The 219,665-nt window shown below is 43.4% G+C and overlaps 4 protein-coding genes and 1 long non-coding RNA gene across 10 annotated transcripts; 2 read left to right on the top strand and 3 right to left on the bottom strand.

Moving 5' to 3' along the window:
- Positions 1-3,840: 3,840 nt before the first annotated feature.
- Positions 3,841-6,069, bottom strand: LOC115606734 (inositol 1,4,5-trisphosphate receptor-interacting protein-like 1). Its single transcript, XM_030483157.1, is given in 2 exon segments — positions 3,841-5,569; positions 5,571-6,069. Coding segments are annotated over 2 exon segments (1,500 nt in total). The 5' UTR covers positions 6,007-6,069; the 3' UTR covers positions 3,841-4,505.
- A 1,284-nt stretch (positions 6,070-7,353) lies between these two features.
- NAA30 (N-alpha-acetyltransferase 30, NatC catalytic subunit) lies at positions 7,354-28,697 on the top strand. 3 transcript variants are annotated; one of them, XM_030483151.2, is made up of 5 exons: positions 7,355-7,447; positions 7,743-8,648; positions 16,295-16,418; positions 18,465-18,520; positions 25,394-28,097. In XM_030483151.2, the coding sequence occupies exons 2-5, from the start codon at positions 7,746-7,748 to the stop codon at positions 25,529-25,531; spliced, it is 1,221 nt and encodes a 406-aa protein (XP_030339011.1). In that variant the 5' UTR covers positions 7,355-7,447; positions 7,743-7,745; the 3' UTR covers positions 25,532-28,097. The 3 variants fall into 3 exon arrangements, with proteins under 3 accessions (XP_030339012.1, XP_030339011.1, XP_030339010.1); XM_030483150.1 differs by having other exon boundaries at positions 7,370-7,467; positions 25,394-28,697; XM_030483152.1 differs by lacking the exons at positions 16,295-16,418; positions 18,465-18,520 and having other exon boundaries at positions 7,354-7,447; positions 25,394-28,697.
- An 18,635-nt stretch (positions 28,698-47,332) lies between these two features.
- CCDC198 (coiled-coil domain containing 198) lies at positions 47,333-58,644 on the bottom strand. Of its 2 annotated transcripts, XM_030483153.1 has the most exons (7): positions 58,329-58,644; positions 55,041-55,117; positions 51,367-51,453; positions 50,577-50,675; positions 49,957-50,122; positions 49,043-49,269; positions 47,858-48,064 (listed from the first exon to the last, which is right to left on the bottom strand). In XM_030483153.1, exons 1-7 carry the CDS (start codon positions 58,543-58,545, stop codon positions 47,960-47,962), a joined length of 978 nt encoding a protein of 325 aa, XP_030339013.1. In that variant the 5' UTR covers positions 58,546-58,644; the 3' UTR covers positions 47,858-47,959. The 2 variants fall into 2 exon arrangements, with proteins under 2 accessions (XP_030339014.1, XP_030339013.1); XM_030483154.1 differs by lacking the exon at positions 49,043-49,269 and having other exon boundaries at positions 47,333-48,064.
- A 2,424-nt stretch (positions 58,645-61,068) lies between these two features.
- On the top strand, positions 61,069-64,994 carry LOC115606735. The gene is made up of 3 exons (XR_003990988.1): positions 61,069-62,008; positions 63,842-63,962; positions 64,795-64,994. It is a non-coding gene; the product is annotated as an uncharacterized LOC115606735 (long non-coding RNA).
- A 1,706-nt stretch (positions 64,995-66,700) lies between these two features.
- Positions 66,701-192,559, bottom strand: SLC35F4 (solute carrier family 35 member F4). Of its 3 annotated transcripts, XM_030483148.1 has the most exons (8): positions 192,327-192,444; positions 91,115-91,303; positions 86,710-87,007; positions 78,934-79,153; positions 72,009-72,134; positions 69,962-70,154; positions 68,146-68,235; positions 66,701-67,150 (listed from the first exon to the last, which is right to left on the bottom strand). In XM_030483148.1, exons 1-8 carry the CDS (start codon positions 192,427-192,429, stop codon positions 66,909-66,911), a joined length of 1,461 nt encoding a protein of 486 aa, XP_030339008.1. In that variant the 5' UTR covers positions 192,430-192,444; the 3' UTR covers positions 66,701-66,908. The 3 variants fall into 3 exon arrangements, with proteins under 3 accessions (XP_030339008.1, XP_030339007.1, XP_030339009.1); XM_030483147.1 differs by lacking the exon at positions 91,115-91,303 and having other exon boundaries at positions 192,327-192,559; XM_030483149.1 differs by lacking the exons at positions 78,934-79,153; positions 91,115-91,303; positions 192,327-192,444 and having other exon boundaries at positions 86,710-86,784.
- Between the last annotated feature and the right edge of the window lie 27,106 nt (positions 192,560-219,665).

The following is a 219,665-nucleotide window of genomic DNA, read 5'->3' as shown; positions in this document are numbered from 1 at the left end:
GGAAGGGAAGGGAAGGGAAGGGAAGGGAAGGGAAGGGAGGAAGGGAAAGGGAAAGGAAAGGAAAGGAAAGGAAAGGAAAGGAAAGGAAAGGAAAGGAAAGGAAAGGAAAGGAAAGGAAAGGAAAGGAAAGGAAAGGAAAGGAAGGAAAGGAAAGGAAAGGAAAGGAAAGGAAAGGAAAGAAAAAAGAAAGAAAAAAGAAAAGAAAAGAAAAGAAAAGAAAAGAAAAGAAAAGAAAAGAAAAGAAAAGAAAAGAAAAGAAAAGAAAAGAAAAGAAAAGAAAAGAAAGAAAAGAAAAGAAAAGAAAAGAAAAGGAATAAATATTGTCATTATTGACTGATCCTTTACAGATATCTGGGTTTTGTTTTGGTTTCTTTTTTTTAACCTGTCAAACCTCTGTCATCGTCATTTCATACTTGGTTTCAATGTAGCTACGAAGGTGGAGATGGCAATTCTGCTGCCGTATTGATCTTGACATTACAAGGCCTTGTTTCACACAGAGAAAAGTGTTATCCTCCCAGGGACTGCTGTCAGAAGAGATGCAGTGACTTCTGTATTTTCCTCTGGTAAAATAAACTTGGTTTATGACACAGGGTCACTGCTGAGGGAATTGCAAAGACGCTGGAGTGCTGTACAACACTACCCCCTTGTGATTTCTCTTGTTACGACACTTTCTTAACCGCATTTTTTCCAGACTGACCATTTCACATGGAAGGTTCCCTCTGAGCACGAATCCCACCATTAAACAGCCAGTTTCCACAGTGAGGACTGAACAACACGTTTTGATACATACACATACATTTTGGTTTTACTGAATCCCTCTTTTCCTGTGCCTATAACCTTGTATAATTCTTTATGATTCTATATTTGCTGCTTCACGAACTTGAACAGATCTGGTATTTCCACCTCTGCCAGCACAATTTCAGACTTGCATGTACACCTTTTCTATCATCTTGCATTTATTTGAGCTGCAGAAGACCAAAGCCAAGCTGCTTTAGTTGATGATAGCATCTTTGCCCACACAGTTCATGGGTGGGCTCTGAAGAGATCACAGCTCAGCTAGAACAGCTGATGCAGCCCTGGGGAGATGCCAGTTCAGCTCCTGACCCAGTACAGGTGCACAAGTACAGCACCCAAAGGACATTCAGCAGTAGCCCTGCTTGAGCCAGGTTCACAAATCTCACATCCCAGGCACTTGTTCATACCCTCCCTCCACCCTTCAAGCATCACTAAGACACAGAAATCAGCACAGAGATCCCTGATCTCCATCGTGAGGTGCAGGGATTCTCTTACACCCAGCTGTCAAGAAACAGCAAAGTTGGATGCTGGTCCAGAAGGTAAGGGGAGCCAGGGGCTAAGGTAACAGCTACAGCAAGGTGTGCTAGGTGGAAAAAGTGAGGACAGCAGGGTGGCCTCACTGTCAAAGGCACAGCCATCAGTACCTGATAGAGATGCTTTTGTGACAGTGACCAGGTTCAGCTGAGAGTCCAGATCACTAGGCAAGTCCATGGCAATGTTGCAAGGAGAAGCAGGCATGGTCGTGCTGGTCAGCCATCCACTGCACTATCTCAGACCTGTCCCTGAGCCCAAATGGGCAAACCCCTAGGAAGGGGGATGTCCTCATGACTGTAACACTGACAAGGCCTATGAAAATCTTTATTTGTCTACCTGAAAAATCAGATTCAAAAAAACCTAAATTACTTTTTACTTGGACAAGTAGAAATGAAAAAGAGTTATTGTTGCTTTGCTGCTGAACTCAGAGTTTAAGAAACATGGTCACTGTTACATGCTGGGTAACTTAACAAGAATCATTGTTGATTAGTGGAGAACAATGGAGAACGTTTTAGTTGAAGGATCTCTACTTCTATGTCAAACACTAATGTCGAAATACTTCCCCTTCTTTGAAAAGAAAAAAAAAAAAAAATGCTTCTTTGTTAAGCATTGACCTGCTGCTACAGTTTATTGCCCAGATTAAATACAACTGTAAGGAATCTAAGGAATAAAATTACCTAAAGCTATTTTTTTTTTTTTTTTTAAAGGTGCCAGTTCTGGTTCAGAACATCTGTTTAAAAAGCAGCTGTTGTTATAATAAAGACAAGAAATAAGGCAACTAAGAGGCACAGTGGCCATAGGACACCTTCCACCTAACTTCAGAGTGACGGTGGGGGTATCCATCAGAGATGAAACAAATTATGCTGAACTCCCTTTGTTTAATGGGATGATGACACCTCCAAAGCACAATTCACCTGACCTGCTTTAGAAATCTACTTTAGGATGGGCTGAATCCCAATACAGAAGTGCCTTTTCCTCCTCCTTAACATTAAGGGGGACTAAAGGCACCAGCTTAGAGGTGTCTGTCCTACCCACATCTACCTTTGGTCAGACAGATTCTAGCTATGGACAGTGAACTGTTAAAATCAACATCAGAACTAGGACCTTCTGAGTTTGGAAGTGGTTCAACAGGTATTGGAAGTGGTACACAAAATGTTACTAGTGTGTTAGAGAGCACACAAGAGAGGCTTTTTTCCATGGTACCTGTCACCTTATTGTAGGTAACACAGCATTTTCGTGATAAGTTAGATCATCTTCACCCTCTCTAACGTTTGCTGGCACTGGATCATCTTAACACAGATATCACCCTAACATGTGGCTCAGACACTCTCAATCACACTGCTGCAACATGGCAAATGAGAGCAGAATTTGGGCCATTCCTACACGGATGAGACATTTGTTTGATCTTTCTGTTTAAAGTGCCCAAGGGCAGTGAACTTAACAGCACTGCCGGTGTGCCGGAACAGTCCCGATCAGGCCCACAAGTGTCCTTTGGTGCCTGAAAAAAATAAAACCCCATTAAAGCCTTGAACAAAATTATGCATGTGAACAACTTCGTAGAGCAGATAGAAGCATCTAAAAACAGATCTGCAGAGCAACGGCAGGACACTTAAAGCCAACATGAATAGAGGTAATATGCATTAATCTTGCTGAATGGAGCTTTGGAAGAGAATACATAAATTTAAAAGGATAGAGACCCATTTAATTCTCAAAATTTAAGTAATTCCATCATTAATTACTTTGACTAAAAGCCTTATAATTCACTCACTTTCAAACTGGTATTTTACTCTTTTCCTATTTTACTTCAGAAGTCAGCAATTCATAAGTGGAAGACTAACCCCACAGTCTATTTTCTTCTTTATTAAAGAGTCCTGTTAGGACATGTAGAGTAGTTGCTGGATTTTCCTTTTAAGTCCAGACCTGTCACTTACTTGAAAAATAACTGTAGCAAATAAAAATTACCAAGTCTTACAACAGCCCTGCAAAGCTTTCATGTGAGAAAAGGAAAAACTCACTATGCTGCATTTTGAGGGGCCATGCATGTGTGTTAATAGTTGCAGCTGTTCAGCCTAGAGAAGAGAAGGCTATGTGGAGACCTCATAGCAGTCTTCCAATATCTGAAAGGAGCCTGCAAGGATGCAATAGAGGGACTCTTCGTCAGGGACTGTAGCAATAGGAAAAGGGGTAATGGGTTCAAAGTGAAACAAGTTCAGGTTAGATATAAGGAAGAAGTTCTTTACTGTGAGGGTGGTGAGGCACTGGTACAGGTTGCCCAAAGAAGTGGTAAATACTCCATCCCTGGCAGTGTTCAAGGCCAGGTTGGACAGAGCTTTGGGCAACATGGTCTAGGGTGAAGCATTCCTGCCCATGGCAGAGGGGTTGGAACTAGATTATCTTAAGTTCCTTTCCAACCCTAACTATTCTATGAATCTTTGATTCTGTGGAGCTGACCATCAAGCACAGCCCCCAGAGCCCTTTCCATAACCCACACCCTCACAGATGCAGTGTTTGTCTGGATGTTACACAAGAGATTTATTGGCATCTTTGCACAGGGGAAAGCTCCCAGAGGGAATGGACTCTCTCAAAGAGGAAGGGAGCTCACTGTCCACGTAGAAACAGGAGTCTCTGTTGCCAGGCTCCTTTTCAATGGCCTCTTCAGCTGCATCGGGTCCCACTCCCCAGAGCATACTTTTGCTGTGGAGGAAAGGCGCAGCAGCAGTTCCCACTGCCGATAGAGCAGCGTGTTCTCCGTGCCCAGCGTGCTCAGTTCGGGGGCACCAGCTCCCTGGGGAGGATCCAGCATGTGTAGGTTCTCCATCCAGACCCCAGTGAACACACGGGGGCACATCAGTGGTGCCTCTCGCTTGGTCCCTGCACAGCCAGAGCTGCCAGCAAGAGTACCTGGGCCCATGTGAAACGCCCTTCTGGCTGCAGCCAGTGAGAGGAGAAAGCAGGGAAAAAGTCATCTTTGTTGCCACTGCAGTCATCACTGGCTGCTATCTGAAAACCTCTGAGAGGAGAATGCTGCCGCTCTTGGCAGAGGTCCACTGCAAGGGGTTCTTCCTTTCCCTGCAGCGTCCTACACTCTGTCCTTTACTTCCCTCCTGCATGAGGAGGTCCTCATCTGTCCTCGGCTGTGAACTCTGCAAACATGGCTCTGTGCATGACGACCACTTTCACTGCCCCGAGAAGAAGAGCTGTGTTGTAAGCTGATGTTGCAGCTCCTCGAACTCCTGCATTGCCTGCTCATGGGCAGCTGGATCCTGAGCCAGATGCTGGAAGAGGTTGAGTGGCTTGGCTCTTTGCAAGGCTGGGGGCAAGATGATCTCCTCAAGAATCTTCTCATTACCACAGAAGAAGTGGTCGAGGCGTTTCTCTTCCACGCAGCAGCGCAGGTACCGCATGATGTCATCCAGCCGCAGTAGGAAATGCCTCCTGCGCCAGCCTGACAGGGGTGTGGTGGTCAGGAGGTGCATCACCACTGTCTTCAAGGTATAGCTGGAAAAGCCTGTGCCCGCCACCATGCAGGTGCAGAGTTGCAGGCAGCTGAGCAAGCTGTTGTCTCGGGTCTGATCAAACATCAGCCACAAGAACTTCTCCTCTGCCCAGGTGCAGCTCAATGTCCACGTTGTGCTTGGAGTGAAGATGTCCTCTGTAGCCTGGCTGCTCATGAAGATGTCTGAGTCACCTAGCTGCACGCCAAACATCATCTCAACGAGCTTGGTTCTCCCAGAGACGTCTTTAATTGCCACTTTGCAGGAGCGGCTGGAGGACAGCACAGTCAGAATGTAGTAACGTAAACGTAACAGACGCACACTTGCCTTGTTTTCCCTAACCAAATCCTGCAACCAGCGAGCAGTTTTCTGCACATCTAGATAGGAGCCGGTGCAGAGGGTGTGTAGGAGGCTGGGCTTCTGCTTCTTCCTCAGCTCTTCCTCGGGGTCGTGGAGGAAGCACAGCATGGGCCCCACCGTCTCCTGAGTAGTGCATGTGCTCCGCAGCTCGACACGGATGCGGGACTCCTTTGCCACGGTGTGCGGCTCCAGGCAGAAGGCATGCCCACGGGGGGGGGGCTTCAGGCACACGAGCTGGCGGTAGGCAGGCTCATCTTCCCGGGAACTCCAGTAATCAAAGGCGCTGCCCACCCTGATGGCTGGTCCCAGCTCCAGGAAGAAACCATTTGACAAGGAATTGGACCATTGGCAAGCAACGAGGTTTTCCACCAGTGCGTGCACCAACTCACTCCGGTTCCACAGTTCGTCCACTGACCACTTGTTGCGCATTGCACATACATGTGCAAATCTGTCGCCTCAGCAGCAGCTTCTCCTTCCTGTCTTCCTCCTCTTTGCTGCTGCTGCCCACCTTATGGCTTCTTTTCCTGAAGCACCAGCAGAGCCCGACAATCAGGAGGATCAGGATGCCAGCAATCGCCCAGAATTGCCAGTGCCGCAAGCCAGCAAAGACCAAGGCTCTCCAGGCCGCATGACTCTGCTCCTTGCTCTTCTGCGCCTGGATCTTCTGCTCCAGCTCCTGCAGCAGCCAAGTCATCTCCTCGATAAGCATCTCCACACACTGCTGCATGCGGTCACGTGTGGGTTCATCCAACTCATCACTGACCATGCGCACGTTCACGATGAGCCCTTGCAGAACCCAGACAAGGAGGTTTGTGACAGCCATGGCCTGCAGGAGACAGAAGGAATTCAGTGGGACTGGGAGGGAGGGAGAGAGGAACGGAGGGAGTTGATGGCAGGGGGAGCAGGAACAGGAGCCACAGGGAGCTGGGGACAGGCAGGAGAGGGGACGACGCAGCTGGGAGGCAGCAAGGCCTGCGCCCAGGCCTGGTGGCAGCAGCAGCATGCCCTGCCCAAGGCACTCACAGCCAGGGCCTCGACGCAGGGTGAGCACCCACGCCCAGGGGCCCGTGTTTCTGCCCTGGCCCTTGTCCAGCCCAGCCTCCCCCCAGCACTCACCACTGGCCAAGGCATACAGGGATGCTGGAGAGGGCCTCCTCATCAAGGGCTGCAGCGATAGGACAAGGGAGTAATGTGTTCAAACTTAAACAGTGGAAGTTCATGTTAGATATAAGAAAGAAGTTCTTTGCTTTGGGGGTGGTGAGGCACTGGAACAGGTTGCCCAAAGAAGAAGTAAATGCTCCATCCCTGGCAGAGTTCAAGGTCAGGGTGAACAGACCCTTGGGCAACATGGTTTAGTGTGAGGCGTCCCTGCCCACAGCAGGTGGGCTGGAACTAGATGATCTTAATGTCCTTTCCAACCCAAACCATTCTGTGATTCGATGATTATTGCTGAGGTATCTACTCCTGTGTTCTTAAAACAGAGATTATTTAATGCATAACAGCAGTGGAGATTGCTTTAGACTTACTTCTTTCAGCCTTGCCAAGTTTCTGCTGTTATCAGTTGCACAACACAGTCTAAGGCCTGTGTTTGCCTATTCAGATGAGGAACCACGCCTCACACTGCTTTGAAAGCAAGAGCAACAATTCCTGCGCTCTTCTCTGATCTGCAACAGTGTCACCAAAACACTGCTGGCACTGTCCTTGTGGGCAGCATGTCTGTCCAGTCGAGTATGGGCTGATTAAAGCCCATACCGAAGGGAGCGTCTGCTGGGGTGTGAATGAGGGCAGGGGAGGCAGCAAAAGGAGGCGTTCGAGGGCAATGGTGCCGCTGCCGTAGCATTCATAGGTTCAACTGGTGAAACCTGCGTCCACCAGCTCCGGCGCGCACACGCTATGGGAGCACCGCGGCTCTGGCCTAGGCCGCCGGGAACCCAAGGCCCGAGCCTAACCCCAGTGCCGGCCTCCCCCGGGCAGGCTGCGAGCCCGCAGCACCCGCAGGAGCGGACGCCGCGGAGCCGCCCAGGCCGGGCAGCGGGAGCGGCGTGCGCAGGACGGGCCGCACGCTGCGGCGGAACGCTGCCGGCCGCGCGTCCTCCCCGCGCACACCGCGCGGTCGCCCCGCCGTCGCCAGGCCCCGCCGCCAAGGGAGGAAGTGTCGTAACAGCTGACAGGAAACTTGGCCGCGGGTTACGGCAGCGGCGGCCGCGCTTGGCGGCCGCTGGATGAGCGGAGAGTAGGAGCCGCGGCGCTGAGGAGACGCGGGGGTGAGTGGCCGCGGCGGCGGGCGGGGAGGCCGCGGGGCGGCGGGTGGTCGCCCGGGGCTCACGAGGGGCTGGGGAAGGGCCTTGGCAACGGTGGCGGGGGGAGCGGGACAGCAGGAAGAGGAGGCGGCGGGGCGGCGAGGCGGGGCCCGGGCACCGTCTCTGCCTTTGTTCGCGCCCCCCGCCCCCCCCCAACCCCCGTCTCGACCGTGGCCCGTGAGGCCGCCGCTTTCCCTTCTCGCCCCCGTCTCGTCTGACGCCCTCCTCCTCGGTGAGTTTGTGTCGGTCTCTCCCGTAGGATATGGCCGAGGTACCGCCGGGGCCTAGCAGCGTCCTCTCCCCGCAGGGGGACACGCTCTCCCCCTTCCCCGGAGGAGGAGGAGGAGGGGGGACTGCTTCCTCCTCCTCTTACACCTTCTCTGCTGCCGCCTCCGCCTGTACCGGGGCCCAGGACGAGGAGGCCGAAGAAGAGGAGGAAGAGGAGGGACCCGCGGGCGGACTGGAGCAGCAGCAGCGAGGAGGAGGCAGCGACGGAGGCAAGGGGGGGCCGCAGCACCGCCACCACCATCACCATTCCCCGCACCACAACCACCAGCTCAACGGCCTCATAAGCCCCGAGCTGCGGCATCTGCGGGCCTCCCTCAAGAGCAAGATCCTCAGCTCGGAGGCAGGGGTAGCCCCCGAGGGGCTGGAGAACAAGCGAGCCAGCAAAACAATGGGCTCCGGACAGCAGCAGCAGTCATCGCCCCCGACCACAGCACCGTGCTCATCCTCCCTTACCAACCACCTCCCTCCCCAGGGAAGGACTGCACCCTCTCCTCCTCCTTCTCCCCCAGCAGCAGCAGCAAGAGAGGACAGTAGCCAGCCTGCTGCCACAACTATGACTGCTGCTAATACTGCAGCTGGCAGTGGACTGGCAGGAGGGACTGGCTTGGAGGAGGAAGAGCAGGAGGAGGGCGATAAAGGAGGTGAGCAGGAGGAGTCCCTGCTGCTACTCTCCGGGTCCTTAGCAGCAGCTTGTAGTTTGAAAGGCTCGGCAACGGACTCTCAGCCCGAGGAGGACATAACGATACGATACGTCCAGTATGAGTCAGAGCTGCAGATGCCCGATATCATGAGACTGATCACCAAAGATCTGTCTGAACCCTACTCCATTTACACATATAGGTATTTTATCCACAACTGGCCACAACTTTGCTTTTTGGTAAGTGCCAGAGGGGGGAGGGAGGGAAGGAATTGGGAGTGGTTCGGGGCTGGGTGGGAGAGGATTGAAAGGTTGACATTTGTGGAAATGCTTCTAATAATCTTTTTGTGGATAAGGCCAAGCTTTTTTTGACCTACCGAAGTTCCCTTGTGACTTGTGCATGTATAAGTAAAGCATGCACCTGAAGTTCCTAAGTTGTTAATACATGTTTTAAGTGGTGGGGAAAGGGTTTGAGCACAGGGCTAGGATCCAGGAATTCAAGGCTTCTAATCTTGGTTTTGACATTGACTTTCGTGACCTTCGGTAGCTCATTTTATCATTCTGTCTCAGTTCCGAGGTGTGTATTTAAAAAAGAAAGTACTTAGTCTACTAGTGTCTTACGAGTGCCTAGTAATTCTTGCACAGTGGTTTTAAAACAGACTTCAGTATGACTAACATATAAATGCTCAGTGACACATGGAGAGACATTGGGAAAGGTTTTGTAGACCTTTTGATCTGTGAACTTACTTTGAAAAGAGACAAGTACAACTGTATTGCTTCTTACAGGTGTGATAGTGTATGCAGCATGCAGAAATTCTTGTGCTGCTTAGATTGTCTTGCTGTACTAACAATGTATTTAGTTTTATATTCTTCCTGCTGCACTGTTGTAAAGACTGATCTGGCTGTCACTCTGTCTTCCTAAGTATTTAACAAATCTTATGAAAGAACTTGTGTCTCAGTTCAAAAGCATGCTTTCAGGATGATAATCCATCCAGAGGTATATAAAACTGACTATGAGTTGACCTGAGGAGTACACATGCATAGCAGGAGCTTAGCTGTGTTTGACTTAGTCATAGAAAAATGCAGGTCTGCAAAACAGAACATTTATGGGAGTGTGTGACACTTCCTTGCTATGGTAAATGATGAATTCTTCTCTCTTGATGTTTTAATGAAGGCTGGACACCTTGCTGAAAGGTATGATTTAGCCAGAACCAAGACACCCTTCAATTCAGGAGTATCTCTGTGAAATTTTGATAGGATATGAGTACAGGAGGTGAGGCTAGTGAAATCCATCTGGCCTTAAACTTCCTGAATGTTCTTGGTTTAGGGTCTGGTATAATTTATAGCAGGATTTCTATGATTAATGGGAGGATTTTAAGAACTGTGCCTCTTAAAACCGCAAAGAGAGAATACAGTAGGATTATAGGAAGTTGAGCAAAGCATTACCTTCTGGAACAAAATAGGAGTACAAAAATATTTGCAAACATTGTTTGATGCAAAGTCATGTTTGCCATTATAAGGATGCTGATCAGAGCAGAATGGTATTTTTTAAGCACTGAGCTATGTGTGACTGATTTACCTCATATTGGAAATAAATGCTTTTGAGCTACAAATGTCCATACTTTCCGCATCAGGTGCGTGCTGCTAATGGCAAGGTAATGTTGGATACAGTTAGATCACAATGCATTTGTTTAGACATTAAATCTTTAGGGGGTTTTTGGTCAGGGAGTAACTTGAGAATTTTGTAAGGAAACCGCAATGTCAAATTGTTTGACAGAGCAATATACCAGAAGTGCATTCAAAGAATAAGACATCACTCAAGGAAAAGAAGGTATCTTTAAGCTTATTTTGTAGTGACAGCTTCTTTTAGTTTTGTCTTGGGTTTTTTTTGGGGGGAGGGGGCTGGGGGGGATGTTTTTTTTAATAGTCTTGATGAATCAACAAAGCTTTACATGAAATCTGTGTATTTGCCTTTTTTTTTTTTTTTTTTCCCAAGGGTGGAACAATGTACAGTACATAAAACTGTAGAGAAGAATATGTGGCTATGAATGACTAAAGCTAGCCAATTGTTATTACTTAATAATTTGAAGGTCTTGCTGTACGTTGAGTCAAATTCGATGGACTTTTTTTGTGACTGGTTTTGGTATTTTTAAGGTTTGTTTTTTAGAGGTTGTCTTGAAGACTTTCTGTTCTATAAAATTTAATTGTTCCTGCTGCTAATGGATTCCTGAACTACTACTGTCTAATAAGTCTCTTTAAAATATTTATCTTCAGTCAGGGACTGCATATTCCAATTAGCAAGAACAGTGTCAGGATGCTGGGCAGAAGCATAGTGCCTGGTCTCAAAGAATCATTTTTCTTTAATGCCTTGTGTCCTCAAACCCTTGTGGTTCCAGGTTTTGTTTTGGTTTTGATTGCTTTTTGGGAGAGGGGTAAAGATTGCAATTCATTCGCTTTTGAAAAATGTATCTGTAGGGATTCAACCAATTCCTTTACTGACTTTCACCATCCCCATTTTTAAAATCTTCCAATGTATGCTCACATCTCTTCACTGCACTGTCGTGAGCTCCTTTCCCTTTCCCAGCATGTGAGGGGAAAGTACTAACACCATTTAAATTGAAGATGGGATGTGTAATTTCTGTAAATGATCACCAGTTGCTCCTTGCTGACATTTATTCAGTAAGCCTCTTAAACACCGTAATTTTGCTATCTAGCATTTTGGCTATCTGACAACGCAGAGCTGTTTTCTGGGGGCATTATGAACATTATTCCTGGCAATGATATCTCCTAGGTCTGAAACTTGCAGAGTTTTGGCTTGCCTTCCCAAGGTGCACCATTGCTAATGCAACGGAAAGGGCTGCTTGCTTTTTCTTTTTGTTCAACTACCTCTTCTTGGGTTGTGCCAACCCTTGTGTTTCTCCGATTTGGGAAGCTAACATAGCCCTCCCACAACTGACACATACTTATAAGTGTGTGTGTGTATGTATATCTTTTAGGGTCAGGTTTCTGTTGATTTAGGGCTCTAAATAAATTCCTAGCAGGATGTCACAGTTGTTGGTGCAAGATATGAGAACACACAACTGGTGGGAAAGCATAGGACTAACCTTTACTTGTTAGTTACTACCTACCCTACTATAGTGTTCTGCTGTATCAAACCACTTCCTAACTGTACACTCAAAAAAGTTCGTATTCACTTTAAAAGTGCCTGCAGATACTAGGAATCTTCAAATCCTGGTCATTTTAACATCAAATTCATCCATGTAACACTCTTCCTGAGTTTAGAGTAACAAGTTGGGAATACTTGATGATCAGTTCTGATGTGTTACACTGCAGCATTACTGACTGACCTGTTGCAAGGTAATAACCTTATCCGTAAACTGCAACTGTCTGCTTAAACTCCGGTTTCACCTGTCTTTGGAAAAGCAGGTTTGTGCTGTGTGCTAGGTGTGGGCGCTCTGTAAGTGCCTGGTTTTGCCTTATTCCCAGGAGCTCTGTCAGCCCAGTTTCTCTTCTATGCTAACCACTCTTCTGTCAAAAAATGGTCCAGGAAAGGGGGATCTTTTGTTTTACATGAAGCATTTTTAAGCATCACTACAACTTTGTCCCCATATGGATTGTAAACACTTTTTAAAAATGGTAGCTTCCTTTTGAAGTGTTTTTGTGGCTTCTAGTCCTATCAGCGTTGAAGTTCTGAAACTTCAATTTAGAAGTGATACCATATATATTTCAGAAAATTGTTTTCAAAAGACTTTAGCGTGGGAGAGGTGAGCTTAGGAAACCTTGCTCAGTGCCAAAGTTTGGGTAAGACAGGCCATAGTAGAAGCAGAGTTCTGGCTGAATGTTGTAACCTTTACTGTCATTCACAGTACTGCACCACTTGACTACCTTCTAAGAAAAAGATCTGGAAAATCTGTGTTTCTGGGTTCTTAACTTTGCCACTAGCCATAGCAGCATTTATAATTTAAACTTTCACAAGTTTTAAAATAACCTATTAATACTGTGTAAGTGGTTTTAGATGTGTTATAATCCTAAATGACTGCAGTTAAGATCTTGTTTTATACTAATGCTTTTTTTTTTTTTTTTTTTAATTGGATTTTATGCAAGGGTAATTGTACTTCGTGTTGAAATTAAGACTTGTAAGACATTTTCCCTGGTTTTCAGTTGAGGAAAACTTGGGACATAGAAGAACCAGAAAAGTTAGGAAACTGTCTTGAGAGGTCTTCCTAGCCTCATGGCAGACACAGGAAGAAATTCTATAACATCCGTTCTCAATTTGTAAACTCTCGCTATATTCCAGTTTCCTCTCAAGAGTGATTGTGGTTTCAGACACAGGCTTACTGTGCTGCTTCTCACTGTCAGCAGCTTTGTGAAAACTTAAGCCATTGCGATATGAGTATTGAGTACGTATGAGTATTGAGTACATAACAACAGCTACTGTAGTTGTTCTGGTAATGCCCTTGCATGGAAAGGAATTACTCCTGTCCAGTTTCATAGAGTGAAAACAGAGCAACTTAGTGATTTGCCCAGTATTCTAAAGAGCTCTGGCTGAACTCTTTGCCAGAGTTTAGGTTTGCCAGACTTTAGGTTAAAACCATTAGCCTAAATGTATCCTCTAGTGGCATTCAGTAATATGATCGCTAAATGTAAGCCAAAGGATTCATACAGAGCTGTTTCTGTGATACTTTGGGATGGATTTTGGTGCATCTGTGAAAGGAAAGCTGTATTGCAGTAGTGCAGGTTCTACTGCATTTGAATTGCAGAATATTTCCCTTTCAGGGACTAGTTGATTGTTTCAATATTCCTCAAATGGAAACAAATGTCACAGGGTCTGGGTATTCAATGCATACTCAGACTGTGGCTGACAGACTTAATGCCATCTTTGCTAATTAAATTAATACCAGTTGTTTAATTTTGTGAAAAGTGCTGTTCTTGCTGATTTGCAGACATTTCTGTGCTGTTTTCTAGTAATGATTGCCATAGGAAGATATTAAAATCTAGCTTGTGTTAAGCATTTAAATTTACTCATAAGAACAAAGTTGATGCAAATACTGGATTTGAATTTGTATATTTTAATCCTGCTAATGACCTACGATTGAAGTAAATCTTACAGTACTCCATCGGGTTTATAATAAATAGTAACTTGGGCTGGATTCTGTTTGTAGAAACTTGTATGTTTGGAAGTACTCTCATATACCTGAAACGAAAATTTGGCCTACGATTGTCTTTTCACAAATGGTGTTGTGTGGGAATGATGTTTTTCTTTCTTCTTCCAACTAGCACTATTTCAGTCTGTGTTTTGTTTTTGTTCTTATTTACACAGTTTAACCTTCTCTAGGGAATTAAATTACAAACTTTTATCACAGATAAGTTTTGGGCCCAGAGAAGCTGTGGCTGCCTCATCCCTGGCAGTGTTCAAGGCCAGGCTGGATGGGGCTTTGAGCAACCTGGTCTAGTGGAAGGTGTACCTGCCTGTGTCAAGGAGTTGGAACTAGATAAGCTTTAATGTCCCTTCCAACCCAAACCATTTGATGATTTTAGATTAATTTCCAGCATTGGATGAGGTTGGAGAGGTGGAGAAAGAAGAGGAAAGGCAATAAAACGCCTCAAATTGAGGTGGAAATTCAGCACTCCCTCTGCAGGTGGAACAACTTAGATTAACTGGCAGACTTACCTGCCTGAAGACAGAGAAACAGATTTAAGTATTTGGAGAACTGGTAACAAAGTCATGCTTCACTTCTCTGGCAACAGTGGTAAAACCAGTGGGTATCTGCTTCTTTGATCACTAAACAAAATTCTTTGCTGTCTAGCTTTCTAATTACATGATTCATGAACATAGCTTTTCAGAAAAGTGCCCTAAAGAAGAAAGAACAGAGATACACAATGTCTTGAATGTCACTACTCTTAAAGTGGGTAAAAAATATATCTTAAAAATTTTCCGTGTGACTGTTACGATCAACAACTTGCATGTGTTCAGGGCAAAGCATAACTATAACGTGCTAGTTTGTGGTGTGCCTTTTTTCTTTTTTTTTGTGAGGTCTAAGATTACATCTAGGTACTCTGCATAATTATAGCAATGTTATGAAGAGCCTTTCTGATGACACTCTTTATTTAACTCCCTGGTTTTCTCAGGTCTGAGCTGAGATACAAAACTTGCCTTGAGCTGACACTTTGCCTACACAGTTTTAGTATAAGTACAGCTTTTCTTTTCTATGGAATAAACTGTGTTGTAGAATAAATGAAAGACTGCTCAGAGGCTGTATTTAGAGCACACTACAAGTTTTGTTCATTGTTTTAAAAAATACTTGTTTAGACTGTTTAGGATTGTTCTTGGGTACCACTAAAAATGTGGTTTCCTGCCAAATAAAAACTTAGCAATAATTATATTTGACTGATGAGCTTAAACTATATTAGAAATGGTGTTAGGATCATGCTGTATCATAGCTTCGGAACTGCAGCTCAGATGTTTGGGGCTGCTTCATTTCAGCTTTCATACAGCTTCTGGCTGACAGCTAAACTGGTTAATAACCCACCATCCACGCAGAGATGCCAGAAGACATTATTCTTCTTGGAATGAAAAAACTGTGTATCCACAATATAATCTGCATGAACTAATCATCTGTCTGTAGGGCCTTAGCCTACAAGCTGCATACAAAAAGGTTCAGGTGGTTGGAGGCTTATAGAGTATATACTATAGACTTTGGAGAAGCAAGTGCCGGGTTCACAGGTGGACTGTGCTGAGGTCTAGCAGTGCTGGCTCTGGCAGGTCCTTTGCATTTGATGTGTCTTACTGTTGTAAATTTGGATTATTCAGAAGCGCCTGTGCTAGCACATGCTTGTGCCAATCATATGCTGTAGTCCTGGTTTAGTTGCTACACTTCAGCCCAAGGCTAGTTCCCCCTTGCAGATAGAGGTCTATCAAATTATGTGGATCCATTTATACATCTATACTTACAATTATGAGTTTCCTTTTTATCTCTGTCAATCTTTCCTGAACGAACAGTAATTCATTCTCCCCTTGGATACTGTCCTACTCTGCAACATTATTCACTTTTAGTGCTGCAGGTTATAATGTCATTAATCTCGTTCTGCCTAATCCTTCAGTTAACATATGACTTAGTTTTTCTTACACTTTTTCTCTAATATATTTCATGGTAAAAGTTTGGTGAACACAGTGGTTGTGCAAGTGGTTTGATAAGTAGTTTTTTTTTCTCAGCGTTTCAGAATGACTACATCTCCTTGACCATGCTTTTTGTAACAATACTATTGGGATTAACTGTCAGTACATAGCTCTTAACAAAGGAAATCTCTGAGCAGTTAAAACGTGTGACATTAACTCTGTGCTTTTTTGTTTGTTCTTTGGGTGTCATATGACTGAAAATGACAGTTTCTAAAGATTAAATGCAGCAACATTTTTCTCTGATCCTTTGTGGCCTTGACATTAAAACCAGACAAAAATTAAGCATTTTATCTACCGCAGCCCTTTTAGATGAAAATTCAGGAATGGACTTATCTTCCTCTGCAGCAGCCCATGTGAAAGGATGATTTATGCCTTAACTTGATATTTTTATTTCCTCCCCCTTCTTTCCTATCACACATGTTTTTGCCTGTAGACTTTATGGATTAATAATGTGGTTTTCTCCAGGACAATTCATTGGTTGTTAATTGACTTGTAACTTTATTTAAATATAATAAAGAAATAAGAGTCCCTTAATCTTATTTATAATTTTGGAGCTGTTTTTAAAATTTATTTAGTAATTTATTTTTTTTTTTAATCGCTTTATGCAAGCATTTTGTGTGGCTGTTTCACTTAAATGAACTGGTTTACTACTTTTGGTAGCACTGTAGATCACAAACTGAGAATGCATACGTGTATGTTTGTCTTTAAGGCCATGGTAGGTGAGGAGTGTGTAGGTGCCATCGTCTGCAAGCTGGATATGCACAAAAAGATGTTCCGCAGAGGTTATATAGCCATGTTAGCAGTGGATTCCAAATACAGAAGAAAAGGAATTGGTAAGAATAGCCTTTTTTGTTATTTCTTACTTAAATCCTGTAGTTGGGATAAATGCAGCTGTCATAAAGATTTAAGCAGAACTGAACTTCTAGATGTGGTGGTTTTTGTTATCCCTGCCTTACTCGACCACAGTGGCTCCCCAGTGGCTTTTTTTATTTTATTAAAATAACCTAAAATGCCCTATGAGATTTACATGTGGAATACAATAAAGCTAAAAAGAAAGGCAGTTAGCAGCCCCTTACCTCTGTCTGTTACCACTGTCAAATAACAACAGTGGGAATTGCTTTGTATTTTGATGTGTGCCTTCATCACTGTATTTTTATGTTGTGTTCAGTCTATCTTTTTTCAGTGAACTTATCCCCTGGCTTTCCCCATCAATTATGCGTATATTGCCCATTGGCGAGAATGTATGTAGCTCATCGTTGTATTAAGAAGTGAAGAAAAATAGTTGTGTATTGCTACTTGAATGACTGAAACGGAGATCTGTTTTGTTGGGAAATTCCATGATAAAAGAAATCACTCTTGGCAGGGAGTTTGCCTTCCCTCGTTAATCAGTTTTGTCCTGGTGAAGGGATTTTCATTCTAACACCGGTTATCCTAGTTGGCTTAATTAAAGATCTGTTCTTATGGAACTTAATTTTTTGTGTGTGTTGGTTATTGAGAAACTACATTTTGTAACATTTTAATTTAAAATGTAGATGTTTGCTTCAAAGCCTAGAAATGTGCTTCACCACTCATTCACTCAGAACAGCTCATACTTTTGTGATTAAAGACAGAAAATTACTTGCAATGGAAAAATATGGTGATGCATTGCAGAATAGTACTGTTGTGTTTGTTCTCCTCTTCAAAAAACCCCCAAAAAAACCTCCAAGAGACATGAAGCACTGCATGTTACCATGACTATTCAAGCATGTGTGGATTGTTTTGTTGCAATTCAAAAGCCATTGTTAGTTTCTGTAGTGGAGCAGTGGGAAGAGGATACCAAGAAATTACTGTCTGTCCTTTCCTTTTAGCTGAATCGTGAAGGAGCCTGCCATAATTTAATTGCAGGTGCTTGGATTCATAAGTAAATAAGAACTAATACTGTTATTATGAAATTCTCTGAAAGATTTTTCCCTAGTTTTAGTTAGTTCATTATTTTAGAATTACATAAATAGAATTTATAGTTAAAGCCTTGCTTACTTTAGCGTTATGTATGTTGACTTTTTCCTACATTTGCTACCTTGCTGTTTCTCCAAGTATGCTATTAATCTGAAGATTTGTTATAAACGTAGTACAGTGTTGTCATACATTCAATGAAAATCTTAATTGATTAAGGTTCTGAGAAGATTTTAAAACATTCTCTAGATTCTTTGGGGTTTTTTTTTTCCTTAGCCTTCTTATGGAAGTGAGATTTATGCAATTTTATGCAATTTCATTGAACACCATTTTTTTCCTCTTAATAACTTTGAAATCAACTTTCAATTTCACCCCAATTCTACAGACAGGTAGGGATATTACATTTGTAGAACTGTTGTGAAATAGATGAAAAATAATGATAAAGAATTAAATTAATGCTCGACTGGGGGTAAGGGATGGGCTTCAACCATACTATTAGTTACTAGCAAATCCAAATGGGAGTGAGCCACAAGAAAAGTGGTTTCAAAAGCTCTGTTACTAATAGAAGTATTTGGTTTAGTAAGAGGAAATTCTCTTGGAAGATGAATGTCCTTCAAGTACGTGCCAGCAGATTTTGAGTTTAAATGCAACGAAAAGGAATGAATCACATCTTGGAAGGCTATATATAACACCATGTTAAACATAGAAGCCTGTTTCTAATATTCTTGTGTTAGAAAAATCTTGCACTTAAGCTGAGTCTCTGGGTAACTTTATGGATTATTTTAATGTTCAAACTCGAGACTTCAACTTGACTGCAACTTCTGTCTTTCTTTCTTTCCTCCCTGCTTTCCCCAGGTATCATGTCATGTAGGTAGCACACGTTAGTCATATATAAACTAGCATCTTTTGCACTGCAACTCTTGCACTTACTGAAATCTATATTTCAGGTACAAACTTGGTTAAGAAAGCTATTTATGCTATGGTTGAAGGAGATTGTGATGAGGTAAGATTTTATAATCAAGAACTTTCATAATGTAAATGGTTTGCATTCTCCTTTATGTGGATTAAATTTTAAGGTTTTTCTTCTACAGGACTTTTTAGGTGGGAAATGGGTTGTTAAGAAGCTCTTTTTTTTATAATAAAAGGAAAAATAATCCCCAAAAGGCATATGGCACAAATGGGAGAAGGATTTTCTAAATTTATCATAAGTGCTTAAATTCAGTGTTTCAGGTTTTGTTTTACTTTGTGATGCTGCCTCAGTCTTTGGTCGCAGGCACATTTCCCTCCAAAGACTCTAGTCTAACGTGCTAATGACCAGTGTAACTTACCTATTGTTGTGTATTATTTCCATACTTTCAGAATACACAAAGATACTGGAATGGTACATGCTGTAGTATTGCAGAATGTGCTTTTATCACAGCAACTCATCAGGCTGTTCTGACAGTGCATAGCTATATTACATAGCACTAACAGAACTGTATAATGATTCAGTACGTCAGTGAAAACTTGGAAGGAAAGTGACTGAATCGCTGTCAGAATTTTTTTGTACTACGTTATTACTCTTTCCTTGTAGCAGATTACAGTCTCTGCTGTTTAGGGCTTGCTTTGTTTGGGTTTGATTTTTTTTTTTTTTTTTTTTTTTTTTTAGCTTGTCTGTTTGAGGGGTTTTGTTTGGTTTTTTTGATTGGGTTTTTTTTTGTTTGGTGGGGTGGTTATTTGGTTGGGTTTTTCTGTTACTTATATATATATAAAAATATAAAAAGCAGCTAGCTGTCTTTATATGCCATGTTTAACCTGTGAGGAATGCTCCTTACATCCATCCTCCTTAAGCTGTCTGTCCTTCTTAGCCAGTTATCTGCCCCTTTAACTTTCATCTCCTTGGTACAATGCATTTGTTACTTGTTCCTGATATATGGGCGCTGCGTCATTTCAGTGTGTCATGATTAATCATTCTTTGATCTGTTACTTTGTTTCAGCTGCCCCCTCAATTGTCCTACTGTGGTGTGGCAAAGTTTCTTTTGTAAAACTACAGTTTTTGTCACAGGATTTCTGGCACATTCTCTTTATTTTTCTACTTTGTTGTGTTACACCTCTTGCAGCACCCCTGCATGTGCTCTCACTTCATTGTTTGAGACACATATTCTTCCCTTCAAATTCCTTCATGCCTGTGCTTACTAGTGTCTTTTTTTAATTTTCTCTCTCCTCCCTCTCCCCCCGCAATTTATGTCGTACTCTGGCAGTATAGTGAATCTGATAGTTCTGCAATTTTTTGAGTTCTTTGCTTTGGCTTGTTGCTTCTATAATCATATGTAATATGCTTTGCTCTAATCTGTTTTACTACTTGCTACACTGAATTAATATAAAAAATTTTGGGGTATTTTTTTTGTAGGGTTCTTTTTCCCCCCTCTCCCCCTACTTTTCACTATGGTCTTGGATTAATTTGTTGTTGCTAGAGTATTCATGACTTAAAATATTAAAGAAATAATTGAGGAATAGTATCACACTGTTCACCTTGCAGTTGGAGAATTGAAATGTAATTGTCTACTGTTGTTAGAGAGTCAGTGGCAGAACTGGCTATCTCTATTCAAGCTACCAAAGTTGCAATAATTACCATATGACTTATGAATGTATGTGTACTACTTCTCACATAACTTGATTTCTGAATTGGACTAAAAGGTATGCACATAGTGATCTCTCCTGCATCTTTTTCTACAACTGTAATATTAGTCCAAGAGCCCTTCTTACTATTTTTTATCTTTGGAAAAATTAAATATATGTCGTAAGGATTGCAGGCTAGTCTGCAGTAAGACCTAATTAAGTCTTAGTCACAGATTTTCATCTATGGTGCTGTATAAATGCTTTGTACTAAGTGCAGAGGGCATTTTTCAGAGACTCTTGCTGTCCCTCTTTAATCAAAGGTGCTACAATTCAAGCTCCTGAAAGTGTGTGCTGGACAGGTACAGGCATGTTTCAAAGACTGTGTAACTGTGTTTGTGGGATGATGATTCCAAACTAATTATGCCTTGCTTCTTGGAGGCTTTTGCATCAGCTGTCTTGTGCTGGCACAGCATTTTGAAATGGGAGCCCGTTACACCCAGGCAACATGGAACACAAGCAGAGTATTTTTCCGACTTTCTACAACAGTTAGCAGAGGTGTACTCTCATTGATTTTATATATTTATGTTGTTGTTTTCACATACAGGTTATCTGCAGCCAAACAGCCAATGTTTTCATGCTTTCTTTTTATTGCCACCAAATGTAGGCTTCTTCCAGATATACATGGTACATAATAATGATGTTGGTTACTTGGTACCACGTGGTGGATTGCCGAGTTTTCAGTCATGACCAGAATCTGAAAAATCGAACTAGCCAACTGTAAAAAGTCTGGCTCTGTCCGTTTGGCTCTGTCCAACAGAGCCGAAACATTCGCCTTCACCAGATTTTACAAGTTGTTGGGAGAATGGTTTCTGGCTGTCTAATTAATGCCTAGAGCTGATCGAACATGAAGTAGTGCATCACAGCAATATGTCTTTGTGAGGTGTGTAAATAGTTTAATCATCTATTTTTCTACATCACTTAATTTACTTAGAAGCATGATGAAAATAAAAAGATGCTGCTACTTGATATAAGATGACCTGGAATTAAAAAAAAAAAAAAAAGTGCTGCTGCTTTCTGAGACTTTCATGGAATTGGACTAAAAACACAAATACGCAACTGTGGGTATCATCAAAATTTCCAAAGGCTGCTTGGAAACTATTTTCTTCAATATGATTATGGAATAGGTGCAGTAAATGTACTTAATTTTAATAATTTGTGGTATATAATAAATGCTTTGTTTGGTGTGTTACTTTTCAAAGTACCCTAAATTGGACTTTTTGAGGTATCACCATGAAGTCCTGAAAAATAAAGGATTTATACAACACCATAGATGAAAATCTACAAAAAATCACTACCAGTATGCTGGCATTTCAATGTATGCTGCAATATTTTAGTGATTTAGGTTATATTTTTTCCTGTAAACTATTTTTGTGGGAATAAACTAAGCCAAGCTGTGGAACAAGTGATTTGCAGTGCAAGCTTCTGTGGTTAGCCAGCTGCCAAAGAGATAGTTTATGCTATATGCCATCCTTCAAAGACAAGAGTCAGTATCCTTCCAGCCAGAGGTTGTTTCCCAGCTTGAGGAAGCTGGGGTGAGTAAGTGAAGAAGTGAATTGGCTGGAATGGAATTTGCATGGAGGGGAGGAGCTGGCCATGGCTTACATTAGAATAGAAACAAGGGAAGTGATCTGATGTTGGGGGGGTGGGGTGTGTTTGAACTAGAAATAACCATCAAGCCTGAAGAAAGTACTCAACAGCATGCTTTGAGCTGGAGTGTCTGGATATAGCATTACAAAACGTGAGATGTCTTTGCCTTTTTTTTTTTTTTTTTTTTTAAATTTAACTTTGGCTTTCTTAGGTATTTGTTGTTAATGAATTCTGATATTTGGGGTACTGAACTGGAGGTTTTCAAGATTATAATGACCTGAGTTTCCAATAAGTCACAATGATTTAGAATAACTTTATGGGCTGGTTGCATGGAAAATATGAACTACAGAAATAGGTCAGGTGAAGGTGAATAGTTTTGCTCCCATATAGTTTTCCTATAGTTTTGCAAGTTGGATTCAGGCTGTATTTTGTACATTTGCTTAGTTTTTCTGACAAGCAGTTTTTAAAAATTGTAGTGACCTTCACATGGAACTGTTCCATCCCTTAATCACAGTTAGAAAGGAGGAGTTATTCATTCAGATGTAGGTTTTCTATCTGTAGCAAATGACTGCTTACAATTCATTCAATTTGTATTACTGAAATAATGTACCATGTAACTGGTAACTAAAATAAGACTCTATAAAGTGGAACTTTGAAGAGCTGTTTTAAGCAAAATGTAGAATGTGAAAAGGAATTGCAACTTCTCATGAGAATTTCCACTGAAACTTCAGGGTGATTTAAAGTGGGGTTTTTTTGACCACACCAGTAGGTGTGTCATTTTAATTCAGTACCACACTAGTAAAAATTACATGTATATTTCAATATAATCCTATTTAAGTTGAGATAAAATGTTAAAGTTTATGAATTTTAAGACTTAAGAGAAAGTAACAGCCTTCAGAAAGTTGCGACTTGTGCAGAAAATGTGGTTAAACCCAATCAGACTTTTGCTGTTCTCAAGGGGAGGATGTGATTGTGTTATCAGAGGATTTAGCAGGCATATATGTACAACAAAATAGACCCTATGAGACCAGAAATAAATACAATGATTGAAGGTTTGGAGCTTGATTGAAAATCTCATGCAGGAAGAGATGCATCCTTCACAAAATGAAGCTAATGAAATTTGGATAAAATATGGCTGTTTCCTGTTTAGATAGTAGAAACATGTCTTTAGACCTTTCAGATAAAAGCAGTATGTTGAGATCAGGGAATTAGTTTTCATTCTGCTGAGTCTTAGAAATACCAGAGCAAATATCTTGCATTTGCTTTTAAAATGAGCATTGGCTAAGGTAGTAGGATTCCAACAAACCTGAATTTCAACATTTAACCACTCCCTTAAATTCAATGATCTGCAGTTTTGGAAGTCTTTTAGCATTGCAAGGTATTCGAGCTTGCAGTTGGATATAGACTTGTTATATCACTCTGACAGGTTGCTAAACTTTTATGAGAGTGAATGCCATTTGTAGCTAAGAGTTCAAATAATAGTGTCCTGCAGTGTGGATTTACATGGGTCAGATTTTCTCTTTGGCGTAATGCTTTGTTTTAATTTGAATTAAGAAGTTGTACAATGTGCATAATTGTGTAGAAAATAGCACTTTTCAGGAAAACTACTGCACTTCCATAGTTTGTTATAAATTGTTATCCATTTTAATGGATTAAGGATGTTAAGAGCACTCGATCAAGTCACAAGACTTGATAGTAGTATTCTATGGAGGGCCAGATAGAGAAATTCAATCCCTAATTCTTGACATAAGACTAAGAATTGAATTAGGTTGTCTCAAGTGTGCAGGTACAACAGAGTGTCCTGCTGTAACTTGAGAACTCTGACTATTAATATTTTAATGTGTGACCCTTAGTTCCTTTTTAGAAAATGAACTACTTCTAAGTCTGTTGTTCATTGAGTTGTTAGCTCCAGGTTTACTATTCTTTCAACATTCTTACACTGAGAAGTGTAGGGAGAGTTATCCATTGGAATGTGGTTAGAGTGGCTTGAAACTTGAGTAATGCTCAAATATATACATAAAATGGATTTTTAAGTCTTATTGAAGGTGACCAGTCTAACTGCTGACTGCCTTCCTTTTTTACATTGGCTTAATGACTCCTCAGACTGCAGAAAACAAACCTGATGAGGAGAAAAAGGAAAGGTTTTCTACCAGGTAGCTTGAAGTAGCTCAGCAGTAAGCCTAGTGAGATGGCTGAGTAGGTGAGGGGGAATGGAAATGCGTGCCTGAAGGCAGCAGGGCCACAGAGTCCATGCAGTAGATTGACTTAAACTGCTTTACAAATACACACTAATATTTTGTTCCTGGTTTTAGGGGTGTGTGTGGAGGGATGTTAACCAGTTTTCCTTCTTCTAATTGAAAGAGAAGGTTGTCCTGGGTTGTGAGATGGGGTAGGTGACTTTTTTTGGACTCAGGGAGTCTTACATATATAGTTCTAACTACACAGAGCGGATATCTCTGCGTAAAAATAGTTGTTAGTGGACTTAACACCAGCAGTAATCACTGGTTTGTTGCAGAAGTTGCTTAGGCTGTATTTTCATTATATGTTCTTTCTGCAGTGTCCATCAGCTCTTGTTTAATACCTGAATGTACATTGTCATGGGACTGTAGATAGTCTAGTCAGCTTATTAGTTCAGCCTGGGTTCTTGCACAACCATGATTTGTCCTTGATAGCAGAATCATTAAATAATTGCATTGGACAACAGCAAAGAGGTAAAGCAAGGTTTTGTCATTTGGAGTGGGTACACAGCTTACCAGTTAACAGCAGAGCTCTGTTCAGTGCATGTGGAGAAAAGAGGGGAAAACAATTCAGAGGGACATACTTCCGCAATTTTGTAATTAACTTCTTGTTAACGCCAGTGTAGGGGTTTTGCCTGTACTTGAGACTTCTGGGACAATTTTGAGTCTTTACTTAACTTGGGCTACTCTTATGCTTGAGTTTTGTCTGAGCTATTTATGACAGGTCTTCCTGCAGCTGGGATCTTACCAACACAGGGTGGGGAAAGATGGAAAAAGCTGCTCTTTCTTCCTGGTGTGCGCTCTGATTTGAGTTTGGATGCTTGTGTTGAGCACAAATGTTGATTGCAAGTGTTGGGTCTGACAGCTAGTCCTAGAATGCTGAAGCTTATATCTAGGTCTGTATCTATTGAATTAGAGGTCAGAGATGCTAAATGACTAAACAAGATCTCATGTGCCAAGTTCTTGTGACATATAAAGGTTCAGTTGCTCACTCAAAATTCAAAGTATGTTTTGAACCCCAGCATGTTTGGTAGGTTGGTTTTGGTTTGGGATTTTTTGAGGGGGAGGTGTTGGGAGGTGGGGCTTATTGGTTGGTTGGGGTTTTTTCCCTTGCTATTAGTTAATGAGTTGAAATACTATTTACAGCAAAGAACTAAAATCTTGATATGAATGAGTAGTTGTTTACAGCTACAATTGTTGATGAACTACTATTTATTTTTTTTAAATGTGGGAATGGAGAGGGGTTGCTTGAATAAGTTGATCCCACTCATAGCTAATAAGTGTACCCTTAAATAAAAACCTTGAAATTAGTTCAGTAATTATGTAATTGCAACTACTTTCTAATATGATAACATATTTTTCTTCTTTCTTTCTTTTTTTTTTCCCCCTCAAAGGTTGTATTGGAAACAGAAATCACAAATAAGTCTGCTTTGAAACTTTATGAAAACCTTGGTTTTGTGCGAGACAAGAGGCTGTTCAGATACTATTTAAATGGAGTTGATGCACTGCGTCTTAAACTATGGCTGCGTTAAAAGAAACCATCACATCAAGAAACTGACGTCCCAACAGCGCAGGGTTGTCCTTTGCATGCAATGCAATTTGTGCAAAATTGCTTTGCAGGTGGACTTAGTAATTTTCATACAGCTCTTAATCTGTCAGTGTCTCATTGAGTGTCGCACATATTTGTTGCACTTTGGCATGGCGCATTTGTTCAGAATTAAAACCGATTGTTTCAAACTTCGAGTTCTTTTGGTACCAGCAAGATGTGCCACTTGATAGCCAAGATATTTTCATTCATTTGCAAGTCTACTGACTGTATTACGTACACAGTGAACGTTTTATCAAAGAACCTGTATGTGGATCATGACTTCTGGTTCCAGAAAAAAGCCAATGTAGATTGTAAAATTCTATAAGTATACTAACATTTCATACAAAAATTGCCATAGTTTTCTGGAAAAAGGCTTCAATTTTAGGTTTTATTTTTCAATATTGAATTTTTCATTCTTAAATATTGGTACCTCAGTGATTAGTGAATGAAAAAATGTATTGTAGGGTGGGGTGTGTGTTACAATGAGTAACAGTAACAATTAAATTGCGTCTGCCAGTGCCTGTATAGATAAGTATATTTGTCTTCACCTCTTAAGTTTGGAGTGCATGCTTTTATTCTTTTACTTTCTTCAATTGTCTTTGCAGGAAAATTTCTGCTTTTATTTAAATTCTGGATTTGATAATAAATTATTTCAGATTTTTATAATTTGGATACTTCTCCCAAGTGAGGGTTTGGAAGGCCCTTCTTTTCTTATAGCAAGAAGTGTAAGCTATTTTGAAAACCTTGAGTAGCTGCTAAAAGAGAACCTGATGTCACCAGTAAATCTCTGCTGGTCTTGGATGCACTTTTTTCATTAAAAAGAGTGAGGGACTTTTGAAAGAATATATAGAAAATTAATGTAAATTGGTATGATTTTATTTAATCAAAATTATTGCTAGAAGCTCAGAAAAACAGCTGTTTTTAAGATAGAACAATTTTTTTTCAGATTCAGATTGCTTTGCTTCACTGTTCTAAAATGCTTTACTTTTGGTCTTGGAAATAAATTTCAAGGTGTATTGTATGCATTTTTAGCTGCTCTAATTTTCTCTAAACTTTCATGAGCTAAGTTATTGGGGGATTTCCCTCCTCTAAAATCAAAGCAGAGGGGAAGGGCTTCTCTCTTTCTCTCTCTTTCTTGCATTCGCTCTTGCTCTGTTTTTCTCTTTATTTTTCTTTTTTCCTTTCTTTAATTGGGCTTACATAGATTTTACCAACACCCGTCATTTTTTTCAGTAATTACAGTGTCTAGGCTTTCTTGTTCAGTGTAATTATACAGCCCAATTCTATGAATCAGTTGGATTTTTTCACTTAAGAAGGAAAAAAGGTATTAATTGACTTGTGGAAGCACCTATGTAACCTGTGAAAAGGATGAGCTCTCAGTGAATCTGCTCTTCTGTAGCTGAGTGTACTCTTCAGATTTGCCTTACTACACTTTTTTTTATTATTATTATTTTTGAGGTTTGGTTTGAGTCATGGGGTTTTTTTGCTAATTGCTGTACACTTAAAAACAAAACCAACAGAACCCCTATCTCCGGTAACATTTGGAAAAGAGCCCTGTGCAGGAAAACTGGCTTTAGAGGAAAGCCTTATTTTGCACAGACCAATTGCACATGGTGATGGACATTTCTTACCACATACAAATCATGAGTTGTATTTGAAAATAAAAGATTTTTAATGGAAATTGGCCCTTCTGAGTTTCTGCTTGCAGACACCATTTTTGCTTTTGAGGGGGCTTGTACTCCTCAGTAAAGAAAACATATTTAAAATGGTGCCTAAGAGAAAATACTATAAACTGGAGACTACTATTCACAGAACGTGTTGGAGTTCAGCATAAAACCTGTATGCTGCCACTGCCGACTTGTGATGTGCTAAAACCTTTGGTTCATGTCATCCCGATCTCCAGGCTTGCCAGTTTTTCTGGGTGGCTTTTCAGGAGGTTTCGTTCATTGTTCAGACTTAATCGTCGGTAATGTTAAATCAGTCGAAACAGACCTCGTCGACCATGTTCCAGGTGGAACCGTGACTGCTCTGGCTTGCTAGATCTAAGGGGGCAGATCAGGGAGGTTTCATACCTTGTTAACAGCTGTTGGACTTGTATCACAGATTGCAAAGGAGGCAGTCTTGTGTGTCTGCTGATGTTTAAGAACTGAAAAGCCAGACAGGCAAGTTTTCTATGGGTTAATATTTAAGCCGTAGGTGTCTTCAGATTCAAAAGCTAACTTAAAAGTTAGCCGAAATCACTTTTCACAAAGGCACTGCCAAAGTCATTACTTCTAAGCAAACTTCAAATACAATTCTGTTTGTTTGTTGTAAGAAGTAATTGTCGCTGTGTACGTTTTGAAAATACTGCGCAAAATAGGTGCATGTTTCTTTTAAAAGAGCACGTTGCCTGAAAGGTTCTGATATTGCTGCTGTATAACACACAGTTCACAATGGGAGATTCTGAAGCTGTATGTGATGGTTCATATTAAAAGAAGCAGATTTGTTCTCTGTGCTGCTTGGGATTTGGATATCAAGTGGGAAGTTTTGAATTGCAAAGAGATGAAAATAGGTTTTCAAAAGAAATCTAACAGTGAAAAGTGATTTTTTTTTTTTTTCCTCATGTCTGTTGCTAAAACACAGTCCTCTCCCCCTCACCTTTTGCATTGACAAATCTAACTAAGGAGTTGATCACTTTTATATTTAAATTTGCCCAAATGTTGCTGTTGGCTGACATGTCAGTATGGATGTTTTATTGTATTGTTTTTTAAGAAATGATCAGGTTCATCACCTTCAAGAAAAGTAGGCATAACCTAATTGGCGTTGCATAGTACATCACAAACTATTTTTCAGGGCACTGCAAGACATCGCTAAAACTGAGTGCTATGTTACAAAAATTTCAGGTCTTGTATAAACATTACAACCTATATTGGAGTTCAGGTATCAGGTGGGCATCAATGAAAATATCAAGTGTATCTCAAAATACTGGACTGCTGTTTTGAGTGGCTTATACTCTTCTATCCCTTTATCCTTTTTGATGAGAACAAAAACAGTGGGGTTATGAAATGTACAAGCTGTCTAAATACAATGCAGTCAAATAAATGGTTGTTTATCTATTTCCTTTTTAATGGAAATTTCGAATGATTGTTTTACTTTGTCTACAAAATATGAATTCATGCTTATTCTTGAGAGAAAAATGGGGGGAAAAAATTTGCAAGAGTTGTTTACTGCTACTTGATTTTCATTTCCAGGCCTGTGCTGGAAGCATCTTGAATAGCTTGTACGTGAACGTCAGTGTCATAGCTTAGGTTTTTTTCATGTCTATTAAATTGTGACTAGTGCAGTCATTCTGGGCTTCCCTGGGAGATAAGGAGTGGGGGTTTTTTTTAATACTTAAGTTGTAATAAGCAGGAGTTGAGAATTGCTTTGCCTTCCTTGCAAATCTGACAAGTATATCTCTTAAAAGTCTATGGGGGAGTCTATGGATTTTTTTAAAATCCTATGTGTTCTGTTCCTTCTACAGTTACATTTAGGCTCCTAACATTTCCTGAGTCTTTGCCAGCAAGCATCATGCCTCTTTGGCTGTGGGTTTGTAAGAGGTGTGCAGATGACTGAGAGTTGTAACCAACTTCTGCTAGAAATTGCTGGTTGCCTGCCAGCAGCTCCAAGTCTTTTGTGCTTCCAGCTTTTTTTCTGATTCCTTACAGCTAGGGTACCTAAATACTAAAGTTTGTTACAAATTAAGGCTTCACAGATGTTTTACCACTTCTTGTATTTCTTTCTATTTATCCCAGTGGTAGGAAGTGTTGAACATAAATGGAAATTTCTTTCCAGCTTCAGGAACTGAATGCTAAGTGTTGCATGTAACTTTTTACACAGTCATAAATAACCCTGCTGCTTTTTTTCACTCCTGCGATTCCTCCAAGTAGTGAATTCTATGCAAGATAAGGGTTAAATTATTTTTCTTGTCTTGCACTGCAGTGTATTTGTAGCCCTAGTGTGTCTAATTAGTATGCATGGGCCGAAATAGATTTGAAGGAGCCTAACATTTCTTTAAATGTGAAGTTATAAGAAGTATTTTTCTCACAGTGAGTCCAGACTGTACAAGACTGGTTAGGTAATATTTTTAGAAATGAGTGGTTTATGTGTTGCCCACCAATGCACACTTTAAAGGTGTAATTTCTTTAAATAATCAGTGCAGAGGGGTCCCGAGCTATGACTTGTACAGGGGAAGAGGAATGTCCCTTAAGTTTGCAAAAAGGTTTTCGGTAAAGAACTGTTTTTTTTTCTCCTCCTCTTGCTGTCCAACTCCCTATGGGGCCACAGGACTGCAACTACATTTTACTCTTGACTATCGCCCTTCATTGTAAGGCTCAAGGGTAAGGTGAAGAGTGACATTCAAAAGAGTTTAGAACAGGTGAAGTATTGATCTTCTTAACTTGATGTCCTCCACAGGAGGACAGTCCCCCTTCAGGGAAGTCTGTGTGAGCCCTCTGCAAAGGAAGTTGTGGATGCTTGCAGTTCCTATGAATTTGAGGAGTGAGGATCTGTTGAGAGGGGCTAAGTATACAAACCATGGGAGGCTCAGGAAGCTTCAGGAGCTGAAAAGCCTCAACAGCTGGGAGACCACTGGGTGAAATGTCGCCTGATACGCATACTTACCCCATCTTTCCTTTTCCTAAGGCATCTCCTTGTGGCAACTCTTCCTGTATTCCCATTATATGGCCAATACTTGAGATTAGAGACTGGACTGGATGGACTCTTGGTCTAAGCCAAGGTACCAGTGTAGGACAGAGCAGTACTACCGCAGGCAGAGAGCTGGCCAGCTTGCAGGGACTGCTTTCACTCCACGGGCATTAGAGGCTGAAAAGGCTCTTGATTTGTAGACTTTGGATCTGGGGCTCTGTAGTACAAGTGGTGCTTTTGTGCAGTATTCCTTTGCTCTAATACCGTGCCAGGAAATCTGCCCTGGATATAAATAGAATTTTCTATGTGTTTTCCTACCGGGCCAGGGTTCTTTCCTCCTGCACAGCCAGAGATGAGTGCAACACCCTGTTACAGCTAAGAAGTGCTTTTTCACCTTGAATTTTTATAAAGTGTGCCTTGCTAAAAGATGATCTTGCACCTTGCTAGGATCGCATTTGGTGCAATCCACTGCTGAAATACAATTGTCTTCTAACTTCCTTCACTGAACATCTGTTCTCATTTAGAAAACACTGCTAAATAAAAGAAACATCCCCTCTGACTCACTGCCAGCAATCCCTATTGATCTTTCTTAGCTACCTAAGATAGGAGAAAGGTCAAATCCAATGTGTAATTTATGGTCTGCACAGTCCTCTGCCAAAGCTTGAGGGCAGGTCACTGCATACTTTTGTCATATATGTATTACCCATAGGCTTTAGGTTGACAATTTCTGGCTTTTAGGTGATTGAGTAGGAAATTAGAGATTTTCTTGGTTTTAAATACCTGAGTAGAAACAATGTACTAAAAAGTTTGAATAAGACTATTTTCAGAAATTTTAGGGTCCCTGTGGGGACACATTTGACCCCTCTGATTCAGATTTCGTTAAATTTCAGTATTTTATTTTAATTTTATTTTAAACAAAGATGGAGAAATTTTAAACAAGGATGGAGAATGAATGATTCCCTGAATTTTTAGCCCTTCCTTGCAGGTGGCTGAACTTGTAGTCTCCAGATGGGAGATACAGATCTAAATTCCACCTCTGCACTGACCAGAAGTTCCACCCTGGACCTAAGCAATTCTGCAACAATCAAAACCGAACCCAATGAGCAACAAAAAAAATTGCCCAAAATGTTTTTTTAACTTTTCTGATAAGATGTTTTTCCTGGTTTTAGGACCAGCTCATACATTGAGTTTTTGGGTTTTCCTTAAATAAAGGATGCAGAAAATCATTTCTGCTGAAGGGAATGGTTCTCTCCAGGTGCCGCCAGGGGTGGGAGAAGCTGACAAAGAGAAAGTAGTGGCTAAAGATATAAAATGGCAGCTTAATAGGAACTGATTCCTGCTTTCTGTCTATAATAAGATACCACCTGCTGCTTCCTTTTTTTGTTTGTAAAATACCAATAAAGGTGAAGATTGAAAACGTAGCTGACAGAGCAGCTTTGCAAAAGTAGGAAAGCTTTATGCAAAGCTAAAGTTATTACTGATACTTTAAAGGAGTCCAGAACTGTTGTCCATGCAACACCCTTCCACATAGAACTTTGAAAATACATGTTCTGTCCACGTGAACGCGCTGGTTTCCATGAGTAATGTAGAGCAGACAACTAATTGAATACTCTTGTGTTGCCACGGCTCCCTCCCGAGGGGTAGCTGCACTGGAAAAGGCTCTTAGTCTAAAGCAAAATTAGTCTTTAATATTGGAAAGAACAAACAAATGAGCCCTCTGATGCAGGTGATGTGGTTGATGTGTCACTTCTGAATTGCACGAAGTGTGCTTCAACCTCATTGACTCAAAGCATAAGGGCTTGATAGAGGAGCTAATTATATTAAGAAGAAAACCAGCTGCTCTTCAGCCAAATTAAGGATGTCCTTTCCATCTCCCTTCTCCACGCAGCAAATGCTGATCTGAGCATCCTGCAGCTTTCCAGGGAATGAGTGGCAGTTTCAGGTGTGCAAAGCTGCCTTTGCCCAATTGAGGGCTTGCGCCATGTGTGGCTAATGCTGCTGTTCAGTGATACGATTTGCCAGCAAATGTGATTGCTTCCCCTCCATTTTTTACACACACGATTTGATCCAGAAGCCCTTCAGTTGCCTTAGGTCCAAAGTCTTGTGGCTGGCACAGAGTATGTTTTTGCAGTTCTAACTCAGTTTGTTGGGGATGAGTGAGCTGGGCCTTCTAAAAATGTAAACAGCATCAAAAAAGTAAAATTGGGAAGTGGTTCAAGCTGTAAAAGGTGGTCAGAATCCTTTTCTGCAAATAGCAGAGATTTTTATCTTGCTGTCTCAAAGTGACATTCAAAAAAATTGCTCTCTTGGGGCTGGAAAAGAAGTTCTTCATTACAGAAAACAGGGCTGGATATGATTAAAAAGAGAAAGTGTTCTCCTTGGGGTTTTTGGTTTTATTGAAGTGAAAATTGAAAAGATGGCAATCCCTGAGCAGTCAATGAACCAACGATCACTCCTGACAGTTTCATATGTAAGCTGGCAAATGGAATATGCAGAAGGCATCTGCATAGGTGCTGCCTTGCACTGAGCAAAGCCAAAGAGACCGCTGTATAACCTCAGTATACTCAATCCTTTGTACCTTGTCGAAATATGCCAAAAATACATTTACTGAAATGTAAAACTTCAACGTTTTGGCTCTGGCCACGTAGAAATAGCTTTTCTATCTTTTAACAGGAATTCTGTAGTTCTCTGTGAGAGTGTTTTGCAGTAAACTATGCATTCTTGGAAAGTCCTTTGGAAGAAGTACACTCTCAGAACTTTTCCAACGTCAAAATCCCAGGAATACTTTGAAACCTACAGAAAGAACCCTTTTTTCTTTCACAGTTCCTGGAAGTGACTTCTGTTTATTGGTCACCAGCTAAAGAGCTTAGTAAATACTTCCAAGCATGGAAATAAAAATCAAAGATTTGGAAAAACATCTTAAAAGTATCTTTGTAAAGATCTTTTGCCAGCTTCAGCCCTCTTCCACCCCTGTTTGAGCTTGGCAAACTTTTAGTTTTCAACCTATTCTAACACTGAAAGAACGTATTACTATGAGTAAGCTTTTTCTGGTAAATAATTTTCAGGGATCTCTAAATTTCTTTAAGCAGCAAATTCCTGATCCTTGAAATTTAAAGATAATTTTGTGAGGTTTCTTTCAGTTGCATCCAGCCCCAAAACTGTCTTCTGTTAATGTGCATCAGAAATCTAGCAGAATTGCTGGGGCTGTTTTACACTGAGTTGCTTCTAAAGCATTCCCTGTTGTCTTACGGTTCTTTTGGAAGCTAGACCTGATGCTATGCAGGGACAGCATTCCTGCAGACAAGGCAGTGAGCATCCACCCTGCCTCATCTGCAAGCAAAGAGCAGGTAATGGTTGTGCATCCACCTGGATGCAACAGTTTGAGGACACCTTAGGAAAGAGCTGCAGTCCCCAGACAGGGAGAAAAAGAGGAAAATGAGGCAGCAGAGTCTGAGTGTGCTGGCATCTTTTGGATATACACATTCTGGAAATCAGAACTGCTGCTTCTTCGGTGGCAAGTGCTGTCATCATACCTTGGAGTATGTGGATTGTCTGAGTCTTGTACAGATGGGAGGCTTGGGATACACCATGAGTGTGTTTCCTGAGAAAACCTGGAATTTTCATCCTCCATGGTTTTTTTCTCTTTGTACAAGAAAGAATGACTTCAACTAGCATTAACCTGCTTAAAACAAGGGATCATATGTTGGTGGGGAAATGCATGAAAAAACAGAAAACAAGGATTTGTTAGTTAGGAGTTTGTTAAGGAGTTACCCTTTATCAGTGTTTAGTTGTTAATAGAAACCTGATGCCAGGGGCTTGCGCCAAAGCAGTTTTTGTGGGGGACTTCATGCAGCCACAGGATTCATAAAGCTGGTCCTGACACAGTATGGGGCCCCTGAATCTTGTGTCTTAGGTAAGGCTCGAGGGTTAGAGCACCTTACTTCACCAAACAGAAACCAATTTTCTCTTTACAATTAGGACTTCAGAGAAAAATAGTGAACCATAGCTAATGAAACAGTAATAAAGCAAACCATTCTTTAGTGATGAACTGAAATAGAAGCTGCATCAGAAACTGTCTCATCCTGGGCAGCTCTCTGAAACCTTTCTGGAGCAGACAGTAGCTTTAGTTAGCAATGTTAAAGCCCTGCTGCTTATCACAGCCGTCCTGGCTGTACCTCTGCCTTGTGATGCTGCTCCCCCTTACCCAGCACAGATAGCAGAAGGACCCCCTGGCCATGAAACTACAGCCACACTATACCACAAAATAGCCACAAAGTACCTCTGGGTATTTTGGCTATTTTCCCCATTTCTTGCTGTTGTCCAGCAAGAGGTTTCACCAAGGTGCCTGCAGACCTGGGCAGTAAAAGCGTTGAAGCAGATAGGAGGAATAGGGTTGGTTTCAAAGGCTGCACGTATGAAGGTAATAAATAGGAGAATAAAAAGGAGAGTTTGGTGGGTTATTTTCACCATACATGTATCAGGTGTAGATCCTCTTCATGTAAGTCAAATCTCCTTTAGAATTCTACTAGTTTCCTGAATTTCATCCCCAAAATTTGCATACCATGATGCCAGCTTACACCTCACACACATGGATTTAAGCAGTGAACAAAAGCTAAAACTACACCTCAGGCTATGCATGATTTAAATGATGCTTACAGCCCACAGACTGGCCCAACTTGCTTAGAAATGAATAGAAAATGACTATGTTTTAAATTTAGAGGCCAAAGAAAAGTTGCAGTTCTCAGATACGATGCAGTGTGTTTGCCAGTGTCTGACTACTTGGTTTATTGCAGACGTATGGGTGAATTTTCAAACTGTTCTTTATCATGGGCATACATGTTTACTTTGAATGAGTTAGGCTTGTCTGACTCCCCTGACCACAAGCATGCCAGTATCAGTTTGGCCATAAACATCTGGATACAGAGCTGGGGGGGCTTCAGACTTCTCCACATCCTTGCTCTGAATTCATGGTGGTCACTCAAAAATCTCAGGACCCCGTAAAAAGGATTTGTCTTTTTAAGAGAAACTTTTCATTCAGAGTAGCCAAATTTTGTGCCATGTTAACACCTGGACACCTTTGCAAGACCACCACAGTTCAAGATTTTTCCCCTTCTGAAAGTCTCTGTAAAGTTTCTAACTGCTTTACAGTCTGCGGGCTTCTACAGCTGTGCCCCACAACACTCTATGTAGTTCGACAAGTATTACCAGGCTGCTTTCCGAAGATCTGGAGTTTCTACGGTGTGTCTGGATTCTGCTGAGAGTCCGCTTTGCTGCAGACAAAGCACATATGATCTAGCTCATATGTGTTAGGTGAATAATCTGCAGTAGCAATGGTTTGGGCTTGCTGGTGTGACTCATAAGAGCTTTACATAGAAATGAGGCAAGAAAAGGTTGGGATACACAAGTCTAATTTCTCTGCTTGTTTTTTAATAGGAAATAAGAGGAAAAGCAGGTAGGTGAGGCTGTACCGATGAATAAAGCAGTACCACAGGGCAGAGGATGGAGAGCAAGGACACAAGTCCTGTATTTTCATGTGTTTTACACACTAGGTATAAACCAAACCTGGTTAAATGGATTCTTCCTTGACAGTAAGTGCTTGGTTACCCATCCCTCAAATGACCCCGCAGGGGTGGGGAAGGGGATAGGGGGTGGGGAATGATTAGGTAAAGGAGAAGGCAACAATGGAAGATCAGAGGTGTGGAGCTGATGAATGTGTCTCTTGCATGCAGAGAGACCACGGAGACAGGCACTCTAGCTGGCTTGCTGGGGTTTTGCAGATAATCTGTGAGCGAAAAGCAGAAAAATGAAGACATGATGTCTGTTGTAGAGAGTTCGAGGAGGGTCTGCACTGAAAGGGCGACGCTATGATTCACCTGCAGGGCTGTGTGTGGCCAGAAGGGGATACCTGAACAGGTGGAGAGGTGATGTCAGAAAGAGTAACCAAACATGAAAAATTGAACTCTTGGTGCAGAACAGGCCACCAGACCCTATGGAAAAAACAGAAACAGGGTGAGAAAGTAGCCCTCGCTGCAGATCAGGTGTGTGCCCTCCTCCAAGAAAATTGTATCCCTTGGCAAGGATTAACAGTTTGTGATGTATTTCTGCTGGGTTAGTGAACTGAACCAGCTCTCAGAAAGGTTCACCTAGTGGAGGGAAGGCTGGGAGCAAAGGAAAGGAGAGGTGGACCTCCGTATATCAGCTGTGATGAACTGAGAGTGCAGCTTATGAGTAATTTCCCCCCGAGACAGTTCAGCTCTGAGCTGAATGCTGGCAGCACTAACTGCCCTCTCTGGGTATATTCCCATTGAGTAGCTTCCAACTTGGTTACAAAATAACCCAGATTAAACCCTGCTCTTGTGTACATCTCCCCTAGAAACAAAACCTGCCCTTCAGCCTCTGGATTTCCAGCCCCCTCTGATTAACCTTTCTTCCCCACAGTGTGATGCACCAGCGAGGACTCTCCACAAGGAGCTGGAAGTCAGAGGCAACACAGAAGTTGCCCCCAGGTTGTCCACCACATCCACCGTCCTGACATGCATATGGCCAAAGAAGAATCATGATCACATCCTTGTATAGGCATGCTCTGGGTGCTCTGCCTGTCACAGAGAGCCGAGCCTCCTCTGGAATGGTTTAAGCAGCCAGATAAAAGTTTTCTTGTTTAAGAGCAGGGAATTAATCACACTTAGAATCACAGAATCATAGAATCATAGAATAGTTAGGGTTGGAAGGGACCTTAAGATCATGTAGTTCCAATCTCCCTGCCTTGGGCAGGGACACCTCGCACTAAACCATGTCGCCCAAGGCTCTGTCCTGCCTGGCGTTGAACACCGCCGGGGATGGAGCATTCACAACTTCCTTGGGCAACCCATTCCAGGGCTTCACCACCCTCACTGTAAAGAACTTCTTCCTTATATCTAATCTAAATTTCCCCTGTTTAAGTTTGAACCCATTACCCCTTGTCCTACCACTACAGTCCCTAAGGAAGAGTTCCTCCTCAGCATCCTTATAGACCCCCTTCAGATACTGGAAGGCTGCTATGAGATCTCCATGCAGCCTTCTCTTCTCCAGGCTGAACAGCCCCAACTTCCTCAGCCTGTCTTCATATGGGAAGTGCTCCAGCCCCCTTATCATCCTCGTGGCCCTCCTCTGGACTCGCTCCAACAGCTCCATGTCCTTTTTATGTTGAGGACACCAGAACTGTGTTGAGGACACCAGAACTGTACGCAGTACTCCAAGTGAGGTCTCATGAGAGCAGAGTAGAGGGGCAGGATCACCTCCTTTGATCTGCTGGTCACGCTTCTTTTGATGCAGCCCAGGGTACGGTTGGCTTTCTGGGCTGCGAGCACACACTGCCGGCTCATGTTCAGTTTCCCATCAACCAACACCCCAAGTCCTTCTCTGCAGGGCTGCTCTGAATCTCTTCTCTGCCCAACCTGTAGCTGTGCCTGGGATTGCCCCAACCCAGGTGTAGGACCTTGCACTTGGCCTGGTTAAACTTCATAAGGTTGGCATCGGCCCACCTCACAAGCGTGTCAAGGTCCCTCTGGATGGCATCCCTTCCCTCCAGCGTATCAACCGAACCACACAGCTTGGTGTCGTCAGCAAACTTGCTGAGGGCGCACTCAATCCCACTGTCCATGTCACCGACAAAGATGTTGAACAGGACAGGTCTCAACACCGATCCCTGAGGGATGCCACTCGTTACTGTTTTCCAACTGGACATTGAGCCATTGACCACAACTCTTTGTGTGCAGCCATCCAGCCAGTTCTTTATCCACTGAGTGGTCCATCTATAAAATTGATGTATCTCCAATTTAGTGTCAAGGATGTCGTGCGGGACTTGCCAAATCCTTCTTGGTAAATAAGATTAAGCTTTGCCAAGAAAAGCTGAAATTATAAACCCTACTTTTCCATTTGAAAACTCCTTTGTTTCCTTTGATTAAAGCTTTTTCTTTCTTAAGAACTCTTGGAGTTACTGTCTGGTTCTGGCAAGTCACTGAGATGGGAAAAATTCCTGAAAATTTGTGCAAGAGCGCTTTCTCCCTCAGGAAGAAGGAAGAGCTATCCTCAGAGGTGCGGGCTGCACCTGCTCCAAAGCGTCACAGGGAGACGTATGGTCAGGCCTCCTCAGAGCCTCCGCAAAGGCATCGGCTTTATTTCATCTGCTTCAGTCCTGAAATATGGTGGTGCTCAAGTCCCTCAAGAGGACCCTGAAGGAACTTGAGCCCAAGTCCACATAGTTCACTATGGGGAGAAATGTGTTGGCTATAAATGACCAAAGAGCTATGACTCCTAAACCTTTAGGAAATGTACCACTGCAGCAGAAGGCATTGCAGGTTGGCAACCTGGGCAGAAGCTGAACAGCCTCAGAGAACGTCACCTCAGGGGATGGGGAAAAAGCCCATGTGGTTCTTTCAAACCAGGCTCTGCTCTCCTGGTCTTCCAGCACATTTAACCCAAGATACCTATCTGTGAGAAAAGGCTTGGTTTCATGTTAACAGGCTTTAATTGTATGGGTAATGCACTTGCTTCTCCAGGTATTGGGTTACTGTCTTCTGAAGTTTCTCCTCAAGATTAGGAGCCTCATGGGCATGTATTTTTCTGGTCTCCAAAGTAACACCTTTCTTCTCATGGCAACAGGAAGGTGGTGGTGCTTTCTCTGCGGTGAAAAAAGCATCAGCAGAAAACCTGAGATGATCTTGTTCACATATTTGGGGGTGGATGGTTGTTTTATTTTTCTGTCTAGGATCTTTTTGTTTGTCTTTTTTAAAAAAGTCATCTTTCCCGGGCTTTTTGAAATGCACCAAGGGGGTGATTAAGTGCAGGAAGCATCCAGTCTCTGGGCATGATTTGTATATTAATGAATGAATTCAGCACTGCTGAGTTGTACTACACTTGGACGTCAAAGCAGGCCATTAGGGGATGGCTAGAAGATGATAGCCATGGGCCCAGGAAGCTGGCAGGGGCTGCTGGTGGCATTCCCACAGGAGTGGAAGTCCCAGTGGTGAGCAGGGTAAGACTCAACTTTATTCTTGACTCACCGGTGTTGTCTGATAGGAGAATCTGCATATGGTTGGCAAAATCTGCCATTGAAGGGAAGTAACTTCAGGGAAAACATTGCCTTAAAAGCATTCAGTTATTTTTCTTATGACAGAAGCTGTCTGATTAGAAGCATTGTGGTATGTTGAGCGAAATTTTACAATGTACTCTTCCCTGATTTTGTGAAACCTTTTTTGCAAAAACCACTACAATTTCAAAACCAGCCCATAATAACCACCAGTCTCATGAACCCCAAAGGCAAAGGACTTCATTCTATACAAACAAGCAAAACAAATAGGTAGGGTTGCCATAGGCAGGTGTTATTTTCTTGGTACAGGGCCTGAATCTGAACACATCTGGGTTAAGAGTAATGATTTCCTTTAGAGTTTTTTGTTAAAACTGATTCACTCCCAGCTCCAGATCTCGGCACCCCTTTCCAGTTCCTGGTGTGAGCATAAAGGCAGGTCTTATGTGTACATAAAGGCAGTTACAGAAACCAATCACTTAAAAGGTGGGAAATGACGAGGTAAGACCTCATTCATTTTTACTATTCCACATCATAGCCACTTACATGTCTTTTTTTGATGATAAACAAAAGCCCTTTCCCTCTCTGCCACTACCTAGTTCCAACTCAGACAGACACTTATCATTCTTCTCTGGGTTTGGTTGCTTGGGTTTGTTTTTTTTTTTAATATATATAAAATAGATTTTTTTTTAGTGTTTTTTAGTATTTTCTTACACAGATGAAGACTGGGCTCCTATAATTTTGACATCTCAATCAGAAAACTCATCAATGCATTGCATCAGAAGAGCAAAAATGGTGGGTAACCTTGTATTATGGTTATCCATAACGTCTGAACGTCTGTTTTCCCATGGTAAGTGAAGATATATTGCTCTGGCTGAGACCCAGGCCCTTCGAGTCCCCCATCCAGATGTGACATCTCACATTAGAGGCCACAGTCTCACAGAGAGGAGACCAAACATCTGATCCTACAGCTGCAAAATTGTAGGCTCTTCCATTTTACTTTAAGGGAAGTCCTCTACCACCTTCACAGACCAGCATACCCACCAGGACCACCATCAACCCCTACAAGCCAGGTGCTCCCATGAGGCCATAAAGCTTGTTCCTGCTCTCATGCATCATTAGTTACCTCGCACCACGTTCACTGGAACCTTTGCCATACCAAGCTCTTTAAGATGGATAGAAGTTCATAGAATCATAGAATAACAGGTTGGAAGGGACCTCAAGGATCATCTAGTCCAACTTTTCTTAAGTTGTGAGAAAGGAACTGATGAAACAATATTTCAGTATCACTCTCTTGGAGTAAAACACCAAAGAGATTGAAGCTTTGCAGAGGCACTCTCCTTTGCCTTTAGGCTAATTGTGGATTTGCACTCCTGGCTGTTTTCCTGGACATTAGCTGAGATGGAGTAAAACATTAAGTTTGATGTGCCAAAGGCTGGGGGCTTTTGCCATGGCATGGTAGGAAGGAAGAAAAGAGTCAGAAAGGGAGGAACCCCCCATCCTTAGAAACTGTATAAGGCTGGCTGCCTTCAAAGCAGTTTCCAAACATTAACTGAGCTGCACAAGATCCCTGTAGGTAGTTAATTAAGTATCATCTTTTGAAAGATAGGAACGAGGAGAAAAAAAATAAAAATAAATGAGGGCAGAGTGGTTATCAAAACCCAGAGCAGCAATGGGCTGTTCCCAGCTCCTCATCCTCAGCTTCAAAAGGGGGCCAGGTGATTTTTTCTTAGTAGGTAATCCTTCATCCAAAAGATGTAGGGTCTGCAGAAAGATTTTAATCTTTGTTGCTTTATGGCCACTTTCAGACCCTCTGCTTACAACTGGAAAGTGGACCTGGAGAGCCTTGGGAATGAGAAAATATAAAATAAAGGTTGAAAGCAGGGGTTACTGCAAAAACTGGTTTTAGGAATCAAAGAGACTTCTTGGTTTTTTGCCTTTTTTTCAGCTCTAGCTTTAGCACAATACTTTCTGCCACTTTTTTGTGACTATTTTGAGTAGCGTTTAGCTGGATTGTTGTTACAAATTAGCTTTACAAAGATAGTGACAATAAATTGTTGTGGCTGGAAATTGGGATTTCTATAAATCAAAACCAGAGAAAATCCCCAAACCGAACCCCTACTTTTAAGCTTGTTTAGTTGTCTTGGGTTTTTTTAAGAGTGGCCAATTCTTAGAGAAGATTGCATCTTTTAAAATGTATTTTGCAAAGACCTACGGACACATTTTAAACAAAAATACTTTTGCTCAAAATAATGTCTACTTTAAGTATCAAGTTTGGAAAAACATCCAGAACCATGTCAGCACTGTATGCTAATTCTCCATCTGACCTTAAAAAAACAGCCTTAAGCATGTTATTTTATCAGTCCTCATTACACTGAAGCAGTAATGGGCTCATGGTCCCCGTATAGTGCAACATAGTGAAATGAAGCTTCAGTAGCTTTTTTTCAAGACAGAGAAGTGCTAAAAGAAAAAGCAGCTCCAGCAAGTCTCTGAAGGGAGGCTTTGTGTGGCAAAAAGCTATATTTTTAGGTCAGCTTAGCTGAACTGAAGGAGGTGATTTGTGTGCTAAATAGAAGGGCCACCTGGCTTTTAATCTCAGCCCTTTTTTTGTGGTGCAGACAGTAGTCATGAGCCATGCTTTTGGGTGGTGTTTGCAACTGGGAACAAGTGGCTACCAACAAAAGGCAAGCGCTTGGTCCTTAGTGTTCAATGAAAGGTGTGCTTCTGCAAGGGGTGACTGCAAAACTGGCACTTTCTTGCTCCTCTTTTCTCCCAGAACAGTTGTTATCTAGCATTTTAATTGACTACCAAGTTAATCAAGTAATTTTGGATGTTAAATCATGTGCTGCATAAAACCTGGTTTGATTAAACGCGTGATTTGCAGTCTGCCCGAACCACCAGCTGATGCAGCGTGAGTTTCTGGTATGTCTCAAGGTAACTTAGAAGGAACAGGGAAATTCAAGGCTGGATCAGCAAAACAACAGTGTTTTGCTCTACATCATCATTGAGGGTATGTGTTAGCAAAGCATGCTGCTGATAGGCGTGAAGGAGAAGGAAAGCTGCATGACCGAAATGGGAGAAGCTTGAGCAGATGAAGGATTCTTCAGATATGAAGCTTCCTAGGACCAGCACAGGTATCTCAACACTGAGGACACTTTGTAAAGGCTCGTATTTCTGTAGGAGTTATTGGGAGGCCAAGGGAGAGCATGATTGTAAAGGACAGAGGTGAGCCAGCTCAGCTGAGCTTCACTGCAACTCTCTGTGGGGATGAGAGCACATCAAAACTGCTGCTGCAGAGACGACACCTCATTCGGCATCTCTGGCAGGAGACACAAATACGTGCACTCGGCTCCCTCATGGAGGCTGAAGTCCACTCTGAGGAATGAGTTAGCACTATTAGCTTTGTGCATTGCTTAAGCCATCAAAACAGGATCTAAGTGAAGCTTAAGCAGTGAGCAGGGTCCTGCAGAGACCTTCTGTCCTCTGAGCAGAAGCCCTCAGCAGAGCTAAGGAAGAAGGAAGGTCGCTTGAGAAAGAGTTAAAGCCAGGCAGAGACTTTAGGGGGAGCTGACGGGGGAAAAAATAAATAAACTAGAGAAATATAGAAGGGGAAGAAACCAAGGCTTTGTTTTGCAAGTGAGATGCATAATTTTTCCGATGTTCCTGCTCTCTGGAATGATGAAATGAGGTGCGCAAGGGATGGTGCAAGGAGGGAGTTGCAGCAGGTAACAACTGAGCAAATATGTGTTGCTCTCCTGTCAGTGTGCCAGGTTCTGTATTTACTCTCAAGTTCATTTTTGCGGCCTGCTCAGCCATTGCTGGATGCACTATCAGCCAGAGGCAGCGCGCAATTAAGCTTTTCTGCAGGAATTCATAGGATGAGCCATTCCCACAACATATCGGTAGGTGGCAAGAAGCTACAACCCTTGTACCAAGCAAGAAATAAATATTTTTCTTACTCCTACAAGAGGAGGAGGTATGTGTGGGCTGCTCTGTCCTGTCAGCGGAAATGGATCATGTTCCCCCAGAGAGAGATCCCTGCACCAGCACTGCTGAGAGGGAGGGGGCATCCCAGAAAGGGCAACATCCTATATCGGGAGCAGGTAAAGAGGCTCAGAAGAGATGCAGGAGCTGCCTCCCTCCTTTTAATTCATCAGAGGACCCTTGTACCAACTCTTGACCTTGCTCAGGAATTATTTAAAGAAAGCTGGAAAACATAAAGGGCTTAATCACTGTTTCCAGCATTGGAAAACAACAGGTTTATGGCTGTGCTATCGCGATACAGTCTGAGGATACCTAGTTAAACAAATGAAAATATGCCACGGTTGATATTTTTCAAGCTGATGATAATACTTTAATCTTCATGTACAGCCTGAAACGGAGCTGCTCAATTCGATGTTCTTAGGCACTTTTCTCTCATGGCTTTGTGTAAGCAGATTGAAGCAATCCCAGTTGCCTATCACACACCTTCCAGTGAGGCAGGGCAAATAAAGGATTTAATAAGGTTGCTGGATACATCCAAGTGGCTTTGACGGTGGGGTTTTTTTTCTGCTTTTGAATGGGGCAGGGGGGAAGGGAGGATGTTATATGATGCTGGACACTTGCATTCCTGAGGAGGTCAAATACTCTGAGCACCAGGTGGGACAGAGCCCGGGAAGGTTAGAAAATCACATTAATCCAGACTGCTAAATAAGATCTAGTTACAGCATGGCTTTGTTCAACTTAATTTACCCAACACCTCGCTTTATTAAGTGTAAGTAAATAATTTTTCTGCTTAGGAACAATAACAGAGATATTACAGCAACCCTGGCTACTTTTTTAAGTACAGAGGTGAGGTTCATTGGCATGTTCTCTAATAGGTTTTACATTTAATTGGTGGTGATTTTCTCAGACATAAACCACTGGTGCTGACTTCCTCCAACTTGGTTGTCTCCTTCAGGCTGAGCATTATCACTTTGTTTTAACATTTTAGCAAAACCAGTTCAGCTAATCCTGAGCTGAAGAAACTTGGTTGGCTCTGGCCACGTTCATACTGCCACCAAAAACTTCCTATAACCATTTCACTGGGAAGACCAAAAGTATTTGTGTTCTGCAGCTGGGATCTATCTGACCTAAATCTCTTTCTTCATGGCTATGCCATTGACTGATACCCACAGTCACATGAACTGCATAAATTTCCATTCTTTGTCATTTTGGTGAAAACTGGTAATGTGAATTTTCTGAAGGTGCTGAATCATGGCTGAGCAGCTTCTACCTCAGCACACACCCTGAGTGGAGACACGTTTAACCTGCAGGATGGGTTCAGCATTGCCTCAAAGCTGAGTGGGTGGTGTGAAATGCCTTGTTAGCCAGCAGGTAACTCACCCCATCCAGGATAGATGGGGGAAATGTCACCCCCTGGAGATACCCCTTACTCCTCCTCTCATGTTCTCAGCTATTAACAGAGTAGGTGGCTGTTTTATATCAGCTTCACAGCTCTTACATAGCCTGAATTAGGTCAGACAAATACCACTCTACTTCCCTGCTCTGAATCCTTCCCTCTTGGCTCTTCCTCCTCTGACTACACAGTGCTCCACACCACCAAAATCAAACCCCATGCAGGTTTCCTCATCATTATGCTTTAAAACTGATCTCACACCTGTGCCTCTCAGCTGGGATGCGGCAGTGCTCCAGCCTGTCTTCCTCCCTGTGAAGGCATGCTGGGGTCAAGGTGAGGGGCTCTGCTAAAGCACAGGCACTTGTTTCTGTGGTGGGTGACTTGGGTTGAAGCTGTGTGTGCTCAGTTATGTCGAGGGGCAAGTTTCATCCTCTCCATAGTTGACTGTAATGACTCAGCCTTCAAATATTGAGCTAATATCAAGCATTTGGAATCAGGAGCTATTCAGAGAAAAACAGCTCTGTAAAGTCTTCCTTGCTGAGTTGCAGCACACATGTTGTGGGGTTTGCTTTCCATCTTCTGTAATTTGTAGAAAAGTCTAAGTTTCACCTTTAGTAAGAAAAACCATTTTCCTTTCCAGCCTCTGGAAGGATGTTAGAAAACAAGAGAAGGGAATGAGTTGCCATTTGCATCTCTACAGGTTGTAATGAATTAATACAAGCGAGAGCAGCACAGTCAAACAATTTTGAGCACCAGAAGTAGGAAGCAGGTTTGCTGATTTTATAACCTCCATAAGAGCAAATTTTGCACACTGTAAATTGATAAATCAATGCTCAGAGTCTCTTCTCTGCACAGTTTGTGATATGGATCGACTGGTCCACATACAGTTCTCCATGGGCAGCACTCTTCCCCAGGACTGGCAATGGGATTATTGGAAAACTAATCCGCTCTATCTGAGATAAATTGCATTTCCACCAATTATAGCTTAATTGTTGACAGATGGGTATACAGAAGGGAGATGTGTCACATCATTAAGAGAACAGGTGTATAGACAAGTGCCAGATTAATTGTTCCAGCCCATTAAATCATTGACTTTTTCAGCATACCCTCAACATCGAATTCAAGACTCTCACAGTATTTTCAGCTCACACACAATGATCATATTTATCAGCAAAGTTCTTGGGAGCATTTTTAAAACACAGAGATTCCAGACACAGACTCATTTGCTACGAGCAGTTCTCTTCTTCCTACTTCTCTGTGTTTGTGTTAGTTTTCTTGGCTTTTCAGTGAAATCATACATGGTGATTTCTCCAAAGGGCAGTTTTCTCCATGAAGCACGTAGACATGCTGTAATGGGCTATGCATTTAGGGATGCCAAAAAGAGAGAGAGGTGAAATTGGGACAGAGAAGCTCAGTGCTGGGCAGCTGTGCTGGAGGCTCCAGCTTTGATTTGGGGCTTTGGCTGTTATTTCCAGCTCCTGCTCCACCTAGGATTTTCAATAAAGCTTGAGCTAAATACTGTTCAAACTGAGGCAGCCATGGGCATCCAATTCCCCTAAATATGTGTAAAAATGTGTCTCCTGCTCTTTTGCTGGCTATGTAATCCAGGAAGTTGAGGATGCAACACAGACATCCAAAACAGCTTTGTGGGAGGTAGTGCAGGTTTGAGACAGTGATGCAGGACATGCTTCATCTGTCCAGAGCTACCCAAACCCTGAGCTGTCCTGGGTAATTGAGACCTGACTCCAGATCTAGTTATTTTGGATGTTTTAACTTGTAAAGTAAGAGGATAAGATTTCCAGCTGAAGGAAATGGAAGTCGCTGTGATGATAATCATGTTTGTTATTCCTGGAGTCCCTGCCCTGAGACAAAGAGCTGATCTGAAGTGTTTTAGAAAGACAAAGTGGGAAGCAACCTAGGGAGACAAGCAGGAGGTAGGAGGAAGTGTCAACTCTGCAACTTTGAACAGAAGCAAAATTGATGCTGGGTATCAGGCAGGTGTTTCTCCCAGGGCCAGGGCTGGTGGTGGGCTGTCTCCCAGTAGCACCAGTCCTCTATATATCTAGTTTGCCACGTTAAATTAACTACGTTGTGTATAACTGAAATTGCTTTTTATATATGTGCTTGAATGACTTACTGTGTTCCACAAACCTGATGCATCTGTACTGCAATGGCATTTATGGACCTACAAAGACAACCAGATAGGAGACAGGAGAACTGGGTTTTCTCTCAGATAACAAATGATTTTGTCAGGAAAAGCAGATAATTTTGTGCAAAAATACAGTTTAGAAGAGGTGGAAATTGCAGGAATCTCTTTGATAGATCCGTTGCCCTTCATATAACCATCTTTTTCAATATACTGGGAAATGTCAAATTGTAACAGGGCAGCTTTTCCAAATTCTTGGTGGTGCAGCAGTCTTAACCAGCACCACCGGGGTATGTATCTGCAGGAGATGCCGGAGATCCCTCAGTTTCCACTGTTCACTGCACAGCACTGAACCGCGAACAGAGAAAACAAGTGAATGAAAACCAGCTTTTTCAGAAGATTATCTATAAGACTGGAGGTTAGTACAAAGAAAGTACATGTATTTCTGTGTCTGGGGCAGCAGAGGAAATAATTAAAAAAAAAAGGTAAAAAGGAATTTTAGAGTTGCAGGGTATTTATTTTAGAGACCTCCTAAATCGGTCATTTTACCTTACAATTTGAACTGGGCTTTTGTGGTTTAGAAAAGGATATAAGGTTAAAAAAAGTTAAACAGAAAGGCTGAGTAACCCAAAGACAAGCAAAACATTTCATTTCAGTTGGAACAATATTTGGGGTTAACCCAGAATTTTTTCCAGCATCTGCTTAGTTTTTTTGCCAGCCTCCTCCTCCCTCTACCCCCACTTCATTGTTGCTCAGTCCAAGCCATTTTCCCCCCAGATATTTTGATTCAGACACATAACCCTGACAGTCATTATTTACTCCACATTTGTGGTCTGTTCATTTCCAGCTGCCATTTCCACTGGCCTGTACTCCCAGAAATGCTGCTCACTGGGAACGTTGTGTTTCCACCCTCAGTCCATCCATCCTGGGGGGTTTCAGCACCACCAGAGCTGGGGCTTTTCTTCCGCATGTCCCTCTCACTAGAAATCCCTATCAAAGAAGTCATCAAAGAGAGAAACTCTCTCTGTCTTTGTTCTCACAAGCGTAGGTTTGCGGTAAATCTTCTCTTCCCTTTCCCACTCCTCAGTCCCTGTGCTGGAGGTGTCCCAGAACAGATCCCTCATCCGCGTCTCCCTGCAGAACCACAGGTCAACCTTCCTGCTTCTGCCTGGAGAAAGTTCAGCCCCATCATGCTGCCTGGAGAGTCCTCCACCCCACGTGTTTCCTTGGGGAGAGAAAAAAAAATCAAACTTAAAAGAATCATAATTTTGCAGAGCTGCAAGCCCTGTTGCCTAGAGTTTAGTTGAAATGGCTATGGGCAGCTGGAGGCATGTAAAGAAGATCCTGAGAGATCACTGTAAGACCAGACCCCATGCTCAAGGCTGGGAGGGATAAGGTATAATACACTCATGGTGAAATTATAGAGTCTGGCAAGAGGTAGTATGGTTTTATCCCCAAGCAGAAGAGAGCTGAGGTGAAGAAACACAAGGGAATAGGAACAGCCAAGTCTGTTCCCCTTTCTCCTAGTAAAAGTTCACTGTCAGACAAGATTTTCACTGATTTAAGCATTTCATCCTTGGTGATACATTTCCAGCCTGTGCCAAAGGTTGTCACATGCAAGCAAAGCAGGACGGGGGCCCATGCCCCAGGGATGCCAGTACAAAGTGGCGGCTGAGGTTCACTTCAATTTTCCCTTTGTGAAGGACAGTGAGGTCCTTGTGTGCTGTGGCACCACCAACCCCCCAGCTGCTTCCCCAGCCTGCACCAACCAGTGCAAATATAAAGCACTGCTGGTCAGCCCTCCAGGTTTATTCTACATCCATTCCTGCTGATCTCTTTCCTTGAGGCATACAGGGGAGTGAGAAGTCCCAGCTCAGCATTTGCTGGCATCACTGTCACACAGACCATGCCGTGCTCCCTCCTGTGCCATGGTGTGGGCTGCAGCAGGACAACATGCCCAAGAGAGACTGAGATCTCGTCATTGTTAAATGAATTTCACCTGATGCGTTTTCATATCAGATGTTGAAAGTAACATGGAGCCATGGCTGGAAATCATCTAACCAGGAACATCTCACCTCCATTACACATCATCCAGAGGGACGCAAATCTGCAGTGGAAATTGCCTGGCTCTGGGCAGTGGGAAGCAGTTTCCATATGAAACTAAACCTAAAAAGTGAGTAACCTCAGTGGCTGTAACATTTACCCTATGGTCATTGTATGCATATGGGTGCAACATGTTGGCAGACCATGCAATGATGAAGCCAGGAGCAAATTTCTGGCAGCTGTTCCTCAAACAGTTCATTCTCCATTTCTTTCTCCTGGTGAGCCCACTTCCAGCTTTCCAATGTGTCCAAGGTTGCTCTGCCAGAGAAGACTGATTGCAAGGGTCAACACCCCAAAATGTATGTGGGTATCCTCCTTCAGTCCTTCCTGCATTTCAAGGAGGAGAGACAAGGCTGACTCTTCTCTCAAAAAACAGTCTCACAAGGTCCCTGAAAATAACCAGCTATCCCAAATGATCCAGGTTTCCCTTTTGCTGCAAGGCAGCGTCACACTTGATTTCTCCAGAGCAGAGAAAATTGAGATGCAATCAACCTGGTGCAGTAGAAGAGCTCTTCTGAAGCTCTCCCCAGGACAAACCCCAGGCTTGGGCAGGAGGTTTCTCATGCTGGGGCAGAGGGGCAGGGGACAAAACCTGTTGTAAGCATCGATCTTCAGGAAGTAATTTCCCTTTTTTTTTTTGTCATTTGCACCTTTGGCCATCATGTTGGTGGAGCTTTAGAGGACAAGCTCAGACTCTCCTGCCAGTGGGAACCTGCTCCTGAGGAATTTGGCTTTATGCCCCTATGGCTAGTCCAGAGCTCTTAATTCACATCTACTCAGGTCTGTTTGGATGCTACCAGTGAAGCAGCCCAGAGACCTGTTTCCTGTTCTGAGGCATCCCAATGCTTTGCCTTATAAACACATTACTCAGCATCCTCCTTCCATGTCTTTTAAACCTGCATTGTGTCACTGCAGGAGATGGAGCAGTGAAAGCAGCTTCCGTAGGGAAACTTCTCTGATGACATTTAAAAGGCTGGTGATTTTTAAATCTCCTTGGAAAATTACTCTACTTACCACGGTCATCTCCATGAAAACGCTGATTGTGCTCAGCAGGGACGAGGTCTTGGCTTTCGGTGCTGTTGCCTCTCTGGAGACTGTCAAGGACTTTCTTCGGGCTGAATTCCTTGATTTTTTGTTTGTTGATGTTTGCCTCCCTGTGGAGATTTCGCTTCAGCTCTGCCTGGGTTTGCAAACGAGTCGTGAACACAAGCAGCAGAGGAGTGAACACGTTTTAACAGCTCAACATGGCATATCATTAGGGGGTTGACACTGAAAATAATTACACAGTCAAGTAGTTTAACCCAAGAAAATGGTGTTTGCCAAACTGGGTACATGACAGAACATAAGCCGGACAGAGATTTTGGTCTCTTCATGAGCCACTGCCAAATGAGGGCAGAGCATTGGAAAAATCAGAAGTAACTACTGATCACAGGGGCCCACTGTGATGCTCCCCACCTCTCCTCTGACCAAACCACTGGGAAAGCAGCAGAAGCTCAATATGTCAAGGGTCAAATGAATGACCTTCCCAACATGAAGCTTAAAGCCTCCTGGTCCGTAGGAGAGACACTGGGGGTGGGCAGCCCCAGTCTGAGAGGGGAAGCCCTAGCCTCTCCTCAAATCCATCTCAGCATTACCTCTTGGCGCCTGCGGGTCAAGTCCAGCATTTGCAGCTTGTGCAAGTGCTGCCGCCTGCCAGGGAGGTGTCTCAGGCTTTGCCCCTTCTTCTCCAGAGCCTATGAGGTATTTTAAAATGTAAATAAATACACTTGCATTTTCTGAAAAGGAAAAGAACAGCTAGCAGCTCCCAAACCCACACCCAGCCCCTGAGGCTCTCCCCAGATAAAGGCAGCAAGTGTCTCCCTGCGTAGCCAAGTTGCAGAAATTTATCACAGATTTCCACTGCACTTCACAGTTTATCTCACAGCTCTGGGGCATGATGAAAAAATCTTCATTAAAACAATATATACATGCTTCTGCTCCTGAGGCGTTACCACTTGGAGTCAGCTGCCCAAGATAATCTCATGATCCAAAAGAAGTAAACTCTCTTGCATGTTCAAGGTTGCAGGGGTTGTTTATGGCACACCACCCTTGCAGCCCTCTCCCTGATGACCACAAGTGATGGGTGTTGAAGTTACGCAGCCATTTAACGGACTGGTCCTCAAACCTTTAGCCTCAAAAATATTTAAGGTCCTGGCTCAGCAGGTCAGCCTCATCAGGGAACTCTCATGCTGGAGAAACTTTTCCCTTATTTTGCATCCTTTCACCCACACACAGGTGTTTCAGCTGGTTCCTGGACTCAGACAGGGGCAGGAGTGCAGCTGGTGTGAAACACCAGCTTCTGCTCTTTGGAGTGCCTGAATTCCAAGGGAAAGGAGCCTCCAGTCAGCAGTGGCACCATGCACAGGGCTCAATTCATGTGCTTACCTTTGGTTTTGGGCTTGCAGCCACTTCTTGCTGACTCCAGGGCTTTGCAGGAGCAATTGCTTGCAGAGGGCAGGCGGGTTCAAGCCTCTGCAAGTCCAATATTTATAATACTCAGCACTGCTTGTTCCACACAATCATAAAACCTGATATGAAACTACCTTGACATTTTTCCAGCTCCAATTCTGGCCCAGCTGCTTGGGATACAGGAAGACAGGAAGGAGATTGGCATTTCTAGCGGATGCTCAGTGAGATGAACATCTCCTTTGGTCCTTCAGGAATGGGAAAAACTGAGGGCATCTCCTGCATTACAGTCAAAACAGCAAATACCTAGTTTGACATTAGTTTCATCCTGTAGGTATTTCTATACCTATATCGGGTATAGGAGTCCAAGGCTCCAGCCAAGTGAAGGCACACCCCAGCTCGGACTGCTACATGTCAAAGCTGAAGTATGGAGAGGTATCATAATTTAATATTGTCCTGGGTTCAGCTGTAGCAGTCATTTTTCTCCTTCTTAGTAGCTGGTGCAGTGCTGTATTTTTGACTTTCAGCCTGGGAACAACGCTGATAACACCGATGTTTTTAGTTGTTGCTAAGTAATGTTTACTCCGACCAAGGACTTTCTCAGTCTCATGCTTTGCCAGGGAGGAGGGGAAGCCAGGAGGAAACAGAGACAGGACACCTGACCCAAACTAGCTGAAGGAGTATTCCATACCACAGCATGTCATGCCCAGTATATAAACCGGCAAGTCCTCTAACAGGTCATCCAAGGGCAAATCCCAGTCACCCAAGATGCAGAGCACTGTTCCTTCTGCTGAACCAGTCTCTTTTATGTTGGCCTAAGACATTTCTATGCAGAACTGTGCATCATACAAAGTTCCTGGTGGCTAATGGAAGCAGGCAGAGGATTGCTTTACAGATGCTCTGAGCATGGATTTTTATCTTAAGGACCTAAGTTGCCTCCTTAAAGCATGCCAAACCACTAGATGATACTGGGTCATTTCATGGCTCAATATTGCTAGTGTCCCCTTCTAGGATGGGAGCTCAGTAGAACTTCCATAAAAATTAAGGGGAGCATCATAAAGGACTTCACCAATAAGACCTGTCTTACACTTTATGTGGGACACCATTAACTCAAATATGAATGAGTGTCCAATAAATGGTGACATATCTCTGACTGTCTGCACTGAACTGCTGCTAAAGCCTGAGCTATAATTTAGAAGCTTCCTGTAGATCAGTGCAAAAACGTAGGACAAAAAAAGTAAGCAGCATCATGTAAAGGGAGAATTCCCCGCCACCCTCGAACACCAAGTTCACATGTCTCAGCATCAAAAAATCTCACAAAACTGAATATGAAACTTAAAGAATGGCACTAGATGGCAGCATCTGACACCACAAACTATGGTCCGGGCTGTGCATCACTCCTAGATGTCATCAAGGCCACCAGCACCAAGGGTGGCTGAAGGTAAATAAATTCCTGCATCTATCGGCTCATCTTGCTGTGCCTGGTGGGGACACCAAGTTTCAGGCTTTTGGCTAAAGTTCTGTCCCAGGCAGAAAATCGACTCTTTTCTTTCATCTTTGTGAACCTCAGGGGATTTTTCTCTGGAAATACTCTCTGACTGAAATCCTCTAAAAGTCCTTGAGAAGGACACGTCATCCTGCTCTGCTGTTTTTTAAAATATTCCCACAGGGAAAAAGGCTTTTCCAGCGGTGTTTACACTCCCCAACAGCAATGGCAGAAGCATGGGGTAGGATTAACAGTGTCTGTCCTGCAGTAATCATTATCAGTGTTTTAATAATACATAAATACAGCTGTAATGGAAATAAGATCAATGTCTAAAAATTGCGTGCTAGTAGGAGATTTCTAAAGGAGGCTGTGATTCCACATGGCAGTTCACAGGGTGTAGCTGGGCTCATTCCAGGTCCTGCTGCCTCATCCTCCCACCAAATCTATGGACACATTATTCATTAATTGGTGGCCACCTATGTTCTCTGAAACCACCAGTCTTGGCCAGAGCTGCAGCCCTGAGCGGAGGGAGTTTACCTGATCCCAACTGGTGACTCTTGTGTTCTTTATTATAGTTTAAAAAAATTTAATCACAGCAAGGAAGGCTTGAGCAATGCACCTCTGCCCCATAGGGGTAGCTCGGTGCTCGTGTAACCCAGGGCAGCCCCAGGGCTGCTCTAAGTTGTGATGACCCAGCTCCTAAAGGAGCACTACAGAGAAGCACATGGCCAGCTGGGGCAAAAATATCTCTTTCATGGGTTAAACAGCCAAAAAGTGTGTTTGCCTCTGTTTATCCCCAACCACCCACTGCTGAAGACTCCCTCCAGATGCCTAATTAGGCTGCTGGTGTGCCTGTGCAGCTGAGCTCTCTTAGAGGAGTCTCAGCAGCAGGTACAACATTGGCCCTTGATTGCTAATTGAAAGTCATGCCTAAGTGACAGCATGGGGGGTGGGTTATTTCCAGTAGCTGAGTGCTTCCCCAAATAGAACACCTGCACTTGGAGAGGTCTGTTCAAGTTGTCCCCTCTCTCTACCCGACTTTGTTCTTCTGAGCCCTTGCTCTCAGTTTTGGAGCTCACAGACCTATGCCAAATAGCAGAGAAGAAGCGCAGCCAAAAGCCTCAAGCAGGGGCTCTAAAAGAGAAAGATCTCAGGAGTAAAGTGGAGGAACTGCAGCTCTGGGGCATCTAGAGTGGGGCTTAGCCTGTGTCCCTGATGTCCTCTCCCTAACCCTCTGTGGGCACATAAGGAAGAACTCAATCTCAAGCACCGGCAGCTTTGCGTCCTCAGTGGTGAGCAGGTAAGAAACCAGAAATTGGAAGGTATTACCGTCTGGTTTGGGTGAGTGTGGAGAAGCGATGAAAATTCAGGTGAAGCAGAGAAAGCAGTGTGTTTCTCTAGGTCTGGGTTTTAAATAACCTGATTTATGGCAGGAGTTGTACAGTTCTGATAACGCAGCTCCAGCTTGCCCTTTCCAGATTGTATGTGTAGGTACACAGCATGCATAGCAATTCTCGAAACCTAGAATAATTGCTCTGTACTTTCATGGGCCCCTATTGCAAACCACATCTGTCTGCTTTACCTATCTCTCTGCCTCTAAGCTTATGTCAGACCCTGATGGGATGTTTGACCTGAAGAGCCAAAACTAGCCCCAGTGATGTAAGTTGAATCCCTTCTGGAAAGGGCTCTGTCTTGGCCATGTTAGCCTCATGAGAGCACAAAGATTGGGCTGCAGTACGCAGACACCACAAAGGGAAATGGGTCATTACAGGAGAGGTGACCTCATGGCCAGGGCTGGGGCATGTTGTCCTTGTCGAGTGTCTCCAGAGAGGCAAGACTCATGGAGTCAGGCAGGAGAGTAAAGGCAGGGCCTTGCTGCATTGGTCCTCCTTTGGCTATTCTTAGAAGATGAAGTCTTCACCTCTGTGCTAATGAACCAAAAATAACCCCTCTGCGGTCAGTGTACCTGCTCTGCCCCAGGTATCAAACCTGAACTAGTGATAAAGTTCACCCAGGGATGGTCATCTAACAGCAGGACCTCCTACTTGCATTTCTGTGAGATATTTGTTTCCCTAACCGTGGTGCTGTGACATGTGCCCAAGTCCCCAGGAAAGCCCACATCAGTGGGTCAGAGAAACTCAGAGAGAGCTTTTCAAATTTGCCTTACCTGAGGTCTTCGAGGTGGGTGCTGTTTAATGATGCTGGTTTCTCCCTTTTCTGGCACAGCATTGAAAGAAAGGGGTCCTTAAAGATGAGAGAAGAAACAGATGAAGTTACTTTTGGGGGATCATCAACTGCTAAGCTGTACTCAGCAATAGTTTTCTACACTATTTTTTGGTTGGCATGTCCCAGTAAAGTCTCTCTTGGTGTACTCCGCTAACACATGGTGTAAATTATTCTGTTAGCTGCAGAAATGAAGTGAAGATGTACCTGTGCCTGCTCTAACAGATGCCTACCATGTACCTCTCCTACTTCGTTCTGCAACTTCTCATGTATCCTATATGTGTCAATAACCATCCTCCGTGTCTCCTGTGGCCTCCCTGAGCCCTTCGATCCCCTGTGTGACAAGGGTCCCCCTCTCCTCCTCTGGCCTGTAACCATCAGGTGGCCAAAAAAACCTCCGAGTGTTGCTGTTTCCCTGCTGCCTGCCCTTTTAAAGTGGGGAGCAGGCAGCAGTTTGGATCTTTTCTTGCTGCTCAGTCCCTGAGACTTTATTATTGTTAGTGTTTGGTGGAACTGAGAAATCTCTCTGATGCTTTTACTGACTGTGGCAGAGCTGGGCTACAGCCAGTGGGTTCAGAAGTTAGCAGGTTACGGTCAAACAAGCAGTATGATCACAGGCACTCATCTTTGGAAATCAGTCCAAAATAACATGCTACAAACCACTGATCACCTGTTAGTTATTAAAGCAGTGCTTTGGCTGAGGTCTGAACGTGATCTGGGCTTGGGTCTGTTCTGCGCTGGTGCTCTTGGGTGGACAACACTGCCTGTGCAGTGCATGGTGTATATTTCTTTTACAGAAGACTTTCTCTATCCCACCTATTCTCCAAAAAATTGTCTTGGTGCTTTCAAATGCCATTTTATACGTAGAATTGATTGAGATGTTGCTGAGCAGCTCCTGCTCCTGTGTGGTGGGACCCCCAGGGTGGCTGGAGCGGAGGAGAGTTGGGGATAAAGTGCAGGAATTGCATTGTAGTTGATGCCAAATTTAATAGTTGTATTAAAAAGAAAAATAATAATTTGGAGATCACCTTATGGGGGACTTCAGTGGGTCCTTTAAATGAACCCCACAGTGGATTGCTAAGGCAGGGATCCTGGAGAAGTGAGAGGACGATGGAGGGTGCTGGGGAATGGGAGGAGATGGTGACACCATCGGATAAATGTTTGCTGGGCTCTGCAGAGCACTGGCAATGATTAGCTGCTGAGCGAAGCTGTGGCTGCTCTGTACATGCAAGAATGGATGCCTGAAGTGAAAATTCCCAGTGCAGGAGGCTCCTCCAGAGACAAACTTCAGCTGCTGGGAACATGAGCTGAAATAGCAGCTTGTAATAAAAAAAAAAGGAGGGGTTATTAGGTTATTGCCTCTCAATCTGCAGGACAAATTAATGCATAGGGAATTTCTAATGAAGTAAAATGTAAGGAGGTGCCTCATGGTGCCAGGAACATGGGACACAGCACAGGTAAGAGACTGCGACTTCTTCTGGTGAGAGGTATGGCTTTGGGAAGTTATTTCTCCCGGATGAGGTTTGATGGTTTGTGTTCCGTGTGTCTGAGTTTTTTCTCTAAATTATTCCCCTTTATCTTATCCACATGTGTGTCTTGTAGATTTGCCCTTATCCTCTACAGATACAGAACTGGAAGCCAAGTGCCCTCTGTCCCCAAATCTGCTTTGTCCTGGGGCAGGGATAGTTCCTGGCATACCTGCACGACGCCAGCAAGGAGGGACCATCGTCTCACTGCACTGTACGGGCAGCACCAAGCCCGAGCTAAAGGTGTTCTTGTGACTTTTTTTTTTTTTTTTTTTAACCTTTGCACTTTAGTAGCAGCAGATCCTCCCTGCTGGAGGAAGAGGGATTTAACACAAGCCAAGACGAGCCCTCCTAAACCAAATAAAAACAATTCTCTTGGAGACTTTGCTTATTTAGACAGCAGCTCAAGCTAATATATAACTGGAGTACTATTGAGCATACTCCTTTTATTTCTGAAAATGAAAAGTAATAGAAAATTACATTTATTGAGGAAGTTTTAAAGTTCGAGGGGTTTTGTTTTGTTGTTTGGGGTTTGTTATTTGTTCTGTTTTGGTTTTCAATAAAAGTACACATTTTTTGCAAGCACTTGTTAAATGCCCGGTGATGACAATTTTCCAGAACAGGAAAATTTGGTTGTTCCTCCTGTCATGAAGTACTTGAAATGCCCTGTTGTACAGCCAGACCTGATTTGTATTCTTCCCAAGACCTCCAGCTCCAGGAACATCACTGCTATCATTCTAGAGGTTTGTTTGCTTTTTCACTGTTCCCTGATGCCTCTTACTGAATGATCCTGAAGGAAATATCCAGCCTCTGGTGAAGCAGCGGTGCTTAACGCCGCTTGGCATGTGTCAGAAGTTCATTTTTTGAAATGGAACAGAGGGGAGGAGGGTGCAGATCCTCCTTTTTCTGCGTTGCCCTTTCTCAAACCACATTGGTGTTCATGGGAGTTCTCCCTAAGCTCGCCTAACTTGGCTTTGGGAAGCTGTTTGTCACTATCCAGCTTGTGCAGAGCTCTGCATCCTCTTTCAGATGGGTGCAAACTTCCTTCCTCAGCTCAGGAAGAGTTTAGGTATGGATGGAGTTTAAAACCCGCTGTGAAAGGCTGTGTGAGAGGCTGCATGATGGCGCTTGTAGAAAAACATACATGTTGTAATATATATATATATAAAATAGCTATGCTGTTTGCCTTTCCCTGCCTCTTGGCTTATGAAATTAGCCACGTACAAGACATGGCTATAATTGATTTTAATGCTGAGTTTTACCTGCCGAGCACATTACCCAGCATCTAATTCTAATCATGCTAGCAATATCGACATGCGCAGTTGGTGACAGGTGAGCAGGATGGGTGTATGGCCAGGAGTTATGGGGCTGCGGCACGAGGGTTTGCTCGGATGCAAGCTGTTGTCATTGCATGCCAGGTCCATGCTGAGGAGTGGATGTTGGCTGTTCCCAGGGGCACGACTGGTGGGAGTAAGGAGCCTGGGATCTGAGCTCTGGTGACTGAGATGCTTTCCAAAACAAGTGGGGGATGGGGTGAATTGAGTTTTCCCAAAGCCAAAATGTCCTAGAGATGGCAAAAAGCTACTGATGCAGAAAGGCATGTGCACACACCCACCTGCCCTGCAGTGAGCAAACCCGCAGCCCCAGCTGATGCCCCCTGGTTCTCTGCCCTGCACTTTGCAGTAATATGGTGGTGACCTCCTTACCTGCAGAGGCTTGTCCATACCAGGTCTCCCGGAGAGGTGGAAGTTCCTTGTGAATGGTGGGGTTTCCCCACTTCACCGCAGCCAGTGGGTGAAGGCTGGGCTGTCCCAGCATGCTGGGGTGCCAGTATGGGGTGGTGAGAATGGGCAGGTCCTCCCCAGCATACATTGGTGCCACCTTGGTCACCTTGGGGTGCGCCTTGGAAGAGCTCAGGCCCATTTTGTAGACCGGTGGCTTGAAAGGAGAAGGAAAATCCCCTCACGTACTGTCCTCCCTGAACATGGAAGGATCTGTGTGAGCAGCTGTGGGGCCCACATGTCTTTCCCAGCTCAGTTAAACATTGACCTGTCCCAGGCTATTCCCCTGCAGGGGTGAGAGGTGGCTGTGACTGATGGAGAAGTGGAAAGCAGCTCAGAGAGCCAGTGTCAAGCCCCAGGGAAGCTTTGTTTTCTGCCTACAAGTGATTTTCAACCAGGGGCACCACCTCAGCTGGCTGTTGGCTGACCTGAGGGTATTTCTGTAGGCAGCTCTTTTGCTAAATACTAAGATTTTGTAAGGAAATTTAATCCTTCGAGCACCAGAAGGGTTAAAGCATCTCCCACTGCATGGAAGAAGCAGGCTGGGGATAAGGGCTGGCTGAGGAGCTCCTGATGGCTGACGGCACTGGCAGGAAAAAATGCAGCTTTAGCACAAACCCACCTGAAAATGTGGGTCTAAGTGAGCCATATTATGCACTTGTGGAGCTGCTGCAGGATTTGGGCCAAATGCAGCAGGATCAGTGTGTAAGGGAAAGATCTGCACTTCCTCACTGTCTCCCAAGGTGGGTGAGAGTGTTCAGGTTTTACTTGGAACTGTATGTAGTCATTCATTTCCAAGGTGGGGTGGTTGGAAAATATGTAGGGAGGATTACTTATGCAACAAGATTAATATTGCAGGGTGGGTTTTATGGCAGGAGTAGGGTTGCGGGAGGAGGTCAGGGCTGTGCTACAAAAAAACGTGGAAACCAGCAAACACAAAGAGTGTGAGGGAGACCCCAAAATGGCATCAGATCTGGGGTTCATTTAGTGGAAGCTTACTCCACTGGGATTCCTGGACTGATCCTGTATAGGTCTGGAGCAAGTATGGCCTCTTTTGCTTTTTCTGTTGGGAGAGGAGTGCGGCAGAGTCAAGCATCCAGCACTTACGGCCAGTAGATTCACAGATGAAGCACTCCCCCTTCATGGAAATGGGGAGGTGAGTACAAATAGCCAGTGCGAAATACCACTGGCCAGGGGTGACACTTCCCAGAAGAAATCCTGGGTTCCTGGAGCAACCCAAGAGGTTCGTGTTTTAGCCACAAAGTGCCAATGTCACTTGTGACTTTGCTTTACAGTAAGTCACACAGGGCAGGAGGGAGGCAGAAGAGCTTAGGTTTCGTTTTGGGTTTTGTTTGTTTGTTTTCACCTCTTTTCCTAATGAAAATATAAAATCAGCACCCTGCTTCCCTCCTGAGCTTCTCAATGCTTAATGTCTACTCATTCCTTTTTTTCTTTTTTTTTCCTCCACTTCCCCCTCTCCTGCTGAGAACAGGTCATTCCTGTCAAGCAGCTTGGGAAAACTGTGAATTAAATGCAATGACGAATGTGTCAGAGCAGTGGAAAACCCATGTAGATTTAAAGCTAGCATCCATCCTGCTGTATCTGGGTGTCTCACCTGAATGCAGTGCTATGGCCCTGGCCCTGCTGAAGTACTCTCAGGTCCCCCTGCTCCCCATGCTGGCAAACACCCTCTCTTGGCCAGGTTTCTTTCCAAGCCATATGGGCTTCCTCACCTGCCACAGTCTGTCGTACAGTGATTCAGGGAAGGAGAGTTCAAAGGGACAGGTGTACTCAAGGTTGCTATTGCTCCAAGCACTTCATCTCTGGGTCAAGAGGCAGCACCTTGATGCTGCATCAGTTAATGACCAATATTTCCCAACAATTTTTTAGAAGCAGTCTGCAAAAAGATACCCTTCCTGCAGGTTGCTGGGGCAAACTTGCTCAAGTTTGGGGTTGAACAGGGTTCCATAGGGGCCCAGTGGTACTGGAAGAGGCTCCCAGATATTATTACTTGCAATCGCTGAGCCAGAATTACCCCTTCACACCTTTACCAGAGCTCCCTGGGTGCTGTGTGGATGCTGGGGGTTTGCTGGGTGAGCTTTGCATGTGCAGTGGAGATCATGGCTACTGGAATCTTATCAACCTGCTCAGCTCGAGAGTGAGCAGTGGCAGCCCCAGCTATAGCACGAAGTGATGCTGTGTTAACCCCCTCACTTAAACCTGCCTTTAACACTAGCTGATGAATTTGATGAAGGGAAGGATGTGTTGAGGTAGAACAGAATAGACTATTTCAGTTGGAAGAGACCCACAATGATCATCTAGTCCAACTGCCTGACCAATTCAGGGTTGACCAAGTTAAAGCATGGTACTAAGGGCATTGTCCAAATGCTTCTTAAACACTTACAGGTTTTGGGCATCAACCACTTCTCCAGGAAGCCTGTTCCAGTGTTGACCACCATCTCAGTAAAGAAATGCTTCCTAAAGGTACTCCTGAGCTTCAGACTGGCTTTATCACTGACCTCCTGGTGATGTGAAGCTCATATTTTTTGGTTTTTTGTTTGTTTGTTTTTTTTTTTTTTTTTAACTGGGGTATTACTTAATACAGTCTTTTGTCTGCATTTAAGGTTTGGTTTGATTCCCAAATGCTGTGTTGTAGAAACATGGTGATGCAAGCTTCCCAAATGCTGTGTTGTAGAAACATGGTGATGCAAGCAGCTTTGGTCCTATACATTGCTTTTAGGGACAGCACACGGTCCCTCCCAGGAGGGCTGGAAGCTCTTTATACCTTTCTCCCATTTCATTAATTGCCTGAAACCCTCCCCCAAATTCAGCTGGAACCTACAAGTGAGACTGATCTCGCCAGAATTGGATTTTCCAGCAAATTTTTTTGTAGTCAAAAGGAAAACATTGACCCCTGAGTGCTCTGACACCCTTGTTTTGAGGAAGATACCAGGAAAAGCTCAGGGGTAGGGTAGTGCCATGACTTGAGCAGCGGTTTTCCCACAGAGAGGCAGAGTTTGTTACTCTCTGCACATGGAGCAGTGGTGAATCAAGGGGAGGATTTGGCATGGGGCACTAGTCTAACATTGAACTGTAATAGTGAACTGCCTCTTCCTTAAAACTTCTTTGCCTTAAAGATAATTTCTCTGTCTTAAAACTTAGTTTTAAATTATAAAAAACACAGCACAGGAGGAGGTGGAAAGTAGGCAGCATGGATTTTAGCCAAAATAACACCTGGACTTTCTGCAAATCTCTGTTGAGAGATGACCGTAACGAAGTGAACAGGCTTGCTGTTTATCATGCTTGCAGCGTGTTTAGGGAGCAACAGCATGAACAAATGGAGCAGTGAAGAGAGGAAAATAATCCAGCACCATTTCACTGTCTGGGATACATACTGGTGCAGCTAGTGGATCCCGTTATTTCACATCTGTAAAGTTGAGAAATACGGCTTGTTCCTCCCTCTGCTGCTTGTTGCTTGTATTAACAGGGGATGTTCATCTTAACTAGCCAAGGCTGAGGGTACCAGTGGTGCTGAGATAACATCGTCTGCAGTGCCTGGTTGTCAAGCCCTCCAGAGAGGACACGGGCAGGCAGCAAGGCTCAAGGTGGGTTATTTGCAGCATGTTTTGTTTTCCTTCCAGAGAGCCAGGCCCTGGTGTGAAGGAGAATCTGATAATGCAGCTGCCAGATCAAAACTAGCATTTTCCTTGGGGTGCAAATGAGACAGTGCAACTGAAATGAAACCCTCATGTTGCTGGACATTAAAAACCATCAAATAGAAGAGATTAAAATAAGGAAGTGTTTTTGTTGTTATTTACATTAATTTCTTGGTAGAAGGACTCATCAGAGACACTCATAGCAGCAGAATTAACCATATCTGATGAGTCACTGGATGGGTGTGTGTCCTGGGTTCAGCTACAGCAGTCATTTTTAATCCTTCTTAGTAGCTGGTGCAGTGCTGTGTTTTTTAACTTTCAGCCTGGGAACAACGCTGGTAACACTGATGTTTTCAGTTGTTGCTAAGTAATGTTTACTCTGACCAAGGACTTTCTCAGTCTCATGCTTTGCCAGGGAGGAGGGGAAGCCGGAAGGAAACAGAGACAGGACACCTGACCCAAACTAGCCAAAGGGGTATTCCATACCACAGCACATCATGCCCAGTATATAAACTGGGGGGAGTTACCCAGAAGGCCCAGATCACTGCTCAGGTCGGGCTGGGTATCGGTCGGCGGGTGGTGAGCAATTGTATCCTCTCCCCTTGTTATTTCACTAATCGTTATTATCATTGGTGGTAGCAGTAGTGGTTTTGTATTATACCTTAGTTACGGGACTGCTCTTATCTCAACCCGTGGGAGTTACATTCTTTTGATTCTCCTCCCCATCCCTCCGGGAGCAGGGGGAGGAAGAAGTGGGGGAGTGAGTGAGCGGCTGTGTGGTTCCGAGTTACCGGCTGGGCTCAAACCACGACAGTGTGATTACTGGTTTGCATTCCTCTGATAGATTGTCAGCACCATCATGCAAAATAGCCTCCATTTATTGTCTGATTTCTTGGGTTTTAATGGGTTTTCTCCAGCTGAAAGACTGAGCTGCACTCTAGGGAAAACAATTACCTTCCTCACTGAATAAGGAAGAAAAAACTGCAAGTTGGGCAGCAAGTGAAGGAGGGGGTCCTAAGAAATCACAGAGTGGGACGAACACCCCTGGACAGCATCTGGGCATGATGCAATGGAGGGATTATGTACCTGCTTGCCTCTGGGTACTTGTCCCACAAGCACTTGTGGCTGTGGTGGCAGGCATTGCCTGGAGCTGCTGGTGGGGGAAGGATGCAGAAGCAATTCCCTCTTGCCCACCCTCAGCAGGGGCTGGGGGGGAGCAAAGTAGTGGCAGAGAGGGGAAGGCCTTCTGCAGAACCTTAGCTCTGTTCACTGTGCAGGCAGCAACATGAGGGATGCTCGCTCTGAACAGGAAGCTTGGCTTGGAAGGTGACTGTTTGGCTCAGAGCTGCACGTATTTTCTCCCTGTGGAAATGCAAGGGTGGTCGCTGGTCCCTGGGAAAGCGACAGGCACAGGGTCTGCTTGTAGAGAGTGTCGAGAAATATTAGTTGTTAGGTTAAGTAAGTTTTAAATAGAGTTATATAGAGTGAGTCACTTCCAGAGTTATAATATTGTGTGGTTTAGTATGCTGTTTGCTTAGTTTTACTTGCTTAGCATGAGTAGCTAGATTTGCTGGAGCCTTAGGCTGCAAGCTGTGCGCTTTCATATAGATATGCTTTTGGTTGGAATAGAGTTAATTTTCTTAATTTTTCCTAGTACAGTGCTGTGTTTTGTCTTTAGTATGACGAGAACGTTGATAATAATACACTGATGTTTTAGTTGTTGCTGGGCAATGTTTATCTGACATCTAGAACTTCAGTGTCCCATGCTCTGCTCGCAATCAGGTACACAAGATGCGCAAACCAGAAGATAACGAGGCCACAACCGTCAGCAGAAGCTGCAACTCAACAAGATAAGAACAGTTCATGTCCTGCCCTCATGGAGATGGAGAAAGAATCCAATAAGGTATTAGGCAACCCCAGACCAAAACTCACCATTGGACTAAAGAGGCACATGAAGGGCATGTGAAGGGCATAATTCATAAGATTTATGCATGTGCATAAATCCTAAGGGTAGCAGCTTCTGCTGACTGAGAGTGACAGACTGGCACAGTGACACTCTGTGTCCCTGGCCACAAAACATCTGAAGTAGGGAAAAAGACGGGTTTCACATGATTTTCCCTGCTGAATCCTCAATAACGTTCCTTGAAGGATCCAGTCCTGGGCCTGAAGATGCTGCCGTGAGGCTGCTTGCCAAAATGTACTCAGCAGTGCGTACTAACAGGAAATGTTTGTTATTCCCATGTGTTCAATTTGGCAGAAGCTGAATTTCTGTAAAACACATCTCTCAAACTATCTAGTAACGTAAATGAAGATATCGAGTCCAAAAATTGACTTGGGCTTGTGCCCAAGCTCCCATGTGCTATTTGTTTTCACCCCGTGATATTTCCTGTTCAATATAATTCACTTTTCATAGAATATTTTAAATGTCTAGCTCCTTTCAAAAGCAGCAGACAAAGAGCAGAGCCCGTCTTCTCTAGAGGAGACTTATGAAAGTGTGTATACCCAAAGCTTATACCTTTAGGGTTTAGTGCAAAGGGGATGGTTGGTTGGGTTGGTTTCTACAGACCTAATTCTGTCCAGGAGCTGGGGGAAAAAGCAGGGAGTGAGCAAGCGGCTGCATGGTTCTGAGTTACCAGCTGGGTTTAAACCACAACAACATTAAAAACCATCAAATAGAAGAGAGTAAAATAAAGTAGTGCTTTTGTTATTATTTATATGAATTTCTTTGTTTGCAGCAGTATTCAGCCCTAATGGCCACGGGGACACGTTGGCTGCCCACCACCCTTCAGCCCCATCACTGCCTCCTCTGCTGCTGGGACCAGCTCAGCCACAGGGCACTGCTCCAAAGCGTGGGGCTCACACAGCATCCCCCATGAATCGGATGCATCAGTGCAGTACAAGGGGTTTGTTAGGACTCACCAGAGGCATGCTTGCAGAGAGGTGAGCTCGCCAACAGTCCTGATATAAATCACAGCTCAGTGCTGGAAGTGCTCTTGCTGTTATTTTAGTGACACACACAGTTGTTGTTATCATGTAACTGGTGTTATTAATAACAAACACTTGATTTCTCTGATACTTTATTTCTTCCTGGACAAGGTGTGAAGACAAGACACGGTGTGAAGCTGCCTAAGAGCTGATCATAGCTCTTAGATCATAGCTGATCATCCAGGAAGAAATACCATCAAAAACCCCCTACCAACTGCTAATCAAACTCACAAACAGTGGGCAAGCCAGTAGAGCTCAAATCCACGATACTTTCCAGTTGTTTCTAGTCTTCCTTTAAAAAAAAAAAGGAATAACCCCCTACTTGTCTGCATATCAAATGCTCTCAAATAAAAGTTATTTTGAGTAGTTAATCCCACGAATTCTGTTACAGAAAACAGCCACGCTAAATTACTCAAAGATGGGCTTAGGGAGGGAACTGAGCAGCTTGATTGGTTTGTTTTGACTTTTGAAAGGCTTTTCCACAGTGGAGGATAAGAAAACGTACTTGCTGGTCCCAGGCCTCTATAAAATAGGAACTGACATTTCCTTGGGATGCTAGTGATGCAGGGTGTTCAATCTCTCATGAGAAGCTTGTTCAGCTGAGAGTGCAGCTTTTCTGGGAGAAGAAGAGATAAAATAAGGCTATTTTTGGCTTTACTACTACTTACTAAAGGCACCCAAAATCCACCGTCACTGCTAGAAAGTTGGTGTTGGAATGAGGCACAGCTCAGCGTGGCTCTGGAAGGGATGCGGGGCTAGTGCTGGAGCCTGGTCAGGGGGGAGAAGCTATGAGTGGTTTGGTGGCTCCAGGTTAATAGGATGTTTGCAGCTAATCAGTCACAGGCTAGAGCAGACCATGAGTGTCATGAATGGGGTCAGTTCTTTAGCAAAGGCTGGGACAAGGTGTGAAGCTGCCTAAGAGCAGATCATCCAGGAGTGGAGGGTATGATCAGCAACATCTCAGTTACTCAGTCTGGGTTACTAGGGCTGGTAGAATTCCTACAAATGTACAAACTAGCAAAACTATTTTCAACTCTTTTAACCAGCAACAGCCCACCTAAACATATGGTTCTCCTATGTTCAGCTATAAAATTCTCTCTTCCAACTGGACTGGGAAGCAAGGTGTCTCAGCCGTGCCTGCCCAATCATGTCCTGGGTGTCACGTTTGTTAGGACATCAGTCATCAGTACCAAACCATGGATTTCCACTGCCTGCAGGTACAGTATTCAACAGAGAGGAGACAACTTTGCACCACATCTCTGGGCTAACAGCACTGTAGCATGTCCAGGTTATGTGCGACACAGCTTTCATCACATATTTCACAATAACATAGCTTAATGAAAAATTAATGTTTTGCACATCATAGAATATTTATTCTGATGATAATTCCTAATATCGATGTGAACAGCGGCCTCTTTCAGAAGTGGATTCTCAAAAATGCCAAGAGAGGTTTGAAATGGCTTTCCAAAAGTACTACCTCACTGAAGGTCACATCATTGAAAGTTAAGTCGACGTTGAATTTTGAGATTTAGCTGGAAATATCCAAGATTTGTATCCTTGAGAATGGCTCTACTTTTGCCACCAAAAGGAGATAAACAATGTAGACATGATTCATATTTTAAACGCACCAGTTCAGTAAGACACAAGCTTAAATGGTTTTTTATTACAAAGCATTTTATTGTAGTTATTTACACCCGCTCCTTGATAAGTGTATAAATGTAAACATTTATTATAGATGTATTTCTCTTATCTTACAATCCATCCCCTGTTCAGAGTAAATGTCGTTTTTAAGCATACAAGTAGTGAGGAAATTTAAGCTATATTCACAGAATATACATCTGCGTGCAGTTCAAGTCCACCAGCCCTAAGCTAGTGGTATAGACACTGTACCATTAGCTCTACTTCTGCTTCTTGTGTGTACACTGGAGTCTGTGATGTCGTCGGCATGATCTTCACTTTTCTTCTCTTTCAAGCTGTTGATGAACCTCAGGGTTATTTCATCCCATTCCTCAGGGAGCAGCATGAGCAGAAACCCAATGCAAATTATGATGGTGGCTCCCAATCTCACTACACTGAAGATCATTTTGTGCTTCAACAGATCCACAGCTGTGAAGAAGAAATGACAACGCCGTCAAAACTGCAGCACGATGAACTACAGCATCAGACCAGCCTGGCACATCTCTATACCCTGTGTTTTGCACTCTGGCTGTGATACTGGCCATGTCCCTCTCAATCTCCTAGAGTGACCAGCTCCTCGAGTTGAGAACATTTTTGACCTGGCCAGGTAGTACTGGAAGTGCCACATCTCCTCTGTGCCTCACCACCTTCATGCAGGCTCCAAGGAAGCTTTATAGGGCTCATCTAAACCTCAAGGTTTCAATTTTTGTTCTGAGAGGGAAGCTACTTTATGTTAACTCTCTATCAACAGCAGGTTACCTCAGTGTAACATTTCCTTGGGCTGCACAGACCAGTGATGGGGAGACAGCAGTATGCAGGTCAGGAAGCTGGAGTCGATGCCTCTCGGCCCAGCCTCCCAGCTCCACAACCAGCAACAACAGCGCAGCTGAGCCCTTCAGCAGCCTCTTAGAGGTACTGACTAACAGCTCTGACCTGTATTCCTATAAAAATAGACGTTTCTTTGAAAACATGCTCAAATACCTCGAGTAGCGAGGCTAAGAAGGTGGAGGAGGAGACAGAGGCTATTCAACAAGATAGAGCTCTGAAGTAAACTTCCACATACACACACTGCCCTGCTGCTGCATGGCAAGCCACCTGCACAGTGCTGAGCCACAGCAGCAGCACGCTGACCCCACCATTTCTCAGCAGCAACCAGCAGCTTTGGGCTGCTGGCTGGGGATCAGCCTGCCCTCTCCTCTGCATAGTATGGATGTACCCCGTCACTCCCAGAGAAAGAGGCAAGACAAAACCCAAATGCTTTCACCATCTGAAACACCCACTATCACCAGGAGTATCTGTGGAAGCTGTAGGAGACCAAACTGCTTTTGAAACTTGTGACAACAGATTTTGACTATGTAGATAATAAACGTGTTATCTGCATGCCCGTGTGCTTATTTTTCTACTAACAACCATGATACTTGTACCTGCATTTCCAGGGACACTGAGCACTGTGCCGATTGAGATCAGAATGGGGTATGTAAGCACAACACCAACATTAACCAGAATATTGAAAGCTAGGGAAAAACAGAGAAAATAATACATGATTTATGGGGAAAAACACTAGAGTGAGATTTTTGTCATCCACCTTGACCCTACAAGTATCATACATGCTCAGTATGCACACCACAGTAATGTAGTTGTCACAGTGATTAATTTTTAATTTTTATATATGAATGTGAAATGAAGGACAGCTCTGCATGAGGGAAGAGGGAGGGCTGTACGCCCTTTCACTAACTGTAATACCACCGTTATCACACTGTATTTCACAGCTTTGCCCAAGCTTTACTCAGATACCAACAACCCAGTTTTGCTGCCATAAGCCATCATTTCTCCTACCAGAAGGATGGTGACCCCAGCTTCCCCATCTTGGCTGAGGCTGTGTTGTCCTTGTCTTAGTAGGACATTTCATTGAGGAAAGGCCCCACCCCGCTCTACCTCAACCACACACCAAAGGTGATAGCAGCAGGAATTCATGCTCCAAAGGACACTAAATACAATTACCTGATGAAGTTAACTGTGAACTAAGCAGACCGGACTGAGACCATGGTCCTTCTGCCATGCTGAAGACAAAATGGAAGCTGACAGAAGTACAAATGTACACCACCTTTAATTTATGGGTTGGGGGTTTTTTACATGTCAGCACTCCCAGCCAACTCCAATTTCCTTGAGAGATCAAAAACAAACTGCAAAAACTTGCCTTTCATACCATTCTCTAGGGTGCTCCTCCAGCTCTCGCAGCCAGGGGCTGGCTCTGTGTGCTGTGGCAGGACTGCAGGTCCCCCACCTGACCACCCACCACCAGTCCGGCTCTTGAGTCCCCTATGCAAAAGGAGGAAGTTTGCCCACTCTGCAAGGTTGTTCCCTCGTGCTTGGGATAATATGCTTGGGTAGATGGCTGGGTGATAGATTATCCCTACTTTTGTCGCTTAGGTGCTCACAGAGCAGCTGCAATTCTGATTAGAGCGGTTTCAAGGTGCTGTCAGTTGTCAGCCCAGCCACGTCTCGGAATGGCTGCATAGATGGACTATGTGTTGGCCAATGACATCCTTTTTGTTTCCATTTAATACACTTCAGTGGAGACAAAAACCTCTTCAATTATAAAATAATACAGACTTTATTAAAGGAAAGAATGTTGTTACACCTGGAAATTAAAACATTCCTGGGCTGAATCCAACATATGTTCTGCCTGGTTAGAGGATAGCAATCATGGCTCTGAAAGAGGGAGCGTTGTGGAAGGGCAGAGGGGAGGTGAAGACCACAGGCAATGAAACAGCACTAGCCTTTGCAAGTTAATGCAAAGCTGTGTGAGCTCTGCCCAGAGCTCTGCAGCACCCATAGAAAGGTGCCCCAGCACTGTGGGTCTCTGTGTCAGTGCACGCAGCCCACAGAGCACACCAGGAACTGACAGGGTACATGCAGCCCTTTGAAATTGGATTTATAGCAATCAAACTGTGCAGAGATAGTGAAATACCAATGAAACTATGGTACAAATGTAAAGATGACAACTGGACAATTAATATGACTGCTTCATATTTAGTCTCTGCTGTTAGTATTAAGGCTTCTTACTAAAAACATGAATCATTTCTCGAGGAATACCTGTTTGCACTGGGATCAGATTTAATCTGTGAGAGAGCTCTGCTGCTTAAGGGGGTGGAGAGAATTGTTTGTGCCTAAGCCTAATTTTGTATTAGGGTGGGAGGGAGAAAAGCTAGAAAAATGAGTCCATTTTTTATCACTTACCTAACCAGAGTCCAGCTACTCCACAGAGGTAACCCCATGGCACAGCAGAGAAGGGGGACCAGTACTCCACTTTTGTAAAATACAGTATGATTGGGGTAACAGAGATGAAAATTAAATTGAAGAAGCCCAGGGTAGAAACAAAATGAGCCGCTTCCCCAAAGTTTGCACTTCCAAGAAACATTTTGAACAAAACCTGCAAAGGAGAGAGGAGAGGAGTGTTTTAGACTTTATGCCTTTCAAAGTTCTCCAGCACAGAGTCTCCACTCCCTTGGGGAGACTAGGACACAGTACAGCCCTGACCGGGACAGCATGCCACAACCTGGCTCTTTTCTAGAGGAGTTTTGAAAGGGGATCATTGGTCTGATTTCTGCCCCCTCCTGCATTTTAGCACAGGGGGATACCATCTTATTACATGGGGATAGAACATTCTATGATTCTATGGCAGAAAATAAGCGTAACAAAGTCTAACAAAGCTTAATGCAAAATGCCATAAGGAGCCAGTGTATCTAAGAATGCAAGGACACCACCATTCATGCAACTAAGTTATAGTGTCTGGCACTGTTAGGATTTGTGAGTTCCATTTGTGAGTTCCAGTGAGTTCCATGGCATGACCCTGCTGAGAGAGGAAAGCCTACCCTCAAGGGACTGACTTCATGCTCACAGGTAGCACAAGCCTCCGGGAGGATTTGCCCTACGTGAGCCTATATTTATACACTTTGAATCACAGAATGGTTAGGGTTGGAAAGGACCTTAAAATCATCTAGTTCCAACCCCCCTGCCTTGGGCAGGGACACCTCGCACTAAACCATGTCACCCGAGACTCCATCCAACCTGGCCTTGAGAACACTGCCAGGGATGGAGCATTCATCACTTCTTTGGGCAACCTGTTCCAGTGCCTCACCACCCTCACAGTAAAGAACTTCTGAATTTCCCGTTTAAGTTTGAAGCCATTACCCCTTGTCCTACCACTACAGTCCCTGACAAAGAGCCCCTCTATTGCATCCTTGTAGGCCCTCTTCAGATATTGGAAGGCTGCTGTGAGGTCAACATGCAGCTTCTCTTCTCCAGGCTGAACAGCCCCAACTTCCTCAGCCTGTCTTCATATGGGAGGTGCTCCAGCCCCCTTATCATCCTCGTGGCCTCCTCTGGACTTGCTCCAACAGCTCCATGTCCTTCTTATGTTGAGGACACCAGAACTGCACACAGTACTCCAAGTGGGGTCTCATGGGAGCAGAGTAGAGGGGCACGATCACTTCCTTCAGTCTGCTGGTCACACTTCTTTCGATGCAGCCCCATATACAGTTAAAGTTATGGTTAATGTTACAGGTGAGTGACTTGTGAATGGTCAGAACAAATTTATTAGAAAGGCAAGCAAAGTCTAAAGCTGGGAGGGAACTTCTTATTGCACTTCAACCAAATCCAAATTTCTGCTCCTCTTTATACATGCTTTGCCCTCTCCGAGCTGACAACAAATACAGCCATGTTTAGCCCAGCCTAACTCAGACGCTCCCCTGCCTTCTTCATCACTCACCTTCAAGAGCAGACAGTACTTTCAAGCAGGGGGCAAAGCCCTGCATCATGTACACCAGGGACACACAGCGGCTCCAAGCCCAGCACGAGCACAGAATATGCAAGAGAGCTGCAGTGTAGATCAGGGATGAGCCGTCTGTCCCTGCTCAGGGAAAGCGGCACTGCCTGCATTCAGGCTCTCCTCCATGCTGCAGATGGCAATCCCCTTCAAAATAGTGTTGATAAACTGTGGTGCCAGGAAATGGTTAAAACATTACCCAAACTCCTTGCAGCATAGTGATGGAGATTTCATTAAAGGCTCATAAAGCAAAGTCATTCTGAATATTTGGCAGCTAACAACTGATTACCCTCATCATAGATTTCCTGACATTGTAACATCTCCTGGTCACAGTATCAATGATGCAGGAGGGATGAATAAAATAAAACATCTATTTTAAAGGGATTCCCTTTGTACTCACACATTTTTAACATCCAATGTTAAAGAACAGAATACTACTAATAAACAGTTATGACCTACCTTATACAATGCTGATGTAGAGGCCGATCCAACGGCATATGCTACTCCGATAATTGAATCACCCTGGAAACCATCTGCATATGCCATCATTACAATTCCTGTGATTGCCATTATTGCTGCAACTATCTGCACAGACAAAGCAAAGCAATGTAAAGCTCAGCGCAATTTCATTACACAGAAAGAAATTATCACTGCGTGGGGTTTTAATGAGTGTCACTAGCTACTGTCTCTGACTTGAAGCTTTCTTGTTTTCCCTTACATAGGGAAAATTATGGACATTTAAGAGAGATGTAAACATAATGAAAGTGCATGCACTGACAGCGACATGGATGTATAGTACTGAAAATTCTCCTGGGACCTATTGAAAGAGCATCCATCATTAAGTATTTTATGAGCTAAACATCCACTTTGGAGATATGACTCCAAGATCAAGAAATGTCACGACATTATGTTCTACTATACAACAAGAGAAATATTTAATGGAATTAAAACATTTAGATGGCCAACCTTCCTGGACATAAGTCCAGGAGAATGACCCTGTATTGTGGAATATTAGTGTACCACTGGGAGCTCTTCCAGGTTGTGCACAGTATTTCCTAACAGCCCCATCAGCTTTCTTGGACAGGCATGACCACATTTCTTTATGGAGCCTTTATGTTTGTGCTTAGGTTTTTGGCCTCATTTGAAAAAGCCCACAGTTTCTAAGCAGTTTCAAAGAAAGAGAACAGAAATAATTAATTACACTGCATCTGAAATCCTGGATCTTGACTCCAAGGACCTTGAGAAAGTGGCAGGGATCCCAACATGTTTTGCTCTTTGAAGAACAACCCCTCTCTACCTAATTGCCCTCAGCACGTAAATATGGAGTCTGAATCAAAGACACCAAATAGCTTCCATCGACTGCAGAGGAAAATGTGTTTCCTCAGACCTGCAGAAAATCACAGCCCCATTTCTGAAAGATAGAAGGTTTTACAGAGATTTTTTTTTTTTTAATTAGTATTAAAGATTTTATCATTATAAAAAGGCTGCTCATGCATTAGAGCTTGGTGTAGAGCAGAAGATGCACAAATGCAGATACCGACAGTTGGCTTTTACACAATCAACAGCAACATTTAGGGTTCCAAATCTGTTTTCTATTCCCAGATAACCATTAAATCACACAACTTCCCAGCGGATAGGCAAGGCAGGCTCTCCCCATTCACAGAATCATAGAATAGTTAGGGTTGGAAAGGACCTTAAGATCATCTAGTTCCAACTCCCCTGCCATGGGCAGGGATGCCTACAGAGAAAGAAACTAACGTGATTCACCTAGACAGGGCTCGCCTCTACAAATACTGCCACAACAACCATCTCCCAAACTCAGCTGCTGAGCCAGACGGGGCTTTTCACCTTCTTGCTCCTGCAGCTCTGGTACAACTCTTGAGCTAACACCAATGCGAGATGGACATTTGCTTCCTGGGAAACCTCATTAAACTTCGTTTAAGAAATATTTACTACTAGACAAACATAAGCTTCCTTGCTTCGCACCACACACTTTAAAGGCATCTTAATCAAATCATGTGTATCTCCTTTTGCAGAGAAGCAAAGTATCTCAATAGTTTTACCATGAGGCCCAGAAAACCCACTGATACTCATATCAAGCAGGATGTGAGCCAGACTGAGACAATAAGCACAAAAATCCCACAAAACAATTTCAACAGAGCCAGTCCATAGAACAAAACCATGTTTCAAGGGACACACAGGACAGGGACACATGCTTGACTCAGGTAAATATGTCCACACATGGGGGACAAGGGGGAACCAAGAATCAACTCCCAAGGTAGAACCAATCTCTGAGACTACAGGTAAAGAAGTTAGTGCTCCTAAGTCCCATAGGTATCTAGGCCAACATCTTTACTAGGGAACTTATCTCCTGGGTGCAGTTTTAAGTATTTCCCTTTCACTGTTAGCCCTATTTTACTAATAACTGAGTCACACAGGTACCCCCTCACATTGCAGTTGCAGTGTCGAAGGCAGAGTCACAAACCACAATGCATGTCCATATCCCACCTTACTTCTATTTAAAACATACAAGCTCCAAGATACAATTCAACAAAGCTGCCTAGCTGTCACCAAAACCAAAAGATACCATTAATATCTCCAAATTCACCATGAAATGGCACTTGAAACCCAGGTCCCCCAACTTAATGACACAGGATGGAATCATATGTACTCAACAGTCTCTCAGGTGTAATGCAATGGTTCGATGGGACCTGGAAGTGCTTTAGAGAGAGAGGACCAGATAGCTCCCCTCCCCTCCTTCCCAGAATAACACATCCTAGCAGTTAGGACATCCCAGGAGGAGGGCTTGGGTTTCTTCATTCAGAGGAGGGACATGGATCCAAGACTGCCATCCCTGGACTTAGGGAACTGCTGAGGAGGAAGGGGAGCATGTTGCATTTTTCACTGCCTAAAAGGGAATCTGGCCTCCATTTCTTATATGAGTTGGGGTGCTGGAAAACATCACACTCTGCTGTTCTCCCTGCTGAAAAGTCAGGGCACATCTGGCACAGGACACATGTACCATCACCCAAGATGCAGCAACGCTTATTCTGACCCCTGAGCTTACGTCTTCCTAAGGATCTGTGAGCAAAACAAAGTTAAATTCTTTTAGAAGAATGAGTTTCAGTCCCATTCAGTTGAAAGGATCCCTACAGAAGTTCCTCCTCCTACCTTTGGTTTAGTGAATAATTCACTAGTAACATAATTGTGCAGTACTGCTGTTCTCCTTACAGCTTACCCCAAGATACAAATATCACAAAAGCCCCAGCCTTGAAGCAACACAGAACTACACTCAGGACCTTTCAGCATGTCTCCTCCTATCAGTTTCCTTATACAGCCGTGCTACACTGACTGGCCAGTTTCATCTCAGGCTGCACGATACGTCTTGTCTTGCACATAAATTCAGATGTAGCATTTCAGCTGTCAGCTGTAGTATTTCAGCTGTAATATTTCAAGCAATGTCTCCTATAAGGCAAAACAGAAAAGTCCAATATAGTTATCCCCTCTTTCTGAGGGAAAGGATCGAGATCTAACTCTAAGTGTGCTCATCGCTCAGATCCAGCGGGTCTTTTGTGTTAATGAAAAGTGAGTAGATCCATCATCCCCAATAAGAGATTCTTCCAATTGGGTAAAACATCTCCCAGTCCGACTACACCAAATTTAGAGAGTCAGTTTCCTAATTTAATCAAGTATTTAGAAAGCCAGGCACTTTTTTTTTCGTAAAACAATTAAAATGATGGACAGATATGGAGCGTCATCTCATGAGATGTTAAATAAATAAGACCTGACACTAGAAAACTGAAAGAACAATATTTAAGTTTCATTTAAGTTTCAAAGCTTTGCCTGCAAACTGTACACGACTGCACTAACACATTTGACCTCTGCCTAGCAATTGTCATGTGTTTGAGAAACCTGAGAGCACATCCTGCAGGCTTCTTGTAAGCTGACAAGAAGCAGCAAGGTCACAGTGAATCAAAGCTGGTTGTTGTAGCTGGCAGCTCATTAAACAAGGCTTTTAATTAATGGAAGAGGGTAGTAACTTTCTTTTCAAGCCTCTGAGGTAAGGAATGAGATTAGCCTGCCTCTTCCCCTGGCCGCAGAAGAGAGCAAGGCCAACCAACATTTCACTCAGGAACAATTTTTTCCCATGTGGAGCACAGCAGAAAATGAGGTGTTGTAGTAAAGAAACCTGTCTCCAGAGCAGACTCAAGCTGTTGAGGGGCTAAAAGTCCCCAAACCACTCTGTACCTACACAATAAGCAATAATTCAACTTCACAACTGAAACACAACCAAGGGCTCAAACATGCAAACATTTAAGCATGTGGCTAAACCTAAGCAATGCAAGCAAACAGAAATACTCAAATACATGAAGTCTTGTAAATATTTGTGCTTGCTCTGAGCCAAAGCTGTCTGGACTTCCACATGTCCCAGTGTAACATGGATACATTATTCATTTGTGAGATGTTCAGAAGTGTTCAAGCGAAGAAGACTGCAGTGCAAGCAGGGATTGTGCTACATTTCCTTTTGCAGAGGAGTAGGTACTTCAAGGTACCTAGGGTTTACCTGCGCTACTTTCATAGGTCAACAGCTATATAGTCATTGCTGTGTATGTCCTTCTCATATGAATAGGCTTTCTCCAGCTCATGTTCTTCTCTCTAGGGTTGGGTGCAAGTGTCTTCCCATGCTACAGCATCACCGCTGAGGGCATATGGCTCTTGCTGCAGAACACACACTCCAGGTACCTCAAATGCAGCCAGCACAACCGAACCTTTGCATGCAGCCCCTAGCAGCCCTTCTGCAGCTAGTCAATGCTTCCATAGGCAAGATTATGCCATACCATAAGGTGGCCATCAAGACACATTTGTCTTTAGACAGCCTATCTGAAAAAACAGCCCCCCAGCCTACTTTCTGGGCTGCACAGAAGCGCTCTGCCAGCACACAGCCTGGGGGCCACAGAGCCATCACACAGGGGGATGTGCGGCTACCATGCACTCATGGGTGTCTGTGGGCAGTTCAGAGATCACCGGCAACAGCAGCAGGCAGATAGGGAGCTGGCAATGCTGGGAATCTGCCACAGAGCCACTGAGCCTTGATGGCTGCTGGTTCTCAAGCCCAGGCAGATGAAAGCTACCTGAGATATACAGGCGCCAGCTGCATCCCTACCTCAATGTGCCGCAGATGTGCCCAACGGCTCTGGAGCTCTGAAAGAGCTGCTAGGAGCTGAGCTCCTTTGAAAACTGGCTGTGGTCCTGGGTGCTGAGTGCTTTTGCAAAAACATTGGCTCAGAGTATATGATTAAGCTCTTATTTCTTTTTGTCTCCTCACTGTCCAAATAACCTAATTACACTTGCTCTCTGAGAGGCTGGGGTATAAAAGCAGTAGAGGCACTCAAAGCACAAAAGGCTGGGTCTGCGCTGCTTTGTTGGATTTTAGTTCTCAAACACTTCTGTGTGGTTATCAACATCATTAAGTGTTAGTCTGGGAGGAGGGCTGCTGGAAAATGCTGGTAACTACCTTTCCAGCAATGTGCATCCAGGATCTGCCAGTTAGCAGCAAAACTAGTTTCTTTTATGTGCAGAAATTGCTGCTCACTTTTTCTGCCAGGTTTTTCCAGTGCAAACCTCACAGTGTTTAACAGCATTAATACTAATGAATATTTATAGCAATGGGGTTTTTTTAGTCAGTGAAAAATAACTAGTAACTGAAAATAGTTTTAGTATTTTTCACCTAGGTTTCTTTAAAAGAGTAGGCTAGGAAAATGCAAACGCTATGCTTGTTCTACAAAGAGGTTGCTTTGAGACAAAAATTAGTTAAAAGCTACAATATTTCCTGTATTTTCAGCTGAAACCTGAGATGATCAAGGGGCAGAAGAGGGAAATTACTATTTCTGTTAATTTCTGTAGAGAAGAACGGAGGATTTCAAACCCTGTATTCTTTGTGTTAGTCATCAGCAGGCTGATGTAGGTCACATTCACCTGATGCTCCTGTATTTTAGGTTGTATTTGAAACAGTTACACCGATGTCCGTGTTTAGCACTGCAAGATGAAATGTCTATGTCCTTACCTTCGAGGGCTCTATGTCTGAGGTCTGTGAATCACAGGTTCACCCCTCAACTTCCCCTGGTCTAGCACACCCTTCACCGAGCCAGTCCAACAAAACCCTCCTGGGAGATCCTACCCACGAGTTCAACTGTGTGATAGCACGCATGTCTTGAGGTGCTCGTGTACTGTGCCATTACTAACTGTCTAGCCAGCCCATCTCACCAGGAAATTAGGGGAACTGTTTTATTTTCAACAATTTCCTTTTCCATTCCCAACCCCCAAGCAGAGTGCTCTGTTCAGTGGGCTGATGGCTGCTGCAAGCACTAGATCATATGCCCATGAAACAGGATGCCTTTTCCTTTCATTTCTGAACCCTCCTATCACACTACTAATAGAAAAAAAGCTGCTATGCCCATTTTTAAAAAAACAACATCACTTGAATGAGTGTCCTAATGCATTACACTTTCCATGAAAACATCCATGGAAAATCCAACAGCTGGCTCTTTCTGGTCACAGGCATCAAACCTGGCCCCAACCAATCCCTAATGAAATTCAAGGCTCTTGATAGTTCAATCAGGATTGTACTCAACATGACCATTAGGCCTTCAGCCATTTCAGCGGGGGAATCTATCAGCAGAAGTGGCAGAAATCCTAGCTACTCCTTAGCCAGGGTATAGAGTGAACAGTTTAAATTGATGCCTATTAGGAGATTTGTGTATGTAAAATTACAGGAAACATGCTTGCTTTCCCCCAGATCCAGGCACATATCGTTTTTTTCTAGTTCTTTTCTTTGTTTTTGCAGGGTCCATATTACTGCCAGTGAGTTCTAAAACATTTTGGTTTAATGCAAAACAGTCGCTGCTCCTTTTAAACCAAATTTGGCACATGTATATATGTGTGTAAAAAGCAATAGGTAGCATAAGAAAAATACATTACACATTGAAAATAGCTATCTACACAAACAAGGAATAAAATTGCTTTGGTTAGAACTTAAGCATTCATCACTAAGCTTAAAGTAGAATTAACTGGCTGTACTCCAGCACTGTAACTCAAGACAGAATAGGTTTATATGAAACTGGAAGTCTTCCTATTCCAATTTGTCAAATTACACTTAGCTGTAATAGCTTCTTGAAATTCCCTCATTGAATTACCTCTGGAGCCTGAGATCTCTAAATGATCTTCAGGCTGAGGTTTACATCATAAAATTAAATGAGAAATGGTTTCATGGTGTATATATATATATATACACACCATAACGCGGCAGCACTGTGGCAGCACAATAGCTTATGGATTTAATGAATTACAAAAACAAGAGAGAGTTGAAAAGCAGGCATGTCATTACCCTTGCTCCCATGAACCTGTCTTTCAGCACGATCCAAGAAAGCAAGAAGACAAAAGCTTTGTTACAACAGAATAGGGCAGAGACGTCTGTGGCTGTCAGCTTCTTTAAAGCCAGTAAATACAGGTAGTTAGTCAGAGTCCACAGAATAGAAAAGGGAGCAGTCCTTTTAAGAAAGAGTTTCAGGGTCAGACCATCTTCACCAAAAATCCGACTGCATTCCCTATGAAAAGAAAGGAGTTTAAAACTCAGCTAGGATTTTCCTTAGCATTCACACCAGCACAGCAAAGATTCATTAGACTTTTATCACATTCAGTTCAGTGCTTTTTCTAATTACTCCGCAAACCCGTAAGAATCTATTGTTTAATTCACACAGAGAAAATAACCTACAATCTTCTTAAAACAGCAATTTCACAAATAGAAAAGAAGTAACTTACCTGGAATAATCACACTCTATGCAACAATAATCCCAGGGACTCACACACAGACATGAAGGTTATCTACAATGCACTGGTAGTTCTCAGACTCTGCCTTCGAGGCCATGAACAGAGGGATTATAACCGCAATTTTTTCTCTGTAGCTTGACAATTTTTTCTTGCTTTGCTCCAAAACCTGTTTTTATTCTTATTGAAATATATTCTCATATATGGCCAAGTAAGCTTTAAGAATTGCTTGAAGATACTCAAAAATGCTGCCAGACACATCACCATGGTGGAAAAGTGAGCCACCAGCCAGCAGAACTGAGCCAGTTGAACAAGAGTGTAAGAAAAATAAGGAAAGGGGAGGGAAGGGTACTTAACAGCTTTGTTTTATTACACAGTGAAAAGCTATGTTTGCTTAGAGACATTTCCTTGTGGATTAAATTGCAAACAAAATCTGTAGCTTCCCAAACATTGTCACACACAACTTCAGTGAGCTGTTTGCTTCTCAGGATTTCACAAAAGGGAAGGGTCAGCCCAGAAGACACTGCTTTCCACGACAGCACTCCTGTGCAAAGTGGTACTGTGTGGGCTAAGGGGAGACCAAGTACCCAAGCATGCAGCTTGATTAAAGCCACACCACTGCACCCCTTCTGAAACATCTCTACCTTTCCCAAACTGTGAAGGACTTTTTTAGCAAACTGTCTGCATTCTTGGTTAAAGGTATCCCTCAAAATACTCTTCAAGATGTTCCCAGTACGCTTCATTTCTTGACATGGCAGGTGCTCTGACATGGAGCACCTGTGAGTGAACCAAGTGAAGTGAACCAAGGTACTATTAATCTGCAATGCATCCTTACGAAGTAACATTAAAGCGACTAATCTAAATACCATGAGGTCTTGGAGCCCGAAAGTACTCACAGCCATATATGGCTGCGTTTGGAAGATTGCTAATATGTAATTAGCAATCTACATATTAGTTCTAATATGTAGAACTAATTAGTAACTTCAAAAAAATAATTAGTAACCTCAGAGATTGCACTGCAATGTGAAGTCGAAAACATTTTTTACTTTTGGGGTGTGGGAGGTGGCTGTGTGATAATTATCTTGATTTGGCTTTGCTTTTAAAGACAGAATCATTTTCAGGTCTCCTAAACCATTTTTAGTAACTCTGGGGAATCCTGCTGTTCAAAGTATCGCATTTTTTTACTATTCAGAATGGACACCATCACTTTCATTTTGAGGAAAGTAGAATAATAACAGCTATGTATAACGTGAAATCAGCTATGTCTTAACCTAAATGATTCTATGATTCTACTTAATAGCCATTCCCCGTTGTCACTGAAATACCTGCCACATTCATACCCTGTACCACCTGGGTACAAAGCAGTCATTTCTGGTAATAATAAATTCCTCCCTCAAACTCTGTGCCAGGCTGTCCAACAAGTTAACACTCAGGCAGGTGGATCTGTTTAATTATCTCATTCACTCTACTTGACCTTGACATTCTCAGAAGTCAGCCTTTTCTCCAAAGATCAGAAAAGAAACGTCACACACGGAAAGAGAGTAACTAGTGGTGTGTATCATTTATCTGCGATACAAAGCAAATAGTGAAGCAAAGAAATGAATGTTTAAGCTTGACTGTAGCCTTTTGTGTCACTGCTTGCAACCGGAGTTAAAAGTGATGAGTTTCCTTGTGTGAGAATTGGACTCACTGGTAGCACAGACTTGAATGTTTGTTGACATGCAGATACAGCAGTTCACATTTAAAAGATGATTTTCTCCCCTTGAGACTTAGCTGGATGCAGAGTGTGATTCTGAGCTCAGACTATATCTCACTTCAAGACAGGTGGCCTCTGACCTGGGTGCACCGTGGCTACGTTACCATTACATGACACCAGAGCCAACAGGCCCTGTCTCCTGGCAAGAACGCATCTGTATTGTGAACTACAGACCTGTATGAAGCCTGCTGTCTCCTGCAGTGCGAATTCTGCCAGCAGTTCTGATGCAGAATTTGATCATTACATGGTCGTAAATCCAACCTGTCTCAGAAGTTGTCAGGATCTGTCTTGGAGGAAACAAGCTTGTGTTGTATTAAAACAAGACAGAAAGATGCCTGGGCTGCTTACAGTAATGCAGGGCACAGTAAAATACCCCAGTGCCATGCTGATAGCATACAAAGGCAACAGCAAAAATACCCAAGCACATCACTCTGGTGGAGTCTGGAAGGCCACAGGAAAAGGTCTTCTACAAATGTGCCATGGGAAATTATACCACAGTCATCCATGGTGGCCCCCACTGCCAGAGAGATGATGGGAATAAGCCTGGTTCTTCTGCTCTTCCATCCACGGGGAAGGCAGGTGGCTTCCAAGGCCAAAAAGGGTGAGGGGGATGCCAGAATGGGTTAGGTTTTGTTGTCCTGCAGATCTCTGGGATGTCTGCACACAGACAAACTCAGAGCAGAACCAGGAGGATGGACTCCAAAGTGGCCTGACTGTGAGTCCTCAGAATGAGGAAGACGCTGTGATTATTATATTATTCTAGGTTGGACTCTGTGGGCTGGTCAACTATTTGGGAGAGGCTGTTTTGGCAACACTGCAAATGCCACTTATCTGAGTTCCCAGAAGCAGTGACAGGGATGAGCAGAGATTCACAGCTAGGAAAAGAAATCTCGAAATGCTTCACAGGTCCCAGGCAATAGGCTGTTTAAGCAGATGGAAGAGCCATCATCACACACGGCAGTGTACAACGACCAGACAAAACAGGGGCTAGTGGTTCCTCACCTCTCAATTAAAAAAATACAGCAAAGACTTGTGACAGGGTCGTGGTGAGCAAGACGGAGACTTGATGAATTCACCTCTGTGCCTAGCAGAACCCCATGAATAATGCTCAGTGAATGAAGAGATAGGAAGAATACTTTATTTTCCCAGTCATGGATACAGTAGATTGCCTCGGGCTTTGCAAAGGCTGGTTGCTCAGTGGTTAACTCAGCCTCTTTGGCATGCAACTAAAATTAAACTTGCAGGAGTCATCAGACATGACAGTGATTAAAACTCTGGGGTCAGAAAAGAGGGTTCCATGGATCCCTCCCCTGTAGGCTGTTGACTTAAAGGCAGAGACATGTCTAAGGGCAGCTGACCCTGAAACTATGACACAAACTATTTCTAAATGCACAAGAAGTCTATTTAAAACCTGCCCTCTAACATAAATAGCTCTTTTTATTTGCAAGTAGCCCTCAGCCATCAGCTCTGGGCAGTATGCCATGCTCTCAGAAATTGCAGCACCTCAGGCAGTCATGTAGCTTTGCCTCTGGCACTCATTAAATAGCTTGTGTCGCATCTTAGTTATTCCAATGCCAGCCCATGCAGAAGAATGTGTTTATTCACCCCTGACACACAGACACCTCTGGAGTGTAATGCAAGCACTGGTTTTAAAACAGCTTACAGAAAGCACAGAGCTTAGAGATGCTACCTGGGGTAATGCAAATACAGCGAATGTAATTACATCACCCTGATCAAAACTTGGCAAGGCCACCAGTGACATTATGGTAGCAAGAAGCACCCTGGAATCTTCTGTGAGCACAAGTTGTTAATATGCCGTTTGGTCCTTCTATCTAAACGATGGCATCTGCTGCAATAAAATATCTTCCAGCTTGATTTCAGGAGACAGACAGAGTAATGGCGGTTAAGCAACTGGTGAATTGTTTTCCAGGACTGACTAAGTCTGAACACTAAGAAGGATCCTGGCCAGCTGTATTTGTCTGTTCCAGAGCTGGAGCAAAAGGATAGGGAATTGTACATGAACCTCCCACATAAGCAGTGTCTGGCTCAGGGGGCAGCACCACAGGAATGCTGTCTCCCAAGAGGAATACTCCAAAGGAAGCCCTGTTTTTGTGCTGATGGTCTTCCTCCTTACTGTTGAGCCATTCGGAGCAGCTTCAGGCAACAGAGATCCGCATCTCTCCTCTGAAAAGCCTTTCACAGTGAAGATCTAGATTTGCAGTGCATTCTGTAAGTGGCTAAGGAAGCCGGACTGAGCTACTGCTGCAACATGGAGAGATCTGTAGGTGACAGACTTGCAGATGACAGATGACAGCAAGTATCAGCTACTTAGAGCTCTGTTTTTACTTTAAGTGATGCTCACATTCTTTTTTTCTAGAAAACTGACTCTTCCCAACATGTTCATTTTTATTAAACCTGCCCTTACCAACACTCAGTGCCAGTGCCTCAAGGCTGTATAGCTCCTATAGGACTAACCTCAGCTATTACATTGTGGATATATTCCGGTAGAAAGCTGCTGTATGTCACAGTGTTTGTCCTTGAGAAGCCAAGACAGTGGATGAGGAGGAAAAATTTACTGACGTTGAAAATATCATCCACCTATTCCAAATTATAACTCTGTTAGGATCCTCTGTCAAGTCTGTGGAGTCTTCTGCTGTGGTAAATACTGGCAGGGTTAGCTTTCCTAGTGCTGAGCTTACTGAGCTTCAGATTTTTATCCACCACTAATGCAAGGAATTTCAAGCTCCTTATGTGGGACATGCCTCTTATCTACAATACTGAGGGGATATCAAGAGCTGCATCTTCTGCCTCAAGACAACCAAGATACTTTACTGAAATGCAGCATGGAGGTAATAACCATGAGTTAGTTTCTAAGACCACAAAATTTAATCTCCAAGATAAAGTATAAAAGCTAAGAAATACATAATTTACAATCCCAAAGATTATAAACTTTCAGAAAGCAAATCTAGAGTTGAAGATTGAGACTTCTATCCTTCCAAGTCGAATTTATTAAAGTAACAATGGCTCTATACAGCTTTGCCAGCCTGGGGCAGCACTCTGCAAGTCACTTGCATGATCACTGATCTCTGCCAGGATATCATAGACAGCGTTTGTTCTGATCCACCAGGAACATCTGCTGGACAAAATGTCATATGTCTTTAAAACTCCTACTGAGTAACTACATCCTCCAGAAACACAAAGAGAAATCACCTCTGGACTCTAAGGCAGGCTTGGAATCACTACAGGATGGGCTTTGTTGACCAAGAATTAGCTACTCCACAGAAATAAAACTAGGAAATGAAGCAACAAGAAATCATAAAAAACATAATAAAATGCTTTGTAACGGGAACAATATCAAGAACACAAACCAAGCAATTATACAAACAACTCATCTAGCTTTGAAAATAACTCTGTCCTTGGTAGGAGGCTGGGTCAAATGACCTCCAATACCCTTTTAGAACTAAATCTGTCTACAACTCTCTAAATTTAAAAACTACAAATGATGCTTTTCATTTCTTTAAGTCACCAGAAAATCAAGTGCTCATCCTGAAGATATGTCCTTTCTCATACCTAAACTGAAAGAGTTTGGCTTGCCAAGTCATAACATGGCACAGACCAAGTAGCTGATGCCCATAATAAACTCAGTATTTGCCAGCAGCTACCTCATCCCTGGGATGTGAGTTCCCTACATATCTGGAATAGGAAATAATCTGGGAAGATGCCCATCAGCTCTAACTCTGGTCTCCTGTTTCCACACATTCACAAACCTACTTCAAGTCTCTGTGTGTGCAGAAATTCTTCTGGCCATGTAAGCATGTGTCCTCAACTTTAAAAGCTGAACTCCTAACAGCTTGGGAAATCTATTAATTATTTAAGCATACTTACATTATGCATTGCCACAAATGTTTTGCCCAAAATTTTGCTCTGATGGATATATAATCAACCAACTGCAAAGAATCTATCTGCAAGGATACTTATTCTCACCTTATTCCTTATCTGCTGTGCTTTACCCCCTACCCAGAAGCCAAGCTGACACTGTTAATGTTCTCACAAATAATCCAGCAAGAATCTGAATGAAGGCATCATTAATGTACACTAGGGTTTTCAGAGAAGCAGTTAATCAAGTGCAACTGCTCAATTTCAGTTATGCTGATTTGACAGAAATGAGAATTTAGGACCATATTACACCCCAGATCCTGGCAAAAGCAGCTGAGGGAAGAATTAGTCCCTGCTATACTCCAGCCTGACAGTCACAAATTGAATTCGCTGTGCGCTCAATGACAGCTGTGCTGAACCCTGACAGCAGGAACAAGGTATGTGCCACATGCTGGTTAATACCTTGCAGAACAGACAATTCTGCTGAAGTCAGTAAGATTGTTTTCAAAGCAAGTCTGCACTGGAGTAACAGAATTGGGTCCCAGTTCAAAATCAGCCTGTGAATTTCTTCCCTCCATGGGCAAGGTGTGTTATACCGTGGCAAGCTGAATTTAGTTCCATCTTTTAAAGCACTGTCATATTGGTAGAATAATGGAAGTGGAGGAGGAACTGTGAAATGAATAGTCCCAGACCACAGTGGTACTTCCAAGCCCTGAGGACAGGTTAGCTATCGCTTTCTTAAGAACTGGCTAGGGTGAAGCTAAGTCAGCTTGGTCCTGCTGCAGTGCTGGTGGCTGGACCGGATGATCTATTTGGGTTCCTCTCTAATCTTGAATTTCTGTGATTTCACAGTGCCTATTGAAGAGGGATTTACAAATTTCCAGCCCTGCAGACTAATGTTATAGTTAGTACTATAGGCTCCTTTGCACTTGAGGTTGAAAGTTCAATTACAACATACTGCCACGTGGCGTTAGGGAAGGCTGGAGTCAAAGGGATGTCTTCCCCTGGCTCTTGCTACACAGAGGAAGAGGTATTTCCACATGGAGTCTGATGGAAGAAGGGACAAAGCCTTCGCATCGTTTCCTCAGGATGACAGCCACTAAGCTATGCCAACTTACTCCTCAGAGCTACAGGGGAGGAAACCCAAGAGTCTGCAACCTGCTTTAATTCCTACCACACACAAAAGAGAGCAGAGAAGGCTACTAAGATGCTATTCCTCTGTGCTATGCAGCAGGAGGAGGAAAGGGAAGTTTTCAGCCTGCTATACTGACTGAGCATAGAGAACAAGCCATGGTCTCCTGCATGGAAGCCATCTCTTCAGCTTTGAGCATCTTCTCAGCTATGAGCTGTTTTGGTTCCCCTTTACACTACTGTTCTATCATAAATGGACCAGAAGAGATTAATTAATCACCTGATCCAGACAAGGATACAAAATATAGATATATCAGATAGTATAATAGCAAGATTATAAGCAAATTACTGACCTTTTCAACTCAGTAAAAACCCCATCTAACAATTAATGATCCATTTATTCAAGCATGTATCAGTCATCTGTTAGCTTTCTGTAAGCTATTTATGAATGAGATTTCCTGCGGCATGACCTTTATTCTGCCTTCTGACACCATGGGTCCAACTGAGAAGAGCAGTGATCTCAGTCTGCAGAGATCAGGTTGATCAAAGGGATATTGCCACAATAAAGCCTACCTGAATTTTCTGATTGGAGACTGCTTTTCCTGTGCAGTTGCAAGATGCCCAGAATAATAAATGGGAAAAACCATAATGTTCCAGTTTGTTGAGAACCAAGTCATGAAAAAAGGACAGTCGAAGGTCTCATACGTGATTTTGACAAACTGCGTGGTCCCGACCCAGGAAGAAGAGACGGACAAAATGATCAGAAATCTCCAGATAAGCTTGAGGAATGTGGATGTGCAAGACTGGCATCGTGTCTGTCCTTCGGCTTCTTGGCTGCTGCTCTCCGTGTGTGTTAGTGTTCCTTCTTCTCCTGAAGAAAAAAGAGTAGAAAAAGAAAAGAGTTGTGCACATTATGAATACATTCAAAACAATTCTTGGCAGAATCTCCCCCCTGATCCAGACACAAACCATCCCTTGCCTTCTCTCTGTAAGTCCCTTATGTCCCACAAACACTGGAATCATGCACAGAGAGAGTAATATTGTCTCTGTCACTTCAAGGGAATAGGAACAAAACACAAACACTATACCGAGGCCTGAGGTAACAGTGCTATGGTTAAGCTGTGCCACTGTTTACTTTATCAGCCCTTCATTCCTTCTGCCAGCCAAACCTCTAGAACAGAGCTACAATATTTGGAACCAACATTATAAAGTCAATTACTGTGCATGTGTGCAACACAAAATCTGAGCCTCTGCATCTGAAGTCAGAAGCCAGTTATTATTATTCAAGACTTTAACTCAAGAATCACTTTTTTATTTCCAAGTTGGGATGGGAAAAGAAACAGTTTGGTGGTTTCATATGCCCAAGCGGAGAAAGTTGGTATATTTACATTTTTGAAGTTAAAAAAGGAAACTGGTCAAGACTGAAGCTTGGCATGCCTAGAAATAAACCTCTACACATAAAAAAGGAGGAATTGGAAAGTTGTCATTTCCTATTTTAGTGCAGGACTTTTCAGATCTGGTCTGCAGACCATCTGCAGATTTCCTAACAGAAACGTAGAGAATTTAATTTTACCAACTGGCAACTTGCTCTCCAGCCACATCTTCCAGAAATGCAACCCGTGAACCCTATTTTGATTTCACAGATCCCAGCTGAAAACAATGAGTTGAATTGCATTGGATATTGAGGAGCACTAACACTGTTGCCCCATGAGCTAATGTGGCAGCACTGAGATCCAGCCATGTATTCCATTAGACCATACCATAGAATCCTAGAATGGTTTGGGTTGAAAGGGACCTTAAAGATCATCTAGTTCCATATCACGTAAGTTTGATAGAATAAACAGGAGTTCTTTTTAAAAATCATGACCTGCAGCTATTCTTAACTACTACTATCAATTATTAGTCACGTCAACACGTGACGTGATATATATAAGAAACAATATAATTGTTAAGAGGAGCTATAGATCCACTGCAGCGAGAACATATGCTGTCCTACGTTCAACTTGAATGCGAAAATTGTACCCTTTCAGACTCAGGTTTACTTTTCTTTTGTATTACTGTTTTTGCTACAGCTATAAAAAAATGGCAAACTGAGGTTCAAAGTTATTACATTAGACCGACATTACATCTAATTCATCATAGCAGGGAACATATTTGCAATCAAGAATTTTCCTAACCAAGACATAGATCTTTTTGTAATTGTAATTGTATGGTGGGGTTTTTTTCCTAAAAATAATCAGTATTTAGTGTTGCCATTATTTAGTGGTGAATCAAGAATTTAAATAAAATTACAGGTTTATTAAAAACATGCAGACACTGGTCTGAAAAGCCAAGCATCATTTTAGCATTCTCTTCGGCTGTTGAGAGAAAATAGGTATTTTTATGGTACTAATAATGACTGACATATTCTATTAAAAGGTAAATTACAGTTTATTTGCAAGCTAGAATGGCTTCAAAAAAATATATTATGTAACATCCACTTGCAGGTTTCCCTGCTAAGCAAAACTACCATGCAATTAGAACCTTCTTCAGCCAGCAGTTAAAATAATCATACAAGAATAAAAGACTAAAGCACCTATATCAATGCTTTCATTTTACAATTACCAAATAACTATGTAATTGCTGTTACTATGCATGACACTACCATTAGCATTTCCCTTGGATTTAAGAGTCCCAAGTTTGAATGTTAGGGAAAGGCACAGGAACATACATTTCTTTCAAGTCCTTGGATTTAAAGACCTATGTAAGTTTTCGCCTGATTAAATGTAGTGAGGAGTTTTCTTAAGTGCTTAATGAATGGGTAAGATTCATCCCATGTAATGTAGTTAGGAAATAATTGTGTATTCAGACTAAATATATTGTCTAGGGGCCCTTTATATTTAATGATAATAAAAGTATGGTACAGTGAAAAGGTAGCTGATTTCATCCTCACATATATCTAAGCCCACTGGAGGCAATTATCTCTTCCTATACTAGATATTTAATTTAAGTGAAATTCAGATAGAACCCCAGCCAAAGTGACATAGAGGCTTGACAGCTGCTTTCAAAATCTAAGGGATATGCACACCTAAATCTTGGCCAAACAATCAAAAGGACAATATAAGAAATGTCTTTAAAAATAATTACAGGGCTTGAACTCAAAGACACACAGCAAGCAGGCACATAATTCATACTAAATAGGTTTAAGGATTTCTAAGTCATGAAGCTGGGGCTGGAGTAAGCTAGAATGTAGCACTTGTGTTCAGATACTGACTGATATGCTAATAAGTTAAAAACAAATTGATCAGCCAAAGTGGTGGTAGACAGCTTTTTACATTTAGCAAGGTAGAAGAAATCCCTGGTGTCTGCATTTAGTTTGGTCTGAAACAAACCAACAGACTTACCCTGCCAAGAGCACAGAAACAATCTGAGAACTCAACACAGATGAAATGACAGGGAAAGAATGCAAATGGCACTGCAGGTAACAGATTGAGACGACACTGGTCAATGCCAAACTGTGTTGAAAGGCAGCCAGCAGAAATATCCCTACATGGTCCTTTTATCTATAATATAACTGTTGCTTGTGATGTCTCTGTGACAAGATGGTAAAGAAAAGCTTCTTGCTTTCATTTTGCAGAACCGTGAGATGAGGAAAACCAAAACCTACAGTTTATCTTCTGAACTCTTTTCACTATTTGCCAACTACATCCTAGAAAATAATATTTTTTATATTAGTTTACCTACCTGTCAGGTCAGCCCTATCTAGACCTCCCTGATGAGGAAGGGAAGATCGGGATAAAAAGATAAATGAATAAATGCAAAATAAATGTTTAGAAGAGTATGATGCCAAAGTACTACTCTTTTCTCAAGTAGCCTAAAGTCCTTAGAGAAGACGGATTCTGATTTTGGATGTACCCTAGTGCCAGCATGCAGAGAGTTATTTCAGCCTGGTATCTGCAAAAGTTATAATAGATTAGTTTTCTGGTATCTTAGATATCATCTTTACTGCAAGATGCTGCATCATCCACTCCTTGCAACAATAATCACTTCCAGTATTTTTCTGAGGGTTTCCATCAAAAGAGTATTCCTGAAGCATGAGATCCCTCCATTTTCCAACACAAGAAGAAAATGGCTGGCTCTTGCTGCCATGGGTGATGAAATGACAAGAGGAAGTTTCATCTCCCACAATTCCAGTGTGCAAGGGAGATCCAACCTGTTCTTCCTCCCCTTTTTACTCACAGTATCTACACTGGCAGTCTTCCAAAGAACTTGGATAGTTAAATTATTTCAGTCATTTAATGTCTGTTTCCTTCTCAATAGTACAAATCAGCAGACTCAAAAGCCTGCGGCTGCATATTGTAACTGTTTCCATCCCATCCCTGCTGGTAATGGGTGGATATCATGGAGAAGTCAGTGTACACCGTAGCTATAGGGTCAGTTGAGCTAAACTTCTGCAGTAAAGTGGGTAACATATTCCTGATGGAAGCCCTGATGTGCAGCTGATCGATGATCTGAACTGTGATGGTCTTCCCTAGATATCCTTCCACCTGTTGCTCCTTCTCTTCCTCTTCATCAGACTGTCCATGGTGTGAGCTGAGATTGTCATTATCTTTGAGAAGGAACATGGCTGGCTTTTAAAGGTCCTAGTCTCTGGCCAGGCTGAAGCTGAGGAAACAACCACTTTATAAAAACTAATTTGTGTGTGCGTGTTAATTATCCTTTCAAGATCTTCTGTGCCTGGTGGCCTTATGATTTCTGAGATCTCTAACACACTACATGTACCTACTGAGGCCCAGGCCTTTTCCTCCCATCCTTGCTTCCTTCCCGCCTAACGCCAGTTTGCACATGGATAAACGAAGGCCTTTCATGTCGCTTAGCTGTTCGCAGCACCGTAAATCAACATCAACATGCCCAGACTCCACACCATCTTTCAAAAGACAGACGAAAGAGGCCTTTCGCAGGCATGCTGTGACGCCGGGAATGTGGCTGTTATGCCTACCTGATCTGCTCTGCCTCTCGACTCTGCTGTGCCGACAGATTCCCGAGGGACTTCGATTCTGCAGCTCAAGAATGGGAGCAGCAGAATCTTCAGCAACAGATAGAGGGGAGAGCTGCCTAGTCATGCCTCTGTGTCTGCTGGGGCAGTTGCCTCCTGGCTTGCATTGGATGACAGATGATCGTGAGGCACCTGAGAAGAAAGAGTTTGCATCAGTTTGGCTGTAAACTCCCTGGAGGAAAGCGGGGCTTTCAAACGCTCTGTCAGTGAAATGCATACAAATGATTCAGCGGGAGAAAGGAAGCACACTGCAAAAATCAAGGTTTCAGCTCTGGCCAGAATAAAGTAAATAAGTAAGTAAATAAATACTTAACTCTCTCCCCCCTTATAGAAAAAAAAAAAAAGGTGCTGTATGAAAACCAGTCTTTCCCCTGAAGAAATGAGAGCCCTATGACGCAGCATATCCTTAGCCCCACAGCTCCATCCATAGGGTCTGAACGGTCAAAGGAATTTGTACTCACATGGGCCCCTTCCTGGGCACTGACACTAAATCAGGCAAAACAAGAGGTCACCATTCTCCCTTAGGGTGGACAGGAGGGCTGAGGAACCACTACCGCGCAGAGTCAGTGCTGAGAGCCTCTCCAGAGGAGAGTTTTCTCTGTCTAGAATGATCCTTGAGACTCTTGTATGGAATGTAGCCATGGTCACTGACAGGTCTTTTTGATAAGGACTTCTGCTAAACCACTGAAGACAACATGCACTACATCAAAATCTTCAGAGAAGTTGCTTTTTTCTTCTTCTGCTAGATGCAGATCACACCAAGATGCTTCATTTCACATGGAGGCTGTATAGAGGCACAAGGCAGCAGAGAAGACCCAGGTCCCAGAATTACCAGTGCTATCAGATGAAAAATCTTCCACTGACTAGGACACCACATTTTATGAGTAAGAGCTTGAATGACTGGATTAAGAACCAGCAAACAACAGAACAGAGTGCAGTGCTGGAATACAGCAGAGTGTGCCGGGTGATCTTGCATGTACTCCCGAATTTATTGAAGGTGTCCGTGTAAGAGGTCAGTCAACACATGAGCAGCACAAGAGAGTCCTCAGTCACAAAGTCAAGATGACAGGCCATTTTGGTAAATACAAACATGTGTTCATCGTCAGTTGAGTTCACCCACAGCTTTTTCTGCAGCTGCTACTTCAACTGGTGACCATCTTACCTGAACTTATGGAACACACATATTCACAGAGCAGCCACTAACCTCACCATGACTTGGAAGAATTTAATATGATAATCACACCTATTTCACATTGAAAAGAATATAAAAATAAAGACAAAACCCATGTGTAAGGTGCCAAATGTTGCAACAAATTTGGCAGACATCTCAGAGGGCAACATTCTTCATTGCAACATGATCCATTCCAGAACACTACAAATGCAAATAACACCAAGCCAAACAACGACATAGAAGTACATTCTAAAGCAAGGACTGTATTCAAGATTCAAGAGACTGAATGAATCAAGGCAACACTCTTTTGCCCAAGGAAGCTGGGGGTTCATATAACCTTCAATGAACTTAAAGCTATGCTTGATTCAACATGTCTAACTACAAAGATCGCAAAGGAAGAGATGTACAGAATATGGTATTACACAGAAAAATCCTTTCTCAGCCTATTTATATCCTCCAAGGTTAGTTTTTACCCTTCAAGTAGGTAAGTGACTGAACCAGCAGCTAACCCCCTAGAGATGATTTTTCTCAAACATGCTCTTCCTTACCTCCTGTGTCCAGTATAAGGGAACTGTGACACATGGAGGACACCAAAGTCTAGGTTTCACCTTGCCACATAGTCCTACAAATTCAATCAATGCACTATAGAATCCACAGTCTGTGACAGAAGACTCACAAAAGTCAAATTCGAAAAATTAAGACCTCTACGATGTCTAAGCACTGTATTGTCTCTCCCCCTTTTTTTGGTGAGCAGTACTCTTTACAGAACTTTTTAGAGCCTACGGGACATTTTCAGACCTTTAAAAAGCCATTCACCTCCATATATTTGTTTTATATCAATCTAACAATCACTGTAACAATCTAACTCCCCCCATGACTTTGCTCACTCATTTCATAACTTCAAGCGTTACTTCTCCCATTTATCAAACAAAGATAACATTATCTACTTCATAAGACTTTGTAAACATCTTGCAAGCCACTCTGGAGGTTGAAAAGCACATTAGAAATGGCAGCCCTTGGCCTCACCAGAAGCAGCATAGCACCTCTATTTGACAGCTGAAAGTTAGTTCCAGCCTCCACGAGTACCTCTGAAGCTAAATATTCAAAAAGGCACTTATGATTTTTCTGGTCCCCAACTTAAAGAAGTTTTATTTTCACAAAGCATTTGCTGACTGCCTGTCGTTGGAGAAGCAGCCACCAAGGTGCCTTGACCAAATCACTGCTCACTTTGATATGCATCATTTAAAGAGGTTTCATTAAGTTGAAGCACAGATGCTACAGTTTAATTCAGACACAATTTAGAACAAGACCAAGATTCACATTACACTCAGCAGAAGTCTAGCAGATGATTCGCAAACAAAATTTGAAGGAAACCTGTTTTTCCCCACATGCAAAAAGACCTCCTAGTTATTTATATCTGTTATGACAAAGCAGCATCAATCTTTTCCTGCTTGTACATTGAGAAACTCGGCAGTTGAGACCTAAATTGTGATTTGAGAGATTGCATTTAATCGAAAGTCACTGCTTTATTTACTGAAATCTTCTCCCCTTATACTTGAAAGCAATCATAGCACAGCAATTTGTCAATATTTCATTGTTACAGCTGGAAAGCCTGGGCCACCTAATGCTACTGAATCTGAACATATTTTAAGGATATAGTTTGACAGGGAAGGTGAATAGATACATGCTGAGCTAACTTAACCAAAGCTGGTACCAGCAACAGGGAAAACAAACCACCATTTACACAGTACATCAATGAAACCTTGCATGTGTGCGATGTTACCCCACATGAGAGGAAAGGAAGGCAGAAGCATTTAACTCCAGTTCTTTGTCTCACACAGCAATTATCACACAGCAATTATCACCTACCAAGCAGGGATCCACTAGAGACCCTCCAAATTTAGAGGCATCAAGAGCAGCATTTTCCACTGAATTTCCGTATACCTTCATAAACCTCACACTCTTATGGAGACCTCATGGTCTTAGGCAGTGAGACCATGTCTTCTCCAGAGAGGACAACAGCATGGTGCCATCACAGCTTGCCACATGCAACTATGCACTAAAAGGTACCATAATACACCTCCTCCAGAGCAAAGGAGTGACGCAGCTTGGGTCGGATTCCTTTAGCTTATTTTAGATGTCAACCTTAGGATGAGAAAAACAGTGCCCCGGGACTTATCTGCATCTCCCTATGACTATAAAGGAAATCACAGAATCATAGAACAGTTTGGGTTAGAAGGGATGTTTAAAGGCCATCTAGGCCAACCCTCCTGCAATGACCACAGATATCTTCAACTAGATCAAGCTGCTCAGCGCCTCACCCATCCTGAGCTTGGACAACCATCCTGAGCAGAGAAGTTTAAACTGGGTGGGACTTTTTACCTGTTTTACCTGACCTTCTTTTAACCTGACTACTTGATGTAAGAGGTTACACAGATACCTGTAACTCACTGTGTACAGAAGCCTCATCCGGTTTCTGTAGACTGACGCAACCAATGTTGAGCATGAACATGGTTCGTGGCTTTAGCAGAGATGAATCACATGCTAAGAATGAATCAACATTTTGGGCGTCATTTGATATTTTAAGGGAATGCTACTGGAAGAGATTGGGAAAACACAAACAAATAGGAAAAACCTTGCCAGACTGCCAGATCTTGCTCCTCTATGTGTTCCTTCATCACTTCGAGGCTATAGTCGAATGTCAAAGCAACGAAGGAGGAAACGGAGAACTGGAAAGGACTACATATGATCATATCAAGCACACCTTAATGAGTCAACTCCATCTGGATGACTTTTAGTTAATGGATAAAAACAAACCCCTGCTCTTTCCCATTTCTTAAGATTATTTTTAATTTATTATTGCATTTCAGTAAATCCTTTTCCTTGGCCTGCGAATGTGGACACTTTATAGCATAAGAAGAAAGGCCATTTCTCGGCACATGGAGACCAAAGAGAAACCAGCAAGGGGAACCCATAGCTTTTCACATGCTTCTAACAAAGTCTGTCCTTGTCTTGCACTAATTATTATATACTTATCCCAGTGTGCTTCGATTTAGCAAGTAATTATACTTGTGACTAACATCACTGAAGTCCATGCCTTTCCACATTCTTGAACACCATTCTGAGTCCCAGCTGCGGAAGGACATGACCACCATGTGCTGCTGCTGCTGTGCCCATTCAAACCAGGAAGCAGCAGCAAATGCCTTGTCCTGACAACCATTTTCACCATCTATCTGTAAACTATGCACAGCTCTCTTGCCCCTCTGAAAGACGCTATACATGACTTGTGGCTTTTCATTTGTATGCAGATTTCCATATGCAGCTCATACAGCGAGAAAATACATCCTCACCTTGGGTAGAAAAAAACCATTTTCTTAATTTGCAAGGGCTTGGAGAGATGGGATTATGCTTTGAGGATCAAGAACTAGTCTTTTCAGATTATATTCATGTATATGACATATTTAGCATGTGACAGCAGTGCTTGGAATACAAAAAAACCCAAACATTCCATTTCATTTGTGACAACTTTTCTTGTCTCAAAATTGTTACCAAAAATGGATTGAAAGGACTGCCAGTAAAGTAATCAATGTTAAAAAAAAAACAACCAAACAACAAATAAAAATCAGCCTAGAAGTAAGTTTTATGGCCAGGCCATCACAGAATTGTTTTATTTTTCATTTCTTTTTTAACCAACTACCCTGATGGAAATCTAGAACTTCTCAAACAGGCAACTGAATTTCCTTCTAAAAGCCATCCATGCATTCATGACACTGGATTATGACACAAAGTGTTGGGTTATTTAGAGATACCAACACTTGGCTTGCTGGTACGCACCAAAATACATACTCTATTTTTGATTACACTACTAAATTCAGGTTAAATAGGTGATGTAAATGAGCTGGACGGTTTCTTCGTATTATGTTCCCAAAGCCCTGCAGAGCAGTGGTCACCTGCGGCTACCACAGCAGTCAGGAGAGAGGCCAGCTTTTCCAAAAAATCAGTCAAGGCATCTGCAATCTACCTTTTACTAATTCAGTATTAAAATATGCTTATTTTACTGTGTCCTCAAAATCTCAGCTCCTAATGTGTCATTGTTTTTGCGCTGACAAAATGATGTCTTCATACCACTGCTATGGTAACAATGGCTGGGTTTTGACAGATGGGTGGAGGTAGAAGCCGGTCTGGTGTTATGTGGAAAGTACGTCAACTGAATGTTCCTGCTAAATTGGGCCCCGGTGAAAGAATTTACAACATTTCCTCTACACTGTAACATTACCTGCTAGAGTGAGCATCCACGGTGTTGATGGACTTGCTCACACATCACAGGCCTATTGTTTCCATCAGCCTGTGCACATGCTGATACCAGTTCATGATCGTGAGAGCTGGAGACTTGTGCAATGAAATTCTGGTCAGTAAGGACAAGATAATGTGAATTTTGAGGCCAGGGAAATATTGGAGGTACATGGCCTTACAGGAAAGGGAACTGAGTTGCACTGCTATTGGTAGAAGTGAAGAGAGCTTATTCTGTCTACTTTACAAGGATAAAACCTCATTAGGTTGAATTAGCCATAGCTTTAATTGGATTGTTTGCTACTGGTAGCACACAACTGGGGGCAGGGCTATCCAACAGCATCAATCCAACAGTGAGTTAGGTTCATAAGCTTATTTTATTTCAGCCAAAGGGACTGCCTGTAAAATCAAATCCTGCCCATCATTACACCGGTGTAAACCCACAGCAATCCCGTACAATCAGCCAAGCTGTCTGGGCATACACTGACAAACCTGAAGATAACAGCTGACCTGGGAAGTTAAAACTGAAGGACAAACTCTCCCCAACCTTTAATGAGTTTAGAACCAGCAGCTTGACTCAGGACATGAAGCCACAATTACATTTAATAAAACCAAGCAAACAAGCAATAGAGACAGTGTCTTTTCAGACAGCGTGCTACACAAGTTCAAGGAATAAGCATCTCTTGTTCACTGAAGAAAAATCATTTCACTGTGTCTCAGGTATTTGGAGATGATGTTCTCCATTTAAGCACATCTCTCTGAACCACTGCAATGGTCTCTGTGTATTAAGAGTTATGCACATATGCCTTGCTCATTTACTATTTTCTTGTTCTGGAAGTTTTTATGTCTGAAGGGGATGAGAAGGTTACAACAATTTTTTTTGCCCTGGGGAAAAAAACATGTTCAGATTTTAATGAGAAACAAATGACTCAGTGGATGGTGTACAGCATTTCTCTCGTATTATGATTAACTATTGTCAAGAGCAGAAAGCAAAAGAAGCAGATATTTTTGTTATGGTTTAACAATGACATCCATCAGCAATTTCTGCCAATTATCCCATCAGCATATGTACACAGGCATTCACTTCAAATCAGCAGACAGCAACCTGACTTACAAGCAGAAATCTCAACAACTTCCACGTTCCCTCATATCCTTGCAATAAAGTGAACAGAGAGGCAGCAAAGGGAATAAATAACCTAAATTTTACATCCTATAACTAACTTTGTGCCTGATAAGTGGATGTGTCACCCTACAACCTTGCATCTGATAACTCATTACCAGATGTGTAGTTCCAGCCTAATTTTCAGAGGAGGAAATCCAAGTTAGTAAAAAAAATCTCCCCTGTACATGCTAGTCATGTATTGTGCTTAGGTACTGTCTCTAACCACCACCAACACACTGCGCTCCAGATCAGGACACTGTGACGGCAATGCCACACTCTCTCCCTGTTACACCATCCAACAGGTGGGGAAAGACCACCCTCACATCTCAGTAGTGATATACTGAGATTTAACACACATATATTGAAGAATCAAAGAGCTTCCGTTTATGCTCAATAAAGCCATGTCATATAGGTAAATATATATATATGATCATTTACCTTTTGCATGTAAGGGAAGTGGGAAATAGTTGCTAAATAAGTCGCCCAAAGGCATCTACTCATGCTGTGCTGTGGTTGATTCTCGTCTCCTCAGAACCCCACAGGTAGTTGCTGACCACTGAGACTGGGGTTCCCATATTAATTGCCATATGCTTGATGCTTGGCTTCTGCATTCAAACCTGATGAACACTTGCAAGTCTGTAAATTCATCTTTTTGCACATCAGCTACATGTTCTTCTTATGAAGAACCTGCTCTGAGATGGATGCTTTCCAGGGAAACCAGGGAAGATGATTTGCATGGTCTCCATCCAATGCTGTGTTGTAAAACCTCCAACTGGGGACTGCAGCACTAAACATAATCCAGGATGCAACATCCATTATGTTCAACAGCTGCAACCATTAAAACACAAGCAAACAAAAAACACCTTTTCAGGAAGCATATAAAGGCTTTGGTGGCCGTAAGCAACCTGCAGACTGCGTTCTGGGAAGCCCTGATGCATAAGCATAGTGGCCAGCTGTCTCTGGAGGACTTCTCAATTTGCTTCTTACTGAAGCCAATGGCTCCTCTTTGTACTGCTCTGGATCAAGACCCTTCCCCAAAACACAATTATTAAAAAACCTGAATCTCTCTCCAAATCTTTGCTCCGCTTGTTCATCCACCCACATTTTACTGAAAGCATAGTTAAAAGCATGGAATTTTTCTTTTTCCCTGGCTTTTTTTATTTCTCCTTACTTTAAGCCAAGAAGACTTCCCCATTCTCATTTCAACCTAACTCAAATTCATCGCTGTCTGTGTTTAAGCACTGACAAGGAATTCCATTGATTTGACATCAAAAATAATACACCAGCACCAGCATGGGGGTCTCTGAACAGATCCTGGAAAAAATATTTATTTGACAACATCTGTAGTGGAACTGGAAGCTACAGTATGTATTTTGAAACATAATGGCTACGTATCTTTTAAAGTTACTTGGTCTGACATAACACATTTAGAGCTTGAAGGAATGCAGAAGAAAGTGCTGCAAATGAGTGATTTTTATATGCTGAAATCAAAACTTCTGTTAACTTCTACATAAAACAATCTACACTGATCTACAGAAAAAAAGATTTAAAACATCCATTTGGAGTGGAGTATTTTGGACTGAATTCTGCTGTCAGAAAACACTGCTGGCATCTCCATTTGCCTTGAAAAACAAACATTATGTCAAAATCGCATACTTAGCTGTGACAAATCTGGAGTTAGAAAACACTGATCCACAGTAAGGGTATGAACATCTCCTCCTTCAGCACAGAAATTTTCACATGCAACTAGCCCCTGCTTACTGTTCCTTCCTTACCCATCTGGACTCCACCCAGAATGAAGCCTGGGAAGGGCAGGACCAGGCATACAAATATACAAATAGTCGTGTCAAAGATTATAAGATCCTTCCACACCATGAACATCTCAGAAGGCAACTTTCTGGCTAAGTGCTGCTGGGGAAAGCCAAGCCAAGCCAAGCTGCCCCAGTGCTACAGAGGAAGAAGAGGGCAGCATAGAGGCATTCAGAAGTGTGTCTGCACCCCAGTGTCCAGCCAAGCTAAGCCCATGCCACCAAATGACTCCAGATCACAGGGACTCATCCAGTCCTTGGTGCAGTTCCTGGGAAGACTAACTGATCCCAGTGAGCTTTGGCTCAGCCTTTGAGGAGGACAATGGGGGTACTTCCACGCCAGACTGCTCTGTGAGGAGGAGGGAGCTGGACTGTCAGACCTTTTTCTATCCAAGTGAAGCCAACGCATACCTGTCTGAGAGAACAACCCCCAGGGACTTACAAGCCTTTGTCCCCTTATTGCAGCCCTGAAGCAAAGACTTTATTTTAAGCTTTTGCTTACATAAACAGTCCCTATGAGAGTACCTCAATAACAACTTCTGAATTAGTCCCTTGAACACACATTTAAAGGGATATCCTTTGCTGCAACAGATCTACATGACTTCCTTTTCCCAAAATACACCTGACCAACACCAACTCAAACCAATTGCAGGATTCATTGGCCTGGGATCAGACCAGCTTTTCACCACTTCAGCACTGACTGAGCAACAGATAAACACAAATAATTGGTTTCAAAGCTGCACACCATCCCATTAAAGAAAACCTCTATACAAACTTTGTAATGAATTATACCAGATGCACCTTCTGTGGTTTCACAATTTATACACTTTACTCCAAAATAAAAGGTTATGAGTCTCTATTAAAAAATCCTTTAACAATGAATCCTGTCATTGCTGAAAGTTAGCGACACTTCCAAAAAGAAACAGACATTCTGAACTGAACTCTCATTTTTAGTTTCACTGCAGTAAATCAAGAGCAGCTTCAAAGAAAGCCATGAGGCTGCTTTGACATAAAGTTATTGTGAAAGGAGTTTAGACTCAGGACACTCCAGAAATCTCCTATATGAATCTCATTATTACCTAATTATGATATAGCTTTTACTTTCAAGAAACACTGCAATAAATCCAGGCTAGCTCATGGGTCTCCTAAGATCCAAGTGTAAAATCAGCACACTGACACACAACTCAGTATCAAATTGCTTGTATTTATCTCCCACACACACTATTGCCTCTCCTTTTTGATGAGTGCCTCCAGAGAGTGATTCATTCCAGCTGCCTTAGATATCAATCTTAGGAGATGAATCACCTCTCAGAGGTGTCCAGCTCTCCTGCCGACTCCAGGAAGCTCAGACAACTTTCTTAGTACTTACGGAGGCTGACATTTACATGCACATGGATGAGTCCAAATCTGACTGTCTCAGGCTCAGTCCATGGCAGCACTGTGGTACATGCATTAAGCACATACTTCAGGTTTTCTCCACTGCCCTTGGGGTAATAGCTCCAACAGGTCTCAGCCTTGCCTTTCCATCATGGTACCTTTGAGATAAGTGTCCCTACAACCCACCTGGCTCAGGCACTTGCATACATGCAGCCCTCTTGCTACAGCTGCTGCCACGCTGGGCAGCGTGGGATGGCCAGACTGACATGAAGACATGTTTTCAAAAGTATCTAGTGGCTGTGGTCTCAGCTTGATACAGACCTCATCCTCCAGAACCACTCAGACCATGCACCAATCCTTCTCGCAGTTGACTCTGCTTCATTTCTTTCCACATAAGCAGTGTTTCCTGGCCAGCGATCTGCAAATATCTGGGTGCCTCTTTACTGCTGAAGGAGTAAAGCAGTACTTCTTGCCAGGATTTCACTCCATTACCCAGAAGTCAGCAGTTTCTGTGGTTCTACCAGAAGATATCTAGGAAGCCAAAAACCTCAACTGCTCAAACACTGCCAACATAAAGTGCACTGCTCCCTTGCTCTCCTCCCAGCACACAGGCCCAGAGCTCAAGTTGCTGCAGCATCTATTTCACATGCCTTCCCAATGCCTGGGAGGAAAAGGGGGCACAGGCATAGTTGGGAAGCTGGCTGCCCTACCCCATTAGGATTCTTTGGGAATTCCTGATAAAATCTTTGCTGATCTGTAAAACTGGCTGCACACACTCACATTTAATGTATGGGTCCAGTATTAGTTCAGCTTGGCCAGCTTCATCCTTAGCAAGAATGCTTCCATTTTCAGCCTGTCGGATATGACAAGTGCTGTCATGTAGTCACTTCCAGTCTATTGCCCTTTCTTCCTACAATGACTGTATTTTCCTCCCCTGAACAAACAGGCAGTGCAATATTTGACACTGCTGCTGCAGCCCAACATGGGGAGAAGGTTAAGACTGGACTGAACTGAGACACCTGACAACAGTTGGACCTGTTAAATTGGAGGCAACCACAGCTTGTGAGTTGTCTTAGACCTCACAGGGTAGGGACAATCTTTAATCCACTGCATTCACCGCCTGCCATGACATGAGTCCAGTCTGTGCTGCGAGCTCTCAGGAAATAAAGAGCAGCAGATCACCCATTTAGCCAGCACAGCAAGCCAGCTCACCCAGCTGTAACTCTGCTCCTTTAAAAGCAGGTGAGTGTATGAATTACAATATCACACATCCGAAAATCTGGTGCTGTGCAACAGCAATGGATTGACATAAGCAGCAGGTCTATCGGCTCCTTCAACTTCCTTTAAGGCATTTTTCCCTTAAGAAAGAAACACCAGGTAACTACCAAGCCTGCAGAATACTCAATATCACACATATACTCCCAAGAAAAATGACACAAACTATTGCCTGCTCTATCAAAATCCAGCCCCATCCGAAATTTAAGCCAGTCCGACGCACGGAGAACTGGAAGTCACGCTCTACTGACAAGCACTGGACCGTGTCTCTTGCTTTGTTTTTATCCTGGATGTACCTGAATTTAACTGACCAAAAGGAATCACATTTTCATTGCTGGTCGGCATAACAAAGCTCAAACCAGAGATGGCAGGCACCTTGCAATTTTACAGCACAAGTGTTTGTAACAACGTACCACACCTGGTGGGAAAAGAGTTCATTTCTAACAGAAGCAGCAACTTCCCAAAGTACTGCTCATCTTTTTAAAACATTTGACACTGAATATAATAAACTTAAGACAATGCAGTTAAAGCCTCAGATTTCTACAGATATTTAAAACAAAATCTTGAACTCAAACATTAGGTATATGTTTAGAAAAGCTTTCCTTTCAACCTTTTGATTTATACTGCACATATATCTGCTGCATATTTTCAGCATGACAAGCTTTGGATCTGCATCACACTATGAGAGCAGTTGTATCTCACATTGGACAACATCGCCACATTTCCAGTTGACACAAAAGTGTGATATGAAGTTGGTATGTACTCTTAGAGAAACAAGGCTGTCATGTCCAATCAAGAGTATACAACAAATTTCACAATTTCTATCTTGTGGTTTTTGTATTAAGGAATTGTTTCTAAAACAATCCTTAAGTCTGACATTTTAGAAGCTGACACTTCTGAAAATAAGGGTGGAAAAAAGCAGTTTAAGGGAACAATTGCTACCTGAAGCTGAGGAACAGCAAGCACAAAGAAGTTGGTGTCTCTGTCTTTGAAGCAAAAAAGATAAATCTAGAGCACAATATTAAAATACTATAGTAAATTTGGTAACATTCTATGGACCTAACTTCACATCATTTTAAAAGCCAGAATTGAGGTACACAACTTTATCTGTAGTTCACAGTTCAACATTAGCTTCTTCATCAGAAATTATTCACGCAGCAGCTGAACACAAGCAATAGAAATTTAACTGCACTTACCCCAGATGGTATTAAAGTGCTAAAAATGCTATCCAAGCATGAGTTCTTTTATAAATACACACACACACACACATTCACGTTACTTTGCACGGAACAGAGCATGCAAAGTAAATTCCTGCCTAGGGTTAGATATACAGGAAAAAAAGCATTTACCATCTGGCACAGGCGAATTTAATTCAGAAACATTGTAAGACGTTAATGGTGCCACTCTTGCCGAACGTTTCTTCATCCTTTGAACTTGCTGTCCTACTCACACACTTCGTCTTTAGTCTGCATCGCTTTTGGTCCCAAATACTATAGTAAACACTCGGCTATGGCTGGTGGCTAGATGTTGTTCTGGAGATGCTGCAGTAGGCTGTGAGTACTGATTTGCTGTTTCCCTGGGAAACCATTTGCAACACATTCAAACAATGCTTGACCTCTGCTAAGACTTTTCTTTCATTCAATTGTTAAGCGCAGCAGATAAAATATAAATACATTAGCTATCGCGCTTCATAAACTTGAAAGCGCAGCAGCCCCTTTGCATGAAAGCAAGGATTTCACATCAAATATCTGCACTGTGTTAGCAAAGCAGACAGGAGATTTCTCAGACGACTGCAAGGGAATTACGCAAGGCAATTTTCTGGTTTCTTACGCTGTGACAATATATGGATGATTACAGTAATTATCTTAAATAAACTTTGAATAATATAACTCTTATAGAGATACTAAATCAGGAATGCCTTGGGCAAAAGAACTGGTAGCATCCACCTCTGTATCTGATAACGAAGCAATGGTATTGCCGAAGTCTCTTCTCTTCTAACACCCTACAAAAGCTGTCACAACCAGGAGATATACATAGGCCATGACTGGTCCACATTCTTTCCTCACTTCCCTTGAGACAGCTAAGACATTTTTGTCCCTCCTTCCCTAATAACTTCTCCTTCCTACTCCCTTCTTATTATTATTATTTGTATTATTGGAAGTTGCTCACTTAAAGCAATGAGAAAGTTTCACTGAGCAAACCAATGACAACCCATACAATTTCTGCAACTCTTCGAAAACCCCATCCACTTGTGTAACCCAGCAGTGTGCTGGGAGCTTTCTTGGCCAGGAGGTGATTACCAACACCTCTTAAGAGCCCTGGCTTCAGAGCTCTTCACCAAGAGAACTACTATCAAGTTTTATCCAAGAATTTGTAGGTAGAAAGCTCTACCACTGATATTCAAGGTATTTGCTGTAGGAACTATGGAAAATAAAAAGGAAAAGGACAGAAAGGCAGCTTAGCTCTAGCAGAATCTGCTAGCAAAGCTGTGGAATTTTTAAGGGCCACCTTTCATCTATAGTCTTTGTGCCTTTGTGCAACTGAGAGTGGGTATTCCTGGTCTGGGACTTGATCCTTCATCCCCTACTATATCACCAAACAGGGAGATACACTGGCTGTAAGGAAAGCCATAAAGTTAATTGAAAAGGATCAAGAATCACTGACATAGAATGTCCTGTGCTGGGCTTTCTAAAGCAGCTTTCTGGGATCTCATGTGTTTTACACAGTAACAAGTACTATGCTCAGGGGATGTGTGAAGAACTGTTCCCTTCACTCAGCTGTAAAGAGCCAGGAAATATGGAGGAGAAGAGGGGAGGAAGCAGAGTCCTGGCTGGACCATCCTCCAAATGCAGCCACAGAAAACCTGGCATATGCGGAGAACTGACCTGTAGCATCCTAAGGGATGAGGCAGCTCATGACTCCACTGTACCCAGAGTAGGAAGTGATTCTTGGGTCTTTGCGGCAATCAAGCCAGCAGCATAGGACATTAAACACATGATCTTAGAGAATCATAGAATAGTTAGGGTTGGAAAGGACCTTAAGATCATCTAGTTCCAATCCCTCTGCCATGGGCAGAGACACGCTGCACTAAACCATGTTGCCCAAGGCTCTGTCCTACCTGGCCTTGAACACCGCCAGGGATGGAGCATTCACAACCTCCCTGGGCAACCCATTCCAGGGCCTCACTACCCTCACTGTAAAGAACTTCTTCCTTACATCTAATCTAAACTTCCCCTGTTTAAGTTTGAACCCATTACCCCTTGTCCTACCACTACAGTCCCTAAGGAGGAGTCCCTCCCCAGCATCCTTATAGACCCCCTTCAGATACTGGAAGGCTGCTATGAGGTCTCCAGGCAGCCTTCTCTTTTCCAGGCTGAACAGCCCCAACTTCCTCAGCCTGCCTTCATACGGGAGGTGCTCCAGCACTCTTACCATCCTCGTGGCCCTCCTCAGGAATTGCTCCAACAGCTCCATGTCCTTTTTATGTTGGGGACACCAGAACTGTACACAGTACTCCAAGTGAGGTCTCACGAGAGCAGAGTAGAGGGGCAGGATCACCTCCTTCGACCTGCTGGTCACGCTTCTTTTGATGCAGCCCAGGATACGGCTGGCTTTCTGGGCTGCGAGCACACACTGCCGGCTAATGTTCAGTTTCTCATCAACCAACACCCCCAAGCCCTTCTCCCCAGGACTGCTCTGAATCTCTTCTCCACCGAACCTGTAGCAGTGCCTGGGATTGCCCCGACCCAGGTGTAAGACCTTGCACTTCACTTGGTTAAAATCTTGCCCTGTACATCCCTTAATGCTGCTTTCTTATTCTTCTTTATTATTAGGATATGGTGACACAATAAGGAAGAGACAGTGATTAATCTGATGGAAGGGAATCAGAAAGTTCCTCATCACCCCCTCTCCCAAGGACATTCTGCCCCAGTGTCGAGTACCTGGGACACAATAGGGAAGAAGTATGGGAAAGAGAAATCTTTACAGATGCATGATTTTTCACCCAGCATTTCCTGGAAAGCTTGGAGCTATAGTAAGTCCTGCTGACTATTACCCCCTTCTAGTGGTCCATGTGGGTGCTAGAGATGTAGATAGCAGTAGCCTGGAGAACATTAAGAAGGACTACAGAGCCTTGGGAGAGGTGGTTAGGGGCTCTGGAGCTCAGATAGTTTCTTCATCAATTCTCCAGGACAAAGGGGAGGACCTTGAAAAAGCTAGGCGTGTCTGGCAGGTTAATAAATGGTTAGAATGGTGGTGCCATAGTCAGGGGTTTGGCTATTTAGAACATGGGGCTCCATTTGGGAGGCCAGATCTACTGGAGGCTGGTGGAGCTGGTCTGACAAAGAAGGGCAAGAGCTGTTTTGGTAGGAGGCTTGCCAGGCTGGTCAAGAAAGCTTTAAACTAGATGTGTTGGGGGAGGGGAGCATTGATCCATCCCAACACTCCCAGTCAGTTGCCAGCACCTGTAATAAGTGCTTGGAGCGATGCAGAGATGTTCCAGCTGCCCCAGCCATTGAGTCAGCTTCATTTGGAGCTTGGCTAAGGTGCCCCTATACAAACTCCCATAGTATGGGGAACAAGCAAGAGGAATTAGAGATGTGTGCAAGGCTACAGGAATATGATGTCATTGGTATCACAGAAACATGGTGGGATGGCTCTTATGACTGGAGTGTTGGAATGGAAGGTTATAGGCTCTTTAGAAAAGACAGGCCAGGCAGACGGGGAGGAGGCGTTGCTATCTATGTCAGTGATAGGCTAGAGAGTATGGAACTCTGTCTGGGGACGAGTGATGAGGTAACAGAGTGTTTGTGGGTCAGGATCAAAGGGAAAACAGCAACGGGGGACATTACGGTGGGGATCTGTTACAGGCCGCCTGATCAAGAGGACTCTGTGGATGAAGCGCTCTACAGACAGATAGGAGCAGCCTCACGCTCGCAGGCCCTTGTCCTCATGGGGGACTTCAACCATCCTGACATCTGTTGGAGGGATGGTACGGCCCGGCACAAGCAATCCAGGAGGTTCCTCGATTGTGTGGAAGATAACTTCCTCTTTCAAGCAATAGAGGAGCTGACAAGGAGAGGTGCCATGCTGGACCTCGTGCTCACCAACAGGGAGGGACTGGTTGGAAATGTGACGCTCCAGGGCAGCCTTGGCTCTAGTGATCACGAGATGGTTGAGTTTGAGATCCTCAGGACAGTGAGAAGAGCATGCAGCAAGCTCACTGCCCTGGACTTCAAGAAAGCAGACTTTGGCCTCTTCAGGAACCTCCTTAGTAAGGTTCCATGGGATATAGCCCTAGAGGGCAGGAGAGCCCAAGACTGCTGGTCGATATTCAAGGATCACCTGCTACGTGCTCAGGGGTGTTGCATCCCAACTAGAAGAAAGTGCAGCAGGAGGGCCAGGAGACCTCCATGGATGGACAAGTTGCTGCTGAGGAAACTTAGAGGGGAAAAAGAAGCTTATAGAAGGTGGAAGCAAGGACAGGCGGCCTGGGAAGAATATAGGAGCATTGCCCAGGAAGCTAGGGACCAGGTTAGGAAAGCTAAGGCCCAGCTTGAATTAAGTTTGGCAAGGGATGTAAAAGATAACAGGAAAGGATTCTATAGATACGTAGCAAATAAAAGACAGACTAGGGACAACGTGGGCCCTCTTCGGAAGCTATCAGGAGAACTGGCTGTCATGGATTTGGAGAAGGCTGAGGTTCTTAATGACTTCTTTGCCTCAGTCTTCACTAGCAAATGCTCTAACCACACCACGAAAGTCTTGGAAAGCAAATGCAGGGACTGTGAAAATGAAGACCTTAGGCCCACTGTAGGAGAGGATCAGGTTCGAGACCATCTTAAGAACCTGAACGTGCACAAGTCCATGGGACCTGATGAAATCCATCCACGGGTCCTGAAGGAGCTGGGCAAATGAAGTTGCTAAGCCACTGTCCATCATATTTGAAAAATCCTGGCAGTCAGGTGAAGCTCCTGTTGACTGGGAGAAGGGTAATATAACCCCCATTTTCAAGAACGGGAAGCTGGAAGACCCAGGAAACTACAGGCCAGTCAGCCCCACCTCTGTGCCTGGCAAAATCTTGGAACAGTTTCTCCTGGAAAACATGCTAACGCACATGAAAAACAACGAGGTGGTTGGTGACAGCCAACATGGCTTCACTAAGGGGAAATCCTGCCTGACCAATGTGGCCACAATGTGGCCTTCTATGATGGAGCCACGGAACTGATGGACAGGGGCAGAGCAGTTGACGTCATCCACCTAGACTTGGGCAAAGTGTTCGACACTGTCCTGTACGACATCCTTGTCTCTAAATTGGAGAGACATCAATTTGATAGATGGACCACTCGGTGGATAAAGAACTGCTCGACGGCCGCACGCAAAGAGTTGTGGTAAATGGCTCGATGTCCAGTTGGAAACCTGTAACGAGTGGTGTCTCTCAGGGATCGGTGTTGGGACCGGTCCTGTTCAACATCTTTGTCGGCCACATGGACAGTGGGATTGAGTGCGCCCTCAGCAAGTTTGCCGACGACACCAAGCTGTGTGGTTCGGTTGTTACGCTGGAGGGAAGGGATGCCATCCAGAGGGACCTTGACACGCTTGTGAGGTGGGCCGATGCCAACCTTATGAAGTTTAACCAAGCCAAGTGTAAGGTCCTACACCTGGGTCGGGGCAACCCCAGGCACTGCTACAGATTGGGCGGAGAAGATCAGAGCAGCCCTGGGGAGAAGGGCTTGGGGGTGTTGGTTGACGAGAAGCTTAACATGAGCCAGCAGTGTGCGCTTGCAGCCCAGAAAGCCAACCGTATCCTGGGCTGCATCAAAAGAAGCGTGACCAGCAGGTCAAAGGAGGTGATCCTGCCCCTCTACTCTGCTCTCGTGAGACCTCACTTGGAGTACTGCGTACAGTTCTGGTGTCCTCAACATAAAAAGGACATGGAGCTGTTGGAGCGAGTCCAGAGGAGGGCCACGAGGATGGTAAGAGTGCTGGAGCACCTCCCATATGAAGACAGGCTGAGGAAGTTGGGGCTGTTCAGCCTGGAAAAGAGAAGGCTGTCTGGAGATCTCATAGCAGCCTTCCAGTATCTGAAGGGGGTCTATAAGGATGCTGGGGAGGGACTCCTCCTTAGGGACTGTAGTGGTAGGACAAGGGGTAATGGGTTCAAACTTAAACAGGGGAAGTTTAGATTAGGTATAAGGAAGAAGTTCTTTACAGTGAGGGTGGTGAGGCACTGGAATGGGTTGCCCAGGGAGGTTGTGGATGCTCCATCCCTGGCGGTGTTCAAGGCCAGGTAGGACAGAGCCTTGGACCACATGGTTTAGGGCAAGGTGTCTCTGCCCATGGCAGAGGGGTTGGAACTAGATGATCTTAAGGTCCTTTCCAACCCTTACTATTCCATGATTCTATGATTCTATGATTCTATATCCTTTAGGATCTTCATTATATCCCTTGTGACACATAAGGCTCTCCACCATGACAGTTCTCCCAAAGCATCACACTGCATTACATGAAACTAACCAGCTTTTACTGCTTATCTGCATGCAGAGGATTTCCAGCACTGCATAACAATCACTATTCCAAAGAAAATTATCTTCACGATTTGCAGAAGAAATTTTATTCTCCCCTTCAAAGAGCTGAGAGTCAGCAGACTTTGTGATAGAGCAATCACCAGTCAAGTAATTGCTGTCTCTACAATCAGAAGGCTACCTATTAATACGCATCTAGTCCTTCAGCATTCATATAATATAAACAACATAATAACATAGAGATTGTTTTTAGAAAACTGTTTCTGCAAATAGAAGCTTATAATGGAATCATTAACGGACCTTAGCAATGGTGAGGATGAAACACATGAGACAATGTCAAGCAATTCAAGACATTTCTTTCAGACAATTTCAACGTTAATTGCATAACATGATTGCATCTAAAAGTTGCTGCACTTTTTTTAAAGGAAAATCAGCCGCTGTTTCAACACTTCAACTCAGAAACCATATTCAAATTCATAAAGCATTTTTTCAAATATCTAGCCCAGTCATCTCTGCTTTGAACAACAGGTACAAGAGAAATGAAACAGATCCAAAACTGTTTTAAAAACATGTGTGATTGGTACCTAGAACTCCCATCAAAGGTTGCAGCTTGAAAAGCATCAGCTTCTCTGGCTACACAAGCAAGAGCTTTGGTCATCTGTTTCTGTTCCTACTATAAACAGCCGATTGCATTTCCGTATGAGTTGCTATTCATATAGGTCCTCTAATCATTTCTGTGTACTAAGTGTGTTGAAGAAAATAACAAAATAATACAGAATGGAAGTGAGAGAAGCAAGCTCTGTCCCCTTCTCCTGAGCTACATCAGGCACAAATCTACCCACAAGTGGAATGTAAATTTACCAGAATAGCATGATATTTACTCCACAGACTACAAGTCCACATGGAATCTGTGGCCCTGTGCCATCCTACTCACCTCATGTATAACTAAGGCACCACAGTGGGAAAATATGCTTCCCTCCATGCCACCTACCCCCCACCCCACCCCCTGGATTTAAACAGTAAAATAGTTTCCAGGTACCTTTAAAATGGATCTTCATATGTTGTTGCCTGCTTGCCTCAAGCTCTGTGCTTTCAGTCTGCAACATGTTAAAGTTCTCTTATTTGCAAGGAGTGGAAGCTGTGTGATACCTGGAAATCTGGCTCACGACTTCCCTGACCGTGAGCCTCAGGTCACTATCGGCCACTGCCCAGCATGCTGGCTCAGCAGTCTAGTCCCACGTCAAAAGCCTCTCTCCAGATTTCTTGTTGGCCCCTTTAGGCACTGGAAGCTACTCTAGGTCTCCCTAGATCCTTCTCTTCTCGAGGCTGAACAACCCCTGCTCTCAGCCTGTCTCCATAGCATAGGTGCTCCAGCCCTCTGAGCATCTTCATGGCCTCCTCTGACTCACTTCAACATGTCCATATCCTTTTTATGTTGAGGGCCCCAGACCTGGATGTAGGACAGCAGGAGGGGTCTCATGAGAGCAGAATGGAGGGGGAGAATCACCATCTTTGACTTTCACATTGATAATGAGATTTTCACTTCATTTTCAACACCAAAGTCAGAACCAGCTATACCAAAATCTTTTTAAGGTGAGTGGTGTGAAACTGGTAACTCTAGAAAACAACTTGCCTGGTCTTTCTTAGATGTCTATTGTAAACTGAGATTAGTAACTCTCTGAAAGCACCCACTTCTTCCCACTGACTATGATGGTGGTGAGATGCCTTGCTCACACCTATTCACCTGGCTTTTAGACACCTTAATTAAGGCTGATACTCCCAGTGGGAAACACTGTGTGAACGTCCAATAAAGACATGACAGGACTTTCTTTGACTTGAATTGATTTTGGAACAGTGTTCAGATGCAAAACTGTATGTAGTCTTGGTTTTGAACATCACTAGTTACAAGATTCATATGACACCCACTTTGCATACATCCCTGCAGCTGACAGGTCAGTCCATTCCCAGTCACTAGACTGTAAGACTCTCATAAACATGACTTTTATAGGCTCTTTCAGGCTGAGCACGTGTTTTAAGATGACAAGCTAAAAGGCCATTATCAAGTTCATTTTATCCTGTTGGAATATAAATTAGATGTGAGATGCAGAAGAGACAAACAGTCAAACAGATCAAACCAGACATATCTTACAAAAGGGATCTTTATGTACACCGAAGTCAAGGCTTTAGTTTGAACTTTTACCTTGCTTCTAGCTAAATCAGAAGCATACAGCAAATGTTACTTAATTCAAACAACAAACTCAATCCAAAACAACTTTCAAGGCTCACAGAAAAAAAAAGAACTTGCCCTGGTTTCAGCTGGGATAGAGTTAATTTTCTTTCTAGTAGCTGGTGCAGCACTGTGTTTTGCCTTTAGTCTGAGGATAATGTTGGTAACACACTAATGTTTTAGTTGTTGCTGATCAAGGACTTTTCATGCTCTGACAGTGAGGAGGGGCACAAGAAGCTGGGAGGGAGCAGCGACAGGACACCTGACCCAAACTAGCCGAAGAGGTATTCCATACCACAGCACGTCATGCCCAGTATATAAACTGGGGGGAGTTACCCATAAGGGACTGATCACTGCTTGGGTTGGGCTGGGCATTGGTCAAAGGGTGGTGAGCAACTGTATTGTGCATCACTTGGTTTTGGGGTTTTTTTTTGGTTGGTTGGAGGTTTTTTTGGGGGGAGGGAGTGGTTTTGGTTTTTTGAGAGTGGGGTTTATTCCTCTCTCTATATTTCCTATTATTATTATTATATTATTATAATTTACTTTTACTTCAATTATTAAACTGTTCTTATCTCAACCCACAGCCTTTTACCTCTTTTGCCCCTATTCTCCTCCCCATCCCGAGCGAGTAGCATGATACTTAGCTGACAGCTGGGCTTAAATCATGACAGAACTGTATATCTCACTGCTGTGCCCAGTCGCACCATATAGATTTTAAGGAATCAAATCCTGAATTCCTTACTTTGTGTTAACTCTCACTGGCTTAAATACCTTTGAATACTCCTTTTCAGCAACCCAGAATATTAGCTCTGCTCTGTTATGTGTCCCATTAACACCCACCAGCCAGGTAAGCAATCCTGTGATGGCATTTCAGCCTGGGAGCCACTGCTCCCAGCCATCACTTGGCTTGTGGTAAAAAGACTACCTTAGCCTCGACTTGCCTGATAAACAAGTATGATTTGTTTGAGAACATTCATATTGATGGCACACTAAAGTCTCATACATTTTCTTCACTGAGGCAGAAACTGAACTTCATCCAGATTTTCTGGTATTCTGCAAATTCCAAGAAGCAGAGTAGTCATTGCCTGCTAAAGTCTCACCTAAAAACTGCAAAAAATACCTACTAAATCTGAAAAGATTTTAATTCCCTTGGGGACTGGATCTTTATATACTGATCTCTAGTTCATCTTAACATGGGTTGCTGTTTTCAGTAAATCAGCCCATGAATTGACTCTTTAATGCCCACCCTGTTTTTCTAACAGAAAAAAAATAAATAAATACAATGTTACCTACTTATAGGTAACATTATTTTCCCAAGCAGGCAATTTCCAGAAATAAGATTAATGGCACCAGCTAAATATTCACTCCAAGATGATGATACGAAGATTTGCAGCGGTACTCAGCTGTCATCCGGGACAGGAAAGCTTCTCCTTGCTGCCAAAGGCAAAAACCTTTTCAGTCCTCCATGTCCCACCAGACCTCGGGGAGCTGCTAACCAGCTGACAGCTCAACTGCTGCTGGCTCCCACACCGCTGCAAAACCAGTTCAAAAACACTCAAATCACTGACAGCCAGTTGTGTCTTGGCTACCAGAAACCAGATCCTGCATATACCTGAAAAGCTCCTAATAGTTTTAATGCTACCAAGTAGGCAAGATGTTACACACCATCGCAATGATATGTTGCTTACTAGGAAACCCAAAATATCTGATAATTCCCCCATCCCAATATCAGCACCACCCCCCCACCCTGAGTACTTACTCAAGGTACTTGAAAGTAGTAACACTTTCTACTGCACTGGTTTTGGAAAGGTGTTTATTTGCTATGTGATTTTATAGACCTGACAATTAGTGTTTCCCTGGAAAGCAAAGGGATTAAAATTTCGATTAAAGTAAGCCTCACATTTTCCTCAATCATGAGACTTCTGAAACATAAATTGCACACCCGCAATGATCTGGAGGTACACACTAACGTCTCCATCTCCAGAGCTGGCAATGAAGCTTCTTTGGGTTTTATTCTGTTGTAACATGAAAATATCATATATATGCAATTAAAGATATAAGGAAAAAAATATGAACTGTGGGTATGGAGAGTTGCTGTTTAATTTCAGTAAGTCATTCAGCATTTCATGGAAACAGCAAATAGATCAGCTTAGATGAATCTTCAGTATTTTGACATTCTAAGACACAAGACATGGATTTCAAGTTGACAAAAATACTAAAAGTTATCACCAACATTAGAAACAATCATATTTACAGAGGAATCAGGAGAATAAAACAAACAAAAAAAGCTACTCAATGAAAAAAACAAAAAGGATTCAAGAGGAACTTTATTTCAGCTGCACAGTGCACTCAGCGTTACTGGCCCCACAGCCTCTGCTAGGTTGAATGGATCCTGCTGTCCTAATCCTGAATCAACGAGACAAAATGTGTTTAGTACTCCATCATAAATTTCAGCTTAGGGGCTTTACTGACAGCCAGGCGCAGTGAAGAGCAAAAGCTGCATGAGGAGCACACAGAAATCTCACCTGTAGCATGCACAGACCTCATCTGAGAAACCAGAACTCATCCCACTCCCTACAATACATCCTACCTCCTTCAGGTGGAAGGAGCTGTTCATTTAAGAAGCAGTGCTGGAAAAATGATAAGGGTACAAGATCATGCCATGAGCTTCTGAAGAATTACCTGGGGAGCCTTCAGCTACCCAGAGTTTGGGCATTCCCTATCATGAGTCACCTGAATTTCAAACTCTTTCCAAGTGTAAGAGATAAGGAGATAAGTGCTCATCAGCCTGGACACTCCAAAACTCCCTGACAGTAAAACACAGCACAAGTAGACAACCAACATAGAGTCTGCTCAACAGTAAAGAAAAACTCAGGTATCAGTTTCAAACACCCAATATAGACTTTCCAGACAGAATAATAAAATCAGACACTCCACACCTATATTGTTGGTTGTGGGGTTTTGGCTTATGGGGTTTTTTTTCCTGAGGAAACCAGCTTGGATGTAATTGCATGTCAGATAATTATTTGCCTTACTAATGTTTTATTAACAAAGCTGCCACAAGTGAAATAAGCTGTCTCCATTTTCTGGCTCAGCGACTATGAAGTGCCTCTTCTTTACCACAAGAGACCATTTGAGTTGAGAAAACTTCCATTTTGTGTTTGTCATCGTCACTGTAGAGCGCATCAGTGAGACACTAAATCACTTCTCATATGTGCTACCTTTTGGGTAGCTAGCAATTAATTAGATGGCTTAGGGCTTTTTTTCAATACTGTAACCAGTCTAGCACAGCAGGCCAGAAATCCAGGGTTGGCTAGTCCCAAAATATAGCCACCAGCATGTTCCTACCTAGGAAGATTCTGCGAAAGCGGTAGGAGCTTACACAATCCAACAGTGCCACCCCTACCAACCCAGATGGCACCACAAAGTTCCTTGCATGAAGAAACGTAACCAATTTTTAGGATGAATTACAGCATGAGATAATGTTTGCTGTCACATCAGTGCTGCTGCATTACATTTCACAGCCCCTCTAATTTTAAAGGCTGGGTGCAGAGTTCACAGAGGTTTTGAAGCTTCGGAAAAGATCTGAAAAAGGACTAGAGCAATCAGAGGTCTAAAAAAACCACAGTCTATGTGTGAAGCTGGAAAGAACTGGGGTCAAACAACTCACAGAAGACAGAGGGGACACAGCAAGTCATCGTCGTGTGTGTGAAAGGTTTCTGCACAAAAGAAAGGATTAATCATGTTGACAGGACCAGGAGCAAGAGACTAATTACATTAATGGAAATTTCAGTGGGACAGCAGGCCAACTGTTAAACAAGGAGAACAGTGAATCACTAAATGAGATGGTATCAGGTAGAAAATTCCCATTGCAGGAGCGTTTTCAGACCAGGCTGTCCAGCATGGATGAAGTGGAGCTGACTGCATCAGAACATGAGGACAGAGTAGGTCCCTTTCTATCATTAAAAGATTGAGATAAATAATTTTACCTCTCAATGAAGAATAAATGTCCAGAAAGTGCTAAGCATTCTCAAAAATACCAATCTTTCAATGTGACTACATTTAGGTACTTAAGCCCACCTGACAGTAAAGGCTTTGCATTTCATTTAGCTTGTCCATTCATTCACTCAACCTATGTTCATCAAGCAATCCTAAGCTAATAATAAAAAGGTGCTAATAATAAAAATTAGCTATTATTAGTTGAGCTAATAATAAAAACTAGGGTGAAGGAAACCTACTGTGAGCTCAGAGTGAGTGTCAAAGTAAGATGCTCTCTGCAGAATTCCCAAATAAGCATCCTCTCACTGCATCCAAATCATTGCAAGTGTTTTTTTCCAACCTGTATACCACAGGTAACTCAGGATGACTGTTAAGGACAGGCATGAAATGTTAGAAGAGCAAGCCTGCCACCAGCAAGTACTGCTTATTATTTGGACTTCTGTGCCTTATTTGGAAGGAATTTGGATCTCTCAAAGTCAAAATAGCTTGACACCCACTAGCATCAGACACTGGATTCTAGAAGACTCCACAGGCAGATGTTAAGTCTGGTGAGAGTCCTATGGCACCAATGGCATTAAGGCTATGGCATCAAGGCTTCACAGGGACAAAACATGAACACACCATGCTGTGTCACAGCATGCCTTCAGGAGCTGACGTTGAACACGGTGTTGTAGATTTTAAAAGAGAACAAAGTGACCAAGTCCTGATTTAATGGGTGATTCTGGTTTAAAGCCCTATGGTAAGATTGATTTCCAGTAGCTCTGAGAGTTAATCATAAAATCTACCATTCCTTGGTTTCTGCTGTTTTATTTAAAAGCATTTTTATTTTCCATTCGAAGTGCTCATCTGATACCAGGGTGATTTTGCTTCTGTAAAATTCCAGCTACATTTATTTACTGATGATGAAATAACAGCCCAAAATCTCAGCTACAAGACATCAGCCTTACTCCACCACAGCGAGTTCTTGGAGTTAACAGTTAAGTAACTGTGGTTGTAAAGGCTCAGCACAAAACATCTTCCAGCACTCACAGAGCTCCTCTGAAATCAGTGATCACTGCTGTGTGTCAAAGTCCATCTGCGTTCATCAGCAGAGGTACCAGGGAGGATGCTCAGGATAGTGGATACCAGGATACCTGGTCCAGCAGAAGAGAGATCCTACATAAGTTTAATTCCCTCTCTTTTCCCCCCCACAGAATTTGGGTCCACATTTGGGGGGGGGGGGAGTGGAGGGAAACCCCCCCAAAACCCCCAACAAACTAAAAAACCATCCATGATAAATTCAGCTAGTACTCATCTGAAAAATAACCAGTGCTGAAGTTCAAGAGAATTCTTTTGAATAGCAATTTTTGAATTTACTAGCAGAAATTCTCTACAAATTCTTTTTTTTTTTTTTTTTTTTTGGGGGGGGGGAGTAGAAAAAGAAAAAAGTAAAATCCTTGCACTATAGAAATTAAAAATATTCATACTAAGAAATCTCAAACCTTTTGTGAGTACTTCTTGTCTAATCTTCACATAATCCTCCCTAATACCTTTCAGTGTAAATCTCTGTTATGTGCAACATCTTATTAGTAGAACAATGAAGATAACAGAAGAAAAGTCTCCTGAGCAGCATTAAGGGATTAAGGAAGGATTAAACAGTTGTGACACAATGAAAATGTCAAAGCTCTGTATTCACCGTAATTAGTCTGCTTTCTAATACCTTCCCTGCGTCAGTTACTCAAGACCCAAGACCGTCCTGCAGATCTGTGCTCGGTGTGACAAGTGGTGGCAGAACCCAGCCATTGTCTCTTGACCGGGGATTGTTCCAATGTAAGAAGGAGGACATGGACTCTGTTCTTGACATATATGAAAAGCCAAGTGCATATGCACCAAAAAATGGCTAGCAAGAGTGAAACAGGCTCTTCCTAGAGAGATCTCCTTTACATTTCCTTAGCATGATAACAAATTTTAGTAATGTGAGTTTATGGCTACCTGAAGGGCCTCTTTCCCAGAGAGGAACTGGCAGCTCCTATGCACAACAAACCTCTTCCAGGGATACTTCGACAGCTCACCTCCCCACACACATCTCCACCATGGGCTGGGGAAGCAGACACACCACTGCAGCGACATGTCCTGGGGCCCAGGCCCATGTAAACCTGCTTTAGCTGGTAGAAATGGGAGTTATTTTTATGAGTAGCCTCCTCAGGTCCTCACTCCACTTCCAGAACTCACCAGTCATTCAAAAAAAGGTTGTTCAAAGCAAAACTGCTCCAGTGCAGGGCACTCCTGAAATCTCTGCCATCTTCCAGTTCTGAGGGAAGAGACATACTCCTGCTTTCACTGGCATCCGAAGCAAGGCTTTGCAGGAGCTGAGATCTGGACCAGTGGGGGCCAACAGCCATCCACAGATGTGATTTGCTGTTTACTTGAAATACCAGTGTGCTCTACCTTTTAAAAATCAATCCTTAATCTGAAATAAATTCTTATTCAATACTTAAAATCAAGCCTAATACTGCAACAGAGCATGGTATTGATCTGGTGCTGGTTTAACTTGCCAGAGGTAAATCAGAGCCCGCAGCAGGACTCTATTAAGTTATTGGAGATCCCATCTCCTCGTTAGGGAACACACTGTGCTATCAGCACTGTCCCTGAAACAATTTATCTAGCACCCGAGCATTCTCTTATGTCCCCTGCTGGCTAGTGGCATCTTCAAGCCCAAGATAACACTGTTTACTACAACTGTGTGTCAGGATGGCTCATTAATGGCTAGGAGCAGCCAGATCTGGTCAGAGCAAATCAAGGGCAGGTCCTTGAAAGACTGAGCTGGGAGGAGCACAGCTTTCCACAGCCTATAGGACACAGTAGCCCACTTCGCGGCTTATTTCTAACACTTCAACATTCATGTTAAATACCTGAGGAGGGGTTGCCCTACTTTTCCAAAATCTTTCAGCATCTGGAATCCATGTCAATGAAAAGTGTTTTTTTCTACCTTCTCCCCCAGTGATTCTCTTTAAGTGTTTCACTCTAGCCATGCAACAAATCAGACCACAACAGCTGATTTCCAGCATTTCTGAGTAGGCACCACATCAGTGTACAAAAGGTACCTCTCAGTAAGTGCTGTCCAGGGAATAGAGGGGCCATGATTAATCCTAGCTCTTAAACTTACATCTCCCAGTGCCATGTGAACCACACGCAGCAAGCACTGGCCACCCACTCACCTTAACACACAGCTGAAGTGTTCAGTCTCTCAGAGAGAGGGTGCATTTGCTGGCACTCAGGCACTCTGGGCTCACCTCCCTGGCACATCCCACCAGCTCTCCTGGGCTCAGCCTCCAGCATAGACAGCACCTTGGACCTCTGCAAGCTGGCACTATAAAACCAGGCTGGCCCGGCATGCCTGTGACTAAACCAGTAACTTTGGGGGATTAAAAATTCATGAGTCCAAAACCAGGCAGCAGTGCATTAGTGAGGAAGTGTGAACTTGCAAAGAAAACAAGCCCTTCAGCAGGAGATTAAAAAGGCCACAAAGTTGGGGTACACCATAGGGTGCTTAATGGCTAGCTTCCCAAGACTCAAGATAGGGACGAACAGATCCAAATAAGGACAAGAACCCAGTGCAAGGTGTGGGGTGCTTCCCTCTGGCGTGCTGGTACTGGGGAAGGAGTCACCCCCAAGACGCAGCAGTACCAATGCTGCTGGCTTCTCCATGGGGGCCTTTTTGCAGCTGCATTTGGGGATCTGGCAGAAAGGATCTTCTGGGAGCAGGCCCTGGCAGAGCATAAAGACTCTTCTGTTTCTTACAGACACATCTTGACTGACAGAAAACTTTGCATTAGTTTTTCATGCACATAAAATGCCCGCAGGCCTCCCTCTACAAGAGCTTAGTACAAATGCAGTTTCCTGAGAAGAGCTCAGTTGGACTAAGAACCTTTTTTCCTCTCTCCACCAAAACTTCAAGAGCCTTGGAGAAGAAGGGGGGAAAAAAAACCAAACCAACCCAACAACAAAAAACCAGCAGATTTCTATGTGTTATGCTCACCCAAGCCTCTCCAGCTTGCAGGCTTGCACTGCTGCAGCTTGCCCAGTTATTCAGATCTGCAATTACTGGGCACACCAACGGCTCCACCAATGCAGAGTATCTAGTGAACTTACCCTGGGGAACCCCATGTTCCCCTGTATTGCCTGAGCTCCATTACAAGTGGAGCTAGTCTGACGTCTCTCACACCACTGTCTCACTGGAACAGGAGCTTTTCCCTCAGGGATTGTCCCACACCGGTATTTTGAACCAGTTTTACTCTGCAATATGCCATCCAGGATGGCTTTCCCTGCTCCAAGGAACCCTATTTCAGGAGAGCTTCTCCAGCTATTATCTCCTGGGGTTTGTAACAGAAAAACTCAGCGTGAACCTAACTCATTAGTTCAGAAGGAGATTGCAGAAGGTTTCATTCCACTTCTCCTTTTATCTCTCCTTTCTCTTTTAGATGTATTCCCATGCCACCTGCTCTTCCCATTGTGGGATTCTGCATGTTTATTACAAATCTCCTGAATGCCAAAAGCAGTAAAAAGTGTAAAAGAAGAGAAGCACAGAACAGCCTACCCAACACAGGGATTTTATGAACATTAGCAAGTTGGTCTCCAAAGCGATGCGCAGTAGTGCTGTAGCTAATCAAGTTTTGGCCTCATTTTCTTTGGCCTATGAGCATGCCTGTGCCATCGCATGTCTATATATAGAGAGAGGATACGTGTTTAGCCATATATATACACACACACACATGTGTATGTAGACTCTGTGCTCTGTCACTGCAGCAGTGTGAGGCCAGCTGGCATGCAAGGACACCAGCCAGCAGCCCAGGCCAGCCATCCCCTGCCACTGCTGGAGCAATGCAGCATCTCTCCCCTGAGCAGCCGGGGAAGACGGAGGTACTGGCTCACACAACCACTCTGCCTGTCATAGTGCAAGGAACAGGCACAGGGTTCAAGCCCAGCCCGTTCAGGCAGCAGTGACAGTCAGCCCTGGGGCTGGCTTATGCTGTAGAAAACACCCAAGTGTAGCTGGGATAAGCCTGGACAGCTGAGATTTCTCTGCCTAGCTCAAGTATCCCCAGAGCTATAGGATGGTGCTGAGCTAGGCTCTGACATGGGCAAAAGGAAAGTTAGGTTTAACATAGTCTCCAAATGACCTGGTGATGGTTTTGTTGAGGTGAGGAGCTGAAAAACAAGACAGAAACAAACGGCTAAGCATGCACAGGCCAGGGATGAAGCCAGACCAACCCTCTGGCATCATGGCCAAGTCTGTAAACTGATCTTGAAACTTAGTCCTCATTCCTTTCAGAGGAACACAAGCTACTGAGCTCCAGGTTCAGGAGCTCCCAGTCCCCACCAGACTAGGTACCACCGTGAAGGACTCCAAAAGGATGCAGCAGGAGGGGCTGGCAGTGGAGGAAGAAGCGCGGCATGGAGGCGGCTCTGGGAAGGCACTGGGTGTGGGAAGGATTGAGAAGACAGCTACAGGGATAAAGGCAAAGGGCAGTACAGAGGCAGCGGCCCAGGAGGAGAAGCAAGGAGGCAATAAGGAGAGAGGAGTACAGCTGGCTGTGAGTAAGCTTGAAGCACCTGGTGCTGTGGCTTCACACAGTGCTGATAGGAGACCAGCTCTCTAAAATAAAACTTTTGAAAGTCACAGAAATCAAATTCAGCTTTAACCTCCTCTTCCTGTAACCCCTGCTTGCTTAAGCAGCTATTTAAACATTACACTCTTCCCAAAGACAGAAAAGCTGTGCTGGAAGAGGGCATGGAAAACACAGACTGAAGCAGCTGCTCTTCCTCCAGCAAAGCTCGGAGTAGTGGAGCAGGATGCCAAGTGCTTGTCTTGCCGTATGAGCACAAAGGAGCCTTTGGAGGGAAAGTTGGAGGCTCTTAAGCCAACAAAGAAAACTTCTTTTGGATGCTTTACATGCAAACATCTTCCTGCTTGATACTCTATCTATGTTTTGGTTTTGTAGAGCAGAGTGCTGGGTTACATAGAAATGAGAAATACCGCAATCACATCCTCTGCAGCTTTTATCATCTTTTAACTGTACCTTCCTTACCAGAGGCACAATTTAATTACAAAGCCTGTGCTAAGCACAGCTGCCAACACCACAGTCAAAAGCCCAAACCTATTTTCCTGGTGGCAGGTGAAGCAACTACCTCTCTTTGTGGCATCAACAAGCATCTATGAAACTAGACCCTCCTCTGTCATTCCTTTGTTGCTCCAGCTGCAGCTGGAGCTGCAGCTCCCTTGCAGCTCCTGCTTTCAGGCAATCAACACCTCAGGGTTTTTTTTCTAAAACACAAAGCCAATTAAAAGACAAAAGCAGTATCTGCACTCCCATGAGATTTGGCTATTTCTCCCACTTGTGGAGCCCCTGTTTTCCAACTTGCCCCAGAGCAAGCAGACCCCATAAGGAGCCTCCATGAGAACAAATGTCATCATCTCCCTTGATGATTCTCTCCTGCATGGTTAAAGCAGTCATGGGGTCCACTTCCTCTATGGTCTTCCTACTGAATTTTCAGATCTTCATAAAATAGAAAAGATGAATTGTTTCTGCCCATTTCTCAACACCTGCCTGCTCAGCAGCCTCATTAGCAGGAAGACTAGCGCAGGCTGCACAGCAGCAAAGCAATACATCCTTTGGTTCTCAGCAGTGTGTTCCGAGTCCACAGCACAGCTCAAAAAAAGGCTGAAAAGCACCAGGCAAGGTCCCCAGCACCAACTCAATCTGTTTTAGCTTTAATATGTGGCAGCTGCACTGGCCACAGGGGCAGCCCCAGGAGCTACAGCACAACACAGGCACGTGCTGGGTCCCTGTACCCCAACCAGGGCAACAGCAGCAGTTTAGATGGCATTAGTGAATGCCTCCACCCTGGGAAAGACAGGTATCTAGCTGCTATTCTCCCCAGCAGTAACAGCTGTATTGAGGTTATTTCGCGGCAAGGTACCAGCCCCTTGATACAGGAAGCAATCCATATGATAATCTGCACCTCAAAAGTATTTTCCTTTGCATTAGCTAAATCATTGGGGTAATGCCAGTGTGTTACAGACTTTTAAAACACAAACTGTGTTATTCAGCGAGCAGCACCCCAGCAGAGTGCATTTTAAGGAGCACAACCAAGCTGCCCCTGTTCCGATGTATGTCAAAAACCAAAGACCAGGAAAACTATCGATCTGTGGCATTTGTAGTTGTGCTTGTTAGTGTGGTAACTCCATGCTATACACTCAGCTGGGCAATCTAATTCAATCTGAAGATGAACCCGAGAGCTGCCATGACATACACACAGCTGTATGTGCCTTAATTACAGATTCTATTTTCTTCTAAAAAAAAAAAAAATCATACTCAGTCTCCTGACTGAATCCCTTTTGTACACCCATGGACAGCAACACTTCCAATAACTCTAAGAGAACAGAGCTGGCACCACATTAGGATACTTATAAAGAAACGAAGTTCTGTGGTTAATCTGCAGCCATAACTCATGAGCAACATTTCTGCAGCAGATCTGCAGACAATCCCATTTCAGCAATGTTCAGATCAGGGCAACAGTTCCAGCTTTTGACAAATGCCTACAACCACATTTCACAAAGGCCAAAGTGAAATGATGGATGTGAATTCAAGGACTTGCAATGTTTCACCATGGGGATGTAAGCAAGTCTATGGTCACTCACTGAGAATTTCTTATTATCCCTTATATGTGGAAGGAGTCTCCCTCCTCAAAATCCCCACTGCACTCTGCTGCTAGATAACAGACTGACCTGTGGCAAGCTTCCAAACTTTTCATGAGTTAGTCTCTCTACCAGTTACACAGTGGTAGAGATCAGGCTCATCCACATGCTCAGGACCCAAATATAAAAGTGTCCTGATTTCCAGGAGTCCTAAGCATCACAAATTCCCATTGAAATCAAGGATAACAAGATTCAGCACCCCAGAAAATGAGAACATGTACAGTTTGAGGCGGCTAGGCACAGATTTAGAAGCGCGTTTGAAAATCTGGCCTGCTAATTTTACTTTCCAACAAAATGCTTCTTATTTATAGCTCAGACTGTAACAAGTATAGCACGTAGTATCCACCCAGGAACTGGGGTGAAAGGCAAGAATGAGGACAAAAATGCAAGAGGTATTTAAAAAGCTCTAAAGAAGAGAGGGGGAGAGAAAGCAGCAATTTTGTTTAAGCAGAAATACACTGGATATTTAAGAAGAGATACAGCTCGACACACAGGGAAGGGAACAGACCGATATTCAAGGCATGCTGTTGGTGCTCAGAGCTACAGACCACCTGATAACCTGAGCAATGCTGTTATCCAATTTTTGCATTCCCTTGCTCAAACTCATCTTCTGGATATCGGCAGTCCTCCTTTGCCGATCCATAATCAGATACCAAAAAGCCTAGAAAGTCCAGCAGAACAAGCAACTTCTACTTTTTTTTTCCCCAAATTGGGCCTTAAAAAGGAAGAAGAATTAAATACAGATAAGCAGGTATCTTCATAATGTCCAAAGTCTTGTATCTTAAGTGGTCAGCTTGGAGGAAGCCACTGAGACAATGACTCTTACATCTGGGGAAGTGCTCTAACTGCTACACACATATGTACACTGCTTCTCCACCCTGGCATGACTTTGAAGCAAAGCATTGTGCTATGTGTAAAGCATACTGCTGTGAGATGAGCAGGCATGTCCCTTGTCCAATCTGAAGATGCTGTCTGGCCTTACGCCAGAGACTACAGAGTACCAAGCAGCAGTGATAGCCCTGGACCTGCTCAGCAGCTGATCTGAAGCCTCTCGGAAACTCTGTTGATGAACTGACACTTAGAGAACTAGGCAAGGGTTTGGAGGAATCCCTTTACAGGTCTCACATCCTAAATTCCCCCCTAAGTCTTATTTCCAGGTTGAGGCCTGAGCAATGTACTTCACACAGCCCACAGCATAGCCCACATACAGCAGTAGGGAGACAAACTTCGGCTCCTGTATCCAAGACTAGCATTTGCCTCCAGGGCCATCCTTTTCTTTGTAAGACAAAAGGTAGGGAAAACACTTCACATAAAGCAAATTTTCAAGGATTGTCTATTTATCACATGGAATTATAACCCGGTGTAATTGAAAATCAGAAGGTATAAGTAAGCAACGAAGCTTAACATCTGAAGAGCAACTAATTCCCTGCATCTAACTCCCATGTCCACAATGGTACTAGAATCAGGAACCATCTAATTTTTTATCTGTATTCCCCAGGGAAGAAATCTTCTGTTTCAACTTCTTCTCCAGATCATTTATGGCTAACTAGTAGCAAAGTAAGCCTAGAAGTAAAAATACAACAGATGTCTGGTCTGTCTTTCCACAGCCTGCTATACTATGAGATTTCTTTTCCTGCCCGTTCACATATGTCTTTTATGCCTGCGTGAGTACTCCTATATCTCAGGAGTGTCCATAGCTCCCTCTTGTGTCACTAATGCATTCCTGGTACCTACACCGATGAACTCTACGGCCATCCTTTGCCTCTGGACACCTCACCTCTAAGCACAAAATCACCTCGCTTACACCATAAATTCACTGGAAACCTACAGCGCCTGCGGCTCAAGCTGCAGTCTCCTATTTTTCATGCCTCCTGCTTGCGCACGGCGCTTTCCAGGCAGCAAGGTCATAGATCAATATCTCAAGGCAGTGCCAAATGTAGCTGAGCAAGCGGATGAAGTCAGCTTCCCACAGCACACTCTGGGCCAGAAACTGTACCTAGATATACTTGCAGGAAGACAAGAAAAGTCTGCAGTGACATACTGCTGTAATTCTGCACCTGATGAAGCATTTGGGTTTGAGGTTTCAAGGTACATTTGAAGCCAATCTGGGAGAACAGTGTTTCTTACATTTTATGAGCCTAGATTACTGTTTATTCCAAAGAAAAAACAATTTAAAGATATAAAAAATTTAAGAGTCAGGAACAAATTCAGAGAGAAAGAAATCAAATACAGAAAGATGTCCCAGAACAGCCTTATTTTTAGGGAAATGTGCTAAGCATCCTGCTTTTTGCAGTAGAGAGCTATCAGATTGCCCAACCACAGCTACATTAAGACAGTATATTTTCCCTGGCACTCTCCCGACAAGGCTTTTCACACACTGCCCGTTTCTAATATACCTCTTCAGATCCAGAGGAAGTGAAAGGACTGGCTGAATCAATGTCAAGATGCATTTTCATCCATTTTTGCCCATTCCCTCTCAGTTTATATCACCAATTACATGTTACCATTATGTATTAAATGGAATTAGCTTGTTGTTGAAAGGCTGCAACAGAAGGAAAACGGATTTATATGCTGTGCTGTTCTCTGCTAAGCTTGACTGACAGATGTTACCAGGTATTAGTCATCATCAAATGAACCTAACTGAATCATGTGGCCATGCAAGTAACGAATCCTGCAGGACGAACTACATTTCAAGGTGACCCCACCACAGAAGTAGTAGCAATCACCACTCCAAATACATTAGAAAGAATGCTAAGAGTTGGCAAACCAACAGAGGGTCTCTCCCACAATACTGCTAATACAGCATGTCTGGGATGACAGGACAGGGCATGTGATAGCAGCACAGGTGTAGGCAACTTCATTCCCCAATGTCCCTCGGGAGCTTACACCCTCATTGCCCATAGCTGTGGTCTCCTTTCCATGCCTGCATTATTGCTTGTCTTCTGTCATCTACTCCTCAACCCCCTCTCCAACCCACAAGACACCTCATAACATAACCCAGGCGCTGGCTGGTCCAGGCTAGCTGCTCATTCAGGCACAAGTCCGGAATGGCAACCTACCAGTTGGCTCCAGACGCCTATATAGGAGAGCCAGTGGATGTATACACAAGGCACAGATACCTACCCATCTAAGCACCAGTACTAAGACGAGAAACTCTTGAGAGGAAAGGTTTGAGTCCATGGGACACATAACTCCCGGGTGCATCTCCTGCCTTCACATAGACAAGTCTCTCCTTCACTCTGTCCCCTGTGATGAGATGAGCCTGTCTCTAGGTGAAAGAAAAGAAAATAACAAACCCAAAACAAACCAACAAAAAAAGACTTCATTAATGAGGCTAAATTTCAACTGATATTGACTTCATTTTGCTCCATCCTCCAGAAGCTCTTCTCAAATAGGGATTATTCTTGCCAACCCTTCATTACCACAAGCTATTTGTTACAGTTCTGAAGCACTTGGAAATTTCGTCCTATTTCCAGGGGTTTATCACCTTCCAATACTGCTCCCTTTTAAGCCCATATTTCTGACACTGGCATTTTGCCTGGAAGTGAATTTCTCTGAAGAAAGTATAATCTGCTCAGTATTTTCTTTATGATAATCAGCATACATAGTGGTACAACCTTCTGACAACATATTTAATGCAAAACTGTGCTCTTTGTTTTGCTTTAAAAGGAAATCTGTCACAGAAAACAGATAGGGTTTTCAGTGAAAGCAAAATCAAGGCCTTGAATTGAACATCAAGAGACGGAGATGCTCTCCAGCTCTTTCTCTTAGAGTATATGTATTTCATCCCTGTGCAGTAGCACAACAGAAGCAGAGTGATACACACTCAGAAAATTACTAGAGTGGGAAAACACTGTTACTCCTCTGGGAAAGCTAGATTTAACTTCTAGCTTTTATACGAAACTTTACCTTTAAATTGTAATTTTACCTTTAAAATGGAACTTTCTGGGTACACATGCAGCATTTTGGGTCACTGCCTTTAAAATGTATGATCATGAAAGGAAATGAAAGTAACCAGGGAGACACAGCTACAATTTGCTCTGGGAATCTTAACTGAATTCCCCAATTTTGCTGCAATTAAAATCTTAAATTGACTTAGAGGGAGGCTGTGTTTTTTCTCAGTCATTTTAATGGAAGATTCTGACTTTACCAGAATCTCAGGGGGTTAGGTAATTATTTACCCTTCTTTTTCCCTTTAGGAAATTTTAAAGGGTGATTTTTATTTTACTTCCTTTGCGTAGTGCTTAGTCTTAGCAAGAAAACTGCCGTAAACTGATAGCTAGTGTTAATTATTCATACACCATGTTAAAATTTCCTTGAGTATTTAGCTGACATTGAAAATTAAAGTTTAGTTACTTCCAGATGCAGGGCTTTTCACTGGCCACTTACCCACTAAAAATACTGTGTGGAAATTGCCTGGCTCTGAGGCTGGATGCAGACACAGACCGTGTGATTCAGAGCATGCAAGAAACACTGGATTTGCACCTGAAGGGTAGAACACCAACACTACACTCATCTAGACCAGCTTTGCTGAAAGAAAGCTGAGGGCCAGCCCCTCAGAAATAGTGTGATGGTTTGAGCAAATCTTTATGGAAGTTGAATTTGTACCACTAAGTTTGGATGTTTGGAAAAAACTCCAAAGTAAACAAGCATAGCCTCCCTAATATGATTTTTTTAAATAGTGATATTAGTTTGATAGACATCACACATTGGCTTCAAGAGCCAATCTCAGCTCTTACAAATCACCAAAAAAGCCTCTCTACCCTGAAGAGAGAACGTAATTCTGCCTGGCTGCAGTTGAAGTGTTTTATTTCTTGTCATGTTCCCACAAGTGGCCACCACAACTAATACAAGTTGATCACCTCATTCTGGGATAGTCTGCAAGCTTTTCAAGCTTTACTGTCTGCTCCAACATCCTTGTGCGCATGAGGTTAGAGCTATGGTAATTTTCTCACATGGGCAGGTTATAGCTATTCCCCTGACAGCAGCAAGGGAGAGATTTTCATCTGCGCTGCCAGCAGCACTGAAACAGATATGTGCAATGGTCATGCTGTGGGTTTTGAGGGCAAAATCCAGGATGGAAACTACTGCCCTTACATAAGCAAATACACTACCAAAGTTTGACAAATGTAGCTCAGCTCATAAATTAATTGATGAGGGAGGGACACATACTGAGCAAGATTTACACAACTCAAAGATGGATTTTCTTGCATATAAGATGGCCCCACAGCTGGTGCTTAGTCTGCTCTGGTTAGAAATAGGGAGAATCACCAGTATTTGAAGGAAGAAGGGTTGCGAGGTTCCCCAGTACTTCTCTTTGCCATCCAGCAGTGCCCACCCAAACACATCTGGACAGTCCCACTGTGGAAAGTGCACTAAAGCTGTGTGGCTCCCTCCATCAGTGCTGCCCAGCACAGGGCAGCTCACACTATCCCACAGGAGAACCCTCCCTTCATCGGCCATGGTGGGAGACAAGTTCTTCTAGATGACCCCTTCAGGATCGGGTCTGGAAAGGAATCCTGTCCTCACTTGGTTGTGTGTGTCTCATTAAAAGCATTAAGACGCTCCTCTTTATGAAAAGTCAGTTCTCAAAGACACCGTATTTCCTTGCCAGCACAGTTCTCAAAAAGCTGTTAGACTAGGCTAATAGTCTCTAACACCCCTCCTCCCCAACTCCATAATAATATATGTGTGTTTAGCAAATAAATCCCACGAGGCAATGCAACTTCCCGTTTGACTTCTTCAAGGAAAATATCAAAGTGTTGTGTTCTGCTGACTACTGGAGGGTAATGCTTCACTCCACCTTTCATCTCTAAGGTTTGAAGGGACCCTGCAGTGCTGCTGCACTGACACAGATACCTGATTATGGAAAGACTTCATCCGATGGCAGTCTGCATCAGAGAGCTCACCTGTGCAGCTAGGACTGAGCTCAGCTCAGCTCAGCTCTTCAAGGCACTTACTCACCATGTAGGAAACCAGATACCTGGGTATCTGGTTCAATGGTAAACAGTGAATGGTTCAAACTACTCACTGTTGTTCTAGGTGCAGACACTCTGATAGTCACATTACCTAAACCAGGTATCTCTTATAAGCAGCCTACATGAGACTTAAAGTCTGTGTGTGTGAACTGGGACAATTCAGCCAGCAGGTGTGCATATGGTATTTAACCACCACATAGGGGTGCACACACAAAAAAAAAAAAAAAAAAAAAAATCAGATGACTAATTCCTGAGAACTGTTCTGAGATCCACCAGCAGAGAAAGTCAGAAAAACAGTCCAGCATCATCACAGCTCAGACTCTTGGGAAGGAATGGAATGCTGGTAGGGTTATGGAGATCAAGGTGCCGATAAAGCTATAAAACACCATAGACCTTTTCTTTGAAAATACAACTACTGAATGATGTTAACCACGTTCATCAATCAACTAATGTGCATACTTGCCCACTATTTATCATTGTTCTAAATGATATTAACAAAAGTCAGCACAGTCTTTTGCTGACTCTTTTGGCATTTAGGAAATCGAAGTCTGTATTTTTTCCTTTCAGTTTTCCAGAGTGAGGAGCACCAGTGCTTACAAGCCCTCTAAAAGCCACCATGTCCAGCAGTCCTGACCTCTGCTCCAGAGGCCTTTCAGCCACTGCACTCGTTCACTTCACTCGTCTCTAAGCAAGGCATGCAGGAGTGTAGGAAACACTGCCAGACTAGGAAAGTGTGATGCTTCCCATGCTTTTTAAACAGGTGTCACAAACAGCAGCTGATAAAGAATGGAAAACAAGACTCCAGTCCAGGATAGTTTTAGTCATTTAGGTTTTGTTTCTGCGCAAAATAAAAATAAAAAATTTAATAAAATGTTGCCCCACTAAGAACGATGGCAGTTTTAGTATTCACCTTGCTGGGTTTAGGACCTGGCCCCAGTTATCTTTTTTTTCTGCCAGCTAATGTACCACAGCAGGCAATATCCTCCTAGACAAAACATAACTTGTCTCCACATTTCATTTTTCAGGAAATTGTGGGAGTGGGAGGGATGATTGAAGAGCCTCACTACAAATTTACACATCAGTCAGAACCACAGCCAAGCTATCCTGAGGCTCTCAAACCTTCTACACGAGAGGACACCACGAGGGCTTTGTGCCCAAGGTGCCTGTTTTGAAGAAAAACCTCAGAGGGTAACACAGGTAGCACAACAGCACCGCAAGTGCCACAAGCCCAACTGAGTGGAGCGACCCTTGGCTTGCACGCCTGCGGTACAAAGCAGTACCATTAAAACTTGAACCCACTGTCTCTTTTCTTGTTTTCTTAGAAATCACAACAGGCACAGTGCTTTATTGCAACCAATGTCAAGGCCAAACTTTTGTCTACAGGAAAGAACCATGAAGTTCCACTTCATTATTGTTTGTATTACAGGAGCTGACCCTGATTGTAGTCGCCACTGCAAGCATACTAAGAGCTGGTTCCTGGCCCAAAGAGACTGCGTGCAAAGAGATATAAGACAAATGCTTAGGATGGTAAAGAAAGGGGGTATAATTGTCTTCATTTCAGAGGAGGGAAGTGATATAGTCAGGAAATAAAGCTTCATGCATCCCCACAGATATCCATGTACTTTGCTCTCACCAGCTGAGGTACCAAGTACAGTTGTACACTGAAAGGATGAAAGGGACCCAAAACTGAACTGAGACCTCAGCTGCTGCCCAGTGACTTCATCACCTGTCATCTTCTTCCTCCTGATCTAACGTCTCAAAAAAAAACACCCCCCCAAAAAAAAACCCCCAAAAAAACCCCAAAACCAACCAAAAAACACCAAACTACACAAAACTAAACAAAAAAACCCCAAACAAACAAACAACAAACCACACCGAACCCCCCTAACCCCCATACTAATCAGTCCCAATAAGAGATTTACAGTTGAAAGTTCAGTGTGAAACTTAAAATTACCATAACAAGATAACTACCGTGACAGCCAAGTGAATCCTGTAAAGGCTTGAAGGAAAACCAACCTGACCCTCAGCACTGCTCTCCAGTGTGCTTCAGGGCAGGGAAGAGAGATAAACGGCCTCTCCCTTATCCATACACCTTTTGCTAAAGTATTAGGGAGCCCATGCTCCCTAGGAGACTCCAGAAACTCTAACTACAACATTCAGTTCCAAAGAAAATCCAAATACAAACACCTTGTACTAGGGGCAAAAAAAAAGAAAAAACAAACAAACAAACAAAAAAAACTCTATACTGAAGGCATCATTGAAATAATGTGATTACACTAATTAGGAGCATATCAGTAGGTAGCTTTGAAGCAAGAATCTTTTACCAGTGTCTCATGGGACATTTCCCATGCCAGGCTTTGTTAAAAACACAGCTGATTTGGGATTTCACACATTGTGAAAGCTGAAATGGGTCTGATTTTCAGAAGATAATCAGACTTCGCCTCTGAAAAAGGAACAGTCTTTAAGGTGCAACATCCCAAAATCACTAGGCAGTTTGAAAACTATTGCCCACATTCAGTCCTCTGCTGTCTGCAAAGCCATAATGAGTGTGTTCCACTCCCATGACCATGGGGAACAGGACTCATCTGTGCCCCAGCCCCACATACCAACTGCAGAGTGCTGAGGACATCATTCATCCATTCCTGCCAGACCTAGAATGGCAGGCACTACAGCCAGGCCAGGAACGAGCCACACAAACCTCCAAGCTGCTCCCTTGTTCCGCTCCTAGGCCCTGGCCTGCCAGCCTGCAGCTAAAACTGGATGCATTTTTAAATCAACTTGACTCAAAACCTCATGGATCAGTGCATCAGTGAGAAAAAAATCACTGCAACTGAGGTATGTGTGTATTCAAACCCTCTTGTTTATTCATTTCATTATGTTATTTTGAGTGCTTAACTCAGTAAGAGCTAATACCTTCTGTGTCAATCCAACAGTCTGAGCAGCCTCCTGCACATCATATATACATTGTCTTGGTGCTTAATGCCAGGGAGCAGGGACTGTAGATGCTAAGCAGAAAGGAGGGCTTCATTTTTTGCTGTTTGCAGACATTGCAAATTGACATGAACAACTGATAGGGAAATGCAGAGGAACTAAGGTTTCAACTCCTTTGAGGGAGGAGGGACAGAGAGAGGAGGATCACTGGCTCAGAGGCATTTGGGAAAGGGATGGAGCCGGACAACTCAGCTCACCAGGTTAGGGAGAGATGATTGGCAGGAACAGAGCTGGAGAAGTGCCATGATGGCCCATGTCCAGGCCATGCTCTGCTTTACAGAGTCAGAGCTCATTTCACAGTTTTCCTTCTCTCTTTTCTCCCTCCCCTTCTGCTTCAGTTGTCAAAGCCTCCTTTACAGCAGAACTTGATGCCAAGGTTTTCAAAATCAATGTTGCCTCAAGTTAGACACCTCAGACCATGTCCTGCCAGCAACCAAGGGTGCTTACTGAAATTACTAACAGACTCTGCTTTGACTTCAGCACCTGTTTACCAGTTCCAGAGACTCAGATAAGGTATCTGAGCTCAACAAAAATGGAATATTTCAAGTCCTTTTGATATTTTTTCCCCTGCTTTTATACCTGTGGAAGCACAACCAAGCGTAGTAAAAGCAGGCTGACATGTCACCGCATCAGCTGCTCTCCCTGCTGTGTTGACCTACCATAACATTTACTCTAGCAGGTAAAAGAAGGAAGAAGATTTTACGGTGATTATCCTGGCAACAAGAGCCAGCATGCTTAGGATCTTATTACACAGTGGTGATCCAGCTGCAGAGATGTGTGAGTTTGCATTTAGCAAGGCTCAGACCTGTGTTAGCTCCACTTGGGGGTCACTATGTTGTATATGCGTTGGCATTGTGCATCCAGTGGGCAAAGACTACAGCTTCACTTTGAGAATACAGATGCCATCTCAAAGAGAACAAGACCCCTTACTCTGTTAAGGAACCTATTGGGGTTTTGGGGATTTGGGGGGGAAGGGAGGGTGGGGTGTATTATTATCTTTTAGAGGGAGTGGGTGGTTTTTTTCTCTGTTATGGGAATCCCATTTGGGTCTGTACCTACCATTACAACTGACCAAATCCACCATGTCTCTGGTTCAACACCTTTCATGTACAGTACATCCTGCTCTGGATGAACTCCAAACTCCAAAGCATACACAGACTGTATGACCACATTTTATATTTATCTGTCTGACAAGCCACCACCCCACTGTGGTAGCTATGGTCAAAAAACCTTAACTGGAAACACTTTCTCCTTCTGATTCAAAGTGGTTTATATCAAGGGAGAAAGTATTTCACAGCAAGGTTTCCCCAAGGTACCTGATGAAACGCAGGAGTTTCAGGTCACTTCTGCTGACACGGAGTGAAAATATTCAGGAAAACTGACTTTTTAACACAACTGCTTGCTGGGGCTTCTGTTCCCAGAGGCAGTAAGAACAGAGAAATGAAGCAGAGCATCTGGTCAGTCCTGAGAATACCTGAGTTTGCCTTTGGGTATAGGTGATGGGTTACAGAACTTGCTGTGGAGGTTTGGAGACACAACAGGAGATTTTTAAGCAGAGATCTGAGAAATGAGCAGAACGGATATGGTTGCTTAGAGGATGCCTCCCTCGTGCAAAGGGCAGCAGAGTTTAAAATGTGAGGGTACTTTGCAAGAAGTTGTCTTATAAAGGCAATGAAGAGCAGTGCTGCAGAGCAAAGACAGCCAGGAGATCACGGTCAGGACATGGATAGGTCAGCAGTGCCCTTACAAAGGAAGGTACATCATCTATATCTGAGGCAGTGGAAATGAAAGGAGCTAAAAGAACAAAGGTACAGTAGCTGCGTCACTCCAGGGCAGTGAGCATTACAGCAGCACTTGGATGGGTATAAAGGAGGCAGAGGGGAATAGGTACACAGGGATTCATCAAGTCTGTCCCCGAATTCAGCTCACTTACTTTCCATCTGAGTTCAAGAAGCTAGGAATGGCATGACAGCAACTTCTGCAACTGGATTTTCTTATTCATGCAGTTTCCCTGTATCTCTCTCCACTTGCAGAGCTATAGCAGTGATGGATTTCAGCTCTAGGCATATCATTCATGACCAAGGTTAACCACATTCTGCAGTATTTTCTTCCTATGTGCTGCTCATATTGGCAGAACGTGACCTTTCTGCACCATAGCACTGTGTTCTTTCACATGTATTCCCCAGTTTCCCACAGCTTGTTTGTCCATAATGGACAAAATACTAATGTATCTGGCATATGGTGACAAGTTTACAAATATTTTTCTCTGACAAATCTGAAGCTGAACCTAGCCGAAGAGAAACTGCAGGTCTGATCTGGTGTGCCTTCTTTTCTATACAGCAGTTAAAGCTTGTTCTAGTGTCTGACTGCAACTCTGAAGAGATAAATAGCGATAACTCCTAAACTGCAGTGCAGAGCTCCGACACAGACTCGGACCCTGGCTCTGGCTGCTGAGTGCATCTCTGCTGCACTACAACAGCCACGGAGTGGCAGACGAGTTACCCTGGGAGCACGTCAAAACACCCTCAGACAGCTGACAGCTTCACAGCCACTGTCTGCGGCACACACCTCCCTCCCCTCAGCACAAGGAGCCCGAGCAAGGAGTCAGTGTCACAGGCTTGCTGTGCTCCCCAGAGATATAAAGGATCAGCAGCAGTTCTGTGACAACTGTAAGTTTTGTAAATTGCTGGACTGGCCAGCTAGCCTTGCACAATCCCCCTCTACAGATGATAACATTCAACCATCCTGTACTTTACTTTGTAAAGGCTATACAAAACAACTCCACTGTAATTAAACAGCAATGAATTACCACATGGAGGTCAGTGTTGTGGGCGGCATACAACAAACTTCCATTTAGCTAAGATCCAGCAACTATGTTCTGCAGAGAGCAAAAGACAAGGTGATTACCAAATAGTGCTCACAGGCAAGGTCAGCAGCTCTGTGATGGCTCGTTGCTCCCCACCATACTACAGGACAATGTTGGGCTTGCCTTGGTATTGTGGCCCTGGTGAACAGCGTGTTATCTCCCCCTTCATCCCATAGTTCCTCCTTCAGCATAGGTCCACTGCCAGCTGTACAAAGCCGGTCCATCTGTATTGTGCTTAAGCCACATGTGGCTCAAAAGCCACAGGTTTAGCATTCCAGTTGCAGGATTCAGCATAAAACCCAGCACAGAAATGAGCCCATTTTCCCTATTACACTGAAGGTGATTTGCACATACTAGCCCATAACCCATATACCCTGGCTTTCCACCTGGAGTCAGCAGAAAGAGCTTGCTTCAAATAAAAGCCATGTTACCTTCAGGGAAATGTATGTGCCATAATATGCAGGAGCCAGAAATAAGACACTTCAGCAGAAGAGAAACTGCCTCTGGTACCAGCCAGCTATTGTCAGTCCCTTGCTCCGTCTCTACCGCAGTTCTCTGCTTACCCACTAGTACTTCCCTCCTCATCTGTCCCAGTAATAGGAACAGGCTGGAATGCGTTACTCACCCAACAAACTTGACCACGTGCTTTAAATCACTGAACTATAAATATTAGGGAAAATGCACGAAATCTTACCTAGCTCGCATTTCAGCACTTGTCTCTCAATGGGAATTTAAGAGATGCCTGAACTTCTCTTTTCAAGTCACATAAAGAGAATGAGAGAGTGCAGGCTGCTCATTTTGACACAACCACCGGAAAAACACGAGCAAAGAACCAGATTGCAAATGTTAAAACAAGTGATTGGTTTTGAAATATGGGGAAAAGTTCATTCTAATGATCCTAGAAGCTTACGTACTTACGTTAAAAAAAAAGAAAAAAGAAAAAAAGGGCAAGAAAAGCATTCTCCAACTTCCCTTCATTTGGTGGGGTGACAGCAGATGCGATACGTCTAAAAAGTGCATTCCTCTCAGCCCAGCCCAATGAGATGGCAGCCTTCTTACAAAAGGTACCATGGTCTGCAGAGGATGGGAGCTCGTGAGGATTTTTAGTATCTGCCTCTGCTACAGACACCCTCATGACTTTGTCCTAATGTGTTCACCTCTCTGCAACTTCCTCATCTGCTTGAATTGGAAGCTCGTGGGGCAGGATCTGTCTAAAATTCAAGCACATGAACTTGGTTCAGCACAACACACTTCACATTGCAGAGACAGCCTCTCAGGGCCTACCGCGAGAGGAAGAAGAGTAAATATCTGCTGCAATTCTTTAGTACTGTGGGATTTAAGCCTGTCAGATACTGATGCAAAAGCAGGTCTAAAAAACTGGAAACCCCACAGGCCGCTCAGCTGATAGGCTCCCAGATTTGATCTCCTGTCCCTGTGGGAAGAGTTGGCACTTCCAAAAGTCAATCAAAACCTAGAGAGGACCCTGGCAACTGAAAACATCACTGGCAACAGTGCCCAGAGATGAGAGCTGGGTTTGGTTCAGGAGTCGAGTATGAGGTCTGGGGAGATAAACTGCAAGTTGACCAGTGCTTCCTGTGGGAAGGACCTGGCTCTTGCTGAAGGGTCACACCATGCTGCTGCCACAGGAGTAGTCTGAAAAATCAGGCCTGAAAAGCAGCCTGTCCCTGGTCAGTCTCAAGCCAAGGAAGAGGAAACTGTCCTGAGCACCAGAGAGACTTCAGGATAATATAAATCCTGGCATTTGAGAAGTGACTCCGTGACTGGGGACCAAGTAATCTGGGACCAAGTAACCTCCAGATCGCCGAGTCAGCCCCTTGCACAGCGCATTTTTTGAGTTCAGGGTCTTACCCAAGGTAGGTCATGAACCTGGGGGCCTTGAAACCAAGTCCAAGAAGATAGAGAACTTATAAGCAAGGAAGAGAATCTAAGCATGGGGAGATGTCAAAATCCGATGCCTTGTCTACACTGGGACAGCAAAGGGAGTCCTCTACTGCATACCACAGCAGAGCCACAAGACAGGAGGAAGGGAGCAGATCAGAGATCAAGCACAGGACTGCTTTACAGGGTACAATTCCAGCACATTCTCTGTTGTTTCTTGGGAGCCTAATAGCTCCTCAGATCAGGAACTGGTCTGGGCTCGTATGGCTCTGCAGAAATAATAATTATTTTCCAAAATCATTTAAACTGCTGTGAAGAGTTTTTTATTCTTCTTTTTACACATTTTTACCTAATTTATTCACTTTTCACACATGCAGTACATTGCTTTTTAAAACAGGACTTCAGAACATATTTAATTCATTGACTAATAATGGGGCAAATTAGTCTTTACTTACTTTTTGCTTAATGACCTAGCAAAGGCCTTGGAATGTGGCTTAACAACAGTGCTGCAAGATACTTCAGCTGATGAATTATAGCATGATAATTAACATCCTTGCAGTTGTCAGGCACAAAGCCCAGTGATGTAAAAAGCCTGTGCATACACAGGCTAAAAATGATTCCAGTATCCCAGTTTGATGTGTTTATTGCTGTCATATCGTAGATGATATTCGACACATCTGTAAGATATCCTGCGACTATTCTTGCTTTCAGTTACAAAAGCTGTAAACATATTTAAGCTCCAGAACATCAACAACAGATTTAATACAAACTGTTAGGAAACAAGCCCTCACCTAAACATTTTTGTCTCAAGAACCCATTAAAAATATCAATTCAAATTTTGCTTCCAGCAGAATCTTCTTAGTATCAATCAGAGAGCTGTTCTCAGCTCTACGGTTCTCTAACCACCTAACCATAGTTGATTTCAGCCCGACCTAAGCCAGAGCAATTTAAAGTAGATAAATGGCTGCTCTTATTTATGTGACCCAGCGAGACTCTTTGGAGAGTACCCACTGGCCCAGTGCTCGTGTGCACTTCCTGTAGGTCCTACCTAAACAGCACACTGTGCAATGTTTCACTTCTCCTAGCTTTTAACCAAACAGTTCATAATAGTGTGGAAGGCCCAATTTTCAAAAGAAAGAATAATTTGATCTGAAAAGAGGGAAACAATATTGCACACTTGGACAAAGCCACCTGAAAACACAGCCTGGAATCTAATTCTCTACGCATGGCATGAGCAAACTGTGAAAGGAGAAGGCAAGCTACTGGTGTAATTGGCCACCTTGACTCAACAGCAGTACCCATCCTCCTCAGCAGCAGTGCAGCTAGCAATTGCCTGCACCTGCATCCACCTTTGCCTGAAGAAAAGTTTAATTCAAGAGCATAATATCTGTAAAACAATTAAAATCGAAGCTTTGCAGCCCCTCAAGCTGCCAGCCCTCATGACACCCAAGTACAAGTCTCTTCGACTGCCAGGATGTCTAGCCCATAGGGAAACAACTGCTGGATTCTTGCTTCACTTACAAATAGGACTATATTGGCATCAGCAGGAATCACAAACTTCCAAGGGCAGAGCGTAAACTTCCCCAGCCTTCACCATGTACCTGATGCCACACTGTTTTAGCCACTACTAAAATTTATGCATACTGGATAGCAAACGACTCTTTCATTAAAAGGATCAAGTTTGGCAAAATTCAGCCAATTTTGAACGCTTCAAGACTGAGCTTAAATAGCCCCCCCAGATTTCTTAAAAGAAGTCTTAAGAATGAAAAGGATGTTTCAGCAGAGAAGATGATCCAGTTTTGGTAGCACTTGCTTCACTGAGCACACTTAAAAGAGAACATTTAATCAATCCATTTAACATAAAGTGACTGTTTGCTTACACATGCAGAATTGAGAGCACTTTGTTCTTAGGCTCAAGTGGTAGAACTTCAACCTGACAATAAAAAACATCACAGTGATTTAATGACCACATCATTCTGCCCAACGCAGCAGCTTGCTTACATTCTGTCTGTAAAAGCAAAGCAGATGCTCCTAGTCTTCCTTGTAGTGATTTTTAAAAGCAGAGGTTTTAAATGTATCACATGGTAGGCTTCAGGCCCAGGAGTAACTTTGAAGAAAAGACACCTTTACAAACCCCACCTCGATGACTGTGGCCATAGTCAGGAAATGACTGCAAAAGAACAAAGGACACATAGCACTTGGTGAGGAAGGGAAGAGATAACGGAGGTTACAAGGAAAGAAAAGCAGAAATTCACTAAAAGGCAGGTGAGAAACAGTGAAAATTGGCATGGAAGAATACAGAAGAGGCAAACTGGAAAGGAGGAAAAACACTGAGGAGAATTAGCTTGAAGAACAAGAGCTCGAGCAGAGATGGTGCATGGGCACAGAAGCTTTGCCTGCTAAAATCAAAGGCAGAACAGTTAAGAGCTAGCAGGGCAAGAGAGTTTTGAGACCAGTTACAGTACCTGTATGCTTTTCCAAGCCACCCAGCAGAGCACACGAAACAGCAATCTTATCAAGTCTCAAGACACTGATCCGCCACTGCCCTGTATATGCTGTAATATATCCCTTTCCAGGGTGACATTGCAGGCAGTTTTCATACACCCCAAAAAAGACACTGTCAGAGAGGTTCTTCAGGAAGAGGATTTGCTACAACCATACACTCCATCATACAGATTTTGCAATAGCCCTCAAGCCACCATTCCTCAGAAGATATAAAGAAAGCCAAATTTTTAAGCCTCCCTTCTCAGAGGCAGGAAGTTCTGAAAAAGGGTTTGCTGTGTCCTGGTGCACTCCAGAAGGTTCCAGCAATTTTGTGATCCAGTGTCTTTCCCATAAAATTCAAGGAGCTCTTCATGAGATTATTGCTCTGTTCTCACCCCTCCTGGCCCCAGCCCACAGGGACAAAGCAGTATTCAATCACCAGCACTGCTCCACGTTACAAAGCAGCACACAACATCCAGAGATCACCTCCTTCACTGAGCACAGAACATTCTTGCACCACAGCTAGCTGGCGCAACCTTCAGCCAGATCTCTCCCAGTTTATGACAGGACAGCTTGAGAGATCTCACACCATCTATTTTACTGGAAGATGTAAGGATGCTGTCTCCTTACAAAAGCCACATCCTGTCCTGGGGGGACAGTCAGCTGAAACAAAGCTGCTGCTCTCATGAGAGAAAGCTGTGAAGAAGGGTGGACAAAGGAGTTTGCCCGGACAACACCTCATGCCTTGAGGCTACCCTGGCTCAGTGTTCCCAGCAGGCCCAAGAGAGCTCTCTACAGATCCGCCAGAAGGGAAGGGCAGGACAGACAGATGAATGACAGCTAGCAGGGACTCTCTTGCTGCCAGGATACATGGCTGAGCCATAAGTCCACCAAGGACAATCTTCACATCTTCTAATGAGGTCTCGGGGGAGACTAGTGGTGACCGTCTTTTGGGAGATTATTCTGCAGGTTGCAGAACAGCTGAAATGCTGCAGTTTGAAGGCTTTTGAGAGCTCAAAGGCATCAAGTGGCTTTGGGCTAAGGGGCTCAGTGTCTTTGAAGAGAATTATTTTGGCAGGAAGCTTTGTAAGAAGGGACAAATTAAAGACCCAAAGGCATGTCCCAAAGAACTGGTGACATGTCAGATCAGAGACCTCACAGCTCTATCGGGTACACTGCAAGAAGTCCACAGAGAATACTGTGGCTCAGGTGTATGTTGGGTTCAAAGCAGAAATAATCACCAAGCCACAGACACTGATAGTTAAACTCCTCAGAGAAAACTGCAAAATGCTTTCATGCCGCAGCACAACAAATGACAGGACTCTTTTTTCGAGAAGAAAATGCTACTTTGCCAGCAGCAGGCTTATCACCTGCAACTAAGTATAAAGATTAGTGTAAGGTGGGCTGCTAACATCATCACTGAAATCCCTCCTCAGAGATATGCTGTAGTATAATACAATTTCTCAAACCCAAGATAGGAAGAGCAGGCAGTCTCCTTTGCATAAAGATTAGCTAAAACGATGGCTTAATCTTTCTTTTGGACGTCTTAAATCCATGCTTCTCTTCAACAATCCAGAAGGCAAAGTTAAATGCAGATAAGATCACTGCCAGCATAGGCAAGACCAGTGGGAAAAAAAAAAGCCACAAAACCTTGAAAGTGTCTCTATTAATTATAAATATTTGAAAGGTGTTCAGCCAGTTAAGGTGGTGCAGGTTATAGCTGGCACAGAGAAACAGCAGAAACCTTTCCTGGCTGCCAGCAGAGTTGTTTGAGTTTATACTGAAAAGTTACAGAAAGGGACAAGCCAGGGCCTCTTGGCCATGACCAGAGTCACAAAGAGGTTTAGCAACTCCTTTGATTTCCTGGCTTAACCAGTGAGAGTAGACAGAAGCAAGCTCATATTGCAGTTCCAGCCACTGAAGGATGAGACACCATCGCAAAACCAAAGCTGAGAAAGATCCAAGTCCACCAGGAACAAAAGCAGATAGACTTAGTTGAACTTGGTCATAGACAAAGACTACCAGCCCACAATCACTCCCCATCTAAATGAGTGTGGCACGTAAAAAGGAAACATGTTGCATAAACTTTTCAGAAAGCTTAAGTGTATTTCCAAGGTCACATGAGAAGCCTGTGGAACAGCAGAGAACTAAAACCAACTCTCAGACCCATTTTCAGTGTTAGCCCCTATACCATCCTTTGTCTCCAAGTAAAGGTTCAGCTCAACAGATTCGAGATCATTTGCAAGCTCTAAATAGAGTGTAGAGCATGGAAAATAACTTTCAGTGCTGACAGTATTGCCCCTATTTAGCTAACAAGTATTGATTCTCTTTCCCCTCAGCCACTCCAATGCAGATGAAAGGAGTACAGATTTCATTCTCGTTTAATTCTCTGAATCCAATCAGTGCTACTGATGCTCACACCAGACTGAGGACTGATTACCCATGTGCTATTTAAAGTCAGAGAGGTGCTTACATCTCATTTTATTTGGAACCAGTGGGAACTGTAGGTTATGCAGAAAGTTTTAGCTTTTTTTCCCCCTCCTGCCCCCCTTTTTTTTAATTGTTGACAAAGGTCTCCCATGTGAAGGTACAGATCTCTGAAAAAACAAGCTGTTCTCAGAGGAAGAGAACAGATGATGCCTTGTTCTACAGATTTATCTGTTTTCTACACAGGTACAGAAACCTTGCTTCCGTGACTGCCACAGTTCCGTCGCTCCATGAAATTCTGAAAAAACTATTATCTTCCGTGAATCACCTTGTAAAGCTCTTTCCTTGTCATTTCAAGCTGAAGGAGCTCAAGTGGTCACACAAGCTACAGCTGAAGTTTTTCCACCTGTGACTGAAAAACAGAAAGCAGTGGGGGAGCAATTAGTCTATGTATCATTTATTCCTTCTCTGTAGTTAGATCTTCCCTCTCAATTCAGACACAATGAGCACTCAAGCATTTCCCTGCAGTTTCACCAACTGTCCACATCTGTTATGAAGATGAGCAGCCTTGATTGAGATGACAAATAAAGATGGCAGTTTATCAACTGCCAGTATTTTTGCCAGTTTGTATGAAGCAAAAAGCCCCAGGGTTTGCAGGCAGGAGGGTCACAAGGCATCACTCTTAGCCTTACAGCTGTGTAGCTGAAGGCAGGAGCAAACTTTGGAGATTTTTACAATCTTTACCATTCTTTGCCCTTAAAGCCATCCCATTGGAAAATCCATTCTGCCTGCTCACACAAAGAACAACCTCATTAGGGGCTTTCTGCTTTAGTTCAGCTTTGATTTTGTGTTGCCAAATTGAGGATGTCCAGTCTTGATGTCTAGACTGCAAGTGATAAAGGATTACAAACCAGGCAGGTATGTCTGTATGCATGCAACATACACATCCACCTGCTATGCTGTATAGGCTCATGTACTGGCTGCATTCACTGTCTCTCTACAAAAATCTTCCCCCAAACCAGGTACAGCAGTACACATATCTCTTGAAATAACTGTCCATTTCTCACTTTCAGTCAAGGGTACAACCACAGACAGGGTCATCCTGTAAGTAAATACATTAACCCCCCGAGACAGCTATTACTGCTGCTGCAGCAGCACCCCTGCATTTCTACAACATTCTTAAGAAACAGAAATATGAACCACAGCAGCAGCAAGCCACCTAAATTCTATGCCTGTTGCCACACTTCTTTCCCACAGTTGTAAATCTATTATCAAATATACTCTCAGCCACAATCTAACACACATGCCTGGTGCACTTGGATTCAGGCTATAAATAGTGAGATATAGACAATCATAGTAGATATACTGAAGTTTATTTGATTAAGCTGGGACTCTGCCCTGCTGAACAGCCCATGATCAGTAGAGACCTTGTAGAAGCTGGCTTGGATCAGCACAACCACGTCCAAGAGCAGAAAGATGCTGAAAGACTGTGGTTGCACCCAGTGCGCCCTTGTAGTCCTATGTTCTTTTAGCCCCCATGAGCAGGGTATTTCTAGAAACTGGAAAATTTCTATAAGCAATAACTGAAGAGTGTAGGCCCTACTGGAATTCCAGTAAAGCCATATAAATTTTCAGTAGTGTTTTTTACTGGTCCCTGCTAGTTTTAGTTTGGGATTCAGGAGTAAGCAGACACCCACTGCTTCATTCAAAAAAAAAAAAAAAAAAAAAAAAAAAAGAAAAACTTGGCTGGCAAGCACCAGTAGAGACCATTTGAGCATTTTTAACTGGACTTCCTAGAAGGCAGGCAGGCAGGCAGCAATATAAGGTCAAATTACTCTAAATACACATTATTTTCACCTTATCCAGTACCTCCATACAACCCACAGACACTGCAAAATGTTCAGTATCAGGGGAGCTGCACTGCCCTTTTAGAGCTGCCACATCTCATACCCTGGGCATGAAATTGGTGCACATTCTCACAGAAAGAAGGCAACGAGTCCTGCATTGCTGAAATCCAAAGCATTTCAAACCACACAAGTCCCAGCCTCACCAGGGCAGCAGAGAGCAGGACAGCAAACATCAGACTACATATTTAAATGCAGACAAATCTAAGCACATCCACTGAACCCACTCCTGTATCACACCTGTGTGCTCATCTTCTAAGAAACACTGAAAGACAGCAGGCTCAATTCTCCAGTGCTTTGTATTTGGCACTATCACCCAAACCCTTACAAACCAGCGCTGTGCTTTTCTTCAGATTAGATTAGATTATCTGGAGTACTTTAACCCTACTTCGTTCAGATGTGACAAGTTTTCTGAACGCAGCTAACAGCCAGGCCAAAGAGTCAAGACATTCATTCGGATTCAAGGCAGAAGAGGAGCATTCAATGCATTCAAAACCCATGTTCGAAGTCCAGAGTGAAATTCCCAGCATGGGGTTGTTCCCCGCTGCAGCTGACAGGGCAGCAAGCTCCCTGCCTGCAAACAAGATAAATTTTATATAAACCAATCTACCTGCTGTGAACATCCGAGAGCTGTTGTGACTGGTGCTACCACAGTCATTGTTGGATTGCTTAGCTCAGCTGTGCTATTGGTTTGCCGCAGCAGGGACTGCACTGGGACACAGTTAAGATGAACCACAGCACCTCATGAATCCGTTTTCTACATCCAGCCCAACCAGACTGCAGAGATCTGATTCATGCCCTAGGGACAGTTTGACAAGGTGCTGGTTTTGGCAGAAAAGCCAGTTTCAAGTGTTTACATCCCTTGCCTTCCTGTACATTTATTCATGCCATGCTCCTCCTTCCAACTGCTTCCTCCCTTCAGCCGCACCACACTTGTGGGCCTATTTCATCAACTGGATCACTGAACCGGCCAGGATTAAAACAGTGCCAAGCCCAAGCAGAATTATCACCTCTTGCTTCCCAGCTGAGAGGGGATTTACTTTGAGTGCATCTCCTGCCTGAACGTTCAGCTAGCCCAGTGACCTGACACATTTGAACTGCCCCGCTATGCAAAGCTCACAATGCCCAGCCCTCAGCAGTTCGAGGCTGAATGAGAAGAGAAGGCTCTGGGGAGACCTTAGAGCAGCTTCCAGTACCTAAAGGGGTTAACAAAATGCTGGAGAGGTACTTTTGACACAGGCCTGTAGGGACAGGACAAGGGTGAATGGCTTTAATCTGACAGAGGGGAGATTTAGATTAGACATTAGAAGAAATTCTTCCCTCTGAGGGTGGTGAGGCAGTGACACAGGGTGCCCAGAGAAGCTGTGGCTGCCCCATCCCTGGCAGCGTCCAAAGCCAGGTTGGATGGGGCTTGGAGCAACCTGGTCTAGTGGAAGGTGCCCCTGCCCATGGCAGGGGGTTGGAACTGGATGAGCTTTAAGATCCCTTCCAGCCCAAACCATTCTGTGGTTCTATGAAAAAAATGCTTGATCCACCAATGCATCTTATCTACTTACAAAGGAGAGGAGGAAAGCATTGCTAATTGATTAGAATACCTTGTAGGCACACAGTCCTCATGAGCCAAGATTCCTCTGCAGTCACAGGGCCTCTTTATGAATAGAACACTTTAGACAGTGACTGGACATTATCAGTGCTAGACCAGCAACAAACTCTGTGTATAAGGAATTTGCTAGAAACACCAACCTAGTGGAAAGCCAAACATCTGTTCACATAAAATACTTCTGCTTCTAGGGATAAACCCTCCCCAAAAGAAAAAAAAACCTCCTGTCAGGGTATGTCCAAAGCATCTTCAAAGTCTTACAGATCTTCAGAGCTCAAATAAAAGGTGAAAAGTTAACCTTTAAAAATTATCCTCCCAGCATTAAATTACTTACACTCATTGCCACTTCTCTTCAGCCTGTTGTATGGCATTACTAAGCGCATCTAGCAAAAAAATAACCAGTCAAAACTCCAGAACATTTAAAACCCTGTTCACAACAGGGATTAACATTGCCTTGGGCAAATTAATACCAGACCAATCCTGCCATGTCAGACTAAAGGTCCATCTAGGCAAGGGCCAACAGTGATGCCTAACAGGAAGCCTACAACCAGAGATAAGCACAGTGGAATATTCTCCTGATTTCGTTGTTCTGTGGCTCAGTGGGTTTCTGGTGGATTTTCAGCAATAGCTTTAAATATTAGCATTTATGAACCTGTATTCAGTTCTTCCTTATTGCTACAATAGAAACATAAAACAGAACTAAAGTTGGAGTTGTTACATCCTACATGAAAAATGCAGAGAGGACTGTGCCACCTTCTCACCAATGGAGGGGAGTGAAAGAGGACCCACAGGCACCACAATATACTGGAGTAACTTGAAGCCACCTTCTCTGAAATCTGTAGGACAGAAAGTACACCCCAGGTACTGCATGGGGGTATGGGGGAGAAAACACCTACCTCTGTTGTGCTGAGCACAACTTTGGAATGCAGCTCCGTACCGAGAGTCAAAATTTAAATTGTTTTGACTTGAACCATTCAAAAGTAGCACAGCATCACTGTGACATGATTCCCTTGTCTCTTCCAAGCTCTGCTAAATAACTAATTCCTCAGCAGAACACCAGAGACGAAGAATGCAAAGAAAAGACAAAACAGAGAGCCCTAGGAGCTTCTCCCAACACAGTATTCAACTTCCTCCTCAGAGAGCAAACCAACCAAGCTTCCAGTTTTACTTATTCCCGTACAAAGCAGCATGAGCCATGCTACAACACTGGCTTCAAGTGGCTCCCTTCCAGGTCTACGTTCTGAATCCAGGGGTGTCACTATGCCCAAATATCCTGATGAATTTTTAGCAGCCCCATCATCCCCACTAATCACACTTACCAGTGAAATCCTAACACAGGTAGTGAATCTAAAAGCCAGCCCTTCTTCAGAGCAGGTAATATTTAGGGCTTTCAGAATACCTGAGAAAGTCTTGCAAACAAGATGCCATCATTTGAGAAGAGGGACACCATATGCAAAGCAGATACAGTTAAGTTAATCACAAATAAGTATTAATGCACATGACATTACAGAGGAATACACAGATTTCCTTCTCTGGCTATAATTTCACTCAACATCACCCATTATCAAGCAGAGGTGAAGCTGGGAGCAGAAAGAAGGGGTCACAGGCAAAGCGATGAGATGTCCATGACAACCTGATGAGTCACTGTCCTTAAGGATCACATCACAGCCATCACCCTCATGTGCCAACCCATGGACAACAAAAGCACCCTTCTCCTCAAATTATGACTCTGCTGACCACATGTGGATGTGTGCATATACAGGCAGGGTTCAAGACAGAGAGAACATCCCTAATCACACCCAGGGCAGCTCTGTAGTGAAGAGGTCACTTACCTGTACAACGGTTTTAAAGCACCAACTCAACAGTGCTCTGCACTATTAAAGCAGGGCTCAGGACAAGCCCTGATGTGGACACAGAGAACACCAGCCCCATTAGCTAGTCCCTCCCTCCAGCCCCAGCAAAGTCAGCCCTTCTTCCCAGGCTTACACAGACATTCCTGCACACAAGACCTGTTCCTGCATCCACAGGAATGATGTCAGTCTTTTCACTATAATCATTCAGAAGCAAGATAGTTCAGGACCAACAGGATCTTTGCTTTTCTTCCTGGAGATAAGGAAGAACCACCTGCTTTTCCAGAACATCATTATTTCCTCACTACACATGCATAGAACCCACAAAAAGCTTAGGCACATAAAACTATCAAGGAAAGAACTGTGATAGAATAAAACACACATTTTAAGAAAACCAGAAATGATTCTAACAGAAATCCTACTTCTCTCCAGTTTTGCCTCCTACACTTACTTCAGTATCTAAGGTGATGCAAACTCAGACTGAAGCATTTCTTGTCATCAGAAAGTGGATAAGGACAACCTGCAGCTTCTTCCTCTGAAATCTAGTAAGGGTTTAGCTCACACTTGTAGACTTTCCTAGAGCCAGATGATAAGGAATTCTTTCCTTACATTGCCTGCTGTATGCACAGAACTAACAAAAGACAATCTCTTTGAATTTCAATTGAAAATTCTGGAGAGGATGAGACTAACACCACACCCAAAACAATGACAGTAACATTACTGCCTCATATCCTGAGAAAATGAAGTTGTAAGAAGAATTATTGCAACTAGTGTTTGAAATACCCAAATGAATAGCCAGCAGTGTATAAAACAAGATTCCAAAGAAAATCAGTATGAAAGAGTTAAAGGCCAAAACAACATCTATTAACAGCAAAATGAACGTGCATGAACCAGCATCAGGTAGCTTCACCATCTATAATCCTTGAAGGCATGTGTCAGAATTGGCCTCCACCTTCTTATTATCTGGCAGCAGTGAAACAAGACAAGGGAAAGGGACTGACATTACTCATGCAACATTACTGGTCTCATAGTAAAAACAGTCATTAGTCTCAAGAGAGAAGTTGAAGCTGTCGAGTGAAGGAGCATTTTCTATCCCTGAAGAATCCCGAAGCGGTGAGCAAAATTAACTCATTCGGCAACATTCCTCATTTGAGATAAGTCCATGTTTTAATAAGTTGAAAACCTTCTGCAGGCAAAGCTTGCTTTTAGGGAGGAATACTGTCTTTCATTAGCCAAATTGATATACTGCCATTAAATCCGACACTTGAGCACTTACAGTTACTAAGGGCCAGGGTTATTTTTAAAAAGTAGCATTGACCAAAAGGAGAAGTTTCTCCAGCAAACCACAAACATCTTCAGGTAAAGGGGCTCACTACAAAGAACAAATTCAGCTGGAGAAGTTCCTGTATTTCAGAGTATTAGTCTTCCTTAGTGATTAATTAGTTTATTAAGGGCCTAGTGAAATTTCATTTTTTAAATTACATGCAAAGAATTTTCTGGTTTTATTGTGCTCGTAATATGTTTGTGAAGATTGGCAAAGCCTATATCCCATTCCCTAAATTAATAGGTTGCAAGCTTTCTTTCTCAGGACAATAAATTGAATTAAACTGTCAGGGGAGCTGCATTCTCTTGAGAATTCTCATGGGGGGAGTTATTTGAAATACTGATATTTGCAAGAGGCTCTCAAATCTTTTGTTAGATGCCGAAGAATAATCTACATTCTGGAGATAGAAATCCATCTATAGGCAGTCACAGTCTAATTTGAGTAGAATTCTGAAAATCAAGCTTTTTTTATTGAAGGAAAAGAAGTCTGGTTGAAACATTTGGTGGGGGACCCCTCTTAGGTAGAATTGCCTGGTCTTGGTTACATTGGTTAGCTTAGGTGATGTCTATCTCAGTTTAAAATCTCTAGGACAGATCAAGTCTTACGAGGAGTGGCTGAGGGATCTGGGGTTATTTAGGTTGGAGAGAAGGAGGCTGAAGGGAGATCTAATCGCTCTCTGCAGCTACCTGAAAGGAGGTTGTAGCAAGGTGGGGGTTGGTCTCTTCTCCCAAGTAGCAAGTGATAGGACAAGAGGAAATGGCTTTATGCTGCACCAGGGGAGGTTTAGACTATATGTTAGGAAAAATGGCTTCACCAAAAGGGTTGTCAAGCATTGGAACAGACTGTCCATACCTGGAAACATTCAAAGTCAGGTTGGACAGGGCTTTGAGCATCCTCATCTAATTGAAGATGTGCCTGCTCATTGCAGGAGGGTTGGACTAGATGCCTTTTAAAGGTCCCTTCCAACCCAAACCATTCTATGATTCTGTGACTGACACCATGAAGGACCATTTCTTCTACCAGACATGGGCCAGCACCTGCTCTTGAGAACTACTGCAATTAGAAACGAAGTCAAAGTAAAAAAAAAAAAAAAAAAAAAAAAATTTCCAAAAAAACCCCAACCAACCAAAAAACCCCAACAGTCTACATGTAAGGTAGGAGAGAAACCACAGTGTCCAGCATTACATGGTCATGGTCCTTAAATAATACCAGTGCTGTAAAACCACCACAGACATTTCCTCTACAATGGATTCGCCTGTGCCCTACTAATCCAGAACTGGCCTCTTTAGCAGCTGGCAGTAAAAAGAAAGTGCTAAGTCATCTATTTCCACATTTGGAGATGATGAAAAGCACTTGAAAATGCTCAGTGCTTCTGCAATAATTGTAACAAGCACAGTACTTGTTTTGGGAAAGTATAATGTATTCTGGTGAGCAGAATCACATCAAAGAGGAAGCTTTCAGACACTTCAAGGAATAAAATATGAAGACATATATAGAGAGATATAATTATCACCACAGTCTCAAGTCCCTCTTAGGCAAGGATTATAGGAAGGATCAGCAGATGAGTGAATCACAGTGGACATATAGCTGAGGTTGTACATTGGTGTAACCTAAGTTCTCACTACTTGGATATGGTGCAAGCTGGGCTGGTACATCAGCAGTGCTGCTCACTTCGTATGATTTTTTTTTTCTGTGTGAGCATGAGCCATAGCTGCTCAAAACCCCCAGTATTTCCCTTGGGATAGTGCTCCCCAGCTGTCTGCTTCCTCTGAAGTGCTCAAAGATGGTCAGCAGCTCCAACACAACTAATCACAGCCTTTTCAAAGATCTCCCTCCAAATCTTCCTGTTTCTTCCTCCCACCCTCCATTTTGCTACAGCTGGCAGATTAGGTATCTCTGCATGTCTGTTTAGAAGATGCCTCCACCCCACTACCTAATGGATGTGAGTGAACGTGAGATAAAAAGTCATGTCTGCAATTTGCCTCTGTCTATAGCTCCAGTCTGGACTGTTGCAAGGGAAAGGTGGCTAAAATCAATAGAAAAATCAAAAGGATTCAGCTAATGTAGCTGCTGGCTAAACCAGATTTGGGAGGTGTGGCTAAGTCTTCATTGTTTAACTGGCAACCAAACTGGGGATTTAGTTTAATCAGTTCAGCCTCATCATCAACAACTGCTCAGAAATACCGTGTGGAGTAACATGCAGCATGTCCTAGTCAGAGATACAAGGTGGAACTACATGGAAAATTACTTTCCTTCAGTTTTGCCAGAATTTAGGCAATATGAGGATGTAGCCTCCATTTGGAGGTACAGGAAAGAAAAAAAGCTGGTGCACTTGGGAAAAAAAAGTCACACAAAACTAAAATGCATTCGAAAACCTTCCTTAATACTTTTTTTTTTTCCTTTTTACTTTCAGTCATTGCTGAATATGCTTAAGTTCACTTTGCTTTGTCCAGCATAGAAATAAGCAAATAGGGAACAGCAGAGCCAGCAAAGCCTAGCTCTTAAGGATTTCCCACTCCACACTGGCCTCTTGCGTCAGTTCTTTGAATTCCAATACTAATTAATTACTCATGGAATGTGTAGGATCTTAATACTAATCATTAATTGTTATTCCAATAAGCATAATTTGTACGATAGACTAACCCCAAGATCTGTATCTACTTTGCTCCAAATGGAGCAATGGGTTCACAAGTTACTGAGTTAAGAACAAAGAGAACCACACCAACACACTATCTCATCCGTCTCCCAAGTAATCATGCTAAAATACAGCAAAGAAAGAAATCCTTAAAACCTTTTTCATCCACCTGAAGCCAGGATTTATTGAAAACACTGTGCAGCTTCTCAGATGCATTTTCTCTGCAACATTTCAGTAGCAGTAACCTGTTATTTTCAGACAAGAAGATTAAGGACTGAGGTCGTTTGCAGAACACTTGAGGTCGTTTGCAGAACACTGAGGCTGGCAGCTTTATCTTGTTAGTTAACCACAGAAGTCCTTCTCCTGGCAGGGTGCAAGCATACAAGTACTAAAAATATACAGCTGAGATGGGGCAGTGTTATTTTATTTGAGTAAAGGAAGGGGAATGTGAGCACAGAATAGCTACTTGCACATTCCCGTAGACAATAAGCTCAACCCACCCCTCGCCCCTTTCCCTAGATACTCAGGCGGGTTTCTTTAGGCTTTTTATTCAAGTATTCTTTTTTATTCCATAAAACTTCAGCCACAGAGAAGATGACAATGGCACTGTCCCAAGCTTGGTGCAGCAGAGATGTATTCGTCCCTTCTGCCTGACCAGCAGCTCTGCTGTTTCCAAAGGATTTACAGCAGGGAGGTGTGTGACCAGCTCCAAGATGGATCCCACCTCTCACCCTCACCTAATGGCTCTCCAAAGGGCAGGAAGGCAAATCCTACTCGCCAGACTGCTGCCAGCATTCTTGTTAAAATTTTGCACTTCCTTTTTCTGGAAGTCTGAGATGCTTGTGCAATGTGGCTGTGAGACCCCCTGCTTGATTAGTGCAGTTAGAGGTGTATTTTGTATTGTGACTACTACTAGGAAAGGTTTCTCCATGCCCCCAACTACCTGTCCTTACTCTTCCCTTCCATAGTAATCCTGGTTTTGCCTCCAGCCACCCAGTCTTAGCTCTCCCCTGCATATCTCAGTGATTAAAATCGCTAGTCTGGAGAGAAGAAAGAAAGAAAAAGAATATTCATGGTGCTTTCCCCTCCCTCTTCTGTGTTTGCTTTCTGCCATTCCAGTGAGTTAAATCAGTGTAGTGCTCCAGACCCTGTATAGTCTGACTTGCATGTTTCAGTGCTATACACCGATAAGGCAGCAAAAGCAAGCTCAAGCTCAGGATTTTTAGTTCTTTTTTCTTCTGCAAGAACCGGCTGAAGATGAGAACTGTCCCTTTAATGTGTCTAGATGTGCGTCAGAGACTCTTTTAGCACCATGTGGACAAGGAGAAGCAGGGCTGCAAGCTGGACCCCTCCAAATCCCTCAAAATTTGCCTCTAGAATGGACTTGTGACAGCAAAATTTGCCTGCCCATTGTATCCTCTGTCATTCAAAAGCCCCCCAAGCCCTCATCGTCAAACACAGGCATTGCAAAGCCCGTCCTGGCTGGTAACATATGCAGCATGACATTCCCATCCTTCTGTACCTTCCACTACAGCAGCAGAGACCCTGGAGCAATAACAGCTACTTGCATTAGAAATGAATATCAATGTGCATTGGTGGTTCTGCTGAGCCCAACTCAGCTGCCACAGCAGGAGCAGCAGTGAGACAGGGCAGAGCAGGAGGAGGGAGTTCAAATCTACACACAGAAAATGAAAGAAACCTGTATGTTTTCTGCAGTAATAAGTCCTCCTTCATCCTATTCTTCCCCATGTGAAAATCAACAGCATCTTCTGGGTCACCTGAAACAATGCTTCTCCACAAGCCTCTTCTGCTCCACCTGCCTCAACAAAGAAATCAGAATACAGTGCTGGAAGCGACCTCAGGAGTCCTTTATCCTTCGCTCAGCCTTAAGGCAGACTGTGCTGTATTCAGCATTGCTGACAAACTGCCATCTAGTCTGTTCACAAAAGTCACCAGCAGTGGGTACTCCACAGTTTCCTCCTGAGTCAGTCCCACCGTTTCATACTTTTTTCCCTACTGAGTCTTGGGAAAGTCTCTCCTAATGAAAAACCAAACTCCTTTGCACTATCTTAAGCCAAATTACTTCTTGCCCTGTCCACAACAGTCCTGGAGAACGGCTTGCTCTTGTCTTTCTTTCACACATTTGAAAGCTCATAAATGTTCCTCAGCGCTATCTCACCTGGACTCAAAAACCCTGTAGGTCACGTTTACTATCACTCTCAACTGGTGAACCCATAAATACTCCTGGACAGTGGTACCAAAAAATGAGCCTTATGCTCCCAAAAACCTTCACAGCACTCCCCCGGTGTAAAAAGATTACACCACACAGCTGACATGTGATGCTCTGTCTGCACAGCAGAGCACGGGACAGCTTTGCTCACAACAGCTGCAAACCACATAGACAACAGCACATCACCAATCTCTCTAGTAGATGTCGGATCTTTCAGAGCCCACACAAGCAGACAGACCAGCCCATACTAATTCCTGAATACGCTGTACGTATTCAGAAAGCTTTTAACTGCATAGCTATATCAGTTTAATCTAATGGAAGGTGTCTGTAAGGGAGAGACATGGATAGGGAAGAAGAAAAATTCAGTCAGCCAACACTTAGACAAATAGGGCAGGTTGTTAACAGACAGCATCCACACTCTCACTCTGGATGGTGCTGCCTTCTCCAACCTGCTACTAAACTGCTTTGCTGAGTGTTCACAGGAAACTACTGAGGGATGGGTCTTCTTTAAACCTGCTACAGAACAGCACGGAGCAGCTGTTTGGAAGGTAACAGGGAGCACTTGACCTTGTACCTGGAAATGCATTAAGATATCAAACAAAGCAAGGCTGAAACATCCGTGGGACTTCCTTGTTGACTGTTGGCTTGAAAGAGTTCCTTTGTGCCCCAGTGGTAACACAGGAAGGCTGCATGGTCACAGGAGAAAGTGCAGGGATGTGACCTGATGGGGGCAAGGATGCTTAAAGACCCTGCGGTCAACCAGGTTGAGACCATGTCAGGAGGACTAAAGACAGAGTCTTACTCTGAATGCCAGCACACTGAGACCAGGACTGGGATAAGCATGTGGCTGGTCCTGTGATCACCAGCACATTGGGCCTGCCTGCATTCACTGGTAAAAAAAACACACAAAAGGGGAAAACAGAGAGCAATGACCTTCAGCTATGCTGAAATTCCTCTATCAGGTAACCCATACATAGAATTTCATACATTTACATGACACCACCACCTGAAAGAGGGACATAAAGTACAAGAAAGAGTCATTTTTCCCGCATGAATTCTTACACGTCAGTCCAAAAAAATGTTAAGAGACAGGTCTGAATCCCTGCCCTGCCCCAGATTGCCTGGGTAACCTTGAGCAAATTACTTCAATAATCCAAGGTGCAACTCCTCATCCATAAGGTCAGAATGGCAGAGCTTACTCCATGGCATACCCTCGGAACAATCCAGAAGGACAATGAGTCACTGAAGTAGCAGAGGCCAGATTTGATAGATGGTATCTCCACAGCATCAAAACAGCCACAACGATTACTGGTATCATCACATTCCTAAGATAAACGAGGGCCTAATCAGAGAAGATAAATGACTACTTCAATAGCAAGCCAATTCTTCTAGGAGGAAAAACAAATCAAGATTTTTCACTTCCTCACCTCAACCCATCCACCAATAAATAACTCTTTTAATTGGGAAGCAGCAGAAGCAACTTTTGACCCAATGCCATAAATTGGCTTTCAAATCAACCAAGCAACAATATTGCCTTCCAAAGCAGAAAATTTCTCAGTGTTTCTTTTCCTCATACTTGCAACAGCTTAGTCATCAAAACAGACAGGCCTTGGCTAAAGCCATGTACTTCATTAGCATTACAGAACCAGCTGGATGACTGACAGAACGAGCTGCTCATTGGCAGTGCCATTTTTGGGTCTGTCACCAGCAGAGACACTGTCCCTATGTGGAAACACCAGCACACACCCTGCCAGGTGCCAGCGAGACCCAAAGAGCAAATTTCTCAAAAACACACATCTGGAACCAGGCCAGACCAGCTGGAGCATCTGCTTTGTATTTGCATCACTTCACAGGATCTTTCCACTGCTGCTTCGCTGCAGAGATGCGAGCAATTAAAAAACCTCAAGCTCATGTCTGTTGTTCTACCTGTCTTATCTTGGCTCTCTGATTATCATTGAAATAATCACAACAAAAATTGGAACAGAGACCCAAACTCTGGTCTCAGTGAAATCATCTGCAGGCTCAGAATAAACTATGGGCTTGAGAGCTTTGCTGTACTGAGCCCTAAATAACAGAGGTGGGAAGGGAACAGAGTGCACAGCCTCTATAGCACCATGAAAAACTAGGTGAGACTTTGCATGGATAACTCAGACAAGACAGAGAATCCAAACATAACCGCCTTACACATTCTTAATCAAATCATAAAAAACACTGCAGAGCACGACAACACTGTAGCAACACAGACAAGAGCACAGGAACAAGAGTGCTGTGAGCACCGCACACCAAACCTGCCAACAAGCTTCCACCTACGCAACCAGTGTCATGAAAGCACCCTGAGAGAGACCCTCTCTCTGCTCATTGAGAAGCAAGAGCAGAACAAGTGAAAGGAGCCAGACATTTTCTAGTTTATCAAGGGGGGGGAGGGGGGAGGAAGGCAGGGGGAGGAAGATAACAAGTTGCTCATTTTAGTCTCTCTTTTTGACCACATCCTGGATGACAAAGTCACAAGTTCTTAAAAAAAAAAAAAAAAACAAAAAAAAAAAAAAAAAAAAAAAAAACAAAAAAACCCCAAAACCCCCCCCCCCAAAAAAAAAAGATGCTACATTTTCACTCTCAAAGAAAGGCACAACTGAAGCATCTCTTTTCCTACCTTCATCTTTCAAGAGCTTCCAAGTTATTTTCACCCCATACAAGTCCTACTTCCCATCCACTACTAACCAGCAGCTGGTCCACTCCTCTGGTGCAAAGTACATCATCTTTGAGAGTCCTGAGGTACTTCAGATTCGAGGATTGCTCACCCCTGCCTCATTTCTGAGGAGAGGCAAGTCAGGCAAATGTGGCCAGCCATGGTAAAGGTGACTTGAGATGCATAGCAGAGGAGGATTTACACAGACAAAACTACAACAGGGTCTTCAAGCAGGCAGGCTGTAACTATCTAGCAAGGAATATTATATGGGACAAGGACTTCAGAGGTGACTTTTTCATCCATCAAGATGAAAATGAAATCACACGGGGAAGTCATGGGACAGGAAAGCAAATTCTGCTGAAGCATCAATTCTCATGAGGGACATCCCTACCAGATCCTCTGGACAATGCTTGTAGCCTTTTAAGGCTACAGCATTTCCAAACACGAATGCTTGTGGCAGGGTTTTCAAAGTAGCATGGAGCCATAATTTCAATAGGGGTTCAAAGCCAGCCTAGCAGGGATTTGCTAGGCTCGAACATCAAAAGAATAGTGAGACAACTGGCTCCTGTCTCTGAGGACACCTAAGCCATGCCCTGACATCACCTGGGCTGAGGCTGCCACGTACAAACTACCCCAGCATGTATAAAGGCGGCGTATCGGTGAATGGGTGTGTCACTCAGTTTGTCCAAATAGCTGAAAATAAGGAAAAATGGAAATAAATTCTAAAACAGAACACCTCCCTCTCTCCTTCCCTCCCTCCCTCCACAAACCCCCAGAAATTTTTTCACAGCTAGCAAAACAGTATGTACAAAATACTGTAACAATAGTTCCTCAGTGGGGCCCTTGCAATAATAAATTCAAAACACACAATCCCCTGAGCAAAGAGAACACACATCATTAATGGCAAGCTTACACGTTAGATGCAATTCAAACTAGACTGCACTGTATTTAAGCAAAAGGAGGTCATCTTTATTTCCAGCTGTGGAGTTTTACTATTATTAATTTTGCTTTATTAGCAGCATGGGACAACTGAGAAACAAACTCCTGTTTCGATATGAGCCTTGCACATTGCTGGGGACGCCAGCACAAAAACAAGAGGCCAAGTGTCTGACACGGGACCAAGAGCTAAGGGAGATGACTTCAGCATGTTAGATCCGCAAGGGGGAGTTAATTAACTGAGGGAGTATGGTCTGGGGCACAGAGCAGCGGCTGGGGATTCAGCTGCCCCCAGGCTCTGCTGCTGGCTGGCCTGCACTAGGAAGGCAAAGCCTTTCGCATCCCTGCCCCTTCCCACTGGGTATGGAGGCTGAGGAGTTCCCCTCTTTTCTACAGGAAGAGCTGAAGCTATGTCCCCAGTCTCTGCAATAGCAGAAAATTAGCTAAGTAAAATAACAAAGCATCAAACCGTAAATGCAGAGAAATGCTAGCCAGCAAAACACCTTCTTCCAGCCCCATCACTTAAGAACCCACAACAGCAGTGAGCGGTTATAAAACATTTAGAAGAACACCCTGGTGGGCTGAGATCAGGAACACGAAACCTCATCTCCACAGGTACTTTTACTAAGTTACAATCAGGCAGAACTGTGACTTTGAATGAAAGAGCCAACTCAGCTTCCTCTGGAGCTCCAGTACTGCCATGCCAGCATAAATTTTAATAAAACAGAAATGTAAATGTAGTCTTTTTACCCCTTGAAATGTTGCTGTACATAGAATGAGACTCAGAGGCCTTAAATAACAGTCCATTCAAGCATTACAATGAGCTATTTTTCCCACATAACTAGGTACTTCTATTCCAGCAACCTGACAGCAATTCAGAGAGCTGCCTTTCCCTACTGTGAGCCAAAAAGCCACTCCACACACTGACAAACTGATTTGTCAGGTCTACTACTACTACTTTTTTTTTTTTTTTTTTTTTTTTTGGCCTGTTAGTCTATGGCCTCATCACCAAGTAACTCAAAGAGCATATTTATTTATTTATTTAGTTTTCAGGAACGACCTCCCTCTTGTCTGTCACAGCACCAATTTAAATTGAGATCAATGTGAGAGATCAAAGATAATGTAAATATATGGTGTTCCTTGTAGATGCTGATGTACCATAATGCAAACCAGCCCCTAACCAGCAGGGGAGGTTGAAAGAAATCTCCTTCCTTTGAGGTAGCAATTAGCATGGCATCCCTCGTTGCTTTGATGAATCCAGGCACAGCCACTTTCAGACACACAAGGCAGGGCTGGAAGGATTGACTGACCAGAGGAACTGTCATGTTCCTTTACATGCAGTATGTGTGCACAGTGAATTCAGGTACAGACCAGAACCAAACAGGCTCTACAAAGATCCTCCATTGCCTGCTACAGCTGTAAGCAAGGTCTGTACTACACAGATGCATCTTTATAAGCTTATTGAAATTTTACCATATTTAAATAACCACACTGATTTCACAGTTAAGGTAGGAACAAACATTAAGACATATTTATTTCTAACTTGCTGCTTTCGTCATCACTGCATGCCTTTCTAACGCAAACAGAACTTGGCTTACAAAGTCTACCAAATCAGGCACAGCAGAACAGAGGCAAGATTCCCTTTTGCAAAATACGCTACCCTCTGAGAGCTGTACCTCAAAGAGGTCAGCCTAGAAAACCCAGAGCTGCCTTGTTTACGGCTCCTATGTGAGGGCCAGTATTTGAGAATATAAAGTTTTGGGGGAAAAAAAGGAAGAAAATAGCAGTTTCCAAGCAAAAGTATTGTCTGGTTTTGCTTCCTGCTGATATATTTCATTTGTGGGATTTACGTGTCAGATGACTGCAGTGAAATGGTGCTGAGTGACACGAGACAAGTTGGCATTACCCCCATTGGGTAATGTACTGAAAATAGAGAGTAAAGGAAAGGAGAAGAAAGCACCGCTGAGCAGAACGTGGACAACTTCTCCCCCTCAGATCAGGCACACCAGTGACCTCCACCCAGAATGGCAAAGTGAGATAGGATATAAAAAAAACCCGCACCTTTATGTAACCTATCTCATTTTTCTCAGCATCTCTTGGTCTCCTTCCAGTACCAGTACTGACTGCAACAGAAACAGGAAAAAAAACTTCTCTTGACTTTACCCTGAAACGTGCAGGGAGAGGAAGTGATGCAAACAACACCTCAGGGAAAAAAATTCTTAGAAAGTAAACTCCTCAAATAGGAAACCAAAATTAATCAAGAAACACTGTGACTGGAGTCCATCAGCAACAAAAGGGACAGGACCCTCTCACCACAAAGGTCACCTGTACTGACCACTGCCCAGGACAGACAAAAAGCACAGCCATCTTGAAAGCAGCCCTGGCACCCTTACTTTCTGTGAAGCAGCAGATTTCAGGACAGAGCTGGCTTTTGGGCTAACATCGCAAAGCCACTACAGAGACCTGAAGCGGAACAGCTTGTTCTCCTGTCCATGTTTTTTCACAACCATGCAGCCTTGGGAGCTGTGAAGCTGCCTCCTGACGGATGGCCTTGTGCCCAGCATGGGCTTTCTGGAGGACAGCAGGAGCCATGCTGTTTTCACCTGGACAGCTGCAAACCTGGAGAAGGGATAATACAGAAGGGATGGTTGTGACTGAGCCTCCTGCCCACTTCTACCTTGTGCTTCATGCCGTAAAGGAAGGAGCACTCAGGCTTCCAACTTCTTCATGCTTCTGAAACAGAGTCCTTCACACAGGAGAATCAGCTCCATGGATTTAGCAAGGTATAGTAGTAGCATAGTAGCCACTGCTCTCAGTGTATCCTGCTCCAACATATGTAAATCAACTAAAACAGGCTTAGGAATGTGGTTGGGTCTCAGTTTAATCTCTCTTGGTCAGACATACCAAATATAACCAAAGAGAGGTTTGTCTAGACTGATCTGGAAAATACCACTCAGAGATCAATCCCTGCACCTCAGAGTGCTGACCCATCCTTCCTGAAGCGTGAACTAACAGGTCATTCTTCTCCTTTTAATGTTTTGAAGGTAGACACCACGTATGATCTCAGTCATCTGTCTTGTACTGAACAAGACAGTGCTTTCAGTCTTTGAGCTCATACCATGTACTTGACTCAGTCACAGAAGGCATCGCCCATCTCCTTTCAGAAAGGCATTGGAGTGACCTTGACAGGACAGAGAAATTGTAAAACTGATCCAGATGACTGGCCCAAATTTTATTTTCCAACAGCTGGGGTGTGATTCTCATTTGCTGAACAAGAAACAGATCACAGCTTTTGCTGAAGACAAGCCTTGCCAAAGGCTGCCAAGCTGGGATGTACACTCCAGCTCCTTCAGATCACTACACTTTCCCACAACAAAACACTCGAAGGAAAGATTTCTTCCAGTTTCAGGCCCAATGTGAGCACCTATTTAATACCCATTAACCTGCAGAATGTCTTGGCGCAGCATACACCTTTATAATGAGGCTCCTCCACTCCCCTACAAGAGTCCTACACACTGTCCAGGGGGTGACTACATGGCACAAACAGCACGTAGTTCAGCAGGCAACAACTTACAGCTACGTTTTCCCTCTGGTCACAAGCCGTCTGCATGCATAGGACCCATGATTATCACTTCCCTAACCACCGTCCAGGTCTCTCTTCTCCTCCATAGCCAAAGCTGATGTCAGAGCCTACAGGACATTCTGCAAACATAAGAGCTGCCCAGAAAACAGACATCACAATATTCGCAGTAAGTGGTGGGTTTTTTCCGCAGAGAAAACTGAGAGCCTACAACATTTATCCTGACAGAACAGGGAGAGGGGCCCTGCTGTTTTGGAGCAGGGAGCCCCATCCTGCACTCTAGCAACCCAGAAAAGGGCCCTATCTCTTCCTTGCCAGGCTCTTCAATCACTAGAGTAGAAAAGCAGACTCCCTGTGCTCCCATAGGAGAGACACCACCTCACCCTAGAACAGCCATCAATCATCCTAAAGCTGGGAACACTAAGCAGGACTTGGAAGACCAGTATTTAAATTACAGTGACAGAGTAACTGAGGTTGGAGGGGACCTCCATGTGCTTGTCCAACCTCCTGCTTAGGACAGGACTGATTCCTATTTCAGCACTTACCAGCTCTCTACATGGATTTTCTTGCTGCAGCATGCATCCATTACCTCTTGTCCTTCTGCTGTGCACCTCTGAAAAGTCTGATTCCATCTTCCACATAACACACCTTCAGCTAACTGAAGAACACAACTACATGTGGTGCCCTGGCCCCCTGACTACTTTGGTGGCCTTCACTGCATTTTTCGCCAGTCCAACAATCTCTTGAACCACGGGGCAGAGGTTGCAAAACAGGGCAGTCCAGATGTGGCTTCATCAGCGCTGAGGCAAAGGAATTTATCACTTCCCTTAGTTTGCTGGTTACACTCTAGCTAACACAGCCCAGTAGGTTATTAGCTTTCAACACAAGAGCACACACCAACTCATGTTCAATATGTTGCTCCCCAAGAATCCTGGGTCTTGCTCTGCTGAGCTACTACCTACCCAGCCTGCACCAATGCAGCAAGTTGCTCCACCCCGGAGGCAGGACTTTACTTCTGTCCTCATTGAAAATTCCTTTAAATTACAAGTTTTGAGCCCCACACTCCAGCAGCACAGCCCTAGCACTGGGGTACTGCTTATTCCCTTCAACTGGAATTTCTTCTTTGACCTGAAAGGTATTCCTCATTTGTCAGTTCAGATGACACATTCCCACAAGAATGCCAACCTTCCAACAAATTGCCATCTTCTCGCATCTGTCAGCTGGAAAATTCCCAGCTGGGTGTTACGTGATAAAGCCACTGCTCGCATCCAAGATCTGTCCTGAGATAAAACTGTCTTTGTCTAAACAATTCTATGATTCTATAAGCTGAGAGTGCACATTGATAAGTTTAATCTTAAAGTAGAGGACAGTCATGTTTTAACATTTGTCATCCTGACATTAACATCCTGAAAGTAGGATGTGATGACTACGAGCAGCTAATCCAAAATAAATTCCTCAGTTTCAGGGCAATATTCAGTATACACTCATATTCATTACAGGATCAGATACAAAGCAAGTATAGGAACTTCTGAGTTAAGATTGCAAATCCAAACCTGTGTTGGATATGCAGTTTTGTGTACTAGTATAACTTAACTCTGCCCTGGCAATCATACCAAGCATTCCAGATGACAGAATGATGATACTTCAGAATGTGACAGCAGAATAAAATAAATTGGAAAGTTTGGTTTAGACTGCCTTAGTTCTCCAGCTCCTCTCCCCCACTTTCTGCCTGCCCTAGTGTCATACGCACAGCAGCAACAGGAGCAATGCTCCTGAGGCCAATGAGTTTTCCAAAACAATAGTTTTCCAAACACAGCACTACACCCCAAGCCTGGAATTGAAGTATTTCACTCAAGATCAGCTGAAGAAATCTGAAGCATTTAGGTGGTTTTAGGAACAAGAAGCCTAGCAAAAGCACAACTGTTTCTAAATCCCCTTGAGCTGACTAAATATTTAGATAACTAAGAAGCATACACAGATGCCAAACCCCTCCCACAGGCAGAAGCCTGGTATTTGGGCAAAACTATCACATGACATTCAGGATTGCCATAGGTGGAGGATGCACTGGCGCTGCCAGCAGGGAACCTCTGGAGAGAATCATTAAGCTTAATTTCACTCCGAGGAGTCAGACACTGCACTGCACTGTCCCACTCAAGCAGGGTAAACGTGACCCAGCAAATGTAAAGCTGGGGTGCAAGTTTTATAGCTTGTCCTCTGCCTGAAGAGTTGAGATGCTCTGATTTGCTCTAGGAAAACCCCAAGGGTAGACATGGACAGGAATAACCACTGCAGGAAAACATACCAGAGGCTGGACTGGCACAGAAGAGCATCAGGTCTGCAGGATACAAAGTTCAAATGACTCAGCTATGCTCATGAGCGTGGGAAAGGTCCTAAAGTCACCTGAGACATTTCGGACTGCACCACAGTCCTTCAGTCCATTAAAACCAGCACATCCCACACTCAATGTGCAGCAGCACTGTGCCCTTCATCATGCACTAAAAAGGGTCCCAAGCAAAATGGGACATGCATTTGTTCTAGCATCAACAGCAGGAAATTGCAAGTCACACAGTGGCAGGACCAGAGCAAAGCCTGCTGAATGGATCACGGGAAAACATTGTTACCCTCTGCAAAATTATCCACGCTTCAACAAAGCATTCAGTGGAATTATCAAAGGATCAAAATTACTAAATGTTCCACGAAGACCTTGGATTACTGTACTGTTGTGTCAACAAGATGGAAATAACAAGTATCAGAAAATATACCCTTCTTACAGTAAAATGAGGATTGTGCTCTCACCTGCCTCATTACTACACCTCCAAGTAGTCAAAAATTGATATAATTTTGCTGTTTGTTAAAATGAAACAGTTCAGTCAAAAGTAACAGCTTGTGCTTCAACCCAGTGTGACTAATCCAACGATGCACACACCAGGCAATCTACTTCACTACTGTTTTAATAAAAAATGATTTTTTTTCTTTTCCCCCCCTCCCCGATATGCCAGAATATTGGTGATTACTTAGGATTATATCAGTGCTCATTCCATTAAGCAATCCATTTCACAAAGCATCTATGATTTAGACATACAATTCTACATTGTGCTTGATGCTGCTTTGTATTTCCTTGGAAATAAGAAGCCCGAAGAACAGGAAGCACAGACTGGGAAGTTCCCATCAACTTGAATGCCTACACATTCTGAGGATTGAGACCTTGGGAGTAATTCTCTGCTGGCATTAGCAGACAAATTCTGCAAAAACTCCATGAAACTGCCTAAGGGGAATTTGCATTTACCAGCTCAATTGCCATCCACCAGAAGCACATTCCTATCATACAGGTGTGAAGTCCAGATGTTGTACCATACATCATGGCAATAAGCAGCTCAGATTTGTATTACCAACAGAAAGGTGAACACTGAAGTGAAGTGTTACTGCTTTCTTCTTTTCCTTCACTTCATACCACAACCAGCCAAAATGTTCCCATCACGTTTTGGATCTGCCCTGAAAGCAGGGCAGATCCTGATGACATGCATCATCTGCTGCATGGACATCTGGCCACATCAGAGGAAGCAGCTTGGTTACCACCAATTAGCCAGAACAGTGCAATAGGTCTGAGGAAAGCAGTCTCTGAAATAAATGCCAGGCCACAAGGGAGTATTTTAACCACTGTTCACTGCTGCTTGTATCTTTTTCCCATTTTTCAAATGCTCAATGCCAAATCAAACTCATTGAGAGAGGTGTTCTTGGATCAGCGTACGTTATCACAGATCTGAGTCAGCTCCTTCTGAAGACAACCATAAAGTTCTCACTAAACAGTCAAGCACAGCAAAGCTTTTTATTTATATATGTATTTTATATTACTGTATTTTATTTCATTTAATTGCAAGGCGAGAATAACTCCTCCAAATTCAGTTATCTTCTAGAAAATGTGCCTGGTTTTTACCAGCTTAGCTGGCAAATCACAAGGATTTGTTCTGACTTTAGTGTCTGTTTTACAGGCTGCAGGAGATTATCTGCATCCAGCAGTTAAAGAACCTTCCTCAAGAAAGAGAAAAATTAAACTTTGATAAACATTTTGTTAGCACTCCAGCAAAAGCAGAACCACCTCACTGAGGAAGGTTGATTATGTAAGGCGTCAATTCCTGCCTCACATATTTTCACTCTATAATAAAGATGTTTGAGAGCCAGAAATCCAGCAGCTGCAGTAATAGGAAGAAGTTATTGTAACTAGCAGATAATCTGATCCCAAATTTGAATTTTCTTTCTTGCAAAAGCACAATTAAATACTAGCAAGTGAAAGAAAAAACTTAAATCTATTTAATACACTCCAAATCATTTTACATCAGTAAAAAACAAAATTCCAGGAAGTTAGTTGGGAGGAGACTGAAACAGAACCTTTACCTACATGAACCAAAACTGACAGCAATACTGTTAAGGAAAAAAGCACCACAGAAAACCAAAGCAATAGTCTTAATTTACTGCTGAATCTTTCAGTTCTGTTTCCTTCCTTTGCCTTCCTTGGAAAGTGCATGTTTTATTTATGATTAGAGGAACTTATCCCTGAAGGGCATGTCTCACCAAGCTGATCTTTTAGGGGACAAAGTAAATTTAATATGAACTTTCTCTGCTTCAAATTGACAGAACGTTAAATGAGCCCACATATTTCTATCAGGTTCTCTTATTCAGTTGCTGTGTTTCAGTTATCAAGGAAGGCGCAGGCTCTGCTGCTAGAATTAGGAATGGCTTATTTTCACTAGATTCCTCCTTTCGCCAAAGTCGAAGTAATAATAGAATCCAGAAAGACAAGAAAAGCTTCTTTTACTGCTAAATTAATCCAAAGCTCTGCAAAAGAGCTAAATAAAAATAGTTAAAAATCCATGTACTTGCTTTTGCCTAATTTCATCCTACACAGAATTTCAAGAGGCAGATCATTGCCAAAGGTTTTCAACAAATTTTTAAAGTAATAAACAAAAAATAACCCACACATCGGCATACCTCTAATGCTAAAAACATGACCTCTTGCTTGTAGAAGTTCCCGAGCATGCACGGTTCTTTATTCAGCTGACCTAGAACTCTTTCTAGAAGTTACCCTAGACTTCCTGGAACAACTGCTGGTCAACTTGGGAACACCAGCCTTGGACGAGGCACACAGAAAAGCCACATTCCTGTTCCACCACTGGACATCACACATTACCTTTCTCCTAACCCCAGCTTGCACATTACCAACAAGGGCAGCGGACACAGTCTCTTGGGCAAGCTCAGACTTTTATTTAGCTCAGATATACAGACTTAACATGTGATTAGATGGAGAGTGAATAAGCTTCACTGGAGGATGGACATTTGGTTTAATTAATACAGTTTGCACTTGTTGTAGTGGGACTCTTCATCACCAAGGGCCATACCTAAACACACATTACAAGGTTTTAACTTCTTTTGCTCCACATCAACAAGATGAATATAAAAGGAAGCATGATAGTATTTTCTCAGTACTTCAGTTCATTTATTTCCTGCCTCCAGCAGATGAAAGCAATCCTACCACTGGCTGATGACTAAGTAGTTCAAGGAAAAAAAAAAAAATAAACAAAAAAGCACCAAGGATCAGTCCTGTGAAGCTGGCCTTTCTGGAGCTAATCAAGTCTTATTCACTCTAATTTGACCCTTATTAGACTTTGCAAGGAAAATTTTCCTCAGGCCATCTAAAAAAAAAAAAAAAAAAATCCTTTTTCCTTTTTCATTGTCATGCTGTTTGTAGGAAGAGAATACATTTACATACACAGAACAAACTATCTCCAGATTTTCCAACAACCATGACATGCTGTTTGCGCAGAAAATCCTCTAAAAGAAGAGAGGGGCATTGAGAACACCTGCTCATGCCCAAAGTACAAACTGTTTTTAGTTCTTGTTCTTCGGGAATGTTTGTTCATCCCATTAGAGAGCTTTTACCACTTGTAAATTATATTAAGTTACTACCAGGATAATCATGCTAAGACAAAAGCTTCCCTATATAACATAATTCTCTAAGTAACCCTCTAGCTACTTGCATCAGACTTTACCTCCAACTTCCTCATCTTTATGACATCAGCCTTAGGTTCAGCTAAGTTTGTGACACTTAGGTGTCACAAAAACAGCTCAAAATGACAAAATGGACATGCCCATCAGAAGCTACAAAAAGTTTCTTATGGTTGCTCCTGAAAAGCAAAGAGAGACCAGGTTTTGCACACCATTTCATTCACAGCAGCAGAGAGTGGACACAACAGCAAGCAGGCAACTCTTCGCCCCAAAGGGCTACAGATGTTACAAACTAGTATGGAGCTCCAAGTTAACATGCACTTAGCACAGCCAAGGCAGCTCTCATGCAAGCAAATCAAAAGCAGTTCTTCCATCATTCAGGCTTTCCCACATTACACAGTGCACGAAGGTTAGATCTATGGAGCTCAAAGATGGTAACTCATCATATCTCAAACTTCTCACCTCAGGACAGGGCACAAGTATTTGTGGAACAAGGAGTAACAAGAAAATACTCCAAGCTCTCCAGAGGTAAAGGACACAGGAAAAAGTGTTTAATTCTGAATCCTACTATTCTGGGCACACATGTGCTCATACAAGGTCAGGTGCAAAAGATAAGCCTACAGAATATATTCTTGATACAGTAGCATCTCTTCTGCCCTGCTGCCCCATTCCCTGTGCAGAGAGAAGCAGGTGAAAATTAGAAAAAAGCCCAACCACAACACGAACATGCTATCTCGCAACAGCAGTGATCTTGCTGGAAACCCAGAGTGATGGGCACTAATTAAACACTGATGATTAATCAGTTCGTTATAAAAAGCAGCTGTTCACACATGGAAATGCTGGAGACATTGAAAGGTCCCTTCACACCAACCTCTTACTCAAAGTGGTGCTGAGATCTGTATTAGATCAGGTCAGCCATGCCTTTATCCAGCTGAATCTCGAAAACAAGAATGCAGATCCTGCTATTCCTTGGTTCAGCCCTCTCCAGTACAGCCCTACCTCTAGTGAAAATTCCCAAAATGAACCTCCCAAGCTGCATCTTGAAGGACACTGTCCCTTATCTTATCATTTGTATTACGCTGCAGTTTGCCTCTATCACCTTTGCAACACCCTTTCCAACAGACTGCTAGGGCTCACTGTCATGTCTACCTCCAGCTCAGGCAGCGAGATGCAAAGAACAATTCTGGAGATTCTCAAAATACGAGACAGTAGCTTGTAGCTACTGCAAAGGTTAATACCAGGGCAACACTGGTCAAACAGAACAAGCCCACGGAGCACTGAGTTTCTTCAGGTTCCTTAGCTTTGAAGCAGTGCTGAGCAACAGAGGGCAGATTTTAAAATTCTCAGGAGCATTTTGTATCATGATAGGGAAGGCAAGCACAGAGCCACTGCAGCAAAAGATTTCAATAGTCAAAATACACGCATCCCACTACTATTAATTTACATATATGTGCAGTAAGTGACGGAGCCAAATGACCTAAAACCAGGCCAAAGCAAAAGTCTGTACGGCCACATAAAGACTCTAAAACACACTCTCTAAAATGAAAAGTTGGTCCAGATGGTTGGACCAGATGATCCTTGAGGTTCCTTCCACCCTGGGATTCAGGGATTCTATGATGCAATTCTAGTAGCTACCTTTCAGTTATATCTGGGGCAGAACAACACCGTTTAGTTAATGAAGCTTCAAAGCTTAGCAGCACAGATTAAGCAAGCGAGATGTTAGAGCTGGTCCTATTCCTATGCCTGCTGATGACAGGTTTGTGACTGTGCCCTAGCCTCCTTTCCAGTCTTACCCTCTAGTGCATCAGTAGAGGATATTTTGTACAAAGACATCATCTGCTGCTGTGTTCTGTGTGCAAAGCAGGACTGGAGTCTTCAGGCACTTCTATAAAACAAGTAAATTCATTACAACAAAAGATCCCCAAGACTCCATGAAAAGCATCAGGTATTTTTCCTTCAGTAAGTTACTGCTATTGCATGAAATGCGAACTTCTTTCTTCTCTCTTAAAAAGAACATTTCCTAGGCTTTGAAGCATGAAATAAGTAAGCCCCATAGAGAATGGTATTTTTAGCTTCCAGGAGCACATGATGTGCCAATGGCTTCTGTCAAGATCATCAGTCTTGCAAATTTAAGTTGATTGAAGTAATAAGAGTGCTTGGCAAACATGCCCAGTTGAAACGTATAAAAGGCCAAAACGTCTAATCAGACAGCATGAAGTAAATGTAGTCCTCTATAAAACTTCTAAACAACTCATATTGGCAGTACTGGAAAAAAGCTTACTGTGTTGCATAAGTACAAAGCATTTTTAGTCTTCTTTTTTAATCTTATCGTAACCAGTTAATTTTTTTTGTCATCACTCTGTCCTTTCTTTCCAAGTATTTATACAAATCAGTCTCATCCGCATTAAAAACTAATTAACTCAGCACCACACAATAATTTCTACTACACACAGACAGCTAGATACTTGCATTATTCTTATCTTCGATGGATGTGCAATGCAGTATGCAAAATAGGCAAAAATATATGATGAAATACTTTTACAAGCCTGGATTTATACTGCTCAAAGACAGAACAGCCAGAGAAAAAATTCAGAAATCCTCCTGGTGCTAGAATAAGCCTGCACACTACAAAACAGTTTGCATTTGCTCACTATGACAAAAATAATTGTACTCCCTTTTTCATTGATTGATATCTATAAATATTCACTTTAAGCTTGAAATGACTTTCCCCTAAGCAGAAGCTGACCAATTCATGTCCAAACATGGGAGGCCAGGAGCTAAGCACAGTGTCCAAGTTCACAGCAAGCTTGAGGCATAAATTTTCATGTTCCCTTGTTAAGATGCAGAGACCCTGAGTCCAGCTACCGCCAGAGACTATCCTGACTCTCCAAGGATTGCTCATAGCTTGAAGAAAAATTAACTGACTGATATACTATGGTTTTAACACACAAGCATTAAAATGACATTACATATATGTCTGTGTTTATATATTAAATGTTAGACTATACTATAACGCGTGTTTGTATATAACATAATACAAAAATAAAGGAGGTCAGATTAGGCAACCTTAACTGTCCCTTCTGGCCTTAAAAATATCTATCAGTCACAAGCCTTTAAGAACACATACACAGAACCAGCTGATCCAGCTGCCAGGCAAACTCAGACAAGGGAGTCTGACCAAATAAGCAGCTCCCTGGTTCAAACGTCTCTGAAATTTAAGGATGCCATTGGTGGCAGCAGACAACCAAAGCTCATGATTCACAGCAAACAGACTGCCTCCAAAAGAATTATTATATAAATATGTTTGCCTATGATACTGCTGGGTGAAACCCAGCAACTTTGGAGGTCTTTATCAGCTTGCATTTCTGCCAGATTCCCAGTCCCAGTAGGACTGCTTTTCTCCCATGGTACCATGGATTCCTGCAGCAAGTGAGCACCAAAAGTGGTAAAGTTAAGCAGTTTACACCAAAGGTATTTTAAACTTCTACTTTCGTTTTTCACACATTTTTCATTTTTCACACTATTTTAATTTTTCACCACAAAGCACACACCTGAAGGAGGCCTCTGGAGCCAAAATGCTAGAGAAGAGAATTCCCTGAGAAGTGGTTCCAAGGTACAGCTGTCCTCAAAAAAAATTCAAAAAGATCTCAGAGGATCAGTGATATTTTGAAGGCTCCACTACTTGTTCACTTCAGGTATTACCAAAACCTCTTCCCACACATGCTTTCCAACAAGACACAGTCGGAAATTCAGATGCATTAGATCTGGGTGTATTAGATCTGGATGGGCTAGAAGGGAAATCCCACAGAGGAGAAAATATAACACTAATTTATCTTTTTTTCTTCAGTGTATGGCACATTAATGAGGAGTAAAATCATTAACAGCCATCCACAGAACTGGAAGAGTGCAGAATACTTTCCATCTCCCCTTACTAGCCACCCCAGGAGGTTCATCTTGTAAGTCCACAAGAATTGCAAGTGCTATTCTAACTTGTGTTATGTTTGACTCGCTCAACACCTCCCTTCCCCCCAGCAAACATTTACACCAATTTGATTTTTATTATGCTCCTTTTTAAGCAAAACAACAACAAAAAGTCAGGCAGTACAGAGAGAGGACTATACTTTTGTTCAAAGGCAATTTGAGTTACCACAAAGCACTCAAACTGATTTGTGTTTCTGTGGTCTCCAAGGACTGAGCACTCTGATCCTGGTTACACCAGTGAAAACCTGAAATGAATTCCTATGCTGTAAAGGAGTTATTCATAAACAGTTACTTCAGACTGAACTCAAACTCACAAATGGCCACATTTCACACCTTGGAGGGGAAGGTGACAGCTTAACAAGGAAGTATTAAAAAAAGCATTTTCAACTTGAGCAAACTGTGTGTATTCTGCATTTAAAAACCACCCTGACTGTCCACAGGAGCTTGTGTGTCAGATGCTCAAAATCTGTGCTATAAATAGACTCCAGCAGTCTCCTGAAAAGCATCAAGACATGAGAATTGTCAAACACAGACAGAGCACCTAAATATTTAGTGATCTAATCTCACACAAGGTATACACTGGTGTAATGCCACATTATTTTTAATAGAAAGAGGATTCATCTAGCCACAAGATTACTACCCTATACTTATCTCTATTTTTAACCCTTGTGATTAGTTATTAATTTTACATGGCATGTGTAACATAAGAACACATTGCTGCTCTAGAAAAACTAACAGAGTAGGGTTTCTTGTTTTTCCAGATAAAAGAAAATAAAGATACAATCTTCTTCAATTTCATACAACAGTCCTGTCTTCCTGTTATCATTAAATTAATAGTGTTGCTATCACCTTGGAACAGTATCTAATAGTTAAGATTATTAGTCAGCTGTTTGCTTTTTCACAAAAACCTCAAACATACTCAACAAAACAGCAGACAAAACCTGAACATATCCCAAGCAATCTGCTCTCCCAGTTTGATTCTTTCTGGTTTGCAAGATAGGAGCTGCAGAATTTATCACTGAAGAAGGCAAAAGAAAGAACTACAGGCATAGTGCTGATAGATGAGTACCTGCAAAGAAGTACATGCCAAGATTAACTCATTTTATGCACCAGTAAATACAATCCATTTGCAAAACAGATTCAAGTGAGACAAAACACAACAATGGGAAAAAAAGACCAAGGCCCTGACTTGAAGGCAACATTCCATTAATTTCAATAGTTTTGACTGAGTCAGGACTCCAGATCTAGAACCTTAATTACACCTGAATAACCAACTCGCACATAACTCTGCCAGCAAATCAGTGCTTCTCTCTAAATCATGTAACAGACAGCAAGATGTTTCTTTTCATTAGCTGCCTTTCCATTTCTCCATGACACCATGAATGCCACCAGCTCCAGCCAATGGGAAAGACACAAAGGGTTTGTCTCTGACATGCAGAACTCAAGCTTTGCAGCTCAAGCTAAGAGAAAAACTTGATGGTTCTGGAGAAGACAGTCAGCAAGTAGCTGACTTACGGCAGCTTCTCCATACAATGCAAAATGAGATTGGGGCACTCATTGCCAGAGGTTGTCACAGAGGCCAAAAGCAAAAAAGTTTCAAGTTTTAGTTGTTGAAGTGACCGACCGCCTGACATTGGGAACGGATGACAGAAAAGGGTCACTTTATGCATGTCCTATTTCATTTCCTACAGCATCTCTTACTGGCTGTGCCAAAAGAGAATCTCTTGCTAAATGGACTTCTGGTTAAAACACAAAGATTTTCTTATCTGCCCCACTAGATTAAGAGCCCAGTTATTCAGAAGTATTTCTCAGATGCCAGTTCCAGGAGCTCCACAACTACACCAAGCTCTTGGCTTTAAAAAATACCCCAGATTTCTAGGGGGGGAGGGGTTGTTTACTAAACAATAGCTGACAGTTTGATCAAAAAATATCACATGTACCAGACCAGTGCTACAGTCTTCAAAGATACAGGAACAGTAGTTTTAAGACAGATGAGTTGTACAAGGATTTTGATGTTTAAACCAAAGTTAGGCCACTGGGAGTACAACACTTCACAGGAGACATACAAAACACTAGGGAGAAAATAAAAAATAAAAATCTTTAAAATATTAGTGAGTCTCACACTAACAAGAGACACACTGATATTTATGAGCTCAAAAAATCATTTTCAGGAATTTTCAGGAACCAATATGGTCATGACCTATTCAGCCAGGGCTTGCTGTGTGGCAAGTGATGAAGACTGTAGCTTGTTGGGACCTTTCCTGTGGGTGTCTATAGGGAGACACTTCCTCCCAGATATCATTTCTAATGATGTAGGGCTGGAAAGGAGATTCACCTACCCAAGGTGGGAACTAACATACACTATGACAGATCTGCCAGCAGCCTGCTCTAACCTTACCCTAGTCACTGCTCCCTGTCCAGAAGATGTTCTTTACAGCCCACTTACAAATTTTTCAGATTTTTCAGCCATGGGCTAGATGTTACCCTTCAGACCTCCCATGGATATAGCTGCAACTCTTGGTCCAATTAAACAGCCTTTTTTTCACACAGTGATGAAGTGGGAAATGTTTGGCTGGTGGACCCAGCTGCTATTTTAACAGATATTCTTGAATTCCCTAGGCCACAGGTCAAAAGGCAGTAGGCTGCCATGAGGGTGGTGAGGCACTGGAACAGGTTGCCCAGAGAAGCTGTGGTTGTCCCATCTCTGGAAGTGTTCAAGGTCAGGCTGGACAGGGCTTGGAGCAACATGGTCTAGTGGAAGGTGTCCCTACCTATGGCAGGGGGGTTGGAACTAGATGATCTTTAAAGGTCCTTTCCAACCCAAACCATTCTTTGATTCTAGATACACTGGATTGGACAATCTCCTAGACACGTCTACAATACATTAGTTTATCAGGACCATTAAATACATTTCTTCTGGTATTTAAACAGTTTTTGCTTCACTATTCATTTTGCCTCCTATAATTTGTTGTGTAGGTGAATTTTTCAACCTGTGCAAAGGTCAGGGTGATGTCTGCAAAGCACTTAAATCTAATTCCAAATGGTACCTGAACTTTTGCATGTCCTATACTACATTTAACAATGCCACCATCTGTGAACAATATACCAAGATGACTTCACTTGCAGAATGCTGGCAAAATACTGAAGAGAAAAATCAGAAAATAAGTTACAAAGGTCACTTCAAAGTCATTGATAACTTTGCCAAAAATTTTGCCTCATTATCTGCCCAGCTGTGGTCTTGATCATCTCATAAACATAGGGGAAAATGAGAATTTCATCTTAACATATCCATTTTCAGTTAATAGAGTAATGAAATACTGCATCTTAAACTTGCCTCAGCAATCACTGTTCTGCAGAACAGTAAATTCTGAAGAGTAATGAGGTGGCACTGAACTAAGGGCTGTCTGGAACTTCTGTATCTAGAGGAATCCATTTCACATCAACAATCTGGTCTTGTATATCCAGGAAAAAAGCACTGGTCTCAGTTCTGGGTACTTAGTTTAAAAATGTTACAGGGACTTTTGATAGGCAAAAGAAATTCTGAAGAGTAGAAAGGCACAAACTTGAATAAAAAAGAAATATGAGCAGCTGGGAATAATAGGCAGCCTACGTCCTCCATTCCCGTAAAAATACCAGACCAAATAATCAAACAGGCAACGCATAAGAAAACCAGGAAAATGACAGTCAGAAGTTCATCAAGACTAAATTCCATCAGGCTAATGTCGTTTCTTTCTACAACTGAACAACAGGTTTGTGACTAGCAAATGACAGGAGACAGTACAGATCTCAACGCCAGTATGGCTGATGGTACCACCCAGCATCACAAGTCACAGAAATTATTTCACTGGGTAGAAAAGTGCTCAAGAGCCAAACCCAGGGCTGCTATCAGTAGCTCACTGTCAAACAGAAGGATGCTCAGTGAGGGTCCTTCTACCATTTGTTATTTTCATAATAGGGAACGTAATCATTATGTCTAAAATTATATTGAACAGGAAGGCTGCAAGTACCTTGGAGGAAGAACCAAAATTATTTTAACAACAGAAATCACCTGGAAAAAGAATTATTTGCACCTAAGTGGAGAATCAGCTGTACAGACACATTTCAGGGAACAGCTGCAGTTTCCTAGAAGAGGACAGGACTTCAGAGGAAACCCCAAGCTGAAGCTGCATCACTTGTTATACTGTAGACAAAAAGATGCAGAAGTGAGGTGGATAACCCACTGTACACTAAGGATGTGAAGTAATTCTTCTCTGCACAGGCTGTAGGACCTCAACTGAAGACCTATGTCCAATTTAGGGAACCAAATTTTAAGAATGGTACAGGCTCATCGAATAAAGTCCAGAAGAAAAAGAAGATAGGAAAATTTTCTAGAAAGTATGACTCCACAGAAAGAGTGTAAGAATTTGGTTCATTTAGAAAAGATGAAGGAAGCAAGAAGAAAAGGGCCCGAGATCTATAGGGTACTGCTGCAGAGGAGACCAGTCACAAGGTAACCAAGACAAGTGTTGGGTCTGAACTACACCAAAAAGATTTAGCCATGAGGAAACAACAGTAAATGGAGCACTGAAACAGACTGCCTGAAGGGCAGGCAATCCACACCACCAATGTTTTAAAAATGGATTAGACATAGAATCATAGAATAGTTAGGGTTAGAAAGGACCTTAAAATCATTTAGTCCCAACCTCCCTGCCATGGGCAAGGATACCTCACATTAAACCATGTCGCCCAAGGCTCTGTCCAACCTGGCCTTGAACACTGCCAGGGATGGAGCATTCACCACTTCTTTGGGCAACCTGTTCCCATGCCTCACCACCCTCACAGTAAAGAGCTTCTTCCTTATATCTAACCTGAACTTCTCCTGTTTAAACCCATTCCCCCTTGTGCTATCACTACAGTCCCTGATGAAGAGTCCCTCTATGGCATCCTTGTAGGCGCGCTTCAGATACTGGAAGGCTGCTGTGAGGTCTCCATGCAGCCTTCTCTTTTCCAGGCTGAACAGCCCCAACTTTCCCAGCCTATCTTCACACGGGAGGTGCTCCAGCCCCCTTATCATCCTCGTGGCCCTCCTCTGGGCTTGCTCCAACAGCTCCATGTCCTTTTTATGTTGAGGATGCCAGAACCACACAAAGTACTCCAAGTGGGGTCTCACAGGAGCAGAGTAGAGGGGCAGGATCACCTCCTTCAATCTGCTGGTCATGCTCCTTTTGATGCAGCCCAGGATACAGTTGGCTTTCTGGGCTGCAAGCACACACTGACGGCTTATGTTCAGTTTCTCATTGACGGATACCCCCAAGTCCTTCTCCGCAGGACTGCTTTGAATTACTTCTCTGCCCAGCCTGTAGCTGTGCCTGGGATTGCATTGTATCCATTAACAGTTATATATGTGACCCTGCTCTTTAAGACACTAGTTATTTATCCATACCTCTGCCAGTTCTGCAATCCTCATATTAGATGATTACTGCTCAACCCCCTGAGATCACCACCAAAATATTTTTACAAGTGGCCAAATCCTAAACATCATAGTCAGACAAAACTTCCCTGACTCTGGAATTTGGATCAATGACAAAAATTGTCAAAGACCATGTCAGGTTCTGCCATTCTTAGCCATGTAACTTCATTTGAAGAACAAATCATTATTCAGCCTGGTTAACATCCCACTTGTGAAAGATTATCATAGCAGACTGACTCACAATTTGGATGACTGTCCATGATTTTCCAAATTTTTAGGACTGCCTTTATGGTTTTACACTTGCATTCAATCTCTACAATTACTTTAAAATATTCTGCTGTAATAGAATAATCAGAGGCAATTATGGAAGGTCAGAGAAAGAGCAGGTATAATATATTGTTAGCTACTCCTGATAGTTTATGATGTGGAGCTTTATCAATATGTCTGGAACACACCCCCAGCCCACTGCAGAAATGCCCAAACTCTCTGGGGGATAGTACTGAAGAGATACGCTGCTTTCCGATCTCTTCAAAAAGATGATGACTTTTGAAGAAGTCAAAGGGAATTAGAAACCTTTCCTCCAAAAACCAAATGGGGGCATGCATGGCTGTAAGAATAGGTGCTGTAACAGAAGGATTAAGGCATCTTTTCACCAACTCAGAGAGGCAAAGGTCAGCCTTGGACTAGATTTGCGCTAGAGGCGTCATTCCCAATTAATCCAGCTCTGAGCAGCTCCTTGTTCACCCAGATCAAGCACTGAAAAGCAGCTGCATATAATATTAGCCACTTCATAACTTTATGTAGTGAAGATTATAGGCACTGCTATGCTTTAATTTCACTCATCTAGCAGGGCAAAGTTTGAGTGAACTGTCACCATGGCCCAAATCCCCAAAATTGCTTCAAGAGGGAAATTCAGAGCTTTCTTCTCTGCTCATATCACAAGCCAATGCCAGGCAAGTGCAAGTTCAAATTTCTGGGCTAGTTGCCCTTCCCATCTGATCCACTCTGCACACAGCATTTTACTTCCCTTGCTTCTTGCACTTTTATGCTCTGATTGAGCAGACATAGATGTCTTTGCAACTCCACCCCTGGAAGATCCTTTGAAGGCCAAAGAGATAAGCTTCTGATGAGCCACACTTCACACTATGGGCACATTTATGAAGAACATATAGAGCGTAAATAAGTTGCTACTTATATCTGTAACAACCAAAATATCACCAAGTAACTCACAAAATCTATAAAGTCAACTAGTGATGTGGTCCCATCACCTATTTCTATTTCTGTCTTTATAAGAAGTCTAATCATCCTGACTGTCCTTACATTAAATTACTACTCTGTTCAGAATTGGAAGGAAGAAATATTTCTTTCTCGGATATGCCATGCAAATGATTTTCCCTGTTCTCAACACTCTTCTGTCATACTACAACTGACAAATTACACATGATCACGGTTAACATACAACTTTTTTCCTCCTGGCTAGTAATAAGGACACATTTGCAAAATCCAGTCAAGAAACGAGTAAATGCTGACACACCTGCTCCTCAATCTTTTCTTTCTGTCAGCAAGTTCTGGCCCCATTCAGAGCCCACCATACACAAGAGGGCTTATTAGGGCTAGCACAGCTCAGAGTTGCTATGCCACCATGGTTTTAATCGGGAGTTGCCTGACATCCACATGGCTCAGCACAAGCTGAGAAAATCCACCTCTACCCAAAGATTAAACATACATGGCAAGAGCTAAATCCTTTGGTTCTGCCAACAAAGCAAACTCATCAATCACAGAACCCCTAGGACTCCAACACAAGTTTGCTCCAGAATCTGATCTTGGAACAAGAAAATGGAGAAAGCTGAAGTGACTGCAAAATGCCTTGGGGCTACTTTTTCTCAAGCTCTCTAGGCTTCTCTGCAGCCTCTGCAAAGCACAGAAAGTCAACTTTAATTTGCTGTCCAGCTGAAAGAGTCAATTCCCAGTTCCCATCAGCACAGGATCACTAGGTAGCTCCAATCCAGCCTTCTGTGGCACTGAAAGGACTGCAAGCAGCACAGTGAAACAGCACGGCAAGTATTTGACCCAACTCCATGCATGTAGCTACCAAGTGCCCTTGTTATGCAGTTTATGTTTAAACTGCACAGAAATGGGATAAGTAAATTTGTTTCACTAATAGATTTCAGCATCTCTATTCTCAGAGTTCTCTTATTAGCACTTTCAACCTGCTTTTCCCTATCATGCTCCCAGTGGTCGAGAGCCAGCCCAGAGAACCTGCTGTGGCACTTGGATGTTAAAACTGCTCAAACAGTCTCTGCCCTCAAGGAATCTCTGCAAACCCAGAAGGTAAAAACAAGAGAGAACTTCACGAACCACCTTCCGCAGGTTTGCATACATTCATTATCAGCCACTTATTCGCACTTATGAAAGCAAGACTGAACTTTGTATTTTACCTCCAAAGCAGAGCAGTCCTTCAATCTGGCAACATTACATAAATTTCGTACCAGTGGGGAAAGTCTAATAGATTTTGTAGGTCAGTGCTTCTGGCAGATATTTCTCTGAAGACTCTGTTTTGAGTTCAAGGGAAAAAAACACACTATCTTTCAACTAGATTTTCACAGGCAAAGTCCAGTAAAAGTTAATAAGAGTGGGGAGAAAACAGAAGGAGGAAAGAGCTCAATTGATTTGTTGTGAGCTAATCTAAAGTGTTTCAAAATTCAGGGCATACAAGGACAAAATAGAAAAAAATATTCTAGCAGAGAACAACTCAAAAATAAAAATAGCAGCAGTGGCTAAGAACAGTTCTTCAAAGGGATGTCAGACTTTACAATACTTTGTGCAGCAGCAGTAACTAAAAAGGCTTCATGTTGTCACACCAGCATTCACTTCTTTGGGAAAAAAATAAACAACAAAAACACATACAGCAGAATAATAAAACACAACCATAGGAAGGTTGCTTTAAATCCTGTTTATAAAACCCAGGAGCATTGTTCCTTGTTCAGTGCGGTCACCACAATGTCATATTCTAATTTTCAACATGGGTCAGAAATGTTGTAACTGGCAATGCAATGGATGGCACGGGTGACAAAAATAATTTCTAGGAACTTGGCCTTTAAAATTAAAAAAAAACGGTGGCATTTCCTTATTGCCTTTTTTAAAGCTAAGAGTTACACTGAGTATTAAATTTGCTAACAGACAAACTTTTATGCTTTATATGGTCCTCTTGTGCAGCAATGTTTTCTTTCCCTAGGCTCTTAAGGAGACAAAATGTCTGAAATGATGGCAGAAGCTTCTATCTCACTAACCTGCAAGAGCAAGGGAAACTTACTTTTTGTTCTCTGGGCACCATGACATATTTGTGAGCCTAATAACATCTTTGCAAAGTAGATAAAATATTAAGTATTATCTCTACATTACACTAGCATGGAAATAGAGGGCCAATAGTCAGCCACCAGTTTTTTGCAAGCACAAAATTAACCTTGGATTTATTATTTCAAATAAGAGGAAATGATCATCATGAATATTTTATAACATTTTCTGTAGCCTTAATAAAACAACTACATTCTCTCAATTTTTTAAAACTGCAAAGGGTTCACAACCATTGTCTGCAATGCTCTACAGACCTTTATCAATAGCTGTGGTTCTGGAAATTAATCTTTTTTCATTGAATTTCAGACCAAAACCTGAAACTGTCCCATAGAAACATTTTATGTTTTTCAATAGAAACATTTTATGTTTTTCATGTCTCATCTCAAAGCCCCAGACAAAGGGAGGTGTACCCTGTGAGACTGCTGGCATCCTGGTACAGCCTGAAGAAGCAAATCAACAGTATGAAGCCAACATTTCTCTACTCAGGCTATCATCCCACCTACATGCTGGAAAGAATTATAAAATAAAAGATGTGTTATCTTCACAGGATGCTTATTCACACTGAACTAGTCAATGATAGTCAACACTTTGTTTTCTTCCTCCTCCTCTGTCTCCACATATACTGGGGGGGAGAATGGGGGCACCTGACTCCAAGACTACATGGGAGTTACCCTCATTCATCAACTGAAAAGCTGTATCCAAAGAACCAGCAGCAAGAGACAAACAATTCTACAACAGCAAAATGGACAGTCACTTCCCTACATAATTGTGTCTTCTGGCCAGATTCTCCAGTGTCTCAAAAAAAATTAAACAGAGGGAGGGAGTATGGACAGAGATGTGATGTTCATATAAGCCTTCTTTCTGTAAGAAATGAGGTTAAAAAAAAAAAAAAAAAAACAAAAAAAACCAAAAAACCCCCAACAGATTAGTTACAAGACATTCTGTAATCTGCACACCCAGGAACAAGGTGCAAAGTTCTAACAGGGCATACAAGGACATGTTTGACAAGGAGCAAGTGCTTACATTAGGCAAAACAACGCTGACTTTAAAAAATGATTCTGTGATAAAAGAGAGACCTAGTAGCAATTCCAAAAAGCAGGAACTTGCTCACTCACAGACCTATCACAAGGTACAGGGCTATTCTTTCCTTTTTAAATCGTCCCTTTTACTCTCTTCCAGACCTTAACAGTCTGCTACAAAAATACCACAGAGTATGAACGATATCAAAGCCTGTTCTCAGAGGGAAGCTGGGAATAGCAATCACATATTCTTCAGTTGGGAAATACGCAGACACAGTTTTTGTTCATAGCCTATTAAAAAAAGTCTCTGCACATCAAAAGCACCAAGCGTATTTCCTTTCAGATCTTCCCTTCAACCAGCCCACTCTGATGCCAGACACACAGGGAGTGAAGGGAAGCACGTGGGATGAAAAGGAAAAGCCAGGACCAAGGAGAACAGCTCAAGCCACTGAAATACACGAGGAAAGCATAAATGCAACAGAAGACCCAGTATCTACGTACTCAGTTCAAACTGTGCTGTGTTATTCCAGCTGGCTTTCATAGAGACCTGCTTCTGAATACCCGAATGTGACCGCAACCCTCAGATGAAGACCTATGAATCTTCTCTTTATGTGCAGGGGGGATATTTGGCAATTCGGGCTGCTCTAAACTACAGTACCTGCCCAAAGTCCCAGGCAGGGAAACTGAAAAAGTTGGGCTACATGAACAAAATGAGATGACTTGTTTTACTCAGCCATGCACCATCCATTACCTAAAGGGAGGATGTGAAGTGCAGTGTCACTAAACCACCAGAGGATTCTCCTGCTCTGTGATCTTTAGCCAGGTAACACATCACTAGGACTGCTTCACCACAGGAAAAAATAAAAAAACAACCAACAAAAACATTATTCTCCAAAGCTCTGTTCATCAGAAAACTAAAAAAGAGCTTAACTTTTGTCTAAAACTAAACCACAAACATCCTCAGCTGTAAACATCCCACATGCAGGAGCAGCTTCAGAACTACAGTAAATCTAAACCCAGACAACTGAGGTTTGTCTGTCCCTTACTATTCTTGGTATGGCAAATCTGAGATACCAGCTAAAATAAGAGACCAAACCCCACATCTGTTAACAATGTGCACAATGATAGTGATACTCTCCATTCCCTTACACAGGGTAAATCTGAGAGCTGTACCTTCCATTTTGTTTGCCTCCTTAAAACAATAGACTGTAAGGAATGTCTTATGTCTACAAAGTGCTATGAAACTTCACTACATTGTGTAGATGTTTTACACCAATAATAACTAAGGGGCACATTTTCGAAGAAGTGCCTCTAAAAGTTACTCACACAAAATTTCACTGTGGCTAAATCACATGTAGATGCTCACCAGAGTAGTATTTCCAGGTGTCTGCCTTAGAAACTTTGGCTCTCAGAAAAGCTACTGCTGCATGTGTGCACAGTGTGAATACCTAAGTTTAAGCAAGTTCTCTAGAGTCTGCCCACGTAGAGACATCTTTTCTTCTAACTGATTTCTCTAAGCCCATAGCTGACGATGCCTGCCTTCACAGGGATGCTCAAAACAGTTGCTCTGAATACACTTCAAAGCAGATGTGCACAAAGACACCACACAGACCCTAGCTAGAAATAGAGTTGCCCTAATTTGATCTAATTAACCTCCTTTCCAACACTGAATCTGTATAAACAAACAAAATCCAGCTAAGCAGCTTCTTCACTGTTTTGCTTGCCGCAGCGCATCTACAGGTGAAGTACAATCTCAGCCTTTTAAGTAAACCCTCCAAACAACCAGCAAGGTCTGCATCTCAGCGCAGATGGCGTTTAGAAGGCATATTCCTGCACTCACACCTCCATGAAGACACTAGGTTAGACAGCAGTTGTGCACTTAACTACAAACTGAAGTCAGTCCAATGCACCCTGCAAGCATCAAGCTTTGTGGCACACAAGCACAGATAAATTCATGCCCATTGCCAAAGGGTCCACCCAAGAAGAGTGACAGAAGGCAGGCCTTGTACTGGATGAATCATCTTGACAGGACACATATGGCTCAGCACACCAACAACAGCTTAACTAAGTTTGAGCTGAAAAATGTCTTTTGTTCCTTCCTCCAAGGTTCTTCTTTCAATGCATGTGAAAAGTGTCACTTCAGTGACATTCCAGACACTTCACCAGTCTGGTTTTTTTCTTTTCCCCTCAGAAGAAATGTCCTCAAAATGTTTAAAATTTTCTTCTTACCTAATTCCCCATTTTTTTCCATTCCATTCCATCCCATCCCACCCTGGAAAGAAGCAAGAACTGATAGAAAATTAGAAAACTTCATCAGATGTGTTATTCTTTTCCATTTACCCAGAAAAATGCTAAGTTCAGTCATTTTCCATCTGCTCTTTGTGTTAGCAGCCTCACTGAGCACTGAGAATTGGGTAAGTGCTTTCTCACATGTAGAACCAATCTTCCTCAGGTAGAAGTCCAAACTGTGGTACAGAACACCCCCACCCCCCCCAATGAGTTTACCTTCCTACCATCCATGTTGTCAGTGTTGAAGAATTTCCTCTAGCGGAGCACCGCAAAGCATTCCACTTGCACATGAGCTGATACAAATTCTAACCCCTGTACAATATCATGCAACAGGTTATTTCTGGCATTGCAGAGAAAAACCCCAATCTGCACCCACACAACCCCAGGGCTGCAAACTCCACATGGCAAGCTTTGTGTAGGAAAGGACTAAAAACTCCCAGGATTTAGGCATATAAAAGGGTTATAACAACTGCGCCACCTTATTTCAAGATGATCAATATGTATATAACACTGTGCAAACTAATGCAATCACTTTTCTGTCTCACAGCACTCCGACAGAGAACATGTGTTCCAGCCCTGTTTCATGCTTATCTTACACAGGCACAGCAGCACGTGATGTCAGTACTGTCCTTAGACATTCAGGTATACAATGCCCATTAGCTGGAATGGATCTGCACAGTTGTGTTTCTATGAATCATATGAAAAAGCAGCCCCCAGTAGGAAGCTATTTTTAGTGAAGTACCTCCAACTACCCCATTAATAATAAAGGTGTGTGTTAGCCCTCACCAAAAACGTCCCCCAGAAGACTAAGCCTCTGTAGGAAGAGAGATAACTGTATATTGTTTCAGCAGGCAATTGCTCAAGCACGACTGCTTTAGTGCCATAAACAGCCACTTCCCAGTCATAATGCAAGCACAAAATGCCTGAAACAGGAAGGAATAAAAACGGAAGAGTTGCCAGGTTGGCTTCAAGCTACAATTTCTTTCTCAGCCTGGATGGAGAGGTCACTACCAGGTCTATGACTGGTCTAGTAGTGGATTTGGTGGAATTATTTTGGTGGGGTCATACTGACCCATGAACTACCCTGCTGGGGCTTGCCCCTCTCTTCCTCCCCCTAAAAGATGTGATTGAAACTTAAATGAGAATCAAAGCAGGTATGGAAGCTCTTCTTACATCAGACAAAATAGACTGGACAGCTTTGAGACAAGGAACAGCTTTAAAATTGCCAGAAACAGCAGGAAATGTCATCTGCCACCCTAGACCTGAATCCTGCTCCCTTGCCTTAGGCTCTTAAGGTAACCAGAACACGAGCAAATCAGCTTCTGCTTCCTTGCCTCTAAATAAGGAGAAGACAGACACCTTTCTTGCTCCCCTTGCCCTGCTACCCCTGATCCAGCTCAGCTGAATGCAGGAAAGGGCAAGTCCATTTTATCAAGAACACTTGCAAGGGAAGTCTAGGAAGAATTAGTATGTTTTCAAAGTAATAACAGAAAGGTCTTTGTGTAGCAGATACAGCAAAAGCCTGTGACTTGAACACATGCCTCAAGCCTTTGAATAAATTCACTGTTGCCACTCAAAGTGCCTGTGATGCTCTCACTTAGAGCTCTATCATCACTGAGCCATACCCTGGTTATTAGCTAGGCATAATGTTACAGATTCTAGCTTTATACAATGAAATCTGCCATTCTGCCAAGGGCCAGCCCAAATTATAGGCCACCAGGGAGTCCCACTTTACCTTCCTGCAAGAAAGAAAGATTTTTCAGTCTCACTAAGTAGAGCTGGTCCACTTCATGTATAATTTAACCAACTAGTTAAGCACTCCACTTCCCCCCCCCCTCCATTCTCACATTTGCCACAAAGAGACACTGACTTTTTTTGCAGGCATTTTCATTATTCATCATCGTGATCATCCAACAGGAGGTTTGTGTGGAAAAATTCCTGCCACCAGTTGTTCAGCAAACGTCAAGCTGCAAATTCACTTTCACAGGTAAATTCCCATGCAGGCAGCTGAGCAAAAGCCCATCAATTTCCAAACGTGCAGAAGAAATAATTGCAAACTTTAAAAACCACTAATAAAAAAAGAGGACTGCAAGCATTGGAAGGATAAAAGTTTGCCAGAACCATCTGCCACTTTGGAACTTTTTACCCCATTTAACCAAGACCAGATACGCAGCTGCCTGCCTGACTGGATGGGGAAGACAGCGTAAGGGAAAGAGTGCTGGAACAACAGTCAAAATGCAGGCTCTCTCTTCTGTGCTAACCAGAAGAGCACCAGGAGCTCATGGCATCCCAGATCACTTCTTAATAAGTTATATGCAGCTGCAATTCTTTTAGGAAAAAGGAAGCCTTTCTGTGAGTAGGGCTGTAGCAAATGAGCACAGGAGGGCAGAGGAACTGAAAAGCAGGCAGAAAGCACACATAGGAAGTTACCAAGTTATTGAAAGCATGCCCACGAACCTTGAACACCGGGCCAGGTTCAGCACAATACCTGCTGTGCAGTCACCAGCAAAGGAAGAGATAGTTCCATCAAACATTATGGCTTATTCTGTGCAATCTCTGGCAAATTAACATTCGTCCCCCCCCACCTTACTGTCTCAATTTTCCCTGCCAAATAGGAGTAATTTTTCTCAAAATCTTGGCAAACTTCTTTATTAGACATCTTTAAAGCTTCGGAAATAATTCTTATTTAAATACATAAGACTGGGAGAGACTTTTTGGCCATTAATTTTGGCCTTCTGCTAATTTCCAGCCTTAATTTATTCATGGCCTGTTCATACCCATTTGTCTGTGTGCCAACATGCTGTTTCAGTTTAAATAACTCTTTCCTGCATTTCCCCTTCATTCTCCCAAGATGTATTAGGAGCAGCAGCCACGTTCCCATCTTGGCTAGCCTGCACAAGCCAAGCTCTATCAACCCCTTCTCGGAAGGGTATGCTCCTCACTGCCGTGATCACCACGGTGTCCTTCCCAGTTTAAATTCATCCCTCCTGCCCACAGTTGTTCAGAATCATACCCATATGCCATGGCATACTCAGGTACCGCGGTTTCACAGTTCAGCTCCCCAGAGATGTAACCCAAAGAGACCAAATCAGTCCCTGGCAAAAGGCCGAGGACCGAACCAGTTTCCTCTCCTGCCAGCTACTGAGACCCCTCATCTTTCAAAATACTTTGGATTCCCATGTGAAGGGAAGGTTCCACGCTTCAGCTACAGGTGCAGCGCTGCAATATTGTCCCTTCCAGCATAAACAGAAACCCACATAAAGCCTGGCCCTACTCCCTTGAAGAATACATATCTCATCTTGCCAAAATTAGTGGGCAAAGGAGTATTTATAACATCTGTTTTGCTGAAAGAAATTACTTCACAAGTTATTGTTACCTGTGCTGATACACAGCCATAGCTTTGTGGGGGGTTGCCTGAACAGAACGACATGCCTCGAGGAGAAGCAACCACAACAGGACTGCATTCTATGCTATGACATCCTCTTGTGCCCCCAGAGCTGGTGGGCAAAAAGACTGTTAAAACTACAGTTTGTGATCCAGCCCCCACTGCAGCACACCCCCCTAAAAGAAGGACTGGGACTAACTCTGCTACAGAAAATCCCTGTCCAGTAGGGAATGGAAGGGCTTTAAAATAAAGCTTATTCCAGCCTGCCTAGACCTGCATCCGGAATCCTTGCAACCCAAACACTATCTGGTGGCACAGGGGCAGCTGCCACAACTGGTAAAAGCCAAAGCACCCCAAGACTTTAACTCACACAGAAGTTGATTCAGACATCACCGCCTCCCTCCTAGACCCCCTCAAACACAGCTCCCCGAAACCAGACTCATTCACCAAAGATTTCAAAGCACCTTTCCTCGACTGCTCCTTTCCCAGTCTCTTCTGTTGCGTGTACTCTGCATGGAGAAACTGCGGGCTCTGCAAACTGCTGAAGAAGCAGCTGGGTGCCTCCAGGAAACAGACGGAGACTTTGTTCCTCTTGCTGGAATTTACAAGCCACCAGGAGGGCATGGTGTTCAGTAAGCACAGAGATGATCTGGGTTTGCCATGTGATTCGTACTGCAGCAGAGCTATTGGCACAGCTGCTGTAATAACCAGAAGAAAATTCTCTCCTATGTTTCAGACTTAGATTTCCCCTCCACAGCCTTTTGCTCTGCTCAGAGAGCAAGGCAGTCAAATTGCCAAGCCACTGATGCTGGCTCAGCATACCTGTAATCCCAGTCTTATTAAGCAAAGCAATTAAGCATGGACTTAACTTTAAACACATTGTCAAAGCCCAGTGGCTTAGTGCAAGTTCAGACTTAAGCAGATGCTTAAGTTCAGATTGCTGACTTGAGGCTTAACTTGCCAAATTAAACCATGAAACGTTGCTTGAGCTGTTCTAGGGAAGTATGAAAGCATAAAGGTTATTCTCTACAGTGTGATACCATTAAGGACAGGTTCAACATTTCTTCCCAGATGCCAAGCACCACTATGGTGCAGCATAACGGCTTTCCAGCTCCCTGGCAGACACACCTGACCATGTAGCTGCACCAGAGGGGTGGTCACCCAGCATCAACGCAACGTGCCCAGTATCACAGTCAACAGTCCTGCTGCTGCTGCTGCACAGAATGAAACACCACCCTTTGCTAATAGGAGCTTATGGAACTCCAGGGTTTCAAGGCAGGTCTGAAGGAGAGGAGCAGAGAGCTTGAAGCAGCATGGGAGAACGTACAAAGGAACTGGTTTAAAAGTCTAGCAAGAGCCTGCTGGAGACTGGCATTCATGATCTGCTGTGATGGGAATCAAGCCCTCCAGACATGAATGCATATTAAGAGAAGTTCTCCAAGCATGATCAAAGAGAGGTGGTGATGGGCTATGTGAAGAGCTGGGAGAACAAGTGCAGCCACTGCATTTTCAGTAGTTATGCTGTGCTCGCCCAGATCTAAGAAAACAGCATTACGGAAATGCAGATCTGCAATGCTGAGAGCCAGGACAAGACATAAGACTGTGATAGTGGAAAGACCTCCATCATAAAGTTATTACACAGGCAGAAGCTGCTTGACTTGGAGGTGGTGGACTTGGTGAAGCTGGTGAAGATCAGAGATGATAAACTTTGGCTGGAGCAGTTTTAATTCAGTGGAAGGCATAGAAAAGGTGTTAGGACAGACTTGAAGGAGAGGAACTTTGTAGTGTGAAAGTAAAAAAGCTTTCAGTACTGAGATGAAAGGCAGATGGAGTGGCAGTTGGGAAGAATGAAAAAAGAAAGAAAGAGAAAAAAAAACTAACCACAAAAACCCCACCATACATACACTTAAGACTGGAGACGCTAAACATGATTGTATTACCAGCAAAAAGTCAGAGAAGAAGGAGAAGTTACGGCAAATATCAGGAGAGGAAACAGGGTTTCCCACTGTTTACATCGATGGAAAAGCTAGAACAGATCAAATCAGAATGCACACATTGAAACATGAAGCCAAGGGGTCCCTAATATGGGAGCAACATCTGCAATCCCAGGTCAAAGGCTGGAGCATCTGATCCTCTCCAGCGCCATGCCCCGGGAAATTACGGAGTAACTTTGAAGAAACACACTGGAAGAGACACATAGCCCCTCTTCCTTCCCACAGAAGCCAGAGGCCTCATACATACTTTGTACATTTTAAATGCAGGAACTGAGGGATCCAGCCTTGCACCCAAAGGTATAGGGTGACTGGGAACAGGAAGAGCACTTTCCATCTCCGCACCAAGTGGCATTGGTGGAGAAACCCATGACACCCTGCTCTAATTCCTGTGACTTATTATGCAGGATGTGGGTTTTTTTGCAATATACATTCATGTAAATATCAGCCCAAAATACATGTTTCTGCTTAATCAGATTATTGGGGGGGGGGGGGGGAGGTATTTTCCTTCTCTAACACATGTTTGTTTCTTTTTTTTAAGGATAAATAAAATCATAAAAGTAGCTGATTTAAAATTAACAAAAGATTCATCATATGCACACTCTCATCTGAAGTAGGTTAGTTCACACAAATACAGAAGACGAAACAAAAGTCACTACAAAATACTGCAGTTCTTTGTAATAACAGCTCTTGAACACCACAGTCTCCAACATAAGATTCCATGACAATTTGTGACCAGTCCTTCTCCTTCACACACAGACACCTAGCCATGATCTCCTGTGAAACCATGGAATACATGCCTATCCACCGAAGGAGGGATGTAAATCACCAGCACAATTCACAGAGCCTTGGGCCCCCGCAAGAGTGAGCGGAACAGCAGTCACCACCACTTGCCTTTACCTTTCCTCAAGAAGGGAATCCTTCCTGCCCCTAGCTTTGCACCACAGGCTGTGGACAAAAACAAGCCTCGAGAAAGGCAGTGACCATCAGCAGGCTATCATCATTCAAATAACACCCCTCTGGTGCTCTCTGATCACACCCAAGCTGTACCCAAGAAGCAGACAGCACAAAACCATCCTGGGGACAACAGCTCACCCTCAGCAGCCCTCTTTCCTAGGTACCCTTCAAACCCAGGCATGAGCAAGGTGACTGTGCAAGCAGATGATTGCACATGACAAGACAATGGCTCCTCTGCCGCTGGGTACAGTAGGGACACAACCTACCTGACATTTCAAGCATGCTGCATGCCACCAGCATGCTGCTCTCCAGCAAAAGGCACTGACCAGCATTGTTCAGTTGCACTAAAACTCTGTTGTGACAGTGGTGACAAAAATCACACCCTTGCCAAAATAAACTGAGATATCAAGTACACTAATAATTAGCTGTACAAGCCTCCCACCTTGAGTGTTTACATTTTGACAGAACTGTAGCTGTACTCAAGGATTAGCTAAGAGAACTGTCAGTCAACAGCATTTCAAAGCAACACCACTTGAAGACAATACTTCAGCATGGACACAGAAACAGAGATAGAAATCCAAGCCAAGATCTTCAAGAGTGACTCTTGCTACCTCAGTGCCAAGAGGCTGTACATTCAAAATGCCTGAAAGATGACTGTTTTTCTGCAGGTAGGGGCAGAACATCTTCGTGACACATTAAAGCACTTTATAAATCCAAAACACAGCCACAAGGATAAGGCAGTCATTCGCCAACTGCAAGCACTCCAAAAATCATGATGATAGTTCCAAAACTTATGAGACTGCTTTAAAAAGTGTTCATAGCTTAGAAGAGGCACGTGCTTTTCATGTACCCAAGGGCATTTACATATTGGGATACCTCTGGGCTACGCACTTCCAGTTTTCCTCTTTAAGCATGATGACCAAAAATTTTGCTTACTTTCTTTGAACAGCAAAACATAAGCTACTTTTTGTTTTGCCACAGTTGTCAAAAGTACAAAAGGGTAGGAGATTTGAAATAAAACCCCAAGAGTCAGCACTTTTGAAAGCTTTGGCCTCTCCCCGCATGCTTTATCTAATTTTAAGCAGATGCAATTTGTAGCATCTGCAGAAGCTGGTCCTGGACTAAAAAAGCTTTTCTTTGTCCCAGCAGTGCTCTCCTGCCTCGCTGATGCACCCATGCAGTTACAACACTAAATTCAGGTCTACATTTTGATAGAGAGTGGGAGTGTTGCTGAAGACTGAAAAATGGCATTCTGCCACTGAAGCAAACTTGCAGCAAAGTATTAATCCAGTATCCTCATCCATTCTCTGGTAAATCACACTGTAAGGATCCTCTCGAGCCACTGCAGAATTGGGAAAGAGGTTCCATCTGGCTCAGACCTAAACAGTCCATGAACTGTAATGCAGCCATTCCTACGGATTGTTCTGAGTTTCTTCCCAACTCCTCTGACTCCAGCCAAACCAACCAACCTCACCAAATGATCACAACACTTGCCATGCTGTTAGCGTGCTACGAGTAACAGCTGAGTAAAACCACCGGGCTTGACTGTTTGCTGCTTCAGCTGACCATTACACAAGGGAATTATTTTTTATTTTTTTTTTTAAGTGGTTTCAATGCACGACTTTCCTCTGTCATAAAAGGCCCATAGACACATTTGTCTGATATTAGCAGTTTTTTAATTTTGGGTTTGGGTTATTGTTGTGTTAGAGCTGGAGAGTACTGCACTGCCTATTCTGCAAAGCAGTTCACCTCCTCTGATTCCAAGGGGAGTTTAAATACACAGAAGAAAGTCCGCTCCTTAGTGTTCACCTCACTACGGTGGGGGTTTTGCCCCTGTACTCCCCACACACCCAGATTGCCTCCATTCCCCTTCCCTTTTGTAAGTTGTGACATATCATACCTCTTGAAACTCCACAGCAACTATTAGATAATAAAACTAATGCATCCATTTCCTCGGTGGCAAAAATGAATCATTCCTTTCATTAGCCTAACTTTCCCTGTTAAATAGCTCTACAGAGCACTGGGACAGCCACAGTTTCAGCAAACACCGCTGCTCCTAATTAAAAACTTCAAAAGCAAAAATAGTGACTTTCTGCAAGAACCAACTGCTTTAATTGCAGCTGCTAAAGGAGAAAAACAAACAAACCAACCACCGAAAAACCCAACCAAACCAACACCAAATCCCTAAATCACAGGGGTCTCCTATTAAAATGGCACGAAGGAAAACCCCTCGGTAACTCCCCACTTTTCTGGAAAAATCTAATTAGGACGATGAAGATTAATTAAGCGAGGACGATGAATAACCCAGGAGCTTCACGCTGAAGCGCCCGCCCGGGGGGACCCACCGGGACCGAAACTTTCCCGGTGCGGCGCGGAGCACCCGGTGAGCAAACCCACCCCCCATACACCCCCGCAGCGGTGCGCAGGGAGGGGTGGAAATAACAAACCCCAAAATGACAGCGAAAGGTCCCCCGCACCCCTCCCGAGCGCTGGATGCAGGATGGAGCCGAAGTTTCGCGGCGTAACGCCATCGCCCCCCGTTACAACTGCACTCCGGCACGGCCGCGTCGGCCGCCCCCGGCCGCAGAGCCTACGGCTCGCCCGGCCTCTCAGCGGGGAGCCGGGCAGGGAGCAGACCCTGACCACCCAATACCGACGGGTGGGGAGGGCATTCTGGGGGACCACGGGCACCCTCAGGGGGCTGCTGCCATCATCCTCCCCCCCACACACACCCCCACCAAGGGCCGGGAGAGGCGGGAGGGCGCCTTACTTTTCTGGCTGGAGTAGCCCGGGTAATATCCATAGTAGCCCGTGATCCGCAATATCCTGTCCTCGATGGTGGCCACGCCGTTGGGTGCTGCCTTCCCATCCATAGAGGGCGGGAGCCACGCACGGGGCGGCCGGGCGGGACGCCGAGCGGAGCCGAGCCGGGCTGGCAGGAGGAGGAGGAAGGCGGTGCGGTGCGGGCACGGCCGCTGCAGCTTGCGGGGCCGCCAGGGCGCTCGCTCTGACTCCGCCGCCTGGTGCAGGACGGGCTCCGCAGCGCGGCGGCCCGCGCCCAGCCCGGCCTCCCCCCCGCCCAGCCCCGGGCGGGAAGCGGTGATGCGGGAGGGGAGGGGGGGGGACTGCCGCTCAGTCGTTATTTAAAGGCAGTGTGGGGGGCCGGAGGAGGTGCGGGCGGCGGGCGGGCTGGCTGGCTGGCTCCTTCTGGGCTGAAGGATGGCTCCCTCACACGCTGAGGAGTTCTCTCCTCAGAGCAGCGGGCCCGGCTGAGGTGGCCGTGAGCTGTGTCGCTGTCACCCTGTCCGTGCCAAGCCCCCAAATGTCCCCCGGGCTGGTGACTGCTCAGGGGATGCGGCTGTCTGTGGAGCTTAAGGGGGGTTAGTCCAGTTTGTGGGATGGTCAGCACTTCCCTACACACTGGTAGATGGGGTCTTGACATGGGTGAGGAAGGTGTCCGCAAACCACAGACCTGCTTGGTAATAGTGATAGGAGAAGGGGGAATGGCTTTAAACTGAATGAGGCAGATTCAGATTGCGTATTAGGAAGTTCTTCACTGTGAGGGTGATGAAACATTGGCACAGGCTGCCCAGAGAAGCTGGGGCTGCCCCATCACTGGCAGTGTTCAAAGCCAGGTTAAATGGGGCTTTCAACAACCTGCTCATGGCAAGGTGTTTGGAACTAGGTGGTTGGGTCCCTTCCAACCCAAACCATTTTATGATTCTAAGATGAAGAGATAGCTGCCCTCTGCCACCTGGGCAGGTTGGCCACCTGCTCTAAGGTCACTCCATATGATGTTCTCTAAATCCTTGCCTGCATTTGAAAAAAAAAAAAAAAAAGGTGAGAAATTCACCATTTGGCTTTGTAACTCATTCCAAAGACTAACTCTCTTTGGTAACAATTAGGCGTTGAATTACTTGACCTTTCCCACTACTGGTCCTTGTTACACTTCTCTCTGCTAGATGGAAAAGACCATGGGTAACAAGCCTTTTTTTCCACCAACATGTACTTCTATCTAGTAATCAACTCACTTTTTCGCAGCCCTTTCATTGTTTTGTGGCTTTGTCATACCTTATCTTTACCTACTCCTTTTTCATCCTGCTGTTTCCATTAACTGGTGCATGGGGAATTCGGTCAAGACATTTCATTCTCTTCTGTTCACACTCATTTCTCCCTTATGTGCTTAGCTTTAGCTGATGGCACAAAATAGCCTTTTATGAGCACAAACAAATAATAGATATAATAAAAATAGCTGTTGCTTTGGCTTTGCATGGGGAATCATTAGCTGGTTAGTGTTCGGACAGTGCTTTGAAAATCAACATTTTCTGTTGTATAAATGCATATGTAATAAATGCGCATATAACTTAAGATATTAAATACTCTTTTGATCTTGAAACCTTGTTTTCTGCTGTGCTGCTAGGTCATACTAAAGGCAGTTACAAATCAGTGACAAATCAACGACCTATAATTCAGGAATTCAAGGCATAGCTCAGTTCACAGCTTCTCCATCGCCTTTTTGGCTAGCTATGAAACAAGATTAGTGACTTTTAATGTTTTTCAATGTATTGACTTTTTCGTATTTGTCCAACAGAAGCACAGACTCCTGCGTGGCGAATTTACACCAATTGACAACAGACATTTTCTTTCTACTTCTGATCTGTGGAGTGTTATATGCAGCCTGTACCCAGACCGTGGGACAGAAGCAGCTGTGAGGCAGACCATGCATTGGTTGGTGCTTTGAGAGGTGCTGGGTCAGTAGGAGCTGGTAAAGCTCTAACCCCTTCTGCAAGATTAAAATTCTCTGTCCTAGTTAGGGAAGCACAGTTGATGCAAAAATCACTTGCCTGGTGTGTTGTTTGGAATCTCTGAATAAACCACAAGTCCACCCTCCTTCCCAATTTCACCTCCAGTGGGAGTTGGTGTTATGAGAATGTTACCACCATTGATCTCAGCTTCAAAGTCAAATTCTGGGACTTAAAAGTGTTACTTTGAAGAGAAGGAAAGAAATGAGTGGTTCATTTGAAGGTTAAACTAATGTGCCCAGAAACAACTCTAAGCCTCAAATTCTTTCCAAAGACCTTAGTTCTGGCTTAATTTTTCATCTCTTCTCTTCCTTTTATCCCTAGGCTTTCAAGGACATGCTGTGCATGTTTAAACATCACTAGACGATAATACAAGCAAAGCTATTCTTGATATTGCTCCTGACTATGGTTCCCTTCCAACATTCCTCTATGCAATTGATGTACAGTGGTACCTTCTGTCTCTTTGAAGGCTTATAATGAATTGAATGTATTGTTTCTGAATTCTTATTACGCTGACAAATTTTCTCTTAAGAAAAATCAAGCAGATTGTTTTTTCTGCAATTAGTCTTCTTGCAAGTTGTGGTTAAAGAAGTGCAGAGGAAACCTAGCCAAGTAAGATGTATGAACTACCATTTATTACCAAAAAATACCCACTTAGATGATTAGGGGCACATGGGAACTTATTTGTTTCATCTTTTCAAGTTAACAGGCCCATCAAAGTCACTAGTTGCATAAATATGCTAACGTGATTTTGCAGAAAGAATCGTCATATTTACCACTCGGTGACTAAATTCTAAGGGTTGATACAGAAAAGAGCTCTAAAAGCATTGATTTAAGCATTGATTGAGCTTGTTGTGCAGCTTGAATTTCTCCTAGGCTCTACAAATGGGTATCTTTCTCTAGAGAAAGGAAGAGACTGACACCATTAATGGCCACAGAATTTGGCTACAGTTTTTCAAAAAACCCTATTTAACTCCAGACCATATGTTTGCAAAAGTAACCTCTCAAGTGAGAGCAATATAAATGTCTCCTGATCATCTTGCTGATTCTGCAGACTGACAGTCCCAGTGTCTTTTTTGCTGCTCACAGCTTTCCCATACAGCCTCAAATAGAAAGGAACAAGAGTCTGGGTGTATTTCACAGCTGCCTTTCAAATCCCACTGAATAGTGCAGTCATGAAACAGTGAGTATCCTCACGAGTAGAGCCTGAAGCAGCAGAACTTTCCTTACCTGCCTGTTTCTGACCACATTGACGCTGGTTCTTTCTCCATGAGGCAAAGCACCATTTCCTCCTTTTCAGCTCCTTATTTACAGGCAGCTTTGGTCTGCCAGTGCCCATTACTTTCTGAATGCAACTTACCTATGAGTCTCTGAACATATGAAAAAAGAAAAAAATCCTGCCCCAGCAAGGAATGTTTAATGCCAAGTGACTCTTTTAAGTGAAAAAGTAATTAGAAGTTGTTCATTCCAAATTAAGTGTTTTAATTCCAATTGGAGGGGGGGAGAGGGGTGGTGTTTGTTTTGGGTTGGGTTGGGTTCGTTTTGGTTGTGTTTGTTTGTTTTAAAAAACAGTCACTTTGGCTTGGACAGCAACTGAGCAAGAATCTTTAAAAAGTCATGGCAAGTAGGACTTCTCTCATGTCATTTGGAGAAAATTATTCTGCATGTTATGGGCCCAGTTCTCTCAGACAAGTCATGCTGGTATAAAACTAGCATAAACATGAAGAAGATGGACCCATAGACAGGGAAAAGAAGGTCTGTAGCATTTGAAGTTCCTCTAATTGTCCCCTTAAGTGCCACCTGTGAAAGTCACTGGAGTGTAACCAGTTCCTGCTCACTTTGCCTCACACACAGCAGGGATGAAAGATGGACCAGTCTCTCTGCTGACATCAAGGTCAGAAAGGACTCATTGGCAATATGAAACCATTTAGTGTAAAAATGTCTGAACCTGGCAGCTTGGTTTTAAGAGCTTTTCCCCTATGTTTGAAAACTGGGGAGATTCCAGCTTGGAACAAAATTTGAAGTCCAGTTCCAAAATATTTCAGAGCTTCACCAGATATTAAAAGGTTTTGATTTGGCAATGAGCTAGGCAGCTTTTTTAATGCCAGTTGATTTCATTGATGGGAGGCAGAACAACAATCAATTCTTTCTGAAACTAAGACACAAAGATGGTATTAAGGATGGAGAAGAAAGCTGCCAGAAAAATAACAAAAGGAATGTTGAAGAAAGAGAAATGGGAATGAGTGGGAAAGGAAAGAAGAGAAATAAACAGAATTTTGAAAAACGAGAAGGCTGTCAAGCAAGGTGTGCCCATGCAGACACAGTTACAGTCTGAGCTAGAAAAAAATGCCTTCCTGATCTCAAACCAGGCTGTGGTTTTTACTCCTGGAAGGGGAACAGCTTACTTCCAGCCCTTTGAGCTCACCCGTGCTCTGAGCCTGCAGCGGGGCAGGGGGCAAGAGGAGACACCGCCAGGGCTCAATGCACCCATTCCACAGGCAGTGCCTGAAGAAATGGCTTAGGCACATTTTTTCTTACTGTGCACCTGTAGTCCAGACAGCAGCACAGCTTTAAACTGTCGCCATGCTACAAAGCAGTATGTATGAATATGTCCATGCTCTGAGCCGCTTGGGGCACTAGAAGACAAGGGGTAGTTAGCATTTGCCCCCAGGATGCATAAAAATGCAAGCCTCCAGCTCTGTACGTTTATTCTAACTAAAGCTAGCAAAAAAGGAGCTTTCAGAGCATTCATCATTTTTGTTTCCAAATAGCGAAGAGAGGAGGTTATTCCTCTGAGCCCATGCTCTCAAACGCTTGCTGGAAATGTTTGTTTAGCAGTAGCACTGCCAATTTATTGATGCCTGCTTCAAAGAGAGGGGAAACAGACAGAGAAGAGACTCAGTCCAAACTGTAATTTGTAAGTATGTGTTCCCTACAGGTCATTTAAGGCACCTTTGCTCAGCTCCAATGACAAAAAAAAGAGTGAGTTACAGAACTCCATACGAATGCAAATAGCACGTGGCTCCTGTGTTCTGCATCAGTTAAGACAGGCTGAGACCCTTTTTTACGAACCATGCCTTTTGCCTTTTTTCTTTGATGGCTATAGTTCAGCTGACAGACTGGTCTATACCCATTGCTCTACTTTTTCAACTCCCACTTGTTCAGCAAGGTCTGAGAATGATAAATGGCCACAACTAGGTTCTTCATGCTGTTTTCAGTAGAGCTATGACCTTCCATGTATACCAGCAGATCTTTTTTAGGAGCAGTGAGATTTGGGGTGGACAAAGTCTGACTGGACTTGTAGATTCCAGTTTCATTGCAGTTGGACTAATAGTGAAAGGAAATCATTATTTGTAGAGAAAACAAGGTATTTTTGCAATAAATCCATGATGGTTCCAAGAATCACTTTCCTGCCAGAGCCTGTCCTTCCTATTCAAACCAGGATTTGATTTCTGAACAGTCTTCAGCATGCAGGAGGTGTGGAGGAATTGGAGTTCTACACTGTGACTCAGGACCCAGCCACGATGAGACCCAGACTAATTTTTTGAACATCTGGTAACATTTTGTGTACTTCTCCCTGTTCCTGGATGTGGAGACTGGTGTCATTAAAAAGTGAACAGGCTGATCCACTGACATGGAAGTGTCCAGATGTCTGGCAGTTGCGACAATACTGAGCTCACGATGTGGCGTCAGAAATCTCCTCTGCCCTGTGATCGCTTGTTTTAGTTTTTCAGTTACTTTTGACATCAGCACAGCAGGACTCACAATGAGCACCATTATGTGTAACACACAAAAGAAATCTGCAGCACTGCAACACAGTTTTACAAAGCAGCTTTCTTGCTGATAACAGAGTTCAGACTCTTTCAATACATCTGCACCTATCAAGTTTCCCAGATGGTGTTTTGAGGAGAGAAAACTCAAAGTTCATGAAAAGTGGCATAAACTCCACAAAAATCTCTACTACCTCCTGGTGGCAGAGATTTGCTCTCCTTGCACACAGAAAAGATGCTGGTGGAATGAGGCCTGATCATCTGACATCACTGTAAAGATTTTGCTGTCTTCAGATCTGTTCTATAACCCCTTAAAACTCGCAGGGTTACATAAGGTATTACCTGAGCAGCAGGTGTCCAGTCTATCCTTAGCTTCCCCACACTTCTCCCTGCCTACATTGCATCAATTCCTTTAAGCTGCTTCACACTTTGGCCAGTTAAGCCAAGGCAAAAATTCCTCCTCTACTTCCTTCCTTTTGACATATTTCGTGCTGCTAGAGAAAGCAGCAGACTCAGTCCCAAAAGCATGGACATTGAAACAAGCAATGTGACTAAGCCCAAGCAATAAAAGTAGTCCTGTCCCCTGGCCTTCACTTGTCCTTCAGATCAATATGCTATAGAAGGATGGAGGTTCAGCTCCTTCTGATGTCCTAGGCTGAATATGTACCTGGTGCCTAAAGAGAGGAGTAGCCTTACTGATCATCTCCTGCTCAGGAGTGAGCAACTGGATGATACAGCTGTGTGTGCCGTTCGGATTCTCCAGTCCCAGCTCCCAAGAGAAGAGCTCGCAGCTACACGCCAAGGACCCTTTGTGCCCAGTCTCCCATCACACAGATTGTGCTTTCACTCCAGAAGGCTTCCTAATGTGAGTCCTCTCCACTTCTTAGGGCAAGTCAGGGCTCAATTCATTGACCTTACATCAGCAACATTTGGTGTCATTTAGTTTGCCATGGTGCATCTGAGAAAACTGCAGAGCACTGGCAGGTATAACAGCAGATCTAAGGAGGTGGTGTATTTCTGCGCCAGCAGCTGGAGGCTGTGAAGTATTTCATAGCACATCCCAAATGGCTCTGAAGTTCTGCACACATCAAGCCCTCAGTGACACCACTAAATAACTGTGTGACTTGACTTGGGAAAAAAAGTCATACTGATGCTTCTAAAAGCAGGAATATTTCATCCTGAGTCATGTATACTTCCAGGAGGCAGAAGAGCAGACTGTTGCATTGTCTCAAGGCTGATGGATTTGCTCACTGCATGCTCTGAATTATCTGAATTTCACCTGGGTGGGTGTAGGGCAGCACAACTTAACAGAAACCAACTGCAAGCACTCAGATTAGCCGAGTAAGTGCCCGTGTGTGAGCATATGTCCCTTGCTGGCCAGTCAGAAAGATAAATTATGTGGATAAAGTAGGGTCTCCCAGGCTTAGGACAGTACCTTTAGCTGTGCTCTGCTTTCCCTGCTAGCCTCAGGAGGCTGAGAACATCACCTTTTGGAGGAGTACAACTGCAAACTGAGCCTTTTTACTTTTGGGAATGAGGTTTTTATGGTGTGAACTGTCTGTGAAGGTGAGGTTGATTTTTGTCGTTTTCTTTCCATCTGTTTACTGTGCAGGGCTAAGTCAAGCAGATTGTAATTGGTGTTCCCTGCCCATAGCACACTGACTTTGCCATATCACCAAGCAGTGTTGACATCCTTGACCCCTCTCCAGAAGGACCTCAGGAATTCAGATTCCCTGGATTTTCTGCAGTCAGGTTTGTCATGTTTTTGCACCTTTGTCATGGACAGATCTGGCTAGAGCTCCACACACCCTCCTCTTTGGGCTCATACCTGGCACGTTTATAGCCCAGCAGTGTGAACTCTTCTGCCCCACAAGTGGACATATAGGACTTATAATCTGCTGCTTGATGCTGCATATGTAGTCCCTGCAGCAGCACTGCCTCACATCCAAAGAGCCTGCTAAAGGAGCCCAGCCACTTTCCCCCAGACTGCGATGAAATTGACCCAGCCTCCTTATCTAGGTCTCACCACATATTGCAGCCCCGTTACCCAGAGTATTCAGTCCTGTTTCTGTCATATGCCTCAAATCTTGGATCTTTCATGACAGGACATTAAAAACAAAACTGGAAGGGTCTGGCCAATACCCTAAAAACATTGGGAGCTTTTTCCATAGTATTTGCTGCAATGCATATTTGGAGACTTTGGTTTTCTGCCTTTCATAACCATAGGAGAAAACTTACATCAACTAACACTTTCTCTAAAGGATCAGTGGGTGAAATCTGTTTTTTAACATCTGGTTTCTTTCTGGAAACCCCTTGGATTAGATATATATGTGGGAAAAAGATAGCTGGTGTCCCGCTCCCTCTGCTGGTACAATTTTTTAACCATTACTTTGTACCAAAGGCTACCTAGTTCAAGTTTTCCAACGCCTAACCTGGCTCTGCTATTTGAAGATCTATCACTGCATCCAAGGAGAAAGCTTGGAGGGACAGCAGGTATCTTCTGCAAACAGTTTTCTAATTAAATTCGTGTTGTTCCCAGATGGCATTGCATGTTTTATGGCTGCCTCTGAGCTTCCTGCTTGAGCTCTGCTATTTGGAGATTCATTTCTGTGTCCATAGAGAGACCTGCTGCTACCAAAACTTTTCTGCTGGTATTTTTCCTGCTTCCATAAGCATTTCAAAATTCATATGTATCACCACATGTCTTCTTTCAAGATCACCCAGCCTGCTGTTTGTTTTATTTTAGTGCTTCAGCCCGTTAGAAGTGGGATCCCAGTGTGCACATCTCATTCTCCCCTTCTCATTGACATTGTATTTAAAGAGCTTTTCAGACTACTAACAAGCACTGGGCAATCCTTTCAGTCTGGCATTCTTATTTATAATAAAGCCTTTCATCCCACGTTCATCAAATGCCACACATCTGTTTAAAATCAGGTAGAAAATGAGGTACATTCCCTGTTACCACTAAATACAAGTAGGGATGTCTCTTCCAGAGACTTGGCCCAGATACTAGTGTGCCAGAGGATTACTCCCATCCTCAAGAACCCCAGGGATCATAAAACCATTGAAAGCTGCACCTGAAACAGCATCTCAAGAGGTCATTGCAGCCAAGTCATCCTCATGGGTTGGACACTTGTAGCCTGTACCAAAAGAGTCCCACAACAGAGAGTCCATCCAACTCGGAGCACCAGGGAATCAATCCTAGATCCTGTGTTGTTAAAAAAAAATTTACATTCTCCCTCTTTTCCACAATGCCCCTTTCCAATTCTAGTTACTTCAGTTTTGTTATGCAAGATAGAATTGAATGTGGTCTATAGGGCCAAAAGGAAAACGGCAATATGGTTCTTCGTTTTATCGATCCCACCTATTCCATTGAAGTAATTTAAGTATGGTCTTCATGTTTACATTTTCAGAGTTTGGCTTCTGTATCTAAAGTGGCTTGTCAAATATCAGCACAGACCAACGTATTCTGCAGCCAGAACAAGCTGTTATATTGAAATACTGACCCAGATAGATAACATCAAAACTATTTGCCATTCATCACATATATTATTAAATCTTTCATCAGGAGCAGAGCCAGCTGTTAATATATTTAGCTAAATATATTATTTTGAAATTGTAGTACTTTTCTCTGTTTTCCAAACTACTGCAAGTTGACATGAACAATTGTTTCAGTGTCTGGTGGTGATTAATTTTCTGCTGCTCCCTTTTGCACTATTTGAATCTTTACCTTTACAAGAACAAAGCATTTTTCTTTACTTAAAAATAAGAAATGCTCAATTCATATCAAACACTGCTGGCAGCATCAGTTTTCAGTGACAAAAATAGTACTTAGGGTGGCACTGATATCTACTTTAAAGATACACACAGCACTGTCTCTGTAGAGGGATATTTTATTTTATTTTATTTTATTTTATTTTATTTTATTTTATTTTATTTTATTTTATTTTACAGCCCAATGCTATTTGGCAGAAGTCACACTGCACGACAGGAAACCTTCTCCAGTCACAGCCAGGATGGTGCTGGGTTTCCATCTGAGGGGTAACATGGAAGTAGCATAATTTATAAAAGAAATAAATTTGCTAATCCCAGGGCTGTGACTATTTCACTGTTGAAATTTAGAGCAATAATAAACATTTCCTATCATTTGGTGTGAAGAATAAGACCTTCCAGTCATTTTCCTTTGTTTGTAATAAATTACCTCCCTGCTAGCTATTTGATTGTGGTATAAATCAAATGTTTCAATTTCAAAGAGATGCCATGTGTATCTGATACTTCTGTTGCTACCTTTCAATTTATTACATTGAAAACAGAGGCCATTAACGTTGAGGTTACAAAGTCAAGCACTAAAAAGGTCAGAAACACCAGACTACAGGTTGTCTGTGCCGTCAGGACTGCGCTGGGTGGGTTTTAACCAGCTGTTGAAATCATGCCCCATACCCAAACTGGCTGTTATGAAATGGCTCTGGCAAGCTCCCCTTCCCTGTGCAGCTGCCCCACTTCTGAAAGCTGTATTATTTATCCTTAGTTCAAATGATGGCTCTTCCTCCTCACCCTGTCCTTACCCCACGACTTGGACAGAAAGCCATCCCCATTCTTCCTACCACACACATACCCTTTGACATGTCTAGGACTTACTAAGTATTGCAACCTCAAAGCTAGCTTTTATGTATCTCCCTGAATTCACGGCCATATTCCATGACTGCATATTATTTCTCCTGCAAGTCTCTTTCCTCCTGGAGGTGTTGACACAGTGGGGACAAGACACCAAATCACTATTTTTCAACACTCATTAGCCTGTATAAGAGCTGAGCCCTTATTTTCTGCACAGCACCAAACCTCTGCACTGAATAGAACATGAATAATTCCTTGTGGGACTTTTCTGGGACACTCATCACAGGAGAAACTGGGAGTTTTGCAAACAAAGTGCAAAAGTCACTTTTTTGACTTCATCTTCACAACACACTGTCAACATCAAAAGACCTCACTGCCCTCATTTTGCTTGCAGGGAAGTAGACACAGAGACAAAGGCACCAATTTTCTGGATATTTAGCTGTGGTTTACCACTCTATATATTCAAAGCACAGCTCCCAATGGCTTCAGTTGCAGCTTGGGGAGCTCAAGATATCTGCAAATCAGGCCTAGCAGGTGTTTGAGTGGACCTCACAAAATAAATCAGTGATGATCATTAACCACATAGGAAAATGTGGGATAAGAACCTTGCCCATCATTCCTCCTCCTGCTTTGGTTGCCTTGCCATGGCACGCTTGGCAATGAAACACTAACAAAAGGTTTTTCATTCTTAGAGCAAATCTCAACTGCATAAACAGAACTGCAGCCCACTGCTTAGTGCATGTACTGTCCTGTTCACCTGGGAGAGCATTTGCTTGATGAGATAAAGGAGGAAAACCAGAGGCAAAACAATATGCTACAGACAAAGATGCATCATGACTGTGTTAAAAAACTCCAACAACAACAACAAAACCAGCACAAAACACAAATACAAGCAATCACTTTGGAAGCAGCCTCAAAATGCTGCTTAAGAGATTACAAAAATATCAAACCCAACCCAGCTGAATCTGTAATATGCAAAATTATTATAGTAGCTGAGGGAACACTCCTGGCTTTCAGCACTTTCAATTCCCTTGCAGTGTAAGCAATGATCAATGCCAGTTGTGTACCAAAGGTCTGGACTGTCTCTTTTCCTGCCCCTTTTCCACTCTGAGCCACCCTGTGTTGCTCTGCTCCCTTCTGGATCTGCTTATCTTTTCAGGACACTGACTGCTGTTCCTGTGCTTTTCCAACATTGAACCAGAGAATCCAGCTTTTTGCTGACTTGATCACAAGTTGTGCTCATCGCCTTGTACCTGAAAGAATTTATCTTCCGACAATCCTTGTGCAAGTCAGTTCCAAGGAAAACTTGTCAGAAAGGGTGAGAAGAATTACCTCACCTTCCTTTAGCTGTCCAAAACATACCCACTTACCCTAAACCAAACCTTCACATTCCCACTGTAATTAATGGAGAAGGATAATGAGTTCCAGAGGGTGCTTCATGTCATCCTAGTCCAAACGCCTCAGACAGGTGGCATGACATTTTTCCATGTGACTGCTAAGCTGTATTTAAAAGGACTTTTCTTCCCTGATATTTTGAGTGCGTATAGGCTTTTCTATGAACAACAAGAAGTTCCTTCCATTAAAATGCACATTGTGAAAGGAAATCTGTTTTGTTACCTTAAAATCTCCCACTTAGCCCCTTAGTCTCTTCATTATGAGAAACAATGTTTAACTGCTCCCTTATTTTTTTCTGGTTTGTCACTTATTCCTACATAATAATCCCTCCCATGCTGTTTGCCCTTTTGAGCACTGCTGAGTCTGAAAGTGTTTTCAAAGATGTTGCCACAGTTTGAAGATGTCTTTTCTGGATGGTAGCAGCTAACTTAAAGCATCTCCTTATGAATGTTTTGTAACAATATATTCCTCTGTATTTACTACCTTTGAATGCCAGCCAGCATTTTGCCACCTCATTAGTATCTAAAGATCCTTTATCTACCATTTGCACTTGCTCTGCATTTTTACCACCCATCATGCCTTGATGACACCCTTAATAGATGCCTACCTTTTAGGATCATATCCTAATAGACACTTAAAGGAAGATAAAGCAAAAAACTTTCCAAGGAAAAATCTCTGAAAGCAAGACGATACTTTCCATGACTTGTGACTCAGGGGAAACATCTGGCTGCGAGTGTGACTTTAGGCCAAATTTTAGCTCCTCTTGCCTCAGGCTTCCTCAGCTGTAAAACAAATATGCATTTATACTGCATGGCAGAGGCCAGAAAACTTCCCCTAGCCATTTCCACCTTCTGCCTCACAGGCTGCCGGAGTTCATGCATATTCTTCGGATGATACCCTGAGATTTCTCCTGATGAGAATACCAAAGTGACTTGTTCAAATAGATGCTCTCACCATGGTGGAAAAAAAATTAAAATCTTTATATAAATACTCAATTTATTAACTACCTTAAAAGTTTATTCTCCTTTGTGAGTAGCTTGTAGGTCTGCAAATCCTTTTAAATGGTTTGAAGCATGGTACAGTGAAGGTTAATTAGCTTTCCTTCAAGCCAAATACTCCCTCCAGCCTGATCCCCAATGTGTTACACATGGTGCAAGTACAAAACATCACTGCTAGCTACCTGGAATAAAATAATAATTCCACATTTCCTCTACAAACATGTCCAATATTTTTTATACAGAGCCTCTTCAAGAGGTATCCCATCATTTGTGAACCCTTCATTCATAGCTAGGTCCTACAATAAAGCAAAGTAGACACTCCACCCCACTACATTTAGAACTGTTTATTTTGGGCTGTTAGAAAGCGGAGATTGCTAGCGGCATGGGCAGATGATAATTTATACTCACTATAGGTTTTCATTTGAGATCTACAAGGGGTAAGCTACCTACTCCAGCAGCCTGGACAGCAAGGGTGATGCTACATGAACAGGAGATGTGAAGGTAGAAGAGACCACTGGATCTCCAGGCCAGATCCTTGTCTACCTGACACTTGGTATTGCTCAGTAAGAAATCTACTTGTGCCAACCACCACCAAGGCTCCTAGCAGCCGATCCATGAAGCAGCATTAGCGTCAGCAGCCAGACACTGTCAGTGCCAGTCTGCTGGCCACAGGATGTGCCCTGCAAGCAGCAGATGAATGGCAGCATAAGGTGATCAAAACCAGCAGCCAAAAGCACAAATACAGACTCAAATACTAGACAGCAACTGCTCTAGTGAATACAGTATCTCTGTACAAGGCGAGGAGAAAAGGCCTTTGAGCCTTTGAGCTCCATCTGAACCCTGATTTTGTCTGAGTGATCAAAGCTTCCTTGTCATTCTGCAAGCAGCAGCTGTGCTCTGTTTTGTCTGCATCAGGTGATATGCAGACAGCTAGGCACAGATGTGAGGCTATGCTTCTTACCTGAAAGATGGTGTAACAAGAAGCGGGGTGATCACAGGATCATGACAGAAAGTGGAACCCAGAGAGCTGTGACAGAACCAGACAGTTTCTTTGCTACACCAAAACAGTGAGTCTTGCCTCTGCTTCAGCAGCTTCCTGGACTGCATGTGAGGGGCTGGATCCAAAAAGACTCGTCAGTAACTCACTCCTGGCCATGCTGCCACCATACAAAATCCTCATTACGGTATGGAGCTCCAAGGGTCACTACAGAGCGCATAGGAAGAGCTGATGCCAAGAGATGGATGCTCAGAAACCAGATGTATGGTGCAAGGCTGTGCAGAGACTGAGTGAGCCTGGGCCTTGGAAGCAGACCAGACACATTAGTTCAGTGCTTTGCCCACCTTAATTAGCCCAATTTATCATATGGCTGCACCCAGTGTACGTGCAAGCTTCACTTAATGCCTTTGCAGTATACTTCATGAATGGAGAAAAATCAAAGGACCTCGACCAGTCCTAAGTGAAAAGAGAAATAACAGATTGAATTAAAGGAATTAAGCAACTAATCTATTCAAAGATAAACCACAATCCATGTAGGATATTAGGACATGACCTTTCCATGCCTGGGGTTAATCTGTTGCTCCTGACAGAGAATAAACTCCAAACCAAGAGCAGGCAACAGGCTAATCAAGTGATCTCGGACATGAAAATAATCTCCCCTGAGATGTGGTGTGGGGACTGACACTTATATCTCCCATGTCCAAAGCATCCTGACCACCAGGACAGTGACTCTCGACCAGTCTCTTCTCTTGGAGCCATTCTGTACAAATTAGTAACGGTTTACAGGACCCGAACTTTGGTGTGTTTCTGATCTCAACTAGAAGACTTTATAGAGAAATTGTTTGCAAATAGACATAAAAATGACAACTACTTCTTTTAATAGAAAGGAAGAATAATTCTGTATAGAGGGTGGCCAGCACCACCAGTTAATTGCTCCTCTTGCTTCTCCAAATGTGACTCTGCCAAATGAAATCCACCATAGAAACTGTCTCTGCAGAGTTAAAGAGTTTAGCATATAACCACAAGAAAACATTCCAGCACTGTTTGGGGAATGATGGAAAACATAAGTAATAAGAAAGGAAAGAGCTATATTATAGCAAAGTGCTATATGCTTTATAAATGGAGGGAGTTTGTGAGTCTCTCTGCAATCAGCATCAAAATTTCTACCAGCACAAGAAAACAAACTTACACAGAAAAATTTTGTCATAGTTGAATGAGGTACTTGAGGCAACAGGCTAGACACCTGTGGTGGGTTGACCCTGGCTGGACACCAAGTACCCACCAAAACCAGTCTGTCACTCCCCTCGTCAGCTGGACAGCAAAGAGAAAACATAACGAAGGCTCATGGGTTGAGATAAGAACAGGGAGAAATCACTTACCTATTACTGTCATTGGCAAAACAGACTTGACATGGGGAAACTAGTTTAATTTATTACCAATCAAATGAGAGTAAGATGAGAAATAAACCCAAATCTTTAAAACACCTTCCCATCCCCCTCCCCGTCCCCCCTTTCTTCCCAGGCTTAACTTCACTCGTGAATTCATTACCTGCTCTCTCCTAACAGTGCAAGGTAATGGGGAATGGGGGTTGTGGTCAGTTCATTACACTTTGTCTCTGCTGCTCCTCCCTCCCCAGGGGAGGACTCCTCATGCTCTTTCCCTGCTCCAGCATGGGGTCCCTCCCACAGGAGACAGTCCTCCATGAATTTCTCCAACCTGAGTCCCTCCCACAGGCTGCAGTTCTTCATGAACTGCTCCAGCATGGATCCCTTCCATGGAGTGCATCCTTCAGGAACAGACTGCTCCAGCATGGGTCCCTTCCACGGGGTGCATCCTTCAGGAACAGACTGCTCCAGCATGGGTCCCTTCCACAGGGTGCATCCTTCAGGAACACACTGCTCCAGAGAGGGTCTCGTCAATGGGGTGCATCCTTCAGGAACAGGCTGCTCCAGTGTGGGTGCCCCATGGGGTCACAAGTCCTGCAGCAAACCTGCTCCAGCGTGTGTTTTTCTCTCCACAGGTCCTGCCAGGAGCCTGCTCCAGCACAGGCTTCCCAGTGGGGTCACAGCCTCCTTTAGGCATCCCCCTGCTCCAGCGTGGGGTCCTTCCCGGGCTGCAGGTGGGTATCTGCTCCACCATGGATGTCCATGGGCTGCAGAGGGACAGCCTGCCTCACCATGGTCTGCACCACAGAATGCAGGGGAATGCAGGAGAATCTCTACAACAGTGCCTGGAGCACCTCCTCTCCTTCTTCACTGACCTGGGTGTCTGCAGGGCTGTTTCTCTCACATATTCTCACTCCTCTCTCCCAGCTGCAATTGCTCCTGTGCAGTAGTTTTTCCCCTTTCCACCACCACTGATGGGCTCAGCCTTGGCAGCAGAAGGTCCACCTTGGAGCCAGCTGGCCTTTGCTCTATTGGACATGGGGAAACTTCTGGCAGCTTCTCACAGAAGCCACCCATGTAGCCCCCCCCACTACCAAAACCTTGTGATGCAAACCTAGTACCGCACCCCAAGTGGGACCCCAACACTCTCTTCTTACCCAGCAATTGTGTACTCTTCGCTATGCCAGCGAGCACGCTACCATTGTATCAAACTAGTCACAGCATATGTACTGTTTGTTATTTATAGATCAGGAGTGCTTGGTATAAACACTACATTGAAGTTGTGAATAAAACATTCAGACATCCTGAAATGTCAGAAAAAACACTGCTGACAGTCTAATAGAGGCCTAAAAATAAAAATAATAATTAAAAAAAAAAGTTTCACACTTATTCCCAAGCTACACTGCACAGTTTGACAAAGCCAATCTTTCTAAGCCTTTGCTTCAAGATTCACTTGTGCTGAGGGAGATTTGGGACCAATTAGAGTGGCTTTCACAAACTAGTAATTTTTATATTTACAGTTCAGATACTGACAGTAAATATGACAAAAAGGGCACTAAACCTTTAAGTAACTCAAAATATTTCTCAGAGTAAGGCAAACAGAAAGAGAAGCCAGAAGAATACTTATGCAGACCATGTTATCAGAAACATTTAAGGAAACTGCATTTATAAAGAAAATTCTTACAGTCAGTTATTAGCCAATAAGTGGAGCAGTTCATTGGCAAAGACTCAGCAATACACAGCAGGCTGTTGGAGCTCTTAGGGAAAATACAATTAACTTGGTAACAAAATTAAATATAGTAGAGCTATAATAAGTGTAAGCAGCTTATAGTAAACCCAAAGGGAGTATTAAGAATTCAATCCATCAATCATCACAGCACGTAACCACCCCTGGACAACGTTTCTAAAAAACTGTTTGTAATTTTATGTCTGTTCCAGTTACTATATGAATAAAACTGATCTTTGACTGACTTCAACTGCTGTAGCTCCTTGAATTTCAGTACTGAAATACTACTTCACACTTGTCTGACATTTGGATTTTCTTAATTTTTATACACATATTAACTGTTTCAGTGTTGTAGCTAGATTGCCAAGTTATTTTCAGCCCTGCCAAATGATCTTTGGCAAGATTCCCACCAAAATGTGACTCACTTTCTCCATCTATAAAATGTGTATAATGACATTTCTTTCCATTATGAATTGACTGGAGACCTAAGGCTGCTTAATGGAAATGTGTTGGTAGTGCTGCAGCCTCCTCTCTTTTTATCTAACTTAAAGTAATCATGAGTAAGGCTGCAAACTTGGTGAAGTTGTTATGGTAAAAATCCCAGCACAAGAGAAGACTGCATCTCCCATCATTCTAAAGAAATAAAACATCAATAATATTATTGCTGTTTACAGAAAACAATCCTGCATAAAAAATTGCTGCCTGCTCTGCCTCACTAGGATGATCAAGTTTAGGCTCTGCAGCAGTGATTTGAAATTACAACATGTTTATTCAAATTGTCACTTTCTGCAGACTCCCTTCTCCATCATAGGGACAGAAAAACACACCCTGTCTCGGCCCTGCAAGGAGGACCCTACTCCCAGCACACCTCCAACAGTGACAGCGACTTCAAGGCAATCTCAAAGCACAGTTCAACTAATTTAAGTGCCCTTTACAGCCAAGGACCAATTTGCTCCACTGACAAGAGTGTTAGTACGTGAGCACTCTGATACTCCTGCCAGCCCAACCATTCACAACCCTGGCTAAACTGAATTTCTCCTTAAGCTGCCCTGGAAAAATAGAATCCTCTCTTCTTCTTTCTGTTCAAGATCACATTATTCCAGGTAGTCAGAAGTGTCTTTAAGTGGAAATCTCAAAGATACTGAGACACTGGCGACCATTCATAAGATTGCCCTGTACTTCCAAAGCCCTCCTGGGGTGTGTAGCCCTGGTGTACACTGGTTCCCTTGCCCCAAGGAAGTACAGAGAAACTGCATTTACCAGGAAATCATACAAGGGTGTGGAGACTTGTTATGAACCAGGACCTGCAAAATGACAGAAAGCAAAAGCATTCACTTTAAAGCAGAACACTGGTTTAAGATACCAGCCAGTGAAAAGCTGGTATCTTACAGACAGCTTACTCAGTGCAAGCCGTGTCTGAAAAGCTGCCACTACCTTCCTCCCCAACAAAAATGAATGCTACCTCCAGCTGGAGTCAAATCAGTGCTAGCCGATGCAGTGAGGGCAAGGACTATGTTTCACATGTAGCTCTCTGAAATAATTCATTGTTCCCCATGAAAGGTAGACAAGCAACAGCTCTTGTTACAGGCAAGTATACTGAGGCCAACACTGCCATCTCCCTGGCAGCTTCCCAGGCTCTCAGCACCAGATGCCTCTCTGTCGCAGGGAGCAGCGATGTGTCCAATGCAGAGTGAGAGGAGACTCCGAGGACAACGACACAGCAGCCTCTCGCCATGCCCAGGGCAGGGCTGGGGAGGGCCAGGATGAGGCCCTGCTGCACAGCCAGCCCTGAGAGGCAGCTGAGGTCTGAGAGAGCAGGCTTGGACTTCTTTCCGTTCCCATCTCCATTCATAAATCAGGGAAAGTACTAAAGCAAAAATTGCCACAGTAGGAGCATTTTAAACTCAGACAGTCTCCACCCAAGGCAATTACGGAGAGGAGTTGTTAATCACTGAGCAGACAGGCTAACCTTTGAGAATTGTGTGATGAGAATTTAAGGAGCTGGAGTGAAAGTGTTTGCTTGAGATGTTCTGATTCCGGCACTGCATTTTCTTTGGAAGTATTGATCAAAGGTACACCTCCCCACAGTTTCCTCTCTAGGTCTATTCAGCAATCATCCAGAAAAAATGTTACCACATCCCACTAGCCATTGGTATTACAAAACCTTATTCAGAGAGAAAGTCTACACCAGTTGCTCTTCTAGCACCAAATGTTTGTAGTTTCCATGTACTGTGCATTTGGAAAACGCCCATGTTGACTGAGCTCTCAGCACAAAACAGAGCTATCATTTCACCCACAGAGACCAGGGGTTGCTTGTGCCCCAATCCAGGGCACACAGTGAGCAGAGCCACTGTGGGTGACCATCCAACGCATACTCTCAGCACCAGCAGTATGGCACAGACCAGTGGCAAGAGCAATAGGGGAAGGCACAGACCTTGGATAAGAAATGTGTCAGTGTCAGAGAGGTTCCTCTGTTCTCAGGAGAAACAAGACCCTGGAAGCTGTGCAGATGATATAGAACCTGGGCCAAAGTGAACTGAAGCATTCCCAGACACGATAGCAGCAATTTTGTTCAAGCAGAAATACACTGGATATTTAAGAGATACAGCTCGACACACAGGGAAGGGAACAGATCGATATTCAAGGCATGCTATTGGTGCTCAGAGCTATAGACCACCTGATAACCTGAGCAATGCTGTTATCCAATTTTTGCATTCCCTTGCTCAAACTCATCTTCTGGATATCTGCAGTCCTCCTTTGCCGATCCATAATCAGATACCAAAAAGCCTGGAAAGTCCAGCAGAACAAGCAACTTCTACTTTTTTTTTCCCCAAATTGGGCCTTAAAAAGGAAGAAGAATTAAATACAGATAAGCAGGTATCTTCATAATGTCCAAAGTCTTGTATCTTAAGTGGTCAGCTTGGAGGAAGCCACTGAGACAATGACTCTTACATCTGGGGAAGTGCTCTAACTGCTACACACATATGTACACAGATGGAAATCAACTGACTGACCAGCTTCCATGTGCTGAGCAAAGGACCCAATTTCAGGGGTGTCTCCCTGCTGAATGCTGTTTACCAGCAAAAGGTTCTAAAATGGGTTTGAAGCTGATGGGCTTCAAGTACATGGTGGAGCTGAGCCAATTGAGGTTCAGTTTATTCACTGAGTCTGGTGGATTTATCCACCAGTTTACCCACACAGATCTAGATGGTTTTCACCTGCATTCAGCCAAGACCTCTCCAGTTTCTCCTCTCCCCTGATGCACCCTGGGGGATACCATGTCACTACCCAAAACTGTTCATGAAGGAAACCCATCAAGCACCTGTGGCCACCACCTTCCCACTGCATCGACACTGCAGTGGATCTCAGATAGGCCTCATATGCAGCAGAGTGGGGGATACCCAATGAGCCAGGTGGAGAAGCAGGAGGCAGATCTGCTCTCCCCACTACACATGTGAGACTCAGCAAGTCTGCGATTTGCACTTCCAACGCACTGCTGAGCAAAGAAAGGGGTCTTGCTTACCTTGAAGCGGTGGGAGTTTGGGTTATACACAGCCCCTCTTTTTCCCTTGAGAAGCATCTGTTGATGCTTCTTAGAGAGGAGTTGGAGGGGAGCATCAGACAAAGAGACATCACAAGCATGACCCTCCCTATCAGTGGAACTGCCACTTGCCAGGAGGGTTTCTCATGCAGCCTACACCTGTGATGTGCTATTATATTTTATGAGAAGAAGGGAAAATGACAAGTTTAAAGTACCCCTGCTATTTCCAAAGGATTAATGCTATTACAGCTCTGAGATGACATGCGATGGAGTCTGCTGCCTGCTCTTTGAGGTGTCATCTGAGCCAAAACAAAACCAATCCCAGACTAAGGCAGAAGTTCCCCATTTGGCTCATTTCATCCATCAGGACTCCCCAGATCTCACCTTGAAGTGCCAGTCAGTGTGATCAGAGCACACCTTGGGCTGTATGGACCAGGAAGGGATGGTGAAGGGCTCTGACCTTGTGTGATGGTTCCCACACTATGGCATCCCAAACACAACATGCCATATGGCAGCCTTCTTCCTGTGACCTGAGCAGCTCCCACTGAAACTCTGTGAAGCCCTTTCAGCCAAATGATCCTGACAGCAGCTTCCCACTTGTTCACACTGCCCGCACGGTGCCATTTCGGAGGTAGGTGCATTTGATCACTGAGCTGTCATGCATGTGGCACCCTTCCTGAGAGCCTGCTCCCAGGGTTTTTTTGCAACTCATGCTGCTACCCAAGCTACTGAAATTGTTCTCCTTTATTAACCTCTTCGTGTTGCATCTGCAGCAACACAAAGAACTGAAGCCTCATTTCCTGTGTCCCAGGTCACTCCTTAGCTACTGAATCATCATTCTGCCTCAGAAGGAGCTTTAAAAAGTTCCATTAAACCATTTGCTTTGTGGTCCTTTATTAGATACTCCCAAGTTTCCGCTTCAGCATACAATTTCTCAGGACACCAGCACTGCAACAACTCCCTTCTCATCGGGGATATTATTTTAAAGGGCAAAATAATTGAACGTCACATACACGTTTTCCTTGCAGCATTTGAAAAGAAAGTCCCTTTAATCTGAGATATGACACATCCTGATCAGGTACAGGGAGGAGGGTGGGGAAGAGGAACAACAGATCAGAGATATTTTTCTTTCATGTTGCTACAAGATAAATCATCGTCCAGGGCAATGGGCAGCAATTGTAACTCCCCTTGGAGTTTTACAGTACATCAGAGGTCTGTGAGGGCTGAGATTGCCCGATAGCTACTGCTCCTTCCAGGCTCCAATTACCCTCCTCACTGCTTTCAGTATCAAAGATAAAAATTGATTTCTTTGTGCTAAATGATGCGCAGAGTGAAGCCAGATGGGCAAAGGGACTTGGAGAAATTATCATGAGCTCTGCTGTGCCCAGGTCTCATCCATTTCTTTAGCTCCTTCCAGGGGAGGAAGTGCAGTATGAAAGGTGTGGGACAAAGTTGCTGCTTTCTACACCTCACACTCTCTGTGATGAGCTGATTATTAGCTTTAGGGGAAAAAAATAAAATAAAAATAAATAAATCTCTGCTCAGTTTCTTCACTGGACACTTCAATACATCAGGGAGGAAGAATCAATCTCAGAGAAGAACCTCCTTGTCTTCCAATGCTGTGCTTCCACTCAGGAAAAACACCTGCCCCTGCAACAGTGACTGTCATAGGCAGATGTCCATGTACACTTCAATAGAGCCATTTGAAAAGGGGAAACTGAGGCTGATTAAATTAATTTGCTAGTGGATCACCCAGCAACCTTGCAGCATGTGAACTTCAGTCTCCCGTGTCCCAGCCAGGGCTTGGTCCCTCACAGCCTGCTACTCTCCTAGAAGCAGAGACATCCCTTTGCCAACTCTGTGTCCTGAGATGCGTTTCCCTCCTCCCACACAGTGCAACACCTGCCAGGACACTCAGCCATGAAGCAAATCACTGTTAAGCACTTGTGCTATCAAGGACACATTCTTCCCATCCATTAAATCAACATACAATGAATTTGGGCACAGGCTGGCTTGGCCAAGCCAAGTGTTGGCTCCACCACACGCTTATATGGCCACGTGATAACAGTCTGCTATGTTCTGTTGTGCTTCAAGCACTTCACACTTCTGGTGCCCCTTGTAGTTACATGGTCATGCAAATGCTTTCATCACTGCCTAAAATGCTGCAGGTCCAGCCAGCTACATTATGATGTCCTGAGTTTTGCTGGATGCAGACTTTAATTAATTAATTGGTGGGACTGGCAGTATTTCCAGTGCTTAGGTTCACTTCCAAAATCTAGGCTGTCTACTGGACAACTTCCTTTCTCCAATTATACCAATTCTTGATTACATATATACTTGTTTATTGTTGACTAGATCCAAAATTACGTATATTGCTTCAAGTTTGCCTTACAAGTTTGTTTCACCTCAAGAAGGGTCAGGCAAGAGCCCTTCCTTCAACTTTACCATTCTTCAGATCAACTCTTCAGTCCATAAAACATCACTAAAATTTTATTTTATTTCCATTGTGTCAGCTGAGATCCTCCTTCTGCAGAAAATTCAAAAAATGTGGTTTTCCCATGTGCAGCTCTGTGAGCACCAGAAGGGTTTGCCATGGCAGTGGAGCTTGCAAGCAATTCACTTTAAGATTTTAACTCAAGACTTCTGTCAGACTAGGGTTTCTAGAAGAGAGTCTCTGTGCACACTCTCAGGTTCTAACAGTGCTTAACCAATATGAATTTCCCAAACCATATATGCTTAAAGCCTTCTCTAAACCATGGCACATTTGTAGATTTGACGCTACATTTCTGAGCCATCACATGCCTGTAGATGTTATCTAGCACTAAAAGCCCCAGTATGGCTCAGAACACTTTGCTTTGTTATAAGGTAAATGTTAAATAATACAATGTTTTTCATGTTTCCTGGCTCCTCAAAGTCTGTACTCTGCCATCCAAAAAAACCATGTACCTTCTGGCTTAATGTTTCCACAGACTCATTTCCTTTCTACACCCAGGTATGGTCATTTAAATGTTTCAGGACAATAGCATGTTATTTTTAAGCCCAGTAGGCTGACTGCAAAACAAATATCCAATTAAATACTCATTTTTAATAGATGCTGTACAGCTTGCATGCAGCCAAATCCCTTCATTAGACTTTTATTTTTAATGCTATTAAACCACATTCTTCAGTTTCGATTTTAAAGGACTGTCTTCTCTACCATATGCTCACCAGCTCATCCACATCTATTGAGCCTTTAACAATTCACTGCCCTCTCCCCTGCTTTGCTGGAAATAAGGATGGACTTGGGTTATTTCTGTTCGCTATTTTTGTTACAGAAGACAAATTCAATTTTAAATCATAAAAGTCACTGTTGCCTTTGAGCTAGACATGCAAAGTCACCCCTGCACACCCCAGAGTTATTTTGTCAAACCATCTGGAGAAGTTAAAAGCACAGCAACATCTGTGCTGCTAAGAACACACAGTCTTCATGCATGAGCCAGCCTTCATCCATGTAGCATTACGGCCACCGCCAGGTCCCCCACTCGAAGACCTCACTGATGCTCCACTGCCAATTCCATGAAGGTTACAGAGATAGTGAAGGTGACACTTATGTGATGACACCTCCCAGGGCATTGTTGTAGACAGATCCAGCTTTCTGTTCTGCCCCATGAGCTCAGCCCAAAGATCCCTGCACAGAGACCAGGTGGTCACTGTATCGCCAGAGCATTAAGTGGGGAGCAGAGCTCATTCATGAGTGTACTGAAATGTCGGTATCCAAGTGAAATTTAACCACACTGGAGTGTAACAGAAAATCAATTAGCCAGTGAATTGGAAGGATGTTATTTGCTGGTTTTTAATATTAAAAATGCAAAATGTAAAAAACCTGACAAAAACACGTCAGAAGCCCTGAAATTGTTTAAATAAGCACACGCAAGTGCAGAGTAAGTTATGGCAAGGAAAAAACACATGGGCAGTTTGCACGGGCAGGGTGAGTGGAAAGGGTCCAGTAGCCCGGCAGACTTTAGAGGTGAGCTCAGCCAGCGGTCATTGAGAAAGTGCTCTAGCATGGCATCCTCTCAACAGAAAGCAAAGCAAACTAAGTCCTCTCTGCTGGCCAGGAAGGACATGGTGACCTAGACAGAGGTCCCTCATAAACTCATAGCTGTCCAGGCATCTGGTTGTTGTGAGTGCCAGAGTCTGTGGGAGATGTTAGATGGTGGCTGTGTACTGTACAAGATGTCATCAGGTTGATGATTTGCTCTGCATGGTGGCAGAGCTAGGGGAAGAGGTGGAATGGCTAAGGAGCATAAGGGAATCTGAGGAGGAGATTGACTGGTGGACCCACGCTCTACCATCCCTGAGAGAAACAAGCCAGCCACCCAAAACTAAAGAACTTCAGGATCCCATACCTTCTTGCCATCAGGCAGATGTAAGTGACCTAGGAGACAGGGGAGGTTGGAAACAGGTTACTCCTCAGAGTAGATGGTGTATTAGCCCCCAGCTCATGTCACCTTCCCAAGTGCTCCTTTACAACAGATTTAAGGCCCTGGTACTCCAGGATCAGGCAAGTGAGGAAGATGATGGTAAGGGATCATCCAGGTTAGAGGAGTTCCCACAGAAAAGTTAGAGAACACCTCATATTACAACCAGCTCTATTAGAATAAAAAGAGTGGTGGTGACTGGTGACTGCACTCTGAGGGGAACAGAGGGCACCATAGGTCGGCCTGACCAGACTCAGGGAAGTCTGCTGCCTCCCTGGGGTCAGGGTAAGAGACTTCACCAGAAAACTCACTCATCTCGTACGGCCCTGAGACTACTGTCCTTTTTTAGTCTTCCAGGTGGGCAATGAGGAAATCTCTTCAAGAAGCCCGAGGGGACTTAAGAAGGACTTTGGGGCCTTGGGATGACTGGTTCAGGGCTTCAGGAGCCCAAGTAGTGTTCTTGTCCTTCCTGCCAGTCACCATTAGCAATAATGGTTACATCAGAAGAATGACACTACTTAATTCCTGGCTGCAGGACTGGTGTCAGCACCAGAGTTTTGGGGTTTTGACCATGGGTCAGGCTACACGGCACCAGGCCTGCTGGTGGCAGATGGGGTACATCTGTTCCAGAGGGGCAAAAGGATTCTAGCCCAGGAGCTAGCAGGGCTTACAGAGAAGGCTTTAAACTAGGTTCGAAGGGGGAAGGGGATAACACCAGGCTCACTAGAAATGAGCCATGGGGTAGCATGTCACTGTTGGAGTCCAGATCCACAGGGCAACTTCAATGTATTTATGCCAATGACCGCAGCATGGGCAACAAACAGGAGGAGCTGGAAGCCATTGCATAGCACAGAAATCATGACATAATTGCCATCACATGGTGGAATGATTCGCATGATTGGAGTGCTGCAATGGATGGCTACAGGCTCTTCAGGAGGGATAGGCAAGGAAAAAAAGGTGGTGGGGTTGCACTGTATGTCAACGAGTGCATTGACTGCCTTGAACTCAATGTTGAGTGAGAAGGCTGAATGATTGTGGGTGAAAACCAGGGGGAAGGCCAACCAAGCTGATATGCTGGTAGAAGTCTGTTCTAGACCACCCAGCCAGGATGAAGCTACAAATAAAGTGTTCTTCAGACAACTGGGAGGCATTTTATTATCACTTGCCCTTGTCCTCATGGGGTACTTCAACCTACCAGATGCCTGCTGGAAGTACAACACAGCAGAGAAGAAAGAATTCAGGAGGTTCTTGGAGTGTGTGGAAGATAACTTCCTGACCCAGCTGGTTAGTGAGCCAACTAGGGCAGATGCCTGGCTAGATTTGCTGTTCACAAACAGAGAAGGACTAGTGGGTGATGTGATGGTTGGAGGCTGCCTTGGGCAAAGTGATCATGAAATGACTGAATTTTCCATCCTTGGAGAAGTCAGGAAGAAGATCAGAAAAACCTCCACCTTAGACTTCTGGAGGGCTGACTTTGGCCTTTTTAGGATGCTGGTTGGCAGAATTCCTTGGGAAATATTACTGAAAGACAAAGGGGTCCAGGAAGGCTGGACACTCTTCAAGAATGAAATCCTTAAGGTGCAGGAGCAGGTGGTCCCTACGTGCTGAAAATCTAACTTGCAGGGAAGAGACCAGCCCGGCTGAACAGGAGATACTGCTTGAACTCAGGAAAAAAAAAGAGAATTTATTACCTGTGGAAGACAGGACTGTCACCCCATGGAAAGTACAAGGCTGTTGTTAGGTTATGTAGAGAGAAAGTTAGAAAGGTAAAGGCACAGGTGGAACTAAATCTGACCACTGTCATAAAAGATAATAAAAAGTATTTTAAAAATATATTAGCAATAGAAGGAGGGCCAAGGAGAACGTCCATCCTCTACTGGATACTAAGGGAAACCTAGTGACTGAGGATGAGGAAAAGGCTGAGGCACTTAATGCTGCCTTTGCCTCAGCCTTTACTAGTCACACCAGCCATCCTCAGAGTATTCAGTTCCCTGAGTTGGATGGCAGAGATAGGAAGCTGATTGAAGTCCCTATAATTCAGGAAGAAATGGTTAGTGACCTCCTGCTCCACTTAGACGTATACAAGTCTAGGAGGCCGGACGGGTTACACCCAAGAGTGCGGAAGGAGCTGACAGAAGAGCTTGCTAAGCCACTCTCCACCATCCATCAGCAGTCACCATTAAGGGACTAATGGAAATGTTTCCACTGAGAAATGCCACCATCATCTCTGCTGACTCCCTGCTGCTGGCTGAGACTCAAGCCCTTTCCTTGCAGGCAGGGACTGTCCCGCTCCTGAGCCCTTGGGAGAGCATCACCATCGGGGAAAAAAAAGGGGAAAAACACTGTCACTACAAGCCTTGAGTAAGCTGACAATCAACATTCTTGTGCACTACATTTTTGCCCATAGAGGTCCAACCTTAA

The sequence above is a fragment of the Strigops habroptila genome, chromosome 4, assembly GCF_004027225.2.
Source record: "Strigops habroptila isolate Jane chromosome 4, bStrHab1.2.pri, whole genome shotgun sequence".
Taxonomy (NCBI): domain Eukaryota; kingdom Metazoa; phylum Chordata; class Aves; order Psittaciformes; family Psittacidae; genus Strigops; species Strigops habroptila.
This window is presented reverse-complemented; position numbering and strand designations above follow the sequence as displayed.

Bases quoted from the DNA above. Each gene is read 5' to 3' on its own strand.
- NAA30 (XM_030483150.1), top strand. From the start codon at position 7,746: ATGGCCGAGGTACCGCCGGGGCCTAGCAGCGTCCTCTCCCCGCAGGGG. The intron at 8,649-16,294 runs GTAAGTGCCAGA...TTTGTCTTTAAG, and splicing joins GGCCACAACTTTGCTTTTTG to GCCATGGTAGGTGAGGAGTG. The intron at 18,521-25,393 runs GTAAGATTTTAT...TCCCCCTCAAAG, and splicing joins TTGAAGGAGATTGTGATGAG to GTTGTATTGGAAACAGAAAT.
- CCDC198 (XM_030483153.1), bottom strand. From the start codon at position 58,545: ATGGGCCTGAGCTCTTCCAAGGCGCACCCCAAGGTGACCAAGGTGGCA. The intron at 50,676-51,366 runs GTAAGCACATGA...AATACCTCATAG, and splicing joins CTGCAAGCCCAAAACCAAAG to GCTCTGGAGAAGAAGGGGCA. The intron at 48,065-49,042 runs GTAAATGTTACA...TCTCTCCCCAAG, and splicing joins ATGCATACAATGACCATAGG to GAAACACGTGGGGTGGAGGA.
- SLC35F4 (XM_030483148.1), bottom strand. From the start codon at position 192,429: ATGGATGGGAAGGCAGCACCCAACGGCGTGGCCACCATCGAGGACAGG. The intron at 79,154-86,709 runs GTAGGCTTTATT...TTCTTTTCATAG, and splicing joins TCTCCAATCAGAAAATTCAG to GGAATGCAGTCGGATTTTTG. The intron at 68,236-69,961 runs GTAAGTGATAAA...GTTTTTCCCTAG, and splicing joins AGTAGCTGGACTCTGGTTAG to CTTTCAATATTCTGGTTAAT.